Source organism: Diospyros lotus, chromosome 8, assembly GCF_014633365.1.
Source record: "Diospyros lotus cultivar Yz01 chromosome 8, ASM1463336v1, whole genome shotgun sequence".
NCBI lineage: Eukaryota > Viridiplantae > Streptophyta > Magnoliopsida > Ericales > Ebenaceae > Diospyros > Diospyros lotus.
In genome coordinates, this window is record NC_068345.1 from 14,859,721 (window position 1) to 15,148,078 (window position 288,358).

A 288,358-nucleotide genomic window follows, 5' to 3' on the forward strand; every position below is an offset into this window, starting at 1 on the left:
AGAAGGTTAGAAGAACTACTCACACTTACATCAACGAACTTTTAGAGCTTTAAGCAATTTTCTTTCAAATACTTCTGTTAGTGTAGGTGCTCTAGACCCTGTAAGAACCCATATTTTCGTAAGGTTGCCACGTAATTTAAGCAAGTTTAGAATATCGAAAAATTGGCTTGATAGCAGTTATCAATACCGAATCGACTGCATGGAGTGTCTTGGACTTAGATGTCTAAAGAAAATGATATGGTATTGACGAGCGTTTCGAGATAGGATTTATGGCATCGAAAGAAATTAGATCAGGAATAATTTTCGGTATAGCTAAAATGCAGTTGTCATTTAGGCTGTAAAATCAAATTATTATAGGGGACTTCCGAGAAGTCAACGGAAGCCTGAGAGGGCTTTCATTTTTCGTAATGAACAACCCTTCAGTGGTTTCGAGATGAAATAATAGCTTGGTGAGGACACTAGGGCAAAATCGTTATTATCAAGTAACTTTGAAGTTATTAATTTTGCTTTTTCGATATTGTAATGCAACTTAATTTGGTGTTTAATGATGTAATTGCTATTAGGGAATTGGCTAAGTGATATTATGATAAAATTGGGGATTAATGTGTAATTCTCATATATGTGGGTGTATTATATAAATATATATATACATATACACGTGTTGTGTGTATGTATGATGGTCGCCCATGCCCTGCAACTCCATACCCTGCAAACGTTATAGCAATTTGAGTGTGTTATATGCAATGAGGCATGGCTAAGGAAGCTGTGGTTCGCCTATAAATAGCAAGCAAAAGGAAGAGAAATGGGGAGAAGAAATGGAAGCAAATGGTCGAGAGCTTATGGCAGAGGGAGAGAGAGAGATAGCTAGTGGGAGCTCGAGAGATGGTGAGATCGGTGGCTGATGGCTGAAGCAGAGGCTGAGCTCGGGAGAGAGATGGCCGAACTCGGCCATGGCAGTGAGCTCGAAACGGCTATGGCCGACACACAAGCTCGAACTGGAGCAGGGCAACAACTGGTCAATGGAGGTGGGCGAGCGGAGCAGCAACATAAGGTCGCGAGGTGGTGTGAAAGAGGCGAAGGAACGGCCATGGTAGTCGCGAAGCTGCTGTTGCAACAGTTAGGTGCAGCCATGGCCGCGGACAGCGACTGTGATGGAGCAGGCCGTGATGGCGGTGGTTCACAGAAGGCCAGGGACGGCCGAAGGTAGCACAACAGGCCACCGAAGCGACTGGTGGAGGCCGGCTGGAGCACGAGCGGCGGCTGGGCGAAGCTGGTTCGCGCGCGCAAGGGTTGCGCGAAGAAGAAGAAATAGATGAGGGAGGAAAAAGAAGAAATAAGAAAAGAAAAGAGAAAAAAGAAAAGAAAAGAAAAAGAAGAAAAAATAGAAAAAAATTCCTAAAAAAATCCCAAAAAATTGGAAGTAGGTATTTATTAATATTCTGGAGATTTTGGGAGAGAAAATGGTTCGAGCACGCATTTCGAAGACATGACATGCATACCGAGGAAGCCTGAGAGAGTAAGTTAAGATAAGTAAAATTCCCTAGAAGAATTCCAAAAATTCAAGAATGTTATTTCATGAATTATTATAGTGAAATATTTGAGAAAATAATTTAGTTTGGATTTATTGAGGAAAAATATGAAGAAATAGAGAGAAAAATAAAGAAAATGCAAGAAATTATGAAAAAATAGGTTTTAATGCTTATTTAATCAAATATGGTGATTAGGATGCTTTGAGGCTTAAAGTTAAAGTGACTTGTTCGAATTTTGAGGTTGACACCCAAATTGAGGCGGTGCATGAATTTCGAGGCAAGGCGCAAATATCGAGGTAGCTCGATAAGTTTGAAAAGGTAAGTGGTCCGACCCTAAACCTGATTTAAGTAAATAATTTTATTATGTTGTCATGTCTTGATATGAATATATCATGTAGATTGCATTTACATGTATTGATGATGAAATGTGCATATGTTCACGATGATATTATTGATCATGCATCGCATAAGGGTTTGGAATTATGGATTGACATCGTTGCTCTACCAATGGTGCACCCATACACCTCGGCCTGGTAAGGAGGCTGTAAAAATGGGGAGCAGCAATTGGATGATGTCGACTCAAACCGAAATGATATGGAAATGACATTTTACATATTGCATTCATGCACGAAATATGATTAATGTTCTCTTACTTAGATGATTCACCATCTAACTTGGGATTTGCCCCTGAAATATTTAAACGTTCCAGATGGAGATTATAGCATAAATGGGGATGAATGAGGCATGAAATGGCACTTAGCAAAGTGCATGATGAAATAAATGTGAATGGAATGTACGTTATGTAGTCTATGTATTTATGTTCTACTACTTTGAAATTTGAACGTTTTGATGAATGATGATGTAAGAATTGATTCATGATCAATGTTAAAGTTAATGTTAGTTGAGAACTTATGCTTTGTATTAAGTTATGTAGAGGAACGATGATGTAAGATCTGAATTTTGATTAATGTTAAGATGTCAGGTTCGATCATTACTTTCGCATTTGATGTGCATAATGATTCTCTTTCGAGAAAATGTATGAAAATTTTGGGATAGATTTGAGAAATGATATGATTTAGCTTTAAGTTTGAAACAAAAAAATTTATTATCCCAGAATTATCCTAAGTTATAACACGCCCGAGAAAGTAGGGTCTTACAGACTCAATCAAATTGAGCATGTTGTACATTGACAATTATAATAATATTTATTATTAAATAGAAAGTTATTCAATTTCACAAGAAGTCATTCTATTAGTTTCTTATTATTATTGTAATGACTAGATGAAACTAGATAGAAGTCCATATGATGTATATTCTAATTAATTTATAAAGATGCGAGATGATGCATCACAGTTTGTAGACATCATTAGATGTCTCAATTCATAACAATGTCGAGAATGGATATTGACAATTGTGAAAAAACTTGTATGTGCTATATTTTTTCTATTTGATAGCAATAGGGGTCTCACACCCATAGGTATGGGGATGCTTAAACAAGTACATAGGTGACCAATGTTGGAGAACATGTTACTAGACATGACCCGCTATGAGAATTCATTTTGGTTATATGTTGATGGATTTCTTATACGAGATGGGTGTAACTAATCCTTGAACCTGAGGTTGTCATGGTTATCTCATAAGAAGACCGGTATGATTTAATATCGTTTCGATAGGCCTTAACAAAGGTTGCACATGGGCGATCATTGGGCATATCATGAGGCTTATGGAGATGAGTGCATAACCAAGATGGGACTCGTCTATCCCTTGATAAAAGATGATGTATCTAAGGCGCCTTCGGTGGATTTTCACTTTAAATCCATGACCATGGTGAAAGAGATCAATAAAGAGTTATTAATTCACTTTTTATTGAGTGAGGATATCCGTCTGATTGAAGAAAACTCATATGATCGTAATCAAGTAACACATCGCCAGACTTGAGATCACAAAAGATACATTGACAAGAAGATCGAATTACACGGTAACCATACTCATAAAAGGTTATTTGTGAATTATGAATCCTTCTGAATATTTGAGTAGGCATGACGCCTTGTTAGAGATCAATATTGTCTTTTATGTTCATACCTACACATTGTCAACATATTCGGAAGCCTAATGAGTCATACGCAATAGGTACAATCCTTGACGAGGGGTCGTCATAATGTCAATTTGACGAGGGGTCATGATAAAGGAAAAAGTTTTCTAAAATGGCAATTGATTAAATTAGGAAGGAGTTTTTAATTTAATAATTTTCTATATTTGTTGGAGTGACAAATATGAAATAATATAAAATATATATTATTTGGGCTAAATAAAGTATTTGAGTCAATTATTAAATTAAATATTATATTTGGGCTAAATTGGATTTGGACCAAATATTTTATTTAAACTTGTTATTGGATTTGGGCCATTTAATTAAGTTCCTAGTTGAATTAGGATAAATGGATCGGTCCATATCCATTAGGGTTTAGGAAACCTTACTCCTCTATAAATATCCCTTTAAGGTTTTCCCAAATTAATGAATGATGTGTGATTTTTCAAGAGTTGAAAAAAAATTTCGTTCACTCTCTCCCTTTTCTTTTCCGCATCGATTTGAAATGGGAGGTTCTTTTTGTTCATACATAAGCCACGAAAAGGAGAGGAAGCTAGCATTCTCATTTTGCTTTCCTCATCAAAGGACGCGTGCCACGTATTACGAGTTAGAGGTCGAATGCTTGGACGACTCGGATCCACAAACGACTTGAAAATCTAAATGTTAGATTTATTTTATTATGTATGTGAATATTTTGATTTCAACGCTGATCCAATTGCTAGGATCGAGATAACTGCATTGCTCGCCCCGTAGCAATCTTTCTTTACTTTCAACTTCCTACTTCTCACGAGTTACACATTCTTTCTTTTGTGAGATTCTCAAAAGAGAGTTACATTCATATTCTCTAACTCTCTTTTGCCTAAGAGAATATTTGTAATCTCTGTTTTTATATTTTTCTCTTGAAAAATCTTTTCACAAAAACTATGAAATTTGTAAAGGTTACGCCTGATCATTTGAAAAGATAGTAGTTGTGGCCGAACTTATTTGTGAAAAAAACCAAACTATAAGGTTACGCCTGATCCTGTAAAAAGGCAGTGGTTGTAGTTGAGTCTACTTATAAAAAACCAACCGTAAGTGTTTGTAGTTGAGCTTATAAAAAACTACAAGTTAATAAAATACAGTTTGTGTGTGTTTGCAAAATCCTTGGTTTTGAACCAAGGTAGTGGACTAAGCATTTGAGCCTGAATCACTTTATATTCTGTGTTCTGCTTTTGTTATTTCCTTTACAATATTCTTATTTGAAATTCCTTTTATTTAAGTTTTTTTTCAAAAAATAGTGAAAAAGCTTAATTCACCCCTCATTCTTAAGCTAACAGTTATATCACTTTGAAATAAATTTTTGATGAAAGGCTCTCACAAAAATAGTTTTATTTCCCTTGTTTTGAAAACCCATACCTTATTTTCCCCAGAATTTCTTTGGTTTCCTAAAATTATCTCTAATTTCTTTTTGCCTTCTATAAGTTTTTCTAGAGATTCTTTTAAATCCAAATTTTGTTTGGAAATGATTTCTTTTTCATTATTCAAAATCTTCTTTTCATTGATTCAAGAATCTTTTTCATTTTTCAAGGAAATAATTTATTCTTTTTGAGATTTTATTTTCTTCTTCAAAGCATTATTTTTCAAACAAACTTTATCAAATTCATCCGTCAAATCATTGAATGTATCATGTAATTTATCAAGAGTAAAATTAGAAATTGAATGGGAAGCTACCTCATTTTTCTCCTTGCTCATTAGACATAGGTTGACCACTTCTTTCACTTGAGATTCATCACTTGATGATGAATCATCTTCACTTCATGCAACTAGAGCTTTTTGCTTTCTTTTTTTTTGCATTCTTTTTCAATAAAGGACACTTGGTCCTTACATGACCTACATTCTTACACTAAAAACACCGAATTTCATTAGTTGTAGTTTTTTTATGGTTTTTATCTTTTTTGAAATTCCTTCTTTGATTAAATCTACCCTTTGTCATAAATCTACTAAATCTCTTAGCAAGCAAAACAAAATCATCACCATTACTATCTTGTGACTCTTTTTCCTCTTTCTTAACTTTGAATACTGCATTTTTCATTTTCTTTGAATCTTCTCCTGCATCTCTTTTTATCGTAATTTCATGAGTCATTAATGAGCCTAGAAAATATTCAAATGATAGATTATCTAAGCCTTTGGCTTCGATTATAATTGTAACTTTAGGATCCCAAACCCGAGGGAGACTTCTCAAAATTCTTCTTACTTTTTCACCATTTATATATACCTTGACTCTAAACAGTGACAATATCATTAAACCTAATGAACATTTCTTTCATGGATTCATTTTCTTTCATACTAAATAGTTCATAATTATGAATACGTAAATTTATTTTTGTTTCTTTTACCTATTTTATACTTTCATGCGTTATGTCTAGTTTGTCCCATATTTCTTTAGCGATTTTGCAAGTGGATACTCAGTTGAACTCCTCGGGACATAGAGCACAAAACAACGTGTTCATAGCTCTTGCGTTTACCTCCACATTTCTCTTGTCTTCTTCTATCCACTCCTCCATCTTCTCCATGTATAGGAGTTTTACTTCTTTCTTAATAGACTGCAATATATTGATGTCCTGTATAAGAAAACAAGACATGCATTTCTTCCAATAGCCTTAGTTAGTACAATAACATCCCGCCTCGCCAGGCATGTCACTATAAGGGAATTCTTGGAAATCTTTTTTTTTTTCAAGTTCATCACACGCAGTGCATCAAGAACAATCTTCACATGCTTTAATATGCCTGACACATACAACACATGCTCACACAGGCCGGCACTTGCGGTGATCCCAAGAACAATCTCTACATGCTCACAAAATCCCAAAAATCCCAGTTGTAACACCTGGTGTTACCGGTGTTAAGAGAATAAGAAAGAAAGTAAGAAGTTTCCAAAAATGCCCTTAAGAGGGTAATGGATTGTTGAGAATAAGGGTGCCCTAGGAGAGGGGCATTATGGTAGTTTGGATAGTGAAGTCCAATAAAGGGTATTTTGGTAATTTTAGGAGTATAATTTTATGAGGGAATTTTATTATTTAAAGAGGGAAATTAATTATAGCGTGTTAATATTTAAGAAGTAATTAATTTTCCCTAAATTGATGGATTAATGTGGTAAAGCCACATGGATGGTTGAGATGGAAGCTTGGAAGCTAAGTTTGGTGTCTTAGAGTGACACATGGCATTATGTGGTCCAAGTTAAATAGAGAGATTTAATTAAATGCAAAAGAAATGCTAATTAGTCTTTCAAGCATTTATTGAGATGCATGATTATGGTAAATTAAAGAAAATTAATAAGTAAATGGTAATTAGTCACCATTAATGCTTTGGAAAGTATGAGATTTATTTAAATGCATAAGAAATGATTTATGTCTCTCATGGTAATGGGTGAAAATAGTCAAAATAAATTAATTGGAAATAAAAGGAAAATTTCCAAGCGAACTAATAGGTGAGATGTATTCTTGAAAAAAGAATGAATTCAAGGGTGGGGATTTAAAGAGAATAAATGGCATAGATTGCCAAATATTAAAGAAATGAATGGTTGAGATTAAAGCTTTTAAAAGCACATGGATTGTGATTTCTTTGGATGGTTGAGATTCAAGCTTTTAAAAGCACATGGATTGTGCTTTCCTTGGATGGTTGAGAACTAATCTTGTAAAGTGAAATATAATCCAAAGGTGGATATTTCACAAGATTAAGCTATTTGTGTGGTTGAGATTTTTCTCACCAAATAAATCCAATGGTTAGGATTTATTCTTGGAAGTGGAAAAAATGGGTATAAATTTGCAAGTAAGGAAGACTTGTCTTCCTTTGGCCATTTGAAGAAAGAAAGAAGAGATTGGAAGAAGCTTTCCAAGGAGAAGAAAAGAAAGAAAGGGAAAGAAGATTATCAAGAAAGTAAGTATTCTTTCTTTTGGGTAGTGTAAGCTCTTTTTATTTCTCTTGATGGGGGACTTAGTTTCTTTATAGTTTGTTTCAAGGATCTCTTAAGGAGAGGAGTGGGAAGGAAGCTAAGAAGAGTTTAAAATATTCAAAGAATGTTAAGAGGTAAGGGATAGCCCCAAGGGAGGTGGCTTTGCAAGTAGTAAGTATGCATTTAAACTTTAAATGTGTGCATTGACATGTTGTTTGTGTTTAAGGACCTATAGCCATGAGGTTGTGTGGGGTAGGGTAGTTTAAAGCCCTAAACTAAGGTGGCTGTGAGGATGTGGAAGCCCTAACCATGTTGCATACATGCATTTGGAATCACATATTATGTTTTTGTTCATACTTATTGTCATTCCACCCTTATTGAGCTTAATAGCTCATGAGGTTTTACCCTTACATATAGGTTGTCAAGGCATGAGAAAGTCAAGGCAAAGTGAAATGGTATGGGGAAGCATGGGAATGAAGATCCAAGAGCATTTTTATGGCTTATGAAAGCCTATTTTGTTGTGTTTGATTTATGAGATGTAATTTATTTGGTTAGTAATGGCTTGTTAAAGCCTAAGACCATGGGTGTAATTTATTTTTGAAATGTTTGATTTTATTTTGAAATGAGATATTGGCTTATGGCATGTTGAAGCCTAAGTCTTGGGGAAAGTCTCATTTTTTGTGTGTGTTGTGAGAAGCACCAAAGAAATAAAGTAAAATGGTTTTTGATTGGAAATGTGGAGATTTTCGATGCTTTTTATTGGGGTGTAATTTTTGAAAATTTTGGGTTAGGAGGCCCAAGAGAAAAAAAAAATAGAAGAAAAAAAAGGAGTGAAGGTAGTAGCCGAGTCCGTGCATGGCCTGTAGGGGACCACAATGGGCGGTAGGCGGGCGCAATGGGGGCGCGCGCGCAGGCGTGCGGTCGCGCACAGGCGCGGGGGTGTGCAACCGCGCGAGTAGTGCGACCAATGCACCGCGGGGCCTGGCCTTGCCAGCAAGCCCCTCTGGCCAATTTTTTTAAAATTTTAAAAAATTTGGGGGATTTGGGGCATTTCCTAAACACCGTCAGCCCTTAACTGGCCACGTCCTCACCTTCGCAGCAGTCCCTGGTTGGAACGTTGAATGTTCCAGGAGCATAACCCAAATTAAATGATGAAACATCTAAGTGATGGCATGATACAATTCACTGAATGCATGAATGATTACGAGCATTGCATATACAGACGACGACAACATGCAACACTTCTAACTTGAGAAATTTCCTTAACATCCACAATCTCTCAAGGAAACTCCATTTCCCATCATACGAATACACTCTAGATCGTACGACTCGGATTGCCGTTGTCGCGACATACTTGATCCCCGAGTGCCCATCCATGTCACTCGATCATTGGAATTAACCTTGCCTCATTCTCAAGAAGACCCCATCCTATCCCCACGGACATAATAACAACACGAAACCAACATAACAATGATATGAAAATCACACGCCATATACTGACTCTTTTATAAGTAAAAATCAATTGATGCAATATACCACATGTTCAATATGAATATGATGCCATAAATACTTAAGTAAAATGCCTACACGAAGCATCCCAAGGTCTAGAGGTATAACCGCTCGCTGGAACTAGTCTAAACACATGTAACCTAAGCTCGGGAGGGTAGAACTGCTCACCTGAACCTACTACACTCACACCAAACCACTTACTAAACAAAGGGTAAGACTGGAATCAAACCACTCACCTTATTCGCAAAGTCGATTTGTGCCTCGTATTGCGTTCTAAGCCTCGATAGTCATGCAATCATTTCTTTTAATGGTCAACTCGTCTCTTGTTCACCGTCGTGTCCATAGAAATTAATATTTCTATTTTTGCCATAATTTTCTCAATTTTTTTTTATTTTTCTCTATTTTCCATAACCTTTATTTCCTTTGAAAATTCATAATAAATACCTAATACCTCATTTCACAAGATATTTTTATACAGACATTCCTAAAATAATTTTAGGAGAATTATAAAATTAATTTTGGATAAAACTTGTGCCTCACGCGCTGAGCGTGTGAATGAGGGTGGCGTCCGCACGTGCTGGTTATGCGGCCAGTTTTCTCTGGCCTTCTTCTTCGGTGACGATCAGCTGTGACTGCTTCCAACGGTCAAACAAATTACACGGCCTTGAAGTTCTCCTTGAAGCGATCCTAAGGGTGTCCTTACACGTTAGAAAAACCCACCGAAAGGCCCTTAATGGCCATGCGGCTTCGAGGCTCGACTTTCCGGTCAAGTCTTTGAAACCTCATTAAACCCACACCAAACTCTCCCAAATTCTCCAAAATTGCTTCCCACAACCCAAAGAACAAAAGCCCTCTAATCTTATTGCTTGATTCAAGCCAAAACGCCTTGAATTTCTTTTGATTTATTTTGAAACCCTTGGCTTCAGTTGAGCTATTTATAGGCGAAATCCTTTTGTAAATTGCCAAAACTCGAGCTTGCTTAACCCCCAAAGCCTAGATCTAGCCACTATGTGGCTTGAATAGCCCTAAATCATGAGAAAAATCTTTCGAAAATTGAGGCCAAATTTTCGATCCCATCCGCCATTAAATCCAGTCACATTGCCACCGTGCTCGGCCAATGGCCACCCTCAAACGATCCATCATGACCTGGAGGTTATTCTGGAGCCTCCAAGAAAGCTTCCCAATGGCTAAAGGCGGCTGGCCGGCGGTCGGTTTCACACCATAACTTTCATTTTTTGCACTTTCGCCCCCAATTAATTTCCAATTACAGTTTACCCTTATCCTTGATACCCCTAAACTTTCCATTAATTCCACTATGACTTAAAAGTTCCGAACTCTTTATTTCCCCCCAGAGTTTTTGGGAAAATCGTCGTTTCGACCTCCCTCGAGCAGTTTATGCATTTTATACTTTGGCCCAGATGTTTGATTTGACCCTAAGTCCTTTGGTTTCAACCGAAAATCATCTAAGGGTTGTTCTACATATAAAACCTAGGTTCTCAAAAGACTTCGTTAAGTTTTCGAAAGTCTCCTACGTTGATTCAATTTTTCAGCCTGATCCACAACTATACCAAGAACTGTTCCCGATCCAACTTCTTTTGACTCTTAAAATCATGCCTCGAATCACTTTGTCAATACTATACCATTTTCCTTAAACATCTAGGGCCCGAGGCACTCCATGTGGTTGATTCGGTCACTCAAGTCTGTAATAATGTACCCTATAGCCTCATTTTTCCAAAAATTCTTCTTGCACCCTACGTAGAATTTCATTTATAACCTCAAGAATTTCCTAGGTATTACAAATACCATCAAAATAAGGAGAACGGGAGATGCTTTGACACTTTAAATTGAAATGAACCAAGAATGTGTGCCATAAGTGGATCTTTTACCCTAGGTTATTAGACCTTTGAAAAAATGGAACTTGGTTCTGATACCAATTGATAGAATTGTCTAGCAATGGCACCACAACCCAAGATGGGGGTGAATTGGGTTTTGAAAGACTTTAGTTTAATTTAAAAAAAAAAAATTGCCTCAACGAAATGATGGATTTAGTGCAAATGATATTGATCGATAAAAATGCTTGATAAGTTAAAGGCAATGAAATCAAAAGCAAGGAAGCCACCATCAATTTTTGAGTGATTTAACTAAATGAACTAAGTTACTATCTTAGCTCTTCACTAAAAATTTTAAAAACTTCACTAAACCCTCCTACTTGATCACAAGTAGGCCCTCTAATTCCCAAGACTATGAATTATAACTTCTTACTATCAAAGTAGGTCCTCTAGTACACTTGTTAGGAAAATACAACAAGATTACAATATGAAAAGATTTGAGAGATGAATTTCTTAGTTACAAGTTCTCTAAAAAATAATACAAGGCTTGAATTAAGAATACAATTGAATAACAAAGCCTTAAAAAAGAAAAAAATGTAAAACAATTGAGCACTTGAGTAGTTAAAACAAATTGAATGCTTGCAATAAATTCACTAAGCTATTTAAATATCCACCAGCTCTGAATTTATAGGGCTTGACGAGTCATTTGAAAAATATGGTTGTTGGTGGTAGTTGGGGACATTAAATGAGCTCCAAAACTAGTCGTTGGAAAGTGTGTGAGAAAAACAATCGACAAATTCTAAGAATTGATTGACATGTTAGAACAAAAATTTGAAAATTGGTCGACATAAGGAGCAAAAACAGTTGACGCGCATGGTTGAGAGCCAACTTTTGATCGGTCAACAGGCTATTAAAGCCAGTCAACAACAAGGCTAAAAATAGTCAACCGTTCCTTAGAGAACTGGTCAATAGTTTATCCTTTACTTTTAAAAGATTTTGGTTTATTTTTCCAACACTTTAAAAACCATTTTGATAAAACAAATTCAAATGAATCTTATAATATAAAAACTTGATTTTTCAAGTGCCCTCAAGATGTTTAACATAGGATTGACAATATTTGAAATTAATTTTGATTTTGAAGCCAAATCTTCTTATAAAAAGATTTAGGGCATAAAGATAAAAACAAACAAGAAAATAATGTTTTGCATCATCAAAACCAAAATCAAGAACAAAATAACAGTTAGCATGATCATATCTTTAGGAGTTGATTCATATTTATAGATATCGTGGATGCCCGATGGTGTAGTTTGGTTGTTGGGCTGTGATTATCGAGTAGTTTGAGAGATTTTTGAAATACTATAAAGGTTCTTGATTAACTAGGTCCATCAGAGTAGACCAAGTTCACCTTGGTCTTCTATGTTAACTTGATTTGAGTTAAGTTAGATTAGTTAGTCTCTTTAAAGACAAATCTTGGAGATATAGGGACACGTGATGTATGGTGATTGATCGACAAACTCATAAGAGTATTAGAATAATTTATCTCTTAGTATGATATTCCCTCATTAGCGTGATTAAACAATAACAATCAATACAAAGATATTGCGAGAGAGAAGGGATGCTCATGGATCAAATTAAATTAATTATTAAAAATTAAATTAATTATAAAATAAAATCAAACCAATCCAACATAATTAAATTTGAGTTTAATTATTTTAAATCTTTCTCTAAACATTTATACGATCATATCAAAAATATAAATTTATAAAATTTGTTTTAACTAAAATTTAAAAAAAAACACTAATAACTTCGACGAATTATTATTATTCAATTTAAATAATAAATATAAGTACATCAGATAAGATATATAAAAATGTGTGTGATGGTTTAAAATATTGGTTGGGAAAAAAATTAAAATCCAAACCAAACGAATTGTAAAAACATAAAGTTGAAACTAAATTGATTTATTTACATTAATTAAAATTTATCATTAATTAATTTATCCCAAACTATGAACACTTCTTTTCGTCCTTAACGATTATTTGAAATCTCAATCCCACCAAATTCCCCTCCATCTCTCTCCATCTCTCTCTGATGGAGAGCTTTGCTCTCTGCTTTCCATCGTCCGCCGCCGCCTTTGGCCGTTCGCCTTGCACATCCCTGCGCCCACGATTTCGACCCTCCATTTCTCCGAAAACTACTTCCATTCTCAGCCCATTCTCCGACCAAATTCCTCCGCTCTCTCGCTCCTCAATCCCAACTATTTCTTCCTCTTCAATCCTCTTCCGAGACCCACCAAGACCCAGAAATCAATCCGAGCCTCAGTCTCAGTAAATGCCCCAACCGTCAAATCGAAACCCCGAGGCGCCAAGCTTCTCCAGCTCGTGTTCGAAGTGTCGATAGGCATAATTGTTCGATTCTTCGTTCCGAAACCGCCCGAAGTTTCTCTGCAGGCTTGGCAGCTCCTCGCAATCTTCCTCTCGACGATTGCCGGCCTCGTGCTTAGTCCTTTGCCGGTCGGCGCGTGGGCGTTTCTCGGCCTCACGACCGCTGTTGTGACCTAAACGCTGTCGTTTTCGACCGCGTTCGCCGCGTTCACGAACGAAGTGATTTGGTTGATTGTGATTTCGTTCTTCTTCGCTCGAGGGTTCGCGAAGACTGGCCTCGGCGATAGGGTTGCGACCTACTTCGTGAATTGGCTGGGGAAGAGCACATTGGGGTTGTCTTATGGGCTGACTTTCAGTGAGGCCCTTATTGCTCCGACAATGCCGGGCACTACGGCGAGGGCCGGCGGCGTGTTTTTTCCGATTATCAAGTCTTTGGCGCTGTCGGCCGGTAGTAAGCCCGGGGATCCATCGGCGAGGAAGCTTGGGTCTTATCTGATTCAATCCCAGCTTCAGGTTAGCTTGTGGTTTCCCTTAATTGGCTTCGAAACTTTTTCTTTTTTCTTTTTATTGAACTTGGTTTTGCAATTGTTATATGCTGAATTATATTAATGTGGCCGCTAGTGTTGGGAGTATTCTGCGGAAAATATTGTTAGCTTGGAGATTCCTTTCAAGCTGATTACTTTCATCAGTTGTGAAATTGGAAACACGGGTTGACTTGTTCAGAGAGAATGGGGTACGTGCCCCGCGCCCGGGGTGGGGGGCGGATGGAGGTGGTAACTTTTGCCCAGTAACTGTGGCAAGAGCCATTTCCTTGATTGAAAGGTTGAGAGGTAATAGCGTTGGCACTACTTAGCCAACATATAAAGCTTGAACTATTACAAGTTATGTGATTTCATTATCTTCCTTCTATGAGCGTTAGGATCATCAGTTGTGAAATTGGTAAAAACTGTTTTCTTGATGGAAAAGATTGAGAGGTAATGGCATTGATTATACTTTTTCTAGTTAGGAAGGCACTGCTTAACAAACATAAAATGCTTGTATTATCATAATTTATTCCATTTTAATTATCTTCTATGTGTGTGAGGATTACATGGGGGAATTCGCCTTCAAGGGTGAAATAAGGAGATGGTATGCAAATTTTTTATGAGAACCCAAGTAGGACTGGTTAATTTTGGTGCTTACACGGTTGTCCATGTATTTGTATTTTGAAAACTTTTGTTCTTGGAGCAGTTGAGTTTATCTTCCTCCATTGGATTTTTTTTGGTCAAACATATGCATAACATGCCAAGATGCTAATATTGATTATGGCAGATCTCATTCTGTTTTATCAATTGATTAAGCAGCAAAGTCGCAATTCTGTTGTTCTGATATAGTTATTTGATTCCTTTATATTTATTTTATGAGGACTGCAAACTGTTTTCTTTTTCTATGCTTCATTTCCATGTTTCATGGCATGCTATGTATGACTTATGCATTGCTGTTGTCTGATGCATGACAGTCTGCTGGTAACTCTAGTGCTCTTTTCCTAACTGCTGCAGCTCAAAACTTGTTGTGCCTAAAACTAGCTCAGGAGCTTGGGGTGATAATTACAAGCCCATGGGTTTCTTTGTTCAAGGCTGCTAGTTTACCGGCAATTATTTCTCTCCTAGTAACTCCTCTTATCTTGTACAAACTTTATCCTCCTGAAACAAAGGACACACCCGATGCTCCTGCCATGGCTACAAAAAAGCTAGAGCTTTTGGGTCCTGTAACGAGCAATGAATGGGTGATGATTGGTACAATGCTTCTTGCAGTCTCCTTGTGTGTCTTTGGGTAAGTATGAACTTGTTATTGTTTCTTATGCTATTCTTCTGGAATATCCTTTTGAAATTGATTTGTTGCAAATTGCTATGAGAAACGTATCATAGGTTACCATCACTGTCGGTTAACTTTATCATCAGTTAGGGAAGTGTATGCAAGCGTGCTGCCAACAAAATATAATGGGAATTAGGTAAGCATTCTGCAAGGATCTAAAATATGTTACTTTATAATGGGAATTATTTTTCAAAGTATGAAAGACCTTGAATACAGACAGTATAGCTCTCAACTGTTCTTACTTGGGTTCAAGTATTTGATAAGTTGAGATCTGGTAAAGGAGGATAACATTATGTGCAATTAACCAATAGGTTTACCGTTTACCCAGTTATCCACTTGTGACAAAGAAACAAGGAAGCTTTTGAAAGGAGTAGAACAGGGATTATGCTAGCAATATTGCTTTTACACCCCTTCTTGTTGAAGCTACCACAAGAAACCTCTTGAATATGGGGTCCAAGATTGTGTAGGTTGCTTTGGTAATTACAAGCTAGCAAGCAATCCATAAAGCACATTTTTTTTTCCTTCTTAAGTCACTGCAATATATATGGGAAAAAAAAAATCAAATTTAGGGATGTGAGTGATATTGCCCTTATAGTCACTATTGAGGTAGATTTTGTGTACGCCATAATTAACAACAACATATTAAAGTAGTAAACTACATAGTGAATTACATGAAAACTTGAGTAAAAGAAATAACTGGTTGGTTTGGTTATAAGACTGACTTAACTTCCGATCATTTTTCATTATTTAAGCCCATCAGCCTAGATAGAAGCTCTCTTGTTTGTTTAACTTCATGATTCCCTAAAAGGTTGAAGATTTGAATGCTGAAACTCTCAAATAATCTTTTTTATTCAAAATTCTTGGGGATGTTGAAGTTAAAGCCTCTGAATAGGAATCCTGTCTTGTATATATCTTCAATCTTCGTACGATGAAGTCTGTGTGCATAACCACATCCATTTTTTGTACTTGTGCTTGTCTCAGGTTTGATATTATCTACAATGCCAAAAAAAGCATTTTGCATACGTATTTCTACTTATTCATTAATATATTTATAGTCTAAGTGTAAATTCATTACACTTCACAAAATAATCTATTTCTAAATTGAGCAGGAAATTTAGATTAATTCCATATGGGTTGACTTCATATCATGTTTGTGGAGGATCGACTTTGACTTCCTTTATGATGCTGGAAGTGTTCTTTTTTTAAAATCCACAGAAGTTTAACCTTTTATGTTTTCTTTCCAATGTTGTAAGAATGGAATCAATTGATGCCAGATGAAATAGTTATAACCAAAATAGAAAAGTTATCTCAATCTTAAACAGTTCAATTTTTTCAATTTCATCTATTGGACTCCAGATTTAATTCTGCTTGCATCTGACATTCCTGAAAGCTTATACCACTTTAATTTCTAATCAAAGGTTCAAAATGCTGCTTGTTTTTTTTTTTTACAAATTACAAGATCCAATTTTGTCACCAATTTGACAACACCAAAATTCCGAATAATATCCAATCATGTTATTCATATAATCTTAATGTAGTAGTTGGAATTGGCAAAAGAACAAAAAAATCAAAGTCAGGCATTCCTCAAGGTTTCCCACTGTTTTAGTCACCACCTTGTTACACCCCTAACTTAAATAGCCACAACCAATCCTCACCATACTAACCATACCCAGTTATACTACCAAATTGCAAACCCCATTTTCCTACACCCATCCCAACCCTAAGTGGCCATCACCTTGCAGACAAAATACATATGCATGTGTAATTTTGCATTAATTTACATATGTATGTGTGCTTGCCTGCAAGTTTTCTTAGTTTCATTCAGAATGGGTTGATGGTTATGGGGCTTTGTGTGTGTGTTTTGGTGGGGGAGGGGATTCAGCAGTGGGGGTGGTGGAGGAAGAGGGTAGTGCATATCAGAAGAAAGGGAGAGAAGATAGATCATAAGATTGTGGTTCTAATCTAGTTTTACCCAAGCTGAGAGAGAGACTGAGGGAGGGAGGGGGTGGAGGAAGAGATATTGTCTAGTGTGTCAAGACAATGAATTTTATTTTACTTTTTGTTTTGGTTATCCATCGGTTTAATTGTCTTGTTATCATATTAAAATATTTTTGGGAAAAGCATTGTTTTGCTTATAATAAATATTTGCTCAAGCATCTTATTATTTGTTCTGTTACTCATTGTATGCTAAATTGGTTAAAATGACCAAAGTGGTGCTAAACATATTACTTTGCAGGGCCACTAGCTTATTTTGAACCAAGGAGGACTGTGTCAATATAAATTTCAAACATCAGATATTTGATTTTATAAGTTAATTTAAATTATATTTTTTTGGGAAAAGGCACATCCTCTATGCATGGGGCTACAACTCTTGTGTGAGAGGAAAGGGTTGGATGTAAACAACCTCACTTAGCAAATGCCAAGAGGCAGTCTATGTGCTTTGACCTCCTGACATTCAGGTCAGAGAAAAACGACCTACCTGCTATGCTAACACCTGCTCTCTTCTACTGGTGAAAGAATTGAATTTGAAAATCCTGTATTGCAATCAGTCATTTTTAAAGTGACTCTAAATAGTGAGTTGCTGTTTCATTTGCGCCTTAGTGATGTTGCTCGGTGTAGTTACTTTGGAATGTTTCCTTTCTGTTAACTATCTATTTTGTGGATAGACAACATTTAATTGACTTATGGATTTATTAATTTATTCCAGATTGTGTACCAAAATGAGTCATATTTCCTTGGTGGAACTGTCTACAATTTATAAAGCATTCAAGTTCATATTCTGGCAACTGTTAGCTGCAAACTGCAATAGCTGCAAAATGGTTGTTATCCTTGAATAACTTTATGTGCTAGACTGAGCATTATTGGTCTTGGTTTTGCATGCAGAGAGGCTCTTGGTATAACAAGTGTTGCTGCTGCTATGCTTGCCTTATCAATACTCTTGTTGTTGGGGGTGCTTGATTGGGATGACTGCTTGAGTGAAAAATCAGCATGGGATACCTTGGCATGGTTTGCCATTCTAGTGGGTATGGCAGGCCAATTGACTAACCTTGTGATTGTACCTTGGATGTCTGATTGTGTGGCAAATGTCCTTAAGTCCTCCTCTTTGAACAGGCCTGCTGCATTTGGTGTTCTTCAGGCAGCTTACTTCTTCATCCACTACTTGTTTGTGAGTCAAACTGGTCATGTTGGAGCTTTATACCAAGCATTTCTCGCTATGAACTTGGCATCTGGGGTACCTGGTGTGTTGGCAGCATTTGGCTTAACTTACGTTACAAACCTATTTGGTGCTCTAACTCATTATAGCAGTGGTCAGGCTGCTGTCTACTATGGAGGTGTGCCTATTTCTTCTTCTTTAATTTTCTGGGAACTGAAAACAGGTGACTTATAAATGCAGTTTACAAGGGATAATGCCAAAGAATGTCTTTTTACTCATTTCATTAGTTATGTCCCTTTTTGATAATAAAGCTTTACTTTTCAGGCTGGGATAGCAATTGACCCAGGAAACTAGCCCCCCCCCCCCCCCCCCCCCCCCACAAACAAAAAAACAGTAGATGAAACACTATTGGGATGGGTATTAAAGGGTTTAAACAGGGTGTTGTTGTTTGAGTACTAAATGCACGTCTTATTTGAATTAGGTTTTGTATGTAAAGGTTTTCTGGCGATTGGGAAAAAGAACCATCTAAAATGGCCATGGAAACCTTCCCCTTTGAACTTCTAATTAGTGACAATAAAGATGCATATAATACAGGATCATTAGGGCTTTTCACAGGAGCACCCTGCAACACCCTGTGTCTTGATATGATGCATGCATTTATTAGGAACGAAAATGTGGTTTGTGATACATTGATGTGTACTGTAGTCATTATGCATAAAAGCCTTGAAAATACTGAGAATATTGCATGCCCTAGTTATTATGGCATGAGAAGGTAGTAGGTAGCTAAGAGAGCCTTAGGAAAAGATTTAAGGATATAAATGAGCTTAAAAGACCTAAAATAGGCCCATTAAGGAAGAAATTTAAAATTTGGAATGGGCTTAAAAATGGGCCCAAATTTTTAATGAGCTTAGTGGGCCCAAAGTATTTAAAAATTTGGATTGGGCTTAAGTTAATCCCAATGGTCAGTATGGTATTTATAACGATGTTTGCAGGAAGTTGGCAGTTAACTGTTGCAGAGAAGCCTAGTTGTTTAAGTAGTTATGTTAGCGTGTTATTTGTATGGTTAATTTATTTACTGTAAGTTAGTTAGTTAGCTGCACTATCAGTTAGTTGGAGGGTTGTTAGTTAAAAATTAGTTAGGGAATTCCCTCCAAAACAGAAAAAAAAAAAAAACTCTTCCGTCCAACACCCTTGCATCAAAGCTATTGCATTCATTTTCTGGGAATAAAAGTCAGATTTCAGTTTCCTTTCCATAAGAAGGAATAGAAAGAAACGAAGAATTGAAATCATATCTAATTTAATGCTGTATATACATAGATGCACTTAGGCCAATTTTGGTGGAAAGCTATTGGCAGGGCATTCATGTTTTTCAGATTGTAAAAGAGGGACATTTTAAGCTCTATCATTTTGCATGTTGTGTATCTTTTGCAGTGTGAAGGTTGATATAATTATTTTCTGTTCTGATTGAACAGCTGGTTATGTAGACCTCCCTGATATGTTCAAGATTGGCTTTATAATTGCCCTTATTAATGCTATAATCTGGGGAGTTGTCGGCTCATTCTGGTGGAAATTCTTGGGCCTTTGCTAAAACTCTTGATTTCCATGTAAGTAGATGTTGATTTGTTTTTTGGTTGTGTTGTGTGATGCCCCTCCATTGCAGGCCATGTTGGAACAAGTATCACTTATTTCTAATGGAAATCCTCTCAATTTTGGCTCCGATTTAGGTGGTGGTGCTCATCTTAATTCTTTACTTTCATCACTGTCTCCTCTTCTTCTTCACAGCATGATTGATATGAGCACAAGAGACTATAAATCTTGTTGCTGAACTCGCACAAGATGTACATAATGGGATTAGCTCAAATGCAGTGCAGCTCTATGTTTGTGTGTCATTGTTGGTATTTCATTTTCAAGCATACAAATATCCTAAATATTCTTTATACAAAATCTACCATTATCTAGAATATTCAAAATATCTTGTATCTAGATTTCTTCATGTAAGGGCCATGATTAGCAAGACATAAACTCATCTATCTTTTGAACATGGTAGCTCATTTTGTATTGTGAACTTGCAGGGCGACATCTTCCTTGGCCTATGGGTGATGCTCTCGTCGTTGTGTAATGCCTTAACTTTTCTTCGAATTGCCACAAGTCTTCTTGTGCCTCCCATGTTGCTTCAGACTCAGTCAATCCCTTCCACTTGATTAGGTATTGCTTGCGAAGAGGTACTTCCCATCTTGTAACAACTCGTTTTGCCAAAACCTCATCAACCTCCTTGTCAAAAGAATTAGTCACAATTGGGGATGCCCATTGTTACTCATTTCGGCTAAGGTCTTCCATATGCTTCAAAATACTCAAATGGAAGACGAGATGAATCTTTAAGTAGGTCAAGGTGATAGGAAACCTTGTCAACCTTAGCAATCACCGGGAATGACCCTTCATATCTCCTTACCAAGCCTTTGTGTACACTTTGGTATGCCTTGAATTGTTGAGGTATCACCTTCACGTGGACTTGGTCATCAACTTTGAACTCCATGGGCCGCCTCTTATTGTCTGCCCACTTTTTCATGCCCTGCCATGCCTTCTCTAAGCAAGAACGGGCTAAGTCGGCATGCTTCTCCCAAGACTTAGCCATTTGGTATGCACCGAGGCTTTTCCTTCCATCAGATGTAGTGGACAAGGTGTGGGGTGTTAATGGCTGTTGTCTAGTCACCAACTCGAATGGACCCTATTTCGTGGCCTCATTTTGTTGCAAATTGTAAGAAAACTGAGCGACATCTAGGATCCTAGTCCAATCCCACTAATTGGCACTTACAAAGTGTCGGAGATAACACTCCAACAACGCATTTACTCATTCCATCTGTCCATCAATCTACGGGTGAAAGCTTGCTTAGAAGTGTAGATCCAAACCATAGAGTTTGTACAACTCCGTCCACAACCTCCCAATGAAGCGGGGATCGCAATCACTTATGATGCTTCGCAGTAATCCCCAATGCTTCATTACATTCTTGAAAAATAGTCTTGCTTCTTCCTCTGTTGTGCAATCCTTATGGCCGAATTGAAAGTGCCATACTTAGAAAACCTGTCAACCACCATCGTGATTGACCCGAACCCTTTAGACTTGGATAAAGAACTAATGAAGTCCATAGTGATTGAATCCCATGGACGCTCCTGGACCAGTAGAGATTCCAACAATCCTGCTTGTCTTGCCTCGCAAGTCCATAATACAAAATGGGCTACCATGTTCGAAAGAGGGACGGATTTATGACTTGCCAAACATGGCTCTTAAATGGAGAAATCTAGATACAAGATATTTTGAATATTCTAGATGATGGTAGATTTTTTTATGAACAATATTTACGATATTTGTATGGATATTTTCATAGAGAATTCTAGAGAGTGGCTTTCTCCATAACTTGGCACAATAATCTAGAGAAAGCTAGGCTAGACCGTGGAAAGTTTTATTGTAGATATTTTGTAAGAATTATCAAGAGACCAAATATTGGCCATTGGATCAACTTGATCCTAGCCATCCATTTGAGGAAGCTTTGCTTATAAATAGGTAGGAGGCTCATTTGTACAAAGGTAGAGTGAAGTGAGTGTAAAGTGAGGTACAAAGCATTGTAAAGCTTCTTGTATAATATAAAACATTCTCCCAAACTCTTGTGTTCTCGTTTTCCTTCTTGTCTAAGTGTAATTTTTCTTGTGCCTAAGTCCTAACCTCAAGGCCAAGTTAAAGGCTAACTTAGTGTGAAAACCACGAGAGGCAGATGTTGGGAGATGCTAAGGCGGCATGGTGCTTGAAAATCACAAAGTCCATGACAGTTGGTATTAGAGCTTAGGTTCAACTCTTGGATTTAGCTTGGCATGATGGCAACTAAGGGGAATGGTTCTGACACTACCGAGGTGGAATGTGGGTGAGAGGTTAAACCCATAGTTGAGGGTAAGAAAAACTCTAAGCGTGAGTGTAGCAAAAGCTGACCGTGGGTTGCCACGTTGGAGACTTGAGGGAGTTTTCCTCAACATAGGGGAACGTATAGAGATGGTGGAGAATTCACTCTCAACCTTTGAGTCTCATGCCTTAGAACAACTTGACGTCGTCAAGGAGGAACAAGGTACTATAAGGGGCGAATTTGCGGTATTGGAGGTGAAGGTGATGGACTCCATTGTGAGGATCCAAAACCAAGTAAATAAGCTTTGCAAGGACTTGCACAAGGATGTTGTTGCTTGAAAAAGGGCATCAACTAGCGCAGGTACAAGTACAGTTATAGCATCCCTGAGGGTTGACTACCCCAAGCCAAAGGAGTTCGATGGCAAACGTGACGCTAAAGAGTTGGATGACTTCTTGTGGTGCTTGGAGGTATACTTTGAAGGCTTGAACATTGTTGATGAAGTAATCAAGGTACGTACTTCAACTATGTATCTTACAGACACCATAGCTTTATGGTGGCAACATAAACACGCTGACATAAATAAGGGTGCTTGTAAGATAGATAGTTGGGATGACTTGGAGGATCATGCCAATCACTTGGGGACGGTGTTTAAGGTGTTGCGAGAAAATGATCTCTACATCAAGAAGGAGAAATACTTTTTTGCCAAGGTAGAGGTGCACTTCCTTGGGTACGGGTGAGCATTCGGTTTAACCAAATCGAACTGGTCGATTTTTAGCTAACTGAACCAAACTGTTCTTGCAAGGATAACCAAACCAACTGAAACGAACATCTATACTAACCGATGTAATCGAAATCGAAATAACCGACAGTGAGTTTGATGTAATCGAATCAGGAAACCGAACCAATTAATCACATCAATAACTAAAAAAAATCGAACCGATTTTACACAAAACTGAAATTGGTTCATTTTGATGCATGAAACTTCCAGTTCCAGCCACCAACAATCTAAAGCAATTGACAACACTTTTAGCTTAATCAAAGACTCACGCATTTAGAAATTAGCAAGAAGAAAAAAAAAATATGTTTCAGTTGATAAGAACTAAAATTATTAGCACCATAATTGAAGTAATGATAAAATATGTTGATAAAACTTCTCAACAATAAAGTGACAAACACACCATTTTTGAATGTTGCAGGGTATATAGCTTCTTGAACAAATGTATCAGACAGACTTATCTCAATCTAGCACAAAACTTCAAAGAAACCTTTGAACTAATAGTTAAGCACATACTCATAAGAAACATCTGAGCATTAGAATGAAAGTTCAAATAAGCCAAAAGCTAGTGTTGAAGGAAGTATAAAAACAATATATTGCGACAGTCAAAATTTTTATTCCTAATCAAGTTTTACCTTGTAGTTTTCTAATGCAAATCGACTATCAAGCGGAACATGTCCTGAGTTTGATGTTGCACCTTTTTGTATATTAATTTTGATGATGAAAAATATTTATTAGCTTAATCCTTAAGTCATGAGTCAAGATTGTGGTTTTCAACATATATCAATTTTAATATCAAGTATTACTTTGCGAAAATGAAAACCAAATGAATTCAAAGTATCGAGGTTTGCAAAACCTTATTTTTTCTAAGTCTGGAAGGTTAATACTTTATAAGGAGACCTATAAGAAAATGTTTTCTTTTTAGAAAATTATCTCTCGGTATTTTGATAGTTAATATCCTTAGGTGTTAAAATGATTTTTAACGAATTTTTCAAGAAATAGAAAGTATATATTTTGGAGGTGGTAAAATTGCAAAATCTTGAGTTTATACTAAAACCAAAATTCTACTTTCTTATTGTTATGGATTTTGATTTTTTGGATATTTTTATTGAATCCAAATAGGAGGTATTTTTTTATTTACATTTATGTATTAAAGTAAATGAAAGGTAAAATATAAATAAAAGAAAATGTGGACATTTATGTAAATAAGTTGTTATGTATACATGCTATGGATTGTGCTTTCAAGTAAATCATTCTGAAAATCTGTCATGTTTCTGTGTATGTTTCGAAACTCATTTGAAAAGGTTTTCAATATTTTCAAGTATATATGCTATTTTGAAACATTTTTGTAATGCATATGTTTTGAAATCAGTTTTTAAAGTATGTTTCGAAACACATATTCTATGATTCGAAACCTCTGACATTCTGTCAGTAGATTATTCAAAATCGAGATGCATGTGTGCTGCAATTTTGTTTTTATCAAAATCATTTGTTTAATGCATTCTCCATACTATGAGATTCAAATTCAAATTTAAATGTGAGTGCTTTTAATTATTCAAAGTGAGAATAGATTATGTCTTCCACTCATTGTTGTTTTTAAGTGCAAGTCCAGTTGGAAAGGCTGTATGTTTCAAAACATGAGAAGTATGTTTTGAAATCTAAGTGTAAAATTGTGATGTTTCGAAACCTGTATGCTATGTTTTGAAATCTACTTTTTGTCTTGTCTCTAATGGTTAGATTTCTATCTCTTGATATAAATAGCATGTGTTTGAAGACAAGAACAAGTTTACAACAAGAGAGCACACATTAGAGTCACATACACAAGCACAAGTGTAGATCAAATTATTTATTCAAGCTCTCAAAGAAGATCCTCTACGAATCATATTCTTGTGCATTGTGAGTGAAAAGGAGAAGCAAACGAAAATTGAAGTCTCATCTTGTCCAGCTCTCCTTGCCTTAAGTTAAGAGGTTTTTCCAGCCATTGGTAAGATATTCATTGCTATACATTCTATTGGGTTGTAAAGATAAAATTTCGTTTATCTTATTAATATTTTAAGGTTTGAGTTTAGCCTAAAACTCATTGTGGTATAAAGGTTTGAGTTGAGCCTAAAATTCATTATGTCAAAGGTTCGAGTTTAGCCTTGAAACTCATTTGGTGTAAGGTTTGAGTTGCGCCTAAAACTAACTTAGTGAAATGTTTGAGTTGAGCCATAAAAACTCAATTGTACAAGGTTTTGGGATGAGCCGCGGCAAAATCCTTATTGTGGTTGTTCACTTGTAAAAGTGATTGGGATTGAAAAATCCTTCAAGTGGGTAAACTTGAAGGTAGTGGACTAGGTGGGGTGCCGAATCACTATATATCTTGTGTGCAGTTGATATTTCGTTATTACTTATCATTATTACTTATTGCTCATGCTTTCAAAAGAATTGTTTTCAAAAACTAAAATAAAGTTTCCTTGAGCTTAAATATACATATTCATATAAACATATTTTTCATATATAAACATCTTTGGTATACTCTTACTTATGTAAATCAACTTTCTCAAATATCATTTTTGGAAATACATGCTAAAAGATTTCGAATCAAGTAAAATAAAAAAGTAAAATAAAACAATATATATTTCGAAACAAGCTATAACAGTAAGGTATATTTTGAAATATATATAGTAGGTTTTGAAACCTACCTAATAGAAAGGTTTATTTCGAAACATATACCCTATATTTTGAAACATAGTGTTCTGTCATCAATCACAGTATTTTAATTATCAAAAATTTATACAAATCTCAATTCACCCCCTATTGAGATATATTTGTCATTATTAGGACCAATAAAGTTATATTTTCCAGTTAGAACTCCAGATGCAAGCGGGCTCCACGTGGAAAGACCTAAACCATAATTATTGTACAAAGGTAGGTACTTAGATTCAACCTGCAGAAGCAAAACACACCCTATAATTATGCATGTTACAGTAGATGAGGACATATTAGATACATTAGTATACAACTTAACAAAATTTTATTAAGTGAATTAGTGAATACCCATTGAGTAAATGGCATGATTGGTGTATATGTTTAAGGTGTTATTTTGGAGCTACTGTGGTTGTATATGTTTAAGGTTTCAGTTTGGTGTATTTTGGGCTTTATATTCTTAATGGCTATTAAGGAATACCCATTGAGTAAATGACAGTGAAATTTAGTGAAAGACATATATAAAGATTGGATAAAAGGAGCACTGAAATTTAGTGAGGCATACTTAGAAGGTGAGACGATTAATGATTTCACAAATTGCTCATTCAAATTAATTGAAAATAATTCCACATCTGAAAATGGTTGAAGAACAATATCATTAGCTAAGTGGACATTTACTGATTTACAGAATATAAAATATATACAACTAGAAAGTAGAAAACATATATACTTACAAATGCATGAGATCTTCAAAATCAAAAATCTAAATTTCTATATTGGACTTTGAGCTACTACTGTTTATGATAATCTTTGACAATTCTAAAATCAATATGTAAAATGAATTAGTTTATAAACAATTTTCATGTATTGAACTAACTCTTAAGTAAATTTAAAAAAGAGTAAAATTAAGTTTTATCTTCTTCGAGTTGTTCAACATACTCCAAATCTTCTTCAACACTTATTGGAGTTGTAGATGACCGAAGCCAATTATGCGTATAAATCAAGCTTTTAACCACTTTAGGAGATAGAGAACTCTTAAATGGATCAAGTACTCGACCCCCAGTGCTGAATGCAGACTCAGACGCAATATTAGAAATTGAAATTGCCAATACATCTCGAGCCATCGAAGATAGAATAGGAAACCTATGACAATTTGCTTTTCACCATTTCAAAATGTTGAATTCTTTAGGTAGAGGCTCACACACTTCACTGAAATACTTATCCAATTCTGAAGGCACAATTGTAGGTCCATTACCACCACCACACTTATGTTTTTTGAAGCGAGAAAAAAAATGGGCTTTTAGAGTTGTCCTCGTCATCCGCCACAATAGTTGGAGTAGACATTTCAGATGGCTCTCTAGCATTACCTCAAGATCCCAACTTTTTCTTATATTCCTCATATAAAGCATGTAAGGAATTTTTTTAATAACAAAACTATATCAACTCCTTTCTCACCTTGATACATATCTTTCAGTACATATTCCATATATTTTAACTTGTATCTCAGATCAAGCACCACAGCAATATAAATTAAGTGATTTGTTTTGTACGGATCTCCCCTAATATTTATCAAACTTTTCTTTCATTTTTATCTCCTTTTCCACCGTTTCAAAATTGTCACTCTCCAACCACCCTTGTAAGAGACAATGTATCTTACCAAGCTCATGAAAAATAGTGTTGGAGGGGACATATGATGAACTCGATACTCGCAAAGTTAGCTCATAAAAATGGTTTAACACTTTGACAAAAAGTCTAACCTTATTCCAATCCTCTGGATTCGGTCTTCCATCTATAGTAATAACTTGGTTCAAATCAATATTCTAATTACTTGTAAGATCAAATTTAAAACAAGAATTTTCTTCATCAAATCTCTCAAAAGCCCTCTCAAACTTCTGAGCAGTCTCTAACATCAAGTATGTGGAGTTCCATCTAGTTGTAACGTCCAACGATAACAAGCCCTTACATTCAATTTTTTTCATTTCAACACATTGTTTGAATTTTCTCAATCTTGCTGGGGATTGTCTAACATATCTTACTGCATCCCTAACTCTTGTTACCGATTCATTTAGGTCTTTCAACCCATTTTGTACAACTAAATTTATAATGTGAGCTACACACCTCATATGCAAATATTGCCCATTCATAATACTAGTATCCCATTTTGCCATTTTTTTCTTGAAATTAGCCACAACAACATCATTTGAAGTAGCATTATCCATTGTCAAAGTAAAAACTCTATCAAGTTCCCATCCCATGAGATATTTCTCAATTGCCACAGAAATGGTATCACCTTTATGACTAGTTATTGGACAAAAATTTAAGATTTTTTTCTTCAAAATCCAAGTATTGTCAATATAGTGCACTGTCAAACACATATAATTCATCTTTTGAATTGAAGTCCAAGTGTCAGTGGTTAAACAAACTATTTGACAAGAATTTTTTAACTCATTCATCATGTTCAACCTCTCTTCATTGAATAACTCAAAATAATCACAAGCTATAGTCCAACGTGAAGGAAACTGAAATTTTGGACAAATAACATTCATGAAGTGTCTAAACCTCTCATGATCAACAAACTTGAAAGGTAGCTCATCTACCATCAGTATACGACCTAAAGCCTTTCTTGCAAGAACTTGATCAAAATTTCCATTAACCATTGCAGCAACATTATCACCACCCTTTCTCTCACCCCCTATTGTAGTTGATTGAAAATGTAATTCCATTTGACGATATTCTACAATATGAGAGTGTTTCTTACAAGCTCTCATATGATTCCTTAAACCTATAGTCCTATTTTTTTTGGGATCATAGTGAAACTCCTTAGAACAATAGTTGCATCTCTCTTTAATCTCACCCTCTGAATTTGTAAACTTGGTAAAATGATCCCAAACCTCTGATTTAGCTCTTATTGGTTTTCTTTTTGCCTTCCTAAGTGATGTTGTGACTCTATCATTTTCTAATTGGTTATCTTGGGTTGGTGCTATTGGTACAAGCCTTGAACTATCATCCATACTAGGGATATTTGTGGTGTGAGTCATGTCTTCTTCTCTTGCCATCTAAAATTAGATTAATACAATTAATAATTGTAATTTTAATTTAAATGTATTTAAAGACTAAAGACTAAGTACTAAAAAGTAATTTTAATTTAATTTAAATATTTTTAAAGATTAAAGAGTAATTTTAATTTAATTTAAATATTTTTAAAGACTAAAGATTATAGTTGGAAAGTGCATCTATGTACATAAATTAGGAAACTCAATACATGAAAACAAGGATCAATTACAAAAATATCATATAGGAGTATGACTTTACGTACATTGCAAGAGGAGTATGTTGAGGCTGCTATTTCGAATGAAGTACCAGTGTAATAATACTTATACTTCATGTTAATTACATTACAATATTATTATCAAAATTAGTCTCTTTCATACTATTATTTGAATGGCTTTAGAAGGATAAGCTTAGTGGGGTTTAAATAATACCATCACTAGAATCCATATAAATCTATGTTCATAAGTAATATATTGTTTTGTGCAACTGTGCAAGCATATTATGCTGTTATAAATTGATGATGCTATTAATTAAAATATTGTTATTAATTAAATGTATTCTACTATTAATAACTTAATTAAATAGTGTTGTTAATTGAATGTATTCTGTTAGGTTATAGAGAGAGAGAGAGAGAGCCAAAAAAGAAAATAGAAAGTAGAAGAGAAAACTCTAGTTTCTAATTCTAGTGAGTTCTTTTCTTTCAATTAAATGTATTCTAGTTCTAGTGAGTTCTTTCAATTTTACATAGATTAACATAAATCATGCATATCAGTTGATTATAAATGAAGTCGGAAGCTAAACCCTAGTTTGGAGCAGAGAACAAATTAGGAATGTAGATTTTCTCATCAATAATGAATCTTAAGACAACACAAAATAAAGAAATAAACCTTTAATTCTACCCAACCAAACACAAAAATTCCACAACTACAACACATTTTCATTGTTCAATCAGCATAAGTGGCTCGCAACAGTGTACATGAAGTTGAGTACCATATCAAAACCAAAACGACAAAACCAAAATAAATCAAAAAATACCTAGGAGTGGACAGAAGATGGTCTGAACTTGAAAGGCGGACAGACGGTGGATGGACAACAGACGATCGACATTAATAAATGTAAAACCAAAAACCAAGTTAAATACCGGAGAGAAAGAGAGAGTGCAAGACGCGATGAGACTCACTTGTCACCTGTGTGACTATGTTGACGTCTAACAGTAAAGGGAAAGGTGATGGATGACAGAGGCGACGAAGGAACCAAGGGCGACAGATGATGGAGGCGACGAAGGAATCGATGGCGACGAACGGCAGAAACAACGACGGTCGGGGTTCAGTTCAGAAGGGGGTTAGGGTTTTTGATTTCGTTCTCTCTCTCTTTGAACTTGGGAAGCCTCTCGAATGGAAAATGTGGCGTGGGGACTGAATTGGGGTCGGGTTGGGGTATACGGGTTCTAAACACAAAACGACGTCATTTTATATATCGGTCGGTTCAGTTTCTTCGGGTAATTGACCGAACTAATTGAATTGATAAACCAAATCGCAATTAAACCCACCTTCTAACCGAACCGCAACCCGCTAAGCTAAATAACCAAACCGAACTGGTCGGTTCGATTGGTTCGGTTAAACTGATAAATTGCGTACCCCTATCCTTGGGCATGACCGGTTGAGGATGAACGGGGCTAAGGTGATGGCAATCAAAGAATGAGAGACGCCAACCAAGGTAATAAAGCTTCAATCTTTCCTTGTCATGGTTAACTATTTTTGGTTGTTTACCCATGGTTACTCAACAAGGGCATCCCCTTTGACAAACCTTTTGAAGAAAAATAAGTCGTGGGATTGGTAGAAGAATTGTCAAAAGACCTTTTGATGATTTAAAGGCTATCGTGATAAAGGAACCAATCTTGGTATTGCCAAATTTCACCGAGACCTTTGAAGTTCAAATGGATGCCTCGAACTTTACTATCGGGGAAGTTCTAATGAAAGATAGGCATCATATTACTTTTGAGAGCCACAAGCTCAACGACATAGAGTGTCGGTACACCGTGTTAGAAAAGAAGATGACATCTATTATTCATTGCTTGCAGGTGTGGCATCACAACTTGTTGGGCTCTAAGTTTGTCATCAAGACGTATAATGTTGCTACAAGCTACTTCCAATCACAAAAGAAGTTGACTCCTAAGGAAGCTTGATGGCAAGATTTCTTAGCAAAGTTCAACTATGTGTTGGAATATAAGCCCGGCTAGGCAAATGTTGTTGCCAATGCTTTAAGTAGGAAGGCGAAACATGTTGTTATAAGTCAAGCGAAAAGGACATTTCTAGACTCAGTCCGCAAGGGGATGGAGCATGATCCTTTGGCTAAGGAGTTGGTGAAGGCTACCCAAGAAGGGAGGACACAACGATTTTGGGTAGAGGACAGCTTACTCAACACCATGGGGCATCGCATTTACATTCCTAAGAAGAACAACTTGCTGTGAGACATCAATAAGGAATGCCATGACACGAAGTGGCTTGGTCACCCTAGGCAGAAACGCACCATGGCATTGTTGGAGTGAGCATATTTTTGGCCACAAATGAAAGGCATGGTAGAGCTTTACGTAAAGACTTGCCTTGTTTGCTAATAAGACAAAGTAAAGATTAAGGCATCGGTTGGATTGTTGGAACCTCTATTAATCCTAGAGCGTCCATGGGGTTTAATCATTGTGGACTTCATTAGTTCCTTACCCAAGTCTGAAGGATTCGGGTCAATCATGGTGGTGGTTAACATGTTTTCTAAGTATGGCATGTTCATTTCGGCCCCCAAGGATTGCACAACTAAGGAAGCGACGAGGCTATTTTTCAAGAATGTAGTGAAGTATTGGGGATTGTTGTGAAGCATCATAAGTGACCGCGATCCCTACTTCACTGGGTGGTAGTGGACGAAGTTTTTCAAACCCCTTGGATCAGATCTACACTTCTCAACAAACTTTCTCCCGTAGACTGACTGACAAACGAAAAGAGTGAATGTGTTGTTAGAGTGTTATCTTCGGTACTTTGTAAGTGCCAATTAGCGGGATTAGGCTAGGCTCCTAGAAGTCGGTTAGTTTTCTTACAATTTGCAACGAAATGAGGCCACAAGGCGGAGTCTATTTGAGTTGGCGATCGGGCAACAACTATTAACACCCTACACCTTGTCTACTACATTTGATGGAGGGAAAATGGCTAAGTCTTGGGAGAAGCATGCCGACTTAGCTCATCCTTGCTTAGAGAAGGCACAATGGTGCTTGAGGAAGTGGGTAAACATGAAGAAGCAACCCATGGAGTTCAATGTCGGTGACTAAGTCTTTGTGAATGTGATATCTCAACAATTTAGGGCATACCAGAGTGTACACAAAGGCTTGGTAAGAAGATATGAAGGGTCGTTCTCGGTGATTGCTAAGGTTGGAAAGGTTTCTTATTGCCTTGACCTACCTAACACTTTAAAGATTCATCCCATCTTCCATTTGATTATGTTGAAGCCATATCATCAAGACATGGAAGATCTTAACTGGAATGAGTCACAACGGGCACCCCCCATTGTGACTAAGTCTTTCGACAAAGAGGTTGGTGAGGTTTTGGCAGGATGAGTTGTTTGAAGAAGGAAAGTACCTCCTAGCAAGCAATACCTAATCAAGTGGAAGGGATTACTCGAGTTCGAAGCAACATATGAGGCACAAGAAGACTTGTGACAATTTGAAGAAAAGTAAAGGCATTACTCGAGTTTGTTAGTGTTAGTGCCTTTAATACTACGTCTAATATGAGTAATGAGTCTAATGATATAATATTGCATGGTCATATCTTCATTCATAACTTTCCATCTCATTTTTATGAATAAGTTCTTAGATTTCTTAGTAGACTTCTTACTCTCAGGTGTTGATACCGTGTGACTTGGATATCTAGTATATGATTTCTTAAAAGTATTCCTAGTCCTTAGACTTATCAAAAGGAGACTATGATTTGTCAATTAGTGGAGTAGCACATGGGCTACTGCCATTGTTTAACATGTGATGCATATAGTAGACATGTGGATGGGTGTTGGAGAACATCCACTGAATGTGACGCTTGCGACAGATCACATGACTTGAGGATTAATGATATGTTGCTAGCTCTTGATTGTGTATTTGGTCCTTAGACTAGAGGTGACATAGTGTCTTGTGTTTTGGTGTCAGGGATTTGTAGTTGAGTAGAACCATCTGGTGCAGTGTTCTAAAAGGCGCTAGTTGGGCACCCGGTTAGGGCTTGGCGCCTAGGAAAACTATTGTTTTTTGTTTTTTTAACTTTGTGATGTAATTTGATATTATTTTCAATTAAATCAAAGTTGAAAAGTATCAATAATACAACATAAATCAATAATGCAACAATAATGGAATAACAAGTGAAATATGGAATTAAACATGAGAAAACAAATTGTTGTAGATCAGTTCTAAGTTCAATAAGACAAAAGCAACAATAATACAACATAAACCATACTTGAAGAATCTAGGTATCTAACTATCTAATTGGACTTCTTCCTTTTCGTATTCTTCCAAGACACGATCTTCATCAGACTCAAAATCAAATTCATTGAGCTCTTACTCATCTTCTTCTTCTTCTTATTGAAAATCATTTTCATGAAGCTCTCTCATCCTAGAACGTAGCACATCAACATTCCTTTCATTTTCTCTTTTTTGGTTGTTCATCAATTTCCTATTAAATTGGACAAAGACTAAATTGTTCAACCGATTCACATCCAGTCTATTTTTTTCATCGTATGTATCTACATAAATAAAATAAAGGAAATATCAATATAAATGATAGGGATAATGAAATTAAAGTATTAAAAACGTTTTAAAGTATACACTAACCCCTTCAAAAGTGCTCCAATTTATTTCACAACCAGACGAACTACTAGTTAACAAGATGATCCTTCTCGCCATTCGTTGCAAGTTTGGAGTGTGATTTCCATAAGTTATCCACCATTTAATTACATAGGCTAAACAAGTGTAAAGTAAATAAACTTTGGCTCTGATACTAACTGTAACACCCCGCCTTTCACGACATTAAAATATATGCTAGGATTTTTTTTTTCTCATATACATCAAACATAAATCAACAATAAATCCTTAACATAACCTTTATATATAACACTCCCAAATATAGTGAAGGAATGATACATTTTAAACATAAGCGGAAGCAAGATCAGAACTTGCATGAAATCTCAAAAACATAACAAGGGTTTATAAACATCGTTTACCCAATACATCCTTACAAGCATTTAGTTAAAATCTAAATAATACGGCCGAATGAATATATGGTCCTAGTCCCACATGGGACCCACAAAAGTTCCGTCGCGATCAAGCCTCGATCACCTTCTTGCCCTTTCGGCCGCTTGCCTCGCCTGGAACGTGGAATATTCTAGGGACATAGTCCAATATTAGAAGATTAAATCTTCTAAGTGAAGGTTAGATAAGCATGAATGAATGAATGATGCATAGACATTTATAAACAGATACCCTAGTGTAACTTCCTTAGCCCACCAGCCCAGCATGAAACCCTAGGCAGAATCTCGAACTTCTACAGGATAAGCTTAACGTTGTTCCATCAATTACCCTTGGGGAATTACTGCTACACTCTTAGGGCGACATCCTAATCCCACGCACGAGTTTCAATATGACAATAATATCGTGCCATGTGAATATCATAACTTTACATGCAATAGAATATGAACAAATATGACAAAGATGATCATAACATACATAAGTATCATGCATAGAAAGGTATTCATGTCGTATATGGGTTATATGGACAAAACCACTCACCTTTCACAAAGTTTGGGTTACCTCGAAAAGTGTGCAATCATCTCGATTTTCGTGCCAACTTTGAAATTTGCATTAATTGTTTCACCTCAAATCCCAAGGCACTCTAGGCAATATATTTATTTAAATCATCAATAAAAACTATTGTTTCTCATTTTTCTTGCCATTTTCTCTATTTTTCTTCAATTAATTTCTCTAACAATCCAAAATAAATACTTACATCATTTTTTTTTCCAAATCTTTTTCCATGATAAATCCTAAAAAAAACTTCTAACAATATTAAAAAAAATTGCAGGAAATTCCATGGCCGCACGTGCCAGCGCGTGGTAGGGCGAGTGAGACTAGCGCGTGAAGCCCACGCGCCGGTCATCTTCTTCGGTGATGGCACATCGAAAAATTGGGATTTTCACACCACGACGAAGCCTAGGCCAAATTGATCCTAATGGTACTTGAATTGGCTTGAAAGGAGGCTCGGAAGCCGGTCAACTTGAAGTTCGAAGTGTCGGCCAGGCGGTCTGCCTAGGTTTCCGGCGAGGCCTCGGATCTCCTTCTTCTTTGCTTCGTTGCTCACGAAATTCTCCCGAAATGGCCTTCAACACATGGGCAACAAAAGCCCTCTATCCTTAGCTCTCAATTTGATAAAAAATGCCTTCGATTTGAGCTTCCATTCTCTGAAATTTTCGGTCACTATGAGCTTTATTTATAGGCGAAAACCGAGCTTCGAAATGGCCTTGGCCGCCTCACCCATTGCCTTAAACGTCCTCACCTCCCCTAGATCGATCTGAAAGCATCAACATGCGATTGAAAAATCAAGTTGCAGGCGTCGACAATTCGGTCAGCTTTCTTGGCCGAATTTCTCGAAAATTCGGCCACCCCGATGGCCATTGTCGGCTCATCGATCTTCACTCCTTGGCCATCCCTAACCACCCCCCATGCGAACCCAGTGGCTTTCGGCGACCCCTCGTAGCCTTGTGGGATTCCATGGCCAAGATTTTCATTTTTTTGCACCTTTGCCCCACTGTTTTGTCTTTTCTATTTTGGCCCTCTTTCACAAAAGTCCCTCTACTTTTGAATATTTCCATTAAGTCCCTCAAGTTCTAATCTTTCCATTTCTCCCTTGAAACTTTCAGAAAAATATCATTTTGACCCCCTCGAGCAATTTTGGAAAATTACACTTAGGCTCAAATTTTTGTTTTCGCTTTAAACCTCTTGGTTTCTTCTCGAAACTTCCGAAAGGTTGTCCTACTCGATGAACCGAAGCTTCCCAAAGCTTCCGTTACCTTCTCGGGAGTTTCCTACGACAATTTGGTTTTTCAACCCGATCCATAGCTGTACCGAAAATGGTTTCTGATTCGATTTCTTTCGGTCTTAAAAATCATGCCTCGATATGCTCGTTAAAGGCATTCCTATTTCCTTAGACATTTAAGCTTCAGGGTTCTTCCTTCGGCTGATTCAGTAAATTTTTCGGGCTTTTCAGATACCTATTTTTCCCCAATTTCTATTTTTTCTTTAAAATAATAAGTCAAAGTTCTTAGGTATTACACTGATAGTTGTGACAACACCAAGTTGTCCTTGGTACAACAGTTGGGGTTTCCGACGAGTTCCCCATGGTTGCCCGATAAGAGTTGTTGGAGGTGGATTTACAATCGCAACCCCCTTTGTGATATCCTACTAAAGGTCCATTAGATGGGCAGTCTCTTTTGGAGAAACGATCCCAGCTCTCATTGACCTTCGTTGAGATGGTCCTAGCATGGCTCCAGCGGAGGGTTCCATGGCAGCCTATGTGTGGACTAATTTGGTCCCCTACGTTTGTGGGGGTGGCTTGGTCAGCCAGGATAGGTACTGGAGCAAATGAGGAGCTGGATCTGGAAGCAGATTGGTGAGCCTGTACACGATGGGATTGCGGGAGCTCAACTGAGAGACCGAGAAGTTCAGGTCAGATAGGCAACGGAAGCAACTGGCATGCTCTTTGAGCTTGAGGTATTATTTACCGTTTTCTGCAATTCTATTATGTATGGTTTTGTTTTATATGCATATGGTTGCTATTACTATGTCATGAAAGAAGCGATACGCTTCTACTGTTTATTTGTTTGGTTTTTGAAAAAGCTTTAAAAATCGATTTGTCTTCTTACATTTGCCGCTTGGCGTTAGCGTTCGCCTTCTTTTCTGGCGACTTCCCATTTCAGGATCAACTTGATCCTAACCATCCATTTGAGGAGGCTTTGCCTATAAATAAGTAGGAGGCTCATTTGTACAAAGGTAGAGTGAAATGAGTATAAAGTAAGATACAGAGTATTGTAAAGCATCTTGTATAACATTCTCCCAAACTCTTGCCTTCTTGTTTTCCTTATTGCTTAAGTGTGATTCTTTTTGTGCTTAAGTCCTAACCTTAAGGCCAAGTCAAAGGCTAACTTAACATGAAAATAGTGAGAGGTGGAAGTTGGGAGATACTAAGGTTGCACGGTGCTTGAAAATGACCAAGTTCGTGACATGTCAATGCTCCAAGGGATAACATCAATACCACTACAAAAATCCCTAGCCCTGAATCAGCTTGCATTATTGGTAGACTTGTTAGCTTGAGCCAACAAGTATATATTACAGGTTGGAGTAATGCGAGTAGTCAAAGAAAACGAATATAGAGATAAGAAGAGAAAAGGAAAAGACTCTAATGAAGGGACAAACTAGAGGAAAGAGAAAGCCACAAGATATGATGATACTCTCCGGATCCAATTCAAGGAATATACCCTATTCACACAATCACGTTCCAATATTTTGCCAACTATTGAAGGATCAGACCTTATTAAATTCCCTAAGAAAATCCACAAACCCATGGGGAGAAAAAGGGATGCTTTCTGCCAATTCCATAGTACTCATGGCCACTTTACTGACAAATGCGAAGACTAAATGAATCAAATAAAGGCTCTATTTAGGGAAGGGGAACTACCAAATTTTGTAAACATAGAAACCTAGAGGGAAGAACAAACTAACTATCTTGGAGGCCAAGAGCATAATTCAAGGCTAGAAGAGCAATAAAAAAACATAAGCTTTTCCAAGAAGCATGTTTCATTGCCTGAGAGCCTAAAGCCCATAAAAGAATTCAGAATCCATATGTTCGCTTTAGGGAAGTATCATAGGCAAGGTCAATAATCTTAGGAATTATGTTATACCTTAATAAAGTGACTTTTACCTTGTTGTAGTCTTCTTTTATGTATTTTGTTTTCCAGGACAATGAATACACTAAAATGGCCAAAACTTTGCTAAACAAGTGAAACTAAATATCGAAGTGTAGAATACCCGGGAACAATCTAAAAATTGAAGCACATAAAGCGTGAGAATGGTCCAAAAATCAAAGCACATAAAACATAAGAATGGTCTAGAAACCAAAGCGTAAAAGCATGAGAATGCTTTAAAAATCGAAGCGCATAAAGCATAAGAACAGTTCAAAAATTAAAAAAAAATGCATGAATCGCAATAATGATAAAAGGAAAACCTAGTATCAAAATTGCGAAATATGCATGAGATCGAAATGAAAACCAAAATGCAAAAGCGCAAGAATGATCTAAAATAACTTAGAATCAAAAGTGATAAATGCATTAGAATGATTTAGAATCAAAAGTACAAAATAAATTAGATTGGATTGAAATCGAATATGTAAAAGCGCGATAATGATCTAGGGTACATCATTAACAAAGAATTAGGGTGTTATGACCCGTTAGTAGGTCTAGAATAATTAGTTAAATCATAATTATGTTGCGTGATAAATTTTAACATTTTGCTAATTAATTGTTAGAAATATTGTGGGAAGTATTTTATGTGTTGTAAAAGGACAAGTTAATTAAGTATAAGTAATGAATGTGTTTGGGCCAAGGGTTATAAAGTCCAATATAAGTAATAGATGAAAGATTTAGATAATGGGCTTAAATTGAATTGGGTTGTTAATTTGGCCCAAGTTCATGTGTTATTGTGTTGTGTTTTAATGGAAATGAAGAGGGCTGAGACCCAAGTTGAAAGGTTAGTGTATTGGGCCTAAATGGATTTGAGCTTGAGCCCATGTGCATAATATGTGATGTTTTAGTTAAATGAAAATGAGATGATAAAGTGACCAAAATGAGTTTAATGAATGTGTTATGTATAAAAAAGTTAAAGGGCAAATTTAGAAAAAGGGCAAAATGACCAAAAGAGTGTTAAATTATGTTGCTATGTGTGTGTGAATGGAGGCTAAAATGGGAAATGGGAGGAGGATGGTAGGGAGTAAGAGAGGTTGGCGGGAGAGCCATGCCTCCTTGCTTTTCTCTTCTTTTCCATTTCCTTCATCATTCCACCTTTTTCTCTTACTCCCTCCCAATTCTTCTTTTTCTTCTTCCTCCATTGTTAACCTTCATTGGAGCTTCAAGCAAAGGGATTTTCAAGAGTTTTATTAAGTTCTTCTTTGAGTTTCATTTTTAAGTCATGTTCTTGTTTCCTTTCTCTAATTTTTTGTTATAGCACCTTCTTAAATTTGACTTTGTTGTACTTCTTAGGCCATAACTTCTTGTGGTTATATTCAAATCCAAATTCGCTTTTTGATCCAAAAACTAGATATCATAAGCTTTATTTTATACACAAGAATCAAATTTTTTTTACCAAGATTTGAGCCTGTAATAGCCTCGTGAATTACTGCGTAAAATATACATTTTTCTGCTATGTTTTCAAGTAATCTGACCTTGTTTCGGTTTTTAGGGTATAACTCTATATGATTATATTCGATTCAAGATCCGTTTGTTTTTGTGTAAACTAGAATCGATAAGCTTCATTTTGATATACGGTTTGAATTATTTAGCTTTGAATTGAACCTGAAGTGGCTTTGTTAATCTCTGCTAGATAAATTTCATAATTCACAGTGAAGCAAAATTTGCCATGCTTTGGTTTTTGGGACATAATTCTCTGTGGTTATATCCGGTTTACAATCTGTTTCTTGCTTTGTAAAATAGACATCATAAGTTTCGACTCAGTATAGGATTTGAATTTTTTTGTTATGATTTGAACTCATAACAGTCTTGTTGAATTCTGTCCAAAATTTTATAATTTTACTATATCAATTTTGTCTTATTTCGATTTTTGTGGGATATCTCCTTACAGTTATTTTTTATTCCGAATTCGGTTGTTATTTCAAAAACTAGAGACCCAATACTTCGATTTGATATATTTTTCATAAAATTTGATTGAGAAACGAGCCGAAAATAGGCCTTTGAAGTTACCCTTTGAAATTTGAAAATTTTCTAAAATTTTGCCTAATTAATCTTTTTTGTGTGGGATACTCCTTTTATGATTAAGATGATGTTAACCTTGTTGATTTTCATACCTATTTGATGTATTTTATTCTAAAGCCTCAATAGGGTTTCAATTCACCCTATATTTCTTAAGGAATAACATATTTCTTGATTATGGTCTAGGGTCATGTATGATTTAGTGTTTCTTGCATGTATAAATTTTGATTTCTTGCGGTTGTTGTTGGGATAAAAATGTACTGTGAATATAGGTTGGACACTTTTATAAGTGTGAAAGAGTAAATAAATGTATTGAAATTTACCATGTGATCATGAGATAGTGCGCACCTTAATTTATGTAATTGTGTGGGATTTTTCTTAATCATTGAGAATTGATGTGAAATTATGATATGTATATGTGATGTATGATTATATTGATTTGCGTACCTAATATTTTTGCACAACCGCTAAGTTCTGCGGGTGAGAAAGGTTATCCTAAAGAGCGTCTGACACGAGTTAAGATGGCCATAAGATCGGTAGGTGATGCTCAAGCCACATTGATGAGTGATTAATTTTTTATTGTGTATAAATGTAAAGGCCTAATGAGCCATTATGGTGTATATAACTGTAATACCCTATGTGTGAGTATGAATTTAATTAAATAAATTATAAAAGAGAGGCATGTGGCGTTTCAAAATTGTCCTAAGTTGGCTAATGAAAGTTTATGCCTCTAGAAGGGCAATATGGTAATTTAGATATTATCCCATTAAAAGAGAATTATTATGGGTGAAAAATATGTAATAAATCCTATGGAAATGATTTAATTTTGATTAAGGTATTAAATAAATAAGAAATGACTAAATTAAGTGTATGAATGACACTTGGCAATATCTTATTAAAAAGGAAGTGAGATTTAATTTAAAAAAAAAAGAAAAATAAAATGGGTCATTCTTGCCTTTATTGAGAGCCATTATTATGTTGCATAAAGAAAATGCAAAGGAAAATAGGAGGTGGCCGTGCAATTATGGTTGAAAATGGAAGAATTAAAATAAATAAGAGAAAAATTAAAAGTTTAAGATGGATCCAATGGATGAGATATGGCCTTGGAATGGGAGTTGATCTAAGAGCCGCTAATGAGTCTTAAAAATTGGCATAGATTGCCAATATAATTAAAATTAATTAGAATGGATGGTTGAGATAACTCTTGCGTATGAATCAAGGGCTAAGATGATGTTCTCTTCACATGGATTGTGCTTCTTTGAAGGGTGGAGATTCAATCTCTATTTTAATTCATGGCTAGGATGAAAACTTTTTTTACCAAGGATTGTGTTTCTTCTCAAGGGTAGAGATTGAATCCTATGTGATCAAAGATGAGATTAAAAGTTTATTAAGTATATGGATTGTGCTTATAGTGAAGGGTGGAGATTAATTCTCTCAAACCAATAAAATTCAAGGGTTTAGATTAAATCTTGAAATGAAAATAATTAAAAGAAAATAGAAAAGAGAGGTAATATAAAGAGGAAGAAGGAATGGAAGACCAAATTTCTTAGCCAAGTGTACAATTAGAAGAAGAAGAATAGGAGAAAAGAAAGGAAGGTAAGATTCTTATACTTGGGTTTTCTTAGAAAAGAAAATAAGAAGTTTTCTTAATCCTTCTCATCTCTTAATTTTATAAATCTTCTAATATTTGAAAAAATTCTCTTAGGTTGTTGAAAGCAATAAGTACTTGGAAGCAAACGTTTGAAAATCATCTAAGAGTTAAGGTAAGGGATGACCCTATGGGTGGCGGTCTTACTTGTTTAGCAAATGTTTGTTATGACTTTCATGTGTTTGCAAGTGTATATGCATTTGTGTACTCTAGTGGACCTTTGGCTATAAGGAGGACTAGGAGTTGGGAAAAGGGGGTTGGTTGAAGTCTCCACCTTGAAAGGTTGTGAAGGTTAGGTGGACTACTCATATTTGCATTACATCTCGCATTATATGTTTATTTATGCTCTTATTTGCTTTGCATTGCACCCTTACTGAGCAATAGCTCATAAGGTCATTTTGGACCTCTTTGTAGGTGGTGAAAGTTTAAAGGGAAATGGCATATTGGAAGGGGTAAGGGCTATGAGTATAGAAGACTAGTTGTGTAGCCTTCATGTTTGTAATGGTGTTTAAAAGTTTGATGGAGTTTTAAACTTAAATATGTATCCTAATTTAGTGTATGTTGTGTAAGTACTTCATGGTTGTATGACCTTATGATGGGGTGAATGTGAGGGTTATGTTTTAATTTTTTGTAAATTAAAATTTTGGAATGCATGGGTTTTTTTTTTTAAAAAAAAAGGAGGGGGCAGCAGGTTGCTGCGGCCAATTGGCGTGCGCAGCAGGCGTGGTTGGGCCGCTGCTGCCACTTTGATGCTGTTTAAATTGTTTTTTTTAATTCTTTGTTATTCTTGGAATTTTAGGAATAAAAACAAATTTATTTAATAAAATAAATGTGAGTTTGATCCTCTAAAATATTTATTAAAATAATATAAAATTTGAGGCATTTAAAAAAAATTTCCTATATGTTGAAAAATAAAATAAAAGAGTACTTTCCTTGAATGTGGGAAAAATGGATGAGAAAACTTGATGTTTGAAATTCAAAAACTTACTCCCTAAATGATGGAAATTTGGTGTATTTTTGAAATAAATAAACGAAAAATAAATGGAGGTTTGGCTAAGGAAAAATTTATTAAATTTTTCCAAGAGGAGTTTAACTCAAATATTTTCTAAGGCTATTGAGAATGAAAAAATGGGTTAATACTTAAACTAAAATTTATTTTCTAATAATTAAAGCCTTGAGATATAGTTAAATTAAGCGACTGTGGTTTACTTATTTTTGTCGAATCCTAAGAAATGTCATCCTTGACTCTTCATTAAGAGCTAGAGAAGGGTGATGGTTTACCAATGTTTCGAGTTTATTTTCGCGCGATCTTTTCGTTATGTCCCCGAACCCTTGAGTGAAGCAAAGGGAGGGCGAAGCCTAGTTCCCACCTAGAACGATTCTTATTGAAACATAGCCCATCTCTTCATTATTACCTTAGCGAGTGAATGATTAATTAATTATTCACGAGTAACACCCGTAAGTGGGAGCGGGGTGTTACAATAACTCCCAACACTATATGTATATGCATGAGAATTGAAGTGATGTATAAAATGCATAATGAATTTGGCATGGAAATAATAACAATAAAAGAAAATTCATAATGTGACTCTTATATGTATTTTGAGCGTCAGGTGTACTCTATTTGGTCTATCCATACCTTGATTCTATACCTTCATTTGTTATATATATATACTTGCTGAACCTTGTAGTTCACCTTGCTTTCTCATGTCATTCCAAGTAAAGGAGGGACAATAGTGGAAGGCTAGTCCAGTGGGGCTAGAGCTTAGGGTTAGTGTGGTGAACAGAGACATCCCAACCAAAAGGTTCGTGGGGAGTGTTTTGTGTAAGGGCTTATGAAGTGAGGTTTTATTTTGTAAATGTTAATATTGCCCTTTTATCTTGAATTGTATGGCCATTGAGCGCAAAGAATTATGTTAAGTCAAATTGTATTTGGGAATGTATTATTTTGGCTCTTAATGGTCAGTGAGCCAAAAAAAAAAAAGTGTGCTTTACTTGAATTTATGTTGTATATCATTTTGTGATAATCTTCTTTCAGATTTTTCTATGGTAGCGGAATAATCTGAGAGTGGACCATTACATGGGGAGCAAGCATAATACACATCCATCATTCACAAAGGATTAGGGTGTGGGCATGATACCTCTCTTCTAAGTAAAAACGAAGTGTAAGTGGTAAAAGGTTTGAACGATTTACAATTCAAAAGCTAAACTGCAAGATTTTATATATTATGTAAGATACTAACATATGATATAAAGAAACAAGCATAAACCTAGAATCAGAAGCGTGTAAGGCATGAGAACGACATAGAAATAATATGTTAGTATCTTATTTGTGAGAAAATAATATGTGAGAAAATGCACGAACATGATTGGGATCATGAGGACCGATGGGTTATTAAAAACAAAGACCCCTTGAAAGCACAAATTAGAAGAATTCTTTGATAGAGCGAAGTCATCTCAAATGATTAGGGGGAAAATGATGTGTGACTTATGCACAATTAATTCAGCCAAATGTACCTTAGTCAAATATGTATATAGTGATAAAAGAAATGTCGATCCCACATAGGCTAGATCACAGTACCAAGCCAATTTTAAACTAACATAAGTTGAACTAATTAATTAATTGGATGAACAAAAAAGAAAAAGAAAAACTAAAAAGAAAAAATTAATGCAAAACTAATGTTTTTAAAAAAAATATTAATAAATGAATGCAATTAAGGTTTAAATTTCATTTAATCAAGGTTATATATTTATCTATTCAATCCAATTCAAAATAAAAAACACATTTACAGTATTTTAAAATTATTTGCAAGGGATGGTGGATTTTCTTCAATTAATTAATATGTTTTTTCAAGTCATATTTGTAATGACTTGGCATTTTGTGAAAAGAATAAATGGAAAGGAATAAGTTGATTAATTCTATGTTAAGTTAATTGTGGCTTACTAGTGGTTTGTGGGCTAAGTGGAAGATCACATTTGATGTTGATGGTTAAAGTAGTTAAATTCAGTGTTGGAAGTTCAAAGTCAAAGGTGAAATGAAATATAGAAAAGCCAAGCAAAGGAAATTATAGGGGTATGTGATGTTGAGTAATCAAAGTTAAAAGGAGGAAGCCAAGATGTTGAATATTAAAAAGTCCAAGTTAGAGGTATTAGGAAGTGGGCTGTTGAGGAAGTTTGGAGGAAATGGCTTTTAGCGGTCGACAAATGGAGTAAGGTTGTCTATCGATTGGTACAATGGACATTGTCGGTTGACAGATGGTGATAAGGTTGTTGACCGTTCGAGGCAGTTTGAGGAGAAAGTGGCTTTTGTTGGTTACCCGTTCATGTGGTTTGTCGACCGTTTGTAGGGAGAAAAGAGAGAAATTGTTAACCGATTGTGAAGGCTGGCCTCTGATTATTGACCGAGACCTTCGATCTATCGACCGATTTTGGTTAATGCACGATTTTCCAAGCCGTCTAGTATATAAATCAGGGGGAAAGGAAGGTAGTAGAAGCTTGGAGAAGTCAGTGGTAAAAGAGTGCTACGTGAGGCGGTTCTCTTTTCCTTTTCTTCTTCTTTCTTTCTCCTTTGATCATAGAGGCCTCATGATAGGTGGAGAGTGCTAGTAGGAGCTTTGTTTTCTCTATTTTGGGCTTTAGAGTGCAAGATCTCCCCTAGTAGCAGCTTTCTTCAAATAAGAATCAAAGGTGAAGCATAGTAAGGCAAGTTCCTTTTGTTCATTTCTTTCATGTGCAAGTTCTTCTTGTTCTTGTTGGTTTTTCTTCCTCTTCTTTTTTATTAAGGAACAAGCTTCATGAACTTGGGGTTGTTCCTTATGGCAAGTTTTCTATCCACCTTGTATTTTTGTGGAGGCAAGTTCTAACTCCCCTCTTAGTTCTAGAACTTTGAATCATAAGATCTTAGTGATTTATTCATGAAAAATTCCCTATTTTGGGGGAATCTTGAGAAATGTGTATATAGAAAGCCTTGTAAATCTCCCTTGATTCTTAATGATTCTTGTTGAAGCCTCTTGAATCTTTAAATATGGTTTGTTCCACCCTATAATTCTTTGGAAATGATGTATTTCTTGTTAGGGTGTAGAATATCCAAGGGATTTGGTGTGGCTTGCATGCGGTGATGTTGAAAATGCTTTGTTTCAGGTTGTAAAGTGTTCTGTCGGTTAACAGCTGACATGAGAGGATGTTGACCATTCACCCCAAGATGCACTACCAGTCAATAGATGCCTTGGGAGCTGTTAACCAATTGGCCCAAAATGGGCTAACTATCGACCGTTTTAGAGGGTTGTTGACCTATGATGATGTTTTTTCACTATTGAATTCAAGTTGTCTCTTAAGTGTTTTCCCTCATGATTCCACTTCTTAGGTAAATGTTTTGGGGGATAAATGTGCATGCATAGGCATGATAAAGGGACGATGTTGGGCCATATGAAAGCTTGTGTATGAAAAGCATTTCATGAGTATGTTTTATATATATAATGTGATATGAATGTTAAATTGTGCATGACATTTGTGTGCCAAGGATGGGTATGTTGCATACGGTTGAGTGTGGGCATTTGCATAGAATATTCGGGAAGCGTGTGATCATATGGAAACATACATGTGGCATGTCAGGACTTTTGTGTTGCATAGTAATGAATGCAAGCGACAAACTTTATCCACAGGATATATCCGCAAGCTCAGTAAGCGCAAGCCTAACGTAAAGGAGCCTCGGCTCGCAGTTACGGCTATTATACCGAAAGCTCGATAGGCATTTGCTTGACTAGAGGAAGGACTTTGGTCCACAATATCATGATGTTATGGCTATTATGTCGAAAGCTTGGTAGGCATTTGCCTGATTGTAGGAAGGACTTCGATCCACAGTACTATGATATGTTATGACTTTGGGTTGCGCTAAAGGGCCTCAAGAGTCGTTTAATATGTATAAATTATGAGTTTGTATGAGTTTAGATTTGCAAATCTCATCTATAAAGCATACGAGGAAGATGAATGGCATGGGTGCATGTGATGATGTTAATGGGGTTGTGTTGCATTACTCCTCATTGATGAGTTTACCCGCTATTGACTCGAGCTATGGTGTCTCCATTCATCGTTGACTCATGCCATCATGTTTTACATCTGTTGTGGACTCATGCTAGTGTGTATTCCTATCCTTTGATGGTGCATGTTGTTTTATGTCATTTATGGGTTGGTATTTCATGAGTTTACCTAATGTTGCAATCTATAATCTCATGTCATGTTGATTCATATTATATTTGTTGGACCTTGTAACTCATTCTTGTTTTACATAATTCTAGGTAAAGGTGAGGTTAAGGTGAATGGTGATTCTAGTTGGGCATGATTCTTTGGGGTTAGTGTACAGAGGTCTCCTGATAATAAGATCTTGGGCATGGTTTGGGTACAAGGGAAGGTAGTTTATATTTATTGTAATTCTAGTAAGTTATTTGGGCGGTTGAGCCCTAATGTATGTGCTAAATGAATGGTGTTGTAAGTAGAGGCTTATGACTTATGCTGTTGTATGAGAAAGCCTAGGAAAATGTAAAAAATGATATTTATTTTGTCTGGAATGGAAAGGGTTTTGGTTTTTATTGTCTTGTGTTGATGGTGTGAATATTCTTAATCGAATTTTATTTTGTACCTATTCTTTTTAACGCTCCCTCTCAATTTCCTTAGTCGTGGGGACTCTGGGAACATGGTCGTTACAATATTAATCATTTATTAATTCAATTCTATCATCAAATTTTTAAGCAAATATGAAAAAGACAAATAAGATGGTTTGATCATGTGAAAAGGAGACCAAGAGACGCTCTTGTGAGGAGAGTTGATGAAATGGAACAATTAATCAAAAAAAGAGGTAAAGGCAGACCTAAGAAGACTTTGAGGGAGACATTAAAGTTTGATATGAAGTGTATGGATCTCAATAAAGATATGACAAAAGATAGAAATACATGGAAGTCTAGAATTCATGTAGCCGACCCCACATAGTGGGATAAAGGCTGAATATGTTGTTGTTGTTATGAAAAAGACAAATAAGTATTAAGTTTTTTGAAAACCTCTAATTTTGGAAAGAGATTTGACTCACTAAGTTTTTTCGATTCCCATACATGAGCTAATTATCTTTCGATATTATTGTCTAATATTTGATTTAGATTGCCTATGAATCTAATTTATAATAATATTTTGGTCAATCATACATAAATCATCAAATTATTAAAAGGTGATCAATTATTTTAAAACATTAAGTATAATAATATAATTTGCTCATCCAAATAATAATTAGGTTTTGAATTGAATTAAACAAGTAATAATATAATTCCAAAATTAAAATCTATCTAAACCCTAGATAAAAGAATTTAGCTAGGCATGACTAAAAATAAAAATAAAAGTAAAAATTTGATTGAAGAAGAAGGAGCTCCCAGCCCAGATCTAGGTTTGTGCCCGCCTATTACTCTTCCACGTCCCTATTGTTTACAATGCCTTGCTGTTGCGTGGGCCAAGTAAAGCTGGCTCAACCAACTTAGGGGCATCAGGCAAAAAAGTTTGTCAGGGCCTTTTCAAGAGTATTATTTTTTTTATAAAAAAATAAATAATACACATTTATATAAGAAAATTCTATCATTTCATTAAATTAAAAAAAAATAAAGTTCAATCAAATACAAAATACGATAATTTCTTAACGATAGTTGTTATGCCATGAAAAATGATTAGGAAAAATATTGGATTTTTCAAAAAAAAATAAAATCTGTCTAGAAGAAAGGTTTAGCCTGTAGCAAGTTGGCCGCAAGGGCCAGCAGGTGCTAGCCGCGAGGGCTGGATTCGCGGCCGGACTTGCTGCAGGCTAGCCGCAAGGGCCAGCCTCATGGCCGGGCTGACTGCAAGTGCCAGCCTCGCGGCACCCTACTGCGAGCTATCTCGCGATGGCTTCGTGGTGATCCCCCTCATTCATTAAAATTGCACCTACTTAGCAATCTCCATGTGTTAGCATCAGCCATCCTTGAGAATCGTGTCCTATAAATACTCAGCTACAGGACATTGATAAGGACTTCGAATTTTTGGTAAAATTTGGACACTTTGAATGCATCTTTACTGTTTTTAGGAATAGTCATTGGGATTCGAGATTGACTTTGGCATCGGAGGGTATTCACGGGGGAAGATTTTTGCGAGCCTTCTAACCCATTTTCTGAGTATCAACAGAACCAAATCCTTGCGGCGAGACCAAATACTTGCGGCGAAACCAAATCCTTATGGCAAAAGAGTTAGCGGGGAAGGCTTGTGGCAAAAAAGCTAACGGCGAAGGCTTGTGGCAAAAGAGCTAGCGGTAAAGGCTTGTGGCAAAAAAGCTAGCAGCGAAGACTTGTGGCAAAAGAGCTAGCGGGGAAGGCTTGTGGCGAAAAAGCTAGTGGTGAAGACTTGTGGCAAAAGAGCTAATGGCGAAGGCTTGTGGGGAAAAAGCTAGTGGCGAAGGCTTGTGGCAAAAAAGCTAGTGGCGAAGTCTTGTGGCGAAAGAGCTTGTGGCGAAATCCTTGCGGCGAGCATCCTAGCGTCAAACTCCCTTGAGGCAACTTCTCTTACGGCAACCTAACTTCACCCGATAACGAACTTGAGTGTAGCCCACATCACAAATTTTAATTGTTGTATTTTTGGCAACAACAATTTGGCGCCGTCTGTGGGATACGCAACAAAAAGTCAATCTTAACACAAGATGCCGAGATGGACACGATTAGCCGGTTTAGCGAACCCGTCTAACCATACCCGAAGGAGCGCTCGTACCAAGATGCGAGCCACAAGAAGCCCCAGTCAAGTACACCCTACAGTACCAGGGTTTTCAGAAGATCACCCTGACAACGAAGTGCTTTCAAAGAACTTTCCTATGCTCGAAGGCCACCAGACCGTTAGACTGGGGGGCATGGAGTGTTCAGAGTAGGGGGAAGTACACGTAGTTGGATTGAGGAAACATATGACAAGGTGAGGGAAACAAATCCCACATGTAGTGCCTGCTAATCAGGAATAATACTCCTTTGGGCAGTCTTCAATTCCAAATCGAAACCTCGTGGTGACTTCAGGAATAGCTTCACCCACAGTCTTACTCTCAGATTATGAACAATTATGGAGGGATTTTGAGGAGCTGAAACAATAGAATGATAAACTTAGGATGAACAATGAGGAGAATATGAGAAGGTTATAGGGAATTACTGCTTTGCTACAGAACTTATGCTAGATATTCACATTCCCCACATGGGACAAACCGATGTGGGGGGAGAACACCGGAGATCCCAAGACAACCCTCCAAGGACCACACGGCATGAGATAAGAATCAGGACTCCAGGGCTAAATAACCAAGTCCTAGAAATGACAGACTTGAGAAGGATACATGACAAGAGGACAAGGAAAGCTCCTATGTATAAAGAAACAGCAAAAAACACTCACTCAAGAACTCCTTATGTCCCATCTCTTTGTAAAAATGAAGCAGAACGGGAAACACTCAGGGCGTCTGACATCAAACACCTCATAGAAGATGTGCTAGAGCAAAAACGGGTAATGATGGTGCCAAAGGAAACTCACCCGAAGGGGTTTCCTTTATCTAAGGAACTCTAAAGGCAACCAGTGCAACCTAGGTTCGAATTGCCGCAACTTTCGGTATACTCAGGAAGGAAGGACCCCGAGAAGCACTTACAACACTTTATCGCAGTTATCGTGTTACATAGATGGAATGAGGTCATTGGGTGCAAGGCTTTCCCGTTCTCCTTCGCAAGATAGGCTCAGCAGTGGTTTACTAAACTACCAGCAAGACATATACGATCGTTTGAACAATTGAAGAAAGAATTCCCAAATGCATTTTCCATCTATCTCCCAAAGAATAAGAGTGCTATATATCTAATGAGCTTGTAGCAGAAGCTAAATGAATCCCTAAAGCAATATATCGAGCGATTTAGAGCCACGACGCAGGAAGTAAGGGATCTCCCAGTCGGATTGGCGGCGTTAACCCTACTAAACGGAACCACATACGCCTCGCTTAGAAGATCCTTACCCTTCTCCGAGCCAAATTATGTGACTGAACTATTTGACCAAGTAGAACAGTTTATCACCCAAATGGAAATTTTATACGCAAGGGAATGTAATAGAAGAGGAAGGGAAACCCAGCCTGAATTGCGAAGAACCTTACAAAATTCAAAAAATGTTAGGCCCCGACATGTGCACACTACCGACGCTACAAGGCGAGACGATAGGAAAAGCTTGGAACACCGTGCACCTCAAGAGGTACTTCCCAGCTTTAACCCAGGGAAGGGGACGAAGCACAAGATGCAGAGTCAAGCCTGTCACCAAAAGTGTTACTCGACCCGGCTGGGATCCAAAATTGCCTTTAATTTTCCATTGTAATAAAATCTCCCGATAAATAAAATGATATACGTATTCCTGTGGAGTAGGCAAAACTATAAGCCAAACCACCTAAAATCTCCATGGGCCTAGATTATTTGCATGTGTCATAGAATGTGATGCAAGTACGGTGGCTCAAGCATAGCTCACTTTCGAATGTCAAGTTGCCTAGTGGCAATCTGGTGCCAATGACCATGAGCTGGCCCGGGATCACCAGAACATCTGATGCCTATGCCCGCAGACTCACCCAGATCCCTCGCTTGAGTTCGGTGCTATGCCTTTTTGGCTAGACCCAACTCCTTGGTTGATCTGTCACCTAGGTCTCCTGGTAAACTCGAATGTTTGGTAGGAATCTCCCGCTGAACCACTGGCCTAACCCAGATCCCCTGAGGTAGACTACCCCTAGGAAGGCACAAGGAGAGAACAACCCTATGACCTATGAAGCACGGAACGGGCTCGGAGATGCCGTTTCAACGTTTTCGAACCGTTTCCCTTTTCGGAAACGCGAAGACGGCCCAAAACGGTTTTCGGGCCATTTCTATAAATTGCGAAACGTTATGGGGGCGGTTTCGCAATTTACAAAAAATGTGGGAAATACGTTTCACGCTTGAAACGTGTTTCCAGCAACCACAATCACCTGTAGTGAGAAAGACAATGGTCATCTAGAGGCGAGGCGACAGCGAGGCGAGATATGGAGTGTGCGGTGACGGGCGACGGTCGACGGTGAGGCGAGAGATGGTGTACAGCGGTGGGTGATGACGAGGGTGAGAGGCGAACGGCGGTGGCAGAAACGCTTCGACTGTGAGAGAGGCGAGATTGAACGTGAGGGTGAAGGCAAGAGACTCATCGATGGCGAGAGAGGCGAGCGATAGTGGCAGAGACGCTTCGACTATGAGAGAAGTGAGATCGAAGGCGAGGGTGAGGGCAAGGGACTTGTCGATGGCAAGAGGGGCAGCAACGATGGCAGAGACATGTCGACTATGAGAGAGGCGAGATCGACAGCAAGGGCGAGGGCAATAGACGCGTCGACGGTAAGAGAGGCGGCGAGTCGACGATGGTGGCAGACAGAGGAAGTGGCGGTAGTCAGTCATTGACAGCAAACGGCATGGGTCTCTCTCTGGGCAAAGAAAAGAAAACCTAGGGTTTACAAAATTATAACTTAATATTATTTATAGTATATAAATTATATATTAATTTCATATACACCCCTATATTTTTTAAAATTACAGTTTACCCCGCGTTTCATTTTCCTAACTTTTTTGAAAAATATCGTTTCCTCGTTTCTGTTTTCGCGCTTCTGCATTTCTCGTTTTCGTTTCTGTGCAACATAGCCTATGACAGTTTTGCCATGATCCCACTTATCGGAGTTGATTCACCCAGTTGCAATCTAGTGTCGATGATCACGAGTTGGCCCAGGATCACTAGAACATCTAATGCCTATGCCTGCAAACTTACCCAGATCCCTCGTTTGAGTTAGGTGCCATGCCTTTTTGGCTAGACCCAACTCTTAGTTGATTTGGCGCCTAGGTCTCCGGGTAAACTCGGATGTCTGGCAGGAATCCCGCGCCGAACCACTGGCCAAACCCAGATTCCTTGAGATAGACTAACCCCGAGAGACGGACATGGATGACACAATAGCCAGCGCATTATGATCCGTCCTGGGATTACCGAATGCACCAAAACTTGTGCCCTTAGACTCACCGGGATCCCTTGATTGAGTCCAGTGCTATGCTCATAATCTAGACCCCACTCTTTGGAAGATCTGACGCCTAAGCCTCCCGGCAAGCTCGGGCACCCGGGAAGAATCCTGCAGTGGAACCTATCTCTCGAGGACCTAGTTACCCAGAGGTAATCCGGTACCTAAGGCCCCGGACGATGTAAGGTCTTCGGGTACTCTAGATCCCTTGATTGAGTCCGATGCTATGCTTATAAGCTAGACCCGACACTTTGGCAGATCCGACGCCTAAGCCTCCCGACAAGCTCGGGCACCCGACAAAAATCCCGCAACGAAACCTATCTCTCAAGGGCCTGGTTGCCTAGAGGTAATCCGGTACCTAAGGCCCCAGCCGATGTAGGGTCTTCGAGTAATCTGGAACCCTTGATTGAGTTTAGGTGTTAGACCCGATTTTTTGACTAATATTTTACTCTTTAATTTTGTCTAAAGACAAAACAAAAGAGTGGAGGGCAATTGTTGTGCCATGAAAAATAGATAGGAAAAATGTTGGATTTTTCAAAATGAAATAAAACCTTTCTAGAAGAAAGGTTTAGCCTGCGGTAAGCTGGCCGCAAGGGTTAGCCTCGCGACACCCTGCTGCGAGCTGCCTCGCGACTGCTTTGTGGTGATCCCCCTCATTCGTTAAAATTGACCTTACTCAGTAATCGCCACATGTCAGCACCAGCCATCCTTGAGAATCGTACCTTATAAATACTTCGAATTTTCGATAAAATTTGGACACTTTGAATGCATATTTATTGTTTTCAGGAATAGTCATTGGGATCCGAGACTAACTTTGGCATCAGAGGGTCTTCGCGAGGGAAGATTCCCGTGAGCCTTCTAACCCATTTTCTAAATATCAACATGACCAAATCCTTGTGGAAAAAGAGCTAGCGGCGAAGGCTTGTGGCAAAAAAGCTAGCGACGAAGGCTTGTGGTGAAAAAGCTAGCAACGAAGGCTTGTGGTAAAAGAGCTAGCAGCGAAGGCTTGTGGCGAAAAAGCTAGTGACGAAAGCTTATGGTAAAAGAAGTAATGGCAAAAGAGCTTGTAGCGAAATCCTTGCGACGAGCATCCTAGCGTCAAACTCCCTTGACACAACTTCTCTTACAGCAACCTAACTTCACCCACCAACGAGCTCGAGTGGAACTCACATCACAAATTTTAATTATTGTATTTTTTGCAATAACAATAGTGATTTTCAGCTAAAATATAATGTTTGCGAGATCAAAAGAAGCTAAACAATCTATTACAATAAACAAAGAAAAAACAAACTAATTTTTTTTCGAAACTCTAAGAAGATCAGTGTAAGTCGAGCAAAAAGCTATCAATCCCTGATTTTCTTGTAGAATGAAACAAAATAAAGTATTAAATCGATAGCATTAAAAAGATAAAATTCACTAATAATGAGAAAAAATTTATTTTCACAAACATGTGTTGAACTATGTTTAGCTTTTCAATTTTTGTTGTTGTTTGAGATGTAAAATTGTTGATTAAATATCCATAATCAAGTTTATCTAATAAATCATGTTCAATGGATAATATAGGTAATCCATTCAATCTTTCTTGCGAGATAGTTGATATCAAATACGATTTTATCAACTTCAATTTTGAAAAACTCCTTTCTATAGAAGTCACTGTGTAATACCCAAGAAATTAGGATTTATTTGAAAATAAGCGTTTTACTAGAAAAATGAAATTTTGGGAAAGATTGGTATTTGAATAGCCTGAAAAAATTGATCGAATCGACTGCAGGGAGAGCCCTAGAGCTAAGATATCTAAGTAGAATAATACGACATTGACGAGCATCTTAAGAAATGATTTTTAGCATCAAGAAAAATTGGATCAGAGACGATTTTCGGTACAGCTAAAATACAGCTGTGATTTAGGCTGCAAAATTGAATTATCGTAGGGGGCTTCCGGGAAGTCAACGAAACCTTGAGGGGGTTCACATTCGGTATGTAGGACAACCCTTCAGCGGTTTCAGGAAGAAACGAAAGGGTTTACTGCCAAAACAAAGATTCGGGGCTAAGTGCAGTTTTTTTGAAAATTCTAGAGAGAGGTCGAAATGATATTTTTAAAAAATATTCGACAATGAAATGGATGTTTTAGGACTTGAGGGTCTTAAATACAATTATGCAAAGTTGAGGAGCTTTGTAAAAATAGGCCAAAGTGAGAAAGTCAAAGTTTGAGAGGCTAAAGTGTAATTTCAGGAAATCTCCAAACAGCCATGGTTGACCAGCCCATCCAATCGCCGAAATCGGCCATGGGAGACCCGAGGAAGTGGTTGGGGGGCCTCGGGGTAAGGCTAAGACAAGTCTCTTGGCTAAGAAGTGGCCAAAATCGCGTCGAAATCGGGCCAACTTTCGATCGAAAGTGGTCGAAAGTTTGGCCACTGAGATAACAAAGATGGAGTTGGTTTTAATGGGTTTTGGGGCGATTTGAGGGAGGTAGAGGCTCTAGGGGACTTAGGTTGTCCGAGTAAGGGCATTTGAAGCATCGAAAATGCCTATAAATAAGGGTTCTTGATAGCTAAATCTATAGAGGATTGAAGCTCCAAATCGAGGTCATTTTCGAATAAATTGAGAGGCAAAATTATAGGGCTTTTTTGCCTATGGCCTGAGGATGAAATCTGGAGAGTTAGAGTCATTTTCGTTCATGTTTGATGGTTGTTCAAAGCTCGCCGAAAAGAGGGAGACGGACGGCTGGCCGAGGCTTCGAGCCTTTGGTTAGGGCACCTCCGGTGCTTGTTTTGGGTATCAAGATGTACCATGAGGATCGACTTGGGGAGAAGAGCACAATGGCATCGGAATCTAGGAACGTCGGTGTACCAGCGCCAGAGAAGAATGCCGACGCGTGGCCTTCATGCGCTGCCTTCACGCGCCAGCCTGTGGGGGCACGTGCATGCCTAGAAAAATGTGGAAAAAATCTAGAAAAAAGAGAAAAATAAGTTATGGGGGTTTGTGCAAAAAGTTTGGTGTTTGCCCTCTCGATGTCTCAGTTTCTACAACAATTAGCCTCGTTTTGCATGCAAATGATGCTTTAAGGTATGTTTTAGAATTTTCTTTTGAAGTTCTATGAATTTAATGAATTATTGTGGAAAAAGATTTGAGAAAATAGTTTAAGAAGTATTTATTCGGATTTTTAGAAAAGAAAATGGGAGAAAATGGAGGAAAATAGGAAAAAATTAGAGTTTTAAGATATTTAGTGATTAAATATGATTTAGAGGATTGTTGTGCTTGAGATAAAATGATTTGTGCAACTTTTAGAGTTTGGCAAGAAAATCGAGGTGGGGTACGCAAATCGGGGCGATACGCATTTTTTGAGGTATTCTGAATCTCATGCAAAGGTGAGTGATTTTATCCCGAGAACCTATATATGACATATTTGCTTCATTATGCATGATATTTATTGAAATTATGATCATTTTGTCATATTGCATGGAAAGTCATGATTTTTGCATTGCACGATATTATTGGCATATTGATACTCGTGCATGGGAATGGTATGTTGCCTCAATAGTGTAGTCGTAATTTCCCAAGGGCAAATGATGGAACAACGTTAAGATTATCCTGAAACAGGTCGAGATTCTGCCTATAGTTTTGTGCCGAGCTGGTGGGCTAGGGAAATTACACTAGGGCATATGATTATTTATGTTATTGCATCATGCTTATAGACCCTCACTAGAAGATTTATCTTCTAATTGGGTTTGCATTTGGAACATTTAAACGTTCCAGTTAGGAATTACAGCTATGGCAAAAGAATAATAGAGATGTGACGGTACGTGATGACGTGGCCGATGGGTTCGACAAGTTATTCCGGTATATGCTCCTTCGTAAATATTCGGGATATATTTTTAGTCATGTTTAAAATGTTATTTTATATTGATGATCATGTATAATTGATACGGTTTAATGTATTTTTGAAGCATCATTAGATTGTATTTGGTTGTTATTTCGAAAAATGAGTTTCCATGTATTTAAGTGTTTGATGATATGATAGTATAGATTCTTATGTTATGATTAAGTGAATTCAGTTATATACCATATCAGGTTTCGATTTTAAGCTTCCGTATTTATGACGATTACCTATCTTAACTTATTGATTTTTGTTTAGTATACTGGGAAGGTAGAACGGGATTGTCGGGAAATGATTTATATTGAAAAAAAAATTCTCAAAATTCTTAATACTCGAAAAAGCGGAGTGTTACACACTAAACCTTGAATTATTAACAATATTCTATTAACAATATATGTATTCGGAAAGTAATAGACTCTTTTGATGTAATGAATAAATTTCATTGGACTATTTTTTTTTTCTTTAAAAATTTCTCTTAACACTCTTAATTTTAAAAACAAATTTAAACTATCTATATTAAAAAGTCCATCATATTTAAAACATTTTCAAGATTAAAAAAAATACCCTTTTAAAACATCTTCATCTATTGATTTTAATTTCTTGAAATTGTATAGAAATTCATTTTTTTCCATATATACCAAATTGCTCAAACCTATGTGGAAATGAAGAAATGACTTTGATCAATCATGTAAATAAAACAATCAACACTAAAGGATTCTTTAGTAAATTGTCTTCCTGTATCTGTGTGAAATTTGACCTAAAAAATAGATTTTATTTTGAGTTCAATTTTTTAATAAAATATTTATTATTAAAAAATATATAAATTATAAAATTTTGAGACCTTTCGTAAATACAATCTTATGCGACTGCCTAAATGACTTTATGGTAGAACTAGCTCTAGGGCCACGGCTTGCTGCTTGCTTGCATCTGTGAGCGGCTGCGTGCGACTTGACTTCCGCCTCCAATTTCAATTCTAATTCTTCTCCCCCTTTTCATGTTTGTTGCCTCTTAATCATTCTCTTCTATTAATTTGAAAATTGACCACCTGTTTCAATTCCAATCATCCTCCAATTTCAATTATTTTAATCTAAATCTTCACTTGCTTTGCCTTTATCTGCAATTTCCTTCTTTTTTTCTCCTTTGATTTGATTTCTTGCTTTTGATAATATTTTTCTTCTCCTTGCTTCATCTTCAATTTTCTCATTTTCTGTTGATATTTCCTTCTTTTAGTTCTTTAAATATTGATTCTTAGTATTATTTTTTAATATCAAAATTAATATTATAAATTAATTAAAACTATCTTCTTTAAGACCCAATTCCTTGAATTTAATTCCCTTGCTTGATTCCTACTAAAAGAAATTTAAATTATATAAAATCTATATAAACTCATACTTCAAATAAAAAAAATAGCGCAAAGTTAAAACAAAAATTAGATAAAAATATGTGTAAAATTAAGCCCTATCACAAAACCTCACTCAAGAAGAAAGAAATGACACAAGAAAAAATTATCTTACAACATCCGAAGCAAAATACCAAGAGCTTAGTCAACTGGGTAAGAATTTCACAAATAAGTCATCTTAAAGTTCCCTTAGCCACTTGAGTAAGGCTTCAAAGGGTTAGAGAGGTTCTTCGTGATACTGATAAGTCTTATAACACCCCCAAAATATGCAATTTCACGCATAAGAGATAGAAAGTCCATGTGATATAGAAGGTTGGCACTAAAGAAGAACTCTCAGGAAAAGTTTTCAAGAGAAGACAGGTTGATAGTTACTTTTCCCATTAAAAAACCTAAATGAAAGAATTGAGAGCAACTATTATGCATAATAGTAAGCCAAAGTATAATAAATTGGGCCTACGACACATTGGATGAATCCATCATGAAACGAATTGGGATGGGTTAAATAACTAAGGGAGCTAGCCGATTGAGGGTCACTTGGTAGCAACCAAGCCAAGTGTGAGATCATCTTGTCGATTGCAAAAGGCCACGCAGTCGAGTGGGGCCATGTGAAAGGCCTGCGACCATGGTAAGAGACATTGCCACGTGAGAATGGCGTGCTACCCGAGAGTTGTAACCAAGTGCTCAGGTGTCAATACGAGTGACACTTGAAGATAGCTATACCATTCAAACTTTCCTCTAGGATGCCTACCAAGAGCTTGAGATAACTACCAAAGGTTACGAGTCTTCTTTCAATTGTCAGTTTTCTCTCTTTTTTTTTTTTTTTTTTATAAATAAGAGACTCATCCTCTAACAAATATATGCTTACTTGCTAAGACTCTAACTCCATTTTCAGTACGAGATTAACTTAAGTATCAGAGAGTTTGCGATGAACTTTACTTATTCCTTTAATCGATTTTTTTTTCTCAATAGTTCACTCGTCACCAAGAGTCATTTGCATCTCGTTGAGACATTTTCCCATACTTAAAAATTTATTATTATATTTTGATAACAATAATAATAATAGAATATAATCATTAATTTATTATAACATACAAAAATTGAGTACTTACTTTATTCTATAAATAACTAACATTAGACAAAAAAAAAAAAAAAAAATAAGGAAATGAATTCCCTAGATTACGCCGGGGGGCTTCATTCAGTACTGTCTGTGGTGGCCTCGTCTCGTAGTCGGCTTGACGGAAAAGGTTTCTGCAACCTTAGATTGTGATTGGCTTCCAACGACGCTTGCCATTAATATCGCTACAGCGGAACTTTTCCCCAACTACTCATAGCTATAATACGTAGTAGATTTAGATTTCCCGACCAACTGTACCTTAACAGTGTCGGAGGAAAGATTCGTTTCGTCACCGTACCGCCCGTTCATTCTTTTTCGATTTTATAGATCAGAAGCCATTCAATTTCAATAGCTTTCTTGATCTCTGTTATCCTTCTTTATACGCCGCCACATCGGTGTTTAAGGCTTTTTGCTCTGAAATCTAGGGTTTTGCAGAATTGGGTCAGAAATGGTGAGCAATTATCAGGATCGGATAGGGACCTACTTTGTGGAGCTGTGGAAGCAGAACTCGAAGGCTTCGGCGGCGGAGATGGAGGCGAAGGACGAGGAAGAGGAGGCTCCGACGGAGCTCAACACTGTCAACATCTGCGGGGGTTTCTCGAATGTCCTGCCGGACAAGCTGTCGGTGCAGTACACGGTCGACAACTTGCACGGCCACGACGTCGGCGTCGTCCAGGCCAATCGCCCCGCCCCAGTCAAGCGCATTGTTTACTACTTCGAGATTTTCGTCAAGAACGCCGGCGCCAAGGGCAATATTGCCATCGGATTCACCATTGAAGGTTTCAAGATGCGCAGACAACCCGGGTAAGTGGAGCCATTTCTTCAATTGATATCTTAATCTTGTTCGGAGCTGTTTATGTTCTTGGCTGTCATGTCCGATATTAAGTTACGTCTTGATCTCTGTGGTGCTGCTGAGCTTCATATTAGTGATGTTTTCTTGTTTAGGGTCGCTATTCTCTGTATGAACAAGTTGTAGCTACGTCGCATTTAATTACTCAAGAAAACGGTAGTATTATATTTGTTCAATATGATTTTTTTTTGTCAAAGTCACCTAGTACTTATATTTGTTTGATAAACAATAATCATTGAGAATTTCTTCAATTAATTATCTTCAATTTTCCTAATAATAATTTTTGTTTCATATTGGATATGCATGTGGTTATAGCGGACCCCACCTTGTGGGGAAGGCTTGAGATGATGATGATTACATATGCTTGTGGTTGTCCTTCTCATTTGCATCTTGGCTGTAATTTCACTGCATGGGGATACTTCGTTTGCATATACCGTTCCAAGTTATTGGATTCAATGTGTGAAATTCAGTTAGTTCTTAATCCCTGTGCTACTACCTAGAACTCATGTTTTATTGTTCAGTTTCTTCACTCTTTATTTTAACAAGTTCTTCTTGGGGTGCATTTAATTACTAAAGCACATTTAAGTTTTTCTGTTTTAGGTGCATTTCCAGCTTCTTTCAGTAATTACATGTTCATGGTGCATTTGGACAATCTAGTAGCTGTCCTACAATGCTGTATTTTTCCAAAAGTAGAAAGTGCCAGCAAATCAGGTAGTCCTAGGTCCTTTTCATGGAATACATCCTTTGCAAGACAAGGGAAATGAAGGAGTTAAACAGGAAAGGGATTCCTTCCTGAACTCAAATTTAACATCAAGAGCCGGAACAACCACTTAAATGGACTGTAAAGCTGGCCCATTGAAGATTATAAGGACTAAAATAGGTAAGAAATCCTTTCTTAAGCCAGACTTGAGGTCAATAGAATGGGAATGGCCACTTCAATGGGCTGTAAGTTGGCCCATCAAGGATTATATGTCTATCATCACCCTTTTGGCTGACAATGTCAGGAATCCTAATGTTCTATAAAGGGTTTCCTTCTTATTTTTTGTATGGTAGTTAAGTAGGTGGTTGTACCTTCAAGATGCTGTTTGGGTTGTACATTGTAAATTGGCTTGGCGCCAACTTCACAATACAGCTGGGCTTAGTATATAAGCAACTAATCCAAATAGTATATAAGCAACTAATCCAAACTAATGAGAATTATCGAGAATTTCCAGTCATTTTCAGATCTCTCTCTCAATTTCTCTTCCTCTCGAACCTTCTTTCTCTCTCTCTCACTCCCTCTTGTTTTTCTTATCCTCCATTCTTCTCTCATTTCTCCCCCAAATTCTATCTTAATTCTCATCAATTGAAGAGAATTAGTACGTCAAGTTCGAGATCCTGACAAAGTGGTATTAGAGCAGTTCCTAGGCCTTAGAATTCCCTTGCTCGTGAGATCTAGCCATGTCCGATGGTACATGGATGAAGAATTTTGAGTCACAACTGCAACAGATGAACATGATAGTAATCAATCCCCAATTGCGTGTGAATTCACTAGAAGTTGGATCCAATAGGAATCACGAGGCAATTCTCATGATGGATTAGAAAATTGAAAGAGTTGATTGGAGGGTTGAGTCGATTGAGGCGACGGTGGATGGCCTATCAAGGAAGTTTGATGGCTTCATGATGATGTTTGCGAGACAACTTGAAGTGAGTATCTCTCCCAATTTCCCACCTAGGGAATGGATTGATTCGATCCTTCCAGGATTTGGACTAAGTCCTCCTAGGACAGTTGGTTCCATAGAATTGGAGGTGGAACTTGTTGCGATTGGATAAAATTTGGAGAAAAGGACTATCGGAAGGCGACAGGAAATATTAGCTACACAAAATCCACTGTACTTTTCGATCCTAAAGTTGGATATTCCAATGTTCGAAGGGTAGAATCCAAGATGGTGAATAAGGCGCTATGAGAAGCTCTTCTCATTGTACCGTATAGCGGATCAACACAGGATCACCCTAGCCTCAACGTACTTCAATGACGTAGTAGACTCATGGTTTCAAAGCTGGATCCGGGTGCAAGGTAATTACAATTGGCCGAATTTTGTTGAAGATTTATGAGGCAAATTTGGAGATCGAAACATGAGGATATAGTCGAAGAGTTTAACAAACTAATGCAAGAGGATTCTATCCAACAATATGTCACGAACCTGCCACGGATATTTTAATTTTTTTGCTCTTAACCTAGTTTATTTTCTGCTTGGTTGTAATTCCCTATTCCGTTAGAATATTTCTGCTACAGCTAGCATTCGGTTAGATGTCAGGCCACGTGTAAAGCTTGAGGAAAAGACAAAGGAATTGGTTAGGAAAGGGATCTGAGGTAATCGGCTGTAACCGCTTGCATGGGCGAGATTCTCCCCACCGAGCGAGTATATTAACTCCTCCACCGATGGAGAGAGGATACGAATGAATTAAGAATTTTCCTCCACTATTCTCTCTGTTTTTCATACTTTCCCTCATATGTTTTTCTAATCCTTCTCCCTCTCTTCCACTCCCCTCTGCCCGTCCTTGTATCACACAGATTCAAGGACTTTCTCTTGTTTATCGTGACAAATTGGTATCAGAGCTCGATTCCGGGCCAGGCTTGTATCTAACTCATGGCAAAAGGAACTCGCATGAAAAATATGGAGACCCAACTGCAACAGGTTAGCTCGTCCACGGCTGAGGTCCAGAGACGAGTAGACCAGCTCGAACTGGGAAACACTCGCAACCACGAGGCAATCTTGTTGATCGATCAAAAGCTAGATGGAACACTAGTACAACTGCGCGAAGAGATGGCGCAGACGAGGGAAGAGCTGGGTAACCAGCTCCAGCAATTCATGCTGATGTTTACACGACAAAACCCAGTCAGTCTAGCCCCCGACTTTCCCCCGCGTGACAGAACGGAACCTCTCTTACATCATGAGAGGGGACGAAATAGGCCTGAAACTCCTGGTATGGAGAATGATCAGGACATGGGGGAAGGAATAATGCTGGATAGGGGACGTGACGAATAGGGGCATCGCCCACAAGCCGGTTTTCCCATGCCCCGAATGGAGATACCTGTTTTCGAGGGTAACAATCCCCGTTGGTGGTTGCGGAAGTGCGAAAGAATATTTAATTGGTATGACATACCATTGGGACAGAGAGTGGCCTTAGCCACTGCCTACTTTGATGATGTGGTGGATGCATGGTACCAAGGATGAGTTAGCGTGAGGGGCCAACCTGTGTGGGGGGAGTTCACCGAGAAGCTATGTGAGAGATTTGGGGAACGTAGTATGACCGACGTTATTGAAGAGTTTAATAAACTCAGGCAAATGGGCGAGCTAAAAACCTACTTGAAAAGGTTTGAGGAGTTGCGGTCTCTAATGAGTAGTCAAGATCCGCACCTGTTCGAAGCATATATTGTGTCTAGTTTCTTGAGCGGCCTCAGTGATGATTTAAGGCCAATGGTTAAAATGATCCGACCTCAGACGGTGGAGCAAGTAGTAGAGAGTGCCCGGTTGCAAGAGATGGTAGTAGAAGCATTGATGAAGAAGCAGAGGCAACAAACTAAAACTATGGCAGCAGGATCCTCCCACCCAGGCGGAAGAGGAATTAGCCGCGCCCCCAACGATACCCCAACCAAGTGCGAGGCACAATGACCAGCGGCGACAGTCGGGACTGTGCTTCAGGTGTGGAGATAAGTATTTTCCAGGGCATCAGTGTAAACACCAACTTCTCCTATTGGAGGGAAACTCAGAAACACTGGAAGAAGAGGAAGGAGATAGAAGTGAGGAGGAGGAACCTGAGAATGAGAGTAATGGGGAGATATCACTCCATGCCTTGAAGGGAGTGACCGATAACAAGATAATCAAGGTGGAAGGGAAAGTGAAGCACAAGGGCTTGCTGGTCTTAATAGATAGCGGAAGCACCCATAGCTTCTTGGATGGGGAAATCGCTAAAAAGCTGAGGTGCCAGCTCTCTAATACCCAGCCCCTTAGTGTGACAGTGGCGGACGGGGGTAAGATGCTGAGCAGTTTAGCTTGCTATGGATTTAAGTGGGAGATGCAAGGAGAGGTGTTTGAAGCTGATCTTAGGCTATTGCAACTGGGGGGCTGTGACATAGTGCTCGGGGTGGATTGGATGAAAGGAGTGAGCCCCATAAGTTTCGACTTCAACAAGATGGAAGTCTCCTTTGACAGGGGAGGAAAGAGGATGACCTTAAAAAGGAGGAAGGGAGACTGGGACATGCAAGCTGATAACAAGGAAGAGGCTGCATAAGGCGTTCAAAAATAACTGGAGCAAGCTGGCCCAATTATTCTCAGTGATAGCTGCTGGCGAAGGATGGGAACAGCTAACGGTGGGGGAACTGAATGTGGTGACTTGCAGCCCACAAGGGAGGATTGACCAGGTACACTCTCAGTATCTTATCGATGAATTGCTTATTGAATTTGGGGACTTGTTTGCCGAGCCTAACACCCTACCCCCTTCCCGCAACCTGGACCACTCCATCCATCTCAAGTCAAATTCAAAACCCATAAACATCAGGGCCTATAGATATTCACCAACCCAAAAATCAGAAATCGAAAAAATGGTGAGAGAAATGCTGAACCAGTCCTTCATAAGACCCAGCCATAGCCCATTCGCCTCACCAGTGCTCTTAGTTAAAAAAAAAGATGGGACCTGGTGCTTTTGTGTGGATTATCGCCAATTAAACACCATCACCATAAAAGACAAGTTCCCAATACCCCTAATAGAAGATCTCCTAGACGAGCTACACAATGCAACCATATTCTCCAAGCTGGATCTTCGATCTGGATACCACCAGATCAAGATGAAGCCTGAAGACATCCATAAGACTGCTTTTAGATCCCATCATGGGCACCTTGAGTTCCTGGTGATGCCCTTTGGGCTCACCAATGCCCCGGCCACTTTTCAGTCCCTTATGAACCAAATTTTTGAACCATATTTGAGAAAGTTTATACTAGTCTTCTTTGATGATATTCTTGTATATAGTCCCTCTCTTGACCAGCATTTAAAGCACCTAAAAACTACCCTAGAGGTCCTCAAATCCAATCAGCTGTTCATCAAAAGATCTAAGTGTTCTTTCGGCCAAAGCCAAGTTGAATATTTGGGTCACCTGATCTCTGGTGAAGGGGTGAAAACAGATCCGAAGAAGATAGAAGCTATGCTCAATTGGCCTAAACCCACAACCCTTAAGGCATTAAGGGGATTCCTTGGTCTAACCGGTTATTACAGGAGGTTTGTAAAAGGTTATGGGGTGTTGAGTCGGCCACTAACAGAACTTTTGAAGAAGGGGAATTTTAAGTGGGGAGAGGAGGCTGAGCAGGCTTTCCAAAAGCTCAAAGAAGCAATGGGGACAGTCCCCATTCTAGGGTTACCTGATTTCAACGAACCCTTTACACTGGAAACGGATGCATGTGGTGTAGGCATTGGTGCAGTTCTCCTGCAGAGGGGCAGACCGCTAGTATTTCTGAGCCAGGCCCTAAGCACAAGGCATTTGGGGCTAAGTATCTATGAAAAAGAGTTCCTAGCAGTGCTGATGGAAGTGGAGAAATGGAGGCACTATTTGGAGGGCAGCAGATTCATTATTAAAACAGACTATGAGAGTCTCAAGTTTCTACTTCAGCAAAGATTACACACTCAACTGCAGAAAAAGGGGATGGCTAAGCTAATGGGGCTTGATTACTCTATACAGTATAGAAGAGGCAAAGAAAATGTGGTGGCTGATGCACTATCAAGGCGCCAAGAAGAGGGCAGCACTTCAACAATTACTGCGGTAGCGCCGGCATGGTGTCAAGAAGTAATTGATAGCTATGATGGGGATGAGCAGTTGAAGAAGACGATAGAGGAAGTGGTGGTATCGCCAAGGGGGGCTAACGGTTACACCTTAACAGAAGGGCTGTTGAGGTACAAGGGGAGGATTGTCGTAGGAAAGGGAGGAAACCTCAAACATAGAATATTGCAAACTCTACATGAGTCACCAGTGGGTGGGCATTCAGGCATTCAGAATACTTACTTGAGGAGTCACCAGTGGGTGGGCATTCAGGCATTCAGAATACTTACTTGAGGATTAAGCAGATATTTCACTGGCCTAACTTGAGGGGAGATGTCCAAAGGTTTGTGTTAGAGTGCGATACATGCAAAAGGTGTAAGCTGAAAAATGTGGCCCATCTGGGCCTCCTACAACCTCTGCCTATACCAGATAGAGCTTGGACTAGCGTAGCCATGGACTTTGTCGAGGGGATGCCTAAGTCAGAAGGAAAAGACAGTGTGATGGTGGTGGTGGACATGTTTACCAAATTCGCTCAGTTTATTGGGTTAGCTCACCCCTACATGGCCAAGGAAGTGGCTCGGCTGTTCATTGATAGGGTGGTTTCTCAGTATGGAGTACCTGGAACCATTGTATCCAATCGTGACAAGGTTTTTACCAGCCAATTTTGGCAAGAGCTTATGGGGTCCATGGGAATTCGGCTCAATATGTCAACAGCCTACCATCCACAAACGGATGGGTAGACGGAGCGAGTGAATCAAGTATTAGAAACATACTTGAGATGCATGTGTATCATGGAGCCAAAGCACTGGCACAAGTGGCTTCCCCTAGCTCAATGGTGGTATAATTCCACCTATCACTCAGCCTTAAAATGTCTCCCTTTGAAGCATTGTATGGGTTTAAACCCTCGCTGCTTCCAGCTGTAAGAGGACCCTTTACGGAATTATCAGTGGATGACTACTTGCAGCAGAGGAGGGAAGTGGTGCAGCAACTAAAACAAGAGTTGGCCTCTTCCAGGAACAGGATGAAGCAATTCGCGGATCGAAAGAGAAGCAACCGAGAGTTCGAAGTGGGAGAGCAAGTATACTTACGGCTAAGATACCAGCATCTGAAGTGCATTAGCCAACGGCCCGTCACTAAGTTAAGCCCTAAGTACTTTGGCCTGTTCACCATCACAGAAAAAATAGGCAAAGTGGCCTATAAACTCCAGCTACCGGAAGGTACCCACATACACCCAGTTTTTCATGTATCCCTCCTTAAGAAATCCACCGGAATCGAACAAGTCAATTCAGCCTTGCCAGCAACATCTAAGGAGAAGGAGAGGGATGAGCAGAGGGAGCCGGAGGCTATCATGGACAAAAGAGTGATTTATAACCATGGGATTCCCCTCATTCAAGTTTTGGTGAAATGGAGGCAGGAGGACGCTCACCATAGCACCTGGGAATATCTTCCAAGCTTACTGCAACAATTTCCGAGAGTTGCGAGCCTCCTCAGCGTTTCTTGAGGACAAGAAACGTCTCAAGGGGGGAAAGTTGTCACGAACTTGCCACGGATATTTTAATTTTTTGCTCTTAGCCTAGTTTATTTTCTGCTTGGTTGTAATTCCCTATTCCGTTAGAATATTTCTGCTACAGCTAGCATTCGGTTAGATGTTAGGCCACGTGTAAAGCTTGAGGAAAAGACAAATGAATTGGTTAGGAAAGGGATCTGAGGTAATCGGCTGTAACCGCTTGCATGGGTGAGATTCTCCCCACCGAGCGAGTATATTAACTCCTCCACCAATGGAGAGAGGATACGAATGAATTAAGAATTTTCCTCCACTATTCTCTCTGTTTTTCATACTCTCCCTCATACGTTTTTCTAATCCTTCTCCCTCTCTTCCACTTCCCTCTGCCCGTCCTTGTATCACACAGATTCAAGGACTTTCTCTTGTCTATCGTGACACAATATTAGGTGAAGTTCGAGGAATTGAAGTCCTTAATGCTTAACCTCAACCCATATCTAACTGAGGCGTACTTCATCTCAAGCTTCATTAGTGGCTTGAGTGAAGAACTATGGCTTATAATCAAGATGTTACAACCAAAGACGATTAAACAGGCTGCGGATAGTGCTACTTCATCTCAAGCTTCATATAGAGGGTTGGGGGTCTCATTCGATACACTGATTTTCATTCTATCTTGATAGAAAAAGTACGTGTTGTGTATGTAAGAGGAAAGTGTGTATAGCTTTGTAATCTCCAAGATTAGATAGCTTGTGTATAGGGTTGTATGTGAGAGCGCAGTACATGTAATCTGTTATTGTGTTTTTCAAGATAGTGAAGAAAAAAACCCTCATCAGTCTGGACGTAGGTTCTCCAAAAAGGAGATTCGAACTAGGATAAATGTCATTTGTCTTGTGTGTGTGTTGAATTCTATGTTGTTTCTTGTTTCCTAAATTCTGTCCTTTTTCTTGTGAGTGAGCGTGCAGTTCTTGAGGGATATCCTAGAGTGTGTAAGTGCAAGAATTGTTTCAACATAAACAAAACCATGACAACCCTCAATAATAATCCCCAATCTCATCGTCAGTAAAAATGGTTTGCAAAATATAACCGATATTAGTATTTAGGATTTTGAAACTCTTAACAACGACGTGTCAAGCCTTTATCCCACTATTTGGGGTCGACTACAAAAATTCTAGCTTGCCAATTAGTTCTTTCCATGGCCCTATCTTTTGTAAGGCCACCTTATACTCATATCGTACCTAAGTGTCTCTTACCTAGTTTTTCTTGGTCTTCCTCTTATCTCTTTTGCTAGATAGTTGTTGCATTTCATCTACTATTCTCATAGGAACCTTTATTGATCTTTTTCTCACATGAGCAAACTATCTTAATTATACCTTCCTAGATCTAGGTACACTGGATTTGTGCCTGCCTGCTACTCCTCCCCATCCATTAGAACTAGGAACGACGGGTACTTGAGAGGAAGAAGAAGAGACCGTTGTGGTAAAGGATGCCATTGGGACAATGGGAGAATTTTCTAATCAGAAATGCTCTTATACCATGTTGAATTTTAGACAGAAAAACTCACTTTATTATTTGGATTAGACAAATTTATACACAAATGGTAATTGCTTATATGGTGACAGTTGTACACAAAAAAAACTGCCACTTAGAAAATAAATAAATGTATAATGAATGACAAACTGTTTCTATAGTTTGTCTAACTACTTAACTATCTCTATTTCTTGTACATGGTTTTCTGCAATATATATATACATACAAGGAGATTCCAAATCTCATCCCTAACGGATTGTGATCTCCTAAGAATCATCAATCAATTGAAAAAGGAAACAAATAAAATCAAAGAAGCTGTAAATCCTCTTAGCTATAATCCTACTTGTACGTATCCTAAAATAGAGAAGATTTTGAGACTTAAATGCTGAAATATTTGATCATCTACATACATAAAGGGTGTCCTGAATGCGTGGGGCTCCTTGTTTTGCAAGGGTTAGGGGATGGTCAATTTTGTACACATCCTTCCCATTGCATTTTTTTAAGAGGTTGTTTCCACAAATTGACCCCATAACCTTTGTCACAAAGGAGCAACTTTACCATTGCTGCCATGGCTTGCCCTCAACTAGAACATAGATCTTCAAACTCTATTGAAATGCTATCATTGATATCCACTGTATAGATTAGAAAAGTGTTAAGAGGCTTACTTTGAAGGGATCACATATTATCCCCTTAACCAACTATAGGTTTGAGAGTGTTATTCTTGTAGGGCAAACACATTGTTGTCCAGATGCTCTAAACTCTTAGTCTTAACAGATGACCTCAAACTAACACAATCATATTTCTCATTTAGAGTCAGCCCTAAATCATCAATTGTACAGGCCTTCCATTTAGTTTAATGTGTCACAAAATCTCATAAAAATTTCCAAATCCGTTTGACTGTCCAATGATATCAAGGTATATCCAATTTTCCTAAGCTTAAATATCTTTTTCAAATGTGACTTAATATTGCATATTTAGTAATATAATTTTTGATTGTTTTAGTTTGTTTTAATCACTGTACAAATTTGGTAATACGAAGTCTAGTCAACTAGGTATACTCATTTAACCATCTCATGATTTACCTTGTCTTTCATTCATCTATTCACATTATGAACAGAGTTTATCTAAGTTGTCCTGTTCTCTAGCATCTCAAACCTCTTAGAATCAGATCTTAGCATCCCAAGTTGTCAAGCAACATTTTGATCTTCAACCAATGACAATATAGAATGTTCTTGGTACTTAAACGGACAATTTAATAAGAAAATGCCCATTGAACTCCCTCCTTTTAAAGTTCTATATTTTCTGCCAGTGTGTGTGTTGAAAGCTCCTAGAAGTTTTAAAATTTCTTTTCCTGTTGTATTGTCAAGGAAATATTTGATAAGTTGCATTGGATGATTCATGCCATGTCTTGTTCAGTTTTAATTTGACTGAGTTTTGTCTGGATATTTTTCTTCACTACAACAGTTGGGAAGCAAATAGTTGGGGATATCATGGGGATGATGGGTTTCTTTACCGCGGGCATGGAAGAGGAGAGGCATTTGGCCCAACCTACACAGCTGGTGATACAGTTGGTGCTGGTATCAACTATGCTTCACAGGAATTCTTTTTCACGTAAGACGATACTGATGTTCTACTTCAGAGTGAAACTATTCTTGCATGGAAATGTGCCTAGTCTGATTGTTAATGATTGCAAGAACCACAGTGTTGTTCTGTCCGTTAAATGTAATACTAAACTTTCTTTACCTGTTGCCTTTTTAATCTTCCCACAATTCTGATAAAATCTCTGCTGCTCTATGTTCTTGATGCCAGTAAAAATGGCGAAGTAGTGGGAACAGTGTGCAAGGATGTGAAAGGCCCCTTATTTCCAACTATTGCTGTTCATAGCCGAAATGAGGAGTATGTTCAGCCTTTTTACCCTCTTCTCAGTTATTGCTCATGTTGTTTGCCTAATGTAATTGGACAATTTCTTGCATACCGCTTTAATTTTTTAATTTGAAGCTCAAACATTTAGGTAAAAATTTCAACAAGTCTTTGAATCTTTTATAAAAGATAATCCTGAAATCGTGCTTGAGCAAAAAAGCACAAGTGTCTGTTATTTTACTTTTATGTACTTATTGCATAGTTGGCCTAATTTCAGAATGATTGATCAAATAAGATTGTATCAGGATTTTTTTTTTCTATAAGTGAGAGATTCATAGAACACAAACCAAAGCCGAAATAGCTATAAACCAAGGCCAAGGCATACCCCGGACTGACCAAAAACCAAGGGCATGAACATAACAACATCACCCACTGGGCCAAAAAAAGAACATAAACTAAAAAAAAGAAAAACATAGGAAGAAGCAAAAGAAAAGTTAATATGTACAGAAAATAAACAAAAGTCTAGAAGTGATTGAAAGCAACAATCCATCTCGGAAGAACAAGCCTGTTGTACTAATCACGAGCAGGAAAACTGCAAACGAAGCGAAGCCCAACTGGAGAGGTAGCATCGAACACAAGGCATCGAAGGGATTGGCGCTGAACAAGATCACAAAAGCCAGCCTCCAACAACAAGCAAGCGGCAACTCAATGGGGAGGGAGAACTTGGTCCCTCGAAAGATGCCAAATATGACAAAGAGCATAACTCTGAATAGACGGTCTGAGTTGGAGGGTCGTCAAACGGGCCTACATAGCGCATTAAATCTGATGAGCCAACTAAGAGGCAGATCTCTCCCGATCACGGAAGCACCTGTTATTGTGCTCCCTCCAGATGAAATACACTAAAGCATGAAGCACTAGTCTGTTCACCACCTGCCATGGACCCCTGCCACTCCATCTCGCAGCAACCCAAAGCACTCTAGAATCCCATTGACGCCAAGGCCAATTGCATTTCTTTGATCTACGGAAGAATGTCATCACCTTTCTAGAATAAGGGCACTCGAAGAAAAGGTGACTATGTCTCTCCGCATTCATCCTGCAAAGGAAACATCTATTCGGAAAAGACAAAAAAATTTTAATATGGTCAAGTGTAGAAAGACACTCCTGAATTGCTAACCACAGAATAAAAGAATGAGTTGGAATACACTCCGACGACCACACGAGCCTATGCCAATGGACCCGGGGGCGCTGTTCCTGGAAATCCTTAAGAGCAGCCCTAACCAAAAAAACACCGTTCGCAGCTGGGAGCCAAAAATTCTAGTCCCGGCGTTGAATGCTGGGGAGACTAGGAAGGTGATTCCTAATAAGATCGTAAGCCGGACATGGGAAAAGGTCAGGCCAATTCCAAGAGCCATTCTCAATGAATTAGAGACTTTGGCCAAGGTATATGCCTAATTGTTGAGGCAATTAGTGAGAGAAACGATCAATAAGCACACCCAAACGGTGCCATTGATCATGCCAAATGAACACGCTACGACCATCACCAATTTTCCACCCCACTCTAGATCGCACAACTCCCTTGAGGGAGAGCAACTTCCTCCAATACCATGGACAAGTGTATGACACTTTAAGGAGCTAGAAGCACGCCCCCTTAACTTGATAGGTATGCACCCACCTCACCCAGAAGGACTCCCCATTGCCTGAGAGCAAGCGCCAAATAATCTTGGCGACAAGGGCTTGATTCTAGATATAGAGAGGCTTGAGACCCAGACCCCTTTGCGCCTTGGGGCAATAGATCTCCCGCCAAGCCATTTTAGCTCTATGGGGGTCAGCGTCATCACTACTCCATAAGAAATTACGAATTGATTGCTCAATCTCATGGATCATCCGTTTCGACAAAATAAACACAGAGGCCCAGTACACATAGATAGTGGAAAGAACAGACTGAGCTAACTGAAGGCGGCCCCCAAAGGAGAGCAACCTACTCCACCAAGAGCAAATCTTATTTATAACCTTATTAATGATAGGCCGGCAATCCCCATAAGATAACTTGGTAGAAAGAAGAGGCATCCCCAAGTAACGCATAGGCAACACACCTCTCTAGAAACCCTCAAGAGTCAAAATATTCTCCCTTAAGGACTCATCTCTACAAGAGACAAAGTGGGACAAGTTCCATACCTTACAGTAGACCATAACATACCACCAAGCTCTGCAGCCTGGCGCCCACGACGGCAAGCTGTGCATTAGCCATTGCTAGTCTCAGGCGAACACTGCAATGTCGACGTCATCTCCGTCGCCGCTTGCTTGCATTGGGAGCCATAGGGCCGGCTCTGATACCACTGTTACAACCATCGAGTAGAACACACCCTTAAAAGCTAGTTGTTAAGGGGAGGGTGCCCAAGAGATTATAAACCCCACACCAGAAGTTTGAACTTCTAATGTGGGACAAGTCCCATACCTTACAGTGGACCATCAGACTCCTGGTGTAGAGTTTATAACCTCTTGGGCACCCTCCCCTTAATAGCTAGCTTTTGAGGGTGAATTCTACCCGAAGGTTGTAACAGTGGTATCAGAGCCAGCCTCATGGCTCTCAGTGCAAGTGAGCAACGACGGAGGTGACGTCGGCATTGCAGTGTTCGCCCGAGACTAGCAGCGGCTAGTGCACAGCTTGCCGTTCGTGGGTGCCGGGCTGCGGAGTGTGGTGGTATGTTATGGTCCATTGTAAGGTATGGGACTTGTCTCGCATTAGAAGTTCAGCCTTCTGGTGTGACTGCTTTTTAAGGCAATGGCCTTGAGGCTAGACAAACTAGAGAATCTCTCTAAGCAAGATTTCAAGATACCCACCGAAGTAGGATTGCCATGGGAGAACAAAAGGAGATCGTCTGCAAACATGAGCATCACCAGCTGAGTCTGCTCACATTTCCAGTGAAACTGAAAATCTGGAGATCTTGTCTGATGGCTAACAATACCATGCAGGATCTACATCACAAGGAAGAAGAGATAAAGAGATAGAGGGTCCCCTTGCCTGGCCCCGACCACCAGGGAAGAATCCATTTAACTGCCTATTGATTTTGAGGGAATAATGAGGAGTAGTGACACACTCGTGAATCCAGCTACAAAACTGCGGAGGGAAATTCATAAGATGAAAGACAGTCTCCACAGTGTCATAAGCTTTAGCTAGGTCTACTTTCATCGCACATCGAGGAGGCCCACTGTGAAGGTGATATTGGAACACGAGCTTCTGGGCGAGCAAGACGTTATCCTCAATTGAGCGTCCAGGCACGAATGCTGCCCGAGCGTCATTCACAAGACCAGAAAGCACGGGTTTGATTCTCTTGGCCAAAATATTGGTGATGACTTTATATAAGACGTTGCAACAAGAAATAGGCCTAAACTGGGACAGCGACTCGGGGTGAGGGACCTTAGGAACTAGACTAATGATAGTCGCAATCATCTGCCCTAAAAGACGGCCTGAGGAGAAGAAGCTCCTGATAGCCTCCACCATGTCAGGCCCCACAATCCCCCAAGCCCTCTTGAAGAATTTAACATTTAAATCCGTCCGGCCTAGGGGCTTTATCATCCCCTATGCTGAACAAGGCTCCTTGAATTTCTTCCGATGAGACCTCAGCAATAAGGCCCCCCCCCCCCCCCAACTGATCCTGTGACAAGCATTTGTTAATAAAAGGGGTAATCTCTTCAGGGGACACAGGGCTTGAATGGGACACAAGGGCTGAATGGGCACTATGACCAAAGAGGTTCTGGAAGTAGGAAACCATACATCTTGCCACATCTTCTTTAGAATTCACAGTAGATCCATCTTCTTTTTGGAGGCTATAGATATGGTGATTATTTCGCCGAGCTAACATGGATTGGAAGAAGAAGCGAGAACACCAGTGCCCCTCTACAAACCACCTTATTTGAGCTTTGAGGCGAAAATAATCAGATTCTTGCACCAGAGTTGCTGAATATTCTCTATTAAGATCGAGCTCCTGTTGGCGAAGATTAGGATCATGGGGGTTATCCTGCATTTCTCGCTGAATTCTGTGCAGACTATCTCGGAGGGATAGAACAAGTTCAGAGACATGACCACTCGACTTATTAAGAGTCTTCACAGCTCCTTTAACCACCTTAAGTTTCTGGACAACCAGAAACATAGGGACCCCGGGAACCCACCTGCTCCAACTATCAGCCACCTTATCAAGAAAAAGAGGATGGTCAGCAAGGTGGTTGAGGAGGAACTTAAAAGGGCTACCATTATTCCGAGAAGAACCAGATAAGAAAACCACGGCAGGGCTGTGATCAGAGATTCCTAGTTGAAGGAAAAGAGCCTCACTCTCTGGGTAACTAGCAAGCCACCCATCATTCCCAAGGACTCTATCCAGCTTTCGGAAAATGCACTCTGCACCAGACCTCTTATTGTTCCATGTCAGCTTTGGACCACTAAAGGCCAGATCCTGAAGAGAAACCGAGGAAAGAAATCCATTAAATCTGTGCATACCCAAAGACTGAGAGGTGTTTCCACCTCTCATCTTAGAACTATTACGACAGACGTTAAAATCACCAAAGAGGATCCAAGGGTCGTTAACCACTGACAACCCCACCCCTCTCAGAGAGTTCCATAAGTGAGCTTGGTCTCCACCTCTTCATTCTAGGCATAAATACAAGACAGGAAGAAGGGAGTGATAATATCAGGACCAGTCACCTTGACGTGAATGAATTGGTCTAACCTACTCAAAAAAACTAAATTAATTGCTGACAGATCATAACCAATCCAAATTTGACCTCCGTCATTCGAGTCGTAATTGAAAATCCATTTCCAGTTGGGCATAATAGCTCGAGAGATTTCCCCAGCTTGCCTTTCCTGCATCCGAGACTCTAAAATGGAAGCTAAAGACAACTTATATTGAGAGACAAGGGAACGAACCTTCCACTGCTTGGGGGACAGATTCAGACCCCTCACATTCCATGCAGCAATTTGCATTTTAACACTCTTGAAGGGTTGGGTCCGGGCTCTTGGACCCCTGATGCTTCCCACCCCACTCTCTGTTCTTCTTCCTATCCCTTTTTGCTTGAGCTCTTGTTCTTGGTCCACTCCCTACTGAGCTTGTACTCGTTACCCTATCAGATTCCCAGTCGTCGTCACTCTGAACCTCTCGAGCACTGGAGTCCCTCAAGTTGTCCCTCTCAGCAGCATCTCCCTGAGATTCTGTGGGAGAAGGAACGCCCTTATCCTTTTATGCTAAGACACAATATTTATTGTTTTTCTTTAGGGAACCGTTACGGTATGTTACTCAAGGCAATCCACCATATTCATAGAAGAGTAATCAGGTTCCGAGGGTCTATAAGATGGCCTTACCTCCTCCTCCCTAACAATAGCTTTATCCTTTCTTTCATTAGCTTTTCCTTTCTTTCCACGAACCATAATAGAACCTTCACGTTCACGTACATTTTGGTTATCTTCAGTGTTTTTGGGATTTTGGTCATTCTTCTTTAAATACACGACTCTAGCTTCACTCCCTTTTGGCTGAGGCTGATTCGGACACCGAGAATAGGGTGACCAAAAACCTTATAGTGGGAACACACAGATGGCATCCATTGATATCCTAGGTTCACCTATGAGATCATCCCTACCTTATTGAACATCAATAAATTTAGGGAAGCTGGAATTGACACTCACCTCGACACACACTCTGGCAAACCCCAATCTAGTTCTTTCCTCGGTCATAGGATCTACATACAAGGGTCAACCTATAGAACTAGCAATAACAGAAACACCTTTAAGGGACCATCCTTCAAGAGGAGGATTATGGATTTTAATCCATATCGGAACCGATGTGTGGGTCTCTCTAGAGATATTCATGCCCGGCTCCTAGCATTTTAAAATGACAAGATGGCCCGCAAAGTGACAAGGACCCGCATAAAAAATTTTAAGCATGTTTTCTAAAGAATCAAAGCGAAAAAAGAAAAAACCACAATTATTAGAGAGTACCTCAATGAGACCATGGCGTTGCCACATTTTCTTTTTGCAATATTTTGAATGACCAATTTGTTCACTCTTTGGACACAAGTGCTGAACGGGCATTTTTCCAATTTGTTCATCCTCCATAGTGATTTATTTGTTCACTCAAAATTTTGGTATGTTATATTATAAGGGTGGAAAAATGCCATTGTTGAAATGATACATGAAACTATTTTGACTAGTTTAGCTCCAAAATCATATATCTTATATAAATATTAGAAAACATAAATCATTACATCTAAACGAGGTAGTCTAGTGAAATAGGTGTAATTAGTAAGAACACAACTTTTATGTGTTCAACTTGTCCCCATTTCCTTAGATGTGGTGGTAAACTAGGTTGTGATAGTAATTTTTGCTCAAAGCTTCAAACCTTGTATGAAGGACTCCCAGTTGACTTATATGTCTTGGTTGGGATAAAGGTGTATAACAATGGCTCATCCGAGTATCTCCTAGTCCCAATGGAGATAGGAATTACTTGAGTCATGTTTTTGATAGAGCATTATCTTGTTTGCCCTCTGTTCACCTTGTTTTTGTAGGGAAAAAAACATGACTAGTTGAGAAGAAACAAAAGTTGTAATATATGCAATAAATTCAGCATTCAAATGTAATCAAGCCATGGTCCCTGTAATGCCTTTGTAGGAAGATCAGTTAGCTGGTCATTAGAGCTAAGCCAACATACGAGTTACTAATTTCTGCAGAAATCAATTTCTGTTTTACAAAGTGACAATGTATCTCTATGTATTTAGTTCGGTTATGAAAAACTTGATTAAAGGCAAAATGAACGGCTGCCTGATTATCACAAATAAGTTGTATAAGCCCTAGATCTCCAAATCTCAACTCCTTAAGTTGCTTGAGCCAAACCAACTCACATGTGGCTAAAGCTATGCCTTGATACTTTGCTTCTGAACTAGATCTGGCCATAATATATTGCTTCTTGAAGCGAGAGCTTCTAGGTAATAATGAAGAAAGAAAACAGAAGAAAGACTGAGAGGAAACACTAGAGAAAGAGAGAGAAGTGTTCCTGAAAAATAATGCCTTTCTCAATGACAGAAACAAGAATCAGCTGAGTATTTATATTGAGCTAATCCTTGTTAACAAACAACTTACAAATTGCAGCAAGTTGAGCAACTTGTTTGCAACAAACTAACTGAAACAACAGAATTAACAAACTAACTGCAACAACAAAATTTAAACAGTCTAACAATAACCTAATTTACAGGAAAAAAAAAACAATAACCTAACTGTAGCACACAAGTAGTATTCTAACAAGAATTTATAGCAACTGTAAAATAAACAGAAACTATTTCTCTTCTACATTCCCCCTCAAAGCAGAAACCATAGAGGAAGAAGTCTTGTGCTGTAACTTGTCTGGAGTAGCAGCAAAACCAGAAGATATAGGAGACAGATTAAGACCAAGCTTATGACATAGGAAAATAAATCTGTCTCTCGGTTAACCCTTAGTGAAGATATCAACAACTTGATAAAGTGTAGGAACATATCTGATTTCAACTTCACCATTCTCAACTTTCTCATGTACAAAGTGAACATCAATTTTAATATGTTTAGTACGAGAATGAAAAACAGGATTCTCAGCTATACTCTTTGTTGCTAGATTATCACTCCATATAATTGGAACTTTGGAACATGGATAGACTAGTTTAGAAAATTGTCAAAGAGGACGTGAAAAATGGTTTCAATCTTATTTCCCCTTTGACGGGTAGATTAGATCTATATACAAAACTTCCTTACTTGATTTAGGAAGTTTCTAAGAACCTAAATGAGAGAGATTTGGAAACTCATACAACTTTAGGATACAACAATTAATGGAAAGATACAGCTACTAATAGGAAGATACAGCAATCCAAACCAAAAATCTACATTCTCTATTATAGGAAACAAATAATAATCAATGTCTATCAATACTGATTTGATCTTGCCCATGAATAAGGACAAGATCAATCTTCTAATTGTTGACAAAAACAAAGACTTCGGCCACAAATTTTTAGTGACACCCTGTGCAATAGCCACTTGTAGACCTCCTCGTAACCTTACAACCAACATTTTATTTTCTAGGAATGGAAGTGGCTAAAAGCAAACAAGGCATTCTAATTTCCAAAGGAAATATACTCTTGATCTCCTAAAGAACACTGGAATGCTAGGGAGCCATCCAACAGGTGCACCACTTGAAAGAAACTAGAAATGTGCCTTGTGATGGGTTTTGAGGGGTCATGGGGCTAGCCTAATGGCCTTGCCACCTCCTCACCTAAAGCCTCATTTTGGATTCATGGTTGTCTGTGGGCCTTTGCCTATTTACTGGGGTGGCTAACTCATTTAGGCCAACCATTTTTATATATATTTTACTTCTTCAATTGTCTTATTCACCTATTAAAATTCTAGGGCCCTATAAATCTTCTCCAATGTGGGAAGAAGGCAAAGCTGTGCATGGCAACTATTTTCTACTTTTGATTGCTAGGAAAGAAATCTGTTATATTACTTACTATAAACAATTAAATAAAGAAATCTTTTATTTCAAATAGTTTTTGCCGAGGCAATTAGATTTTCGTGGCTGATTTCTTCATTACCCTATCTTTCTTGCTCACTCACGCAAAGGCAGGCATGTGCATAGTTTTAAGATGGCTGTTTACTTTTAAGTTGATTCTTATACATGTGAAGAAATAATATGACTGCAGTCATCATGAATTCTTGGTGAAGGAGTTTCTAATACTTGCAGTTGTGTGTTTGATTTGATATCATAGGGTCAGCGTCAACTTCGGGAAGAAACCCTTTGTTTTTGATCTTAAGGTAAGAGATTTTCTTATTTTTTCATCATCATCCTTGTTCTTCGTAGACAAGGTTACACTTTTATTTGCACTGATCTTTGCATTCTGCCTCCCATATTAGTGATTACTTTAAATTATTTGTTTTTCTTTAGAATTCAAAGAAAGAAAACTGTAATATTCTTTTGTTTGGTTATGGAAGAGAAGTTTATTTATTAGAAGACAAACTCCTATGAAAAATCTTTCCTTTGTCCTTTTAAAATTTGGTCTTTTGCTAAGGGTAAAGTGGGAAAGTCATAGTAGGAGAGATGGTGAATAGAGTGACACCAATAACAACTACCAAGCCATAATCCCACTAGGTGGTAAATAGTGTCTTTTGAAAATGTATTAAATTGTTAGGAACACATTTTAAAATATAGTTGGATGTGACACTACTTTGTAATAGTTAACGTGATGCTTGCCAGATTTATAGTAATGTCATCTTGGAATGTTGATCCATTGGAGCCAACATTTTGCAAAAACTAGGTAATTGTGAAATTTTTTGAGTTAGTAGGTAGGGATGTTAGACGAACCAAGCTCAACATGTGAGCGTGCCTAGACCGAGTTGTGAAGCAAGAGCTTCAAGGTGTAAAAACAGAAAGAAATGAGAAGGAAGAATTCCTAGAAAATGAACTTTGGAGAATGAATTAACCAATATAGAAATAAGGCATAGCTGGACATTTACATACCAGCTATCCTCAATAACAAACTGTTGCAACTTGCAACAACATCAACAAAACTAATACATCCACCTAATTATAACAACATAACAAATTACACCTGAATATAACTGTGCACTAGACATTAGAGAACATCAAGCTACTCAATATTATTTCCTTCTACATTCCCCCTCAAATTAGACCTCCTGATAGAAGTATAAGATTTGAGCTTTGGCTTATCTAAAGTTGTAGTAGAATTAGGATGCACAGGTGACAATGTGAGTCCGAGCTTGTTACACAAGAATAAAAACTTGTCCCTTGACAACCCCTTAGTAAAAATATCAGCCACTTGATGAAGTGTAGGAACATATCTAATTTCAACCTCATCATTTTCTACCTTTTCTCGAACAAAGTGCACTTCAATCTCAATGTGCTTAGTGCGAGAATGAAATATCGGATTCTCAGTTATGCTCTTTGCTGCTAGGTTATCACAGCATAAAACTGGAACATGAGCACATGGATATCCTAACTCAAATAACAGAGACTTGAGCCATAAAATCTCAATTACCCCTTGTGCTACAACTCTATACTTAGCCTTTCCAACAGACCTAGCCACTACAGACTATTTTCTTGAGCTCCAAACTAATAAATTCCATTTAGTAGACCGCCTGGTGACCTTGTAGCCAGCATGGTCTGCATCCATGTAAACGATTAAGGACAAATATCTAGAAGTAGGAGCAAACAACAAGCCTAGACCAATAGTTCCCTTAAAATACTGAAGCAACTGTTTGCAAGCTAACCAATGTTGCAATTTTGGAGAGGACAAAAACTGATTCAATTTGTTCACCACAAAGGCTATATTTGGCCGAGTATATGTCAAATATTGGAGAGAACCAATGATGGTTCTATAGAGAGATGGATCAGAAAATGAATCACCTTCATTAGTCAATGAAACTCCCAAATTTATGGGTGTAGCATAGGGTTTGCAATCTTGCATTGTTGCCTTTTTCAATAGATCTAAAGTATATTTGGATTGGATGAGATATATACCACTGGTATCTCTATAAGCTTCAAAACCTAGGAAGTAGTTGACAAATCCTAGAGTTTTGAGAGCAAAATAGTATCCAAATCCTGAATGGAAGCTTGAAGAGCTATAGAGTCAGAAACCTATGACAAGGATATCATCCACATACACCAAAATGAATAACACATACTTAGAAGTCCTTTTAATGAATAGAGAAGCATAAGAAACAACCCTTCTAAACCCCCAATTTTGCAGGGTTGATTTCAATTTTGTGTACCAAGCTTGAGGAGTTTCTTTAAGACCATAAAGTGACTTTTTCAGTTTACACACATGAGAAGGAAACTGAGAATTCACAAAGCCTTTCAGCTATGACATAAAAACTTCTTCAGTTAAATCACCATTAAGAAAAACATTGTTAATATCTACTTGTTGAATATTCCAGCCAAGGAGAACAACACTCTAATGGTGTGAGCCATGATAATAGGGCTAAATGTCTTAGCATAGTTTGTTGAAGTTTGCCTCCGAGTTTTGTCCTAGAAGATAGCAGATCCAGGAAAGGAGCTGAAGGAGTAGTCTCAGCCGAAGAAATTAGGCAGCTAGGGGTTAAAGTGTAATTAGTACATTTTGTTGGGGTTAATATGTAATTTCCCTTAAGTTAGTTAGTTGCCTAAGTGTGTCTGCCTCCTCTATAAATAAGAGGGCAAGGTGCCTGCTGAGAGAGAACTATTCTATGAGTGCTCTAGTCCTCTATATTATGAGTGCAAGGCATTGTTCAAGAAAGGAAGACTAGCTGCAAGTCTTGGGTTTATTTTCTTGGGGAAACAGTGTGGTATTGTACTTAGGTTTGTGGGCTATGAGGGTTGTGATGTACTGATCTCCTATCTGGAAATAAAGACTGTTAGGAGAGCTCTTTTGAAGGCTGGATGTAGGTTTCCTCAAAGGAAACCGAACCAGGATAAATCTTTGCGTTGTGGTTTGCTTTCTGTTTCTTGTTCTTATGTTTTCTGTTTTCAATTCCTATAATTGTTGGGTGGATTTGAGAGTGTTGAGAGAGGCATATATCATCCAAGGGTCATTCCGCATAGTCCTAGGATAACATAGTCAATCCTAGGAGTTTGATGGAAACCCTTAGCCACTAAACAGGCTTTGTGCTTGAGAACTGATCCATCAGAGTTATACTTAACTCTAAACACCCATTTATAACTAATGAGGCTCATATCAGAAGAAGAACAAGGTCCCATGTATGATTTACGTTGTAATGCAAAAAAGTCCTCCGCCATAGCCTTATTCCAATGAGTGTCTAAGAGAGCCTCACGAACTGAATTTGTGGAAGAGACTGAGACAAATCAATTGTAGTCTCTACTGTTTTTATAATGTTTGTTATTTTATCTGTTGTATTTTGTGATTGGCCGGTTGTATCATTAGTTTGTGTTTCTAGTTGTAGAGGATAGATAGTAATTTTCACTATGTAGAAGAGGTGGTCAAGGCTATATATAAGCTAGCCTTTCTATTGTATTTTCTAAGATTGAGATTCATTTTATTCATCTCTATTGAATTCGACGAGTTCTTCTTTTCTTATTCTCTCTCTCTTCCTTCTGCAATGTTTCTGTTTCATGGTATCAGAGCCTTTGTGACTCACATCCATGGCTTCTCATGATTCGAACTCGTCTTCTTCTTCCTTGTTCTCTGTCGCTTTGTCGGATTTTGCTTCTATTGCAAAAGCTTTCAGTTTCTTCCCTACAAAACTTGATTTAAGTAATTACCTATATTGGAAGGCGCAGATCCTAGCCACAGTTAGGGCTTTCAATTTGCTGTCGTTCATAAATAAAACAGATCTCTTGCCAAAATACATTCAATCGGAAGGCAGTGAGCCAATTGTCAATCTTGATTTTATAAATTGGATGTGATTAGATCAGCTTCTGCTAGGGTGGCTATTTTCGACAATAGACATGGAGGTAATTGGTCAGGTTATACATTGTGAATTTACGGTAGAGGTATGGACCACTCTTGACAGTTTATTTTCTCGTCAAACAGTTGCTCGTTCTTTTTAGTTGAAACAACAACTTAGGTCCATTAAAAAAGGTGATATGACAGTGATTGATTATGTTTTACGAATCAAAACTATTAATCATGCTCTAGCAGCAATTGGAGAACCATTAAATGATCAGGATCTATTGATGACTATTTTGCATGGTTTAGATGAAGACTATGACACTATTGTTGGTTTAATTATATATCAAATGGATGAAATTGATCTTGAAAAAGTTTAGTATCTTTTGATGATGCATGAACAAAGGTTGGCTACAAAGAATATGTCTAATACAGTGCATAAATTTGATTCTGTTGTTGCTATGAATGTTAACTATGCTCCACAACTAGTTAGAAATAGCCCTGTAAACACTGGTAGAGGAGGTTTTCCTAGTAGAGGTGGCTTTAATTCTCGAGGAAATGGTTTTAGAGGAGGTAGAAGCAGAGTTCGATCTTATGGAAGAAGAATTTACTGCCAATTGTGTGGAAAACCTAGACATCTAGCTGTTAAATGTTATTATAGATTTGACAGCAGTTTTCAGCGGCCTTCCTTTGGTAGAGGTGGCAATGAATCCAATTCTCAGGCTTTTATGGCTTCTCATGAGGCTAATGTAGCTTTCTCGACAGACTTAGGGTTTGCACCTGGGACTCATCACGGTCTATCATCTCAGCCTTTGGATGAACAATCTCAACCTTCTTCATCATCATCCTATCAACTTGGTGATACCTTTTGGTGTGTTGACTCCGGTGCTACAAACCATATCACCTCTATTCTTCAAAACCTTCTCTTCATACTCCTTATGGTGGCAGTGACAAAGTGGCAGTAGGAAATTGTAAGACTCTTCCTATTGCTAATGTTGGACTCAGTAAAATCCTTACTCAAACTAATCCTCCCTCTGTTCTTTCCTTACCTCAAGTTCTTCATGTTCCTTGCATGAAAAAGAATTTAATAAGTGTTTCACAGCTTACCAATGATCATGATGTCATTGCTGAATTTCACTCTAATCTCTACTTGATTAAGGATAAGGTCTCGGGCAAGGTGCTACTTTGAGGAACTCTTAAAAATGGCCTCTATCAATTGGATTCAGCATTCGTTCATGCTGCACCATCAATTGTTCCTAACCCTTCTGTTGCTGTCTCTTCATCAAAGCCTTTAAGGCCTCCTATGTCATCTGTATTTTGTGTAGAAAATTGTAATAATAGTCAGGGAAATTGTAATAAACCTAGCATGCGAGTGGCTTGTATTGATTGGATTTGTCAACAGTGGCATGCTAGATTGGGGCACCCTTCTTTCTCTGTATTGAAACAAGTTCTTAATAAAATCAGTATTCCTTATTCTTCTACTGATTTGTCATTTTGTGATTCATGCAAGTTGGGTAAATTGCATTAGTTACCTTTTGCACAATGTCCAATTACAACAAAACAACCCTTGGAGTTAGTCTATTCAGATCTGTGGGGTCCTGCTCCTATGTTTTCTGTTGAGGGTTATAGGTATTATATTGTTTTTGTTGATGCCTGTACTCGTTATACATGGTTGTACCCAATAAAACTCAAATCTTGAAGCCTTATCCATTTTCAAAACCTTTCATAACTTTGTTGAATTGCAATATCAGTTTAAACTTAAAGCTCTTCAAACTGATAATGGTGGAGAGTTTAAGGCCTTTTTACCATATCTTCATACCTATGGTATTCAACCTTGTTTTTCTTGTCCCTACACACACCAACAAAATGGTGTGGCAGAAAGGAAACATAGACACATTGTTGAAATGGGACTTACCCTTTTAGCTCATGCTAATATGCCTTTAAAATTTTGGATTGAAGCCTTTCGGACAACTGTTTATACTATCAATTTTCTTCAAGCATCACCACTTCGATTTCTTACTCCCTTTGAGAAACTATACCACAAACAACCGAGGTACATGCAGTTACAACATTTCGGTTGTGCTTGTTTTCCTTACCTTAGACCTTACAACAAGCACAAGTTTAACTTTCATTCCTCAAAGTGTGTGTTTCTTGGTTATAGTCATGCTCAAGCTAGGTACAAATGCTTACATCCTTCGGATATAGTCTATATTACTAGGCATGTTCTCTTTAATCCTGAGGAGTTTCCATTTTCTCAATTATTTTCTTCTTAGTCTCCTGCTCCTTAATTTATGTCTAGCACGGGCTTGCCCACTACTGTTTTGCATTCCTGTCCTTCCTTTTCTTCTAGTCTTTCACCTCCAGTAGCACCACAACCTGATTCATCTGACTCCTTAATTTCAAGTCCTGTCACCAACGTTGATCTTGTTATTCCTTCTAGTCCTATCACCAATGCTGATCATGCTATCCTTGTGCAGTTTTCATCTCCTCCTGTTACACTTGTTGCTCCACAGCCTAAAAAGACACCCCAGCACTTCCTACACTTCCTATGCTTACTTGTGCAAAAGCCAAACAACTTTCCCTCACTTCACCTTATGCCTTGGTGAGCTCTCTAGAGCCCAATTCTGTTCAAGAAGCTCTCTTAGACCCCAATTGGACTAAAGCCATGGAGGAGGAATATTTAGCCTTACTACGGAATAAGACTTAGGAACTTGTTCCATTTTCCTCAGACATGAATTTGATAGGCTGCAAATGGGTTTTTCATGTAAAGTATAATTCTGATGGATCTCTTCTAAAGCACAAGGCTCGCCTTGTTGCTAAGGGATTTCTCCAAACACCTAATATAGATTTTGCTAAAACCTTTAGTCCAGTTGTTAAGGCACCAACCATTAGAGTATTGTTTTCTTTGGCTGTTACATGTGATTGGGATATTTAGCAAGTTGATGTGAATAATGCATTTTTAAATGGAGATCTTAATGAGGCAGTGTTCATGTTGCAGTTTGAAGGCTTTCTTGATTAGTCACATCCTTCATATGCTTGTCGATTAAAGAAATCGCTCTATGGTCTTAAATAGGCTTTGAGAGCATGGTATACTAAACTCAAAACAACCCTACAAAATTGGGGATTTATAAGAGTAGTGTCAGATACCTCTCTTTTTATTAAAAGAACCTCTAAATTTGTCTTGTTTGTGCTTGTCTATGTTGATAATATCTTGATAATTGGGTCAAACTTTGCTGCTTTGCATGACTGTATTGTTGATCTGGATAAACACTTTGCCTTGAAGACACTTGGTTCTGTGAACTATTTTCTAGGGTTTGAAGCTTATCGAGACTCTATTACCTAACTTGGTCAAAATATACCCTAGATTTACTCAAAAAGGCTGCTATGCATGACTATAAGCCTTGTGCTATTCCTCTAAGTTCTGCCACCTCATTGACTGATGAAGGAGATCTCTTTTCCAATCCTTCTCTCTATAAAACCATTGTTAGTTCTCTTCAATACCTAATGTATACCAGATCGGATGTTGCATTTGTGGTGAACAAGTTAAGTCAGTTTTTAAGCTATCCTAAGGATTAACATTGGCAGGCTTGTAAGTGGTTACTTCGATATCTTAAAGGGACAGTTGGCTTAGGTCTAGTTTTTACTCCCTCATCAGCTGATCTGCCCATCTGCCCACTAATGTTGACCATGTTGGTTGCAAGATCACAAGGTCTACTAGTGGTTGGTGTGCTTTCCTTGGGAATAATCTTCTTGTTTGTGGCTCTAAGAAGCAAACTGTTGTTGCAAGATCTGTTGGGGAGGCAGAGTATCGGGCTGTTGCAAAAGGAGTGACAGAACTATTGTGGTTAAAATCTCTCTTTCATGAGCTTGGATTTTCGTGTTCTAATACTCCTAACCTTTGGTGTGATAATTTGGCAGTAAAATCTATAGCTAAAAACCCAGTCTTTCATTCAAGAACCAAACACATAGAAATTGATGTGCATTTTGTTCGAGAAAAAGTTGAGCATGGTGCTGTGGAGATTCGTCATGTCCCCACAATGTACCAAGTTGCTGATATTTTTACTAAAAGCCTGCCTACAGATAGATTTCTATTCTTTTGTGATAAGTTGGGTCTTAAAGTAACTCCTACGTATCAGCCGTTAACATCTACAGCAGCAGCACTGAAGAATGCTTCATGGAGGTCTAGATTGAAGGGGCATTTGGAAGAGACTGAGACAGATCAATTGTAGCCTCTACTGGTTTTATAATGTTTGTTATTTTATCTGCTGTATTTTGTGATTGGCCGGTTGTATCATTAGTTTGTGTTTTCAGTTGTAGAGGATTGATAGTTATTTTCACCATGTAGAAGAGGTGGTCAAGGCTGTATATAAGCTAGCCTTTCTATTGTATTTTTTGAGATTGAGATTCATTTTATTCATCTCTATTGAATTCGATGAGTTCTTCTTTTCTTATTCTCTCTCTCTTCCTTCTGCAAAGTTTCTGTTTCAGAATTAGGTTCTAGGGTACTCACTAAAGCATGAGGGGAGGTAACAAGCAGCTGTTTAGATTTAGACCTAGTGACCATTGGATGAATAGAAGGAGTTGGAGCAACTTTATGTTTAATGTAAATTGGGCTGAATGGGTTGACAGGATTGCTGAGCAGGATTAGGAGCTAAGTGTGGAATAGGAAAAGAAGGATCAGCAGAAACTGAAGTGGATAAGGTAGGAATAGAGGCCTGTGCTACTTGAGGAGAAGAGGAATTAGAAGAGAAAGAAGGAAGTGTATGAAGAAGTGTAGTAGAAGGACCATTGGAAACAAATTGAAATTGAGAGGAAGAGCAAGGAGGAGTTGAAAACAGAAGATGATAGGGGTACTCGTTAGGATTAAATTGCACATGTCTAGAAACATAGTTTCTACTTGAGGGATGCAAGCACTTATACCCAGCTTGAACATGGCTATAACCAATAAACACACACTTGGTAGAATAAAAATCAAACTTGTGTTTGTTATAGAGTCTGAGATAGGGAAAACAAGCACATCCAAAGGGTTGGAGTTGTAGATAGTTAGGTTGTTTGTAATAAAAGCAATTCAAATGGAGAGTGAAATTTCAGAGGTAAAGATGTTAAGAGATTTATGGTGTAGACAGTAGTTTGGAATGCTTTTATCCAAAATTTTAATGGCATATGTGCATGGGCTAATAATGTAAGACCCATCTCAACAATCACAGCTAAGGATTGATTGTTCTACTTCGAATCTGCTGTTCAATCACTTCACTGCAAACACCGTCGGAATTGTTGCTGAGTGCTACACGACTCTACAACAATCACAACTAAGGATTGATTGTTCTACTTCGAATCTGTCTTGATTACTTCAAAATTGGACCGGACAACTATTAAATTTCTGAACTCAGCCGATGAACGATCGTTCTGATACCAATTTGTCATGAACCTAAGCTTTAGCCTAGGGTTGGATTGGGAATCGGAAGGATCCGATAGAAGTAAGATCAAGAGCATAATGATTGGAGAGTGAATTGGACAGAAATGGGGGAAGAAATTAGAGAGAAATGAGGGAGAGTAGCAAAGAGAAACGAGAGGGAGATTGGAGAGAATTCTAGAGAGAGAAATGAGAATTTCATTCAATCAAGTCAAGCATAATTCTTACATCCTCAGCTGTGGCTTATATATAACCTAACAGCCTCCCACTTGCACCCATGTGCAATATAACAAACAGCCCAACTGCCTATTAGCTAAAGACAAAGTCCTATAATAGAAAATATAAAAGGAAATGTAAACTCCTACTATTATATTTACTAATCTACCCTTAGGAAATCTTAGGGTCATGACATTTACTAGGAAAAAAATTGCATATTATGAGGCTAAGAGCTTGCTCCTTGCTCATTTGAAATTTATATATAAGTGATTATGAGATACAATTTTTTTTTTTTTTTGGGTGAAAAGTGTGGAATTGTGAATTTTGAGAAGTTTGCTCATTTATTTAAAAAATTTAGGTGATTAGGTGAAGCTATTGGGTTTATAAACAAAGAGTGTTGCAGTGCTGTGATTTCTAAGCTTCTAACTCTCTACTTATCAATTCTCAATCTCTCTGTAACAGTTGCTCAATTTTATATTTCTCTCAAGATTGCTTGTTGTTTCCATCTTGCTTTCTATTTTTCGAAGCCCTAACTTCTATTCAGTCTCTCTTTTTCTCCAAGTTCTTCTATCTTGTTGCGTAGTTGTGTATTTGTTTTATATACACTTCCACCATACATGCCCTATGACGCTCGTTAACATCCTATGCCCAATTTAGACACCTAGTACGAAGTCACCATGGGCTAGTATATCTTTTGAACGCCCAACAATGTCTCCTCCCTGAATTGATCTCATCCCCAATTTAGATGACACGGATTATGCAAAGGAGGATGACACACTTCCACCTGATTCATTGGAGGCGGAGGACAATATGGGTGGATTTGTTGATTTCCCAAACTGGAGTGGCCTAAGAAGAGGATTCAATTGTGGGCCTTCAACCTCAACTATTGCTAGAAAATGACAAGGACTAACACAATTTGGAACTAATGGCTCACAAACTCAATTAAATCCTTCAAGTATAATCCTCCGTTATAATCACAACATTGTTAGCAAAAAGCACTAGAAATGTTTGTTTGCTTTAGGGATTGGCGTGATGTGGAATTTGAAGAGCAAGGGATCGAGTTGGTAGATGAATCAAGTGAAGATGAGCTTAATGAATAAAGGAAGTGTTTTTGCAAAGCCACATATCCAATCTTGTGCTTTCTTTTTTGTATTCATTGATCAAAGAGGTGTAAGACTTTTATTTATTTTTGTGTTAACTCACTATTGTATGGGGGTTGTTGGCAAAGATGGAGTAGAAGATAAAGATAGAGTACCAGCCAAAATTATCCACAACTGACTTACTGATTTATGTTGTATTTTTCTGTACATTAATTGTTGTAATCTAGTCCTAAAATTTAGGAGATTTCTTAGGAGTTGTTCTCTATTTATGCTTGTACATTCATTCCTTGTAAACGTGAGAAAGTATTCTTCCTTTTTCCCAATTATTTAACATGGTATCAGAGCTGCCATCACAATCTCTGAGACCATAGCTGTGTGCCTTCATTGCACGCTTTCTAACCTCTCTTCGAGTGCCTTCATTGCACTCCTTCATTCGTTATCCATTTGCTTCTGTTGTTGGCCCTCCTAGATTGTCCAGAATGTCTGCACAATCTGATATTGTCACTGGAGAGTCTTCGCCTGGGGTGGAGCAGTTTACTGGATCTGTTCCTAAGGTGGAGTAGCCTGCTGATCCTAGTCAAGAGACAATTCATGGTGCTATTGCTGGAGATCTGCCAAACATCCACCTATCCTACCGTCTAGATGGAAAAAACTACTTGTAATGGGCCCAATTGGTGCGGACTTTTCTCAAAGGAAAAGGGAAAATTGCCCATCTCACGGCCTCTCCTCCTAATGCAAATCATCCATTGTTTTCCACATGGGAAATCGAGAATTCCCAGATCATGTTTTGGCTGTGGAATGCCATGCTACCTAAGATAAGTAGGAATTATATGTTTTTGGGGGCTGCTAGGGAGATTTGGGAGGTTGTAACACAAACTTACTCTAAGGTACAAGATGCATCTGTTATCTATGAAATTAAGACCAAGATTAGTGGGGCTAAACAAGATGGGATGTCGGTTATGGAGTATTATAATTACACGAAAGGCCTTTGGCTGTTGGACCACTATCAAAATATTAAGATGATATGTAAGGAGGATGCTGTGACCCTTAATCAAATAATGGATAGGGATCGGATTGTTGAATTCTTGGCTGGACTTAATCATGAATTTGATCAAGTTAAGGTGCAGATACTTGGCCGAGAGAAGCTACCATCCATCAACGAAGTATTTTCCATGGTAAGGAGTGAAGAGAATAAGAGGATTGTGATGCTAAAGGAGGCAGCCATTGATGGTTCAGCATTGATGTCAAACAAGGGCAATGGACCAAGGAAGTTAGGGAGGATGGAATAGCAGGTAAAACCTGGCAGCAAGGATGGCCTATGGTGCACTTTTTGTTGGAAACCTAGGCACACTCGAGACACTTGTTTTGGGCTACATGAAAAAGAGGCAGTTTTCAGCAAGCTTGGTGGGTTTAAAAACTTGGCTCTAAAGAACCAAGTCTACCTATCTCACAAAATCCAAGAGGAGGGCAAATCTGGAGAAAAGACTGATGCAGATGCCAGCCCTGATCTAACTCAACTTAATGCCAATGAGATCCGTAAGCTGAAATCTTTTCTTAAGACTATGCAAGAAGGCACCTGCTCTTTAGCACTCTCAGGTAACACAAATTCTGCATACGTTACTTCCTTAAAGACTATTTGGAATGATGTTTTGATCTCGGATTCTGGAGCCACTAGCCACATGGCACCCAATCCAAGTATATTTACTACCTACCAGCCACTCAACACCTCCAAACAAATTACCATTGCCAATGGGAAATCAGTCCCAATTGTTGGTCAAGGCCAAGTTAACCTTTGCCCAAATTTGTCTCTTAAATCAGTCCTACATGTCCCTCAATTATCAGCAAACCTTCTCTCAATCCATCAACTCACAAGGACTTGAATTACTTAGCCATTTTTTCTCCTAATGGTTGTGAGTTTCAGGAACTGAAGACCAGGACAAGAATTGGAGCTGCTAGGGTAAAGGATGGGCTGTACTACTTCATGGGAAAGGACTTTCATCCACCTAGGGACCAGCTGCAGGTGGCATACTCCTCAAACAATGCAACAGATCACTCAGAAATATGGCTGCACCATTACTGACTGCCTTGGCCACCCTCCATTCTTACTTTTGAGGGCTATGTTTCCTACTTTCTTTAAGTCCATAGACCCTAGCATATTTCATTGCGATATATGCATCTTAGCTAAACAACATCGTGTTTCTTATTCAATCAGTAATAAAATCAGTTCAATACCTTTTTCCTTAATCCATTCGGATGTTTGGGGGACTTGCAAAATCCTTAATTATTTTGGGACAAAATGGTTTTTCTCCTTCATTGATGATTGCACTCATATGACATGGGTTTTTTTGCTTAAAGACAAGGCAGCCATAGGGACAGTATTACCAAACTTTTGCAAAATGATAGCTACCCAATTTGGAACCCCTATCCAAAAATTTAGCATAGACAATGCCCGTGATTATTTCAATCATCATATGCATCAATTTTTCCAACAAGAAGGGTGTTACAACTCTCGGGTAGAACTCACCCTCAAAAGCTAGCTGTTAAGGGGAGGGTGCCCAAGAGATTATAAACCCCACACCAGAAGCTTGAACTTCCAATGTGGGACAAGTCCCATACCTTGCAATGAACAATAACATACCACCACGTTCCGCAGCCTGGTGCTCACGACGACAGGCTGTGCACTAGTCTCTGCTAGTCTCGGGTGAACACTGCAATGCCGACGTCACCTCCGTCGCCGCTCGCTTGCATTGGGAGCCATGGGGCTAGCTTTGATACCATTGTTACAACTCTCGGGTAGAATTCACCCTCAAAAACTAGCTGTTAAGGGAGGGTGCCCAAGAGATTATAAACCCCACACCAGAAGCTTGAACTTCCAATGTGGGACAAGTCCCTGTCATGACCCTATGAGTAATAAAAGGGTATTATTGTAATAGGGTAGAATAGTTTGTTAGGGATATTCTAGCAATTAGTTAGGTGCACATGGCTGCATGTGCAAGGCTGTTAGGGGACAAATATGCCTATATAAGGCTGATGTAAATGGAGGGGATGGTATGCTGAAAATTATTGAAATGAATATCTGATTCTCTCTCATTTTCTCTCTACTTCTCTCCCTCATTTCTCTCTACATCCTTCCCCCAATTCTGTCCAAATATCCTTTTAAACTTTCTGTTCTTAGTTCTACTCAATCGGATTCTTCCGATTGCCAATCCAGCCTCATTATGAACCCTAGGTTCATGACAGTCCCATACCTTGCAATGGACCATAACGAAGGGATTGTCCATGAATCTTCTTGTGTTGACACCCTACAACAAAGTGGAGTGGCCGAATAGAAGATGAGACATCTTCTTAATGTGGCCCGTACCCTACTTCATCATCATCATGTGCCTAAACTATATTGGGGGGAAACTATCCTAACTGCTGCATTTTTGATTAATCGAGTGCTAACCAAAATTCTTAACCATCAAAGCCCCATTGCATGCCTAACTACACATTTTTCAAATTTTAATGTGCACAACTCTTTACCTCTTAGAGTATTCGGTTGCGTGGCCTTTGTCCATATTTCCAAACAACGTAGAGATAAACTTGATCCTAGGGCAATCAAATGTGTATTCTTAGGCTGTTCACCTACCCAAAAAGGATACAAATGCTACCATCCTCCTACCCAAAAACTGTATATCTCTAAGGACATTACCTTCATTGAAACCCCTTCCATTTTTTCATTCCTCTATCACTGGTTGCCTAGGGGGAGCCTGCTTATGGTGACCTCGGTGATCTTTGGAATACCACTGATCGCAACCTATCAATTCCAAACCCAACCTTTGATGTCATATGAATTCCAAACCTAGCCTCTGCCCTCGCTTCCAAACAACCTTCTCATTCCAACCTCAATTCCCAGCCTTCCCATACCACTGACTGCAACCTATGTTCAGGTACTGGGAGCCATATAGGAGGACAAGATCATGCTAAAGTGAAAGAGGAAACAACCACTCAAATGTTGTCACCTCTAGTACGATTTAAGGGTTCACCCTATGTTTATAAGCGGAGGTAGCCTAGCTAAGAACCCCAGCAGATCCAGTCCTCAGTTTATAGTCAAGGTAATGATCTCACACAACCCATTCTCTTAACTTCTACTGAATCTATCTTTGATGATCTAGACCTCTCTATTGTTGCTAGAAAAGGGGTGAGAAACTTCACAAAACACCCCTTAACCAATTACATCTCCTATCATTGGTTTTCCCCAAAACATAGGAGCTTCCTGGTATCCTTAGATGCAATTATCATTCCTAAATCAGTCCAAGAGGCACTAAAGGATCAGAATTGGAGAAATGCCATGATGGAAGAAATGGGTGCTTTGAAAAAGAACCACACATGGGATCTTGTATCCAAACCAAAAGGGGTTAATCTTGTTGGGTGTAGATGGATTTTCAATGTTAAATACAAGGCAAATGGCACCCTTGAAAGATATAAGTGCAGGCTGGTGGCTAAAGGATATAGCCAGTCATATGGAATTGATTATCTTGAAACATTTGCCCCAGTAGCAAAAATGACCACGGTCAGAATCCTTTTATGCTTGGCAGTCCATTTTGAATGGAACCTACAACAACTAGATGTCAAAAATGCATTCCTCCATGGATACTTAGAGGAAGAAGTATATGTGGAATTACCACCAGGATTCCGAGAAGGAAATGAAGGACAGGTATGCTGCCTAGAGAAGGCCCTATATGGCCTTAAGCAATCACCCAAGGCATGGTTTGGTAGGTTTTCTAAAGCTATGAAAGTTTTAGGGTATTTTCACAGTAGAGGGGACCATACTCTCTTTATAAAGCATTCAAAGGAACATAAGGTAACAATTCTTTTAGTGTATGTAGATGATATGATAGTTACAGGTAATGATAAAGAAGAACAGGTCAAACTCAAAGAAAAATTGGCCAAGGAGTTCGAAATCAAGGACTTGGGCACTCTTAAATATTTCCTAGGCGTTGAGGTTGCTTGCTCCAAAGAAGGGATTTTTCTGTCCCAAAGAAAATATGTACTTGATTTGTTGGCAAAAACATGTATGCTTGGTGGAAAAGGATCTAAAATTCCAATTGAACCTAACAACAAATTGTGGAATAATCCAACCAGTCAAATGGTGGATAAGGGGAGATATCAAAAACTTGTTGGGAGACTAATCTACCTATCCCATACAAGGCTAGATATAGCATTTGCAGTCAGACTTGTGAGTCAATTCCTGTACAATCCAACAGACGATCACATGCTAGCTGTGAGGAGGATCTTAAACTACTTGAAGACCACTCCAGGTAAGGGAATTCTCTTTAAAGCAAGGAAAGAACTGGACATCAATGGTTTTTCAGATGCAAATTATGCAGGTTCAGTAACAAATAGAAGATCTACAAGTAGTTATTGTGTATATCTAGGGGGAAATGTGGTATCATGGAGAAGCAAGAAGCAGACTGTGGTAGTAAGGTCAAGTGTAGAGGTAGAGTTCCGGGGCCATGGCCCTAGGCCTATGTGAGGTCTTATGGTTGAAAATCATTTTAGAAGACCTAAGGATTCAAATCCAAGGCCCAATTGGGATAAGGTGTGATAACCAAGCAACTATCAGCATAGCCCATAATCTTGTTCAACATGACAGTACTAAACATGTTGAGATTGATAGACATTTTATAAAGAAAAAAATTGGAAGCAGGTTTGATTCAATTACCCTATGTGCCTTTAGAGGATCAGGTAGCAGATATACTGACCAAGGGGTTGCTAGCAAAGAGATCTGATGATTTGACAAACAAGCTTGGAATGTGTGATATACATTCTCCAACATGAGGGAGAGTGTTGGCAAAGATAAAGTAGAAGATAAATATTGAGTAGCAGCCAGAATTATCCTCAACTAACTTACTAATTTATGTTCTATTTTTCTGTAAATTAATTGTTGTAATCTAGTCCTAGAAAGTAGGAAGTAATCTAGTCCTATATTTTAGGAATTATCTAGTCCTAAAACTTAGGAGATTTCTTAGGAGTTGTTCTCTATTTATACTTGTACATTCATTCCTTGAAAATGTGAGAAAGCATTCTTCCTTTTTCCCAATTATTTAACATTTGCACTAGCTAACAATCTATGGATCTTGACGCGGTAAAGGATTTTTAAAGGTTCTAGCTCCTATAAAAAGCTAGCAATTGTTGGGTAAGGTTGGTAGCTCTCATAAAAAGCTATAGGGATAATTTTTAGTGAACTTCTTGAGATGTATTTTACTTGAGAGAAGAGTAGGTACTTGAACCTCTATAAATCTTTGGTCTCTCTTTACTTTCTTGCATTTTTTTGTTTGATTATTAACTACTAAAAGCTCAAAATGCACAATTTCACACTTAGCAGAAAAATTATCTCTCATAATCACCAACATTTTTTTAAATATTTAAATTTCAAATGAGCAAGCTTCTCAAAATTCACAATTTCACACTTTTTACAAAAAAAAATCTCATAATCACCTAAAATTTCTAATAAATAGATTTCAAACAACCAAGGAGCAAGCTCTTAGTCTTTAACCCCATTTGCGATTGAGGTGAGGTGAGTTGAATTATGAAAAAGTGTTTGGTAAATTTATTAAGTTGAGTTATTATATTAAGGTAGTGTTTGTTAACTAAGATATAGACGAAAACGATAAATTATGAAAAGTATTTTAGACTTTGTCATTTCTAGTGTGTGTGTTAAATTTATCTGACGACCCTTAAAAAAGAAGTCACGTGATTTCTTATCTAGTATTTTTTAGATATGTTTATCTCTCTTCTTTTCCCGATAAGTATATCTTGAACCTTACAGATAAGAAAAAATGATGCATATGTCCTCTAGTGCATTCTAAAAAATTTAACAAATAATTTGATAAAAATTTTGGAATACTTTCCAGTCTTATCTTAACCATTCCATATTTTGGTTTAGAAAGCATTCCAACCTTATTTTTATACAATCTTATCTTTATTTATTTTAACAAACGCTACCTAAATGAATAAAAAAGACATACAAAAGTTATATAACTAGCAATGAGCAAATACACAACTTAAAAAGGAGCAAAATTGGAATATGACATTCCACTTAGCAAACTCACCTCAACCTCATCAAATTCAAGAGGTTAACTTTGGCCCCCCTACATTCACCTCAACTGAGTTAAGAGGAGTTGTGATGTTACCAAACACACAACTTACTATGTTTGGGAGCAAAATCAACTCAACTTGCTCCCAAACTCAATCCCAAAGGAGCCCTAAATATGCATTTTTTTCCTAGTAAATAAGTTTCTTAATCTCATTATTTAAATTATTTTACATTTCAAATTCATAGTTACACATGTATACTGTTAATTGTAGTCTGTATAGCATTTGAAATTTGAAGTTCAAAATATGAAGTAATGTTTAAAATGTATAAATATTTTTAAAACTATTAAAAGTGAAATTACAAACTTTTAAAACTGGAATTGGAAAATATTTAATTTTTTTTTCAGAAAACGATTAATAAAACAGATTGCCCCAGTGGACTTGGCCTGTTAAGGTTCACAAGCTGCAGGCCTTGCCCGACTCATAAGCTCATTGGGCTGGGTCAGGTCAGCTCAGCCCAGGCGGAGTTGTGGGCAGAGCTGGGCCCTTGCCTGAGAACATGAGTCAGGCCTAGGCCTGTGCCCAACTTGTTAAAAGAAGTGCCGACCCCAGGCTAGCTTGGTCCGGCCCATTTGACATCCTATTCTTGTACCTGGAGATTTTTCTGCATAGGTTTTGGACTTCATTTCTTTTTGTGTTTTTTCTTACCATTAAGATCCAGAAATAATATTCTATGGTGAAGTCTTTCTCGTATGAATTAAGATTGGCTACTTGTGGCAGTTATTTATATTTGGGAATGGCAGGGGACTATTTAACTTGACATCTTGATTACTGTTAATGTTTGAACGGATTATTTTGATTGCAACTCATATGTTCTTTTTACAAGTTAGAAGTTCTTCAATTTTTAACCTTAGGAAAGATCTTTTTATTTTTCGTGTCTGATGCCTGATAATATACCAAACCATGTCTTATCCACATGTGAAATTTGGTATCTGCCTTTTGATATTATAGCTGTAATTAAGGTTCTAACTTTATTCTTCCTCTTTGAAATTGATGCCCACTTTTTGGTTCTTTATCTTTGTTTAGGCATATGAAAAGCAAGAACGAGCAAAGCAACAGATGATGATTGACAAAATTTCCTTGCCGCAGAATGTCAGTTACGAGTAAGTTTATATTGATTTTGGGTTTTTCTTGAATTGACTAATTCTTTGTGGTAGTAGGACACATCAATAAATTGATTAGAAGTCATCATTATGTGTGTGTTGAGGTAACATGACCTTCAAGGGTATAAAGCTGGTAAAAACAGGATGGTTGCTTCCACGGAAATGCGATTTGATTTTAGATGTTGCATGCAACAAATGAGCTACTCCTTTTTGTATTTTATTGTGTTGTGCATTTTGAAGCTTGAATTTAGTGTCCTCTCCACCCTTCAATTGAAGGCATTTGCACCACCTATGTATGGTGAATCAATTAATTTGCTGTTGCTCATTTGAGGAAATTTACAAAACTAACATTTACTTCCACCATTTTTCTTTTACTTGACCCACCAAAAGGGGTTTTGTGAAGCTGAACTTGTATATCAAAGTTCCAGATTGAAATATATCCTAGTTCAAGAGATCATAATACATTTATTTACGGTATAATGGAATCTCCCACTAATAGTTTTAAGGGTAAATTGCACTTAGACCCCCTGTGGTTTGTCTCATTTTCAATGAGACACCTTGTGGTCTACAAATGTCTTTCCAGGTCTCTATGGTTTGCTTTTTCTGCACAGAGACCCCTTCCATTACTAACACTGTTAATTAAGTGTGGGTAAACTGCATTTAAACCCCCTGTGGTTTGGGCAAAAGTAAATTTATGCTAGGGAAAATTGCACTTAGACCCTTTATCCTCTTTGATGAGCAAGGAAATCCTTTTTAAGTCTGCTTGTAGTTTCAAGTTTCATAACCTGTTTGTCATTAATTTAGTCTTAATTTTGTTTACCAGAATAGTTCACTCCTATTTGCTGCACTATGGCTACGAGGATACACTCAAATTATTGGACATTGCCAACAAAAGTTCTTTCGCTCCTATCTCATTGGCTCAAGAACGTGGCTTTAATGAGCAAGATGACATGTATGCATTGCACCAAAGAAAGACTCTTCGTCAGGTACAAATTGCCAAAGCATTTTTATTTTATTATCGAGAGCTGGCAAAATAGTATTTTTAGGATGTAGGAGCAGTGGCCTGTAGATTGTTATTTGTGAAATTAAGACTTATTATTTGCTCCTTTTAGGTTCTTCATTTATTGATAAGCACTGGTTTCTGAGGGGTTCCCCACCCCCCTGTACTCAGGCTGTTTTTGGTATATTATTTTTTAAGAATGTTTGCTTCATTTTGTCTAAAGATTTGTAATCTATCACCATCTCTTAAGTTGCATTTTTTTTTTTTTGGTAGTGGAGAGTCATCTATTTGCTTCTAGTAATTTTCTGGCCCTTTGAAATGATCAGTCTTGTGGAAAATGAAAGCATCATTGCTATTGTGGAGGTTAAGACTTAAGATGTATCTTACTAATAAGCTTTAGTTCCAATGGATACAATGTAGCTTTAGTTCTAATGGAGAATGTAAAAAGGTATAATAAGTCAGATGTTTCCTTCATGTTCAGATGGGGTTCACAGCAGTGAGCAGAGAGTAAAATGCTGCTCATGGAGGACTTCTGTTTTTTGATGAATCTGTTGAGGAAGTGAGGAAATTATTGTGACTAGATGTGGTTTTCTTTTGCATTTATTGGACACCACTGAAATAATATTAAGGCACTTTGTCTTTTGCTTTAACAATAAAAATATGGATCACTAATGCCACGTAAAGAAGTTATATGTCTTGAGCTTTTTATGAAATGTACCCTTATAACAGGGAATTAACTTTATTCTAAAATTAGTATTTTGTAAGCTTTTGTTCATAGAGAGGATACACTTGGAGCGGGAAGGTTTTTTGTGAAATCTTAAAGTGTAAGTTTGGGTTCCTTGCATATGGCAGGGTGCCTAATTTGCTAATTGAGGAGTTTGAAGTTTTAGAAGTTCTTAAGTGTCATCCTGTGACATTTAATCTTTATGAGCATACTTGCAAACGTGACCTTTGTTTAAAACAATGATTTGACTAACATACTTTTATGCTATGAAGTTAATCAGGAGTGGCAAAATTGATGATGCATTTGACAAACTTCGTGATTGGTATCCTCAAATTATTCAGGTTGACTTTCTCGTCATTTACATAATTTATTTTGTTTTTAAAGATAAATTCCCATCTAGTCATTTACATGTGTAAAATTCATTTTTCTCACAAGTATGCCTTTTGTTTTGTTTGGTGCTTTCTGGTTAGGAAAATAGAGTATCCACTAGGTTGTATATTTTATACCATAGGAACGTGCATTATCTGCTATGCTATTTATTTATACCTAGACCTGGCTTGTGGCCATGCCTGTGTCGGACCATGTGGACAATGGTTGTGAGCCTAATTTCAAGTGCTGCAGGCAAGAATCATATCTGAGGCCAGGAATCAAAAATTTAGCAGCCACTGTGGGATTTATGATGGCCTGCTAGCTGACTTTTTAGGATGTGAACTAAGAAGTGTTTTTTTGTTGGAATTCATTATGAAATTAGAATGTAGCATGTCAAGATTAAATCATTTACAGTGATGTATTTTTAGAGGCAGTGAAACAATATTCATCAGCCCTATGCTTTCTTCTCATGATGTATTTAAGTACTTCATTCTCTTCTTGAAGTTGACCAAATGCTTTAAAAGTTCATGCTTATAGAGGGTGCTCCAACCTGTTTTAATATAGAATAATGCTATTGGTACACCTTTGTGTACACTTTGGGCTACACAAAGGTGTACCAATGACAAAAATATCCCTCATGAGGCGCATAGAGGCGCGTGAGGAACAGGGTATTTTAGTCATAATACCCCTTATGTAGCTCAAGATGTACAAAAACGATGTACATGTAGCATGATTCTTTAATATATCCCATTGAGTGTTACACTTGACTTGTCATGGGTTTACTTTGTGGTTATTCGTATGAGTCATGCTACATGTACATCATTTTTGTACATCTTAGGCTACACAAGGTGTATCAATGACAAAAATACCCTGCGCCTCTCCATGCGCCTCACGCGCCTCTATGCGCCTCAGAGGGATATTTTTGTCATTGATACACCTTTGTGTAGCCCAAGATGTACACAAAGGTGTACCAATAGCATTTTCCTATTCGTATTGTCCCCACTGATAGTATACTGCGTATCATCAAAGCTGATCTATAAATAAGATTGCCACCTAGAATTGTGTCTTTTATCTATTCTCTATCCTTTCATGGAATTCATCCTGCTTAGTAGGAAAGGTCTTGTTCTTCTCACAAAATTCTCATCCTTGGTGTTATCAGTGTGTGGTGACCTCCATTAGCCTTATTTAGTATTTATGTTATAGATTTTATTTGTAAGTGATTCTTGTTGAGCAAAACAATTGAAGCTGCTGTTTATGATGTCGGCTTAGTTTATTCTTATAATGATTCCAACATAGGTATGTCAGAAGCAAAATTGAGTTTGTTACTAGTGTACGGCAATAATGTTTATTATAGAACAAAATGACTACCCTTCCAATCCCAAGAGTGCTACAAGCTGTCAATCTATTTTTTAAGTTCTCTACTTCTATTGTCTGGACTTTGATGATCACATTTCCTCCTTGCAGGATGACACATCAGTTACCTGCTTTCTGCTGCATTGTCAAAAATTTATTGAACTGGTTCGGGTAAATGGGTTCTCCCATCATATTAGTCCTCACTTATTTCAAAAAAAGAAAAAACAAGGGTTCTCCAACAACCCCCCCCCCCCCCCCCCCAAACTCCCCAACAAAATTTATCTTTCTTACAGGATGCATTACATCCGGAAATTCCAAGCTGGAAAAAGATACATCCGGAAATTCCAAGCTGGAAGATCTTTTTCAATGTATTAGAAGGAACTGATAGCAACATGGAGACATGCTTTCTGTGTCTATTGAACTATCTTGTAAACTAATGTGAAAATATGAAACAAAGGAAAGAAAAAGCCTTGAAAAATCACTTGATTTTAATTTATCCGTACTTGATTTGCAGGCTGGGAAACTGGAGGAAGCTGTGGCATATGCAAGAACTGAATTCGAAAAATTTTATAAGTCATCAGAGTTCTATGCTCTAGTTAAGGTAATGAAGAATTTTCTTCCCAGGCACACTTTAGTTCTTTGCACCTCTTAAATGTATCTTATATAAATGCAGTTTATGATGCTCTTCATGCCGTATGGGACCAGCACAATCACTGGTTTGTTCTGACAAAAAGAAAGAACAGTTTCATATTTAGTTGTCGCTTTTATTCTAAACATCTTAATAATTCATGAACAGTAGGAATATATTTTTTTTATTGAAATTAGTGAAACGGTACAAGTGACTCTAGAGCAGGTGATTTTTTTTATTTGCTACTTGATGGAGCCCTATGTTGATTATTGTATCCTCATTAAAACAAATATATATATATATATATTGTTTCAGTGCTGAAAATTATTTTGTCACTCTGATTGTAACTGAACCTATATCCTTCAAAATCATTGAACACTTTTGGGCAAATAACATTGTGTTTTGTGTCAATTGCTGCAGATTGCTCCTTAGCCTTCTCCATAGGGTAGGTTTATAGCATGCATAGAGATGTAGCATTTACATATTTGCCTTCGTTGATTTAAATTGTCTTGGACTTAGTTTTTTTTTGTTTTTTGTGACACTGGCTAACACATTAAAAAGATGAAAGGGAAGAAAAAGTTGCCATTTAGCCTGATTTCTGCGGAATGTGTGGTGGTATGCTTGCATGGTTAGTGAAGTCTAGAACTAAGTGGAAATTAAGATGAAATTCTCATGAAACAACTCTCTGCAGGACTGTGCTGCTTTATTGGCATATGAACAACCACAGAAGTCCTCGGTTGGATATCTACTTGAGGAGTCACAGCGTGAGATTGTGGCGGATAACATCAACTCAATGATCTTGTCTACAAATCCAAACGTGAAAGATTCAGAGGGTTGCTTGCATTCATATCTGGAGAGATTACTCAGACAACTCACCGCTTGCTGTTTGGAGAGGAGGTCGTTGAATGGGGGCCAAGGCGAAGCTTTCTATCTGCACAGGGTGCTTAACAACGGTGGTAAGTAAAAGAGTAGGTAGTTGACCAGTAATTTTCTTATGGTCTCATCTCACCTTGTTCATATATGCAAGCAGCAGCCGCCCATGAATAGGAGGATAAGAGGGCTCTCACCCCTTGCCAAAAAATCAAGGGGGTCCTCTCTCTATCCCTCCTGGAAGATGTAAACTCAAAATGTGAATCGATAAATTCCATGGTTAATGAACAATCTTTTTCATATTGTACACACAATTATGGAGTTGGTTTTGTCTTTATTTGAACTCTAATGAATAATCTTCATGCTGTGCACAGATTAATCAAAGGATACAATGTATCAAAGCCTTGATTTCAATAGATAGGTTAATTACATGAAGTCTATGTTGTACAGTTTTTTTTTTTTTCTTTTTTCCCAAGTATGACATGTTTATGCTTCACAATGATTATGTATTTTAGGAGGATTCACCCATGTAAAAGTTCCCTCACGAGTATTAATATAATTGATGGCACCATCTTCAAACTTAGTGAAAGACTCAATCAAATGTGTTAACATACTAATATGTTATCTTCCCTTCTGTAACGATGCCGTAAGGGGGTGTTTGATACCAAAAAAAAAAATTAAATTTTTAAAATTTTTAAAAATATTTAATTTTTAAGATTTATGTAATTTTATATTTGGTTAAATTTAAAATTTTAATGAATGTTGAATATGTTTGTATGAATATCTACTAATATATATATATATATAATATATTTATATAGAGTTATAAAATGATAAATGACTTTTAGTCTTTTTCTTTATCAAAAACACTCAGAAAACTTAAATTTTCAACTCCTTTTTATGAAAATCTTTTTATAAAAAAATTACTTAAAATTATTTTTAAAAATCTTATTTCTCATAATTTTTTTTTATAAAAAAACTGTATCAAACATAAAAATATAAATTCCCAACCTAACATTTTCAATAATCTTAAAATTTCTCAAACCTACCAAACATATAAGTTTTTGGCTGTGTAAAATTCTTTCTTACAGTATAATATTCAGAAATTGACTGTCCATTTAGAAATAAAATTTCAAAAACATTTTTTAGATGGAGGACAAACTGTCTCTTCTCCCAAAGACATGGCAAGCACGTATTTAACTTTCAAAATTGTTTAATCTTGAAGAATAATATGCAATTCTTAATCTTCCGGATTCGACACTCCAATATTTGTGTCCACTCCTCTGATGTTCTAACTCTATTTTTTTCTGTAAATGTAATAGTTTACAGACGGCGTAAAAAGAAAAAGAAAGGGGATAAAAATAATACAGCCACGGACCATTATAGAATGGAAGAGGATTTGAAGGCAAGGGCATGATAAAATTTCCGGTAGCCAAATCATGGAAGATTGAGAGAAACTTTGCTTTGTTGTGAATGCGGTAGTTCCTTGTTAGTTAGTTGTTGCGTATATGCAGTCTCAGAGTACATTTACTGCTGCTGATTGGTTCCTGCGATGGCGGAAAATGGAGTGTAAAAGTGGTGATGCAAACATGCAACAGAATCAGAATATACCCCAACTACATGATGCCGATGCCGGTGGTTCACGGTGAGTGAGTGAATGAATGCAGACAGATATTCAAATTTCTTGATCCAGTTTGGTGGTGATTTACCCTAAGAAAATAACTGGAAATGATGACAGCTCTAGCGCAAGGGATCCACTTACTTGGGCAATTCTGTCAGTTAGGAGGGTTTGGCACCGGTGGTGGCTTTCCGGCCAAACTGGATTATCATTGGCTTGCCTTTGAACGCGTACCCGTTCACTAGATTCTGTGAGCAATTTTTTGTATTCAACATGTCAATGAGCGAGCTCCACAACGTGTAGATAGTAGAACGATATATCCATGAAAAGTAAGAAAAAACAGATCAACGCACAGAGAGAATAATTAATACGACAAGAGACATGAGCAGCCTTTAACACAGCTTAACGATGATTTCACGAAGCAAAACCCCAAAATGTTGGGAGCTAAGACTTCTCATCTACATGACTGCTCATGGATGAACCAGTAAACTGCAATGTCATTCATTGCTTACCGGCAAACAATTAGATCTTGCCAGCTTAAAACTGACAAAACACTACTCAATATCAATAACAACTTAATTTAAGTTTTCCTTTTCAAGTAACTTTTGGAGAGAGACATCCGGAACATTGATTTTCAATCATAACACGACAGCATGGGCAGATCTAGGGCAGGGGGGTGCAGAGCGTGCTCCCACAGTGCATCCTGAAAATTTTTGTTAATATGGGGGCCTAAGTCCATCAAACTCATGAATAAAGTCATTTTTTACAAGTTTTCAGTGTAACTAGGCAACCTCATAGTTCACCAGTGAGAAATTTCACTTTTTTAGTAAGTTAACCTGTGATGTGCCTAACATCACTAGATTGAATTATGTGGGGACAAATAAGAATTGTAATAGTCCCTCACAAACACAACACACATGTTGGACTAAAAATCTTCAAGAAGAATAGGAAAACTCACTTGCAATTTGCAAAAGCGATAGTTATAGAAACCTAAACCGAGATTTTACATAATGTTTACTTTCCATTGAACTTGTTAACATTACAGAAACTTACCTACATTATTTTTAACCTAACAGAAATCTATATAACGTCTAAATATTCATGGAGAAAAATTTTACAAAAATAGTTAAAAAAATTTCCAAAAGTAGAGAAAAGTATTGGCAAAGTTGCATTTCCAACAAAAATCATTCTAAGAGTTCTATATATCAAAAAGTCAACTGTGGGGATAGTTTTATATACCCAAAAAACCCTCAAAAGAAATTTTTTTTGAATGAGATTGCATTCACGCCACTAGAAAAGTTCATTTTGAGTTGCATGAGAATTGCCACCCTAAAAATATTTGTTATCACAAGTCTCTAAGGGTACATTTGGACGGGGTTATGTGACTCTTTCATTTTGAGGAAATTGAAATTCCAAATTCATCATTTGGATGCATTTTTGTTGAAAGTATGCAGATTTGGGTCCAAACAAAAAATAGAAGAATTTGAAATGACTCCAAAAGAGGTGTTATTTGAAATGACAAAATTTGAAAGGCAAGTACTTCAAATTAAGACTCTACAAGGGCAAGTCAAGGAGGCAGAAGGCCAAGCCAAAATATGCATTCCTATTGGTTATGTGTAAAATATTCATGATTTTCTTATTTTTAAAACAAAACAGAAGAATCAGTAAAAAATTTCACCATACTACTCAGTCTGCAATCTGTCGCAGAGGTTCATCAACAAGCACAAAACCCACCAAATTAATGACACACACCTACTGCATCTCATTGTGAAGGAAAACCATAGCGCAAATACCCAGTTACTCGAGGGGGCTCACTATAATACTATATGCAGTGGACAGCAATGTGAAACTCGGGGTATCTTTCAAAAATTGATGTGATACATCAATCCTTAAGATAATAAACATATCATAATAATGATTCAATTAAGCTATGTGGAATGTAAGATTTGGGAGAGTGAGGGAAGCTAAAGGGGGATAGCTTATGGCTATTCACAGATGGGTACCCTTAGGAAAAGCTTATTATTTCCTGTTCATTTTTTCAACCCAACAAAACAAGAACAAGGTGCTGAGACTCTTGTTTCCTTGACTTCTTTTCCACTAACATATCTAAGATTCAAAAAGGGCTTTAGAGAAATAATAACACAAGCATCGAATAACAATAACATAGTAGTCGGCAAAAAAAAGAATAACAAAAACACAGTAAATCTTGACACGTTGGTCGGGATGACAGTCATGCTGCTTTCCAAGAGTCATTAAGACATATTGCTGAATGCCTCTGGGACATTTTCATACTAGAGAATGATAGAAACATCAGAAGGCATTGCACGAGAAACATACCAAAGCCTGATGAGCAAGTTCCATGGATGGAAATGTGACAAAAGCTTGTCCCCTCATTCTTCCCTCCTGAGATCCAAAAGTTTACAGTTACTTGCAAGGTTCAGACTCCTAACATTTCAATCCAGAATTCAGGACACAGATGTTAAACAATCAAAGTACCACAATGACAAGTTAACATGTCATATTAAACCCAAGCTTGGGTTGGTTAAAAGAATAATTGCCTGAAAAGAAAGCTTCTTAATGGTTTAAAGAGGTGATGCTAATACAAAAACAAGAGATGATTGGATGCAAGCTGATAGATACCCCTTTGGATCCAAATATCAAATTGTTACCAAGACAAGGAACCTATTACTAATCCTAGGCACTATTGGCAGTTGGTTGGGAAACTTAACTACCTCACAATCACCCATCTAGATATCTCATTCGTTGTGAGTGCAGTAACTCAGTTTCTAGATTCACCTTGTAATAATAATTGGGATGTAGTGATTCCCATCCTTCAATAAATTAAGGGTGCCCTTGGTCGAGGTGTGTTATCTCGAGATCGTGATCGTAGTCAGATTGTTGGATATACTGATGTTGATTAGGTAGGGGCTCTTAGTTATAGGCAATCCACATTTGGATGTTATATATTTGTTGATGGCAACTTAGTCTCTTGGAAAAGTAAGAAACAAGGTGTTGTTGCCTAGACTAGTGTCGAGGTTGAATACAGGGTAATGGCCCTAACAATTTGTGAGTTGATATGGTTGAAACAATTGATTGAGTTAGGAGTCAATCATATCAAGTCTATGAAGTTTATTTGTGACAATTAGGCTACAATGCATATAGCTTCTAATCCCGCATTTCATAAGAGAACAAAACATATAGAGATTAACTACTATTTTGTTAGGGAGAAGTTGCTTTTTGGAGATATTGGCATTGTGTTTGTGGGTTCTAAGGACCAGTTGGTTGATTTTTACTAAGTCGCTTAGAGGTCCTTTTGTGAGCTATATATGCACCAAGCTTGGCATGATCAACATTTATGCTCTAGGTTAAGGGGGAGTGTTAAGAGGATTATGATTTGATTATAATCTACATTTTAATTGAATATTTTGTATAAATCTCTAGTATATATTGTTTCCTTATATTAGTATAGGATGCATGTATATAATACCTTGTACCTACTCATTTGTGAAATACATTGAGATATGATACATTATTTCATTTTACCGTAAAGTTCACAGAATCTGGATCATCATAATTTCATGATTCAGTTTCTCTATATTTCCTTGCCTGAGTTCTCCTTTTGTCTCTGCTTCTGACCAACTATTTTCTTTTAGAGAACTTCAAAAATAAATTTTTTTATAAGCATTGATTTATAAGGAAGAAAATAAGTCAATAAAACTGACCTGCATTAGTTTAACACTTAGGCTAGATTTGGTTGCGTCAATGCTTCCAAATAATGATCCTATAAAACAGTTGGCAATACAAGATAAATCAAACATAAGCTCAGAAATATTAGTACTTCAAAATACAGATCCTTCAGACATAATGAGAGAGAAATGATAAAATAAGCCCAGATCTCTAAATCAGTAATATGTAAAATACATACTTCATGCTAAGGATTAGTCAGTAAGAGGTGCAGGATAACATTGCACAGAATTTTGTTACACGCGCACACACACACACACACGAACAAAAAAGACAGCCAAAGGAGCGAAACCAATACAAGGAGGAAAGGAAATAACCAGAACAACTTCAAACAAGACTCAATTATTAAAGGGTAAAAAAACAAAACCTCTGGAGAAGAAACAGGAATCACAAAGAACTCAAGCAAGCACAAATGTTTCCCTTCACCGTACAACTCAAACTCTCTAAACCCTTAATTAAAAAATCTCAAATTTCCTTTTCACTCAATATCCAAGAGCATGACTACTGAAGCAGGTATCACACACTGAAAACCAAAAAGCAAAAATAAGAGAGTCCACATATCCTCCAACTCCCAGTCCCTCTTATGTTATAGCTTCAATCAACCACTATCTAAACTCTCTTCCCCAAATTACCGGGAGTAAGGATGGACCCAAGAGAAGCAAAGAAAGCCATTGTCATGACCCTAGGAGTAATAGAGGGGCAATGTTGTAATAGGATTATAATAGTTTGTTAGGAGATACTTTGCAATTTCTTAGGAGCACATGGGTGTTGTTAGGGATTCAGTTAGCAGCCAACTATGCCTATAAAAGGGCTACTTGTAAGAGGATGGAATATATGTGTAATGAGATTGAAATCCTATCTTCCTAATTCTCTCTATCTCTCTCTCGATTCTCTCTAATTCTCCCTCTCTTTTATGTTGTTTTCTCTCCCTCCAATTCTATCATTCTGATTTCTCCTCTAATTCTAATCACAACCCTAGGCAACCCTAGGAATGTGACAAATGATATTAAAGCCAATCGATTCTCAATTGTGATCCCTACAATTCATAGCAATTCTCGGCTCGAAATTAAGGTGAACCAAGCCGATCATCCACAACTATGAACCTTGGCAGTCCTTGTTCGACTTTTGAAGACAGAACATGCCAACAATTATCGGTTGAGAAATCTGGAAGTTTCTAGCAGTGATTAAGGTTTAGATTATGAAGGCGTGTGAAGGCAAAACAAACCCAAGCAACTTCAACAATGAATCTAGAGTGACTGGATCTGGGTCACTGCAGGTGACTGAGGCAATTTAGTGAAGCTCATTTCGGTTAATCCTCAGTTGGATTTTGGCAATCTGTGGCAAAAAATCGTAGCAATTGAATTTCGGCATCAAGTTGCAGGAGGTGATTCAAGCTGCGAAGCAACACCTAAGCAAACTCTCACAAAGTTACATCTGAGTCAGTGGTCCTCAGCTATGAATTTGAGATAGTTGTGAGAAGGAAGGCATGATAGATGGTGATTGGGTGAGACGAGCACGAGCAAGCAAGTCCAACAATCGGCGGCGATTGATGAGTCCAGTAGAAGATCCACGAATGAGCCAGGCAATATCAGCAACTAGTGTTCTAAAAATCGGCCTAGGCGGCCGTTGCGAATTTGGCCTAGTCAGCCCCCCCTAAGTGTCGGCCTAATTAATCGGCCGGCGACAGCGCGTAGCCGCATAGGACGCCTAATTTTTTGCTATAAATTTTAGCTGTTTTAGGGTTTCTTCATTTTTGAAACCCCACAAGTTAAAAATAATAATAATAATAATAATTTTCCTAGGCCCCCTAGGCGCTAGGCCCAAACCTGGCTCCTGACTAGCGCCTAATGCGTTCTAGAACACTGCCAGCAATAATCCAGCATTCTTGTACAAATTTTGAAGGTAGAGCAAGTCCAATGATTTCAATTTTGATTTTGACAACTCTTCGTGGTTAGACTCAGATTTTGAAGGTGCAATCAAACGGCTGCATCTCAGTTGTTGCTTTGTGAGTTAAGCGAATCAGGATAGGCAAGCGGCCAGTGACGAGATTCTAATGACTTGGGATGTTGAGAGTAGGCGACCTTCAGGAGGCCAGAACAAAGCTAATAGAGTATAGACCTCGGCGATTTCTAATCGATTCTTGGTGGCAACATAAACCGATTGTACTTTTAGAAAGATTGCAGCGAAGCAGGTTGATTTACGGAAGATTTTCAAAGAAAATTAAATTGAGTCGATCAAGATTAGGTTGTATTTGAGTTGCATAGCAGATTAGGTTTACTAAAATTGAAGTAGCCATTAAGGTAGAATAGGCAAATAGTAGCAGCTATTTCAAAATCAACTGGTTTTCAGGAGATTGTTCAAAGCTCATCCTAGGCCACAAAACTCTGTTCTTGTTAAAATTTCTGCCATGGCTGACAAAACAGGCATAAAACAATTCGAAGCACGACTACAACAGAAGAGAGCTACAATCTCAAATCTGCAAGTTCGAGTGGTGGCCAGCCAGAATTATGAGTCGATTGTGACATTGATCAGTAAGCATAAGGCCTTTGCACACAAAATTATCAAAAGGTCGGACGTAATTGACGGAAAATTGGAAAGGTCTACCAAAGAAAATTTGATGAATCTTCAGTGATGTTTTCTAAGATAGATCAGGTCAGAGGTGAGAGTTACAAAGAGGAACTCAACAAGCTGAAACAAGAAGGCTCGGTTATGGAGTACTTGGTCAGGTTTGAGAAATTGAGAACACTTGTGCAACCTTGATTGAGTCTTATTTTGTATCGAGTTTTATTAGTGGACTTGACGATACGCTGCGGCCTATTGTGAAAATGATGTGTTCTGCCACGGGAGAACAAGCGACTGAGAGGGCAAGGCTTCATGAAACAGCATCGAAAGCCATTTCTAGAAAGCACAAGCGGCAGCCTAATAGTTACACTAAGAGCAGCCAGCAGATTGGATGTATTCCTAAAACTATTGAGCCCTTAAGATTCGGACTAGTTGTTGCAAGAAGTGAAGAAAGACCTAAAATAGAGCAGGCCATTCAAGATGACAAGGGAGGAAGGGCAGCTACTAGAGTAATTATTGAGGCACTAATGGGGGAGAAATCCGTTGAAATGAATCTTGTTACAATTGCCAAGAAATATGAAGGACAGCCAATAAATCCTGATGAAGTAGCATAGGAACAAAACATTGATTCATTGGCGATGCCGGCTAATAGCCAAGTCGAAGATGAGGTGAAACAAGATCCAGATCCAGCAAAAAAGGCTAGAGTTTCTTTAGATCATACTAGCCAAGTTGGTACCTACTTTTTCTTTACATCGAAAACTGATGATGAGTGGCCAAAGATTGATGAAAAGGATGATAGGTATAGCTTAAGGGTTGTCTTCTTTCCACGAGCTGCACTTACCTTTTGTGAATTGGTTTGTTGCAAACCAAAAATCATCTTCCAAATGTTATGAAATATCATATGTTTATCGAAGAGCAATTTGGTATGGGGTAGGAATAAAGGTAAAGCATAAGCAAAAGGTGGAAGAGCTTTTGCCTTGGTTAGGCTCTTTGCATCCTTCGTCATCCAAAAGAAAGTCAAAAAGGGTGGTAATAAGATGACAACTTCGGCTGGAACTCAATCTTACATAAACGATTGTAAATAGGTTGCAGGCAGAAGGACTTAGGTTCTATACAGTTGCAAACAAGGACCTTCCTAGGCTACTAAGTGCCCTTCGCCCTTCTTACTGGCAGGCTTACATGCAAAGCATTTGATGAATTGTCAGAGCTCTTCAGCTATTTAAGAGTGGAAAACTAAGAACTCTGTGTTTGTTGATGCCCTAATGCCACCAGCTGGGGGATATCATAGTGATTACCAATCAATTCCTTCAGGTATTGTTGGGGTCAGCCTTACCGTGGAGATAATAATTCAACATTCTCCTATGGATATCGGACCATTTAGATATGATGGAAGTACTAGCGTACTAGTTTGTTCTAGAGGAGGAGCTGGCTTACTGGAAGAATGCATGGAACTAGTTGTTGAGTTGTGGGAGCAAAACATTAGGGCTGAACAGAGGAATTACAATGTAATCGGGAAGACGTTGAGAGAAAAGGTGGTTGTTAGACTACTAATTGCTATCATGCATTGGCATAGTTCATGTATGAAGACCCAAGACATTGTTGGGACTTACAGATCAATGGGAAAAGAGAGCCTCTGCATGGAGATCTGGGATGACAACATTTTACAAGTGTAGGAAAAACAAAAAGGAAGGAACATAAAGGCAAAGAGAAATGGGCCTAGAAGGAGAAAGAAAGATTAAACAGATAGTGAGAATAGGAATTGGATGAAGAAACCAGTGTTCTAAAACGTGCTAGGAGCTAGTCGGGCGCCAGACTAGGGCCTAGCGCCTAGGAGGGGCCATAGTTCTAAAAGGCAATAGGCGCATCGAGGCGTAAAGGGTCCTGGAACCTGAAGTGCAACTGTGCAAGGCGCACGAGGCGAGACGCGCCTTTGCGAAGCGAGGCGCACCTTTTAGAAAAGAAACTCAAAATCTTGTAAAATTATAAACTATCAAATTATTAATAATAATACATGCATATCATTCATGATTCATCATCTTTAAATTCTAAACTAACGTCGTCAAAGTTGATTCATTCATCATGCAAATTCTAAACTAGAAACACCATCAAAGTTCAAACTCAAAGTCTCAAACTCAAACAAGTACCAATCATCATGCAAAGTTCTAAACAAACATATAAACACTACAAGTCCATAATCAATAAAGAAGTTGTTGAAGTATGTCTTGATTTCCAAAATGAAGCCCATTCTTTGACCCGGCCCGGATAATTTGAGACAAGACCCAAATGTGATTTTTCATGAGAGTTGTGGTGGAGCAACCCTAATCTCCAAATATATATATATATATATATATTCTCATTCGTGTGATTAAGGGGGCTTTGCCCCCCCGTGGTATGGAGCAACCCTAAGCCCACCACTACTCTCGAATTACTCGTCGCTTTGAAGTCGAAGCCAAAGTTAAACCCAATTGTGATCGAGTTTGTTTTAATTCTAATTCTAATCAAATAAAACAAGTAAAAAACTCATGAGAGTAACCTGGAACCGAGAAAGGGGGAGAGTGGAACCGAGAATGGCAACTGGTTTCGGTGGGCAGCGAGCTGCTTGATAGTTGGTTTCATGAGTGTGCCTCACGCCCCGACGCCTCGCCGTGCAAGGCACGCGCCTCCAGGAAAACGCCTCGTCTCAGCCCAATTGAGGCGCCAGACTGACGCCTTGCGCCTAAGCGCACCTTTAACATCTATGAGTGGGGCCTAGGTGGATTGCTTTTCTTTTCTTTTTTTAAGTTTTTTATGTAATTTCATGTTATTTTTAGATAAATCAAAGTTGATATATATATAAGCTTATATATATAATAAACTGATATTATATACATTATATATTATATATTATATAAAACTGATATTAACGGGGTGATGGCTATATGTACTGATACCCAAGGGCGGAGGAAGAACAACCAATAGCAAGAGAGACGGCTAGCAGTGGTGGCCAAAGGGCCAAGGGAAAACGGGAAATCAGGGGCCAAGAGAGACAATTGGCAGCGATGGCGACGAGAGAGAGCTTTCGAAGAGGCGATTGGCAGGGAAGGCGAGAGAGAAATCGGGGCACAACACAGGCACTTGACTTCCCCGATCGGTCAGTTCTCACTTCTCAGAACTTAAAAACCCTAACTTAAAACCTTTGAAAATTAGGCGACCCAGGCAACTAGGCGCCATTGACGATCGATTAATCGGATCAACGCCTAGGGAGGCCAATTAGCTTATATTTGCAACGGCCAAGGGTTGCCTAATGCCTAGGCCGATTTTTAGAACACTGGAAGAAACAGCGACTTAGCGGTAATAAGTTTCTTAGGATAAGAAACCTCTCAAGAAGGAGGGAATTGTCATGACCCTAGGAGCAATAGCAGGAGAATGTTATAATAGTTCGTTAGGAGATATTTTGCAATTTGTTAGAAGCACATGAGTGCTATTAGGGATTTAGTTAACAACCAACTATGCCTATAAAAAGGCTACTTGTAAGAGGATGGAATATATGTGAAATGAGATTGAAATCCTATCTTCCTAATTCTCTCCATCCCTCTCTCGGTTCTCTCTAATTCTCCCTCCATTTTCTGCTGTTTTCTCTCCCTCCTTCAATTTCTATCATTCTAATTTCTCCCTTAATTCCAATCACAACTCTAGGCAACCCTAGGAATGTGATAGCCACCTTAGGAGGAGTTTTAGACCTCCACAACTTTTCAAGGAGACATGGACACCTCTCTGCCTTTGCCACACAAAGCATCATAAAAGGTGTGAACAGAAAAAACTCACGTACTTGATGGAAGCCACACCATCAATACTCTCATATCCTACTGAAAAGTAAGAATAAAGATGAGACAAGTCAAGGAATCCAATCCCCAAAACAGGAGATCACACCTGAATTGCTGGCACCAAAATAAGAGACCAGAGAGTAATAAGAAAGATTCACTAAAACCGGCTCCCAATTTCTAGCAACAATAATAAAAGACCTAGAAAAATCTCACTCAAAGGTCTATGACCACCAATTGCCTAATGAGAAAAAGGACTATAGACAAATTAACAACATAAAATGAACTAAAGTTGAAGAAAACATCCCAAATCCTCGTAATACCTTCCTAAAGCCCAACACCATAGTAAAGCCTAAAGGGTCTATAGACAACTTATGCCATTGAAAACCATATTTATCAATAATAACCTCTTCTAGACAGACTTCCTTTCAACCACAAATGTGACATCCCATAAATTAATAAGGCATATGAAGAGGCCCCCAATATGAGACTACAAAAAGGTGATAAGTTATTCTTAAAATTTGCCAAAATAAAAATATACAAAGTGGCAGCGAGGATTGCTGAAGCAGGTGAAAAACCTCATATGAGCAGCTGAATTTAAAATTACAGTTGTACTGTAATAGAGGGGCAATATTGTAATAGAGATATAATAGTTGTTAGGATTATAGTTGCACTGCACATGGGTGCAGGGGCTGAGGCCAAACGATTGTATTGCACAAGGGGGCAAGGGCTATGAGGCTATAAATAAGCCACTTTTGTAGGAGAGTAATCATGTTTGAATTGTTGAATGAATTCTCTCATTTCCCTCTCTTGAATTCTCTCAATCTCCCTCCAATTTCCCTATAATCTCTCTCTCAATTTCCCTCTCTTTTTCTCGGTTCTCCCTAATCTCCCTCTCTGTTCTGTTCTTTCCTAATTTCCTCCCATTTCTTCCAATCTAACTCCCCCAATTCCTTCCAATTACCTTCTAAACCTGTCATGAACCTTAGGTTCATGACATCAGATTTGGAGGATCAAGTAAAGAGATACATGTATGCATTTTTAATATGTTATTCGACATAAAAATTGTTAATCTGGTTAAGAATAGAGAGGGTTGCATTAAGGACTTAATCAAGGAGATTATGGTCAATTAACAAAAGATTAGTACAGTCCCAGCTCCTTTAGAAGCTTGAAAAAGTTTCTACAGTAAGAGGTGGCAGCCACTTCTGAAACAGGTAGGTGTGTTGTTGGTTTCAAATCAGAGGTGGCAATTTCAGCTAGGTGGAAGGTTTAAAGGAAAGATAAGTCCAGCTGCAAATTTTTTTTGTGCTAGGTGGAAGCCAAGCTACCACCCATCAGCTGCTGCTTGTATTCATGATGAGATGTTCCTTCAGGTGCAGGACAAGAACACAGCAAAAATATAGAAGTGTTGAATCAGCCCATTGCGTGTCAAGATAGGAGAATGCCACCAGGTGGTAGCAAGTGGAAGTAAATTGGAGAGATACCAAGCAGTTCTAGGTGGCAGCCAAGGAAGCTGCTGCTCGTCAGCTGCTTCAAATGCCTACAAATAGGTTTTCCACCCATTTGGTTTCAAGACATTGAGGTAGAGAGAGAAGCTCCCCACAAGGCAGAGAGAAAAGGGGAGGAAAAGAGAGGCAAACAAAGAGAGAAAAAGGGAAAAAGGCCGAGGAAAGCATTGCCACATATATATATATATATACATGCTGCTGCAGGGGAATTAAAGAGGAAAGCTGGAAATGCTTCAAAATAAAAATGTAGGCATGGAGAGGAACCTTGTTCCTGTAGCATTGCTGGAAATGGAGAAAGAAGACTTACGATTGTAGAGGAATAAAAGAAAGGCTGTGAGTTGCAGGAAATTGGATGAAGCTGCTGGAAATGAAGAAGAATAAGATAAAGGAAGCAAAATCTACAAGAGAGCTGCTCACACGAAGAAGATATGTATGTATCAGTTATGGGGAACTAAAAGAGATGTGAACATTAAGTAAGGAAAGCAATGATGCAATGGCATGCAAGTGAGTTGCTGAGAACAAATGAACAAGGAGATTTTTCGATGCTGTGGGAGAGGAGAGTAACTTTACAGCAATTAGCCAAGTCTATGGAAAAGAAAAGTGCATGGTTATGGTTATTCTACGTTGGTATTATGCGTAAAAATGATTTATGGCAACCTAATGCATAAAATGACATATTTATGATGCGTGCACAATGTGGGTGTGTTGCATGGAAGTATGAGTCAAGCACATATTGATAATGAGGGTTCAAGCCAAAATGTGTCGTAATGAATGTTCTTAATGTTTGGCCAAGGGTGAAGCCCTTAGGCTGTGTGAATGATGACAAAGGGTAAAGGGAGGGCTTGAACCTAGGAATGGGTGCACTCAGGCGAATGGGAGGTCATGATGATTAGGGGCTGCCTACATGAAATGTGTGAACAATGAGCATTGCATGTAATTGCATTGTCATGACATGCTTAACTGAAAATTCTATTCTATGCATTCATTTTAACATTCCATACAATGCAAGGGATGGGAGGAAAGACCAGCTTGGGTTAGATACAGGATGGAAAGCTGTATAAAATCATGTAGGTATCTCTAAAGCATGTTAAATAATCTGTTGATGCATTAAAGTTACACATGAGAAAAAAGGAATGAGGATTTTTGTGATAACTTCATACTTGATGTCATCTTGCTTTTATGGTGTGATGTGAGAAATGTGAAACCCCGATAATGAAGAGTAGACTAGAGACCAAAATGGGAACTGAAGGCCTAACCACACATCAAGGTATAAGAGAGACATCCATCTGGTGGGAAGACTTGCATGCAACTTTGCATGGCGGGGTTGTAGGATGACACCTGACCGAGGTGGGGCGCCACAATAAACCTCCAAAACCCAACCCTCCAACCTCAATGAAAGTACTAACAAAATCCCAGCCAACTACTTCTAAACTAAACCCTAACGACCCAAAAGGAAATCTTGATACAACTGTTCCGAGACAATTTGCTGCCCACACAAAAATCATCAAAATAGACATGAAATTGGTTGAAAGACAGAGACCGAATTAATGGGACAGTCCTAGCCCTTCTATACAAATATTGACTCCAAGAGGTGATAAGAAGGAAAAGGGTCAATATCACAACCCAAGGAAATAGCTAGAAGTTGAAAAGATGATAAAATTAATAGAAAAAGGATGACAAAAAAATTGGAGAAAACAGTTGTAATTGGGTAATTTTTCTCCAACCATATGTATTTATACTTTCATTACCTCTTAAAAGGAAAATTTTCATTAGGATCCTATCAATCAACACAATTATAGTTATGAACCATCACGAGATTATGGCAATCAACACTCCTACTTAAGATGGTGAATAGATATCTCTCATGCCCATCTTGTATTAAATAGAGTGAAATACTTTATATCTAAGACTGCTAGTAAATATGTCAGCGAACTGATCCTTTGACTTAACAAAAGGTATACATAGCTGGCCATCTTCTCACTTTTTTAATGAAGTATCTATCTATCTCAATATGCTTTATTCTGCCATGCTGAACAAGTGTTCACAGTGTTAATTGCAGCCTTATAATCACAATATATGGTGAAAGTTCTCTCATTAATTATCTCCAAGTATTTCGTGATTTTCTTAAGCCACAAAAGTTCCAAAATACCATGAACCATTGCTCTATATTGCCCTAGCACTAGATTTAGCTACCACAGCTTGCTCGTTGCTTCTTTGAGTAACCAAATTGCCACCACTGCAGTAAAATATTGTAGATCTCTCCATATCTGGTGCACTTATGGCAATCAGAATCAATAAAGGCTTTTACCTCCAAATGACTACTGTTTGCAAACAATAACTTTTCTAGAGGTGTCGATTTCAAATATCTCAAGACAAGATAAACTGCTTCCAAATGGGCTCTGATAGGGTGCCCCTGGTGCAAAAGCCCCCACTTTGCCGGAGTTGTTTTAATGCAAATCCTTACCCTTACTTTATAAAGAGATTGTTCTACAACTTGAACCCATGACCACCTACTCACAAATGGCCTTATCATTACTACCAAGGCTAGCTCTAACATCTCCAGCGTCAACCTTGTCTCCATACCCACAATTGAAACAATGATTTATGTCAATAGGTGCCTTAGCAAGTTTACACACTAGGATTTCGTCTCTTCTAGGAGGTCCAAAGCACACTTCCTTTATGAAATGAAGATGCCTTTATCAAATCAAGTAACTTCAATTCAATGAAAGTATCACAACTTTTCCATATGCTTGATCTGAAACATCTTCCCTAAATAATTTTCAATTTTAACATTACTTCAAAATTATTCAATGTCAAGGCAATGTCATACGCACACAATAAGAATTCAATCTCACTCTTGTACTATTTACTAAACAAAATATGATGAGCATTGCTCTAATGATATCCACAAGCTATCATAGTCTTGTTGAATCCAAGGCTCACCTTAAAAACTATGCTCTAGGTGATTGTTCAAAACAATGTAAGGCTTTCTTTAGTCTAATAACCTTCTAACTTTTGACAGAAAAACTTGGAGGAATTTCCTTATACACCTCTCCCAACTAGGATAGGAGTACATTTTTTAAACCTAGCTACTGTAGATCTCACCCAAGATTAGCAACATGAGAGAACAACAGAATAGAGCTCATCTTTGCTACAGGGGCAAACTTTCTTGATAGTCCACTTCATAAGTTTGGGAAAATCCTTTTGCATCAAGTCTCACTTTAATTCTCTCTATTGTTACATCAGACTTGTGTTTAACAAAAAAGACTCATTTAAATCCCACTACTCTTTTTCCAACAGAAGCGTTTGCAAATTCCCAAGTCCCATTCTTGGCTAAGGCCTAAATCTGTCCCACTATGGCTTCCTTACACCTTCAATCACAAAGTGCTTCAAGACAATTCTTAGGAATCAAAATAGAAGACAAGGATGAAATAAAAACTCCATGGGAGGGTGAAGGGAGACAAGGAATTATATGAAACAAAGTTGGAAAGCAGATGTTGAGTAGGAGATCATGCTCCTTTTCTAAGAGTAATAGGAATATTAAAATCAATTAACATTAGGTGTGGGAGATGGGATTGAAATCTTACTAAAAGGTGAGGCAACTAGGGGTAATGGTTAACTAGGTAGAGTACACTTAATGGTTTGCCTTCATCTAGAATATTTTACTATACCATCTCTCTTTGGTCTTCCAGGAGTTACATGATATGTTTTCTCACATCCCCAATGGAGAAGAGCCAAATCTCTGACCACCATAATCCAACAAAATAGTAACATGATCCAAAACAACTTCCGACACAAGATTGAATAACATCATGACAACGATCCTCCCAACGAGTCGAGATTGAGAAGGCAACATAAACAGGACCAAGATTAACTAACATCAGTTCTAGCCTAACCAATACTTCCTCCAAGGGAAGATTCATAAATCTTATTTTTCAATAAAGTAAAAAAAAAAAAAAAAGCAACCATAGAAAGGGAGAAGCCTACACACGCAAGTATCAGTAGGAAACCTCATTAGGTTGACATCACCACCAATACGAGGGGGAGTTCCCATCTAATGCAATGTGAAGACAACTCATCCCATAGTAGTCTTTTACTGGTCACTATTGTTACAGGGCTAATAAATCCCAGGAGAAGCTGACCTAGAATTATCTGCTACAAACTCAAAACAAACAAGTCACAGAAAAATTACCAAATACTACATTGACTCTTTCAAGAAAGCTGGAGTATCAAGAATTTATTGACAAGTACAAAAATTTTCCTGCATGAGATTAACTTTATTAAACAAAGTGATCAAATAGAGGGTCAGTGTTGAGCTCACCGAAAATAAAGTAGAAGTCATCAGCAACTACATCTTTTGCCAAGTTCTTTATGTACAACACAGAAGCAGGATCTCCAGCTGTATAATTCTGCACAAAGGGTGTTATATTAGCAATGCATTATTTAATATGTATATTGTGAGAAAATAATTATGAGGAAAAACCTAAGAGACTAACCTCTCTTAACTTGTTATTTATAATAAGTATAATGAACCTTAAACTTATGGGCTTAATCTAATTACAAAAATAAAACACACATATAATAACTATAATATATACTAATAATTCTAACACTCTCCCTCAAGCTGGAGCATAAATATCATATGCACCAACCTTGTTACAAATATATTTCACTCGAGCACCCTTTAAAGATTTGGTGAAGACATCTGCAAGTTGATCATTAGAGTTAACAAACTCTGTAACAATAACACCTTCAACCAACTTTTCTCTAACAAAGTGACAGTCGATTTCAATATGCTTAGTTCGCTCATGAAACACTGGATTAGAAGCAATGTGTAAGGCAGCCTGATTATCACAAATAAGCTTCATAGGAGACACTTCACAAAACTTCAGTTCTTGCAGAAGTTGTTTAAGCCAAATGAGCTCACAAGTTGCATTAGCCATAGCCCGATACTCTGCCTCTGCACTGGATCTGACTGCTACATTATGTTTCTTACTTTTCCAAGAAACCAGATTTCCTCCCACAAGAACACAATACCCAGAAATTGACCGACGATCAGAAGGAAATCCTGCCCAATCTGCATCTGCATAACAACAAATATCTATGTGTCCCTTATCCTCATAAAGCAGCCCTTTACCTGGCGCTCTTTTGATATATCTTAGAATCCGGATAACAGCATTCCAGTGAGAATCACATGGAGAACTAAGGAACTGGCTAACTACACTCACAGCAAAAGCAATGTCAGGACGAGTGACTGTGAGATAGTTCAACTTGCCTACCAGTCTCCTATACCTTCCAGGGTCTGAATAAAGCTCCCCCTGTCCCAGCAAGAGTCAGATATTCGGATCCATTAGGGTGTCGACCGGTTTGCAATTCACCATACCAGTTTCTTCTAAGATGTCAAGTGCATACTTCCTCTGAGAAATTGAGATACCATCTCCTGATTGAGCAACTTCAATACCCAAGAGATACCGAAGTTGGCATAGGTGTTTGGTCTGAAAGTGTTGATGTAGATGTTCCTTCAGCTTCTGTATTCCAACCTAATCACTCCCTGTGATAACAATGTCATCTACATAAACAATATGGTAGATACATAAGGAAGTAGAATGGCGATAGAAAACCGAATGATCAGCCTCATTTCGAGTGAGACCAAAGGCTTGAACCACAATGTTGAACCTGTCAAACCATGCCCGTGGAGATTGTTTCAGACCATAGAGAGACTTCTTGAGTTTGCAGACTACATTGGACTCTCCCTGAGCAACAAAACCAGGTGATTGCTCTATATATACCTCTTCTTGCAAATCACCATGAAGAAATGCATTTTTAATATCAATCTGATAGAGTGGCCAATGACGCGTAGCAGCCAGAGAGAGAAAGAGGCGAACAGAGGCCATTTTCGCAACAGGAGAGAAAGTATCGTTGTAATCCAGCCCATAGATCTGTGTAAAGCCTTTGGCAACCAAGCGGGCCTTAAGACGTTCCACCTGGCCATCAGGACCCACTTTGCGAGTGAATACCCAACTGTAACCAACGGGAGTCTTTCCTGGTGGTAAAGACACCAAATCCCAAGTACCATTTCAATGTAAGGCGCCAATCTCATCTAGCATAGCCTGGTGCCAACTAGGATGAGACAGAGCTTCACATGTGGTTTTAGGAATGGAAACAGAGGAAATGCTCGAAACAAATGCACTATAAGAAGGAGACAAACGGTCATAGCATAAAAAGTTATAAATAGGATGGGGATTACAAGTAGACCGTGTACCTTTGCGAAGAGCAACAGGGAGATTGTCGAGCTCAGGATCCAGGGGCAGGACGGGACCATAGACGGAGAGAGCGAGTCAAGAGAATCCTAGGCTGGAGGAATGCTGGCGCCGGTAGCAGGATGAGGACGACGGTGAAATGTAAGAAGTGGAGGAGCCGTGGTAGGTGGACCAAAAAACAGTAGGGACGCCACAGAGAAGACAGACGGACTCGAAGAGGACAACGGAAGAAAAGAAAAAGGAACAGGCAAAACCTGGTGAAGACTCTGTGAATCAAGCTGAGCAACCGAAAAAAAAGACTAATGTTCAAAGAATGTGACATTAGCAGACAAAAAATAGCGATGCAGCTCAGGAGAGTAACACTTATAGCCTTTTTGCAACCGGGAATAGCCGAGGAAGATACACTTGAGAGTAGAGATGGCAAACGGGTCGAGCCGGCTCGGCCCGGCCCGCTGGCTCGGCCCGCGGGCCAAGCGGGCCGGGCCAAATCGGCCTGCTTAAAAACAGGCCAGCAGATTGCTGGCCCTAGCCCGGCCCTACACGGGCCCGCGGGCCAAACGGGCAGCAGGCAGTGAGCGAGAGAGGGCAAGGGGCGAGACTGAGAGCAAGGGGCGCGGGCGACAAAGGGCGAGGGCGAGGGCGAGGGCGGCAAGCGAGGGCGAGGGCGAGACAAAGGGCGAGGGCGAGACAGAGGGCGAGCGAGGGGCGCGGGCGAGGGCGAGGGCGAGGGCGAGGGGCGCGGGCGAGGGCGAGACAGAGGGCGAGGGCGAGGGCGAGGGCGACAGAGGGAGAGGGCGAGACAAAGGGCGAGGGCGACTGAGGGGCGAGGGCGAGGGCGAGACAGAGGGTGAGGGCGAGGGCGAGGGCGAGGGCGAGGGCAAGGGCGAGATTAGCGGGCCGGGCTAAATCGGCCCGGCCTTAAATGGGCCAGCAAAATGCTGGCCCTAGCCCGATGCCGGGCCAAGCCCATTTTGCCATCTCTACTTGAGAGATTTTGCAGCAAGGTTATCCTGTCCAGGTGAAAAAGAATGCACAAAACAAATACATCCAAAAACACGAAGAGAAACAGAATAAAGTGGTTGTGTAGGGAACAAAAGGGAATGAGGAATTTGCTCCTGTAACGCTGAAGATGGCATGCGATTGATTAGATAACATGCAGTTAGAACAGCATCGCCCCAAAATTTGGTGGGAAGATTGGCATATAAAAGGAACGTCCGTGCAGTCTCAATAAGATGGCGATTCTTATGCTCAACAACCCCATTTTATTGAGGTGTGTAAGGACAAGAAGATTGATGTAGAATGCCATTAGCAGTCATAAAGGTAGCAAATGGAGAAGAAAAATACTCAGGGGCATTATCACTACGAAAGGCACAGATAGAAACTCCAAGCTGTGTTTTTATTTCAGCAGTAAATGTCTAAAAAATAGAAAATAACTCGGACCGACATTTCATAAGAAACAACCAAGTGCAATGGGAAAGTCATCAATGAAAGTAGCGAAATATGAAAAACCAAGAGTAGAATTGATGTGACTGGGCCCCCATACATCAAAGGGCACAAGGGAAAAAGGAGCCTCAGCCCTATTATTGACTCGACGAGAAAAAGAATGACGAGCGTGTTTACCACGCTGACACAACTCACAACTAAACATGGACAATGACGACAAACTAGGAACTAATTTATTCAGTTTGGAGAGGTTGGGATGACCGAGACGATAGTGGAGAAGATCTGGAGAAGCGGCATTGGTGCAAGCTACCGGCGAACTAGGCACAACAAGATGATAGTGACCCTGTGACTCACGCTCGACGCCAATCGTCCACCCCGTACCCTGGTCCTGAACACAAACAGAGGTAGGAGTAAAGATAACAGAACAGTTAAGGGTTTTGCTAAGTTGGCTAACTGAAATCAAATTAAAAGGACTATCAGGAATATATAAAACAGAATTTAATGAAAAAGACGAAGTGGGTGTGATTTGACCGATTCCTTTAACTGCAGTTTTGGTGCCATCAACCAGGGTAACAGTAGGTAAGGTATCATAATAGGTAAGTGAGGAGAAAAGAAGCTCATTACCACACATATGGTCAGTGGCACCAGAATCTATAATCCAAGGACTAATAGATGAGCCTTGAGCAACACAAGTAACGGGATTATCAGGATGAGACGATTGGGTAGCCTGAAACTTCAAGAAGGCATCATACTCAGCTATAGACATAGATACCAATTGTGAACCTGGTGGAGATTGAGCAGGACTAGGATCGCTCTGAAATACATGAGCTGCACTAGTAGATGATACAGGTGGAGCTAGCTGGCCAACCATGTTTCTTCCAGCATTTGTCCTCAAGATGACCCAGTTTCTTACAAAAGGTACACTATGGACGTGAGCGATTATTATTGCGTCCTCTATTTCCTCCTATGGTTGAAGCCTAAGACACAAGGGTTGAAGATTCGGCTAGAGGAACAACATGAGAAGAAGAGGACATACCATGTGCACCTGTCATATTCAACAACCTTTTGAAAGAGTCCTTCATGGTAGGGCTAGCGGAGCTGGTCAAGATTTGATGCCTGATGGCGTCAAACTCTGGTTTCAGACCGGAGAGAGTAATAACCATAAAAACTTCTCTCATTAAGCAATCTGTTCAGTGCGGGTCGTAGTGAGAGGAAGAAGAGCATCAAATTCTTGCATGAGAGCCCGACCTACCCCAAATAAGATTCCATGGACGACTCTTGCTTGAGATTTTTGATATTAGAAACCACAGTGTACAAACGTTGGATGTCGTTTGTATAACACTCTGCAGCTTCCTTCCACACATCAACACAAGTTTCAAAGGGGCGAAAGAGTTGCATGATGGAAGGATCAATAGACTGCCATAAGAGGCTACATAACTGGGCATCAACTTGTTTCCATCTAGCCCAATTCGCTTCTGGCACACTTTCAGCCTTTGTGGTAAGATGATCTGCTTGGCCTTACCCTTTGAACCACATTTTGACAGAGGCCTGCCCATGAGAGATAATTGACCGACCATATCAACTTGACAGTGGTAATATTTGTTGTCCCTAGATTGGAGACAATAAAGGATTGAGAGGTGGCAGGGGAAACAGGTACCGAAGCGGGAATAGCACCGGCAGAAACAGCGTCACTGAAATCAGACATGGCAAAGGTTTCGACACTGGAAGTGGCTTGAGGAGTCGCCGGCGATCAGATCTAGAGAAGCCGGAAAAAAGTGGCTAGCGAACGCGCTGTCACGCGCCAGCGCGTGGAGACGGAGGCAGCAACCTATGACGGCGCATGGGGGCGTATGGGTGGTCTAGCGGCAACGAGTCTTCGGCGGTCGGCTGATCTAGGGGCAGCGAACTTGATGGTGGTGGCAATGTTATCCAATGGTGGCCGGACAGTAGGGTTTTGGTATTGGGCAGTGATGGTAGGGTTTGACAGCTAGGGTTTCTAAATGTTGGAAAAAAAAATACACAGCAGGGCTAGGGTTTTTTTTTCCTCACTGGTGGCTTTGATACCATGTGAGAAAATAATTATGAGGAAAAACCTAAGAGACGAACTTCTCTTAGCTTGTTATTTATAATAAATATAATGGGCCTTAAACCTATGGACTTAATCTAATTACAAAAATAAAACACACATATAATAACTATAATATATACTAATAATTCTAACATATATTAATCTTATAGTATACCATTTATGTTTAGGGATGCTATGATGACATAAATTAGCCAGTTAAGAATGCATTGTATACAAAAAACAAGGATCAAATCAAACCACCAAGATCGCAGATGCTCAAAAGTATGAAAGCTTATAATTAGAAAAAACAAAGAAAAAAGGAAATAAGTGAAAAACAACTGAACTCTCATGCATGGGAAAATTTGGGCCATTGAAACAATATAATGCTAAAGAAGATTATAAGAACAACATTCATTTTCCAACAAAATAGAAGTCAGAACAGGTTTTATTAAACAAGTCTCCTGTATCCTGATCAAGCACTCAAAATGAACACAAGTATACATGATGCCATCATATAAACATGATATTCTCAAGGCTCCACAACTGCAACTCCATTACAACTAGGCCAACCTTCATGCTATATGGATCTAAAAGAAGGTTTATATGACACAAAACATTGGGTCATTGAGTATCAACATGTGTTCATCAAAAAAAGAAAAAAGAAGTATCAACATGTGAAATGCATAACTCAAATGCGGATGTTATAAAGAATGTACAACCATACCAGATAAGATAAAACTAGGAACATATTTATTATTAATGAGGTAAGAATGATGCTCATTAAAGATAAGATACGAGAAACAATTAAGATATTTTATAAATGTGAGAAGATGTTATGACCCAATCCCACATCAGTAGTCTCCTGGGGAGGTTTTGATATATTACTTGGTCCCATGAGCCCACAAGTCACCTTTTAGCTAACACTTTTGGGTGAGGATCCTAGTTTTACAAGTGGTATCAAAGCTAACCCAGGACCACTATCGCATGGATGTGGGTCAAGAAAGTGTTTTGGATGTGGGTCAAATTGATCCATATGGGATTTTTGGTCTAGAGAGGATGTCAAGTATTAAAGGAGTAGAGTTCATTACGATCCAATCCCACATTAATAGTCTATTTGGGAGGTCTTGGGTATATTACTTAGTCTCATGAGCCACAAGTCACCTTTAGCTAGCACGAGTGCAGACCGATGGTGTTAAAAAAGAAAACCAATAAGCACACATCCATGACAAGAGTGATTGGAATAAAAGAGGAAGATAAAAACTATAGGAAATTTCTAGGGAAACTCTTGTGCCTGATCGTAGTTACAAGTTCACTCCTCCCGCTAAGGATGGGCATATGAATGGTTTAGGTATCTCTTATGTTTCTCTCTTTAAAGGATGGGCTTGTTTTTTTCATTTCAAGAACCTAGCCATTCCGATTTGTAATATCTTGCAACAGTGGGGAGGTCAACAGCCTATCTTTCTGATTTCTTCGAGCCCTGCTAAGGGTTGGTTGCTTCTTGAAGGCAAGAACTCTGGTTGTTTAGCTGCCAATAACAGTAGGTTTGAACAAGGAAGGGGGTCTGTTTTGAAGTCCGAAGCAAGGAAGCTAAGGCCTATCTGTATAACCTATCAGAGAAATAGATGGAAAAGGAAGACATAAATCATCCAACCCTCAAAAAGTCTGGTTATTTGTACACTGGAGGAGGGTTTTCAGAATTCAAACAATCCTGAAAATCAGAGTTAGGAAGTTGCTTACTTTCGTCTGGATGATGGCAAATCTGAGGAGTTTCGGGGAATTTCTTCAAAAATTGATGTTGAGGCCAGGGTAAGTTGGTTCATTGGGAGAGCGTCGTGTCTCTTGGCTAATGATGAGGCTAGTGTTTTAAAGGCTATTATTGATCGTGAGAGGGCAGTCCAAGAGCAGTGGGTGGGTTGCGATGAACTGAGGGGGGTTTTCACTAGCTACTGAGTTTTTTTTTATTGTTGTAGGGTCAAGTAGCCCATTGGTTTTGGAGGCCTCCAGTTATTGTGAGAGCCAAAATCTTGGAAAGGGTGAATTCCATCCAGCAGCTCTGTTTCTCAGAGGGCAGGTCTTATCCTGGTCTAATGCAACTGTCATGTCCCCAAGGGTATAGTAGTAATGGATAATAGATGCATTTCTTTTGTTTGTACCTGTTGTTAGTTTGGATTGAACCGGTTGTATTCAGAAGTAACCAGTAGTTTTACCTAGAAGGCAGCAGCCTTCACTTGTACTTGATTTGAATATTCGATAGCCCTATTGGTGCCAAATCACTGCTATCTGGATCAATATATAAGACTGATCCAGCATAATTAAAGGGCATGAATGAATACATTTGAAATATTTTTGATTTCCCTCCTCCAAATTCTTTCTATCTCTCTCGATCTTTCCCTCCCTCGCTTTCTGTGCTTCTGATTCTCCCAACATTTCAGCTAAATTCCCCCCCTCATTCTTCCCAATTGGTGAGAGAACCCTGTTAGATCTCTGAGATCTAACAATTGGTACCAGAGCCGATGATTCTTGGTGGCAAATTCCACAATTTTTGGGCTATGAATCAGAAAAATTCAGTGCAGCTAATATCTGACGGTTAGGTTAATTTATCCAGAGCGGCTATGAGTTCTGGTCATACTTGTTCGAAATTGAAAGATGAACAGGCCAAGCGATTCCAACTATTTCGGGTGTTATTCCGTTCATTTTTAACTGCAGCCTTCAGTAGCAGATTCAAAACGAGCAAGTGACTCTCAAATCAAATTTTGAAGGTGAAGCAGGAGGATTGGCTCTCAGATACGAGTGTTGGTAATTTTGTTAAAAATTGAAAGGCGATGCTAAGATAGGCGGTTCGGCGAATTGAGATTTTAGAACTAGAGGATTGTTGATCTACCACAACTGCAATCAGCAGCAAACAACTGCAATGAACGGAGAAGAAAATTTAGAGCAGGATCCTTGGCCAACAATTTCATTGGTGACCACTTCACGATGGCTGACAGCACTAGGATGAAGTAAATGGAGTCTCGGATACAGCAAGTCATAGCTGCGATGGCGGACATACAGATCTGGATGGGAACCTTAGAGGTGTCGATGGAATCGGTGGTGGAAAGGAAAATAAATGGAGCGATGGAACGATGGCACAAAGAGAGTCGCGGGCAGAACAACCAGCTACGAGATCAAATGCGACAATTCTTGAGGATTTTCACCAGCCAAAATTCGATCAGACTCTCTCTTGAATTTTCCCCTAGAAAGAGGTTTGAGCCAATCCTTCCCAGGCATGGGATGGTCCACCGATCTGAGGGATCTTCATAATTTGAGGTGGATCCGCCATCAGTAGGAGAAAATACCATGGAAAGGAGGCAGGGAGCTCAGGCTGTTCCTAATTAATCAACCCAGCTTCCCTTTGTCGAAATTGGAGATCCTATTGCTTGATGGCCAGAACTCAAGGTGGTGGGTGAGGCTTTGTGAATGAATGTTTAGTGGTGTATAATGTGCTCAAACAACAGAAGGTCACATTAGCCTCTACTTACCTCAATGATGTTAGAGATGCTTGGTTCCAAGGGTGGATCTGGGTTAGGGATGGTTGTCAATGGGCAAACTTCGTAGAAGACTTGTGTGAGAGGTTTAGAGATAGGAGTATGATGGATGTGGTTGAGGAGTTTAACAAACTCAGATAGGAAGAGTTCGTGCAAGCCTATCAGCTCAAGTTCGAGGAGCTAAAATCTCGTATGTTGATCCTCAATCCATATTTGACCGAGGGGTTACTTTGTCTCAAGTTTCATCAATGGCTTGAGCAAAGAATTGAGACCTACCATCAAGATGCTTCAGCCACGGTTCATCAAACATGCTGTAGAAAGTGCATGACTCTAGGAAATGACCATGGAAGCCCTTATGAAGAAAAACCAGCTCTTAACCAAAATTCATCCTGCAAACAGTTTGCAACTGGAAGGAAATCCAAATCATAGGGCTGTACTACCAGTGTGGAGAACAGTTTAGCCCAGGTCACAGGTGTAGGAAATAGTTACTATATATGGAAGGACAAGAGGATGAAAAAGAAGAAGGAGAGCAGGTCAGGATTGGCTAAAGCAATGGATCAATTGCTGCAAGTTCTTGGGGACAAGAACTCTCTCATGGAAGGGGAATTGTCATGTCCCCAAGGGTATAGTTGTAATAAATAATAGATATATTTCTTTTGTTTGTACCTGCTATTAGTTTGGATTGAACCAGTTGTACTTAGAAGTATCCAGCAATTGTACCTAGAAGGTAACAGCCATCAGCTGGACTTGATTTGAATATTTGGCAGCCCTATTGGCACCAAATCACTGCTATATGAATCAGTATATAAGACTGATCCAGCATAATTCAAGGGCATGAATGAATACATTTGAAATATTTCTGATTTCTCTCCTCCAAATTCTCTCTATCTCTCTCGATCTTTCCCTCCCTCACTTTCTATTCTTCTGATTCTCCCTATATTTCTGCTAAATTCCCCCTCATCCTTCCCCACATTATCACCAATTGGTGAGAGAACCCTGTCAAATCTTTGGGATCTGACAGCAACTTGCAATTTGCAACTTGATATGTTGGCGCATGAAGATTGAGTATTCATGAAGTTTGGCCCTCAACCTCTTAATGATATGGTCCTCTGCTGCTCCTAGACACACAAAGTTCGGCTGGAAGTTGTATGTGTTGGTTTTGGGTAGAAAATATGCAAGGTAAATGCAATATTCACAAAGTACAAAATACGCACTACCTTGACATGAAATTGTGAACTTTCCTAGTTCTCCATATTTTTTTCTCAGTTGACACTAGGCAGTCTTAAAAGGGCTTCTCCTAAACACAAAAGTGGGAGGAAAGGAAGTTGATGGTGGGGAAAGTAGCATCCATTGGATTATTCAGCACATTGACAAAAGAACACATCAAACAAAATGAAGTTATTCATCATCTTACCCATAATCATATCACCCAAAAATTTGAACAGGCCAACTTGCCAATGTACATTTTATTTCCAATTAAATTAATAAAAATCATGCATTATAATTTAGAATTTGCATGATTGTAATTGGTACACATGAAAAAAGAACATCTCAACATCAACATTGGTCCAGGTGTCTACCAGACCAATTTTTTCATCACCCAGCCATTTGTGTTCTCTTTGTAGTGCAATTGTTAAAGTAAAATGAAAAGAAGAGGAGAAACAGCAATTACCTTGGTGTGGCGGATTCTGTAGTTAGGATCATAGCTTGGTGCAATGGAGAAAAAGACCAGACTAACACATAATTATCCGCATTCAAGTGTTAAGGTAGATACTGGGTAATAGTTCAAAGGCTAGGTCCGTAGAAATCTCACCTGACAGTATCCTCCATTAACAAGGACCAGCACTAATCTAATGCCCATTACTGTATTCCATATTCAATAGATGGAAGTTTCAACTTACCTTCAACTATTAGGTTCTGTAATTCCCCCTACTTTAAAGGAATAAAAATCTTACAAACCCACTAATCATGTATAAGTGTTTCAGCATAGGTCTTCAGTCTACCCATTATCAAGGTCCACCTCAAATTGGGTGACATCAGACAACCTTTCAGCCAAAAAGTATTACAGAAGTTGTCCTATCAAGTTAAAAGTAAAGTGTTAACATCTGAGTCAGGAAAAGAAGGAACAAGAGTAGTAAACAGATCAGATCAATTAAAACCATTAATCTTACTGAGCATTACTAATTTCTTCTTAGAACAGTATGTAAAGTGAAATATATACCTTCCTATCATACAGATACGTAGGTTCATCATTAAAAACATAGTTTAGGTACTTAATAAACACACAAAAAATAAATAAATAAATAAATAACATAGTTTACATGATAGACTGATGAAAAAACACGATTAAAATAGCCAGCACAAGAGTCATGTTTAACAAACCAATAAGTTTGCTTGAGTACCTTAAACATTGGAAGGGATAAGATCTCCTCTGGAGGTAACTTTCCCTTCTCCAGTTCTTCTGGAGTTGCAAAAGGTTTAAGATCCAAATTCTGTTTGTCCGCTTCCATTGGTTCTAGCTCTTCTTGCTCTATTACAGTTTCTGTTTGCTCACTTTGGGCAAGTTTAGGCACAATTTTGATCTGCAATCAAAATCAAGTCTAATTCCTTAAATATTTCTAATTGCAAAACAACACTACCACTGTTTATATCAGAAGGAACAGCTATGACCTGCAACACAGGGTTCTTCTTTTTTATAAATGGGACCTCTTTTGGGACCAAGTTTGCAGGTTTTAGACCAACAGCCTCATGAGGCACATCTTTATCCACTGCAGGGCCTACAATAGCTTCTCGCTTGATGCGCTTTCGTTTAGGTCTTCCTACTCCAGGACCTCCAATGGGGTAGAACTTGTCATTGATGTCCTAAAAGAATTTAATTATAAAAAAAATGTAATCTTGTGAAAGGCAATCCTCATGTAAACAAGATACAACTATTTAATCAATAAAGAAGCCCCTCCACCGTTCACGATAAATGGGAAAGAGTACAAGTAAATATTAACACATCCAAAAACATCCATCAAAGTGGATGCAGTAAAAGGACAAGCCTCCATCCAAAAAACTACTTAATTCTGCAGTTAATATTATATTCAATATTTACTTATTAAGTCTTATTCATTAGAGCATTACCTATTAGTCTCATTAGTAATATTACAAGTGATTACAATAAATTTAAGTTATACTTTTAAAATTATATTTTAAAATAAAATCTTATTTCATTTAGTACAACATGATTCTGTAGCTGAAGAATTTCACTGAAAAGGCTTCACTCCTGATGATCATGCCTTAGTTACACAGCCTGCCCTCACTATAAGAGCGCATTAATGCAGCCTCAACCTTGCAGGGATTCCCTACAAGGCTGCCCTCTTCTATGAGTGCATTTAAGTGCACCCATAGTCTCACAAGCTAAAAGTGCAATTGAATGTTCAAATTTTGAGCAGCATCAAGATACGAGTGTTTATAAAAAAGGGCCTCAATTCATGTTGTTCAATACATTGCTATCACTCTCTTACTACCTTGCTCTTTTCCTAACTCTCTTAAATGTAAAATGCTCATTTTGATAAATCTATTTTAACAAAATTTATAATTAAACAGAATGCTACTTTTGTTTGGGGAGAACAAAATGTTTAAGAGGTATTGTTCACACGAACTACAACCAGCAGCTACGGGGTATTCAAGAAACACAGTAAAAAATGAAGCAATGCAATGAGATTTTACACATGCTATAAAGAAAACGTAAGGACTATATTCAATGAATTTAGTGGAAGGGTGTCATTACCGTCTAACATTTGGTATGATTCTATAACATTAAACCACCATATGTTTGTCACAGTCCACTAGATTGATGAAGAATGGGCAATTCAAAAAAGAATAATTGGATTTCATTGATTGGTAGAACAACATAAGGGTAGTCTAATTGCAAATAAAATTAGAGAACGGTCATGATTACACATTGGCAATAAAATAATGGCAATCTCATTTGGTGATGCTAGCAATAATGGTTCCACCATTGAGCGTCTAACATGCAAACTTCCATTAATTTTAGGCAGACAATTATTCCATAACAGATGTGCATGCCACATCTTAAACTTGTGTGTGCAAGATGACCTACAAGTGTACAATGAAGCATTAGTTAAAATAATAGGATCCACGGAATTTGAGGCAGATCCAACAACAGTAGGGGAAAATACATTGGAGAGTAGGCTGGGAGCTTAGGCTGTTCACAATCAGTCTGGCTTTCCAACACCAAAGTTAGAGATCCCCTTGTTCGATGGTCAAAACCCAAGGTGGTGGGTGCGACAGTGTCAGAGAATGTTCAACGTGTATAATATACCTAACCAGTGTGTATAATAAGAACAATTCTGTATTCTTAATTGTATGCATGGTATTACATTCCCTATTAATAGGGAAGAAGAACACAACATAGGGAAGCTACATAAAAAGGAAAGATATGTTGTACAGTATACAAAGAAAGTAAAAGATACAAAACAAGGCTCCTTTCTAAATGCTAGAGATAAGATATGTTCTGATTTAGGAAACCAATTCCATAATTCTGTGATTAATTCAACATAAATATTTTTTAAAAAAAGAGTTTTTTTCTTAAATTTATTTGGGTTGGCCCATTTGGCTCCATAACTTGGCCCACTAATACCAAGGTCAGCCTAGCCCTTTTATTAAGGGTCTAAAGCCCAGGCAAGCCTCTTTTTCTAATAAGAGTCGGGTTGGCAACACCCGCACAAAAATACAGGGGTAAGCAAGGGGCAGGTCAACCTGGTTTGATACCTCTAGGCATTAACCCATCAAGCAATATAGACAAAAGCAATGCCAACTGTTTTGCTTTACTCTTGAATCTATCCATAACAAAAACCTAGCCACATTATGACCCTTTGCTTTCAAAGCTTTTCTTCCCTTTCCTTTCTTTTTTGATAAAAACAACTATATTAAAATAACCAGCCATATTGTACAAACCCCAAATAGAAAGTTCTAATTATTTCCATTTTTTTCAGCAATGGTGAAGTTACTCCATTATGACCTTTGGGTTCACAAGAAAAAAAAAAAAAAAAAGACCCCTTATGATTTGAGGGAGAAACAAAAAAGGGTAAATTGCTCGCAAATCCCTTTGGTTTATGCCATTTGCATAGAGACCCGTTATGATTTAAAAATGTCTCTAGAGATCCATGTAGTTTATCTTTTTGCTTAGTCGCCTCAACTATTGCAAACGGTGTTAATTAAACCCTAATTAAGATAAATTAAATTAATAAACCCTATTAAGTTAAACTAAAATAAATTAAACCATAGCGGTCCATGTAGTGTGTTTGCATGTAAGAATAGATATGCACCACTTTGGGGATATGATCAAACATGGCTTAAAATCAAGAATTCCTAAATTTACACATACATGGATAACTATATACACATATATTGGAAAAGATTTAACAATTACATCATCATAGCATTAAGGGATTACCTCATCAGAAGATTCCAATTCTGATTCACCACTAGACAGATCATCCAAAGGAGACTTTGTAGCTATTGGCGGGGGTGGAGAGGATGGCGGTGGAGGAGGAGGTTGAGGGGTGGCCAGAATTGAAGGTGGTAGAGGTGGTGTGGGAAGTGCCATACGAAAAGGTGCAGGAATATTCATTTTGTTCATCAAGTGCAATACCTGAAATTCAATGTGTAAATCTTTATACTATGAACCAAATATACTTGTAAGTTAATTAAATTAATAAAATTACTGATAATGGGATAAAAATTAAAAAAGGTAGTTTTAGAAATCCTATCAGGAGTCCATAAGTAACCTGTGTGTAGAATCGAGGAACGGCAATAAGAGCATTTACAATATTAGTGAGAATATTTCCATCTGGTGGGGGGTAAGCATACCTACATCACAAGCAGATTATTTAAGATGTAAAAACCAATCAAGAATATCTCCTATAAGTGCAGAACTATTCCTCTTGAAACTGATCTGACCATGGTAAAGGTGGGGATCAGGGTTCTCTACTTTTGAGATGCTGGTATGGGTAGAACTATATTATCTAAAATGTTTATTGTTTAGCAACATGGAATAGGAACATGGCTACATGTTGCAAAACTGATACAATATAAGTAAACTTGCACATATTTTGTTTAGAATGTAAGTTTTTAGTCAAGAAAATCTCTCAATAATTAGATATCGGACATTGTTGACAAATAGTGGTCCATCTTTACATTTTTTTCTGCAAACTTTGTTCTCCTAGCTTTTAGCTCACCATCTTTATTTTGTCCTTCCAAGGAAACCCTTGAGCAAATAAATACAAAATGTGCACCATAAAAAGTGTGATAATTAACTTGAAAGAAACCACTAGTTTTCTTTCTTTTTTCTATTCTTTTTCATGGTTAGGAAAACATAATCCTTTTTTGTCTACTTTCTTTTGTGAAGTCTTAAAATGATATATTTTTATCTGTACATAGCTGTAAATGATTTATTTTTAGCTGAACTTTGAAAGGATGAAGGATGTTTTTCCATGTGTAGCTTTAGTTTTCTAACACATCTTTTTAAGCAATCTTATCCATGGACCCTCCATTAAATAACCAAATCGCACACCTTGTTGGCACAAAAATTGTGCGTACGAAAGATGCTACACTGCCTCCATTCTTCCTCTTCACCTTTAGTTGTTGGCATCACTCTTCTAACCACAAATGATTCCTTGCACTGGATGCAATGCTTATAGCCGATTTATTGTCACAAAAGAGTCTCATGGGAGCTGTCCAATTGATCCTAAGGTCATTCAATAGTATCTTAAGCCACAATAATTCACAGATCCTAGAGCCATTGACCTGAACTCTACTTCAGCATTTTACCGAGCCACAACATTTTGCTTTTTGCTTCTTCAAGTCACAAGATTACCCCCTAGGAATGTGCAATATCAAGATGTAAACCTTCTATCCACCATGGACCCTGCATAATCGGCATCTATGTATGCTTCAAGAGACATGGTTTCTCTCCTTTTAAATAGAATACCTTTTTCAAGGGTTCCCTTTAAGTAGTGCAAGATCCTATATACTACTTTTAGGTGAGTTTCCTTTGGAATATGCATGAATTGGCTGACCACACTCATTGAGGACAAGGTTGATCAAAGTAGGAGAGATCCTCTACAAAGGTAACATCATCTAAAATAAAAAACTTCTTGGTAGGAGGATGATAGCACTTATTTTTGAGTGGAGGAGTACCCAATAAAAAAACACTTGATGGCATGAGGATCAAGTTTGCCTCTATTAGGAATATGAACAAGGACAAAAGTGAGACAACCAAACACCTTGCGTGGGATACAGTTAGAAGCATTGAATCCGAGAAAGGCCTTTGTGAGAAGTTGAATTGGACTTTGGGAATCAAGACTCCTAGTGGGCATCCAATTAATAAGGTATGTGGTTGTTAAGGCTGCTTCTCCCCAATAATGTTTTGGAACATTATTGTCAAAGAGAGGAGCCCTAGTAATAGCTAAAAGATGGTCATTCTTTCTCTCAGTGGGGTATGGATGCAAGAAGATTCATAAAGTATGCGCTGTTAAGCCTAACCCAGCACCCTTTGTTCATCATATGCTCACCAGACTTCGAGCCAAATCTCTTGCTATGTCTCCTCCACATGCCTTAGTGAGTTCTCTTGAACCTAGTTCAGTGAGTGAAGCTCTTTTAGATTCACAATGGGTTAAGGCTATGGAGGATGAGTATAGGGCCTTGGAGAGGAATCATACATAGGTGTTGGTACTTTTTTTCTAGTGATATGAATTTGATTGGGAATAAGTGGATTTTCCAGATTAAGTATAATTTCGATGGGTCCATCCTTAAGTATAAGTCTCAGTTAGTGATAAAGGGATTTCTTCAAAACCCGGGTGTTGATTATGTTGAAACGTTTAGCCCTGTGGTGAAGGCTCCCACTATTCACGTTTTGTTTTCATTGGTTGTTCAATTTGGTTAGGATATACAACAGGTAGACGTGAATAATGCATTTCTCAATGGTGATTTGAGTGAAACAGTGTATATGGTCCAGCCTGAGGGTTTTGTGAGTTCTCAGTTTCCTCAACATGTTTATCAGCTTAGGAAATCATTTTATGGTCTAAAGCAAGCTCCTCGAGCCTAGTATACTAAGCTGAAAACAACACTTCAGTGTTGGGGCTTTGTTAGATCAATGTCTAATGCCTCGTTGTTCATCAAACGAGCTGTTGAATATGTGTTGTTTGTATTAGTCTATGTTGATGGCATCTTGATCATCGACTCCAATTCAGCCGCTTTGCATGCTTGTATAGCAAATCTTGGTCGTGCTTTTGCATTAAAGACTTTAGGAGTTGTGAATTATTTTTTGGGGTTTGAAGCATATAGAGATCACACTGGTCTCTATCTTAATCAGTCCAAATACATTCGTGATTTGTTGGGTAAGGCATCAATGCAGGACTGCAAACCCTGTAGTTCTCCTATGGCTGCTGGAACTTCTTTGACAGATGACAGAGAATTGTTTTCTCAGCCTAGTCTGTACCGTACACTGATTGGCTCACTACAATATCTTACTCACACTCGCCCTGATATTGCTTACACAATGAATAAGTTGAGCCAATTTATGGCAACCCCCAAGATGCAACATTGGCTGGCATGTAAGAGGTTGTTGAGGTATATTAAGGGCACGGTTGGTCTGGGGTTAGTGTTCACTTCCTCACCGAAATATCTCTCTTTAGTGGTCTACACCGATGCAGACCACACTGGTTGCCAGGTTACTCGTAGATCCACCAGCGGTTACTGTGTCTATATTGGTCCAAATTTGGTTGTGTGGGCTCTAAGAAGCAATAGGTTGTGGCTAGGTCTATTGGGGAGGCCGAGTACCACATAGTTGCCTTGAGAGTAACTGAGCTTTTGTGGCTTAAGCAGTTGCTGGTGGAGTTGGGTTATCCGTGTGTGACTACTCCCATTGTGTGGTGTGACAATCTAGCTGCCAAAAGTATGGCAAAAAATCCGGTGTATCATTCTCGTACGAAAAATATTGGTATTGATGTTCATTTTGTGCGTGAAAAGGTAGTAAATGGTGAGGTGGAAATCAGATATGTTCCTACTGCTGAGCAAGTTGCTGATGTGTTTACTAAGGGGTTGTCTAGAGATTTCTTTCAACTGATATGCAAGAAGTTGGACCTCACAGAGATACCTAGGTGCTTGGAAGTAAGGACATGTGCAAGAATGTTAAAGCAATCAGAGCCTAAACTGAAGGGGAGTGTGGAAGTGTTAAATAATTGAGACAGTTTAAGTTGCTTTCAGTTGTTAGTTATGTTGTATGGCATTAATTTTCGTTAGTTATGTTGTTTGTTTTTCATGTATTTTGTGCTAGTTATATAAGTAGCCCAACTGTTTATTTCAAGGGAGTGTATTCATTTTATGTGATCTACAAATTACAAGATACACTTGTTTTCTCTCTCAATTCTTTCCTTGTTTTGTTTTTGCCCTATCTTAATTTTCACATTTCAACACTTCTCTACAGTATGCCGAGACTTCTTGCAATAAGTGCACCACAGTGAGTCCCTGTTGGTCATCTTGGACAAGTCTAACACCTTCTTTTCCTCTCTAGACACTTTATTTGAACTAGATCCTTAAAGGTTATGAGAGCCGAGCTATTTGTAGGAGAAGCATCAAGCATTACCCTTCTTCGCCCTTCCTCCGCACGCACAATGGAGATTGCCTCATTTAGAGAGGGCAAATCTTCCTTACCAAGGGTCTGTACTCTCGCTGCATCAAACTCTAAGTTTAGGCCTAAAAAAAGTCATAAGTTCTTTCTTTTTCAACAAACCTCTTTTGTATAGCCGCATCTTCGCTGCATTTCATCTGAATGCATTGGTAGTGGTCTAACTCTTGCTACAATGTCTGCAAGAGATTTGCATACTCAATGATGGACTTGGAGCCTTGCTTGGTGGCTGCTACTTTGATCCTAATCTCATAGATATGAGCAACATCATGCACTTTGGAGTAGGTGAGCTTCACAACATCCCAAATCTCCTTAGCAGTCTTTAGAAATATAATTGTGTCGCTAATCTTTGGCAGCATGGAGTTCCAAAGCCAGGACATGACTAAAGAGTCCTCTTCATCCCAGGCTGCATACATAGGATCATCCTCTTTAACTCGATTCCAAGTAGGTGACTTAGCTTCCCTTTACCCTTCAAAAATATCCGGATCAACTGAGACCACTTCAAATAATTCCTTCCATTCAACCTGTAGGCCGCTTGGATGTTCTATAGCTCCCCTCCTGAGATTACGCCATTACTTCTAGCAAAAGGAATATGTCGTGTACCTAGGGGAGACCCATTGTAATAAGTACAAAGGGAAGCAAGTGTAATTACTAGAACTCTTTACAATTGAATGCGGTAACGGTAGCTATTTTGTTTGGTGCCAAACAGCTGGGAACCGAGTGTATAAACTCGACCCAATTCCATTTGTAAGCATCTATCATTTGAATTGATTCCTATTCAATTTCTCCCTCTAATTCTCTAATTCTCTTCCCTCTCAATTCTTCTCTATTCTTCTCTCCCTCTACTCTCTGAATTCCTGCCTAAACTCTCCTATTAAGGGAGTAACCCTGTTGGATCCAAGGGAAACGACAGAACCTCTGTTGTGCTACTGAAGTTAGTTAAATCTGTCATAGTTGTGGGGTTTTGGTAGTTGTGTAATTGGATATTGATAGAGGCCACAGCAGTCGGAAACCACAAAGAACAGTGATCGACTTCCTACAGCTCCGATACCATGCCAAAAGTGGCCAAATATTCAATCATATTCCCCTTGTAGGGTCGGATGAATATATATACAAGATGTTCTACCACAATAGGCAGCTTCCAAATCTAGATTAGGCAGTTTCCTAATTCAGATTTGGAAATACAATCTAGGATGCAACTGAAACATATAATCAAGACATAATCTTCTAGGAGATGTAGCACAAAAATATAGAAAGAAAGATCAAGCATATCAATTCCAAAATATGGACAAGGGATCTCAGCAGTTTCTAGCAATTACAAACTTCAACTCAAGATGCAATGCCATAAGAATATGCCAACCAAGAACTCACTTCAATTAATATTCACAAGCTTGGTCTCTTTAACTTTGTTCAGCTCAACTAAGCATATGATCCATGATGAATATGGAAATTAATTTTCTTATATCTCACATTTAGGCTTAACAATTGACTTCATTACGTGGCTAGCTACGTAACTTATATGTGGAAAATGAAAGGAAAGCCTAATGTAGAAATAGGCGGGCATCACCTCCATAGCCTACTGACTGAGAATCAAGAAAGTCAAGGGAACATACTCAAGATGCAGTGGAAATGGATAGTCAACGCCAAGTCTTTCGGCAATAGGTTCACTAGCAGGAAACATTCCTAATCTGGATCCTTCTTTGACATTTCTGGTCGCAGGAGCATCTTTTGACAAAGACGAGGAGGATTTCCTTGATTCAGCTGCCCCTTGTTGATGTTTGTTATTCAATTCTAGTTTACCAGCTCTCTCCACTGACAAGACTTTACCCAAAAAACAAAGCCTGACCAACCATATTGATACAAGAATTCAGAGCCTATTTTCCTATCAGTTTAACTTGAACCAATAAAGCATATGAAAAGGTCAAGGAGCATACATCAGAAAATGCACAATTTAGAATATGATGAGATGTGACATATCCGTGAAAAACTACTTAGATACACAATCAAATCATACTGAATGGTCAACATGAACAAAATGGGTACGCCATATAAGTGACACCCATTTTAAGTGACATGAGATTTAGAATAAGATATATGATGGATTTGAATAAAAGAACATGATGAAATGTAAAAGAAACAGAAAAAACTACTGAAAAATTGGCATTATCATATTACAGATTGCAGTTATGGATCAATCAGTACCCATTCAATTGGCGATATGCTTGAGATGCCAAAGCTTCACTCTTAAAGTCTACAAACACACAGTTCCTTACCCTGTGTAAGACCAAAAAGATGTCCATGTAAGTACAAAGATTAGAGTAGTTAATAAAATACTTTCACTCACTCAGTAGCCAATAGGCCAAATAACTGAACACCCTTCCCGTCAACACACAAACAGAAAAAATAAATAAATAAAATAAGAATGTGAATGAAAAGTGAGTGGTGTAAGGCACTCTTATAAGAAGAAGAGCATATCAAAATTTTTCATGGAACATTTAAGAACTAGTACTATTATTTCTTATTTGAACTTTGAGTCTTATGTTTCATTTTTTAAAGTCAGTCACAGCTGGTACAATAAAGTTTTCTTGGGTTTCAGGAGTTATGGCATGTAGTAATCACAATATTTACTGGAGTTTTCTTGGGTGTTGATATGGTACATAGGTTGAATTAGAGGTCAGGTTAACCATACGGTCAAAGTAACTTATCCAAAACAATACAGTCAATGGACATGGACTTTTTTTCTTAACAATTGTCAACGCAAATGCACTTTATTTCTATAATCTGTCAACATAGACTTCATTGAATCTAAAATGTTCACAGTGGTGATATTCATTAATTTCTTATTTGCAGGTCTTAATTCTGATGGATATTGAAGAAATATCTCAGTGAAACACAAATAATCATTCCTTTGGTGGGAAATCTTAAACATGAGATAGAATATAAAGGCCTTACAAAGGAGATGACCATGGATAGCAGTGGCTGGAGATCTAGAATTCATGAAGTCAACCCGACCTACCGGGATTGAGGCTTGCAATTGTTGTTGTTCCAGTAAAGGTTGCTGGATACACTGATTCCTAAGGGATTTTCTCTGTGAGGTTCTGGATTCTAATCATCATGGTCCCTGTCATTATAGTCTCCCTACAGGAATCAACCTGTATTTATTTCTCAAGTTAATGCCAACAGGCCCCATCTTAAAAGCAGTACACATGGCAAAAGTTTATAAATCTCAAAACTTTTCATTACCATTTTTCCTTCTAATTCAACCCTAACCCACATAATAGCTGCTATCAAAGAATTCCAGCCCTTTCAGTTAGTAATTTGTTCTTTTTCTTCTTTACAAATAATCAACTAGCTATTGTTATCAACCTACAAAAAGGCCCTATTTCTATGGCCAGAACATAAAAAACCATCAGTCCTTAATACTTAATCCTCTCTTTTACCCATGGAACTGTATAACAATTATCAAATTTACCTATAGATTTCAAAATCTAACATACAAAATCCAAGATAGAAGTTATTCCACCCTGAAACAGATTAACGCAAATTATTAGCAAAATCGTCCCATGCTCCTCAATCTGCCCTACATAAAGGGGATAACTTAGTCCAAGAAAGCTTAGAAGACTTAGTCGGACATAACATACACGTAAATTTGTAATAGATGCAAGGCTAGTGATGCAGGAAAATTTGGAAACTCAGCCCCAAAGCTGACTAACAGCACTTTTTTTTTTTCCGGAGATGGAAAATGATATCTTGGATTTTTTTTTTTCCCTGCAAATCATCCAGGGTCTATGACTGAAATGGTGTAATTAGGAATTTTCACCTGCAGTTTGTAAACTTCTCAAACTAGCAACAAGAGGTCATCTGTATAGCAGTTATATTATGGCATTAGGAATGAATTCAAAAGCCACAAGATTAGGGAAAGACTGGACATAATATCAGCATGACAGATGGGGTTTTGAGGACATAATTTGCACAAACATAAGATGACATGATGCGGTTTGAGGACATAATTTGCACAAACATAAGAACATATTCTTATGAGTTCATCTTAATCGAATAGAAGAATGACATAGATATTTGTAGGCTTCCATAAATCTCCCATAGTTCAAATCACTACTTTGACTCAGAATATGCAACTAGTGATCCTTAGTTACAATATTCTGGACCTCCTAAAAACCATAGAAAAGATCCAAACTATATTGTAACCCCAATTAGGACCCACACATCAGCACTACAGTTCATCCCCGCCAAATTACAGAATTACTAGATACAAGTATTACTAGATACAAGTATTACTAGATACAAGTATTCACAAACACAATGAATGAGTATGTGTGTGTGTGTGCATGTGTGTGTGTGAGAGAGAGAGAGAGAGACAGATCGTACTTCAATTAGTATCCCATATTCAGAAACATATTTGTTATGACCAAATTAGAAAAAAACCTCAGAAAAATTGACATGACAAGGTCCCTAGCTTCAATAAAAGTAATAAACAAGATAAATTTAATTAGAATCCTCAAGAAAAATCTAGAAGAAGATAGATAACTGAAACACATTTCTCTAGCAAGAGTTTAAAGAAGCTGGAGATGATAATACTGCACTATCATCCGCTAGAAATAAACTTGCATGATATTGATTAAGAAATAGCAAAGTTTGTCAGAAAGTTAAACAAAATCTCTAAAACGAAGAATTAGTCACTTAAATGGGTTTGTAAACAGATAATCTTCAGACCAAAACATGATTCCGATACCTTCCACCAGTGCAAGGCCGCACAGAAGAAGCACCATAGTGGGAGAAGAGCCGAGAAAGAGTATCATAAGGAATAGCTTCAGGAAGGTGACGAACCAAGAGTGTAGCCACTACTTCCTCTGAGGGTTCAGATGACATTTCAGATGCTCCTTGGTAACGTGTTGTCTGAGGGTTCAAATGCAAGGGGGGGAAAGCAGCCATAAGAAGATCCAAAGCAGTTGGTTTACCTCCCTACGTGTAATGTATTATCAAAGAGTTACCATAATTAATAAAAAGTTGAACCATAGATTCTTCATAGATTCATAGAAACAGAAAAAGTAGAACAAATAAAAGATAAGTTTATATTTTATAACTTATCAGTTTTTGCTGTTGAGGAAAGCTACAGTTTTTTTACAGAGTGATACAGAAGCTCAAGATTAATGGTTGCGTTTAGTTAGTGTTGTGGTACAATGGCATGTTTAGTTGTCACTTTGAGGTTTTTGTAAGGATTTGACTGTTACAAGTGTATGCCTATGTGATAAGTGATTCTTCGTTTCGAGTTACCAAGTTGCACATGGCTCCTCTGCCTTCAATCAGTTTTCAGGTTTGCTCAGCATTTCATATAAGTGTGCTTCTTCTATGGAGTCTTTGTTTTCCTACTGACATGGGTGGATGCTTGTGGGGGCAACTTTCAAAAGTTCTCCATTGTGTAGTACTACAAACATGTCATGATTCGATTTTTGGTGGGTCCGTGATTGGCGCTAATCTGAAGATAGGGTGGGCCCCATCTCATAATTAGTAACCCACAAATGCAGAAATTAAACAGAAAGACATCCATAACTAAGGATATACAGCAAATATGAGGTAGGTACAATTTAAAAATGAGGTGGGAAAACCTTATCCACCAATACAGATTTTATTTGAAATAAGGTGAGAAACACATCCACCAAATCGGAAATCAAAATACAGTAAATACACCAAGATCTTAATAACAATATAGACCCAATATATCAATGTATACTAACAAACCCCCAAATAAGGGAGACAACCATACCATATACAGATGGAACAGTGTGTGCCCCCACAAAGTATGCCTATCCATCAGAAAATTGAAGACGAGATTTCCAAGGATACTATCACCACCCCAAGGATCCCCAAGGCTGTAATTGTAATTATAATAGTAGTTAGTTTACATGTAGTTATTATGTTGTACTCTAGGTTTCTGTTCATGTTTGTACTTTTCAATTAACAGCCTGTACATAGGCTAAATGAGTTAGTGAATGGATATAGTTGGATGACATTTGAATTCTGAATTCCCTCTCAATTGTTCTGATCTCTCTCTCTCTGTTCTGTCAGTAATTCTCACCCAATTCTTGTTGTATTTCCCTTTCAGTCTAATCCCCCCTTGATTTCTTCCAAATTCCTATTCATACCCTAGGCAAACATTAGGATCGTGACAAACAGTATCAAAGCCAGTAGTCCTACGGCCATTGGGCGGTGATTGGGGGAAAAGGCGGTGCTGGCTAGGGCAGGTCAGAGCGATCCTGAGGTAGTAGAGATCGTGATCAAATCTGGAAGGTAGCTGGTCCATAGCGATCGGTTGCAAATAATCACGTGATCGGTTTGGATTGAGGGTTTGCTGAGTCGCGACCATTGGCAGTCCTGATTGGCAGCGATATCTGAGGCTGTTCCTCTCTTGTTAATTGAAACAGTGGTGAGCGATTTCCGGCGAGCTAGATTAGAGCCAAGATATTACAGGAAATCGTCAACTCCTGCTCCAGTTAAACGAGGTCCAGAATTGAAGGCAAAGCAGATTCAAATCTCGGCGGATTCTGTTTGAGGCGGAATTAGGTTGGCTGAACTTGAAGCCACTAAGAAGGCAGACTAGGTTCACCAGACCAAATTCAAGTTTCAAAGGAGATCCTTAGAAGCTGATCAAGAAGCTGTTACAGAGGAGAATTTGCAAGGATTTGAATTGAGAAGACAGATACAGGAACTGCGAATACTTTGGACAGAATTGATAGCAAATTGAAGAGTCTATCAAGTAAGTTTGATGAATGTTTTATAATGTTTTAAGAAGGATCAGATCGGAGATAAGAGTTACAAAGAGGAGCTCAATAAGCTGAAATAAGAACACTCAGTTATGGAGTACCTAGTTAAGTTTGAGAAATTGAAAGCACTTGTGCTCAATTCCCATCCAACCTTAACTGAGTCTTATTTTGTATCGGGTTTCATTAATGGACTTGATGATGCACTGCAGCCTACGGTTAAAATGATGTGTCCTACCACAGCACAATAAGCAGCTAAGATGGCTAGATTGCAAGAGTTGGAGCTGGAAGCCATTTACAGAAAGCATGGGCTTCCGCCTAAAAGTTATCTTAAGAGTAGCCAATAGATTGAAGGAGCTTCTAAGGCTGCAAATCAAGTAAAGCAGGAATCTAAAGAAAAATTGGAGTTGGACCGGCTAGTTGTAACTAAAGACTACAGCAAGGAAGAGAGAGTGGACAAGGATATCAGTGAGGATCACATTTTATATTTGCAAGAAGCTAAGGAAATAGCATTGGAAGATGAGGATGGCGATGAAGATAGCTTATGTGCCACTGATGAGAGACAGGCATGCAACAAGGACTTGGACCAAAGGAAGAAGCCTGAGGTAGAGGAAAGGCATTCTTTCGTTGGAACTTCTATTAGGCGGAATGGTTTTAACGAAGAGGGTTCTATGGATATTGTTGTCAAGCCCTCAGGTTGAGGGCTGGTCAATTGAGGGAATTCGAGTGAATTCCGCTAACGAAGATATGATTTTAGGATGAAACAGATAGAATGAGGGAAGGGAGAAAGAGAGAACGGGAGAGAGTGAGAGAAAGATCAGAGAGAGTATTGAAAGAGAAGACTTTTCATTATTCTCAATGCCCCTTCCTCTTACTGCTGTAGGATTCTTATAGATCCTCTAGCCACCCTAACAGCAAGTATAACAATGTAACAGTATAGCTAATTAATCATAACAGCAAAACAATAAGCTGTTGTTAACTAACTCCCTAACCTCTTAACCCCCCAGCTAGCTAACAACTAACGGCTACTACCAACCCTTTACGGATTTACCCTTAGGGTCATGACAATTGTTCCATTGCCTTTGGTTCCAGCCGAGGAGTTCATGGCTTGGGTTAAAGTAGGTATGGTGAATGAGAAGTGAATCTTTTCCCTCTAGTATTTTGTTCTCCCTCTCTCTCTCTCTCTCTCTCTCTCTTAAATCCTCTGTTCTTCCCCAATTCTTGTTGTTCTCCCTCATCAGTCTAATTCCCCCTCCAAAATTCTCTTTAATTCTCAAGTTCTTCCCTATACAGCCACTGTCGAAGAAAGCCAAGGACAATATGAGTGTTTTTTATCTTAGACAAAGGATGTAGACCAGATTCGAAAGATGAAGGAAGACAAGGTTGCCGCAATCTGGATCTAGAGTTTTGACATTGGAGAAGGGAGCCTAGGCATGGTGATCCTTGGAGTCTACATTTTATCTTTGCAGGAAAAGAAAAAGCAGTGGAACGTAAGAGAAGAAAGGAAAAAGCTTAGAAGGGGGAAGAAAGAAAGGAAAAGGGAAGAAGAATAAATCAGATTGTGAAGGCTAGGATTAGATGAAAAGCAGGGCAATAGCTGTGAGTTCTTGCGGACAAGAACTTTCTCAAGGAGGGGGGGAATTATCACAACCCCAAGGATCCCCAAGGCCGTAATTGTAAGTATAATACTAGTTAGTTTACATGCAGTTATTATGTTGTACTCTAGGTTGATGTTCATATTTGTACCTTTTAGTTAACAGCCTATAAATAGGCTAAAAGAGTTAGAGAATGGATATAGTTGAATGACATTTGATTTCTGATTTCCCTCTCAATTATTCTGATCTCTCTCTCTGTTCTGTCTGTAATTCTCCCCCAATTCTTGTTGTATTTCCCTCTCTTTTAGTCTAATTCCCCTTTGATTTCTTCCAAATTCCTATTCAAACCCTAGGATCGTGACAGATACTTAGCAAACGACCAGCTATACCAGTACCAAACTCTGTAAAATATTTTTTTTTTTTTTTTTTTTTTTTTTTGGGGGGGGGGGGGTGGATTTGAGTCTTTTGGACTCTGAGTATAAGGTATCCCTTGCCTACTAGGAGAGAATGCAAAAAGACATGCTACAAGGGACGCATGAATGCTACCATAGTACATTTTAAATAAACAAAAATACTCTATTATTTACACAGGTTGGAAAATTTGGGACTCAAAGGAGAAGATGCAGTTAGCAGTACAGAGTAACCTTTCAACCACCTCTAAGTCCACTCCACCGTCCTCCACCAAGCCCCGTTTTTAAGCAATAGAATTCAGTTATGCAGGAAGTGAATCAGGTAGATATGTAATGCAGCAAAATGTGGGGTAGGTTAACAGAACTAAACAGCCCATATACTATACATGATGGGTGGCGACATATAGCACCCAAATCTCCGAAGAAAGTCAAGCAAAGCCCTGCCAACATAAACAGATAACAGATAGTCATGGTATGCCAAAATTCGCAGTATCATCATACCAACCCTGTTGTGGGCACTAGCGTTATGTTCAACCTAGTCCCACTATGTCATAGTGATACCAAGTGTCAGAATCCTACAAGGGATAAAATACAGGCAGGTATCATGAACAGTCAAACAGAATGCAACAAATCTCTCTACTGGATGAAAACATTTCATAAATTATAAATCAATAAAAATTTTCAGTTAAATAATCATGCCAGTGAATAATCATGATATCAGATAAACACTTTGCGCGCGCGCGCATATATATATATATATATATATATCCGAAGTTGAAAGGGTTGATGGAGACCTTACCAGTGGTCGGACCAACGACTGTGCGGCTTTGGAAAAGGGTAAGGCGGTCGCCACAGAACGAAGAAGACAAGGAGATGGTGGAGAGGCAATGGCCGGAGTAAGCAGAGGAGGTGGAGATACGGTGGCGGAGTAGGTGGCCGGCGTCGATGTCGATGCCGAGAACAAGGGCAGACGGAGGGATGGGGGCGCTGGCCGTGGCGATGGCTGGTGGTTCTCAAAAGGAAGGAGACGGACGGAGATGGTTGCGGAGCTGGGGGTGGTCGCCTGCGTGAAGAAGAACAGAGGGGACCGGAGATGGTGGTGGCGGTACAACGGCGGAGTGCGGGTGGTTGCCGGCGTCGGTAAGAAGGAGGCTGTGGTTCGGGGGCGCTGAAGGCCCTTATATCCCCGACCCAGTTAAATCGGGTCGGGTCGGATCTGGGTGGCCCAGACTGGGTGGCAAAAATAGGAACTTCTGTAATTAAATTTTTAATTAATGCTTCTTTTTATTATTATTATTATTAAATGTCAGTATTAGAGTTGTTGGTCCTTTTTATCTAAATTTATAGTTCACATGACATTAAATCATTCAAATATTAGTGGGTCAATAATTAAACTCACATCGTCAAATTCATAAGATAAGAGTACTATTTTTAAATTTTCAACTAATACATAAAATAGTAAGTAAATATTTTAATTGCAAAATACCCATGCCCATTAGCTTAGGTTTATTAATGGTGCCACTTCTATCTATGCCAACCTTCTCTAATATATATAGCCCATTTATTTATGGGACCAATTTCTATATTAAATTTTAATGATAATATCACACCAGATAAGATATTGTTTTAATCACTTCCAGCACTTTAAACTATTAAGTTTTACTATTTATTTTTCAAAATTATAAAAAATCCTTGAAAGAATAATGAATATTTGGATGAAACTTCTATTAAATGATAGAATTTAATGTTGAATAATATACACATATACATATATATATATATATGTTCGAGTTTAGGTTCTGGGAGGAAGTACTATTTCTACTCATCTTTCTATCTTAGTCATTACACGTTAAGTTTTTTCTAAATTTAAATTAATCAAAAAAACCATAATTAAATTAATTTCATCATGCAACAGCATCAAAAAATCATCTGATGTCCACAAATTTTTGTATATTTTTCAATCTACTCATTCAAATCAAATATCAAATTTTTCAATTAAAAAGTGCAATAACATAATATCAATTCTCAAATTTAGAAATATAGATTGATGTGTTGCATGCTTGGTCTTGTTTGGTTAAATCATCATCTTATCTCTTTTAACTTAAAGCAACAATGTTAAAAAGTTTATTGATTATTTTAGTTGTTCTTAGATATAATTTTAGGATAAATTTTCCAACTATAAGTCCAACACACAAGAAACCTGGGAGTAGTAGTACTGGATAAATAGAGGCGACGACTGGAGGTAGTGGCGGCGATGACCGGAGGAAGTAGATCTAGAGAAGGTTGCAATGTAGAGGCTTTGGATTTGGAGGTGACAACTTGAGGCAGCGGTGACGACGATCGGAGGCGGCGGATCTGGAGGTGGCACCAATGTAGAGGCTTGGGATCTGGAGGCGGCACCGGCGTAGAGGCTTTGGATCTGGAGGCGACGACTTCAGGCAGCAGCGACAACAATCGAATGCGGCGGATCTGGAGGCGGCACCGACGTAGAGGCTTTGGATCTGAAGGCGACGACTTCAGGCAGCGACAACGATGACCGGAGGCGCTGGATCGAGAGGCGGTAAAAACCTACAAGCAATGATGGTACCACGATGGAGTTGGAGTCGGCGGCGGCGGAGGTGATGGGCTTGAGGCGTCGACGGCAATGGAGGTTATGGGCTTGAGGCATCGAAGACGGAAGTCTTTTAAAAGAAATAAAAACAAAACAAAAATATTGCACTGATCAAATCCTATTTCCCTCCACCAAATCCCTAGATTCGTAAAGCATTACTATCTCTAGTTAATCAAAAGTTAACAACGACTAACTTTTAAAAATATATATAATAATTTATAAAAATAATATTATTAAATATAACACATTAATTAAATCTTACTAATTTTTCTCTATTATTTTATTATTATAATTAAAAAATTTAGTAAATAATGAGAGGGAAGTGGTATATTAACGATGACTTATTTAATTTATTGTAAAAAAATTATCTTATAATGAATGAAATTATATATAAATAGTCATTAATAATATTACATTAACCGCTAAATTTATTGTCATTATTCTTTTGTCATGTATCTCTTTTTTGTAGTGCAATAAATAATAAAAAATTATAAGAAAATATAATGAATTAAAGACTTATCGCCAATTGAAGAACGAGAGCTTATAGTAATAAGGGAGAAGGAAACAAACTACGTGAGATTAAACTAAGCTAATTATATTTAATATATTCTATTTTACATAATCATAATATTAATAATTTCATAAAATATCTATTTTACACCCTCATAATATTGATTTCTTGTAAATATGGGGGTTTTGTTTTTTAAGGTGAATTCTAACAATCAATTAAATATTTTTTTTTTAATAAAATGTGTAAATTGACAAAAGTTACAAATATGGTGTTAGAATTTATAGAGTCTAATTTTTGATGAATCAAGTATAATTTCTATTCATCCCAATGATGAGTTACAAGTATGGTGATAAAATTTATGACATGCAACTTTTTATAATATGGTTTAGGGATTGTATCATACTATTAAGTCATCCCGATGGTGATCTAGTAACTCTCCAAATATTATTTACATACGACTCTAATTAAAGTGTTATATAATATGATAATATATATTTTAATTTGAATTTGAAATATAAATATGAAATAAATGAAAAGCGTGATATTACTATTCAATAAATTAAAATTTATAACATAAATAAAAATATATTAAAAGGTGAATAATTTTTTGATAATTAATTATGTTTCGTCACAATACACTCAATGAGACAAGCATAGTGTGACTAATGTGATGACAAACTAACTATGATACTTAAGTATATTATGACAATTTTTATGATTATTATGAGAAATTAATTTATTGTAAGAAGTCTAAATTCCTGTAATGATATTATCACCCATAACTGTCGTCACTCCTTCAAACTTCTGAGAGCCAACAAATTTGATGTTCTTACTCGATTGCTTCATAAAATAATTGATCAGTGCATAGTACCAAAAAATAGATCGTTTAATCATGTGATATACTTAAATTTTAAAATTTAATGTGTTTTTCTTAACTATATTATCAATCTAAAAATATTTATATAATATTTTCAATATAAGACTAGTATTTATATATTCTTTAAATATTATTCAATTAAATTTTAGTTTATTTTTCACATTAAACAAAATATAATTCATATACTATTTTTTTTAAATATGAAAATGTCCCTTTCTCTCTCTCTTCTTTTTTTTTATTTTGTATACATTTAATAAATATTACCAATAGATAATTATTATACATTTAATATATATTTTAATTTATAATTTTTTATATATTTAATTTACATTTATATATATTTCATTTTATAGTTGATGCACATGAACTATATTATTTTATATATTTAGAATTTAATTTAAGTAAATATATTTAATTTCTATATTTATAAATAAAAATTTAAGATAGATAATTTTCTCTCTCAAAATTGGTCTCAAATTTAACATGAAAAATTTTCTGTCTTAAAATTTATCTCAAATCTGAGATGAAAATTTTTTCATCTTAAAATCCATCTCAATATTTAAGACAAAAATTATTTTATCTCAAAATTCATCTCAATTTTGAAATGAATAATTTTTCGTCTCAAAATTCGTCTAAACTTAGAGACGAAAATTTTTTCATTTCAAAATTTGTCTTAAATTTGAGACAGATAATTTCTGTCTTAAAATTCGTTTTAATCTAAGACGGATAATTTTTGTCTCAAAATGTGTCTAATCTAAGATGAAAAGTTTTTCATTTCAAAATCTATCTTAAAACTCAGACAATTTTTTTTCTCTCCAAATTCGTCTCAAATTTGAGACAAAAATTTCCTAATTTCTAAATTTGTTGCAATTTGAGATGAAAAAAAATTTCGTCTCAAATTTCGAACGAAAAATTTTTCGGTCTCAAAATCTGTCTAAAAAAATTTCGTCTCAAAATCATTGTTTTCCTGTAATGACTTCTTGAAATCCTATTTTATAAAATCATTGGCCATCCTACCCCTTCTACATATTTTACTTTTTAAAAAAAAAAAACTCAAAATTTTAGAAGTAGCATTATGTGGTCATTCTTTTGATTTAACTAACCCCCAAGGGCATGCATGTTCAATTTTGGCAGGTTATTAATGTGATACCTACCTCACTATCTTATATCTATATTAAAACATAGATAATACAGAGAATACTAAGAGTAAAAGCATTTTCTTTTCAAATATACATTAGGGGGGTGTTTGGCTTAAATTAAATTATGAAAGCTTCAAGAGTTTTCTGTTGTAAATTTTTAATTTTTGGGAGGACATTTTAGTCCTTTAATTGTCCGATTGTAACATTTTTTAGGTAACTTATAGCCTATCAATAACAAAAAAACATACAAAGTACCAACTTTAAAAAAAAAACAAAAAAAGTTGCTGGAAGAGCTCGTAAGTATGACAATTTTTCTCTTACAAAAGTTATAATTTACCCAACAAAAAAAATGAACTTATAACCTTCCTTTGACTTAGAACATAAATTAAGCTAAACGCCTTTTTAAAGTAAACTCAAGAAATATGCTTAATAGCTTCAGGTATAGCTCTACTAACAAAGAAAGTACACTTTGAGGTGTTACTCTTTGGGCCCTCAGATTCAGTGTTCAAATCTTGACCAACGGAGAACCTCAATAGTCAGAGCGATTCTGAAAGTTGAAAATCGTTTGTCGCTCTCACGTTTGTTGTGGGGTTAGGGATCAAACTAGCCGCCGCTGAGTTATCTGATTTACATCTCCTATTGATATTGTGAGGCCGAATAGTGGGAGGCGCTCATAATGGTGTGTTAACTCCCATCCCCTCCCTCCCCCCAAAAAAAGAAACACACTTAATAACCTACCAACGGCACCTATGTAACTCTTATCAAGCAACCAACATTTAGAAAATTCATCCCTCCCTCGCATTTAAGTTAGAAGCATTTATTTACTTATAGATAGTGATATCTAAACACCTAAGGTAATATTTATTAACCGAGATATATAGATCAGAAAAGGTAAAATATGAAAATTATTTTAGATTTTTGTGCTTTTTAATATGTTTGTCAAATTTATTTGACGATCATTGAAAAAAAAATTAAGTAATTTCTTATATGATATTTTTCAGATATACTTATCTTTCTCCCCCCAAAGATAAGTATATCTTAGAACTTATAAATAAAAAAAATGATGCATATGTCTTTTAGTGTATTCTAAAAAATTTAATAAACAGTTTGATAAAAATTTTAAAAAATACAATACAAACAAAAGCAAAAGTAAAAGTAAAAAAATTAAATTATTAATAGACAAAATTAACCTCGATGAATATATAAATTTAAAGCTATTATATATATTTATATAAATAAAAAAATATATATGTCAATGACCGTGGGAGTTTCTTCCACTGTGGCGGCGACGTTGTTTGGCAAACCGTTGCTGCTTTATTTTTCTTAATATACATGTAATATGTATATATAATATAAAAAATGGTTTAAAGCAAAAAACTTAATAAATTCTTTATTATTTAAAAGAAATTTTTTTCAATATTTTTTTGGTAATTTAATTACTAAAAGTACTTTTGGTTTGCTGGGCAAACATGCATATATAACAATATTAAAAGTGCTCTTAAATAATTTAGTCTATTTCTTATAAAAAAATATTTTACAAAAGTGACTCAAATAGCAAAAGTTTTACAAAAATACCAAACAAAGCCTAAGCAACTTATCAACTGAAAATTAACGGTCCTTGAATTTATTGTTACGTAAAGTACGGTGTGATCCTTCCGTTATTTTCTCACCTCTATTTTCTCTCTCTCTCTCTCTTTCTCTATATATTATATGTATGTAATGTATGTATAGAGAGAGAGAGATAAAGAGAGATTGGGCTGACGATGGTGATGATTTGGATTGAACCACCGCTCCAGTGATCTTGAAATTTAATAGGTATTTATCAAATCAAATCTCTCGCTTTTTCTTGGCTTTTCCCTCCTTTTGATTATGCAATTTCCCATTCATATGTCAAGATTGAAATTATCAAAAGAATTGAATTTCTTGTTTGACCTTCCGTCGTGCAACAGAAAGTCTACAAAATCAAGCCCCCACGGTCATAACCCAGCGGTTGAAGGCGAGCACAAATTGTTCCAAAGAAACCTTGGATTGTAGATTGTTATATAGGTAGTTGTAGATTTCGTGTTCAAATCTTGGCTCTGGGTTCTTAGATTTAACTCCCATAAAAAAATCTTAGGATTAAATTGCGGAGACCCAGGGCGAGGGATTTCACATTTAGCTCCCAAAGAAAGTCTACAAAATCAATGCAAAGTTGATCATTTCAAGACAAAATCTTTTTGCTCACTTGATTGATAGTAATATTTCTATTTCTCAAGCAAATCATGCATATTGCGTCAATGAACCTTCTTGATCATAATAATTAATTGTGATATATTATGTAGTTAAGCCAACCCTTCATGAAAGATTCGTGTTTTTAATTTCATTTCTTGACTCGGCAGCATATATATATATACTTGTATTGCCAGAAGAGGAGTTTTCAACGGACAGTGAAGTGATAAATATTATGGAAACAAAGCTTTCAACGCAGACCCAAAATTATCCTTTCACTGTCTCCATTTATGATTCAGTACTTCTCATCATCGTTGATAAATATTTTTGCCTTCTCTTTCTCTATTTTCAACAGGTCGATGGTTCTAGCTACTTGCGCAATGGAGAGTTTAAATGGAAGAGTATCAAGTTTGGGAACTTTTGCAGTGACGACGAGGAGCAATGCATTTGTACCTCCAATGGGAATGGGTTCAACCCTCATGCATGTTTCTCGATCCTATTCTGACTTCCATGTTTTGGGATCAAGAACCAATCACAAGCTCATCCAAAGGCAGACTCACCATCAACACTCTTCTTCTGAGACCTTTCTCTTAGACCAACCATCCTGGCTAGATGATCTCCTCGATGACCAAGAGACACTTACACAACCCAAGGATCATCTATCAACAACCAACTCTACTGCATATTTAGGTCCAAAGGGAAGATGTAATGTTGTTGTAGGATCTTCCTCTTCTTGGGGAACCCAAAATTCGCTTTGTCATACCGATCCATGGCAAGCTTTAGCTTCTTCAGTCGATAAATCGTCAAACTCTTCCGAAAATAAGCAGAATGGCGTTACCGAAACAATGTCGAATACTGTAGTACCTTCATTGACACCAAAAGAACCGGAAGGGTTTTTATCTACAGACATGAACAATGGTGATCGGGAGGATTCTGGTTTGTCAAACCATGAAGGATCTGTAGAGTGTAATTGTTCACAAAGTAGGTCTTCCATGTCAAAGGCGGAAGCAAAGCGTGCCAAAAGGTAAGCATTCTTGTCTTGTTTTTAGTAGCTAACTGTATTAGTTTCTTGTCAAGGAGTTCAATCAGTATGAGCTGCTAAACTCTTGCCTTTTCCATCTATTTACTTCTAATTTGCAAATGAAACTAGTGATAATAGTAGCATTAGTGGTGATCCTTAGCAATGTTGGGGGCTATAACCTCTACATATCTTAGGATTGGTTTGTGAAAATACAGAAAAATAATTAGAGACAATAACAAAGATGATAATTTTTTTTAACTCCACCACAATGGGATAATCAATTACATAGTTTTGCCTAAATAAACTACAAATCATCAGATACAAAAGGTGCATTCACCTGCTATATAACAATAACTAAGGAAAAATGCTATTGGTATATTATTGTGTATACCTTGAGCTACACAATGATACTAAAATGTCTAAAATACTTTTCACGCAAAGTGATGAAGTGAGACGATGAGATGACGTGAAGGGGCAATGCGTATGAATAAAATACCCCTCACCCAAGGCAGTGAGACGAGACGATGAATCACAAGAGATATTTTTATCATTTATGATGTATTGTGTAGCCCGTGGTATAGCTCAAGGGGTACCAATAACATGATCCATAACTAAGTACCCTAGTGGGCGAACACACATATTTGACACACATCTTGGACCTTTCTTTCGCACCCACTCTTGGGCACATATGGAACAAGGGATGTCGCAGACAAATCCAAAGTACAAATGCTTGGGGATTTGAGGAGTAACACAAGAAAGAACATATATATAAAAATTACAACAGTAATGTTATATCTTGTGCTTATAATGCAACACCAAAATGGCAACAAAAATAGCTCTGAAACATTAATTTCTATATGGTGAAGCAGTCTTGCTTGGTACCGAAATTGGTTCGTATATACATACTAAATTTGGAAGGTGGCTTGTAGGCAATCAGCTCAGCGATCAAGGATCAAGAAACTTCAATACATAGCTGATTTGGAAAAGAATGTACAAGTTTTACAGGCAAGTCAATTTTAGCGAACGATGCAAAAAAAGAATCGTATTTTCTTTTTACCCCTAATTATTATGAAGGGTGGGTTTGCAGGCCGGAGGATCTGAAGTTTCAGCAGAGCTTGAGTTTCTTGACCAGCAGAAACTTATATTAGGCTTGGAGAACAAAGCCCTGAGGCATCGACTAGATGGCTTATCTCAAGAGCATCTCATCAAACATAGTAAGCATCTGTTTCATGATGAGTAGCCAACAGTAGGCAACCTTATTCTCTTGAATTTGTTGCACTAATACAGTTTGGGTGGTCATATATATTATGCCTACTACAAGCTTGAAAGTGAAATATTCTTGATTGGTGCAGTGGAGCATGCTATCTTAGAGAGAGAGATTGTAAGGCTTCAAGCACTGCACCAGCTTCAACTGCGGCAACAGCAGCAGCACCACCACCACCAACAGCATCAACGCTTACACCAACGATCAAAACATCAAAGGAACAAAACTGGGGACCTTGATTCCCAGTTCACAAATTTGTCTCTTCAAAACTAGGAATCTAGCTACTTACAACAGTTAACTATTGCAGTCCAGTTGTTTGTTGGTTATTCTAACACGTTATCCTTATTCATCTAATCCAAATCAGTTTTAACATATGCAAATTTTGTTTATTTGTAAATAATTAAGTTGCCGCCTTTTTGGATAAAAGCAACTCTTCTCATTCAATGCTGCCAATAATTTCCAGGATGTGACAAGATAATTGAGACAATTGTTGTGCTATGAGCATCCAGAGAAGCATTGGCGTCTCTTCCGTGGCTGCTTCTCCATGATAATCGCTGCTTCTACAAGGCATAATAGAGGCAAGAGTAAAGGATCCACGCTAAATTAAACAGCCCATTGGCATATGTAACATTATCCACCCATGCCTTCTAGGTGTTGTTAGGGCAAATTAAGTAACATAAAGTTCTAGCCAATAACCTCTAAGGGTTGAATAACACTTCAAAGAGATAATAGTTGGCATTAACTTGTGTACTCAGAAACCATTGCGCATAATAACTTCACAAGCTGAACTTGATTTTAAATAAGTACACATTTGTTCACAATCGGGTTGGCTATTGTGTCAAACTAGAAAGAGATTTTAAGTTTCTTCCTCTAGAATTCCTTCCCTTTCACAGGTTTCCAAGTTCTTTTTCTCTTTTTCCACCTTAATACTGCCATTTTCTCACCTCTCCAATTTCAATCTCTTTGTTTATCCTTTAGCCAACAGGAATAATCCTTTGACCTCTTGCACTCAATAAAATCAGCCAAATCATCTAACTCAAAACTATTTTCCTTTGTTTCCCGGTATACACCCTAGAAAGATCCTTCTATTACAAGTTTCATTCGTCTCCTCTTCCATGCCAACAATGCGTTGTATTCTATTTGGGATTGAGGAACTTGTTGAAGTTCCTACTTTCTCATCTACACCATTAATGCGTTCATTTTCTAGTTCACTGCAAAAAAAAATCTCATGTTAGAAGGGAACTAGAAAGAGGCAATGGTTTGGTAAGCACAATACAGTTTTAGTCAATGGCAATAATCAAAGCAAATGAAACACTTGAACTTCCTTAATTCAAGATTCAAACCTACTTCTATCAAGGGAAATTAAGGATAAGGAAGAGTAAAAGCTGTAATAATTGATACTAATATCACATGCATTATCAATATTATGAATGCAATCCCCCAAATCATGAAGTCCTTCCATCACTCATATATATATAAGAATGGATTTTCCTCATAGATTGATTATTCACTCGTATCAATATAAGAAAAAGCCGCCTATGACACTTCATAGATTGATTATTCTTCAAAAATACCTATTTTAATCTCATTAAATCATGAAACACTGATTTTAGTCTCATTAAATCATGGATTTTCCCTCTTAACCCAATTAGAACTCTATCATAAATTTAATCAAATAACAAACTGAACATATACTGAATCTATTTCTTATGGAGTTGGCTTTGATACCACTGAATGAATTTATGGATCATAAGCACAATAGAAAATAAATATTTTTTAACCATAAATTCTTGTAAGATCTCTCCAAGGGAATAGATTACGGAGAAATGGCAAAGGATTACCTCCTGACGTATAAATTCTATTGGAATTGACGTATGGAAGTGTAAGTAAATTTAAAAATTTTGTATATCAAACAAGCACATCAAAAATCATTAATACACACCATACACAACTTGAGTATTTAAACAACACAATATTTCATTATATAAAATACAATAAATCACATACTTGTAGCTCGATGTCAGATGGGTATAGAAACTGTTTCTAGACTGAGACCAAATCCTCCTTACTGCGTGGAGGGCCTTGCCCGTCCACAACTAACAAGCTACTAGGTACCAAGTTGTGGTCCTTGTCTCATGCTAGCCTAAGAACTTTGATTCACTTGCAATCTCCCCTGGACAATCCGAATCCACCTAGGGTAGCTATTATGCTGTTTGTAAATTAACAGAAATAGCAGTGAAAAACAAAGCAACAAACCAAGCCCCAAAATCACTCTCTACAATTCTTCCCCTTTTTGGATGACAAAAAGGAGAATTTTGGATATTTCATAGTAGTTTTGTATACCCACGCGCACGTGTGTATCCAAAAAAATTGAGAGAGAAACTAGGTTGACAATAATGATAGTTCAGATTCAACCTTTGCTCCAGTGATCTTGAAATTTGATGGACATGCATCAAATCAAATCTCTGGCTACTGGAATTAAGTTTCTCTTTCTCTATTTTCAGCCAATCGTTCTACTTGCACGACACAACACAAAGTATGAAGTTTGTGAACTTGTGCATACACCAAGAGCAATACTTTTTTGACTTGCAAAATAGAGCTACTGAATCATCATCCAATACTTCAATATCTTCATTGGCACTAAAAGAACCAAAAAGGTTTTTATCTGTAGATGTGAATAATGGTGATTAGGAGAATTCTGGTTTACCAAACCAACAAGGCTCTATCAAATGCAATGATTCACAAACTTAGACTACATGTCAAAGGTAGAAGCAATGCTTGGATTTGCCTGTGTTACTCTTGCCTTTTTCCATCTATGTTGCTTCTAATATGCATATGAAACCCATGATAATAGTACCATTGGTGGCAATCCTTAACAATGTTAGGTGATTTAACTTCTACATAACTTAGAAAAATATAGAAAAATAAGAGATGATAACAAACACAACAATTTCTTATGGTTTCAACCTACATACATTTACCCACCAGATAATTTTGAATTAATAAACTACAAACCATTCCGTACAAAAGGTGCAATCACCAAATGTTGTCCTCGACACTTGGCACCAATGATATACACCCTAGGCGCATGCTCGCACATTTGGCCCTCACATCTTGGAACTCTCTCTCACACCCACTCCTGGACACACGTATAACAGATGTCGCCCTATTTATAGGCAAATCCAAGTACGAATGTCTAGGGATATGAAGAGTAGCTCAGGCAACAACATATATAAACATTAAGATAGTAATTTTGCAACACCAAAATGACAACAAAAATAGCTCTTGAACATTTTCTATATGGTGAAAGCAAAATCTTGTGAGGTTTATTGGAATTGATTTTGACATGCATACTAAACCTGTAAGGTAGCTTAAAATGTAGGCAACCAGCTTAACGGTCAAGGATTAGGAAACTTCAATACATAGCTGATTTGAAAAACAATGTACAATTTCTACAAGCAAGTCAACTTATATACAGTGTTTTTAATTTTAGGAAATGATACCAAAAAAGAAATACAGTGCCTTTTACCTATTTATTATGATGGCATGCTTGCCGAAGGATCTAAAGTTTCAACAGAGCTTGAGTTTCTTGACCTGCGAAAACCTATATTAGGCTTGGAGAATAGCCCTAAGACAGCGACCAGACAACTTATTTTAGGAGCATCTCATCAAACACCATAAGCATTTGTTTCCTGATAATAGCCAACAATAGAGAGCCTTGTTCTCTTGAATTGTTGCACTCTCATAACAGTTTGGGTGGTCTTATATTATGGGTACTAAAAGCTTAAAAGTGAAGCGTTCTTGATAGGAGTAGTGGAGCATGGTATCTTAGAGAAAGAGTGCAAGGCCTCAAGAAACACACCAGCTTCAGCTGCTACAGCAACAGCACTACCACCACTAACAACAGCAGCAGCACCATTACACCTGCATTAGCAATCGAAACATCAAAGGAACAAAATTGAGGTCCTTCATTCCCAATTCATTAATTTATCTTATTCAAAACTAGGAAGTTAGCTGGTCACAATAGTCAACAACTGCAACTTAGTTGTTTGTTCAGCCAACCATACTCAATGTAGACAACCCCACACTCTATGCTTTAGTGATTTTTATTTAAGATTAACGCTTAAACAAATAGATCCTTGATTGTAATCCCTGTTGGGCATTCTAGCAACCCATTCCTGATCATCTCCAAAAGCAATTTTAACATAGGCAAATTTTGTTTATGCTTTTGTAAATAAGTTGTCACCTTTTTGGATACATCACAACTAGACTATTGTAAATAATTCTTTTCAAAAAAGAAAGCAACTCTTCTCATTCAATGCTGCAAATAATTTCCAATATGTGACAAGACAATTGAGACAATTGTTGTGCTACGAGCATCAAGGGAAGCAATGGCATCTCCTTGGTGCTTGCTTCTCCATGATAGTCACTGCTTCTCCAAGGTAGATTAGAGGATCCACATTGAATCAAACAACCCAATGGCATACGCAACATTACCCACCGCAGCTGTCCTGGTGTTGTTTGGATGATGTTTGAGCCAATAACCTCAAGAAGGGGAAGGGTTGAATAATACCCAAAAGAAACAACAGTTGGCATTGACTTGTGTACTCAGTAGCCATCACTCCAAATGACTTTGCTAGCAGAACTTGATTTCAAAGAGGTATACATTTGTTCACAACCAGATCATATATTGTGTCAAACTAGAAAGAAAATTTAACTTTCTTCCTTCAAAATTTCTTCCCTTTCACAAATTTCCAAGTTCTTTTCTTCTTCTTCCACCTTAATACTGCCATTTTCTCACCTCTCCAATTTCGATATCTTTGTCGATCCTTTAGCCAACCAGAATAATCCTTTGACCTTTTGCACTCAATAAAATCAGCCAAATCATCAAACTGAGATTGTTTTCCTTTGTTTCCCAATATACACTCCAGAAAGATCCTCCCATCACAGGTTTCCTCTGTTTCCTCTTCCATGCTAACAATGTGTTGCATGGAACTTGTTGAAGTTCTTGCTTGCCCATCTACACCATTAACATGTTCATTCACTAGAGAAGGTTCACTGCAAAGAATCTCACGTTAAAAGGGGACTAAGAATAAACAATAGTTTGGTAAGCACAATACAATTTTAACATATGTCAATAATCAAAACAAATGAAACACTTGAACTTCCTTAAAGCAAGACTCAGGTCTACTTCTAGCAAGGGAAATTAAGAAAAATTAAGAGGGGAAAAATCAAGAAAAATGCAGGAAAATAGGAAAAACAAGTGAAGGTTGAGCCTGGGAAAACATTTCGAGCATGCCACAATCAATCAAGAAGGCTAGAGGCCAATATTAGCACAGATATTTTATTGGTTTTTCTCCCAAAATAATCAAGGTAAGCGTAATGAGCATTTTTAATTGCATTATTTGGCATGAATATGTGATTGCATAGTATTATGTTGATTAACATGCGATAAAATATGAATATAGTCATGCACATGCTAGTTTTGTTAATTTTAAAAATACATGTGAAGACGCAATATGTGGTATTTTTAAGGCATACTAAATTGCTGAAAATATAATTCATGTCATGAATCTTATGCAAATGTATAGTTCACCCCCAAATGTATTTTCTTCTATAGATGTATATACACGTGTGTGTTTTGTTTGTGTGTTTGTGTGTAGATGTGATAGTAGGTCTATCGAGAGAAGCAAATATCTAATGAATGAGAAAAGAAGATAATGAATTAGTGACCTTAGTATTTCAGTTTGGTTCCATGATTGGCATTGTATTGGAATTGTTGATCTATTGTGAACTGATTAGGCTTTTATTTGACATGAACTCGAACAAAAGTAGAGATACAATTAATTGGAGGTTTAATATTGTAGTGACCCGTTAGGGGACCCCAGGATTTTTATTAGATTTATTTATGGTGCTAGAATTTTAAATTATGGAAATAGCATTAAATGGAATTTTAGGATTTTATGAAAATTATGATTTTTGAGGAATTATTGGAGAATATTATTAGAGGATATCAATAATAATAATTGGAGGAATTAAAGGAGTTAATTAAGGATTATTTAGATGGGAAATAAAAGTTAATGTTGAAGTGGGATTCTAAGGACTTAGAGTTTTATAGGCCATATATATATATATATAATTATGCATGAAGCTTTGGTAATGCTTCTTGTGCCGTTGTGGACGTTCTGGGCAAACAGAGAAGGGAGAATAAAGAGATTAAGAGAAGCAGAAACAGAGGTGAGATCGTGCAGAAGGCTTATACTGTAGTGGTCTCAAGAGGCAAGTATCCTACCCCCTTTGGTTTTCTGCAAGTTCTTGATCCCTTTTATCTGTATGAGTTTTTCAGGCTTTCCATACACAAGATTATTCAAGTTGATACGTTTCAGTTCTTCATTTAAATCCAGTGTCCGGTGAATGCCTATACATATATATATGAATACCAGTTGTTGTACGTTACTTATTCTTTGGTGATTCGCTCATGTTTTCATTAAACCCGTTCATGTATCATCCTAGATTCCATCCTTTTCAATTGGGATTGTTCTCCCAATATTTTCTTTTGGAATGGTGTAGCCCTCATAGGATTTGATTGTGTTTTATACATATATGTTTCGTCATTATCGTATGTGGGTTGCAGTAAAAATTTGCAGACATCCGAATGAGTTTATGGACATCCGGATGAGTTTTGATCTAATGAGAGTGACATCTAGATGTCAGAGAGCCCATCCGGATGAGTTCCTATAACATCCAAATGCCTTAAAGCCTATATGCCTCTCATCCGAATGGAAGACCCCTCATCCGAATGGCCTTGTCATGAGTCCCCTCATCCAAATGCCCATTGAAATATCCAAATGGCCTTTGCATTGGAACATCTGCATCCAGATGAAATTACTGACATTCGGATGACCCTTGTGTATTACCATTCCTCTCATCTGAATGGGGTAGTGTACCATTCGAATGTCTTTGCAATCTCACGTTCAATTGCTTAGGTTTTGCCAAATCCATCCGAATGAATTTTGGAGACATTCAAATGGGACTTGTGTGCAACCCACTCACGCCCAAATTCCATACACTACATCCAAATTTGCAACCAATATTACAAGAACTCCAAAGTTAAGCGTCATCGGGTGAGAGTAGGATGGATAACCCCCTACGAAGTCTTCATGTTGCAACCCTCCAAATAAATAAATTAGCAAATAAATAAATATCAATAAATTTTGTATTTCATGAGAAAATACGAGTAATTCAAGATGCTTAAGCTTTAAACCATAAAGTCCCTATTTCTCTCATAAATGATGACAAATACTTTTAAGTCATAAGATGGAGATCTTGCAAATATTCAAGATGAAGCTACCTAGTCTATACACCAAATACAAGTACTTAAAATATTTGGATTCCAATAATAGTAATAACTTGTGCATTTCATACTTTTGTGTAAAATTATGATGTGATTATATGTGCATACATCTTGTGTGAGCATGGAGCATGTCATATTGTGTGCTAGCATCTATTTGTGCATTGTGCACTGGGGCAGCTTTGCCCGTAAGGGGATCCCATAAGCTCAGTTTTGAGAATTTCCCACTATCGGTAGCAAGGGGCGGCAGCCCTAGAGTTGAGATATTTTATTTTCGCTCCTGGAGGTATTAGGTAGCAGGGGTTTAGACCCTAGTGAGTATATGCTTATTGTTTTATAGTTGCAAGTTTCAGACTCCGACAGGTATGAGAGTATTTGGGCCTTAGGGCCAAGAGGTGCATTTGAGTTATGTGGGCCTAAGGGCCAGTGTTGCATACCTACAAACGTTCTATCTATTTTATGCATTATAACATGAGTACCTGTGCAACCATATAGTACATCCAATATTTATATCCCTCAATGATGAGATTAGTTACAAGATTGGTTATGAGAACAATTATCCCTCAGTCTATGGTCAGTTGTCTCTCAGTTTGAAATGAGTTAGTTTATGATGAGTTCGATATTCCATGGCTTAGCCTTATATTTTCTATCATGCTTATTACTTGCTGAGTCTTGCAACTCACATTGTATTCTTCACCATTACAGGTCATAGCGAGGGAGTACCTAACGTGGGCCCTAGTAGTGGGAGGCAACTCATACCCAAAAGATTTATGGGGACTTGATAGTCTAGCTATTGAGATTTCTTTTATTTCATTCAATATTGAGGGATTCTTTTGTTAGTTGTCGTCTTTTGTGGACAAGATTGATGAGTACAATTATGCTTTGAGTTTTGGAACAGTCGAGATTTTATATTTCCAGTTTTTATGAGAGTTGTTTATTATATATTCATATTTATTCTTATCTTTCGTAGCACCCGTGGGATGGGGTGTTACAAATATACTTCAATTTAGGTTTGATTTAGACTTCATTCCATGCTAAACAGTTATTACCTGTCTTGTATTTTTTATGTTAAGGGGGATATAAAGGAAATTCTGGAAACTTTTCTCATCTAAGGGTAATCATTGAAAAAGAAATTCTAATTCCTAGAGATTATATCATGCTTGGAAAGTGGGATGTTACATCTGCCATCTGAATTGGCTTACAACACAAGCTACTCTCATGGCCCTAGATATGAGCTCATGGTTATTTCTTGGTGTCGCACACTCATGAACCTCGTCGTGCGTATGACTTGGACAGACATGTGGCTAGTCATCATGCTGCATTGAAAAGCTACCCCCCGTTGTCTCTAGCAGCCTTCCTACACATGTGGGCTAGTCATATGTGCCCTTGGTTGGTCGTCACTTGGGCGCACCATGACAACACACATAAGCATAAAGTAAAAAAGATAAAAATAAATACATAACACCATAGAATGCAACATTAAAGCACATAAAACATGTGGCAGCCCTACTTTGCACAAAATCACTTTCTTGGATGCACCCATTGGTTCTAGCCACACATATCCACTCTTGGCATACCACAACCCTTCAGTTAAGCTAGTCTCTCACTAGGCAACAATCTCAAGCCCAAGAATTATCTCCGCAAAGACTTAGGACCTCAATTAAAAAACCACACATGCTGTCAAGCCTCGAGTATGAGGCTTGGGCAATTCTGGAAGAATCGGGAACTTGAGAAAGAGAAAGGGAGGGAGGATTTGAATTAAGAAGAGGGGAAGAGAAAGAGAGAGAAATTAGAGAGGAAAAGATCAGAATGTATTCATTGATAGATCTCATCCTCACATACAATGCCCTTTTATAGGCTAGCCCAACTGGTTGATATTACAACCGATTCCTACAAGTGGCTTAGGCGGAACCGCTCCGCACATGTAATCTGTTATTACATTTTGCTATTATCTCTTATAGCTATGCATCTATAGTTTATTACACTTAAGCCATTAGGCTTGTGACAGTCCCGGCCCCTTAAAATCTTCCTTGTCCCCAAGGAAGGTGAGTAGTTGAGCAGCGCGTGGGAATTGAGTTAACAGCTAGGGAAGGTATTCCCAAGTGGTATACTCAGGGTGTCGGTTGGACCATTGAACCAATACTTGGATGAGAGGTACGGGGCCAGGATGGACTACTCTCCGGTCGATGATGGCTAGTGGTTCCCCGTCGCCGTCGACCTCTTCGGCTGTAGGAGGTGGTTCTGAGCTCACAGTAGCATTAGGCTCGATGAACTTCTTCAATAGGGAGACATGAAATACCGGGTGACATTCCACGTGAGAGGGTAACTGCAGTTTGTAGGTGACTTGACCCACTCGTTCCAAGATAAGAAATGGTCCAAAGTACTTAGGACTGAGCTTGGTGGGGGTGACGTTGGAAAAAGAGGACTGTGGGAACCGTCGAACCTTTAAGAAGACCCGATCGCCTACTTCGAAGTGTCGGTCACTTCGTTTGCAGTCTGCGACTTGTTTCATCTTGTTGTTAGCGATAGCCAACTCTTGCTTGAGTAGTGAGATCATCTCCTGCCAGTCTTGCAAATACTCGGCTGCGTTAGTTCGTGCCCTGTTGGTACCCGTCATGGCAGGCATTAAAGGTGTCTGGTAACCGAATAGAGCCTCAAAGGGAGTCTTCTTGATAGTGCTATGGTAAGTTGTGTTATACCATCACTGAGCTAAAGAAAGCCACTTGCCCCAACTCTTAGGCCGAGCAAAACACATACATCGCAAGTAAGATTCCAAGCACTAGTTGACCCTTTCGGTCTGTCCATCGGACTCCAGATGGTATGCTGATGACATGTGTAGACTCACCCCTAAGTTCTTGAACAATTCCTGCCAGAAGTGGCTGGTAAATATTTTGTCACGATCTGAGATGATGGATTTAGGTAGGCCATGCAGTTTGGCCACTGCATTAGTGAACACTCGGGCAATCTCCTGGGCTGTGAATGGGTGAGTGAGGCCAATGAAGTGAGCAAATTTGGTCAGCCTGTCGACCACAACTAGAATCGTGTTTCGGCCTTCTGATTTGGGTAAGCCCTCGATGAAATCCATGGATATCTCCTCCCATGCTCTGTCTAGTATAGCCAGTGGTTGTAACAATCCTGGATAAGCCACTTGTTCTTGCTTGCATCGTTGGCACGTCATGCAAGCTGCCACAAACTCCATAACTTCTTTTTTGAGGCCAAGCCAAAAAAAATCTGTCGAACTCGATAATAAGTAGCTCTAACCCCCAAGTGTCCACCTAGGGGAGAGCTATGTAATGCCTGTAAGATGCTCTTAGTTCCCTGTCATTGCCCACGATCAACCTGCCCTTAAACCTGATCAACCCATTGGCCATAGAATACCCCTGTTCATTGGTGTGCCGCACGGCCAATTGGGTTTGGAAGGATTTGGTCCACTCAGACTTCTCATAGCTTCTAGTAACTTCTTTGACCCAATCAGGCACCATGGCGGTGATAGCCTTACATTCCCCTGTTTCTGATCTTCGTGACAGAGCATCCGCCACAATGTTCTCCTTTCCCCGCTTATACTGTATCACATAATTCAAGCCCAACAATTTGGATATTCCCTTCCTTTGCAAATGTGTATGCAGCTTCTGTTGTAGGAGGTGTTTGAGGCTGTCATGGTGGTCCGTATTATGAAGGGGGCTCCTTCCAAATAATGTCTCCACTTGTCGATAGTTATGATCATAGCTAACAGTTCTTTTTCATACACACTTAGCCCTCGGTGTCGAGCAGCCAGTGCTTGGCTGATGTAAGCTAGGGGTTTCCCTTCTTGTGTCAGCACTACTCCTACCCCGATGTCGCATGCATCAGTTTCCAGTTTCCACCACAAAAGCCTTAGAGAAATCCGGCACCACCAGAACTAGGGCTTGTGTCATCGCCTTTTTTAGGGTGTTGAAAGCATGCTCAGCTTGGGAATTCCATCCGAAGTTGTCCTTCTTGAGTAATTCAGTCAATGGCTTACTGATCACTCCATAATTCTGTATAAATCTTCTATAATACCCTTGATGCGATCACCAATCAAGACTCGGCCCAAAGCCGACCCAACCAAACCAGAACAGTATTACCAAAATAGTAGTGCCATAATGTTATTTTAATACTTCTTAAGTTTTAGAATTCTACTTGGTTTAGGATTCTACTTTATATTTCTACTTGATTTAGGATTCTATTTCATGTTTCTACTTGATTTAGAATTCTACTTCATGTTTGATTAGGGTTTTATTTTTATTAGGATTCTAGTTGACTTTTATTTAGGATTTATTTTTATTAGAATTCTAATTGGATTTTGTTTTTCAAATATTAGATGGATTTAGATTAGCCAAATACTATAAATATGCCTAGGATCTAGAGTTTGTAATCAGGTTTTTCTTAATCAAATTTCAGCAACCTATTTGGGTTTTCTTAAGAAAACAGTCTTGTTTTGCGTCTTCTTGAAAGTCAAGCTTCGGCCATTGAAGTTTGTTCTTTCAAGGGTTTATTTTGGTGTGTTTTTTTTCACACTCGCGCTACACGCTACGTCAGGTGGTATTAGAGCGGTTCATCAACCAATCAGATGGCCAATTTTGAAGATAACGGTAGCAACCAGCCTCTTGACGGTGATCGGGGGCTGCCCGCGGTTTGGAGAGCAATCGAAGAACAACGGGAAATAACTCGTACAATGGAGCAGCAATTGGAGCGAATCCGCAACCAATTGGGCATTTTACGACGAGTTAAGGATAATCGGAATCGGACTAATGGCGTGAATCAAGCCGGCTACATTAAACCGGGAAGACCAGCCATTAATCCTGTCCTCATTAATCCTAGAAGACCAATGATGGATGATAACGACGATGAGGATGATCTTGGTCGTATGATAGCCAACCCTAGTGGTAAAGTGGTTAGGAGGAATGCGTAGCAACACAACTATTGGGGAAACGATGAGTATAAACTAAAGAATGCCTTTTCGATGAGTTTGGAGCTTGATTTCGAAGATTATGTTGTCCCAGCAACCTCAACGTTTGCAAACTCAGGTCTGATTTATGCTGCTAACATGACAAAAACTCCAAGGTTATTGACTCATACAGGGGTATTTTCTAGTCCCGAGGGCTCAGGCATTGCTTCGCAATCCAAGGATGGTGGTGTTTCTGCTGATCGACTTGCAACTGTAAAGGAGATGGAGGTCATGGTAGCAAATCCTTCTACAGTTTATTCAAGCTCTGGCATGGTTGAATCGAAGGCAATAGGAACATATTCACCTTCGCGATTGCAAAAGCAAGATGGTCACATGGGTCTCTTTGTGGATAGGGGTGTTGGATCTCCTAGGCTAGTTAACTCAACTGTTGCTATAGTTGATCAAGTGCTTAGATCAAAGGAGGATTCAAGCATCAATATTTCAAGTGATGGAGAGACTACTGGCAGTCATGGAATAAGCTTTTATTCGAAACAGTTGCAAAAGAATGCTTCTCTTGGCAAGAAAAATCTATGAATGAATTCAGAAGCCGTTGAGGAGTCAAAATCAAGAAAGCTAATGAGAGGAGAAAAACTTGTGATAAGATCTACCAGATTAGAGAAGCGCTCAAGATGGAAGGTTCAACGTCCTCAATCTAACAGTAATAATACAATAGAGGCGGAGGGTAACAAACATGGTGATGGTTGGACCCATGCCAATGCAAATATGGCTAAGAAGGGGTGGAATGTCTTTGCTCATGTTCCCTTAGCAGAAAAATTCAAGCAGTTCAGGAAGATGTTAAGCAAAAGTTGCACAAATAAGAAATATCAGGCGACAGCTGACAAGTATAGGAAGCACAAGGTATTTGAGATTGGAGATGAAGTTATGATCTTTTTAAAGAAAGAACGAATTTCAGCAGGAAAGCAAAACAAGTTTAAGTCAAAGAAGTATGGTCCTTACAAGATTCCTAAGAAGACCAATGATAATGCTTATGTTGTGGATTTGCCTAATCAGATGGGTATTTCCAAACATTCAATGTGGCTGATCTCTCTTCGTACTTACCGGATGTGGATTTGTCCAAACATGATCAAAATTCGAGATCAAATTTTTCTCAAGTGAAGGTGAATGATGCGGTCACCAATCAAGACTCGGCCCAAGGCTGACCCAACCAAACCGGAACAGTATCACCAAAATAGAAGTGTCATAATGTTATTTTAATACTTCTTAAATTTTAGAATTCTACTTGATTTAGGATTCTACTTTATATTTCTACTTGATTTAGGATTTTATTTCATGTTTCTACTTGATTTAGGATTCTACTTCATGTTTGATTAGGGTTTTATTTTTATTAGGATTCTAGTTGACTTTTATTTAGGATTTATTTTTATTAGAATTCTAGTTGATTTTGTTTTCCAAATATTAGATGGATTTGGATTAGCCAAATATTATAAATATGCCTAGGATCTAGAGTTTGTAATCAAGTTTTTCTTAATTAAATTTCAGCAACCTATTTTGGTTTTCTTGGCAAAACAGTCTTGTTTTGCGTCTTCTTGAAAGCCAAGCTTCGGCCATTGAAGTTTGTTCTTTTAAGAGTTTATTTTGGTGTGTTTTTTTTCACACTTGTGCTACACGCTGCGTTAACCCTGTTAAGCCAAGAAATCCCCTCAGCTCCCTTATAGTCGAAGGCTTGGGCCATTCCAACATTGCTGTAATTTTACTGGGATCGGTACTAACTCCTCGGCCAGAAATGATATGCCCTAAATAATCCACCTCATTCTTTGCAAAGGAACACTTAGAGAGTTTAACAGACAATTGATTAAATTTCAGGATTTCAAATGTGGTTTGCAGGTGGGCTAGGTGTTGTTTAAGGTTGGGGCTATAAACTAAAATGTCATCAAAGAAGACTAAGATAAATTTCTGCAAGTATGGGGCAAATAGGTGGTTCATAAGGGCCTGAAAAGTGGCTGGGGCATTGGTGAGCCCAAAAGGCATCACCCGAAATTCATAAAGGCCTTGGTGTGTTCTGAAAGCTGTTTTATGGATGTCGACAGGGTTCATTCTGATTTGATGATACCCTGCCCTCAGGTCTAGTTTAGTGAAGATGGCAGCCCCATTTAGCTCGTCTAATAGGTCTTCAATCAAGGGAATGGGAAATTTGTTTTTCACGGTAAGGCTGTGTAACTGCCTATAGTCTATGCAAAAGCGCCACGTACCATCCTTCTTTTTGACAAGAAGAACAGGAGAGGCGAAAGGGCTTTGGCTCGGTTGGATAATGGACGTTTGGAGCATATTTTTGACCTATTTTTCAATCTCAGCCTTCTGGTAAGGGGGATAACGGTAGGCTCGAACGTTTACTGGCTCAGAATTGGGTTTCAAATGTATAGTATGATTAAACAAACGGTTTGGGGGTAGGGTGTGTGGTTCCACAAATAATTTCTGAAATTTCATAAGCAATGGATGTAATTTTTGAATGGAAAATAGCTGGGATATCTGCCCTTTCCCCTTCATTAGCAGCTTCTGTAATTTTTTTCCTGTAATCATCTTGCATTCCTCTGCCTCAAGGCACCCATTTAAAGTCAGCTTCCATCCTTTCAAATCCAGTGTGACTTCCAATTTATTGAAGTCGAAAGTCAGAGGACTTACTGTCCTTATCCAATCCACCCCAAGGACGATGTCACAGCCTCCTAGCTCCAAAATTCTTAGATCCATAGAGAACTCTTCCCGTTGCATCAGCCATTTAAACCCCACACTCTTATGGTTGTTGTACATTTTATTGCCGTTAGCTACCGTTATAGATAAGGGAGAAGTATTTACCAAGGCACACCCTAGTTCTGTGGCAGTTGCTTCATTAAGGAAGCTGTGGGTGCTGCCACTATCAATCAACACCATCATTCTTCTCTTGCCTAGTCTCCCTTCAACCTTAATGATTTGCCCCGCATGCTCCCCTTTCAGTGCATGAAATGAAATTTCCCCTCCTTCACCGGCAGGATCAGCTTGAGGAATTTCTGCCTCTGTTTCTTCAAGGTCTTCTTGCTCCTTTTCTAATATTTGCTCCTCACCACCTTTCATCTTCAGTAGCTGCCTTCTACATTGATGGCCAGGACTATAAGGATCTCCACATCTGAAACAAAGCCGCAACTGTCTCCTCTGTTCCATAGTGGGATTTCTGATCGCCACGGCTTGCTGACTTCCTCTATGTGGACCTGTACCCCCTGTCGCCCCTATCTCCCGCGCATGACCACTAGGAGGTAAACTGATTAATGGTCCTGTTCAAGAGGAGGCCCTATTCCTTTTGTAGATGGCTTCTAATGTAAATTCTTGTAATCTGGCCTTTTCTGTTGCCTGCCTAACTATAAGTGGCATCATCATCTTCACCATGGATCTCAACTCATCCTTGAGCCCACTAATAAAACTAGACACAAAATATTGCTCCAAATACTCCGTTACCGTCCCTTCTTGCCAAAGTTTGTTGAATTCTTCTATCACATCCGCCATATTCTTCTCTCCAAACCACCTACACAATTCTTCGGAAAATTCGATTCATCTCACCCCAATTCCTTGGTACCTAAACCACCCTTGAAACCAAGAATCAACCATATCATTAAGATAGGTTGTGGCCAATGTAATTCGCTGAGTCTCAGCCACATTATAATATTGGAAGAAACGTTCACACCGACGGACCCACCACCTTGGCCTTGTCCCATCAAATAATGGTATCTCCAGCCTTGGCATTGGCGTGTGAGTACCAGGTTGTAATTGAAATTCCCTTACCTGAGGATCCGTGTCAATTCCTTGCACTCCTTTCGACTCCGCTTCTCCTGTAGGTCTCGGAAGTATTCCAGATCCGTTCGAATTCGGTTCAGCTCCAGATCGCAGGGGAAATTCTATTGGCAAACGGAATTGTGATAAGGATGATAGCATATTAAACATGCTATTGATCATTTGACCAAACTGATCCATCATTTCTCTATGCCTTTCCAGCTCGCGGTGCATATCCTCGCGAGAAGTCGCCAATTCCTCTCGCATTCCTTCTCGCATTGCAGCCACATCTTCCCTACTTTGGGTGATAGCCTCGTGTGTCTGCGACATTCTGAACTCTAGCGCTTCCATTCTGGTTTCCAATTGTTTGAGTCTCGTTCCTTCCGCCATCGTCTGCTTCGCACTTCCTTCCACAAACACTGCCGAGGCCGCTGGCTCTGATACCAATTGTCAAGCCTCGAGTATGAGGCTTGGGCAATTATGGAATAATCGGGAACTTGAGAAAGAGAAAGGGAGGGAGGATTTGAATTAAGAAGAGGGGAAGAGAAAGAGAGAGAAATTAGAGAGAGAAAGATCTGAATGTATTCATTGATAGATCCCACCCTCACATACAATGCCCTTTTATAGGCTCGCCCAACTGGTTGACATTACAACCGATTCCTACAAGTGGCTTAGGCGGAACCGCCCCGCACATGCAATCTGTTATTACATTCTACTATGATCTCTTATAGCTATGCATCTATAGTTTATTACACTTAAGCCATTAGGCTTGTGACACATGCTTGCTGTAGTTCACACAAATATTCACCAAACATATGATATGCATGCTTAGAAATCAAATTTACACAACAAACACTTGCCACAACAACTTATACATGCATTAGATAATGAAAGAGACATGATGTTAATGGTATGGTTGGGGCGGGAACTATGGATCTCAAATGTGCTCCCTCCTGGCTTCACTTCACAGCCAACAAACCATCTACTCTTCCTTCCTTTGTTTCTCCTTTCCTAGAACAGATTTTAGCTCATTTCTTTCTACTAGATCACTCATTAGACCATCCATAAATCCCAATCCTCTTAGCTCAAGTGCCCTTATATATAGATCCCAACTAACTGATCATTCAATTTTCTATTGCCATTCTATTGGTGGAGTTATATACTTGGTGGTGTATGTAGATGATATTCTTACCATTGACAATGATGAGGTTGGTATTGGAAAGTTGAAGGCTCATATACACTCCATTCCAAACCAAGAATTTGGTAAGGTTAACGTATTTCCTTGGCATTGAGGTAGTCCAAGTTGTACGTGGTGTGTGCATTTCTTAGTGGAATGTCACAACCCGTTCAATTTTCTAGCACAAGATGACGGAAAAGTCTAGAATGGTGGAGTCTTTGAGCTAACCGTAAGATTCTAGACAACTCTAGTGCATGGAGCTCACTAGAAGATGATGGCACATTCTAGAGACTAGCTAAGCTCCAACACTTGGTAGATTATTCTAGATAATCCTAGGCTAGTCCATTCTATATTTTAGGATAGATATTTTGTTGGATAGTTGTAGTGAGTTCTAGGACCATAATGTAGACCGTTGGATCAAAACAATGCTAGCCATCCGTTGTACTTGGCAACCGCTATAAATAGGTGGTGCCTCCATTTGTAATGGCATCAAGCCTCAAAGTGTTCTAAGTGTATGCATAAAAGCATTCTCCCAAACTCTCTTGTGCTCTTTGTGTATTTGTTTTCCTTCTTGCCTAAGTGTGATCCTTCTTGTGCCTAAGTCCTAACCTTGAGGCTAAGTTGAAGGCTGACTTAGCTTGAAAACCAGAAGGGACAGAAGTTGGGAGACACTGAGGCCCCATGGTGTTTGAAAATCCCTAAGTCTGTGACAAGAAATATGCCTTGGATATCTTGGAGAAGACTAGTGTTGTTACCAAGTTACAACAATAAATTTGTAATAGGGAAAATATGAGATTGATATCCGTGTCCAAGAGTAATCAGACAAATGAGAAATGACTAGTGAATCTCGTGATGATGACTGGTAGCTGATGAATAGTAACACCTTGATGATACTACTGAAAGAACCGACTGGGTTTTGATTAAAACTGATTGGGTCTTGATTAAACCGACTGGCTGGAGAACCGACTGGATCTTAATTAGAAACGACTGGGTCTTAGAAGACGACTTTACCCAACTTGAGAACCGACTGAGCTTGGAGAGCCGATTCGCCGTAGAACCGATTGGACCTAGAAAATGAGCAAACAGTGAGAGGCATGGGTGACCCCGTGCAAACTCTCCGATACTTAAGTTAGTATGTATTTGAGAGAGAAAATGGGTCTTGGCAGGTCAAATGAACATACCTGAATGAGGAGTTGATCCTTCTATTTATAGGAGAGTTTGAAGGGGACAAAGTGGTCGTCATCCCGAATTTTCTGAGAGACACGTGGCAGTCATCAAGAGCTTCACGAGAAGCATATTCTTAGTATATCCTGTATAGTAGGAAGTTAAATAGCGTCAGGTTTTCAATAGGTCGGGCATTCTTGGAACCGAGTGCCTCTCGGTTCTTATGAACCGAGTGGGTCTCGGCCTAGGACACCATAAACCACTACCACTATTTTAATGTTACTATTGGAACCAAGGTGCTTGGATATGGCTACTGTTGGAAACGAGAGGGTCTCGATTCTATGAACCGAGTAACCGATTGGATCTCGATTCATAGGAATCGAGTGGGTCTTGGCTGGCCATATGGCCACTGTTGGAATCGAGTGCCACCATTTAATGGTGGCACTATTGGAAATCGAATGGGTCTCAGTTCTTTAGAACCGAGACTAGCTCGATCGTGGCCACCATTTGCGTGGCCACTTGTTGGAACTAAGTGGGTCTCGGTTCCAACCGAGACCTAGTCGGTTTGTGGCCACCATTGCGTGGCTACTGTTGAAACCAAGTGGGTCTCGGTTCCAACCGAGACTCACTCTGTTCTTGCCACCAAAATCAGGTGGGACTCGGCCTCCACTTGCTTTTCCAAATTTTTCTTTAATTTTTCCTTTTCCTCATGCATTTACTCCACATTTACTTTCTAATATTTGTTGGGCATATCAATTAGTATGCTTGATTCCTAGCCCATCAATACTCCTATCAATCCTAATCTTAAGCATGTACTAGGAAAAGGGGAACCATTAGAGTGGCAATATAAGAGACTAGTTGGGAAATTTAATTACCTCACCATTACACGACCAAATATCTCTTTTGTTATTAGTGTGGTGAGTTAGTTATTGGGCATCCCTTGTGACATCCATAGGCCTGCTTTAGTGTGTATCTTGAGGTACATTAAGAGTGCTCTTGATTAGGGCTTGCTTTTTAATAACAAGGAGCATAAGCAAATTATTGGATATACCAATGTTGATTGGGTTGGTTGTCCTATAGAAAGATGCTCTACCTCAAGCTATTGCACCTTGGTTGTAGGTAATGTAGTGTCCTGGAAGAGTAAGAAGCAAAATGTTGTGACTAGATCTAGCACAAAAGCAAAGTATTGTGCTATGACTTTAACCACATGTGAGTTGATTTGGCTTCAACAACTCTTGAAGGAGTTGAGATTTGGAGATTTAAGGCCTACGTAGTTTATTTGTGATAATTAAGTAGTCTTATATATTACCTCTAACCCTATTTTTTATGAACGAACTAATCACATAGAGATAAATTGTCGTTTTGTGAGACAGATGTAGAGGTCTGGAGAGATTAGTACTTCATTTATTGGCTCTAATGACCAGCTAGCTAATCTTCTTACAAAGGCATTACAAGGTCCACAGCTTCACTTCTTAGTAGTATTGTGTGTAGTGTTGTTCCACTTGGTTGTACAGAGTGAGTGTTTGTTTGTTTTCTAGAGTTGTATATATACCTAATAGTGAATAGAGAATTCAATTAGTCCTTTTCCCTCCATATCATTGTCTCCTTCTGTTTCTCCATCTTCTTAACACACGGGTTTCTCATACTTGAAATTTTTTTGGCAATTTCCCTAGACTTGCACCTAACTTTCACCACTCATTTGACCTATCAAATCTTATCTAAGATTCAATATATTTGATGTCTTTTATTCACCAGCACGTGCATTGTCTCTATTTAAAAAAATAGAAAAAAATGGCATCCATTACCTATGTTAAAGTCCAAGAAAAATTGGTTCCACATTTCGGTTTCTCCACCTACTTATTGGGGCATTCCTAGTTTTCTCGATTTATAATCCCTCTCAACCACCAATTCACCTACATACACTTTCATTTGGATGACATCTCCAATGACCATTCCTAAGACTTTCATTCTTACCTAGACCTTAGCAAAATTACCATCTAACCCTGGCAACAGAATGCTCATTTTGCCCTTGTTTCATCATTTCCAAGGGTTAACCCTTCTTGGGTGGTATATACCTTCGAAGTTTCTCTCAACCAAAATGTCCATTTCTATTCCCACATCCCTAAGCTAATGCTCAACGTATCTATTGAACTCGAGAGAGAGAAACCCTAGTTGGAGGAAATAAATTCCTCACTCAAACAACAGATTGTACACCTATATATACTAATACTAAATGGGTCGTGACATAAGCTAATCCTAATGACATAAGCCACGACATAAAGATAAATCTCACACTCCCCTTCAAGCTGGAACATATATATCATATGTTCCAAATTTGTTACAAATCTAGTTAATCAGAGGGTGCATGGGGGCGTTGCTGTAGAAGATAGCTGCAAGGAAAGAGGTGATGATGGCAGATCGACGATGCAGCGGCGACGCGAGATATGTCTGATGCACAAGATCCAAAGAAAAAGCCACGAGATCTGAGAGCGCGCCAATCTGAGAGCCGCGTTGGAAGGAGAAACAGGCACAAGATTTGAGGTCGACCGACTATGGCGATGCTCCAATGCTGAAGAGAGGCCGTTGATCAACTAAGGAGATGACGCTAACAGAGAAGAGGTGGCCTAGAGACAGAAAGAATGAGCTGACAACGGCGTTAGAAAGACAAAACGACAACAAGGGGTCACGAGCAGATGACAAGATCTAAAACTAGATCTGAGATACCATTGTTGGAGCGAGATCTAGGCCGACTAGGAAGAAGATGGTCGGATCTGAAGGATTGACGGCCAGAGAAGACGGATTGATGATCGGATCTGAGAAATGATGACCGGATCTAAAGACTGACGACCGGATTTGGGCAAAGATAGATTTGAAGGTCGCGGATAGATTTGAAGGTCGACAGCAGGTAAGAAATGGCAGCAACAACAGATCTAGAGGCTGCGGGATGCAGATCCAAAGGTCGCGGGATTGAAGGCAGCGACACAGGGCTTTTGCAGATGACGGCAAAGGGTGACAACGCTCAGCAGCTGCAAAAGGCAACGGTGACGAACGGCTGCATCGGTGGCCGATCTGGAGAAGGCAACGGCGACAAACTGTTGCAGCAGTGGCAAATCTAGAAAAGGCAGTGACAACAAATGGCTATGGGGCAACAGATCTAGAGGTGACAGTCACGGCAAAGGTGCGGGGCCGTAGAAGATCAACGAACTCACAGGTGCGGGTGAGATCTCAGAAGCTAATGATAAGATCTAGTGGCATCGACGAGCAACAGTGACGACAGTGGCAGATCTGGAGAGGGCAGCAAGATCTGGGAGCGTCAGCGAGATCTGTGGTGGCAAATCTTAAGAAGGCAACGAGATCTGGTGGCTGCCGTGACGACGACAAATAGAGAGCAACGAGGAGCTAGAGGCTACTACGACGGTGATGGACAAGTGGCGTTGTTGGAAGGAAGGGGATGCACGCCGGAGTTGATGGAGACACAAGCCGGAGCTGGTGGATACTCACGCAATGGAGGCTAGATCTAGGGCTTGTATGGTGGCTCTGATACCATGTTGAACTTGAGAGAGAGAAACCCTAGTTGGAGGAAATAAATTCCTCACTCAAACAATAGATTATACACCTATATATACTAATACTAAATGGGTCATGACATAAGCTAATCCTAATTGAAAAGATTTTAGGAAAACCCTCGGGCGAAATACAAACAAAGCAGAGAGAGAGTTTAGAGAAACAACTAGCATCGTATTTCATTAATTGAAAAACATGAACTAAAAAGAAGTGCATTGCTGTGTATATATAACAACAAGCCTCTTACACCGCCTTAATAGCTTACTTGACTTAATGATTTAACATAACCAATACAGCAGAGAAATAAATCAAATAGAAAGAAGTGTTGATGCTAATACACTAAATGTTGCTAATACAATATGCTTTCACATTCCCCCTCAATTAGAACTCCCTTTCTCTTCTAGTTATTGATCATTTATAGAGGCATATGAAACCCTGTGAGCTGGAGAAAACCTTAGGCCAAGCTTGTTGCATAAAAACTGAAACCGAATCTTCGATAATCCTTTTGTGAGAATGTCAGCAACCTGATATTTTGTGGGCACATATCTGATTTCAATTTCTCTATTTTCAATCTTTTCTCGAATAAAATGTACATCAAGCTCAATGTGTTTGGTTCGACCATGAAAAACAGGATTTTCAGCCATGCTCTTAGCAGCCAAATTGTCACTCCAAACAATAGGTTTAGAAGAAATATTACAAGGATATCCCAACTCTGTGAATAAAGATTTTAACCATAGTAGCTCAGTTACATCTTGAGTTATAGCCCTATATTTAGCTTCTCCAACCGATCTTGCAACAACAGTTTGTTTTCTTGAGCTCCAAACAATCAGATTAGGCCCAAGATAGACATAGCCCACTAGTTGATCTCCTTGTGATCTTGCAATTTGCATAATCAACATCTGTATACAATGAAATTGCCAAATTTCTTGGAGATGGACTGAAGAATAGACCATAACCTACTGTCCCTTTTAAGTATCTGAGTAAACTCTTACAAGCAGTCCAATGCTGCAGCTTAGGAGCAGTTAAAAACTGACTTAAACGATTTACGACAAAGGCTATGTCTGGACGTGAATAGGTTAGATATTGAAGAGATCCAATGAGAGTTCAATATAATGAGTGATTAGAAAACACTTCACCATCATTAGTAAGACAAAAACCAGATGATGTAGGAGTTGCATAGGGCTTACAATCAGTCATATCAACTTTCTTCAACAAATCCAGAGTATATTTAGATTGAGTCAAATAAATCCCACTTGCATCTCTAAAAGCTTCAAACCCTAAAAAATAATTAACTGATCCTAGAGTTTTCTAAACAAAAGTACTCTCCAAATCTTGAATACACTCCTTTAGAATCGAAGAATCAGAACCAATTATGAGAATATCATCAACATATACAAAGAGAAAGAGCACATAAGTAGCAATACATTTAATGAAAAGAGCTACATCATATGTTGCCCAGGTAAAACCCCACTACTGAAGACCAGATTTTAGCTTCACATACCAAGCACGAGGGGCCTGTTTCAAACCATAGAGAGATTTGCGCAGTCTACATACATGAGAAGGGTACTTAGAATCCACAAATCCTTCTGGTTGGGTCATGTACACAGCCTCTTCCAAGTCACCATTTAGGAAAACATTATTGACATCCACTTGTTGGATGTCCCAACCAAATGTAACAGCTACAAAAAATAGAACCCTGATTGTTGGAGCCTTCACCACAAGGCTAAAAGTATCACCATAGTCTATACTGAGTGTTTGGAGAAACCCTTTAGCTACCAAGCGAGCTTTGTATTTAAGAATGGAACCATCTAATTTATATTTCACCTGAAAAACCCATTTACTTCCAATAAGATTCATCTCATTAGAAAACGGGACAAGATCCCGCATATTATTACACTGCAAAGCTAAAAATTCCTCCTTCGTAGCCTGCAACCACCGAGAATCTACCAAAGCCTCATGAACTGAATAAGGTTCTAGACTACTCACTAAGGCATGAGGAGAGGTGGTGACAAGTTGTTGAGCTTCAGATCTTGTGACCATTGGATGAATAGAATGTGCAATACCAGGTTTGGGCTTAGAAACATAACTAGGTTTGGTTTGAGGACAAGAGGGAATGGGTTGTTGGTCCTTTGACTGTTGATCCCTTTCAATAGGCACGACATCAGAAGCACCTAGGGACATTAGAATGTGAAACAACAGGTGATAAGGAAGGATTTAAGGACTGTGCTACTCTTAGAGAGAAGAACTTGAAGGAAATGATTGAAGATAAGAAGTAGAATATCCAGGTCCATTGGTTGAAGAAGAAGAAGAAGTACTAGAAAAAGTAAACAATAAAGGAAAAGGAAATTCATTTGGATTAAACTGAACATGCCTTGAAACATAAACTTTCCCAGAGGGATGTAGACACTTATACTTGACTTGAGAGTGACAATACCCTAGAAACACATTTTGTGGAATGAAAGTCAAATTTGTGCTTGTTATAGGGTCTTAGGAAGGGAAAACAAGCACAACCAAAAGGTTGTAACAAAAAATAATTCAGTGATTTGCCATACAGCAGTTCAAATGGAGTACAAAATCGAATAAAAGAAGCAGGCAACAAATTAATTGTATGAACTGTAGTTTGAAAAGCATCTACCAAAATTTAAGAGGCATATGAGAGTGCTAAAAGAGTTAAAACCCATTTCAACAATATGTCGATGCTTTCTTTCTGCTACTCCATTTTGCTGGTGGGTATAAGGACGTGAAAACCTTGGTCGAATTCCATGGCTTTTAAGATATGGTAAAAAGGCTTTGAACTCCCCCCCATTATCAGTTTGTAAAGCTGTGAGTTTTGAACGGTATTGAAGCTCAACAAATTTATGGAAGGTAATAAAGGTAGATAGAGCATCAGATTTAAGTTTCAAAGGGTAAAGCCAAGTATCAACAAGAGCCACAACTTTGGACAAAGATGATATAATATCTATAGCCCTCTATGGACAAACTTGGAGAAGGGCCCCATAAATTTGAATAAACAAGTTCCAATGGTTTCGTAGCTGTAATATCACAATCACTAAAAGGAAGCTGATTTAATTTCCTAACTTTACAAGAGCCAAAAAATGGAATAGAAGATGAACAAGGAACTTGAATTTTATTCAAAATATACTGCAAATACATGAGATGATGGATGCCCCAATCATGCATGCCATTGTTTACAAATTGAAGAATCTGTAAGAGCTACATTGATGCAGGAATTTAACAACTCATGACAAAAACGAGTGTTGTTTATTACATGTATTTCTGAAATGTTTATTACATATATTCAAAGAAGCATTAGGCCAAATGGAAACAGTAGACTCAATAGGATGAACGAAGTTGCTGGTTGTAGTAGGAACAAATGCGGAATCCAACTGGTATAGTCCATCCTTAAGGTGACCGTGGAGTAGCACCAGTCCAGAGTCCTTGTCCTTGACCACACAAGAATTTGAGTCAAACTCAGTTATGACATTGTTATCATGAGTTAACTAAGACACACTAATCAAGTTCTTTATTTAAGGAACATGAAGAATATTAGGTAATGAAACAAGGGAAGAAAATTGAGTAGTACCAACACTTGAGATAGGTAAAGACTTACCGTTACCAATAGTCACTTTGTCACCACCATAATAAGGAGAATGAAGGGACAGGTTGTTGAGATTTGAAGTAATGTGATTTGTGGCACCAGAATCAACAAACCATGAAGAATCAGAGTGAACAGGTGGAGATTGATAAGTTTCTGGTGGTTGAGAAATAGTTCCATAAGGAATGCCATGAGTAGATCCTATTTCAGTCATGTAGGCTTCGTTAGAGTCGCAATGAGAGGCTAGATAGGCACGAGGACCAGTTGAACCACCTCAGTCAACAAACTGACCGGTGTTCCTCTAAAATTTTTTATCAAATAGGTGATAGCATTTATCAACAAAATGCCTCGATTTTTCGCAAAGTTGACAGTATATCCTTTTTCCACCAGATGATCGACCTCTACCTCGACCTCCTCTAGCACCATAATTTCCTCCTCTAGTGTTAAAACCTCCTCTAGAATTATTTACAAATCCATTTTCTTCCTTGAGACGAATATGAAGCCACATTTACAGACATTGAAGACATAAATGAATCAAAAACAGTAGATGACAACGACAAATTTTGCGAAGCTAATCTTTGCTCATGCATTAGAAGAAGATATTGAACCTTTTCTAAGTCTATCTCATCCATTTGATAGGTTATAAGACCAACAACTATTTTATAGTCATGATCCAAGCCATTTAAGATCGCTAACAACAGTTCTTTATCTTGTAAAGGTTCTCCTATAGCTGCTAAAGAATGACCTATCGTCTAGATCTTTAATATGTAGTCATTAATATAGAGATCAGATTTCTTGAAGGAACGCAATTGCTGCTTTAACTAAAAAGACTTTGCAATTGACTGTCTAGAATATAAAATTTCTAGTATAGACCATACATCTGCAGCAGATTCGCACTGAATTACCTAAGCTAAAACTTCTCATTCAATAGTTGAAAATAGCCGGCCAAGGAGAAGTTGATCAGATCTCAACCAATTCATATAATCCTTATTCAATCTCGTAGCCTCAGCATTGCTGCTTTCTAGATCAGTTACATACTTAGGAGGAGGTGTCGATTTTTGTAATAACGGTACTAGATCAAATGCTCGAATGGTAGCCAACACTTGAGCTTTCCAAAAAAAATAATTTCCTGAATCGAGCTTAATCGGAACGAAATTCAAAGCCTTTGCAATTCCACCAAAATCAGATTGCAAGGCAGTAGAAAGCAAGGAGGATGATCGAGGAGGAAGAGAGTAAGAGGTACTGTGAGAAGGATTGGATGCCATGACTTTCGTCTATGGCTCTAATACCATGAAAAGATTTTAGGAAAACCCTTGGGCGAAATACAAAGTAGAGAGAGAGTTTGGAGAAACAACTAGCTTCGTATTTCATTAACTGAAAAACATGAACTAAAAAGAAGTGCATCGCTGTATATATATAATAGCAAGCCTCTTACACCGCCTTAACAGCTTACACGACTTAATGATTTAACATAACCAATACAGCAGAGAAATAAATCAAATAGAAAGAAGTGCTAATGCTAATACACTAACTGCTGCTAATACAATATGCTTTCACACTAATGACATAAGCTATGACATAAAGATAAATCTCACAGTATCACATTCATGGAGGGAAGGACCCAAAATAACCATAGAGCCATGCTAGATAGTTTCGTGCAAGATTTAACTTCATAGATCACAACTCATTCAAACTACTCAATTGTTTTTATTTGTTTCATATTACTATCTCAGATTTTGCATTCATGATGGAACATGCTTAGAGTCCCCATGGTTGTTTATCATGAATGATCTTTCTTATCCAACCATGCTACCAAAAAATACATTTTTCTGACAAATAACAAACATAAAATTCTCAATTGAATAAATTTACGCATTCTATTAAAACAAAATCATCATATGCTTGTATCACATCTTGTATTACAGCCTGAAAATAAGATGAGAAGCACTCAACAGATAACATGCTAAATGACATGCATGGTTTAACTATTTTTCAGCAGCATTAACAGAATTGATTTAACATTTTCTTCATGGAATTTTGTTGATCGCAACTCCGTTGAATCGTCAATTTTGTAGGACAAAATTGTATCAATATTTTCGATTTGATAAAGTCAAGTCAATATTTTCGCTTTTGAGACTGTTTTATAGAAATTTGTTGACCCCATCTCCATTTGAATCAATAATTTCATAGGACAAAGTTGTATCAGTATTTTCCATTCAATGAAGAGAAGTCACAGGAGAAAGCTTTCAAGACTCCCTTTTAATTACACTCTCCCTCCTTCCCCAACACCTCCAAAAAAGAGAGAGAATCCAATACCATGAATAATATGGATCAGCAATAGTAACACAAACATTCTGACATTTTAAGCCCTTCAATATGAAAATTCATTAGCTACTAGAAACTGTACCATCCATACTAACAAATAACATAAATTGAATATCTAACATTTACTTTTAAGAATATGAGCAATATAAGACTGTGATTTTGTTTTGAACATGCTTATGCTTTGAAAACACCAAACCACATCTCACAATACAGTTGGTTAGCATTCCATGTTTTCCGGGACCAAACTCTGCTCTGAACTTAAACAAGTTTCTGATCATCCCAGGGCAAAGTGTTCAAAAAGATGCAGGGGAAAAGAATTAGCAAATTCTCTTCAGTATAAAAGGAGTTGTAGGCAACCAAACTTCTCAATAGCAACAGTGTTAGGAAATGGTCCCAAATATACGCCTGTCAATGGACCAGATCCATAAGGTCTAAAGCCATTTAGATCTGGTCTAGATCCATATCCGTTACATAAATATTTAATACAAAATAAAATTATATATTTTTAAATTCTAATATCTAATGACACATTTTTAAAAATATTTTATTCTCATTATATATGCATGTATATTTGCTAAAATATTTATGTATATACATATATTTATATGTAAGCATACATACACGTATGTAAACATTTATGCATATACGTACCATTATATATATGTACATATACCTGCATAGGTATATATAGACATACATAAATGTAAATATATTTTACATATGTATGTATATAAAAACATACATATGTTTGTATAATATGTACATGAATATTAAAGTGTGTATGTACATATACATATACGTATGTATAATATTTATGTATTTACATATATATACATCCATATAGATACATACAAATATTTGCATATGTGCATATATATAATGTGTATGTATGTATACTATGTAACACATATATGCATACATATGCATGCTTACGCACATGTATAAGATATACATGCGCATGCACACACATATATATGTGTGTATACACATATAATGCATATATGTATGCATATTTAAATGTATATACGTGTATAACAAATATGCTTGTGTATGTATACGTATATGTATACGAATATGTATATGTTGTGAGAGTGATTAGGAGAGAAAACTTGAGAGATTAGCCTCTCAAATCTATTATTTATAGGCTAATTACAATCAATGATGGAACTAATCATGGAATAATTACAGATCTTGACGGATAATTACAGCCTAGCTAATTACCCTAATTAATCATCTAATCATCAGCTGATTATATATAGATTCTATACATAGAAGATTATGACATCTCATAAATCTCACATATGTATATGTATGTATACATATGTATATATGTGTATAAATGAATATATATGGTGTTATTCAATTTGGATATTTATTAATATATATATATATGTTTGTGTGTGTGTGTGTGTACATGTATGTATACATGAAATTATGTATATACATGTAAGCATTATATATAGGCACTTATGTTTATATAAGTATGTATATATGTGTATTTTTGTATTCATGTATAAACAAATACATTATATACATGTGTTTATATATAAAAATACAAAGGAAAGTTCTGGTCCAAATCCATCAATATCCAGATCCATGAGATCTGATCCAATTATAAATGGATCTTGTCATTAGTTATTGGATATGGATCTAATGAATTTGGACCGAATCCGGTCTAGATCTGGTCCATGGACTGGCCTCCCCAAATATCTATATTTATTCATCTCATTCACTAACCCTATGCAATCTAAAATCAAGCATAAGTTTTATTACAAAGTTTTGAATCGTATCCATTCATCCTTTATTTGTCATTTCATGCTCAGTTCTTGAATGTAGAAAGAGATCCTGTTTCCCTTTCCTTTGCCCTGCACATTTTGCTTCAGGGAATACTTTTTGCCTCTACTCTCACCCCTTTCACAGTCCTTTAAAAATGCCATAATCTTGTCCATCTTCTTTTTGTTAAGCATAACCTATAGAGCTTTGCAGGCACGCACCCATGTGCATACACGTGTGAATTGATGTCTTTGCTTTATGAGTTTATAAAGCAAACAGATTGAAAACGACCATAAAGATGCTCATAGAACAAAGGACCATAGCTTTAGTGAACACATTAGCATCCATAAAAGTTTAACAGGAATTCAAGCACAGAGCTTTGGTGAAAGACATAACATGACAATAAAACAAATGTTTGGCTAATAAGTTACAAAAATCATATACCTCAAGTACAGGGTCTGGATTTTTAGAAATCTGGATGCAACTGTAATGCTAGATTTTTTATTCACCATAGCCTGCAACATTAATCAATATTTTCAAAACTAGTAACACATAATATTCAAACGTTTTCAACAAAGGCAAGGAACATTAAGGAAAATCAAACTTCACCTCTTGGACACTGTCAGGAGGTAATTCAGAGGAAGACAGTTCTGAGCTACCACCAAACCTCAATCCATCTAAATTACCCTCAAAAACAAAGAGATTCATCAATGCCATCATTGTTGATATGCAGCCCTTCACTAAGAAATCAAGGCCACTACTGAAACTTAATGAAAGCAACCCTGAAAAGTGCAAAAACATCAGCCTGGATTCCTCATGCTGTGTCAGATGAGTTTCCATTATGCCCCATAAAAACTTTTGAATTGGTAAATGGATATTGAATTGCTGAAAACAACTGATAACTCCCACCAGAAATTCATATTCCTTGCATGAAGAGAAGTCTTTCAAGGTCTTTAAACAACCTAAATTGCCATTATGCGTCAGACACCGAATAGCTTGTAACAATGAACAGCTCATTAACTTCAGTATAGCAGCAAGAAAATAAATATCTTGTGGACTTGTATCCCCACTAACACGTAACAAACTGTTGTCAACTTCATCAGCAAAAGCTTTCAAGATTATGCAGCTTAAGATTGACATAATCTCATCCCTGGATGATACATCAAGAATATGTTTGCCTGCCTTCATGTAAGCAATAGAAGAAGTGGCAAGATCAGTCTTTGTCCTCAAGTGCATGTCATGTAATTGGGATTGCCACGAATCATCTAGCTTGCTAATTAGATGATTAATTGTTTTTCTTGTGACTGGCTGAATGAAAGACTCAAAAGATGGCTGCCTATTTCTGTCGCGCGTACTGAAATTATTCTCACCATTTTGAAGGTGATCAATTATTTGTAAAGTAGACATATGTTTGACATACAAGATGACTGACCTTTCAAATGCTGATAAGTAACAATTCATTAATCTAACATCTGGTTGCATACTTTCCAAACCCATGCCAAAGGTGATGGCTTCAGAAACCATGGAAACCAGATGTGCCTGGACTAATTTTGGCGCAAGAAGCATGATAGGATTAAGAAGCAAAGCTAAAGCTGCAGACAGACCCACTTGAGGAACTCTGAAAGCGTTTTCATGCCAGCAAAATAATCTACTGAGGAAATCTTCATATGCTTGTTCATTATAAAATGCTAAACAAAAATGAGTACAGATCACTTCTATAACAGATTCAACATCACCATGACTGGAGTCGCAGACAAATAGCTTTCTACTGGTAGAAGAATGACAATCTATTAGCTTAAAGTACTCTCTTAATTGCCTATGAACCAAAAGCTCATCTGCAAACACCTGAAGAGAAAATTTTTGTATTATATCAGGCAAGCTGTGAACAAACGTCCAAACAAGTACTTAAGTAGAGGAAAAAAGGATGACAAATAAAATAAAGTAAACTAGAAATAAACAAAGAAAAGATGGTGACCAAAACCACCGAATCAGAGAATTTACTTGATACGGAATTAGGATATTAAATTTTAAATTTTGATGTTACGATTTAGGTTTTATTTGAATTTTGGAACTTAGATTTTAGATTTAAATTTAAATTTTTATTACTTACATTTATTTTGTTCGGATAATTATAGCTAGGGCAATTATGATAGGATATTAGCTGATTTATCAAGCTTTCTTATATTTTGTTTATATTTTAGTGATTATTTATAGGTTAATATTGTTTTAATTAGGATTGGATTTTAGCCTATAAACAGTCTTATGATGTAATCAACAATTACCCTTTTTCTAATGATATTGAATACAATTGTGATTTTCCAGCCCTGAATTCTCTCTCTCTTTCTGGGTTCTTGCTGCTTCTTTTTCTCTTCTTCTTAATCTCTTCTCTCTCTCTCTTTGATTCTTTAAAATCTTTTTTAGTTGTTTTGCATCATCATTTCTCTGATTAACTGCAACGGCCAATACGATAAAAATATGTACAATACAGTGTAGTGAATATATTATATCATGCAATGCTAATAAAAATTGTCATGCACCTTGTGCAACACCTATATCATGTTACACATGCATCAAAACTTTCCTAAAACTGAGAAAATAATCAAAACATAAGAAAAATCAGGGTTCAACATAAAACAACTTTCATTCCTTTATGTTTTTAAGTAGTTGAAAATGGAAGGCTTAAGTAGTAGTGTCCAACTGCATGAGAATGTATCAAATTATGTATATTTACCCAACATAGGCAGACCAATCCCCCCCCCCCCAGATGCCACCTGGCATTCTGGAAACTTCTTCAAAACCAATCCCTACATATCCATGATAACACAAAAACCTCTCACCTTCCAAGGGAGGGTTGTTAGAACATTACATAAATAGGTGAGCAAACTAGTGGATTAAACAAAATTGGCTTCTTGTCGCTTTGCCCAATTTCTCTATCTGAACTCTCTAGAGCCAGCCTCTATCTACTCTCAGAGTGACCAGTGGCATCATGGAATTCTTACACTCTGGTGAGTCACTCAACAAGGAGCAATAGCCCCCAAATAAATGAGGGAAGAGCTAAGTATGAAAACATTTTCTCACCATCCCAAGGAAAGAGTGGTGTGGGAAAAAACTGACTACTCCAAGAATAATTCACTGGTTCTCAGTTGCACACACATTCCCTCTTCATCTGAGCAAGGCAGCCTTATGCAGCTCTACACATACAGCCAAAAAGCCTTAATTTTCCACGGTCTGTTAAAAATCAATCTCTATTGCCTTATTGTGCCTTATGCATAACCAATAATCAGTAACAAGTCTATCACGTAGCACATGTAAAACTACTTCAAATGACAGAGGCAAAGACCTATACAACTGAATGCTACTAACAGGTGTGTTTTGTCAAGTCCTCCTTTTGTTTAAATCTCAAAACATCTAGGTCTCATATGGGATATGGTGTTCTTTGAGCACATGCTGCATTTATATCATGTGTCCTTCCACTAGAATACATATTCAGTTCCCACAGAATCAAGGAACAAACATTTGAAATGTTGAAATGACAGCTGCTTATGGTTCATATCTGATATTTTTTGCATCTATAAAAAACGTGATATTTCTACTAAAACTGTGTTCCCAGAAATGTATTAATTGCAAGATGGCTGAAAAGACACATTAGCAGCATATACACTTTTTAACAAATAAACTATGGAGTAAACATATATATGTTTTATGTCACTAATGTTTTGACATTTATGGTACTATAGGTAAATAGGAACAAGAAGGTGTCCCACTAGTATACAGAGAGCAATATTATTTGGCATATTGAATCCCCCCCCCCCCCCCCCTCCCCAAAAAAAAAAAAATGGTTCTACATAAGTTGCAGATTCTATGACCAATAAAGAAAGCAAGGCGTCATATATAACAGTCTGAAACTGAAAGCCAAATATCAAGTGAAAATTGCATCTAATGAGCAGTGATAGTGAACATATACACACATTATCACAAATATCACATAAGCTCCAGAATACAGCTGCAAACAACATGTAAAATTCAACAACACTTGTGAATACATACATACAGGTGCACAAATTATCCATACAAGTGCTCTCTACAAGTTGGTTAATGTTTTACACAGTTCTGCTTCTTCATTTGTTAAGCTACTAAGAATCTGGGTAAAATACAGTAGGATGACAAGTTTGACTAGTTAATAACCTCAAGCATTGTACATAAGAAAGGAAGACAGGGATCACTTGGCTCTATAAAATGCAAGGAAGCAACAAGATCCTCCGTGAAAGAACTGGCAGAGTCAAGGTCTTTGTATGAGTACGCACAAGAAACTTTCTCAAACCCAATAGAGATTTTCTCATTTCCTATAACTGATGTCAGTGAAGATAATTCTTCAAGTAGAGCAAGAAGAACTTGACCATTTTCCAAAAGACGATGCTGATCAAAACAGAGCAAGTTCAGAATGACTAAACAACACCTTAATAGAAGATTCAGTTGTTCAGAAGTAGCCTCGATATGTGAACACAGGCTAGCTTCTACTAGAGCCTGGCGTGGAGTGACATCTTGTAAAGAAAACAAAAACTGTTTAAACATAACAGAGAGATTTTTGAATAATGCGTCTGAGAGACCACATATGTCTTCCAATGACACCCTGATCCCCTGCCGGCCAGTTTCAATGTCCCCAAAGGTTAAATCAACTCCAGCTCTTGAATCGCATATTGGACCACTTGCAGACCAATGAACAATCAGATAATATAAGCTCTTCAAGGCTGGCAATTTTAGTCCCTGACAATAGAACAGTTAAGATTATAATCAAATGAAGTCAGAGTATCAGACTTGCCAAATACTTAAAGGACAATGCTGGAAAACAAAGTTAAGAAAGAAAAATTGACAAAAAATCTGAAAATATGACTTCATACACTTTCCATCAATTCAGAACAAAACTGTCCTATATCTCATCATGTGCCAAGTCACTAACACAAAAGGGAATAATATTTCACATTGAGAGTATAAATATTGATATAACAGATAAAATTACCCTCCCATTAATACCTTAGCCTTTTAAATGAATTGGTGGTTAATATAATTTAACAATTTGAAAGCGCCCCCCCCCCCCCCGGCCCCCCCAAAAAATAAATAAATAAATAAAATCAAAATGCAGTTAAGGGTATCAGATTTTCCATGTGCTAAGAAGGATGACTCTTAAAATAAAGTTCGAAAAGTAAATTGATACATCAAATTTGAAAATAAAACTTAATATTCTTTCAAGGAATTCACAACAAAACCATCTTACTATTTTGTCATGTGCCACGTCAATAATGCAAAAAGGGGGGTGAAATGTTGCGTTGAGAGTATAAAATGTTAATAGAAAAGATAAAGATATCCCTCCCTAATATAATAGCTTAAGCTGTTAGATGAATTGATGGTTAAAAATTTGACAAATTGCACGTCTCTCTCATACACACCACTAACAGCATATTGTAAAACATATACTATTCTAGATATGATCCAAAGAATCTTGAAGAGTGGATAGAAAATAGTGTTCCATAACAAAGTCTATATGTTCAAGTGTAACTGATGCAAGTAAAATGATTGGGACCCACAATACAACTAATAAAGTCTATGTCATGACCCAAGGGTCCATTTGTAATTTCTTTTAAAATTTTGAATGTAGGCGAGAGCCAACCGAATTGTTAGCATTACCGTTGTACCCTTAGCAAGTTGTAGCCACAAGGGTTAAGCCTAAAAAGGCTGAGTTATGAGGATGGAAATTCATTAATGAATGAGAATTGAATTGTAACGGCCCACCTCCCAGAGCCTCCCCGTGCACCAAGAGAATCCGTGAGAAGGTCATTATTTAAATGATATCGAACAATAACATAAACGAAACCTCCTACACAACTCTTTTAGAAACCATTTTTTATTTTTATTTTTATTTTTATTTTTTTTACATCACATGACATTGCATAACCGTCTTTACATAATCTTTCATAACTTAAGCCCACCTAGCTTTCATAGAGTACACTCGCCCCAAAAATATAAAACATTACTCTACACAGGCACAACGACACCCAGGACCTAGTCTCGGGAGGACTATGCACTTGCTACCCTAACTCGACGATCTGGAACCCAACTCTGCCGGACGCACCTGCGATCTCAATATATTCTTACCTGGAATGATGGAAAGCAAACGTGAGTCACAAGACTCAGCAAGCTCGTGAAAAAAAGGCTGTAGGGTACAGACAAAACTCTTCCCATAACACCCCATGCAATTCATGCCAATGCAACATCATGTCATGCCATGCCCAATACCTGCCTTATTTTCATATGCATAAACATATAATAAACTTCACATAAACGGTCCTTGGGGCCCACATCAATCACACATTGACACTCAAGTCCCACATACAAACCTGAAATCAGCCTCTTGTAGGCTACCATACCATTTCCCTTACACGTCCATTCATGTCATTATCAACATAATATGTTGCCGTGGGTCTCACCCCAGGGTCTTACCGTGGGCCACACTGTCGTGGGTCTCACTCCCAAGGTCTTACCGTGGACATGCCGCCACCCATACTCATTACTTAAAACCGCACATTCTCACCATGCAGTGTAACAAATAAGAAATGCAACGGCTTTTGTAGCATAAACATGATGACAAGGCCCCCATAAACCAAGCATCAGGCTATGCTATGCCCACATAAGAATTCACACATGCGATATGCCTCTAAATGCACCGGCTCACCTAAAGAACTCAGGTTAGCTCTTAGACCAACCGGGTCATGCAGATGCTCACACATCCCATCACACACAAAGCATGTCCCCAAGTGAATGTAACTCAGTCCCTATGCAGCACACACATCATGATATGCACACAATCAAGGCGGGAATCTGGAAGTATCAGTTCTTCTGGCCCGTCTAGCGCTTATCGTAATAGCCGATGACTAGCGCCCATACATCCAGCCATCAACTGCCACGACCCACGATCAACAGTCAGTGGTTTTGTACCCCATACCCTTAGACACACATAGACACCCAAAGACGACATTAAACTTAATCACTTAAGCTTATCATTTTGCACACTTAACCCATGTCAACATAGACTCCATTATGACATTCGCGTTCTCATCCCATTAAGCCATCTCCACATTCATAATAAATTATTAATATAACCACATTAAACCATAATCAACTCTTCTAAGAATCTAGCCCAACGGGTACGGCATCATTCCCAAAGAAAGCAGAGCGACACAAAGCTCCGTAACAGTCAAAATGAACGACAACAAGATATCATTGCTTAACTCATTCCATTAACAATAACCTCATTAATAAAATATAAATCATAGGGTGGTTGCTACGCAGATTATTATTATTAATACATGAAATCGAGTCACGGTGAGGGAGAGAATAAAATACGAAAAATGACGGAGACTTTCATAGGAAATAAAGAACACGAGAAAAGGGTTAGGAGCTTGCCTGAAAACGATTGATTCCTGCCTCTTTTGTGCTCCCGATGCGAAGTAAAACATTTTGCTGCGTTTAATAGAACCATGACTTAAATTAATTAAATCTAACCGCTTAAAATTTATAATTTAAACATATAACGCTTCTACCAATTTTTACCCACGTACCTAATCACTTTCCACGCCGAAATAATTCCAAAACCTCTTTATTTTTCATATATTTTTCCTTCTTCTTTTTCTTTTTTTTTTCTTTATTTTCTTTCCTTTTCTTTTCTTTCTTTCCTTCTCTTCTTCTTCTTCTTCTTCCTCGCGCACAACTACCCCCGACCACTGGCCAACCCAGCCCCTGCCGGCCACCCTCGCTGCCGGCTCCTCCACCGACGACCGCGCCATCGCCGTCTACCGCTGCTCCTCCCTACTTCAACGTTGGCCATGGCCGTCGCACCCGCACCAGCATGCGGCCGCCTCTGCAACCGGCCGCCCCAGCCATCTCCCAGCTCCCCCTCTCGATCTCCTTCTCTCCCCCTCGGCCAACACCACTCTCAACTCTCTCTCAATCTCTCAACTCACCTGCTCCCACGAGCTCTCTCTCTCTCTCTCCATCTTTGTTCCTTCTCTGCTTTCTACAAAAATGGCTCCCTGTAGCATGCTTGGGGGCCACGCACCTAACATATATATATATATATTTATATATTAGTTCACTAATTTAAGTTAAGTTAATTTAATTTACACATTTATTATTATTATTATTAGCATTATCCCTATTATTGTTATTATTATTATTATCTCTTTTATTAGCATTATTTTTACCATTATTATGATTTCTATTATTATTGGTATTATCTTTACTATTATTTGGTTACCTTAAATCCTCAAATATTCAATACAAACCTCAAATACCGGAATTTAATAATTATTATAGTCTCCAAATTTCGGGATGCTACATGAATTCTTTCCCTCTCAAATTCTCTCTCTTTCCCTCCAAATTCTCTCTCTCTCTCTCTCTCTCTCTCTCTGTTCTTTCTTCTCCCTTTCTCTTTTCTCTCTTCTTAATGTCAACGAGCTCAAGTCACACTCCTGATACTTGACAATTTGATATCAGAGCCGGTCATCCTCGACTGTGATCCAGCGATAATAGAATGGAATTGGGTGGAATCACGGTTCAAACAAAGTCAGGAAATACGACATAGGGCACTAGATTGAAGCAGTTGGAGAATCGGATGGAGGCGATGGATTATTTTGGATAGTGTTCTAAAATGTGACCTAGGCGGGTGCCTAGGCACTACCGAGGCGTTTGGCGACCCTTGGCTGCCGTGATTTCCTGCAAATCGGCACCCCTAGGCGCCAGGCCCGATTAATCAGCCCAATCGACGCCTCAGCGGCACCTAGCCGCTGGGGGCGGACACCCGTTTGGATTTCCCCTTTCGCTTTTATATCCTCTCGTCGATTTCTCTCTCTTGTCGCCGTCGCCGCCAATCGTCTCATCGCTTTCTCTTTCTCGTCGTCGTCACCAATTGTCCTTCTCAGCCACGTCCTCGGCTCTCGTCACCGTCCGTCCATCCATCGCCCCCATTGGTCGTCGTCTGTTACTGTCCATCTCCTCCGTCGTTGTGTCTGTGTGTGTATATATATATATAAAACAATATTAACATATATATTGTATTAATATGTTTTTTTAATTACTTTTAACATATACGTACATATATATAACAATAATTTATAATTAAATAAAAGTAAAAATGAGTATTTGATGCATTTTTTTGTATTATTCAATAACATATCTATTTTTGTCTTTTTATCACATTCTAATAGATTATCAGCTTTTTTTTATCATTTTTGCAGCTCTTCTCAAGAAGCATCAATTTTTGCAACTCTTCTCACTTGTCTTTCCAACTTATAGCAAAAAATTAAAAAAAAAAAAAAAACAATAATTTTCCAAGGCCCCACCTAGGCGGCCTAGGTGTTAAGCCCTAGTTTGGCGCCCGATTAGCGTCTAGCGTGTTTTATAACACTGAGTTTGGACTCACTCAAACTCAGGAAGTGGTGACACAGAGTAGGGAGGAAATGCGGACAATTTGTGAGGAGCTATGAGAGGATATGGTAGCTTCCTGAGATGGAGTTTTGAGGGAATTAGCAAGGCAAAGGGAGTCTATGGATCAATGGATCAATGGATCAACAATGTGATCAGCATGCCATCCACGCTCCCACAATTCCGATTACCATCGGAATTCCCTCCCCAATCAGCTTCGGAGACAGGGATGTCTAGCCTGAGCATTTTTGCCAAGGCCTCAAGGAGCATCGAAGGCCAGTAATTCACAATTCGAGGAGGCTAGTGACCAAGTAAGAGAGTTGAATTCTCCTAGATCTAGCCAAGGACCCATGTCGAGGCTAGAGATACCTCTCTTTGAAGGATCCAAACCACAATGGTGGATCCATAGGTGCGAGAGGTATTTCCAATACTATCACATCCCTAAGAACCAAAGGATCACCCAAGCTACAACATATTTGAATGATGTGGCTGATTGCTGGTACTAAGGATGGTCCAGATCTAGGGGAAAACTGGATTGATTTTGCAGAAGAATTGTGTCCGATTTAGGGAAAGGAATATGGCCGACGTTATTGAGGAGTTTAACAAACTTAAACAAGAGGGAACGGTTACTGAGTACCAGGAGAAGTTTGAGGAGTTGGGGGCACTGATGTGGAGTCCTCAACCCACTCTTACAGACCAATATTTAGTTTCGAGTTTCATCAGTGGTCTTAAGGACGAATTAAGGTCCACGGTGAAAATGATGGTGTTGGTCACGGTGAGGGAGATGGCAGAGAAGGTGATCTAATGCAATAGCCAACAGGAATACCAAGATGGAGCAGAGGAGGTTGATGGGGTTATGTTATAGGTGTGGTGAAAAATATAGCCAGAGGCATCAATGCAGGAGGCACCTACTCAACATGTAAATGGAGGATGAGAAAGAGGAAGAATTGGAGGATAATGAAGAGGAGGAAGAGGAAAAAAAGGGTGAGCAAGCAGAAGAAGCACTCGAAGAGGAGCAGGGCTAAGAAGGGGGAGAAATCTCCTTTCATGAACTCAAGGAAGGCCCTACGAGCAAGATCATTAAAGTAAGAGGGCAGATAGGGAAGAGGAAGCTCATGGTGCTTATTGACAGTAGAAGCACCCATAGCCTCCTAAATAAGGCAACAACCACTGAATTAAAGTGCAGAATGACTCACACTACACCCTTATCAGTAATGGTGGCCAACGGGTATAAAATGTACAGTCACTATAAGTGTGTGGACTTTAAGCGAATGATGCAGGGCTATGAATTCAGGGCTGACTTGAGGGTCCTAGAACTTGGGGACTACGATATAGTGCTTGGGGTAGACTAGATGAGAACAGTCAGCTCATTGACATTTGATTTCAACAAGCTGGAAGTGACAGTGGAGATGGAAGGAAGAAAATTAACATTGATGGACAGCTTGGAGCAGGGGGAATGTAGGTTGATTAAGGGGAGTCGATTGCAGAAGCTATTGAAAAACAAAAGGGGGCATATCACACAACTGTATTTGATCCATGTTGTGGGAAGGGAGGAATCAACACTGGAGAAGGAGGCTGAAACAGAGAAGGAAGCTAACCCTTGTCTTTTTTAAGTAAATACATTAGATAGCTTGCACTTACTACTGGAAGAGTTTAAGGACTTATTCATTGAGCCTAATACACTACCCCCCACAAGACCTTTGGACCATGTTATACCCCTTAAACCTCAAACCACACTTGTAAACCTATGAGCCTACCGTTTATTCACCTACTCAGAAGACAGAAATTGAGAAACAAATCTCTACCATGTTAACCACCTCTTTTATTCAACCCAGCCAAAGTTCCTTTGCATCACTTGTACCACTTGTAAAGAAGAAGGATGGTTCTTGGAGATTTTGTGTTGACTACCGTCAACTCAATTCTCATACCATAAAAAATAAATTCCCTATCCCACTCATTGATGACCTACTAGATGAGTTGGCCAAAGCCAAAGTATTTTCCAAACTAGACCTCAAATCCAAATATCATCAAATCCGGATGAAACCTATTGATATACCCAAAATAGCCTTTCGGACCCACCAAGGCTTGTATGAGTTTGTGGTTATGCCTTTTGGACTCACAAATGCTCCAGCCACTTTCTAGGTTCATGAACCAAATATTCACCCCATACCTTCGAAAATTCATCCTAGTCTTCTTTAATGATATCTTAATTTACAACCCAACCCTAGAACAACATATAACCCACCTTCGAACCGCATTTGAGGTCCTTAGATGCAACCAATTGTATGCCAAGCTATCAAGTGTATCTTAGCCAAGGATGAGGTGGGGTATTTGGGGAATGTAATTACAGGTGGGGTGTAAAGACTGATCCCAACAAGGTCAAAACCATGGTGGAGTGGCCTAGACCTCAATCCGTGAAAGAGTTGAGGGGGTTTCTAGGACTAGTAGGGTATTACAGAAAGTTCATCTAACATTATGGGGTTGTTAGTAAACCACTGACGGATCTTCTCAAGAAGGATGGCTTCCATTGGAACCCCCAAGCAGAGGCAGCCTTCTTGGCACTCAAGAAGGACAAGACTCAGGCTCTTGTGTTGGCACTACTGGATTTTTCTAAGTAATTTGTGGTGGAGACGGATGCCTGTGATAAAGGAATAGGAGCAGTGCTAATGCAAGAAGGAAGGTCGATAACATACCTTAGCCAAGCCTTGGCTCCTAGGCACTTGGGGTGGAGTGTGTACGACAAGGAACTACTGGCAGTGCTCAAGGCAGTAGACAAATGGAGACATTAGTTAGAGGGAAACCATTTTGTGATCAAGACCGATCACGAGAGCATGAGGTTTTTATCTCAATAGAGGCTATAGTCTTAGCTACAAAGGAAGGGGGTCTCCAAACTTATAAGGCTGGACTACACCATCCTTTACCGTAAGGGAAAGGAGAATGTAGTGGCTAATGCCTTATCCAAACAAGGAAACATGGGGAGCGAGGGAAGTTGCCATGCCATCACAACTGTGGTACCTGAATGGGTGAAGGAGTTGGTGCAGAGCTATGACTAGATAACCTGGCTGAAAGATCTTTTGCCCCAACTTGTTGCCCAACCAACTGGGAATCAAGGGTACTCTCTGTCTAATGGTTTGATCAAGTTTCAAGGGAGAATAATGGTGGGAGATGACAAGGGCTTGAAGGAGAGAATTCTAAAGTCCCTCCACTACTCACCACTAGGGGGGCACTCAGGGATACAGGTCACCCTCCACAAGGTGAGACAATTATTCTATTGGCCAAAACAACAAAAGGATGTAGTAGAATTCATGATGGCCTGTGAGACATGTCAGAGGTGTAAACACGAGCGTCTTACCTTGGTCTACTGCAGCTTCTAGAGATTCCAGAACAAGCATGGGAAGAGATTTCAATAGATTTCGTGGAGGGCCTACCCAAATTAGAAGAAAGGGCTGTGATACTAGTGGTGGTGTACTAGCTGATCAAGTTCAGGCATTTCATCAGCCTCACATCCTTTTTCAACTCAGAAGATGGCAAGGGTGTTTTTAGACTCAGTGGTAAGGCTGCATGGTATTCCTAAACCCATTGTATCGGATAGGGACAAGATCTTTACCAGCAACTTTTGGTAGGAGTTGTTTAAGAGGCTGGGAGTGGGATTACACTTATCCACCGCCTACCACGCTCAATCAAATGGACAAACCGAGAGGGTCAACCAGTGCTTGGAGGCTTGAATGTGTTTCACAAAGCCAAAGAGCTAGAACAAATAGTTGCCACTAGCTTAGTGGTGGTACAATTCATGCCACCACAGTGCAATCAAGAGAAGTCCATTTGAAGCTATGTTTGGATACAAGTCTCCTATCCTACCAACAATAGCCAGCTCTACCACGAGTCAAGCAACAGTGGAGCAGTACCTTTAGCAAAGGCAAGATATGTTAGCCACCCTCAAGAGAGAGTTGGCCACGGCACAGAACAGGATAAAGCAAGTGGCAGATAGAAGGAGTGAAAGGGCGTTCGAAGTGGGGGATAGGGTGTTCCTTAAGGTGAAGAGCTTCTTACAACCACCTTTCACTACTACACTAATGTCCAAACTCAATCCCAAGTACTTTGGGCCTTATACCATTGAGTCCAAGGTGAGGAAAGTGGCCTTTAGATTGAAGTTGTCTGCCGGAGTGAACGTGCATCCAGTGTTCCACGTGTCGTTGCTCAAAAGATCCATCGAGCAGGAGGCTCCCACCAGCCAGCAATTGCCAGCCATGGAGGATGAACTAGAAGAGAACCTAGAGCCTAGAGCTATCCTAGATAGAAGAGTGATCTATCAAGGGACCGTACCATTGACCCAAGTCCTGGTTAGGTGGTCACATCTGCAGCTCGACCACACCACTTGGGAGTACTTGCCGAAGCTGCTGAAACAATTTCCAAAAGTTACGAGCTTACTCTAAAATTCTTGAGGACAAGAATTGTTTTGAAGGGTGGGGGAGTGTCATGACCCGAGGGTCCATTTGTGATTTCTTTTAAAATTTCAAACGTAGGTGGGAGCCAACCGAATTGTTAGCATTACCGTTATACCCTCAGCAAGTTGTAACCGCAAGGTTAAGCCTATAAAAGGCTGAGTCATGAGGATGAGAATTCATTGATGAATGAGAATTGAATTCTTTCCCTCTCAAATTCTCTCTCTCCTTCCCTCCAAATTCTCTCTCTCTGCTCTTTCTTCTCCCTTTCTCTTTTCTTTCTTCTTAACGTCAACAAGCTCAAGTCTCACTCTCGAGACTTGACAATCTAGTTCCATGTGATAAGAAAAGTCTTTTATATTATCCTAAAGTATTTTAGTTTTACTAGGAATTGTAGCAGATTATGTAATAAAACTAATGTGATATTATATTAACATAAAAACAACATATCAAGACTTAATCCTGGTAGGATCGTGTCAGGTCCTCAGATCTGACAAGATCAAATCTCTGCTAATTGAGAGAATTAGAGCAGAACTTAGGGAGAAATGTGAGGGAGATTTGGAGAAAGAGAGGAAAAAAAAAGTAAGTGAGAGAGAGAAAGCAAGATCGAGAGAGAGAAACAGAGAATTTTCTCAAAAAATGCTAAGATAATCTTTCATTCAGCTGGATTAGGTTTTTATACTAATCCAGGCAGTTTAGTTTGGCGCCAATAAGGCTGCAGATACAAAGTACGACTTTGAACAGCCTGTTACTGTACAACTGCTGTAACTACCATGCCCAAAATACCAAGAAACCCTTATACAAACATTATTAGGTTCCTGACAGATCGGTTACATGGAGTTAGCTCATCAATCATCTCTATCTATGACCAGATCATTTGTAAGGCCAGTATAACACATACCATACCTAAAAGTTCTCCAACAAGTTTTTCTTGATCTTTCTCCACCTCTTTTGCTCAAAACTTCTTAGAAGTCTTATCTTACTAAAAACCTATAAAAATGAATTACTCATATAATTCAAAACTGCAGTTTTCAGAATGAATAAAAGTGGATATTTGGAAGTGCTTGAGCTTGATCTCTCTTCCCTCCCCTCTTCTTCCTGTTATAGTTTCTCGCATTATTTCCCATATCTTTTCTGGGATTCTTCTTGTCGCGCTCCATCCCCTTTGTTTTCTCTCCTCTTGTTCTCCTCATCACCTCCTCTCATTGTTTCTCTTTTATTTCTTCCTCTTCTTTTTTGGAACTTCTTCTCTTTTTCTTTCCAGATTAAATATTTATTTTTATCCTTCCAGATTCCTGTTCTTTCTTCTTCCCCTCTTCTTATAATCTTCTCTTATTATTCTGCTGCTACTACTGCATATGCTTCTTGCTCCTGCTTCAGATCTACCCTTTATTTTGCTGGATCCTTTCTTCTTCTCCTCTATTTTGCTGCATATGCTCCTTCCTCTCTTCTTTTAAACTTCTCTTATTATTCTGCTGCTACTACTCCATATGCTTCTTCCTCCTACTTCAGATCTAGCCTTTATTTTGCTGGATCTTTTCTTCTTCTCCTACTCTTACTTCTTCTAATATTTATTTCTGTAGCGCTTGCTGCTGCTACTTCTTTTCCTATAGCTACTTTGTCTTTAGGGCTGTGTCTTTCAAGATACATCAGCAACATCATAAGATCATTAATATTCATACTGGAAACAGTTATAGAGATAGCATTCCTGCATGCAGCTGACTGGCATGGAGTCACAACCGTCCAGAATTTTTGGGTTTTTGTAACTTCTGAAATCCTGGGAAAATTTGTAACTTATCGAACTATGAGGGAAAAAGTGTGATAAGAAAACATTTAGGGGACCCATACACTATTTACCGCTCGCTGTATACCGGACCTGCAGGGATAACCTTGTGACGTTCAAGCTAGGTCATGGAAGCGGCGTCTGACAAGGCGTCAATCACGGCAACCACACTGAAAATTCAGTGTCACTAACTCCCAAAGCCCGCAGCAGCAGAAGCCGGATCAAAATGCTCCAGTTGCTAGGGTTCCAAATTGTTTTAACTCCAAGTAAACTAATTCCCCTTCCCATCCCACAGACAAACAGTAAAAACTATAACCAAATTACCAAATTCCAGCAGAAATAGAGAATGAATTAGAGAAGCACCGAGAAAACCCTAGGTTTTGGTTCACCCTAGATCACGGGTAACGACAAATGGAAACAAGAAGAAGGGTGAAGTGCGTGTGTGTGCGCGCGCGCGCATGTGTGAGAGAGAGAGAGAGAGAGAGTACCTGAGGTGCTTGAATGGAGGATACGAGGTCTCGAATGAAATGAGAAGAAGGCGTCGACCGTGGATTTCGCATCTTGCCGCCTTCTCGTCGTCGGTACTGTAAGATTGAGATTGTACGTAGGGAGCTCTTAATTTTGGCGCCTAAACAGAAGAAGAGCGCCTTCTACGCGTTCGATTAGTCAGCCTGTCCTATGTGCACAAATTGCATGCACACTCCAATACATATTTATATAATAAAATAGGACGATTTTTTAAAATATCTCATATACATTTTGACCATATACTTGAGAAGAATTTTGAATGTTGATCAACTATTGAGATTAAATATCAACATATTTTTCCCTCCTAAAACCATCATATCCTTTCTCACTACCTCTCTCTCTCTCCTTCCATCTCTCATAGACTCACCCACCCGCCCACTTCCTCATTGATTGTCTCTCTACCCCATCCATGCCATCACCCCCTCCCAACACACATACATATATACACACACGTATGCATATATATGTATACACACAGTCAAATACACATATACACGCACACATACCTACCCACCCACAATGGTCGATCGTCTCTCTCTCTCTTTCTCTCTATATATAGATCTATACAGAGAGCAAGCAGTGCGCGAGGGAGTTGAAGGTCAAATAGTGGGCATTGGGGCTGATTGGAGCAGTGATGGAACTTGAAGCAACAAGTGGACAAAAGTAGGCTCACGGTGGAGAGCTGATACAGCGGCTGGGTGTGGCGATCGGAGGTGCAGTCGATAGCGATTGAATGTGGCGACGTTTGGCGGCCAGTAATAGGGTTGAACGATGATGGCGATAGATATGTGCAGGTAAAGACGTGGGAGTTAGCCCGCAGTGACGAAAGACTAATGGCGGGAGTGGCGCACCAATCGAGGATGATTGGCGAGGAAGGCATTCATCGCAATAGCAACCGACGTAAGCCAGGCCAGATGGTGGGCGATGCTGTGCACGAGCGGTGGTTGTGCGTTGCAAGAAAAAAAAGCGGGAGGAAAAAGATAAAGGGAAAAAGAAGAAAAAATAAATAAATATTAAAAAATAGGAAAAATGGAGAAAAATGTCAAAAAAATTGAGAAAAATTTTAAAAATCAATTTGGGTCTCGAGCAACGTGCTAAAGGCTTGAAAATAGGGGACCCTTAGAGCTCCCGGTGGCGGTTGGGACTCTAAAATTTCTTAAAATTTTTTATTTTTTATTTTTTTAAATTAATATATAATTTTTAAAATTTTAAATATAAATACTTAATTTTATTTGAAATTTTTTAAATAAAAAACAACAAAGTGTAATTTTTTTATACCAACGTTAGGGATACTTTTTAAATTTTTGTAAATTTTAATTTTTAAAGCATTTAATAATTAGTTTTTTAATATTATAAATATCAATAGTGTAAGTCTTTGAAATATCATGTAAGTTTTAATATTTAATTTTTTAAATTTTGTAAATAAAAAAGCACTAACCATATAAGTTTTAATGTATAAGAATTTGACATGGATGATTCAATTCTAAAATAAATAAAAAACTCTTTTTTAAATCATTAATGATCAAATGCTATTTTTAGTATAAAACTTTACTCAAAGTAGGAAGCTTAATTCAAAATTTAAGGCTATGTTCTATTTGTTTTTCAATTTTTAATTTTGAGTTTTGAATTCATTTTCACTTTTATGTTTTGAGGTCTATTTTTAGAAAATTAAAAACGTGTTCTCTTTATCATTTTGAAAAACTATTTCTCAAAACAAAAAATTAGAAAATGTATTCTTTTTGAAATTTTGAAAATAAATTTCTAATGATATTTTATTCAATAAATTTGATTATTCAGTAAATTATAAATATTTAATTTTAATATATTATTAAAAATATATATACATTTTAAAATTAATGAATTTTGTAATATTTTTTCTTATTACAATAATAAAATATGAATAAATAAATGTGTTTTGAGTTTAGAGTTTGTTTTGGATAAAAATACTCTAAACAACTTTTTGTTATTTTGAATTTTATTTATAATTTTTTTTTTTTGTTAATGATGATACTGGACCGATCACCGAGGTCTGCCTCGAAGCAAGTACCTGCAAAGGCGGGGCCTTTAATCCCCCGGGAGAACTCCGACGCTCAAGTCAGTAGAAGAAGAATATCCAAAATGGAAAATCACACCGTAGTCAGATCCCCCATACCTGTAGAAGTTGACTGCTATTTAAAGATGGCGTAGAGTATACCCTGAAGAGATAAGATAACCTCTGAATAATGGAGATAATCTCGGTTGACCAAGTCAATCTCGTTCAAAATCAAATATGGACTGAAGATCTAGATGACACTTGGCGCTTCCTGAGAGTGTCACGTGGCAGCACCGGGTTGGTATACTCCGAGGGTAGTATAGTAATTTTGCCCTTAGTGAAATATCCCCTCATCAGTTTTCAAAAATACATTTTTAAAAACAGTAAAAAGAACACGTTTTCATTATTTTAGAAAATCGAAAACTAAAAATGACTTGAAAACAGTAAAGAAAACGCAACCTAATATTTTTATGTTTAAGTGCTAAATTTTTTAGACTTCAAGAAATATGAAATTGTTAATCTATCCTATTGAGTTACTTAAATATGCAAAAATTCAAAAATAATTCATTTTTTTAATTTTTATTTTATTAATTCTATTTTTTATCTTAGTTCATTTTTCTTTTATATTTGAAGATGTCGTAAAATCATCTCTAACAAATTTTCGCAAATAAAAATTTATTGAAAATAGATATGACTCTATCCTCATCTTCTAATAAGCAAAATTCATGTCATTAAAGAATGATGGTATAGAGGGTGAAGCTCTTTCGGCTATGGCTTGGTTATAGAATGAGGTCATCTAGATCTCTTCTAAGTTGAGGTATAAACTAAGAGTTCAACTATTTTAGAAGGCTGCTTTGATACCAATTGTAGGTCCCTTAGGATATGACCATTCAAGAAGGGGGTGAATTGAGTGTTAAATTTGTTAGCAATTTACTTAATTAAAATTCTTGTTATTTAATTTTAAACAAATCAAGCTTTTGTAACTATGTACATTGAAAACACTTTTTTTTGTTAATCATCAAAACTTAATTAATATGAGCAAGATAGTTCAACATTCTCCCCCTTTTCGACGATGACGAAAAAAAACATGACTTTTGATATGATTAAAAATATTTTGAACTCCCCTTAATTTTATACTAGAAGCTCCATTTCAAAAATACTAATTGCATAAGTAAAAGTGTTTTGGATATAACTTAATAGATAAAATATTTTTTAAAAGTTTTAAAGACCAAACTTGATTATCATACCTGATTGCCTAGCTCTAATACATACAATTTCCTCACATACAAAATCTCTCATTATCTTGTACATAAAAAATTTCTCATACATTATTCTCCCCATAAACAAAATATATTACAACTCTCTTGAATAAGATCTCTCTCTCTCTCTCTCATCTCATAAAATCCCATTCTTGTCCCCATTTTTGTCATAATCAAAAGAGACTTTATTAGCAAATAGAATAAAGACATAAAAAATATAATTCATGAGAGAAAGTGACCAAGCATAATCCATAAAAACATAAGCATGATGGATGATGAATAGAATGTACTGAATATTTAAAAGTAACATTAAGCACTAGAAACAATATGTCATAACCGTTATGAAAAAATTACTGCATGAGATGAAATGTGAAAGGATTTTGAAATTATGATGCAGTAAAAGCTATTTGAAAATAGGAATTTTCAACCAAAAAAAAAATGTGACAAACAATAATTTATACAGATGTATCGTATAAGAATTTTTGTAAAAATATTTTGGATTACGAACATAAAGCACCAAAGGTCAAAATTGTTCTCTTATAAATATTTGAGTAATGACTATATTTTTTTAAATTAGGAGCCAATTACTCAACTAAAGGATATTTGAAATTTTGTTAACAAAAGAATACTCAATTGAAAATATTCCTTACTTGATTGTTTTTAGAAAATAAAGAGTTTCTACAATTTACTCTAGTAGAAGAATCTTAATAGTCGATTGAAAACAATTTACCTAAAACACATTGTCAACTGTTTTGAAAACCATACAAGGCTATATCTTTTGGTTACAAGTATTGCCTTATTTCTTATAATATTTTCATTTTCATCTAATTTATTCTTGAATACACATTTGGTTCTTATTATGGATTTTTCTTTAGGTTTAGGAACTAATTTGCAAACTTCATTTCTTTTAAATTGATCTAATTCTTCTTGCATAACCTTGATCCAAAATTCATTCTCTAAGGCTTGATCTATGCAAGTTGGTTCAACATTTGATATGAAGGCCACATTGTTACGATATTAATGTAAGGGTGCTCTAGTCTTCACACCTTGGCTTGGTTCCCTAATTTGATCCATAGAATGATGTTGTGAAAATTTATAACTCTTGGAAACATTACCTAAATCATCCTAATCTAAAGGTTTCTTTTGAGGTTGTTTTAACTTCTTAATCTCTTTAGATGAATCTATTAACATCTCATCTTCATCTTTATTATTTCTCTTAGCCTTAATATTCATTGAAAATAGATATAACTCCATTATCATCTTCCAATAGGAAAAATTCGTGCCATCAAAGAATGAGGGTCTAAAGGGTCATGGTCATTCAGCTATGGTTTGGTTATAAAATGATGCCATCTAGATCTCTTATAAGTTGAAGGTTAAGATTAAGGGTTTAACTATTTTAAAAGTCGGCTCTGATACTAATTGTAGATCCCTTAGGGAATGGTCTCTCAAGAAGGGGGTGAATTGAGTGACTAATTTTTTTTCTAATTTTAATGAATATTATTGATTAATGATTTGACTAAAGAATATATGTTTGTATAGTGTTTGAGATTAATGATAAAAACAAGCCACAATGTATAGCAAGAATAAATAAATTGAGGCACGAGACAATATATAGTGATTCGGTATCTTCACACACACTTACTCCACTCTCCCAAGGTATTAACCACCATTGAGTTTCTACTAATCTCACCAAGGTTTTATCCCTATCTCACATTGGAAATTAGATGTACTTAGATTTCAATGGCTCCAGATAACCACTAAAGTTTCCACATTAGCTCACATTGAAAATTAGACACACCCGTAGATTTTCTATGGTTCTAGGTAACCGCCAAGATTTCCTCCCTACCTCACCTTGAAGACTAAATACACACCTAGATTTTTAATGGCTCTAGAAAACCAATACAATCCACAATAAAAGTTTATATGAATATAAACTTTGTCCACACTTGAACACAAATAAATCAACTATTAAGAACAAATATACAAGTTAATGAAATATTAATAAATAAATCAATAACCTCTATTCGGATGGAGAAGATTTGATTCGGCTTCGTGATTTTTTTTTCTCGACTTGCCTTGCTATTTTTTGATGGATGTGCAATGTAGCTTCAAGAGCCTCTAATTGCTTGAAATTTTGTTTGAGAACGTTTGAGAATTTTCAAGTGTTTTAAATATGCAATATGTGCAATGGATGATCTTTAAAATGAGCTTGGGGGCATTTATAGGCATTTGCTGAAAAACACTATAGTTTACTGTAACCAACTGCCAAATTCACTGTAACCAACGGTCAAATTTACTGTAGCAACGGTAATATTATTATAATGATAGTAAAATCACTGTAGCAATGGTAAATTACTGTAGCATTTTGAAAATATATTTTTATATAAAATTTTTATGCAGCCAAATAATTTTAATGAAAAATAATATTTTCTTAAATACATATACAAAGAAAAAACATTTATAAATTAATCAAAAATAATTTAGAACTACAATTTGTATATTTATTCATAATATCAGTTTTATTAATTATCAAAACTTAATTTGAACTTGTATAGAACAAGTTAACTCAACACCATGCCCTTCCAATTTGATGCCGCGTGTACAACACTAACTTTGACAAGGGTGATGGTGAGAGTCAACTAGTAGCTTCAGGCTATCGATTGGCTGAAAGGAACAGTTGACTTTGTTGTTATTTCTAGAAGAAACTGTTATCCAATTTACTAAAAATTAGCGAACCAAAAACTGACTCATTAGCTTTTAATGAATCATCGTTATTAACATTTAATGACACATCTAAAACCATCATTTAACACCTCACCCCATCATAGGAATATCTCTATGTTCCAGTGATGATATGAAAGATCTTGGGAAGCGCATAGTAGCGGTCTAAGACAATATAAAAGGCAGTAGAGTTTAAGTTTAAGTGAGCCTATTATAGTTGATGATTATCTTGTACTATAATTCTTCTATCACTCAACGTTCTGACTTAGCGATAGTTATGGTGTGATAAACTTACAAACTCAGTAACAATGTGTCAAATCTTATTAGCGTGACTAGATCACACCTCATGAAACACTTTCGTGATTAATCATACTGCATTACCTAAGGACTTTCTCGTCATAATAACAGTAGACCACAAAAAATGTTCACCTCATTAGTGACAACAAATGTGACAAATCTCATCCTTAAACACTTGTTTACATGTACGAGTAATATAGAACCACATAGATAAACGTCACCACCTTGCAATTGGATGTTTTGATGCATTAGCAAATCTCTCACACTAATACACAAGACAACTATATTAGGTCAAGTTTAAGGACCAATACACAATCACAACTTGATGATAAGATTATTATCCACAATGCCATGTGATCAGTCATCAATATCACATTCAATGCATTGTTCTCCTATAGCCACCCATGAGTTTACTAGAGACATCCTCATGTCATATGGAATGTGACTTACCATCCCTAACCATTAGTTTCTCATACTAATCAAGGTGGTAATATTGTGTCGGTCCATAATTGACTAATCAGAGTCCCTATCAGATTAATCTAAACACCAAGAATTTAAGAAATCTTGTTACTTGAGAATCTCGTCACATATTCTTAACATCTTAAGAATAAGACTCTCACACAGAAAATCTAGGGACTCGTTCATATAACGAAGTGGAGAGTTTAATGAATGATGATAAACTTGCATTTTATTAATTCATATACAAATATACATCACATGTATTAATTATATATGCTAGACATCATCTAAATCTAAAATTAAGGCACATCACTAACAACAACTTACATTTATTATGAATTTGATTATTTAATTAGCATAAGTTGTAACGTAGCCCCCCAATTTGTGTATTTTGAAGTATGGGTTTGGATGGTAATATCATTACCGATATGACTTGATGAAAAAATAAAGGGGAACAATATTTGTAAATGTGTCATTAGTGTTTCACTCCAATCCAAATGGTGTAGATTCAATTTAGAAATGATAAATGACAGTTGAAACATTGTTTTATCATAAGGGCGTGGGTAATTTTATGCACGAAAAATGTTTTTGGAAAGTTACTAAATGGTCCATCATTTATGTTTTACGTATTCAACATGTTAGGGAATTGAAAACTCTCAAAGGGAAAGGAGAAGACGATGGAGTAGAAGATAATTTTAATTATGTTTTATTTATTCCTCATGTTTTTATTTATTTTTCACTACACCATTCAATGTATCTTAAGTTATTTGAAAAGATAAGTAGGGTGTGATAAATTTATGTTTATCATCTCAACTGGATGTTTTCTTTTCCATTTTTACATCTCGATTTTTCTTGCAAATAATAAAACAGTTATATCTTAATTCATATCTCTCCACTCTTATACGAATGAATCTATAAAGCTCTTGTTAAATACCTTATTTTTAAGTTGTTATGAATATTGTGATAAGATTCTTTAGTAGATTTCTCAAAGTATTCATAGTCCTTAGATTTCTCAAATTTGGACAGTGATTAATCAATTATGGACCAGCGCATGGTTTACTATATTTGATTAGTTTGGGATACTAATGATAAAGGATGGTGAGTCATATGTCATATTACATGAGATGAAGATAGTAAATATGTGGGTGGTTGAACTGTTAGTGTTTGTGCCCTAATGCTAGATATAGATGGCATCTGACATTTATAATTATGAGACTAATGATGTAATTCTTACAATATATAATAAAATATGTTTTCATATTTTAAGGTCATATCTTCATTCATAGCTCTCCAATCATTATATATGAATGAGTCCTTAGATTTTCTGTTAAATGTCTTATTCTTAAGTGTTAAGAATACGTGACAATTGACCTTTGCATTAAGAATATCTTAATGATAATTTCCAATCCTTAGACTATCCAAAAGGGGACTATGATTAGTCAATTACGAACTGCACATGGGATACCACATTTGATTAGTATGAGATGCTAATGATAAAAGATGGTGAGTCGCATACTATAATCCATGAGATGGTTGTATACATGTGGATAGATGTTAGTGAAATGCTTACTGAATGTGATGCACGTAATAGATCACATGGCTGAGAGGATCTATGGTCTATCATAGGCTTCAATTGTGTTACTAGTCCTTAAACCAAAGGTAACAGAATTGCCTTGTATGTCGGTGCCACAGATTTACGTTGCTAAGAACCATCTGGTTATCAAGTGGGAGATGCACTATGTGGTCCATGTGTAGTGGCATATGGAGGTAGGTGATTGCTAATGGGATCCATAAACTTTCGGCGTGAGGTAAACATCATATGCAACCAGTGGTGGTCTTGATTGTAAAAATCCCTGGGTAGGGTATACTTGATTGGAAAGTGTTCTGATATCAGAAATAGTTCTAATGTGTCGTCTCAATCTCACCACACTGATTTTGCATAGTCATCGATTTAGTGAGTTTGATCAGTCCATGACTTTCACTCTCTCGGGATGATAATTAATGAAGGTATTGTAATGCACGAGAATCAAAAGCCCAAATAGGTTCTATTCTAAAGTGAGAGACATAATGCAAGTTGTCACTAAGGGTATTTCGGGATACATTGAGGAGATGGAGAGATCCTTGATGTAAACCAAAATGTTTGGTCAACATCAAAGAGTTTGATGTGTCATGATTTCTACTTAGTAGTGAATCTAAAATGTCACACGCATATTCGGGTGTGACAGTTGACTAAGCGATTAAGGCTGAAATCATCATTAAAAGTTAATGACGTTGCAGTTAAGAATTAACAGATCAGGTTAAATGATTAATTAATAAGGAGAAATCGTCAAGAGTTGACGTGCAGGTCGTTAAGAGTTAATAGAGGCTTTAGTGTCATTATGAGATAATGCAAGTGCTATTAAGAGTTAATAGCGGGCCTATATGAAATTTCTAGAAGTTTTGGATAAGGGACCAAAATGGTCGACAGCCTTGGAAGCTTTCGACCAGTTTCAAGAGAAACGGTTGACAGTTCCTTGTGAGCAATCGACTGTTCCTGTTATAGAGGGTCGCGATTCCACGATCCGTTTGTCGTTTGGGCAACGGATTTGGGGTACGTGGCATAGAGGACGACGGGAGGACGAGAGGCTCGAAGGTATGTGTCCTTTTTGTCGTCCCTTGGTTCCCTCTCTCTCCCCTAATCGATTTTGTCTGATTGGGTGGGTTTGGGCATCTAAGGTTTATGTATTTGATATATAAGCCAAAGAAGAGAATGCAACTGTTGTTTTGAACTCTCACAAACTCTGGCTTGTTTTCTCTTCCCCATTTCAGAGCTTAAACACTCTTTAATTGCCCTTCTTCCATATCTCCTTATTCGTCTATTGCTATAGTAGTAACCCAAGGAAAATAGTGAGATTGTTTTGGTTATTGGGTCTTTCATTTCGAACCCATTTCGAATCTCAGCCTTAATATCCCTCACTCTATCTGTCTATCATAAAGAGATAGTAGTGGGATTCACTATCTCATCAAAACGTGGACCTGAGGCCCATTCTATTTTCGGGGACAATTTTAGTCTACCCAAAAAGAAGTTCGGGAGCTGTCTTTTGGAGCAAATGTTGCTGTCTCGGGTGGATTTGAACCCTACATCAGCCTTCAATAGTTGAAAGGTAAAATAACTAAACCCCTTACAGCATGGTTTAGATTTGGATAGCATGTAGACATCGAAACGATTATTACAAGGACGTTTTTTGTTTATGTTTCTGCTGCCATTTTGTTGGTTTTTTAAAAAAGTTCTGAAAATGCGGCTAAATCCTTACATTAATACCCAATAGTTGGTGTTTCTCATCATGAACATTCATTGAATGTGACATTAATAATAGATCACATGGCTGAGAGAATTAATGATTTACTATTGGTTGTAATTGTGTAATTAATCATCTGATTTGAAGTGACACAATTGTTTTGTATGCTGGTGTTGGAGATTTGATGTTGAGTGGAGCCATCGAATTGCAAGGTGAGAATGTTCACTATGTGATCTCTCTTCTACTGGCATATGGAGACAAGGGATTGTAGGATAAGACCTATTAACCTTCGGCGCAAGGCGAACATCCTATGTGATCTTTGTTGATGGGTGATTGATAAAACCCTTGGCCATGGCTCTCACTCGGTTGGGATGCTAGTTAATAGAAAAGGTTTTTACACATTAATCATAAGCTAGAATAATCTCACAAGAAGTATAACTTCATTGCCCTATAGGGTAGTCTTGATATATTGTTTGATTTCATTAAAGACATTTCGAGTTATTTTGAGAAGATCGAGAAATTTTCAAAATAGTCGAACAGTTTGATCAGTGTCAAAGGAGTTTGATGTTTCCTGATTACTATTTAGTTGTGAATTTAGAAAGTTACATTCCAAAAAACCCAAATGACCTGATTAGTGAGTTTGACTTGGTATATTGTTCATCATCATTATTAAGAGTTAATGGGGAGTTGAAATACCATTAAGAACTAATGGTTAATTAAAACACTATTAAGAGATAATGGGGTTTTAGGGGGATAAAAGAATAATATATATGTTTATAAGCGGTACATATATAAAGTGGCAGTGGCGTGTAGGCGCATTAATGGGCAGGAGAAAAGCATTAAATGCTTGAAAAGTTGTAGGCACATTAAATGTGCTAGGAGAAGGTGTGGTTGTAATACCCAAAATTTTCTAAAGAGACTCCACCGTAAATTATGTTGGGTTGTAAGTAGAATTATCAGAAGATTAGGGGTACTACTGTAAATTTTCTCAATTGAGAGTGACTGAATTAATTGTGTGGAATGTCCTGGAGCATAGATGTCTAAGGAAATAGGAATGTCTCTAATGAGCATTTAGAGGCATGATTTTTAGCGTCGAAAGAAATCATATCAAAGATAGTTTTTAGTACAGCTATGGTTCGGGATGAGAAACCGAATTATCGTAAGGGACCTCTTGAATCAAGCCTCGCCGAAAAATTGCAGCTTCGCCGGAGCTGAGGCTTTATTGCACAAATCGAGGTATTTTTGCTATATTTTTCTCAAATCTAAGGTTGTAATCGGGTTCGAGAGGTCGAAATTAAGGGAGAGGAAAGCTTCTTTTGAAGCTTGGAGGCTCGGCAGCATCGCCGACGGCGAAGTAGCCACCGGAGAAGGCGGACCAGTCAAGCGCATGGTTGCACGTGCTCGCGAGTAGGAAGAAGGCGTGTGGCCTGCACGCGCCCGTCAGGAAAGAAAAGAAAAAGAAAAGAGAAGAAAAGAAGAAAAATAAAAAGAAAGTAGAAAAAATTTTGCAAAATTTCCAGAAAATCTAAAATTTCGTTTATGTCTTATTTTGTGAAAAAAATTCGAGAAAATGCTAAATTAATTATTTATTTAAGTAATTTTGCTATTTTGGAAATAAGGAAAAAATAGGAATGTAATTTGAAAAATTTCAAGAAAATTTCAGAAGGTTAGAAATATTATTTAAAGAATATTAGTAAATAGAAATTGGTTATATGAAAGTTAAGATATTTATTATGTAATTTTGAGGAAATTAGACTTAGAAAATAAAGAGAAATTCTAGAAATTATGAGAAAACAGTAAATTAGCATTTTGGAATAAATTTAATGTTTTAGGAATCCTTGGGGCATGAGGATTGAGAAATAGCTCGTCTTTCGAGGACGACACACTTTTCGAGGTAACTTAAATTGTGGACGGTAAGTGTACTGTTACAAGAATTGATACGGTTATAAGTATTTATGCTTACACCCGATCTTCGAAAATGCCTTCATCATATTGACATGGGCTGATATGTATCCATCACGTAGACTGCACACATGACATGCTATGAAATGCATACGTACACGTTGATATCATTGATCACATGCATCGTAGCCGTAAGGAGTACGAACTAGCATCGTTATTGTGCCAAGGGTGCCCCCATACACCTCGGCTTCGAAAGAGGTGGCCGTAGTAATGGTAAGTGGCATGAGGGGTGCAGTTGACACCTACGATGAGTAAGACATTTCATACACACATGTTAAATATCTTGTACCATTACTTAGATGGTTCATCATCTAATTCGGGTTTTGCCCTTGGAACATTCAACGTTCCAGTCGGGACTTGCAGTGATGGTACGGAAGTCGAAGATGTGTAGTGACGCGAGTCGTCAAGAAACGAGCAAATGTGCCATGTTACGTTGTAGGACGAATATTTCAAGTATTATGTATGTTTTAAATTATCTTTAGAAACTTATGTATCAACTTTGTAATATGTGCCATGTTCAGTTATCTATTTATGAAATACTATGATCAGGTTTGATTTCAGCTTTCGCTTTATGAGATTTTATTTATCTTCAGTGCATAAATTATTTCGTCAAGCACTAGATAGGTCTAAGGGAATTTCGGGGTGAGGTAGTGTGAAAATTTTTTTTCTTAAATTCCCTAAGACATAACACGCCCTGAGTAGATGGGGTGTTACAGTTGGTATCAGAGCTCAACCAAATAGAGTACCTAGAAAGGAGAATTTAGTCTGAACATTAGCACTAACATCGAGAATCTAAGAGGGTTAGAAGTATCAACTCGAGGTCAACTAGGGATACTAATGGTAGTTGTGATGATAGGATGGTGGGAAACTTCTCAGAACAAGTATTAGTCGATCATTGGGCACATCGTCTTGAGATCCGAAACCCAGAACCAGACGAAGGTATCATGGAGCATCTGATCCAAATGGAAGAAATCATCGATGACGTACCCACGAGTTACTGAATCTGGCCTGACCTAGTCCAGTTCCAGATAAATATGCTGGTTGGTGTTCTGGAAGACGATCTGCAAGACTTCGATGATTGGGTCCGGCAGGGGCGAACAATTTCCAGAATTTCATCTTTACTACGAGCGGATTCGTGAGCAACTGGTGGAGCTATATGAGCCGGTGCTAGTGGAGGAGTCTGACGAAGAAATGGGTGACCTGATCGAGGCGGAAGAGGAATAAGAAATGGGAGATCCGATCGAGGCAGAAGAGGAAGAAGAAATGGTAAACCCGATCGAGGCAAAAGAGGAAGACGATATATCCGTATGCTGGATCGCGAATAACCCTCTTGAGTTTGAGAACACAAACTCCGAGGACGAGAAAGAGAACGAAGAGGTCAGGGACGATCTTGAGAGACCACCGTACGAGTCCGAAGATGAAAAGAACGTCTAGATATAGAGGTCGTTCAGACCAAAGTAGACCTAGCTAGAAATACTTTAACTATCTTTATGACTTATATAGTGTGTTGCCTATGACATTTTGTAATCAGATGTATAATATTTGTAGAATTAATGAAGGATTAACTTTATCGAATAATAAGACCCTGTTAGATAATCGAGAATATTATTTTCTTTTAGATGGCGAACACTCAGAGGGAAATAACGTTAGGACCTAAGACACCCTATCAACGAGCTGGGAATACAGAGAGAAACACAACTGGTAACCCGGAATGTGACTCTAGCCAGGAGACTGGGAGTAGTTGACTTGACAAAATGAAGCGAATAATGGGGAGCATTGTGGGATTTATACAGGGAACTCACTCCCGGGACGGCCATGCGGTTAACATGCTCGACTTTTACCATCGACAGAATGCTCCCGTTTTTCAAGGAAAACTTGGCGCGGACTCCAGCGAAGGGGAATTCTGGATAGAACAAACGGAGAAACTGCTAGACCACTTACACTGTGGAGAAGAAGAGAAAGTCAATTGTGTCGTCTTCATGCTTCAAGACGAGGCAAACAGATGGTGGAAGGGAGTTACGCGAGTAATGATCCCTCGAGCAAGGGCATCATACGTCACCTAGGAGCTATTCAAAGAACTCTTTGATGACAAGTACTTTCCTCTAAGTCTAAGAGTGAAGAAGGAGAGAGAATTTATGGAGTTAAGGCAGACCGGGGAAATGATCGTAGCCTAGTACGAAGATACTTTCAACCGATTGATCAGGTACATGCCCATTTATGAAAGAGATGAAAGGATCAAAGCCCAAAAGTTCTTAGGAGAGCTAAATTTTATGCTTCAGCAAGCCTTGAGCAGCGTAAGTACTCAGTCTTATGTAGAAGTGGTACTACAAGCCATCACAACTGAGGCTAATCTGAGCCGGATTGAAGCCATTCAGGGGGAAAGTCAGCAAGCAAGTAATTAAAGAGAAGGCAAGAAGCTGGATCTCAAGAGCCCTAAATTCAAGCCTAGTAATCCGTGCACAAGATACCAGAAGCAACACCCCGGAAAGCTGTACCAGCTAGGAACAGTGGTTGCTACAACTGCAGGGAAGAGGGGTATATCAATCTGAACTGCCCTAACAAAGGAATCACTTGTTTTAACTGCTAGTGGATAGGGCATTTTGCAAGAGATTGCCCCAAGTTGCGGCAAATGAGTCAACCTCAGGGGTCGTCAGGAAATACCAGGGTATTGCAGGGAAGAGTATTTCATCTAATTCGACAAGATATGATAGAAGACCCAGTTGTAAATCGAAGGTACCATGTCTACAGCTGGTATTCCTATACATGTTTTGATAGATTTAGGAGCAAGTCAGTCATTCATTTCGCATGCATTTGCTGAAGTACTAGGAAAAAAACCAAAAAACCTAAACTGTCGTATGATCGTGGCTACCCCGATGGGGAAGTCTCTAGAAACCTCTGCATGATACAAAAATATGAAGATTCAAATATGAGAAGTTGAGTTCCTGGTGGATCTAATCCTTCTGGAATTTCAAGATTTTGACGTGATTTTAGGAATTGACTTCTTAACCAAATACAATGCTACATTGGACTGTAAAGCTAAGATAGTCAGTCTCAAGATCAAAGACTCGAATGTTAGATTTCAGGGGCAAAAGAGGGCAAGTGAAAGGAAATGGATCGTTGCTCTAAAGGCTGAGAAGCTATTAAGGCAAGGGGTACAGGGATACTTGGCTTGTGTCCAAGGGAAAAAGCAAGGAACCATTGAAAATCGAAGAAGTACGAATCGTTAGAGAGTTCGGGGATGTGTTTCCTAAAGAATTGCCTGGATTGACACCCGAAAGAGAGATCAAGTTTTCGATAGAAACTGTACCGGGGTCAAGTCCGGTTTCCATACCCTCGTATAAAATGGCCCCCGTAGAATTACGAAAATTAAATGCCCAACTTCAAAAGCTATTGGACAAAGGGTTCATCAGGCCAAGCATGTCGCCATGGGGTGCGCTAGTGCTCTTTGTTAAGAAAAATGATGGGAGTCTGAGAACATGCATAAATTATCGACAGTTGAACAAGATAACTGTCAAGAATATGTACCCACTTCCCAGAACAAATGAGTTGTTTGACCAATTACAAAGAGCTAAAGTCTTCTTGAAAATTGATCTAAGATCAGGGTACTATCAATTGAGGATCAAGGCAGAAGACGTGCCTAAGACAGCTTTTCGTTCTCGATATGAGCACTACGAATTTATGGTGATGCCGTTCGGGCTAACCAATGCCCCAGCAGCTTTGATGCATACCATGAATCAAGTTTTCAAACCATTTTCGAACAAGTTCGTGATTGTGTTTATAGACAACATACTGATATACTCTCCCTCAGAAGAGGAGCACGAGTCGCATTTAAGAGTGGCATTGCAAACGTTCCAAAAACATAAGTTGTATGCCAAATTCTTGAAACGTGAATTTTTGTTATACCAAGTGGCATTTTTAGGGCATGTTATATCGGCCGGAGGAATATCGGTCGACCTGGCCAAGATAGCAGCTGTGAAGAACTAGAAGCAACCTTAGTCTGTTACAGAAGTTAAGAGTTTCTTGGGATTAACGGGGTATTATAGAAAGTTCATGGAAGGATTTTCCAGGATCGTCACACCCCTCACCTGGTTCACTCAGAAGGGTGTGAGGTTCGATTGGAACGAGCGGTGCGAAGAAAGTTTTCAGACGCTTAAGGATAAACTCACGACTGCTCCAGTACTGGCTAGGCCAAATGGATCAGGAGGATTTATGGTGTACACCGACGCCTCAAGAAACGGTTTGGAATGTTTGCTGATGCAGCATGGAAGGGTCATTGTCTATGGGTCCTGACAGCTTAAGAACCACGAGCTAAATTACCTGACCCATGACTTGGAGTTAGCCGCAGTGGCTTTTCGCCTTAAAGATTTGGAGACATTATCTATATGGTGAGAAGTTCAAAATTTTTACTGATCACAAAAGCTTAGAATACGTATTCTCGCAGAAAGAATTGAACATAAGGCAACGGAGATGGATGGAGCTGTTAAAAGATTACGACTGCACTATCTAATACCATCCAAGTAAAGCTAACGTTGTGGTTGATGCCTTAAGCAGGAAAGAAACCACTTATGTGGCTAGAATAATGGTGTCTGAATGGAAGCTAGTTGAGAAACCCATTAAAATTTGGGATCATATGGATCAAGTTTTGAGAAACAAGTCAATTCCCCTTGTGCAAGTCCTGTGGAGAAAACCCAGTGAGTGAGGAGATAACTTGGGAACGAGAAGAAGACATGAAGCTTAATTTTCCATACCTATTTGAGGACCATGTAGTCAGGATAAGCGAAGAATGATCAAATTTCGAGGACGAAATTTTTGTAAGAAGGGGATAATGTAATACCCTAAGACATCGTGAATAATAATCACAATTTTGGTATTTAGACCCTAGATAAATTATTAGAATTTTAGTGTTTATTGGTAAGTTAATAGGGTAAGATATATTTATTTGTACTATAATTTATTTATATAGTCTAATCACAGTTAAAATAATAGAAATTATATTATGTATTTTAATCATAGTTAAAATACCCCAAATTAATTAGGTATTATGTATTAAATTGGACTTTTACTACTGTATAGGTATTTATATAGGTATATGTATATGTAAGTGTATAGGTGTATGTATATATATGTATGTATAAATGTTTAATAATAAAAAAAAAGCAAAAAATCAAGAAAAATCGGAGCAGGGATGAGGCCATGCTTTGGCCGTACTTGCAACCGAGTACCAGGGGTGAGGGCGGCATTAATGCCGTAATGGCAAACGGGAGGGTCGTCTAGGACATGTGGGTGCCTTGATGGGACAATTCGCAGCGGATTTTGGCTATTAATAGCCGCGTTCGAGCAGCCTCATTGGATCAGAATTTTTACTTCAAGAAGCGGTCGAATGAGGCAATGTTTGAGAGTTTTGTGAGTGGGGTTTTGGTTCTTGCATCGTGGGCAAGATTTTTGAAGCGTTTGGTCGCCAACGGAGCAGCGGAAAAGGAGAACCAAGCCTCGCCGAAAAATCGTAGCTTCGCCGAAACCGAGGCTTCATCGCACAAATCAAAGTATTTTTGCTATGTTTTTTCTCAAATCTAATGTTGTAATTGGGTTCGGGAGGTTGAAATTAAGGGAGAGGGAAGCTTTTTTTCAAGCTTGGAGGCTCGGCAGCATCGTCGACGGCTAAACAACCGTCGGAGAAGGCGAACCAGTCGAGCGCATGGCTGCACGCACCCATGAGTATGAAGAAGGCGCGTGGCCTGCACGCGCCTGCTAGGAAAGAAAAGAAAAGAAAAGAAAAGAAGAAAAATAAATGAAAATATAAAAAATTTTGCAAAATTTCCAGAAAATATAAAATTTCGTTTATGTCTTATTTTGTGAAAATTTTTGTAGAAAATGCTAAATTAATTATTTATTTAAGTAATTTTGCTATTTTTGAAATAAGAAAAAATAGGAATTTAATTTGAAAATTTTAAAAAATCCTAGAAGGTTAGAAATATTATTTAAAGAATATTAGTAAAGAGAAATTGGGTTATATGAAAGTTTAGATATTTATTATGTAATTTTGAGGAAATAAGAGTTAGAAAATAAAGAGAAATTGTAGAAATTATGAGAAAATAGTAAATTAACATTTTGGAATAAATTTAATATTTTAGGAATTCTTGGGGCACGATGATTGGGAAATAGCTCGTATTTTGAGGACGACACGCTTTTCGAGACAACTTAAATTGTGGATTTTGTTGATTTTTTCTTTTAAAGGTATTATAGTGATAAATGGCTTGAAGAAAGAGAAGGTAGAATGCCTCCACATATGGATGTAAAAGTCTCCACACAAAGAATGAAGTGTTTTATGAAACTTTTTCCTAATCCATATGAGTATGCTATTATTGATGATGAATTTGCTGATTTTTCTTTCAAAAGTGGGGCATTTGGAGATCCATATTCTATTGAATAATTATGACATGGAACCTAGGAAGTGGTGGGCATGCTATGGTTCACATGCTTCTTTGCTTCAAAAGTTGGTGCGTGGCCAACCTACTTCTTCCTTTTGTTGTGAAAGGATTTGGAGTACTTATTCATCCCTTCATTCAATTAGAAGGAATAAATTAACTCCAAAACGTGTAGTGAATTTGGTCTTTATTCATAACAATCTTCAACTTTTATCAATGAGCATCTCCCAATATTGTGAGTATAAGGCAAAGATGTGGTATGCAGGTGGAGATGAATTTAGGAATATGGAATTTCTGGGTGTTCTCGAGTTTGTTAATCTCTCCCTAGATAAACCAAAGTTAGAGTCTGTACTCTTTCATGAAGATGTTAATTAGTTTATAGAAACATGGAATGATGAAATGAATGAACTTTTATAAATTATATTATGTTTGATTTTGTTATTTTAATTTATTGTTTGTTTTTAATTACTAAGTCATGTAAGGATAATAAAACTTTGAAAATATTATTAGTGGTTATTTGAATGTGTCGACGTTGGGAATTGGTCGACTGTGATTCGTTTGCCTGCTCTGAGGAAATGAACCCGAAAAGGAAGAAGAGAAGCACACCAAGGAATTTTACTTGGTTCCATCGATGTTCTAGCGGCTGGCACCTGCAAGCACTCCGATACTCAAGTCAATAACAGAGTAAGGTCAAGGTCGTGTATCAGTAGATCAGAGGAAAAAACATACCCAAAGTTCTCCCAAGAGCTACCTTATATAAGACGAGGAGATATCCTCTTTCTACATGCATCGTACGTTTGCAGGTGATGGACTAAATATTCGGCGCTGGTGAAGGTACCCAGGTCGCGGCATGGTGTCGATGGGACCCTCATTAATGTGGATGGGATCTACCAATAATGAGGATAGGATCTGAGGCGGGCACGTGGATACCTAGAGGAGGCTGCAATGATGTTGCTGCAGGCTGGTATAGGGCCGGGAGATAGGCTGAGATGTGGGTCGAGAAGGTAGGGCTAAGTCGGGCTTGGATGGCTTAGCCAGAATAATGCCCGGTCCATGACCGTTCTTTGATTGTCTCGTGGTCTTCCTGTTATGCGAGCTGGGAGCATCGCAGGGAGGTCGCTTGGTTATTTGGTCTGAGCTTGGGTCTCAGCGACGTGTGACCATGTTTTGACGAGCTCGGCCTTGGGCCTATTGGGTTTCTGGAGATTGGGTCCGCCTGTTGGGTTGTGTCCAGCCTATAAGAAGTGGTGCAAGAAATATCCATAACACAAGCTCCCCAGCTTGAAGTGCGATCCTCGGATTCGGAGCTAACGTGTGCCAGCTATTTCAACTGTTAATCCACCTTTCAGACTTCTGTCCAATCGCTTCAAATCACGTCATTTCATGATGCACGTCTTGTTTGAGGCGCATTTAATGTGCATGCTCCCCTATTACATTGCATGATTACTATCATGGCGCCCACAAGCTGTCGTGCAACCGATGGATGGGGTATGCAATAAGCCATTTTGATCCAACAGTTGGGATTGCTCAAGCTGGGCGTATAAATAGCTAAGAGGTCTTACTTTTTCCATCTTCATGCTACTTTGAAATTTTTGCTCATGCTCTCCTCATCTCTGAAGCTCCTTCTGCGACGAAACTTTTTCAACTACAATTGTTCATCCATTTATAATTGCCCAAAGGTTACTCCAAGTTGTCGCATTGGCAAGAGATTCAGCAACGACCGTCATAAATAATGCTTTGTTGGAGCACTTTTAGTGGTGGCCACTAGTGACTGTCATAACTAATCATCTTTTAATGGCCACCTAATGTCAGCCCCTCACAAATAAGCTAGTTTAAACTGACAAACCTCTCAAGCTTTTAGTGGCTGTCACAAATAACCCACTTTTAGTAGCTGCCAACGTCATCCTTCACATATAAGCATGTGGTTCCACACTTTTAGTGGTAGAGATGGTCGGTTGTCACAATTATGCCACCTTTAGTGGCCATAAATGGTGGTTGTCACAAATAAAGAGATTTTTAGTGGCCAATTTTTTCGGCCGCCACTAAATAGGTCTTTTAAGTGACAAACGTTCTTTGGCTGCCACTAGTAGTTGTATTTGTGACGAATGTCTTCTGGCCGTCACTAAAATTTGCCACTAAAAGTCAATTTTCTTGTAGTGAGGCAAGCTTCATGCAATTTTCGTTTCTTTCTTTCGCGAGGCCGCCTATCATCGGTTAACCGTCGATGGTTCTTTGGTCTTCCCGTTTCTATCGGCATCATCTCCATTTTTTGGTACACCAATTTGAATCGGTTTGTTAAGTATTCACTGAGCCTTCAGGCTTAATGACCTTAGGATTAGTCTTCCATGGAGTACTGGGCTTGTAGTTGTAGCCCCTATTGCAAAGCGTATAACCTTTTCGATAAGGAGTTTGGGGTTTTTTTTTTTGTTCTTCGAGGTCTTGTCCGCGACCTGTGACCTGACTATTTTTTCTTTCTCTGTAGATGTCCGATTCTATTTAAGAGAACTCGGATCAAAAGCGTTGTAACCACATCATAGCACCCGGGAGTTCCGTCTCCTGAATGATGGCTTGGTGTTTATCGCCTCTCCGAGCTGCCATGCGGCCTACCCCCCAACTGGCTTCATAGCCATTAGCCCCCAGCACATCGAGTCTGGGTTTAGGTTTCTTATTGCACGATATCTTCTCAAACTTCTGAACGAGCTCAAGCTTGGACCTTTTCCAATGACCCCAAACTCATATACCCAACTTACTTCCTTAGCCATCTTATTCCATAGGAATAAACTTTCTCCCCCATTACTGAAACTCATCAAATTTCATTTTTCTTTCAAGAGTGCCAAGGACGAGCTGTACTATTTGGCTGCTCGGCCTTCACCCTATAAAACCATTCTTCCCTAGGGCAGTGCCAAGGGGAAGTCCAATGTGGGCGATTACAAGTCCAATTAGTTCTTCGTTTCTTCCTCTTCGCTCCTATCGCTCAAAAACTTCAGCTTTGCGTTGACCCTAGGTAAGGACATGCTTGTTTGCACAGTTCGTTTTATCTTGTATACATATTTTAACATTCTCACTTTGTCATGCAGACTTTCGAAGCAGAAGGCTAAGCTTGTCGGCTGAAAAGGTGGAAGTCCTTGACCTTCTCATTGCTGCGGGGTCAGGCTCGGAAGTTCTCGAACTCACGGACAAGCTTCTTAGGGAGCATCAACTCGCATCCCCTCTTGACGCTGAGATTGTAGCGGGAGAGTCCATTGGGGTTCGATGTACAAGGCTTGTTTCGTCTAACTTCGAACTCAACGAAGCCAGCACTAGTAGAGGGGAAGAAGGTCCAACCGCAAACATGGTGAGACTCAGTTAGACCATGCCAAAACAGTTCGGGGCTAAATCAGGTGCTGCTTCGTCTGCGGCCCTAAGTTGTAGCTCGTGGGAGCCGAGGTCAGAGCAGCAACAACCAATGCCACCACCTCAACAACAGCATCATCATCATCATCATCATCAACAACAACAACGGCCCCAACAACAATAGGAGCAGCGAGCTTTGGTTCCTCATGCTCGCTGGTTTGGTCGAGCTTGCGTGAATGAGGTCACGAGGGAAGCCCCAAATGCTCTCGCTGTTGGATCAAAAAGAGGACCGATCGAAAGCTGCGGGAGGAAGACATAAATAAGAGGGCCAGAATCCCGAGAAGAAGGCCACTCTCGAAACCATGGCTAGATGGGCCTTACTTAAACGCCCTTCTGGATCATATGCTAACATTCCTAGGCTCGGCCGCCAGGCCCCTGGAACAAGAGGTGATGAAAGTGACGTTGCTTCATGACTACATAGCTCATCACAGCTTCCTAGTAAGTCTTGTCTTCATTTCTTAGCTTCTTAGTTTTATCTTTTCGCTAGCTAACTCTTTTTGTTTTGTAGAACTCCCTTACTACTGCGAAAGTTAGGGGGCAGCAGCAGGATTTCGAGGGACGACTCCAGGCTGCGAACATGGCCTTCAAGGACGAAATAAGTAAGCTCGAGAAGGAAAAGGAGTCTCAGCTTGCCGAGCTTCAAAAGAACGTTGAAGGCCTTGAGATGAAGCTGCGAGATGCGCAGCAAAGAAATGAGGGCCTCGAGGATGAGCTTCATCGTGAGAAGACCCTACGGGAGACTTCGAACTTCGATCTTAACGGTAAGCTGAATAAGGCTAGGGATAAGCTGCAAAAGGCAAATGACGAGTTAAAGCTGGCCAAGGACGGAGCTGAAAAATGTGAGCAGATGGTGAACATGACCATCAATGAGATCAAGGCGAGTGTGGAAGCCCGTATAGGCCAAGCATGCGAAGAAGCTATATCCGACATATGCTCGAGGTTTCTCTACACTTGTGGTTGAAGCATCCAGAAATGGAGTTCTCATTCTTTGATGAAGAAGCTGTCGAGGAGGTGAAACGATTTGCGGCCGATGCTGCTAAGGATGCCGAGTCTTCCGCCTTGCAAGATTAAAGCGAGGTTGCTCCACCATCTGCCCCCGCCATGGACCAGCCAGCTGCAGTAGCAACTTCTCCTGGCTAGGCTTATTTTTGCTTTCTTTTCTTATCTATTTTGCTTTGTAACAGAAATAATTCTTTAATGAAATCGAGTATTTTTGAGCATGTGCCTTTTGCTTTAAGAATTTTTTCATGAACTCAAGCCAATCTAACTTAGAGTTTAAATGAGATAGCTTAAAATGATCTTCATGATATAACTTGAGCCGACCTTCATGATATAATTTAAAAAATGAGCTCCAGGAAACTTTTGTATATCAGGATAATCTCGAAAGTATAACTTGGAAGAAGTCTTTAAGAATATAAATTGAGAATGAATCTTTTGAACACAAGTTAAGATAGACCTAAAGAATTCCCAGCTTGCAACTTTGAAAGCTTAAAATAGTTCATTAACGATAGACGTAATAATTCATAATCAATGTGTCCAGTAAGTCGCGAAAAACCATACTTAGGGAAATCAATGCAACCCTTAGCTAACACGTCTTGACAAAATAATATCTGGACCATATTGAAAACGTTGTCGAAGTATATGTCTAGGTTGATCGTCTTGCGATCTTAGCTAGTATACTGCGACTGAATAGCTCGTAATAATTTCCAATTAGGATACATGTCCTGACGAAGTAATATATGGGTCACGATGAAAACCTTGCCGAGATATATGCCCAGGTGGATCATAGGTTGATCCCAACTAACATACCATGGCTTTTTACAAGTTTAAAATGAGCTGAGAGGGAACACCCAGGTATGTCGCAAATCGTGACTTGAGCCAAGATGAAATGACCTCAGCTAGTGAACCATTGGCTCGAAATCATTAATGGAAATGGTTGCTCAGTAGGTTCCAAACCATGACATTAAATTAAGATGAATGGTTCTCTACTCTCAAACCACGACCTGGAGGGATGACCAAGATGAATACTCAGTTAAGTCGCAGACCATAGCACGGTGGCTAAGATGAATGGGCCCCAACTCGCAAACAATGGTATCTCTCCCCCCGGTTCTGAAGACACTCAATCAAATATCAACAAAAATAAAGTTTAATAAACTTACAGAATGAAAATTCATAAATCCTAATCAAAATTGTGGGAATTAACTGTAGCAAGAAAAAGTTGTAGAATAAGTTACATTCATTGGAAGTAAGGACAGAGGTGTTCCACATTCTAGGCACATGGAAAACTAGACCTATCCATAACGATTTATAAACCGACGTAGATAATACAGTCTGATAGGTTAACATATATATCGGTGGCATATATATGTTTACTCCACCACTGATATGGGGTAATCGATGGTTAGGGTTTAGTGTTTACTTTGTATGGATATGGGGTAACCGATATCGGTTATATTATATACTTTACCGATGATTTGTAATCGACATATCCTCTTCACACCGATAAATACTATCGATATACTAAGTTAAAAGATTAAAAGTCATCTTTATAAAGTTTGTTAACTTAATATTGTTCTTTATTTTTGCAGGTTCGACGATAACTTGGAGATTAAAGAGTGTTTCCACGCTAGAATCACTAGACTTGATCATTTTCAGGAGACTGTTGAAGGCTTTAGGGCGACACTAAAGCAGAAATCTACCCTTGAGGACCTATTTAAGGCATATGGAGTAGAGGGACTAACATGGAGCATTCAGTTAGTTCACATTCTATTGTTAAAGCTGTTGAAGATAGCAGACAATGACGAGGAAGGCTACTTATGCTTCATGCTCAGTGGAAATAATATAAAATTTGGGAGGGAGGAGTTTACTCTGATAACATGGTTGAAGTTTGAAAACATCGAAGCATCAAAGAAAAAAATCAATGTGGAAGGGACTCCTGCACTATTTGCCAAGTTTTTCCCTGATTGAAACATAAAGAAAAGTGTTTCTGGGGCCAGTTAAGACAGGTTTTTATGCAGGATATTGCTAACAGTAAGGAACAATGTTCTGATGAAAATCGTCTCTCCAGGTCATATCTGATGATGATAAATGAAATCAATTCCAAGTCTCATGCCACAAAGGTGGATATCAGATATTTCACTTGGCCTCTAATTGGCAAAAGGTGAATAAGCTCCGTTGGGCAAACGACTCCTTCATCTCTACCACAGAGAGTGCTAGACGAGTCATCTTGAATGGGTACAAACAAAAGCACGATAACATGACATATGACATTGGAGATTTCCCAATTACCTTACAGGTATAATTTTATAGGTTATTATATATCGGTGGATCATCGATATGGATAAACCGATGTAATGGGGTATATCGGTTATACCATATCGGTATCTGATCGATTATTTTAACTGATATGTGTTCTTCGAACCGATATTTGTAATTTAAAACATTAAAAGACACATTATCTAATATTTTTTTTATTAATTTTGACTTATATGCAGATTTTTTTGTTTGAGCTCTTGCCACATTTGGTTGACCTTTGAATTGTTGAAAGAATTGAATCAAGCCCTCAAGCTCTAAGGATGAAGAAATGGAGACTTTTTCATACATTCATCAGTTAAGAACAAATTTTGCAAACACATATTTTTTATAGGGAAGTTATCCCTATTGTGCCAACAGAAGAGAAGATGAGGGAAGATTATTTTATTAAGGAACATGGTGTGTTGGTAGAAAAAGTACAAGAAAAAAAGAAAGGAGAAGAAGTCAGAGGGAGTGAAAATGTAATAGAGGTTGACTCAATAAACCAGGGAGTAAGGAGTGTTGAATCGAAGAAAATAAAATTCATAAAGAACTATTTGGATGGTTTAAAGACGAAAATTGGGGAAGTAAGGAGAGAAGTGAGAAACGAGCTCGGTAAAGTGAGAAACGAGCTAAGGGAAGTGAAAAATGAGCTCCATGAACTTAAGCACAAGTTGAATTGACATAAGGAAGACATAACCGACATGAAGAATATGTTTACTTTCATATGCCAACGATTGTCAATCAAACCAATGGTCACTGAATGGAGGACGATAGGAATGACCTTGAGGTGGAGGGGGATGGGGAGAGTAAAGATCTTGAAGGTGGGGTTGAGATGGAGGAGATGACGGAAGGTGAGGTTGTTGAGGCGTGGTTGTGTTTGAGAAATTGCTACATGAGACAAACAAAATCAATAAATCCGTCAGCAAAAGAAATAAAAGTAGATACTCCTATTAAGGAGACATTCCAAATGAGAGATGTGCAGATGGAGCCCAAAAGAAAAGAAGCCATTGAATCAATAATGAATCCTCTTGCAGGAAATAAGGAGAATGACGTGAGAGTAACAACATTCACCTCCAAACTCCCAAAGATGAATCCGAAACCCATAAGTGCTCCAAGCGGTTATTGGGAGGAAAAGTACAATAATTTTCTTAAGAATCCAAATATAACAACAGTTATTAAAGCTTCATGCTGTGATATGGATAAGGAATATTTTGAGATCCTCTCCAAAAAAGACCAATGGCTCCGATCTGACCTAAGTCATTATCTAACTATATATGTTATGTTGTGTATGACATCGGCTTATAATTATCGATTAGTAACAGATACTAAGTTACATATATCCTTTACTGTGTAGATATGTCGGTTAAACTTTATCGGTTATATGTTAATTAGTCGATTTCCTATATTGATCCGAACCGATATATGTAACCAATATATATGCATTTTCATATATCAATTTTGTATGTAGGTTACGAACTGATATTTATAACCAATGTATATATGGTTGCTTATGATATTTTGTTTAAATCCTTGCAGTACATGGATAGTTACGTTTAAATGTTGAATAAAAGAATGAAACAATCAAAGACAACCAATAACAAATTTGCATTGGTTACAAGCACATTTACTATAAGTGCTGTAATAATATATATTATGAGGAATTTAATTCTTCTGAAAAGAACTAAACCTTTGTGATTTTGACTGCACACAACATTTATTGAAAAGTACATGGAATCTATTGAAGAGTACATGGAATCTATTGAAGGCACAAAATTGGGAAAACTTCACAGAGTATAATATTCCGCACCAATATTTTTGGGGAGAGTCAATAGATACCAACAGATTCCTACAAACTTTATTCTCTGCAACCACTTCTTTATGCCTAATACCATAATTAGGTTGTGTTTATGGTAGTAATTTATCCACAAAATCAACACACAATGGGCTTCTGGACTCTATCCTAAAGCATCTGAATAGAAAGCACTCAACATCTGTATCATTACGAATCTCTAATAGAAGTGTGGATAGAACCAAGTGCTTAAACTTGTACTGCATCACAATTGACTTCTCAGCTGAACTAACGTTGAACTTGCTGTAAGGGAATTTACTAGCTGATCGAATGTGCAATCTGGCTTTGCATGTATTATTGACCCACATTCTTCGGTCACATATTTATATTCTTTCGCATCAACATCATATTGCCACTGACCTCCATACATCACCACAATAAACACAGGCCTCGAAGCTTACATTCCTATAATATACATTGAAATGATTTCTAAATTAAATAAAAACATATTAGCTTTTCTAAGGTATATCGGTTTCCAAATGTTGGTTGTGTAAGGTCATATCGATTAATAGATATCAGTTTACAAAAGACCTCAATCGATAATATGATACCGATATATCAGTATTAGTAGATAAATGATGTCGAAACCTATATATCGGTTGATAAATATCCTTCTAAGATCGGTAATGAAACTGATGCATCATTTTTCATGATGCTTTTGTGTTTGAACCTATATCGGTTGAAATATATTATGACATAAATTGTCAATATATCAACCGGTATATGTCCAAACCAGCGAAATGCGTAATTTTCACTCATTATTTTTTCATTCAAAAAATAGCCAAAAATAGGATAAACTATCCTAAACTCACCCAAACTACTCAGACTCGTTTACCAACTCTCTTCAAATATTGGAAAATATCTAAATACCTATATGAAGAAAAGCCGATTGATGTGCAAAAGTAACGATGATTTTGAATAAGACGATTGATGAATAAGACTTTGTCGAGTGAATAACAATGATAGCTTTGAAGAAGCAGTAACACTCAGATAGAGATAGAGAAAGACGAGTAAGAGAGATTAACAGCAGTAGAGTAAGAATGTGAGTGACAGAAAAGAAGACATGATCGTATAGCAAGCTAGTTACAAGTGAGAGTATTTTGTCCAATAAAAGTTCGAAAGCCTTAATTTTGTAAAAATTTTTAAAGTGTCATATTTTTTTTTTTTGAAAGTTTAGTACAAAGCGTGCTATTTTTTAAAATTTTCTAAAAAAATAAGAAAGGAGGATGTTATGGTCCAAGTCTGGGACCCACCTCCGGGGCTGACACGCGGACTCTGGAAAGTTACGGGATGGGATTAAGAAGAGTGAGAGGGACTTGGTACAAAGGAAAAAGGGTTGTCCGTTCGGTAGCTGGCATTTTCCCTGACCGACGCTGCTGTCTCTCTCTCGGACTTAATACAAAGGAAAAAGGCCTTAATAAAAAGTTGTCCGTTCGGTAGGTGACATTTTCCCTGACCGACGCTCCTCTCTCTCTCTCTGTCTCTATATATATGTGTGTGTGTATGCGCACAGGCATTTACGGCGCTAGGTAGAGACCGACATCGGGAAATGAGTTCCTGTGAATCACAGGCCTTTGAATTAAGATTCTGAGTTTCAACCAACCGTTCAGGTTGGAAATTCATCTCCTCGAGAGCCAATCAGATCTGTACAATTTTCTAGGGTTTATAAGTAACTGCTCTCGCAATTGGATCCTAGGAAGGACTCGCCGGAAGATGCACGGCTACAGCCGCCTTGGGAGGTCGACGCCGTCGCCTCCGTCTTCCCCGCGGTTCCGCCACGGTCGCACCAAGAATTTGGGGGGTTTTCGGGCCGGTAGTGGCGAGCTGCAGAATTTTGTGGAGCGGTTAGTTTATGTGCTCATATCAGCCGTGTATAGGCGGCGAGGGGTCCTTCTGGTTGCACCGTTGTTGTATATATCGGGAATGTTGTTGTACATGGGGAGCTTAGGGTTCGACGTTGTTATTATTGGTAAAGTTAGTGGCGGTGGCGGTGGCAAGGCGGCTCCTGTGGGGTCGGTGTATCGGAGTCCTCAGGTTTTTGAGAGGCTCTGGCCGTTCATGCTGGCTGAAAACAACGGAAGCTCCTCCAGTGCGGTAAGTCGCCTTTCTTTTTTGTGTTTTCTGTTTTACTGCTTTTTTTGGATTTCTGTTGCTGCTAAACGAGTGTGAGTGTGTGTGTGTGTGTAAAGAGAGTTGTTAGGGAATTGTTTGGTTGCATTTCATAGAATCATAAATCCAGAATTTCAGAAATGAGAACAAATAGAGGGTTGAAGTTGAAGGCAATGTGGAGTCTGTACCTTGAATTCCTTATGTGACACCTTTCAAGGCACAAACGCATATGTAATCTACCTAACCTATCTGTGCCTTTCTTTCTTCTAAAAAAGATTATTTTTTTAGTTCATCAACACTCTTAGTTCGTTAGTCAGTTAATTTTGTTCTTCTTCAACGTTTCATTTTCTTTAGCTGATTTCATTTTCACATCCATTCACATGAACACAAATTTTATATTCTATCTTTAGCAATTTAGTCAGCTTAACTTACAAAATGCTGGCATAAAAAATCTGCAGTTAATGCATGTGTGGACTCCAAAGCTCAGTCAAGGATGGAAACCTTGCATCAATCATAACATTTCTCAATCAGGTTTGAGTTTTTCATACACTTCTTAATTCTTATCATTTTAGGATTAAGTTAACAAGTAAGTTATACACCTCGATATGCTTGTGGAACATATAAGCTTGGTTTCCTTTAATTCAGACCTTGAGGGAAACACTTGTCCAATATTGTCATAGTACAGACAATGGGTACACAGATAACACTCCCAAACTCCACATATAAGTCCTTGCTCAAAGTCACAAGCCCTTAAGGCTAAGGCTCTATGAAATGAAAATCCTTGCCATGAGCCTTAAGGCAACAACTTGTACAATAGGAATAATGTTGCCCATGCACTTTTTCAAGTCATTTTTCATTTTGTCAATAAATCTAACTACATGTGATAGAAAGCGATTTGTCACGATCACTTGCTTGAACTCCAAGAGCCCAAGTATCCACGATTTATTATGACATGCAAGCATAAACCCACTTAAGAGCCATGCTCTATTGTAAGGCAATCAAAAAGCCAAGTGGGACTTGATACTGCAACACTTTGCAAGATGCGATGCCTAATTGCTAATGAAGTGTCAAAATTCTTAACTAAAAAACATTTAGGTCACCATAGCACGAGGTGAATGCACCCTTATTTTCATTCAGATACTTGCTGCAAACCCAAACACAAGTCCTCTTAAGGTAGATAACACACTAGTTGCACATGATGCCACACTCAATCCTTAAGCATACGAGGATGGCATAACACAAGGCTAGGATATACGTAAGTTAGAACTTCATGCATAAAAGTATTATTTCATTTTGGCCCTTATCATTATACCTGACCTTGCTCATGATGCACGCTGCCATATAACGACTATAACAATCCTCATGATGAGGCAGCTCTAAAACTATTTGCCCTCCTTGGGAAGTTACTAAATGCTCACTTGAATAAATGCAAGTAGAAGTACGGTCAACTCTTGATTGCTTAAAATGGCATTCTAAGCCACTTGTAAATTGTTATGAGGAACATTACCTTATTTTAAGGAGTCATGAATCATAATTCCTTAAAATGTGAGATATTGAGTACACCCACCCAAATTCTAACAAATTATTTTATCCAGGTGCTCTTGTGGTCCTTTCTAAGTGTTAACATGTGGTGTTCACTCCTCTAGAACCATAAGAGAGCAATATTGATCATTCTGTGTTTTTTATTGCCTCATAAATGTTTTTGAAGAATTGTCCTCTTTTTGCTTCATGGTTTTTTGTCTTGGCTGTTTTATTAATTATTTTGCATTATGCTTCAAGGGTTCTCAGAATTGCCAAAATCAAATGGTTTTCTTATAATTGAAGCAAATGGTGGCTTGAACCAACAACGTTTATCTGTATGTTTCTCTCTCTCTCTCTATCTGTCTGTCTGTCTATCTATCTGTCTACATATTTATTAATCGATACACACATGCCCATATTATCCCCTTTTTGCGGGATAAAAGTATGGTCTTTTCTCTTTGTCCAAGGATAATGCTTTACGTGTATGGAATGGAGCCAAGGTTGTTCTCAAGTGGGATTAAATGGAGAATTAATAACTTTTTAATTTTTATTTCATAACTTCATGAATGTTAAACTTAGAGCAATTTGTTTCTCATGATATTTGTAGCATGGTATGTAAAAACACTGATACTATAATATTGATTAAATCTTACTTTGTAAATATTCCATTTATTATTAATGCTTGACATCTCCTGTAGTGGTCAAATTTGGAGCTGATGAGTATCGACCATTTCAATGCGTGAATCACTCTCTTGCTTGACCCCTCTAGCTCAAACAAGATTGGTCCAAGTTTGTTCTTCTCCTTGTGCTTTAAAATGGACCAAAGTTTTTGATGAAACTTCCATGTATATGTCATTGCCAGTTGTATCACATATGTTAGAAGGATGTAGCTTAGGAATGTTGTACATAGTGCTATTTCTTTCAGTTGTTATAGAGTTAGTTCATTTTGAGTTGTATATAAACCTAGCAGTGAATAGAGAATTTTGATCCTCTCTCTCTCTTCTTCACATGGTATTAGAGCCATAGCATTAGAGAGAAGTTCATAACCTAGGGTTTCTGTGTTACTTGATCTGTTCTAAAACAACAACAGCAACATATCCAGCCTTTATCCCACTATGTGGGGTTACTCGATCTGTTATGTTGTGAGAAATTAGTCTTGGTTAAGTAATCAATCTGAACTTCTGTAATAAGAAGCTACGATTTGATCTGATCTAGACTGAGTTGCGATCTGGCCTAGAACTGGTGTGATCTGGTCTGTAGGTTTGGAATTTATGAGACCTGGTCTGGAGCAATCTGATCTAGATCTGGTCTGAAGTGGTCTGGTCGCTTCTTCAATCTGATCTGTTGATTCTTCTTTGTTAGAGTGTTGTCTCAAGTAAATCCAGCATATTGACAGTTAGGATGCATCGCAATTTGGGGGTATAGATAGGCGGTTTTCCAGCTTGTAAATAGAATTGAGTTGGGGGTCAAAACTGGAAATATCTATACTGATTATAAGTTTCCTAGAAGTTAACGCCCTTTTTTTCTATAAATAGGACAGCAGTCTAGGCATAGGGATCAATTATTATTCATTTTCACGAGAAAGTCGAAAGAGGAAAGGCTGTGTGATAGAATAGTCTTTGTAATATTGAAGTCTTGTAATCGTGAGGGATATGTACTGTGATCATTCTGTCTGAATCAAAGAAGGCTGCTCTCGAGAGGCTTTAGAGGCTGGATGTAGGGTTGTCCTAAGTGGCAATCTGAACTAGGATAAAGGCTTGTGTTCTTCTGTGGTTTGCTTTAAATTTCTGTCAATTTACATTCTGTTTTTATTCATTTTAATTTGATCTCTATTGTCGTTCAAGACTGAGATTGTGCGCGCGTGTGAGGCAGTAATTTAGGTCTAAATAATCTATTTCTAAGTGCTCCTAAGATAACATTCTTTAATCTAACATTTTGCACCAGGATTCTGTCTTGTTGATTTCCAACCAGCCTTTATTCAGTCAATTTCGTTGTCTCAAGTTTTGAGCTATGACTTCATCAAATTCTGGAGTGTGTTCATCTTCTCCTGTAATTGCACGTTTCTAGTATTCTTGCCATTACAATTGAGCTTAAAATTCTTGAAAGCTTACTTGAAGATTCATTGAATCCAAGAGAAGCTATTTATACAAGTTATATGCCACTTTATCCCCTAGAAAATAGGAGTAAATTCAAACTACTTTATCCCCTAAAAAGTAGGAGTAAATTCAAACTTAAAAAACTGTAACTAACATTCAAATTAGGCTATCTGTTATCTTTTGGATTTAAACTTCAAAACTTAAATTCCTTCCTTGATTCTTGGAGCTTTATTGTAACGCCTCGCTCCACCTACGGGTGTTACTCACGAATAGCCAGCTTACTATTCACACGCTAGGGCAAAGATAAAGAGACGGCTACGTTTTAATGAGAAACGACCTAGGTGGAAACTAGGCTTTGCCCTCCCTTCGTTCCACTCAATGATCCGGGAAATATCGAAACGACCCCGCGAAAATAAAACCCGAAACCTCGCAAAGTGTCACCCTTTCTCAAGCTCTTAATGAAGAGCTAAGGATGACTTTCCAGGATTTGACAAAAAAAAGCTAACTCACTTGTTTTATATAAATTATGGCATAAGGCCTTAATTATAAGAAAATAATTTTTCTTTGCCCCAACTATTAACCCATTTATCTCACTTCCAATACCTTTAGAAAATATTTGGATTAATAATTCTTTGGAAAAATTTAAATAAAATTTTCCTTATCAAATCTCCATCGATTTTTCCCTTTAATTATTTCAAAATACCTCAAATTTCCAACCCTTAGGAAATAAATTTTTGAAATACAAACATTAAGCATCCTCATCCATTTTTCAAAATTTAAGGAAAATACTCCATTATTTATTTTCCAAAATATAAGAATTTTCCCACATTTGCCTCAAAATTTATATTAATTTAATAATTAATTTGGAGGCTTAAATACTCATTTATCTATTTATTTAAACATACTTTTATTTCAGAAATTCCTAGAATATCATATATATTAAATAAACAGAAAAAGAAATAAAATAATAAAAAAAAAATCTCAACAGTAGCAAGGGGGGGGGGCAGCACCAGCCGCGCCCCCAGCGCGCGTAGGCCGCGCTAGCCGCGCCCCTGGCCACGCCAGCCCAACCTGCCACCAAGAAAAATTAAAAAAAAAAAATATATTTTTTTCTTTTAAAACCAAAATTTTTAGAATGCTTTTACACCTCAAATGTCTTCCAAAACATCCAAGTTTGCCACTATTCAACTACATTAAGCATTCATACATAAATAACTAAAATAAATACAACATCATCCACTAAATCCACAAAATACATACAACTTCACAACCATTTCCTTTGCTCCATTACCTTCAACCTTCCAAAACTCTTTTTCCTTTAGATGATTCCCCACCTACATAGAGGTCAAAGGACCTTATGAGCCAATGCTCAGTAAGGGTGCTATGCAAATGTAAATGTAACACGAGAAATAAACATGTAATGCAAATGCAATACATATTATGGGTAGTCCTCCATGCCCTCATAACCACATAGGTTAAGGCACCAACTAACTCCTCCCTCATCACTAGTCCTCCATATGGTCATAAGTCCACTAGAACACAAAACATGCAATATGACCATTACATGCAACTCATTCAAAACAAGTACAAATGCAAGCAAACCCCACCACTTGGGGTTATCCCTTACCTCTTTATCCTTGAAGCTACAAGCCCTGCCCTCACTTGCCAAGACTCTCTCTTTGGCTTTCAACCACCTTAAGAAAAATATTCTTAAAGCATTTAAAATCTTGAAGACTAGAGAAATGAAAGGAGAATGAAAACTTACTTACTTTCTAGAAGAGATTTAACTCAAGACTTACCTTTCTCTCCTTTGGAAACTCACAAGAGAACTCTCATCGATCTCTAATTTCTTCCACCAAGCAAAACCTCCTCTTAGAAGTCTCTCTTCCTTTATATAATGAGTCTTGACATCTCACAAGTTCAAGACTAATTTCTAGCCCTTGATTAATCTTTTGAAGAATAAATCCCAACCTTTGAAACTAGCACAATCCTTGTGCTTCTCCTAAACTCAATCGTAGCCTTTGATTTTAAGAGAACCCATATCTACTCTCTAGTGAAACACAATTCTTGCCATCAAGTCTCTTTAAATCTCCACCCTTGATAATAAACTAAAGACTACATCTCCACCATCCATTCTTTTATTAGGCTTATTAGATATTTATTTAACTTGCAAATTTGGCAATCCATGCCACTTTCAAGACTCAATTATCGCCATTAGATCTTGATTCTTTTCAAGCTCAATCCTCAACCATTGGATCAATTATCCAATTCCCATAATTCTCCAATTTTCAAAATTAATAAATAATAACTAATTTCAAGATTGACTATTTTCTCCATTTTTTATTTAATTTAAATCCCATAAATTTTTAAGCATTTAATGGAGACTAATATCTTTTTCTTTTTGATTTAATTTAAATTGCTCTTAAAAGACATAATTCCTTTAATTTGGCATTTATTTTAATCCACCATTTTCCCACATAAATGCATGACTAATTTCCATTTAATAAAGAATTTCTTTAATTCTCACTATAATGACTCTCATTTAATGCTTGAGAGACTAATTTCTTTACTTTTTGAATTTCTTTAAGCCCCACTCTTGCTTCACAAGATCATGCCAAGTGTCACCAATTACACTTAATCAAACTAATTTATTATTCCCAAATTAAATTAAATCCCATTCCATGAGATCTTGCCAAGTGTCACCAATCTAACCTACTTGGCTTCCATTTTAATTTCTAATTATCCATGCACTTAAACAAGAATTAAATTCTCCCAAAATCAATTCTCCATTATAAATAATTTCTCCAAAAATAATTTACTCTTTTATGGGGCGGAACTCCAAATTACCGTTTTGCCCCTCCTAAGGCATCCTATATATTATATGCCTTCTCTTTAATTCAAGGGAAATTATGGAAATTTCCATATACCAATATTCTCTTAATTGATAATTTTATCATAACTCATCAAGGTTATTACATTATCAATTTGGGCCTTCTCAAAATCGTCAGTGGTGTACATGGGTACATTCTTTATCAATTTGGAAAACTTGGCTTCGTACTGTACCACGGACATATCATTTGACTGGGTCAACTTTAAGAACTCTTGCTTTTTCACCTCTCTCTAGTACTCGGGAAAATACTTATCATTAAATGCAGTCTTAAACTGCTCCCAAGTAATAGGTATCACCCATACATCCCCGTTTTCTTGGATAGTATTTCGATTCCTTAAAGACTCTTGAAATAGACTTTCACCAAATAGCTGCTTCTTCCTCTAACATAAATGTTGCACATCTTACCTAATGCTCTTCAGGGCATTCTAAGTGTTCCAACAGCTTTTTAGTTTGCTCCATCCAATATTCTCCGATGCTTGGGTCCACTTCCGGGTCACCTTTAAAACTTGGCGGATGTAAATCCCGATACATCTTCAGCCAATTTATGGTAGGGGTTTCTGATCTGTTCATTAAACTCATTATCATTTCAACAAACCTTTCAAATGACCTGTCACCACTTGGCATCCCTGAGCCGCTTCCTTCTGGGATGTCTCGAGATGACGACTGGGCCTGGCCCCTCCTTCTGTGAAGTCGCTCTTCACGGTTCATCTGCACAACGGCACAAGCGACATTCATTTTCTACTACACCATAGCCACACATACATACATACATAACACAAGTTTGAGCAATGCCATACAAGATGAAAGTTTTCCGACATGACTTATTTATTTACATAAACAAGATCAAGGCTTACAAAAGAGCTTTCCCCTTTACAAAATGATTTCAAAGAGAGGAAAAGCCTATAATCACCTTGAACCAAAACCACACGAAGACAAAATACATCATGTTCCCCCCCCTGGGCCCCCCAAAACCCAACCCTCTGAGCTCACCAGTCACCTAACATGACTTAGCCTGACCCATAGGCCTCCACATCGCGACCCTCGCCACTAGGCCCACATGGCCCATCTATCACATAACTACTCCGAGGCCTGCTCTGGATAACCCCACCTCGGAGCTTCAAACTGACTGGGTCACTGTAGTAGATTTCAATCTGGGTCTCGAACTCCTCCGAGGGTTCCTCATAAGGGGCTTCGGGAGAATCTACCTCCCTATCAAGGTCTTCTTTCGAATTGTCTATGGTTTCGTTGCTTCCCACGCTCTCTTCATCCGGTCCCGCATGCCCACGAGCGACCTCTCAGGACTGCCACACATTCGTCTCCCGGATCATCTCAATGAATAAGGCAAAGTTTTGAGACACTCGTGGACGCCTAGCAATCCTCCTCGCGTACCGCCTTCATTTGCCATGGAGTAACTCCTTCACATAGTGCACCTTTACTTCTCCCAATAATCTAGGAGGTAAGGCCGTGCCCGGGGTCTCCACGATGACGTTCTCCACCCTGCTGAGGTAGCACTGGATGGACTCACTGGGTCTCATGACTGATAGGGCTAAAGTCCATTGGGCCGTCCGACTCCGGATGTAGTCTCGCACTAGCCGCACTGAACGAAATGGGGTTCGTCTCTCCATACCTACGCACAAAACACCACACCATAGATATTAACCCAAGGTCATCACCACCACAACAATCATATCAACAAAACTATAATGCCCAGCAATCATGAAATCCCATCTCAAACTGAAACCACGCTCTGATACCAAACTGTAACGCCCCATTCCACCTAGGTCGTTTCTCATTGAAACGTAGCCGTCTCTTTATCTTTGTCCCTAGCGTGTGAATAGTAAGCTGGCTATTCGTGAGTAACACCCGTGGGTGGGAGCGGGGCGTTACAGTTTGGTATCAGAGCGTGGTTTTAGTTTGAGATGGGATTTCATGATTGCTGGGCATTATAGTTTTGTTGATATGATTGTTGTGGTGGTGATGACCTTGGGTTAATATCTATGGTGTGGTGTTTTGTGCGTAGGTATAGAGAGACGAACCCCATTTTGTTCAGTGCGGCTAGTGCGAGACTACATCCGGAGGCTGAAGGCCCAATGGACTTTAGCCCTATCAGTCATGAGACCCAGTGAGTCCATCCAGTGCTACCTCAGCAGGGTGGAGAACGTCATCGCGGAGACCCCGGGCACGGCCTTACCTCCTGGATTATTGGGAGAAGTAAATGTGCACTATGTGAAGGAGTTACTCCATGGCAAATGGAGGCGGTACGCGAGGAGGATTGCTAGCGTCTACGAGTGTCTCAAAACTTTGCCTTATTCATTGAGATGATCCGGGAGACGAATGTGTGGTAGTCCTGAGAGGTCGCTCGTGGGCATGCGGGCACTGGATGAAGAGAGCGTGGGAAGCAACGAAACCATAGACAATTCGAAAGAAGACCTTGATAGGGAGGTAGATTCTCCCGAAGCCCCTTATGAGGAACCCTCGGAGGAGTCCGAGACCTAGATTGGAATCTACTACAACGACCCAGTTAGTTTGAAGCTCCAAGGCGGGGTTATCCTGGGCAGGCCTCGGAGTAGTTATGTGATAGATGGGCCATGTGGGCCTAGTGGCGAGGGTCGCGATGTGGAGTCCATGGGTCAGGCTAAGTCATGTTAGGTGACTGGTGAGCTCAGAGGGTTGGGTTTTGGGGGGCCCGGGGGGGGGGGGGGGAACATGATGTATTTTGTCTTCGTGTGGTTTTGGTTCAAGGTGATTATAGGCTTTTCCTCTCTTTGAAATCATTTTGTAAAGGGGAAAGCTCTTTTGTAAGCCTTGATCTTGTTTATGTAAATAAATAAGTCATGTTGGAAAACTTTCATCTTGTATGGCATTGCTCAAACTTGTGTTATGTATGTATGTATGTGTGGCTATGGTGTAGTAGAAAATGAATGTCGCTTGTGCCGTTGTGCAGATGAACCGTGAAGAGCGACTTCACAGAAGGAGGGGCCAGGCCCAGTCGTCATCTCGAGACATCCCAGAAGGAAGCGGCTCAGGGATGCCAAGTGGTGACAGGTCATTTGAAAGGTTTGTTGAAATGATAATGAGTTTAATGAACAAATCAGAAACCCCTACCATAAATTGGCTGACGATGTATCGGGATTTACATCCGCCAAGTTTTAAAGGTGACCCGGAAGTGGACCCAAGCATCGGAGAATATTGGATGGAGCAAACTAAAAAGCTGTTGGAACACTTAGAATGCCCTGAAGAGCATTGGGTAAGATGTGCAACATTTATGTTAGAGGAAGAAGCAGCTATTTGGTGGAAGTCTATGTCAGGAGTCTTAAGGACTCGAAATACTGTCCAAGAAAATGGGGATGTGCGGGTGACACCTATTACTTGGGAGCAGTTTAAGATTGCATTTAATGATAAGTATTTTCCCGAGTACTGGAGAGAGGTGAAAAAGGAAGAGTTCTTGAAGTTGACCCAGTCAGATGATATGTCCGTGGTACAGTACGAAGCCAAGTTTTCCAAATTGATAAAGTATGTACCCATGCACACCACTGACGATTTTGAGAAGGCCCAGAAGTTTTTTCAAGGACTCAAAAAGGAAGTCAAGCAAGTTTTGTACGCGTGGAACATTCGCACTTTTGAAGATGCAGTTGAGAAGGCCATTATCGTTGAGCGAAACATGATGGCTCAAGGAGAACTGAAGCTTTGTAGTGATTCGAAAAAGGAAGTGGAGAGCAAAGACAAGTCAACAAACCCTCTAGTAGCCTAATTCAAGAAGCCGGAAGGAGCCAAATTGAAAAGGGAAAGGTATTGCAAGAAGTGCCAGAAAAGACATGCTGGCAATAAGTGTGGGACCAAAAGCAAGGGAGCCGGTTGCTTTGTTTGTGGAGAAACTGGACATTTTGCGAGAGACTGCCCTTCGAGGAAAGCGTTGAAGATTGAGGAAGCGGCAAAAAGGAGGTGACATGCTATGCTTGCAAACAACGGGGACATTATGCATGGAGCTGCCTCCAGCGAGGCAAGTTTGACCAAGGAAAGAAGCCAGAAGGAAAATCAGGCCTACAACCAGCTCGAGTGTTTCATCTGACAAAGGCGGAGGCAGATTCTGACCCGAGCGTGGTGGAAGGTACTTCTACTCATACTGAGAGACCAACCTCTATTTATACTATATTTGCTGAGAAATTGGCAGAGTATTGTCCGTTGTAGGCAGCTCGACAGGCATCCTTTCCTATAGTTTTTGTTGCCTAGGCTACTTCTTCCTCTACTATGTCATTTGTTGGTAATTCTTGTATATTTCTTTCACATGCCTCTTGTAGTCCTAGGATTCTTAATTCTGCTACTTTAGAATGTATTTTTGGTAATAAATCTTTACTTTCTTACTTTTATTCACCTATTTCCCTTCCTCCTATTACTGTGGCTAATAGTTCTAAAACCATTCTCTCAGGTATGGGAAGGCTGATCCACTTCCATCTATTTCACATAATTTTGTACTACATGTTCTTAGTTGTCCATATAATTTCATTTCTATTAGTCACCTCACTCAATTCCTTCATTGTTGTGTGATTTTTGATTCTGATTCCCTTTTTATGTAGGATTGGGGTACTAGACGGATGATTGGCACTAGGCGTGAGTTTGAGGGACTTTACCATCTTGCCTTGCTATCATCTATGGCAACTGCTTGTGCTACCACAGTGGCCTCTCCTCTTTAGATTCATTCCTAACTTGCATCCTCACTTATCCACTCTTCGATAAATGGTTCCTTCCTTGTCTTCATTGACTGTTCTAGTGTGTGAGTCTTATTAGTTAGGAAAACATGTTCTTTGTTATTCTTATTGTATGGCTCTACTTAATGAAAGATAGTACTGGGTTGCTTTCTTGGTTCTATTCGTATTCCTTAGAGTGATGATGCTAAGGAGTATTGTTCTACAACTTTTCAAACTTTTATCTTGTCTCGAGGTATTGTTCATTAGTCCTCTTGTCCTTATACCTCGTAGCAAAATAGGTTAGTGGAACACGAAAATCGTCATCTCATTGAGACTGCTTGAACTCTTCTACTTAATATGCATGTTCCTTTTTTTTTTTCCTAGGATGCAAGAATTCTGACTTGTTATTTGATCAACCATATGCCATCTTTTGTGTTGAATGGATCCATTCTACACACTTCGCTTTCTTTCTTCTGATCCTATCTATCCTATTCCCCCTTGTGTCTTTGGATCTACTTGCTTTATCTATCTTCTCTCACCTAGCGTGATAAATTGCTCCTCGCCCTATTAAATGTGTGTTTCTGGGCTTCTCTTGTCTTCAGAAGGGATATAAGTGCTACTCACCTAATCTTGGTAGATACTTTCTCTATTATGTCACCTTTTTTGAGTTTACTCCCTTTTTTTCTTCTCCATTTGGTACTTCTTCCCATCTTGATGATATTCTTCTTGTTCGATCTTTTCATCCTCTAGTCCTAGTCTCTGTTCCAACTCCTGTTATTCTCGCTTCTCTTTAGACTTATTGTTGTTGTTCTAAAGCACCATTTACTCTATTACCTCCTATATTAGCTCCAAAACCTCATATTGTTGATGTTGATGTTCCTTTAGATCCATGTCTTCCTACAGATGGTGCTATTTTTTTTTTTTTTTCTGTAAGTCTACAGATGGTGCTATTGTTTTGTCTTCCTTTCATTTTGCCCATGCTTTTATTCACTAAGGTACACATTCCACTCGGAATCCTCATCCCATTTGTACTTTTGTGAGCTATCATTGTTTGTCACCAGTTCATTCGGCTTTTGTATTTGTTTTTTTTTTTCCTATTTCTATTCCTAAGATAAATGCTTTCTCATCTTGGGTGGCAACATGCTATGGATGAGGAGATGTCTGCCTTGTTGGCTAATGAGACATGGGATCTTGTTACTCATCCTTCGGGGAAGTCTATTATTTGTTATTGATGGGCGTTTACTTTAAGGTTGGTCCAGATGGCACTATTGATTGTCTAAAGACTAGTTGGTTGTTAAGGAATGTACTTAAGAGTTTTGGGTTGGATTTTAGTGTTACCTTCTCTTTGGTGGCTAAGATTGCTTTTGTCTGTGTCTTTCTTCCTATGGTTGCTATTCAATAATGGCCTTTTTACCAACTGGGTATAAAAAATGCTTTTCTTCGTGACAACTTTCAAGAGGAGGTGTATATGGAGCAACCTCTTGGGTTTATTGTTTAGGGGGAGTCTGGATTGGTGTGTCGCTTGAAGAAGCCTTTGTATGGCCTAAAGCAATCTCCTTGGTGCTAGTTTGGTTGCTTTAGTTATGTCATATGGTCGTCTAGGATGACTAGAAGTGAAACTGATCATTCAATTTTTTATTGCCATTCTAATAGTGGACTTGTATACTTGGTATTGTATGTAGATGATATTGTTATTACTAGCCATGATGAGGTCGGTATTGGGCAGTTGAAGGTTCATATGCACTCTCATCCTTAGACTAAGGATTTGAGCAAGTTGAAGTATTTCCTTGGCATTGAGGTAGCTTAAGCTGTACATGGTGTGCACATTTTTTAGTGGAAGTATCCCTTAGATATCTTGGAGGAGATTGGTATGCTTGATTCTCGACCTATAGATACTCCCGTGGATCATAATGTTGAGCTTGTACTAGGATAGGGTGTCATTGGAGGATCCTTACCAGTATAGGAGACTAGTTGGGAAGCTTGATTATCTTATTGTTGCACAACCAAACATCTCTTTTGTAGTTAGTGTGGTGAGTCATTTTTTGGGCATCCCTTGTGACAGCCACTGACATGCCTTAGTGCATATCTTGAGGTACATTAGGAGTGCTGGTAAGGGCTGCTTGTTTGAGAACAAGGAACATAAGCAAATCATTGGATATAGCGATATTGATTGGTTTGGTTCTCCCACATATTAGAGGCTCTACCTAGTGCTATTGCGTCCTGGTTGGAGGTAATTTGTTTTCTTGGAAGAGTAAGAAGTTGAACGTTGTGACTAGATCTAGTGCTGAAGCGGAGTAATGGCCATGGCTTTAGCCACCTGTTAGCTGATTTGGCTTCAACAACTTCTTAAAGAGTTGAGATTTGAAGATTTGGGGCCTATGCAGTTTATTTGTGATAATCAGGCAACCCTACCCTACATATTGCCTCTAATCCTATTATTCATCTAAACTAAACACATGAGATAGACTGGATTTTTGTGAGACAAAAGCTGGTTTTTGGATAAATTAGTACCTCATTTGTTCGCTCTAATGACCAGCTGGTTAATCTTCTTATAAAGGCATTATGAGGTCCACGGCTTGACTACATTTTTACCAAGCTAGGCATATATGATATATATGTGCCTACTTGAGGGGAAGTGTTAGAAGGATGTAGCTTAGTAGTGTTTGTACACAGTGCTATTTCTCTTAGTTGTGTAGAGTGATTGAGTTGTATATAAACCTAACAGTGAATATAGAATTTTGATCTTTGTTTTCCCTCCATATCATCCTGCCTCTCTCTCTGTTCTTGACAACATAAAAACACAATATCGATCACAATTCTCCTTGTCAAATCTTTGATAACCAAAATGTTTTTGGACTTGAATAACTCATTCTCAAATGTTCTATCAAACAATTAAGTTTCTGCATGCTAAAGAATGTAATGTACATGAGTCAGTTTTTGATGTGGTGGATAGTCTGGATGGCTTTTATTGTTTCTGATAGTCCATAGGGTTTTCATTTTATTTTCTTCCTGTATTTTCCACTTTGAAGTTTTTGATGTGATGGCTCTTTTTTTACACAGATATGTGATGTGGTTGCTGTGGCCGGACTTCTGAATGCGACTCTAGTTATTCCAACATTTCATTTAAATAGTGTTTGGCGAGATTCCAGGTGCCATTTTTATGTTTTTTTTTATAGTTTTCAGATTCTTTGATATGAACTGAAGTTTTCAAGCTGAGTGCTCTCTATCTCATTCTGTTCAACCATGGTTCACTTGACTAAAGATTGAGCTTGAGTAAGATCATTGCTAAACCAAGCTTGATCTTAATCTCATTAACACTGTATTTTTTGACAGCTGCAATTTCAAAAGATAATTTGACAATTTCATTGCTTGTTTGAAGTTAGTTTCAAGTATTTTCATCTATTTATGTTGACAACTTGATCGCCATGGTAGAAATAAGAAAAGATAATTATAAGTGTTTATTAATTGTGCAAATGGATAAAAATGGTAACATTTCTTGAAAATTGTAAGAAAGGAGGAGCTTTCTATGGCTTTTGGATGATTACTTCGTGTAGCAAAATTGCATAGAGAAATAAAGTGACAATGTATTGGGAAGACTTGTGACTGAGGCGGGCCCATTTAGATGGGAAATAAAGGAAATTAATCTATTTCATATTGGTCATTCAAGTTGAGCTTTGCTAGACCTTTCAAGGTCAATAATACAAGGATCCTTGTGGAAAGTTTTGGAAATGTGACTCTCCAAGACATGGAAGTTGGCAAAATGTAAGTAGTTTTGGCCAAAGAAAGCCAATTGTAGAAATAAAACTGACAAATGTGCTTTCTTTTCCACTAGCAACGTGCTACAAGGATTTGTAGACAAAAAGATATAGCTGTCCATACTTGTAGGTCCAACTAAGATACATGAAAATTTTAGTCAAAGGAGTTGGTGGAGAGATCAGTGGTTATTTGAGTTCTTCATGCCCCACATTTGTAAACTCTTGTCTATCTTTACAACTATGCAAAAAATGTGATATGTGGATATTGATATAATAGCTATATAATATTTATAGAATAATGATATTGACTTCGAGCATAGAAGCCGAATGCATGGTCAGACAACATTAATGAAGAAAATGCCCTTGTGTTGGTCATCCATATATATTTATGTATGTGTAAATATATAGAAAGAGGCTACTATTGTCATGATTGCAACGAGTGGCTCTCAAGTTGTGAAAATTGGTTACCTTATATTTTTAGTTATATCATATTCATTTGGTAAAAGGTTAATGGTTAGCCTAAGATATTAGATAACAAGTCATAAATATCTTAAATCTAAATTCCAAAATTCAAATCAAACCTAAACCCTAATATCAAGCTTCAAAAATTGTAATTCGAACCCTAATAAACAACAATATGTCTGGTCTTAATCCACTAGATGGAGTTGGTTAGATGAATTTGAGCTTGTAAATCATTTATGTCTATAGCTGTATCTTCTATAAGGCCCTTATATCTCATATGGTATTGAAGAGTCTCCTATCAAGTTTTTCTGTGTCTTTTTCTACCTCCACCTCTTTTGTTAAAGACATTCCATCCCCTCTACTTTCCTCACAGGAGCCGATCATTTTATTAGATGAACAAACTATCTTAATTGTGTCTCACACATCTCATCTTTAATAGGAGACACTTATTATGATTAACCTCTTTTTTAATTTTATATTTTCTTGTATTCCCCATTGTCACCTAAAAGTAATAACAATAATAAAACCCAAATAAAGAAAGGGGGAAAATAACAACTTTTTCTTTTTGGGTTATTGTATACCAAATATGTGTCGTTTGCTAGAATGGGGATGCAATAGAACAGGTAATGTAAATTTCTTCATTTTCCAAAACTCATGACATTTGGAAGAGATGGTACATTTTAGAAATTTTTTGGTCTAATTTTTGAATTTTTTGAAATGAAAGTTTTTGATCTTCTAGGTAGAGATAGGATATAAAACAAGTGGAGAGAAAGTTGTAAATTAGAGTTAGACAACTATTTCTTCCGTGCTATTCTAGTGAATGCATGTTGCTACAAGTGTATAAATTTGAAAAGCAAATTGGAATCAATTGAGTGAATGTTGAAAAGGATATTTAAACAACCATTTCTTTCCAAGATTCTAGCTTGCATGCCCTCGCTATGTTCACGAATTTTTCTCACCTGTAGTATGTAAGAAGATGCTACTCTGATTACTAGCTTAAACCATTGAATCGACAAGATGACAATAAAAGGCATAGATCAGTAAATTGTTTGATTTTAAGATTTGCCCACTTGAGATCAAAATGTGATCGTGGCAGAACTTTTTATTTTTCTTACAAGCATTATTTCAGGTTAGGTGTTACTTTTTGTTGTTTTTATTTATTTATTTTGCATTAAATTGCCAAATCATCTCTTTCTTGGTACTTTGTTCATATTAGTGGTTCTATGATGCATGTTATATTACCTTTGGTTTTGCCACCTTAGCTTGCAAAGGGCCACAAAAGCAGCATATAATATTTTGCAGGATACTTTTCACAGCACATCTCCAAGATTCCATCTAATCCATGTCTAAAATGTTACTTTCATATATTTATTCTCTTATTTATCCCTTTTTTCTCCACAAGTATTAATTTGGGTCCCAAAATAGAGCCGCCTTAAATTGGTACAATTTTTTATGGTGTCCCCTCCATTCACTTGCATCAGTTATCCTTGTCTACAGTTGTAACACGTGTAGTTCATTAGCTCTTACAGTTATTTAGCCTTTGCTTGAAATCTTGTGTCTACATTCCAATCATTTTGTTTTGGGATTGTATTTCTCATATGAAGGTTGGCAGATTTTCAACTTCAGTGATTATGTACTGTGATATCGACAATATAGTAACCCTGCTCAGAATCATCTTTCTGACAGTTGTACAAGCGACATGAATCTGCACCCCTTGATTCTTATTTTCCAGTGTAAGTCAAGTAGTTGTATCTTCAATCAGCTTATGTTGCATGTACTGATTTTCTAAAATCTAGAAGAGTTTCCTCCTTAAGTACTAAATATTTTGGAGAGAATTTTTTCACATGGTCATCTCCCACGTGATTCACTTTCCATGCAACATGGAATCTGATATTATGGGTGATTCAGTCTGCATTTATTGCACGCTTTCCAATGAATTTACAACATTACAACGAGAATATTTTCCATTACAAGTTCTGACTGCAATGCAGAACACATAAAGATCATCTTTAAAAAGGAGACATGCTAAAGCCTAGCTGTGAATAGAAACTTGTTAAAGTATCCCATTTGACCTACTTGCTTGCTTCTTCATTTTGAGTGCAGTCTGGAGATCAGCAGAAAATATGGTTTTCTTTATTATAAATATTTTATAGCATTTGATTTGAGTGTGATGTTTCTCTGGTTGATCTCATTTAGTGTTCTTCAAGTTCAACTCTGTAAGATATTCCTTTTCCCATCTTATTCTAGCAGTGAGAAAATGTGAAGCCATTATGCAACATTGTTTTTTTTTTTTCTTTTATACTTGTTGCAGCAAGTTTGGGGACATATTTGATGAGGAATTCTTCACATATGCGCTAAGAAATCATGTGAATGTGGTCAGAGAACTCCCAGAATATATACTTCAGCGTTTTGACCATAATATTAGCAGCATTGTAAACTTAAGAGTAAAAGCTTGGTCAAGTCCAACCTACTATCTTCAGAAGGTCCTCCCAAAGCTGGTGAAGTTGGGGTATGTGATGTTTACCTTTTAGTTCCAGGATTTGGCTTTCTTGTTATCCTGCTAAACAACTAATTCATCTGAATTGGAGCAATAGTTTGATTAAATGATTCTGCTAGATAGTTGAATCTGATTTGTTTTTCAATGGAGGGAAATATTGGACCAGTGGAATTTGATCATACATTGCAGAAAACAGTGAATCTAACCACACTTTCAAGGGTGTCTATCTTTTGATCTCATACACTTCATAACATAACTTTGTGATGGTCCAAGTGATGTAGAATTGTCAATGCTTACTTAGCTATCCGCTGACACTTATATAAACTTGATTCTTTACTGATATGTGACCATTGACCACTACTGCAATTATGGGGCTTTTGTTTGATTGGATTAGATCCATTTCATGATACTGATAATGTATAGTTGTGATGCGAGGCTTTCAAAATTTGTTCACTTGCACTTATGTTTCTCTCAATTTGAGCCTCTGTGTGATGGGTTAAAAAAAATAGCTTAGAGGTTGTCAACTGTCTTGTGGTAGTTGTTGGGTAAGGGTGTTAGACTGTACCTAGGAAGGCAATTGCTTAAGGGGTTCATTTCAGTATCTTATTTGTCTTTCTTTGCTGAAAAGTTTAGATTGATGCATCTAAAACTGTGCTCTTTTTTTTTTATTTATTATTTCTTATTATTTGTTTGCATCGTAAAAAGTTTGAGAAAAATGATCTGTACCATGTGATGTTAGTGGTGAGTATTTCTGCATATCACTTGTGAAATTTATGTTGTATAACACAGTAGATCACATTAACATGTTATTTGTTGGTCAGAGTACTTAGACCAATTTGCTCACTGAGTTAATATTCTCCAGAGTTATGCAAGTAGCCTTTGCATTACTGTCTTTCTTGCAACTATGAACTTCCAGAACATTTGTGTGACAACTGTATTTATCTTGTGCATCATGTGGCAGCGCTGTTCGTATTGCTCCTTTCTCTAACAGATTGGCGCATGCAGTTCCGCCGAATATTCAAGGGCTTAGATGCTTGGCCAATTTTGAAGCACTTAGGTTTTCAGAGCCCATACGGATTCTTGCAGCTAAGATGGTTGACCAAATGTTTAAAAAAAGCTCCAAGAGTGGGGGAAAGTATATTTCAGTGCACCTCCGGTTTGAAGAGGTGGAATTGATTGTTTTTTAGCTTAAAAGTGCTAAAGTTGTGATTTTTGTTAATTGGATATATGTTGCATCATCCATGACTGTTCAATTCTCTCTTATTACAGGATATGGTGGCATTTTCCTGCTGTGAATACGATGGTGGTGAAGAAGAAAAAATTGAAATGGATATTGCCCGTGAAAGAAGTTGGAGAGGAAAATTCCGTAGAAGGGGCCGAATAATAAGGCCTGGTGCAATTCGAATGGATGGTAAATGTCCATTGACTCCATTGGAGGTACAAATATTTTCTTAAAACTTTATTAGGATATGTGTATTCTTTTTCCTTTTGTTTCGACTTACATATCTCAGTTTAATGACCTTTATGTGAATATTGAAATTTGGTGGAGTATTTAGGGTTTTTTTTTTTTTTTTCTATTTTCCATTTGAGTTTCTATGCCTTTTGCCCTTGTAGCCAAAGGGTTTGTGATGTGGGGCAGCCAAAAAGACTTCAGAAAATTGCAGGAGAAGAGAAGCAAATCATTCATAGGAAAAAAATAAATCTGGAAATGAGATAATTTAGCAAGGGAAGAAATAACAATTGTATTCCAAAATCAGTCACCTTCCCTGATTACATTACTAATGCTTGTTTATAGGCTAAAGTTTAACCACAAAGATCAATCAAATTTCCAGAAAAGCTTATTAGCGAAATTTAAATTCTAAATCAAAATTAAAATAAAATCAAATTTCTTGTCATTCTCCCTTGTGGGAGAAAACTTGCCCTCAAGTTTTGCAGACTTGCACTGCTCAATTATCCAACCATAAGGTATGTGATATGGTGGACTTCTCTTGTCATTTTTTCATATTCATGTCACTGTTGGGTGATAAATTCATGAACAACAACTTGCTCAAAGTGGTAAGAACTCACTGCTAAATGTGAAGATTCTGTTGATTCTTGTACAACTCCAATAGATCAGGGTTATGTAATTGCAATTCCTCTTTAGAAATCCAAGTGTAGCCTAAACATGAGGAATTCACCCAACGAATAAATTCGCCCATCCCTAGTAAAAGAAATCTGCTCACCTAGAATAATGCCAATGTTATGTTTGTGTTCAATTAAAGGGCAACTATAATGGCACTTTTGGCTCTTGAATAAGGCCAATGAATGGGTTAACAGACGGATCATGTAGAGGAATATAATGACTATTTTATGGCAATGCCCTTATCATTTGAAATAGAGATAGAAGAGATAGGAGTGAAAGAGAGAGAGACTGGCAGCTTTCAGGTATATATATATATATATATATATATTTTTTTTTTTTTTAGGAATTCTCGGAATTCTTGTATATTCACAACATGGATTTACAATCATATTTAAAGTGAATCTTGACACCTTCATAAGGAAACTAGCAATCTATCTTCTAAGGAAACTAGCTATTAGGAAACTCATACAATTAGGAAACTAATTAATTAGGCAGCTAATTAATACAGAATAAAACTAGCTGTATAGTTCATATCTACATTAGGAAACATAATATTCTTTATTCAATGGTGAGCCCATTAGTCGAGTAAGTCTTCCATTTCCATTATTCCAATACTCTCTCTCAAGTTGGGGAGTGGATATCTTCCATTCCTAGCTTGCTAACAATCTCTTGAAACCTAGAGGTGAGTAACCCTTCGGTTAGAACATCAACCAATTAGTTTTCCGATGTCACTTGAGGGATAGTAATGAGTCCACTATCAGTTTTCTCTTTAATGAAATATGCCTATCTACTTCTACATGCTTCATTCGATCATGGTGTACCGGGTTGTGTGCTATACTGATAATTGATTTGTTATCACAGTATAGTTTCATCAATCCACTTTCAATTATCAAATCCTTTAGAATTATTCTAATCCATAGAAGTTCACAATCACCTAGAGCCATGGCACAAAATTTTTGATCTGGCTACCACATTTTGTTTCTAGCTCCTCCAAGTAACCAAATTTGCTTCTATGAAAGAGCCTATAGTTAACCTCCTATTTGTGAGAGATCTTACATAGTCAGCATTAGCGTATGCCTGTACTGTCAGTTTACTTCCCTTTTTGAACAAAATTCCTTTTCCTGGAGTAGCTTTTAAGTACTCGAGAATTCTCTTAATTGCTTGTAGATGTTCTTTCTTAGGATCATGCATGAACTGACTAACTACTTCCACAGTATAAGCAATGTTAGGTCTGGTGTGTAAGAGATAAATCAATCTTCCTACTAGCCTCTAATAGCGCCCTTTATCAATGATTGTACCCTCTTTGCTTTCTTGGCTCATTCTATGGTTTGGATCAATAGGCGTACTCATTGGTTTGCATCCAAGGGTACTTGTTTCCCTGAGCAGGTCAAGAATATACTTTCGTTGGGATATAAATATCCCTTTTTTGAAATATGCCACTTCAATTCTGGGGAAGTATTTTAGTTTCCCTAGCTCTTTCATTTCAAATTCTCGAACCAATTATGTTTTCAGCCTTAGTTTTTCTTCCTCATCACTTCTAGTAACTATAATATCATTGACATATACCAATAAAACTGTAGTCTTTCCCTTACCTAAATGTTTCACAAATAGAGTATGGTCACCATGACCTTGCTTATATCCAAACTGCATCATAGCTTTAGTGAATCTCCCAGACTAGGCTTGCGAAGATTGTTTTAGTCCATGCAAGGCTTTCTTTAGTCTGCAAACTTTATTAGGACCATACTTTCCATCAAAACCCAATGGTGGCTCCATGTACACCTCTTCCTCTAAGTCTCTGAAGAAATGCATTTTTTACATCATATTGCTGGATTTCCCAGCCAAAATTTATTGCCAAAGCTAATAGAATTCTCATTGTATTCATTTTTGCCATCGGTGCAGAAGTCTCTTGATAATCCACCTCATAGGTTTGTGTGTAGCCTTTTGCAACTAACATTGTCTTGTACTATTCAATAGTTTCATCTGCTGTAAATTTAACAGTGTAGACCCATTTGCTTGGGATGCACCACAATCTCCCATGTTTCATTCTTCTCTAAAGCTCTCATTTCCTCCTCCATGGCATATGTCTAGTTCCTGTCCCTTAAAGTATCATATACTGTTTTGGGTATTTTGATTGAGTTCAAGGTGGAGAGAAAATGTTTGTTTTGGGAGGATAATCTATGTTAGGAGATCAAATTAGCTATAGGATGTTGGGTACACTTTCGTGTTCCTTTTCTATAGACAATAGGAAGACGAAGATCACAATTTGAATTAGCATTCCAAACTATAGTACTTTCAACAAATTCAAAATGTTTACATTACCTAGGCTTGGAGTTGATTCTTGGACTTGCTTGAGAAGCTATGAGGGTTGTACTTTTCTTGAATAATGCCTCAATGGCTCTAAAGGGGTATGGATTCGAGTGTATTCATGGTCATTGGTAGTGTCATTGGCGGATTCAATGGCATTGGCATGTTCAAGAACATTTGCAGTGTCATTGGCAAGTGTAATGGCATTGGTTGGTTCAAGGACATTTGCAATGTCATTGGTAGGTTCACGGACATTGGCAGGTTCAATGTTGACAGTTGCTGCAATGTCTTTTGTAGCAGTGACATTTGCAGTCTGTTCAATTGTTTCTGGGATGATAACATCAAGAAAGGTTTGAGATGATGATGATGATGGTGGTGGTTTATCAAGAAGGTTTGCATGTAGCTCTAGAAAGGAGATGGAACCTAAGTACACATCTTCGTCTCTGGACTACTCTCCCTGAAGATGGATGCGAGGAGATTTGTAGAATGGTTGAGACTCATTGAACATGACATAAAGAGAAGCAAAGGTGCATTGACTAGAAGGATCGTAACATTTGTAACCCTTTTGGGTAGAAGAATAACCAACAAAGATGCACTTCTTTGCTCTGGGTTCCAATTTAGATTGTCTAGTTTTGTGAATATGCAAGAAAGCAACATAGCCAAATACTTTTGGAGATAGATTTCTATTAGACACAATGTCTGGAAAATGGTTGGACAGGATATTTATAAGACTATGGTTGGCTAAAACTTTAGAAGGAAGACAATTTATGAGATAAGTAGTCGTTAGAATTGCTTTCCCCATATGTATTTTGGAGCATTGGACTGAAAAAGAAGTGCACGAGTGACTTATAAGAGATGATGGTTTTTCTGTTCTACCACTCCATTCTGTTATGGAGTTTCAACATATGAAGATTCATGAATAATACATTCCTTGATAAAAAAGGACGAGAGATTTTGATTGAAATAATCCTTGGCATTATCTGAGCGAAACTGTTTTATTTTTGCTCCAAACTGAGGAAAATCATTTTTTGGAATTAAGGAAGCAGCAAACTAACTTCTGACTTGTCTTTCATTAAAAACAACCAAGTAGCACCAGCACAATTATCAATAAAAGTTACAAACCACATTTCCCCATGAATATTAGGAATTTTTGCTAGCCCCCAATTATTAGAATGTATCAAGGTAAAAGGTTGATTGCATTTCATTGAATTTATAGGGAATGAAATATGATAGTGTTTAGCAAATTAACACACTTCACACTGAAAATCTGACACAACTATATCTTTAAACAATAATGGAAATATATGTTTTAAGAGAGAAAAAGGTGGATGAACAAGACGAAGATGATTGTCCCGACCCTTCTCTAGAATTGGCCTAGCATCATATTGAAGGCTTGACAATGATGTGCCCAGATCATTTGTTTATTAGATGTGGTTAAAAGGGTTTGAGAGAAAAGGAGCCTGGTTTTCCTTTATTTGACCGTTGCCAAGATCTTCAAGGTAGTACAACCATCACACTCTACCAAATCCAATCATCTTCCTCGAGACTTGATCCTGAAGCACACAATGAGAGTCTGATGAGAATCATGGAGGACAGACTAACAATGATGCAATCAGACGAGTCAACCTAGTCAACCATGCTAGAATTGGATGCTTGACAAGATTTGCGCATAAAAAAAAGGAATGGTTGTTGATTGACTGGTTGATTGCAAGATTTGGGCACATGATTGATTGGTTAATTGATTGACAAGATTTGAGAGCATAAAAAGGAATGGATGATTGATTGATTGCCTGATTGAAAAGATCTGGGAACATAAAAGGAATGATTGATTGATTGACAAGATCTAGCTATTTATTTTCTATGTAATTTAGGATTTTTATTAGTTTCCAAGTAAACAACATACAGCAACATATCCAGCCTTTATCCCACTATGTGGGGTCGGCTACATGAATTCTAGACTTTCATGTATTTCTGGTTTTTGTCATATCTTCATTTAGGCCCATACACTTCATATTCGCCTATTTAAAAACTTTTACATTGTAAACATGAGACATATTATTATGATTTTTTGAATTTGAGAGATTTCTCTCTTCTATCTTGTTCTTCAATGAACAAAAATTCGAACTTATCAAATGAATGATTCCTTTGTGGCGTTCAAAACCTGAACTTATCAAAGATCTGGACAGTCTTTGTGGCGTTCAACAATTATTGGTTCTTGTTTCCGCATCATCAACGGGTCTAGATTTTAATATAGTCTAGGTTCTTGGTTCGTGAATCAATGGGTCGGGAATTATTTGCCTTATATCCGATTTTGGCTTTTCTGGGGTTTGTTTCAATCTTTTGTGGGTTTTTTTGGCCTTGTTCCATCGTTCACATCAGAGTCAAAGAATGTTATTTTGCTATGGAGTTCTTTAGTAATTTGTTTGGACAGAGATAAGATTAATTGAAAAATTAGGGATATGAAGGACATTTGTAAGAGATATGGAAGGAGTAAGATAAAGACTTCCTTGTCCAGCAATGTCAATGGGAGAACCATCAGCTACAATAATTTTTTGGTTTCCTAGGGTTGATTAGGGATATGAAGGACATTTGTAAGAGATATGGAAGGAGTAAGATGAAGACTTCCTTGTTTAGTAATGTCTGTGGGAGAACCATCAGCTACAGTAACTTTTTGGTTTCCTAGGGTTGGTTTATATGAGTCAAAGAAAGAAATATGAGTCATATGATCAGTTGTCCCTGAATCTACAATCCATCTACCCGTTTTAGTATTTGATGCTTTAAAAGAATCAGTCATAAGACATATACCACTTTTGGCAAGAGAGCAAGAACCTGTTGATTTATCTAGGGATTCAAGAAGATGTCTCAATCTTTCTATGTCTTCTGTGTAGTGTCAATTAGTGACTGTTCTTTACTGACCACATTAGCTTGACTGTTTACTTGACCCTTGAATCCTCCAGTCTGTGCCAAAACTTGGGCCTTACCATGTAGTTTAAAATAGTTCTCATGAGTGTGGCGAGATTTGTAGCAGTATGTGCACCTCAGTCCATCTTTGCTAGACTGTTTCCTTGATTCAGCCAGACGCCAATTATTGTTTTCTTTATTCCCTCCTTCTCTAGGTCTACGAGAGATCATTGCTACAGCCTCTTGTATACGAGGTTCCAGCATAACACCTCATCGACTCTCCTCTGGGCGGGAACCTATGCACATATGCATGTGCGGGAAGGCTATAAATTGAGGCCGACCCTACTATTGGAAGCATCTGGAGTTTGAATGAAAATTCTCTGATTCCCTCTTCCATTTCCCTCTCAATTCTCTTATTCTCTCTATCTCTTTGTTTCTCTAATTCTCTCCCTCCCTCACTTTCGCGAGATTTCTCTCATTTCCTTGTGATCTCTCCCCTCTCGGAAGAGATCAGAATTGAATCATTGCCAGATCCTTCCGGATCTGACATTAACCTGATGTAGTGGATTTCAATTACCAAACTGTTGATGTTTGTTGCTTTAAGTCTTCTGTTTTGCGGCAATGGTGGAAAATTGATGGACTGCTGTGGAACCGTGTTTGCTCTTATACCAAAACTGATTCATGACAGCCAAAAAGATTGAGGAAAATTAAAGGAGAAGAGAAGCAAATCAGGGAGAGGAAAGAAGAAATCTGGGGAAAGGAGGAAGGAAGAAGTAGAGAGGAAAAAGAGAATTCAGCAAGGGAAGAAATCTCAATGGTATTCCAAAAATATTTGACCAAAAAGATGAATCAAATTTCCAAACGCATATGACTAAAAAGAAGAGCTAAAATATAAGCAAATCTTATCTTATTAAAAATAAAAGTTAAAATCTAAATCAAAGCTAAAATAAATCAAATTTCCTATCAGTTTGAGGTGAAGTCCCTCATTGTTTACCTAGTCTCACTTATGAGTTATGAGCTGTTTTGGCAACAGTGCTTTCATCAAATGAAGTTTCTTAGATTTCAAATTAAAAGGACAACCATCAAAAAGTATTCACGAGACACAAAATTGGCCAGTGTTCTTCAATTATCCAATGCCTTGAAATATTCAAATCAGTTGAAGAGTATAGATCATTGAGTTACAGCACTCAAGGGACTTTTATTACTTTTGAGGGTGTGTGTTTGTGCTTGGTAGATGTGCACCTTATCGACCTGATAACTTTGTCTAAGCAACCACAAAGCAGTAACCCCCCCCCCCCCCCCCCCCCCACCTTTTATCCCCCAAGCCTCACAAAGTGGGGGGGGGGGGGGGGGGGTGTCAATCTATGAGGAGGCCGCTCTCTCTGCTGGTATTAAGATATGCCAGTATCCTAGATAACAGGGTCAAACAATAGCCAACTAGATTGGAGGGCTTAGCTACCTAAATAATGCATCAAGCCTTTTGCATGCTTCGTATTTCCCTTTTGTTCTTTTTGTATTTCAGACAAGTATAAAATGTTAGTAGTTTTTGATGAAACTTTGTTAACTGCAATAGTGAGTTAGTGCTTAGCCACTAGAATATTGCACCAAGCCTTTCTCATTCCTCTTATTCCCCGTTCCTTCTATTTGCTTCCCAATTTACCCTTTTCTTCTATTTGTTCTCCTCATCTATTATTTCAAGGGCAAATCAAAGATATTTTGCTACTTCATTGGTTTTCAACCTATTGTGCTCTGAAGGAATTGGATACTAAATGAGAATTTATGTGCTTGTTCTCAGTACTCACTTGAGCCAACTCATGTGAGCTTTTTTCCAACTACTAGGGGTTAGCTACGTAGATCATCTTTTCTATGCTACACTATCAAAGGCAATATTTTTGGTTAAAGCACAAACTATCATGTCACTGCAAAAGTAAATTTCTGATCGCTTGGGCGGCTACACTTGTATTTTCTGTCCACAAGAGAACCTCTACAATCAGCATCTGTATATCCTGCAACTTCCAAGTTCTTTCTTGATTTGAACAAAAGTCCTTTTCTTGGTGTTGCTTTTAGATAATACAAGATCCTTCTTACTGCTTGCATGTGCTCTTCAGTTGGGCTATGCATAAATTGGCTCACCAAGCTGACAGCAAATGCAATGTCAGGTTTCGTGTGAGATAAATAGATTAACCGGCCCACTAACCTCTGGTACCTCTCTTTGTCTATCATTGCACAATCAGATCTTCCCCCTAATTTGAGGTTTGGTTCCATTGGAGTACTAGCCGCTCTGCAACCTAACAACCCGGTTTCTTTCAATAAATCCATGGTGCTTTTTCATTGTTAAAGTGTAATAATCTTTTCACTGTCATTTCACTTGTTTATTGATTGTTATGGTACATTTCTTTGGGATTTATTATTGGATTAAACTTCTACAGAAACTAAATATATTATGTGTGGTTTAAGGCGATAAGAGAGATCAAAGTCTGGCCATTGGATTGAGGGGATAATAGATCCAGAGCTTCCAGATATTTCATTCCACCATCCATATGTCCATGCGGGATAACCAGTCTGGTCTGAACCAGTCACAATTTGCAGTTATTTGCCTCAAAAGGGGGGATTCTGGGGCACAATGATTTTTTTTTTTAAATCAGTTGATTCTAGTCTACCCCCGCAAAAGATCTAATCTTAGGAAGCTAACCTACAGGCCTACAAATCTGGGCTTTACTGTATGCTTTCATTGTGAATTAGTTTTGCCTTCTTCAGATTTCATCCTTAGACATATACAAAGATATGTTGCTTGTATAAAAAATATACACAGCACTCGTTTTTCTGGTCCAATCAGTTCTACCTGTAGGAGATATTTTCAGCTTGGTTTTCTGCCCATATTCTACTTGATAGAAAACTGCTAGCTTGTTTTTGTTTTCTCAACACCCATATTCTGGTCTAGTTTATAGGGTTTGATTATTTGATAGAACAATTCCACGTTCATGCAAAATATTGGTGACACTATGCACACTATATGTTTGTCTTCCAGACAACTCCATGTTCATGCAAAAGGTTTTGTGGACCATTAATATGCTTTATATTGATTCAAGTATGGTAACAGAGAACTTAATTTATACAATGATGAAGATAACTATTGATTGAGAGAAAAGCCTCTGTAATTAATGTGATTGTGAAGAGCTTTCTGTTGGCTCTAAATTCTATTTGGGACAAGATTGCGTTGACATAACTTATTGACAGAGCAAAAGGGGATGAAGAAGCAGCAACTGAAATTTGACCTTTTTGACACAAGACCCCCTTGTTTGCTTGCTCCTGATGCATCATAAGGAACTGGGAAAAACTGATAAAAAAATTTTGGTGGTTGCAGAACATCGGGTGTCAATTTTTTTAGATTATTTTTCTTTAAGGCTCTTGATGCAGCTGATGTTCATTAAATATCCCTATTAATGGAAACCCTTAACAAATATCCTATAAAAGGTGTCTAATCCATGAAAACCATCAGCCTTTGGAGGAGATTTTTGTAGCAGCCACCGTGTAATAGCTTTTTTACCTTATTGGGATCACCTAAATGGCCCTTTGCAAACCCTTAGGAAGAGCACTTGGGTTGGCATAAAATAATGCTTCTTAATTCTAACACAAATTTCTCAAAACACTTATTGTGTTGTGCAGTACCGAGACCAGTGTGACCATTAGTTTTCTGCTAATAATGTCCCGATTTTACAATTATTATCTTCTTCATTTTTCTTTATCCTGACATGGGTTTTTCTTTCTTCTTTTGTTGTGAAACCAATACGATTTTGGTTTATTTTGCCATTTTTATATGAAAAGTTGGATTTTTAAATGTAATATCTTGATTGATGTATTTTATGGGTTCTAGTCAGAACCTGTTGCACCATATTCATGCTTCTTCTGTTTTAGGTGGGAATGATGCTTAGGGGCATGGGTTTTGATAATAACACTGCTGTTTATGTTGCCGCTGGCAAAATTTATAAAGCTGAGAAATATATGGCCCCACTGAAACAAATCTTTCCACGGTTGGAAACGAAGGATACATTAGCCTCTCCAGAAGAACTTGCTCCATTTCAGGTATCATGCTGGTGTAGGACATGTGTTCTTGGTGTGGTTTTTATTTTTAAACCGAACAGTAAGTTTTCATTATAACATGTAGGGTCACTTGTCTAGGCTGGCTGCTCTTGATTATACAGTCTGCCTTCACAGTGAAGTATTTGTCACGACTCAAGGCGGGAATTTCCCCCATTTCTTGATGGGTCATAGGCGCTATTTGTATGGTGGGCATGCCAAGACAATCAAACCTGATAAGAGAAAGCTAGCTGTATTATTTGATAGCCCCAAGATCAGGTGCGCTTCAGCTAGCCCTTCTTCCAGTTAACCTTTTTACTGAATTTCTTATGCATGTTATTTTGTGTGGGATCACAAGCTGTCTGGCTGAAGAGCACATATTTTGTTTTCTGTGTCCCGTCAATGTTTGCTGGCCAATATTAGTTCTATTAAACTCACAAACCCTTTTAACTAATTCTTGGGTGGTCCTGTGGCATAGTGTCGCCAATATTTTGAGTAATCCTTTTAACTAATCCATCATCATCTGACCCTATCATTTGAGATTTGGGACTTGAAAATCCAAATCCATTGCTTGGCTACCATTTTATAGAAAAGATGATGGATTTTTGGACCCAAAAATTAGAGGATTTCAAAAGGGGTGGTGTCATTTGGGCTAAAATGTTTAATTACACATTAATTTTAAATATTTTATTCTCATTCATTAAAAACAAATACTTATTTATGAACATATAATATATATGTATACATAAGCATACTGATAGATTATTGAAGATAATCTATCTTGGTTTATTGAAATTGGAGAGAAATACAACTGGAAAATTAAGCAATTGAAAAGAAAGTGGACTTTTGAGAGGTCCACACTCTCCCGAATTCCTCACTACTCAAAGGTACCTTCTCTTTTCTACTATCTTTCCTATTTATCTGTTATTCTAGCCATCATCCTCTAACCGATTATGTTATTCGCACATGCCTCCTGCTTGCTCTACCCATATTACCCTTTAACCACTTTTGTTGCTTTCTCCCTTTCTCTTATCACTATTCTGCCCCTGCATATTCCATCTTTGGTAACAAAATTGTATGGGTCTTCTATCAATGCCTCCCCCCATAGAACTCACCTTGTCCTCAAGGTGGAAATCAAGGAATTGTTGTTGGAGCATGTCATAAGGTTCCCAGGTGCTTCCAAAGGTCGCAGCCCTTTCCACTGAATGAGTACATCCAAGCCTCTTAGGTTCTTAGCCGTTCTCGGCCTTACTCCAATGATTGCCTCCGGTTCCACTAACATCTCTAGTTCTTCACTAAGCTGGCTAGGGATATCAGTTAGGGCGGTGAGTATACCGTTGGCCTCGCTTAATTGGGACACATGAAAGATGAGATGTATGCTGCAAGTCGTAGGCAAGGACAGCTTGTTAGCGACTTGCCCAACCTTCTCCACAACAAATGGGCCATAAAATCGAGGTACTAGCTTCTCATGAGGACGAGCTGCCAGCGACTTGCGGCGATAGGGCCTGATCTTCAAGTAAACCATGTCTCCCACTTCAAATTGAACATCTCGTCTTTTCCTATCTGCCCCTACCTTCACCTGAGCTTGAGCCTGCATCAATTGAGCCTTCAGTTCCTCCAACATTTGATCCCTCGCAACCAGCTGCTGCTCCACTGCCGATACTGGGGTAGAACCCCTTTCGAACCTCAATAACCCCGGTGGCTCCAGTCCATAAACCACCTGGAAGGGAGTAAGTTTGGAAGCCGTGTGGTAAGAAGTGTTATACCATAACTCTGCCCATGGTAGCCAATTGAACCAAGCCTTTGGTTTTCTTGACGCAAAGCATCGTAGGTAGGTTTCTAGTGTCCGATTTAGTACTTCCGACTGCCCATTCGATTGGGGGTGGTACGTCGTACTTTTGCATAGCTTTGTGCCCTGGAGGCGAAATAATTCTTCTCAAAAATGCGTATCACCTCCTTCACAAAAATCGTAGCCACACTACTAGCAGCAAAAGGGTGTCTAAATCCTATGAAATGTCCATATTTGCTCAATCTATCCACCACAACCAATATCGTGTCCATATTTTCGATCTAGGCAACTCTTCAATAAAATCCATAGCTATGTCTTGCCATACTTGACCTGGAATAGGGAGTGGCTGCAAAAGGCCTCCCGGTGATAAGGCTTGGTATTTGTGCGGTTGACAAATGGCACATTGGTTCGCATAGCTATGGATATCTTTATTTATTCCAAGCCAATACACATTCGCTGCTATCCTCTTGTATGTCTTCAAGAACCCTGAATGCCCCTCCGAACTCCCATCGTGCCGCTCTTGGAGCAATATAGGAATCGAAGTCGATCCCTTAGGCAAGTATAAACTGCCCTTGAATAAGAGCTGATTGTTGGCCCACTGATAGTTGGGTTTGGCCGAAGGAGCACGTTGTATTTCTTGGATCAATTTTTGCAAATCCCCATCTGCCTCCACTTCTGTAGCCAGCTGTTCAAGTTGAATAATTTTAGGAACTGTTATTGCAAAAAGACCAGCTGAGTGATTGATCCTAGAGAGGGTATTTGCTACCTTGTTCTCTCACTCGGGTCGATATTGGATGTCAAACTGATAGCCCATCAGTTTCAACAACCATTTTTGGTGTTCGGGACTCACCAATATTTGCTCCATTAGAAACTTTAAGCTCCTCTGATTGGTGTGTATGATAAACTTCCGAGGCCTAATAAATAATGCCTCCATTTTTGGACAACGAATACTATTGCCATCAACTCTCGCTCATTCACCGACTTGTTGCGGCTGTTAGGATTAAGTGCATGGCTGTAAAAGGCAATGGGGCGATGCAGTTGTATTAAAATTGCCCCTAAACCTGATCCAGATGCATCCGTTTCCACCACAAACTGTTTAGAGAAATCGGGTAATGCCAGCACTGGTAAGGAGGTCATAGCCTCCTTCAATTTTTGGAAAGCCTTCTCAGCTGTTTCATCCCAACCGAACCTGTTCTTTCGTAGTTTTTCTGTGAGAGGCCAAGTCAACTTTCCATAATCTTTCACAAGCCGTCTATAGTACCCTGTCAGGCCAAAAAACCCTCGTAATTTCTTTATCGACCCTAGCCTTGGCCACTCAAGCATGGCCTTAACTTTGGACTGGTCAGCAACCACCCCTTCGCGTTAGATGACATGGCCCAAGTACTCCACTTCCTACTGTCCAAACTGGCATTTTTTTCTGTTTGCGTAGAGTTGGTTTTTAGCCAACACCTTCAACATCTCCTTTAAATGTTGCTCATGTGCCTCCAAGTCATTGCTAAACACCAAAATATCATTAAAAAAAACTAAAATGGTTCTTCTTAATTGACCTTTGAAGATCTCATTCATGAGGGACTGATATGTTGCCGGTGCATTGGTCAGCTCGAAGGGCATGACTAGAAACTTGTAGTGTCCCAGAAATAGAAACATTTTTTTTCTATTTGCGTACTTTTGTTGCTTTCTCTCTTTCTCTTATCACTATTTTGCCCCTGCTTATTTTGTCTTTGGTAACGGAATTGTATGGGTCTTCTATCACATACATATATATATATATCTACATTAATACATAGTATGTGTGTACATACATGTACATACATATAAATATATGCATACCTATACAAATATGTATAAATATTTATATATTTATCTATATAGTTATATATAAACATATAATTATGTACATATTTATGAACGCACACACGTATGTATAACACATTTATTTATGTGTAAACATATGTATTGGTATTTTATACCTATACGTATATGTATACATTTACATTTACATATATGTATGATATATATGTTTAAAATATTTTTTTAAGAGATGTGAAAAATATTTAAGCATATACATTTTAGTTTTATTTTTATTTTCACATTTTCCTTTTACAATGTTTACAGTGATTAAATTTCAAATATCATGTATAATAGTTAATAATTAAATTTCCAACACTGTCATTTTAAATAACGTTATTTGAAATCCCTCCATCCAAATACAACCTTATATTGTTATTTTTACTCTTAACGATTACATTTCAGATGATTGGAAAACTGTTTCCAGTTTCCGTCACTATTGCCTCCCTTCTTTTCCCCATCCCCCTTTGTGTGCTGTTCTTATCTGTTTTTGCCGCTGCTTGCATATCTTTCTTCTTCTCTTCTTCAACTTTCCGTGCTTTATCAAGTCACTGTTGAATAATTTCAAAGATTTATGTATTTAGATTGCCACAAATCAGTAAAATATAATTAGATTATGTATTTAGATTTCCTAGTTTTGGATACTGTGAACTTTTGGTTTCCAACCTCTTCTTTAGTATTGGACCCACCACCTCATTTTTTCTTTTTCTTTTTCCTTTTTGTATGTGAAGCTTCATTTATCAAAAAAGTAATATCAGAATGTTTCATTAAATTTCATGGCCAATAGGAAGTTAAAAAGACAGACTAAGTGCATATAATTGAAGAAATAACAAAATACTAAATTACTCACACAGTCGTACCAATTGTTGGAATTAACGTATGGTGGTGTTGGTGAAATTTAAAATTTTTTATGTATCAGACATACACAACGAAAGTCGTATTATACACCTACCATACACATATTGGGTATTTAAACATCACGGTATTTCATCAAATGAAATACAATAAATAACATACATGTAGTTTGATGTCAGGTGGGTGTAGATACTGTTTCTGCATTGAGACCAAATTCTTCTCAATGCGTGGAGGGTTTAGTCTGTCCACATCTAGCAAGTTCTTCGGTACCAATTTGCAGTCCTCGTCTTGTGCTAGCTTGAGGATGTTGATTCACTCGCATTTGTTTCTCTCCCCTGGACTATTCAGAACAATTACGTTGTTTGTAAATTGATAGAAGCAGAAATAGAAGGAACAGAGACAGAAGCAAAGCCAAGCAAGCACCTATCTTCAATATCACCCGATTCTTTGCCTCAGGAAGCCAAAGAAGCTTCCAATTTCTTACCCCTCAGCCAACTGACATGTAGAAGCCACTATCTTAGGCTCAGGCAGCAAGGCAATCGACTGGCAAGCTCAGGTAGCAAGGTAATTGACTGGCAAGCTCAAGTAGTTAACTCTGCACGTAGTTTTAAAGAAAAACCACAACTAGTTCATTAGGTTTTAACGAACCACATCATTAAAACTTAATGTCATATCAAAATCTATCATTAATTATTAATGATGTGGGAGACATGACAGGTGCATAGTGTTGATAGTAGATGCTATGCTATAGGGTGTGTGAGTTTCTAGGTTTACTGTTTAATAGCAATCAGATAACGTTACAACCCTTTTTGATGTAGGCCGAAACACCTCAACCCTTCACGAGAATCTCTCCATATTTTGGTGACGTTTTGAAAGGTCTTGGGCATATCAACAGCCCAACACAATATAGAAGGCAATGAAGTCTAACTTTAAAGTGAGCTTATTACAGTTGACGATTACCATGTAATGCAATCCTTCCGTCACTCAACGTTTCGATCGAGCGAGAGCCATGATACGATAAACTCACAAACTCAATAACTATGTGTTAGATCTCATCAGTGTGACTAGATGACACCTCAAGAAACACTTTTCTAATTAATCATAATGCCTTGGCTAAGGACTTTCTCGTCACACTAACTGTAGACCACATAGGACATTCGTCTCATCGAGATGAGGGTGATAGATCCTATCCCTGAGCACTTGCCTCCTTGCACTAGCAATATGAGACCACATAGATGAACGTCTGCACCTCGCAATTGGATGGTTCGACACATTAGCAAATCCCGCATACCAATATATAAGACAATTGTGTAAGTTCAAGTCAAAAGATCAGTTACACAATTGCAACTTGATGACAAGATCATTTACCAAGTAAAAGGTATAAATATGCATAACAAACCTATACATATCTAATATATAAATAGAAAAGAAAAATAAAAAACTAGAGAGGGGGGGGGGGGGGTGTTACAAGAGGTACAGGCAGCGAAGATGAGCTTGACAGCAATGACGACGATGTTGAGTCAGTGAGGACGTGTCGGTGAGGATGGAGCTTGACAACGACAATGGCGTAGAGGTAGTGAGGAGGTCGCGATAGAGCTGGAGGCAATGATGAGGTACTGGTGGCATTGAGGCGACGATGGCCTTGGGCTAAAGAAGAGGGAGACGACTGAGAGAAAAGGGGTTTTAGAAATGAGAAAAACCCTAAAATGGCTAAAATTTATAGCAAAAAATTAGGCATCCCAAGCGGCTAGCCTAGCTGCCTAGGCGCCGCCGCCGGCCGATTAATTGCGCCTGTGCCTAGTGGGGTAGACTAGGCCAAATTTGCGGCGGCCAACGGCTGCCTAGCGCCTCGCTAGGCCGCCTAGGCTGATTTTTAGAACACTAGTCATAAACCATAATGTCCTAAGTAAACTTTGAATTCAAATTAAAATAGCAACAGAAACTTAAAATTCCCAATACTCCAAAATTCCTGTGACAACATCATATTAAGCCTTGATTCTACTAGGTGGGTCAGCTACATGAATTCTAGGTTGCCAATCATCTCAATTATGGTTATATCATCTATAAGGCCTTTATAACTAAAACACTATATGGCTACAATTATGAACTTTCTAAAATTTTAATTCATCTCCCCTTATCTTCCCAACTGAGTAGAACACTCCTCCGGAGAGTTAAAAGACAATACCATAACTTGAACTATACGGGATCAAAACAGTGGATCTTCTCCATATATCACCATGATGTTGATTGTTTCTGCCATAAAAGATTCCATAAAAAGCCTCTAGCAATAGTTTGATTGCTAGGTGATGATTATGGCAACAATGAATTGCTAGAATATGCCTTACTGTATTTGTTCTAATGAAAGCAAAAGGAATGCCGGATGTTGGTGAATTGTTCTCACCTTTCTGACCTGCTGCTGCTTTAGTGAAGAATTGCAACAAGCAGATTGTGGTAAAGGAGATGTGTAAACAAAGCTGTAATTGCTTTCTCATTTTTACATTGTAGGGCAAACCACCCTATATATACATGTAGAAACTTACAAAATAGAAAAGATTACAAGGAAACTAGGAAGAAAGGAAACCTAATCAAATCTATACAAAAGGAAACTAATAAACATGGAAAGATTCTAACAACCAATCCCACAATCATATGAAATTGATTGGGATGTCCTAATCAATTTAAATCGGTTTCTCCTGCACTCCCCCTCAAGCTGACGAGTAAATGTTGTCCATTCCCAACTTGTATGTAATCTTCTGAAATCTTGCCGATGGAAGACCTTTGGTTAGGACGTCAGCTAATTGATTTTCTGTTGGCATACAGGGAGTAGTAATTATGGCACTGTCTAGTTTTTTCTTGATGAAATATCTATCAATATCTATATGTTTGGTACAATCATGCTGGATTGGATGTGAGCAATACTGATAGCAGAATTGTTATCATAGTATAATTTCATTGTTCCTTCTGGTTTGATCTTGAGGTCAATTTAAAATAATCTTCAGCCACAAAAGTTTGCATACTCCATGAGCTATAGCTCTAAACTCTGCCTTGGCACTTGATCTCGCAACCACACTTTGCTTTTTACTCCTCTATGTAACCAAGTTTCCTCCTAGAAACATGCTGTAGCCTGATGTGGATCACCTATTCATAGGTGACCTTGCATAGTCAGCATTAGAATAGGCTTTTAGAGTCATACCACCGTTGTTCTGAAACATGATTCCTATCCCTGGAGTTGCCTTTAAGTAATGTAGGATGCGGTTGATAGCTTGTAGATGTTCTTCCTTTGGGTCACGCATAAATTGGTTGACTATTCCAGGGAAGTAAGCGATATTGAGCCTGGTATGAAACAGATATATTAGCTTACCAACTAATCTTTAGTGCCTATCTTTATCAACTACGTCGCCTTCATCTTTTGATCTTATTTTGTGATTCGGATCAATGGGAAAACTTGTTGCCTTGCTATTAAGTTTCCCTATTTCCTTCAGCTGGTCCAAAATATACTTCCAATATTGTTTTTCTAAAACGATCAACATATTGTCTAAGGGTTTATTTATTATTTTGTCAGATACTAAGCAAATATGTATAGTTCTTCTTTTTGTGGTTGTTAATAATAAGGGTCTTGATGAATTTTGCCCTTAACTGGTCAAAAGATGAGATGGATCCCTCAGCAAGACTATTGAACTAGGCAAGGCATGACTCGTTATGGTCAAAGGAAAAGCCCGACAGACTCAATAGCTCTCAATATGATTGAGGGTCACCTTTGCCCAAGTACGTGGAAAGTTGCGTTATTTTGAATTTTCTTGACAGGGGTCTATCTATTACGGCCGAGGTAAAAGGGATTTTTCTTCAAGGATGATCTTTTAACATGGGTAACTACCTCTTCTATTCCAAGACCCTTTCGATCACTTTCTCCATATCAATCGCTTCTCGGGCATTGAACATCGAAGGATTCTCTATTTTGTTATTCTTTCTCGGTAAGCCCCTTGGTGGGATTTGGTCTTCGATTGTGGGCATACCCGCTATGGTTTCTGGGTGTTTACGTTTTTGAGGGCTTCGCCTATCATCCCTCGTTCTTTGGCAATTCTTATCTTTTTCTTGATTTGGAACTTGGTGAGGGGAAGCTTGAGGGCACGTCCTTCAAGGGGAGACCTCAATTGAATCCTTCGAGGAGGAGAGAACCGCGATTGAGTCTCTAGGGTAGCTTCTTGATAAGAGTTGTTTTTTGGCACCCCTTCTAGAGCCCCTTGTAGGGGAATTGATGTTTCCTCAAAGTGGGTGGTAGTGTAGCATAAGGGACCATGTTTCATAGCAGGCCCGCCATTTCTCAAAGTGCCTGCATTCCCTCTGCAGTTTGCTATTGCAGGGCTTACTACTCCGCCCAAGGGACCATTGGCGGAACTGGTTCAAATGAGCTAGGGGGACTAGGGAGAGGGTCTCTGGTGGAGCATGGGAGAGGGTCTCTGGTGGATCATGCGAAAGGGTTTCTCACTGTAGGTGGGAAAGGGTCTCTCATTGGAGGTGATCTATCACGAAGATGGTGGTTGACCCTTTTGAGAGGCTTTTGGCTGACCTTGCGAAGCTGGTGGGTGACTGTTGGTTCCTAATGATGGCAAATATATCTCAAGAGGGGGGTGAATTGGGATTAAGGTGAATTTTTGATACTTTAAAACTTTGATGAATGGCAAAACATTATGTTTCGAAATATAAGATATATGTTTCGAAATAAACCTTTCTGTTAAGTAGGTTTCGAAATCTACTATATATGTTTTGAAATATACTTTACTGTTTTGCTTGATTCGAAATCTTTTACCTTGTATTTCAAACTAATGATCTTTGGAAATGATAATTTACATAAGGGTATACCAAAGATGTTTGTATATCAAAGATAAGTTTTCTATGTATATGAATAAGTTTATGCACAAGAAAACTATTTTAGCATTTGATAACAAATCTAATGATAACATGTGCAATAGGCAATAATGATAAGCAAAAGCTAAAGAACAATTGCACACAAGATATATAGTGGTTTGGCACCCGCCTACTCCACTACCTTCAAGCTTACCCGCTTGAAGGATTTGCAATCCCAATCACTTTTACTAGTGATCACCACAACAAGGGTTTTACCACGGTTTATCCTAAAACCTTACAATGTAAGTTTTTACGGGCTCAACTCAAACCTAACACCAAGTGAGTTTTAGGCTCAACTCAAACTTTACATCAAGTGAGTTTTAAGGCTAAACTCGAACCTTCAACACAATGAGTTTTAGGCTCAACTCAAACCACAATGAGTTTTAGGCTCAACTCAAACCTTTACAACATTTACAAGATAATAACGTTTATCTTTACAACCCAATGGAATGTATAGCAATGAATATCTTACCAATGTGGTTGTACAAACCTCTTAACTTGAGGTGAGGAGAGCTAGAGGATGATACTCGTTGTTTGCACTTGCTTCTCCTTTTTTACATCACAATGCACATCTATGAATGAATGGATCTTCGTTGAATGCTTGTCAAACGAATTTAGATCATTTGTGCTTGTGTGTGTGTCTCTAGTGTGTGCTCACTTGTTCTTGCTTGTTGTTTCTCTATCAATCTCTTCTTGTCTTTAAATACCTGCTATTTATACCAAAAGATGGAAATCTGGTCGTTTTATAGCCGTTAGAGACAAGACAAAAAAGTAGGTTTCGAAACATACATAATAGGTTTCGAAACATCACAAATTTACACACAGGTTTCGAAACATACTCCTCATGTTTCGAAACATACAGCCTTTACAGCTGGATATGCACCAAGAGACAACAATGAATGGGAGACAATCTATTTCCCACTAACACATAATAATGATCTCCACTTCAAATTTGAATTTGAATTTTGCAAGCCATGGAGAATGCATTTAAAAATGTTTTGAGAAGCTTTTAGATAAATATTAAAAATGCAAAGCAAAAAGCATCTCGGATCTCTGCTGACAGAGACAGGTTTCGAAACATACTATCATAGGTTTCGAAACATACCTCTCTGGAAATGAGATTTCGAAACATGATATATAGGTTTCGAAACATAGTTCAAAACCTGAAACAAATGCTAATACATAGATATTTTGAAATAGCATATGCACTTGAAAACATTTAAAATCTTTTGAAAGGGGTTTCGAAACATGCATGGAAACATGACAGATATTCAGAATGATTTGCTTGAAAACACAATCCACAGCATGTATACATCACAAAGGTTATTTACATTTCTTTAGTTTAAGTAAATGTCCACATTTTCTTTTATTTATATTTTACCTCCATTTACTTTAATACATAAATGTAAATAACGAAGTACCCCCTATTTGGATTCAATAAAAATACTTAGAAAATCAAAATCCAAATATATAAGAAAGTAGATTTTGGGTTTTAGTACAAACTCAATATTTAACAATATTACCACCTCCAAAATATATACTTTCTATTTAATGAAAAATTCATTAAAAATCGTTTTAGCACTTATGAATGTTAGGTATCAAATTACCGGGAGATAGTTTTCCAAAAAGAAAACTCTTTCTTATATGTCTCCTTATAAGGTGCTAACCTTCCAGACTTAGTAAAAAATAGGGTTTTCATTTTCACAAAGAGATACTTGATATAATTGATATTGAAATTGATATATATTGAAAACCACATACTTGACTCATGACTTAGGGATTAAACCAATATATGTTTTTCATCATTAAAATTATTGTACAAAAAGTACAACAACAGTGACCCTCTTGTAGAGTTGGTGGCTGACCCTCTCGTGGAGGTTTTGTGGCACAGGAAAGGGTCTCTTGCCTTTGTGTGTGTTCGAGAGATTTGAGTCTCTGCATCTAGGGAGGTCTGTCGATTACTCCTTGTTCGGGCCATCTTAAGTTGTTTTTTTGGCTTTTTGATCAAGTTTCTCATAGACGGTGTCAATTGTTGTTATGAAAATACAACAATGAATTTTTGAGTGTGGGAGAGTGTCTCGTTGAAGTCTAAATGACCCTTAATCACGTGACCTGATGATGTTGGGTGACCCTCCTGATGACAAGAGACTTGTGAGGAAGAAATTGGTTAGGGGCGCGGGTGAGATCACCCATTGACCCTCGATGCTTAAGTCAGTCTTGTGCTTGAAGTGTAATTATAGTTTCAATGGTATAGTGAGCTTATCTTTGTTAGAGGAGTCTCCTATTTATAGAAAGGCAGAAGGAGACTTGCCATCTTTTACGGGCATTTTGGGTCCTTGGCGGGCATTTCAGATGACCCTCTCGCCTCATCACATTGCATGGCTGCCTCATAGGCATGGGTCTCTTAGTGCCTTCGCATGGGCATGGGTCTCTTGGTGTAGTGTGGCATGCGGTTGTGCGACAAGTATCAGTGCTTGCGAGCATAGGTCTCTCTGTGCACGTGGCACGTGGTCGCATGACAAGTCTCTCGGTGTGTGTGGCACATGGTCGTGCAGCAAGTCTCTTGGTCCGCGTGGCCTTCTACTCCGGGCGTCACCTGTCTCACTCCTTGCTGCGCATTGCATGCCTGCCTGTTTACTTGCGGCTTGCTTCCCTGCTGCTATGCTATCACACTGCCTTGCGTGTTGCTAGGCTTGGTGTTGCAGCTTATGCTGCGATTTTCTTCCACTTCTGTCTTTTCACTTTCTCTTAGCCATTCAGCCTTTTTTTTCCACTCAATTTTGCCTTGTGAGGGGCTTACCTAATGTACCGTGGGCTCTTTTTTTATCATTCTTGGGCTTTTTTAGTGGGCATAACTATAGTTTTCCAAAGCTTCAGTAAATGCACAGCTTAAGCGTGCTTTAATTGCATTCCGCTAAATTCACTGAGCTTTACATAGAAAAAGCCGCAAGTATGTTGCACTTTGTGCTTAAAACACGCTTTTTTAAACACTGGTCTAGATGTCGATTCCTTGTTGACTACAAATTTGAACTCATGATGTGCGTCCAAAAATTTGATGTGGGCATTTAGACAAGTTTCATGCTATAAAATTCATTATATGTTACATAGTAAAAGGATCCCATTTGTTTTGACATAAAACATTTTACATTGAAATATATTTTTATTTTATTTTCCAATGTTTGGGGTGCACTGTAAAATATTTTCCAAAAATTAGCCATATGTATATAAGTGCACGAGTGTGCGTGTATGTACATGTACATGTACGTGCGTGTATGTATGTAATTGTATATACGACATATATGTAAAGGTCTTTTTATAAAAGAAAAAAAATATTTCTTTTGGTATATAGGAAAATGACTTGCAGATTTTGAATTGGCAAGTCATTTTCCATTATTTGGTGTAAAATATTTTCACTATAAAAATATTTTCCATCTTTTTTGTCATTCAAACACCTGGAAATGAGATATTTTCTTGGAAAGCATTTTATACCCAACCAAATGGAGCCTAAATTTGGCTATATCAGAAATTTACACGTCTATCAATTTAAGATGAGGATGAGCCTTTGTAGCAATTGAAGTGTTCGAGTTGTGAAACAATCTTTGAAAAAAAAAAAAAAAATGCAAGGGTAAGATTGCATATAAAAATGATCCTTCAAACCCTTGCAAAATGGGAAGCCTTATGCTCTAGGACACCCTTTTATTCATCAACATCAGCTTAAAGAATGGGACAAGCCCCCTTTGGAATGCCTTTTCTCTCTCTCTCTCTCTCTCAAAGTAGTCCCTATGGTCATGTTTATATAAGAGTTAAATTTGATGGTCTAATGAGTTTTAATTCAAAGATTCACTAATCTAGGGGGGCACTTTGGTAGTCCCTGTGGTGGTCGAGTCTAGAAGTGAAGTGAAGATGGCTTCTATACTAGCTTGATTAGGTTTTACCTTCAAGGAGTTTGTTCATGGGAATGAAAAGGTGGAGCAATATGTGAAAAGATGGATAAACTGTTTAAAAGGATCAGAATTAACATTAGTGTGGCGGTTGCTTTTGCAGTACGATGGAGAGCTAGTCTTGTTTAAGGGTGTTAATATTTCGAAGGTTGCAGACATTTATGCATATGCTTGGTCTCGTTGAAAGAAATGGTTTTAGTAGTGGGCTTTTGTAATAAAATTGGCAGGTGGGAGGAGTTTAAGCGGCAGATGCAAGAGATGCTTCGTCACAGTGACATGAAGGGAAATGAATTGAGAAAGCCCACTGCCTCCCTCTACACCTATCCCATGCCCGATTGCATGTGTAAGCAGCAGCAGCAGCAGGCCGATGCCATTGACACCCCTTGAACAAGCACAAGCTTCAGTTCAACTCTTCTTATATATATTATTATTATACGATCATAATTAATGCCGCGGCACTGGAGGTTTTTTTTTTTTTTCCTGTGGGGGTCACCTGTAATTTACTTGTAACAGTCAAATCTTTACTGCGTCCATTCTTTTCAATTTATTGTATTGTTGAGACTGGGCGGATAAATTTGAATGATCCGATTCTTTTTTTGATTTTGTTGTATTGTTGATTCAAACTGTAATTCGTAATTGTGAGATAGTAAGGAAGAATTCATTTAGCAGGCCGGTTGGGTTCTGTGGTTGAGACAAATATTAATTAATTAATTGTATAACAGGAGGAGATTGGGTGACAGAAAGAATTGAGAGCCAGTCTGTGATGGTATTAGAAGCATATGGTGTCTACGTATGTACATGGTGATGAAATCATAAGGTGGGTGGGTGTGTTAAATCTAAAAGGGTGAAAAGGTGGTTTGAGGGGACAACATAACAATTTTGCTCCTATGTTTGGTAAATATTATTAGACTTATCATTATCAACACAAAGGCAAAATTGTCAATTTGATGAGTATTTTCTTCCCCACTGAACTCGGATACGTGTGTCACTAGGTAGGTAGGTTTATTGAAAGAGTTAAAAAGCCAGATTTTTATTTATGAATTGAAGTGAAAATTATTGAAGCAGGCAAAGTTGATGGGTTAGAGAATGTGGTAAGTGAAGTGAAAGTAGAATCCCAAATTTCATAAAAAAAAAAAAAAGTAAAGAGAGAAAGTAAAGGGGGAAAGGAGCTCTGCTGCTATAGGAAGAAAGGAGTGGTGAATAAAACATGGGCGAAAGAGAATAGAAGAGGCAAAAACCAAAAGGCGCACGTGTGTATGAAGTGAAACAAAGCCAAGCGGGGGGTGACTGGGAGTGACCTAATTAATTTAGGTCAGACTTCTCGAAATTATTTTATTTTTTATATTTATTAAAATGATGGCGATGACGACGATGTAATATGTTAGGGAGAGAGAGAGAGAGAGAGAGAGAGAGAAAAGGAAGGACGCAAAAGTAGAGCTACCAACCAAATCCAGCCCTATCTCTAACCACTCGTCTTTTCCCACCAACTTAGTCAAATATCCCTCCTCTCTCTCTCTCTCTCTCTCTCTTCCCCCCCCCCCCCCCCCCCCCATTAAAGGATCTCAATTACTCTCTCTCTCTCTCTCTCTCTCTCTCTCTCTCTCTCTCTCTATACATATATATATATATATAAATCAACGTCTTTCTCCTCTCTCCCGCACACTTTCTATCAATCTCTCTCGCTCTCTGCCCTCTCTCTCACGTTCTTATCCATACATGCATAAACATACATATCTGTCTGTGTAGCCACTGAGTCATCTTGAATTTCGCAAGAGAAATAGTAGCTCTACATACACACACACATATATATATATTATAGATAGTAAATAGATAGATAGATAGATAGATACAGAGGGAGACATAATTGATGGGACGATCGCCTTGTTGCGAGAAAGCTCACACAAACAAGGGGGCTTGGACCAAAGAGGAGGACCAGCGGCTGATCAGCTACATCGCCGCCCATGGCGAAGGCTGCTGGCGCACCCTCCCCAAGGCCGCCGGCTTGCTCCGCTGCGGCAAGAGCTGCCGCCTCCGCTGGATCAACTACCTCCGCCCCGATCTCAAGCGCGGCAATTTCACCCCCGAAGAAGACGAACTCATCATCAAACTCCACAGCCTCCTGGGTAACAAGTAAGCAATCATTTGTCATTACCTGCTGTTCATTTCTCATCCATCCATCCATCCATCGGGAAGCCAGAGAGAAAAGGGTTTCTGACTAATTAATTAATTGTTGAATTGAATTGAATTGAATTAAATAGAGTACATGTATATGTGTAGGTGGTCTCTGATCGCTGGGAGGTTGCCCGGAAGAACAGACAACGAGATAAAGAACTATTGGAACACCCACATCAAGCGCAAGCTCATCGGCCGCGGCCTCGACCCCCTTACCCACCGCCCCCTCATCAGCCCCTCCGCCGCTCAAGAACCACCCAGACCCAATAAGCTGAACGTGGCCGAGTACTCAGTCGACGATGGCAAGTGCAGCAGCAGCACCACGGTGGAGGATAAGCAGCCGGAACCGGACCGTCGATCCATCAATCTGGAGCTGTCGATAGGCCTGGCTCCGTTCCAATCCGGGACTCAGCGGAGCAGCTGCTCGGCGGAGTCGAAGATGGTGAGGCAGAGCCAGGCAGGCCATACGGCGGCGGCGGTGTGTTTGTGCTGGCAGCTGGGATTGCTGAGCGGTCAACGGAGTGGCAATTGCAATTGCCAGAGCGCCAATGGCTTGGCTTCTATAGATTATTAGATGGATAAATTAATTAATTCGTATATATGGGTGTATCAATCAATGATAATGGATGGAAGGATAAGGGATTGGAATTTTCCTTACATATTACATACATCTGAACTATTCTGAATTTTGAAGAAGATGAAGATAAAGATGAAGATGAAGACGAAATAGCTGGAGGTGGGTAGTTGGTAGGTAGACCACCTTATTAATGGCTTCCCCCCACTCCTCCCCCCTCCCCCCTTTATGTATAATTAATTAATTAATTAATTAATTAATTGCATCTCTTTCTCTTTTGTGTTTTCCCCCTCTTTTTTAAGGACTTAATTGTTTAGAACAAAATAAAAAACAAATTCATACAGCCACATAAAAAAAAAAAAAGCACTCCCAATTGATTTTATCTAATCTAATCTATATATATATATATATGTATATATATAACTCCCCCTCTTATTCATATCCATATTCAAACTCACCCTTTTGTTTCTTATCAGTTAGTATTTATTAATTAAGATATGAATTAAAAAAAAATAAGATATATAAAATATTTTAAATAAAAATATTTTTATTATATTTATTAAATTTATTTGATAATTAAAAAAAAAAGTCAGGTAAATTTTTATTTAAATTTTTTTAAATAAATTTATTTCTTTCTACTTCAAATAAATTTATCTTAAACCTTATAGATAAGAATAAATAACTTATATATTCCTCAACGCATTCTAAAAAATTTAATAAATAATGTGATAAAAATATTAAAATATTTTTATTTTAATCATTTTATATATTAATTTAAAAAATATTTTAGTCTTATCTTAATATATTATTTTAATAAATTATTTTTGCTTTATGTGGGTCATCATGTAATTTGGAGCACCACCCATGGACCCCAAATGATATCTCAACCTCAATCATAGATATTGTAATAAAAAAAAAAATAAAGTTTGGAAAAAGTTGGTCTGAGGCTGCTGCTATTGAGATATGTAAATTACGGCTCTATATGAATGTTGTGATCTGGACAAGAAGATGCATCCACATCCAAATGCAAATGCAAATGCAAATGCAAATGCAACAGTGATTTGTGGATAAGGAAGTGGCGGATTGGGTGGAAGGGAATTTAAATTGAGCAAAGATATGGATGGATCCCTCCTACCACTATTACTACTAGTAGTAGTCAGTCAGTCAAATGGATGGATCCCTCAAAAGCTACTTTGAAGGCTTAGATATATTATTATGCACACTAAAAAGTTCTCTACTGAAGAAGATAATGATAGAAAATTCCCAAATATAATAACACTTAAAAAACTACCATACCACATACATGGGTGGAGTAGGGGGTGGGATGGGTTTAAAAATTCATTATTAAATCTCTCAATATTATCTCTAAAGAAAGAAAAAGAAAAAGAAAAAGAAAATGATGTATAAATAGACAGACAAACAGACTCAGTCTCCCAATTAAATTGACCCACAACGCCCACCCTTCCCTTTGTTTTACTTTTCCATCTATTGATGTAATTTCTCTAATGGGGGTGGGTAGATTCGTAATTTCAAATCAAAAGTCAAAAGAGAGAGAGAGAGAGAGGGAGAGGGGGATGAGTTGGTTATTGGTTTAATTAATTAAATTAGGCAGATGGGAGTGAGTGATGTTTGAGTCCAACTTAATTAACGGAGAATGTGAGGTTTAGTTAGTTGGAGAAGCAATCCGTCATCATATATATTTATATATATATATATATATATTATTATTATTATAGCACTAAGAGAGGAGAGGACATTTGCTTATATAATAATAATAATAAGTGTAGCTAATTTGAATAAAAATAATAGGTAATTAATGCTTGAAATAAAATAATTGAGAGGGTAAGAGAGTCAGTCATGTGAAAGGGGGAGGAGGAATAGGAATCTAAAGGGGCCTTTTTTTGCAACCCAACCCAACCCATCATCTTCCACTTCCACAAAAAATGGCGGATCATCCTCCGCCGCCGCCCCCATTTTTACCAACAAACTTGCTTCTTCTTTTTCAAAAAATATATATATATATATATATTCTCAAATATCATCATGCTTCTTCTAATTCTTAATCTTAACTCTTCTCACGGGACTTGCTTGACCATGAATCGAGATGATCAAAAGTCCTGAATTTAAACATTATGTCTTATATGAGATTTGGACAGTCGTATTGTACATATCTACGTACGACGTATAATTAGTTGATATTTAATTATTAAAGATCAAAAAATGAGTAGTGACGATACTACTTGGCCTATACTTTTGAATACATAAAGAACACAAATATCAAATTGGACCAACAAAAACATAACCTGGCGAGCAGGATAAGATGATGATGATGATGATGATGATGATGATGATTCTTCCAACCAGGCTGAGGACTGCAATAACACACTTAAATATCTCACCAAACTGGGTTGCCATTTTTTTTTTTTTATTTTTATTTAAGCATCTTTCAGATAGATGGGTACGTGGTGGTGGGAATGGAGCATGTGATGTGTTTGGAGGGTAGGTAATGGAATCTCTGGGTGACAGTCAGACTATATATATATATATATATATAATAAAAATAAAAATAATAATAATAGAGTTATAGGGAAACAAAATGACAGTTTGGTAGTTAAAAAGAAAGGGGTGGGGTTGATGATGATGGATGCATGATATGTGGCCAAGTATAGGATTCTCAAATATTTTTAATAGGGGCAGGGGCGGCCAAACAATGTCTAATTTAATTTATAGGCTGTTGCTCTAGAAGCTTTTGCTTTTTCATGTCAATCACAACCCCATTAAGGGGTTTCCATTGCATGTTCAGTTCAGTTCAGTTCAGTTCAGCACAAGGATTACTTTGTCCCAGCATGCACGTGCCTGCCCCTCTATTCTACCCTGTCCCATGTGCTGCCCCTCTCTCTCTATCTCTCTCACTTCATGCCTCATTTGCAAGAAACAAAGGTACTAATAATGTGAACCCACTCGCGATCGAAATTGAGAACTATTCCATTTCTTTATTTACATTCTCTCTTTATTGGTGGTGGTGGGGGTGTTGGGGTTGAAAGGGGATCTCATTTCAAAAAACAAACAAACTAATAATAACCCTTCTAATCTAAACCATTCAAAACTTTCAGTAACCTCTTATCCTTAAACTAAGATTCAAACTTTTGTGCTCTTAAATGTCATAATATATCATGGCTAATAAAACTACCATCTTAGGTAGGTGTGTGTGTTGCAGACTTTTGGAATAGACGTGAGAGAGAGAGAGAGAGTGTTAGGTAGTTGTTGGTGGAGGGCTGACGTTAAAGAGGGTAACCAACCACCCTGTCTATTCTCAATCAATTCCTACATTTCATGTCCTTAATTCTTTTAAGACCGCGTTTGGTTTGGTTTGAACGTGTATAGTTCTAATTTACCCTAGCTAATAATTTTTAGGAGTTCCCATACGCAAGGAGAAACCTAAGGCGTCCTTATTTATCCTTGTCTTAAAAAAGAAAAAGAAAAAAAAGATCCCATTTATCTTATTTTTTACATCCCATTTAGAATAAATTAAATTCATCTTAATTTCAAAGTTTTGTATTTAAAATTAAATTAAACCCTTTTATGTTTAACCTTCACGCGAGAGCCCATATCCACGTATACAAGATCAAATGAAACCCTTTTATGTTTAAAACAAACGCGGCCTTAATTCAACGCACTTCAAGAAAAGGGACGAGGGAGGGCAAGCACCCCACCTTACTCGCCTGCTTTGGTCTTCCTTTCCTTAGCATTAGCATTGAAAATAAAAGCTTCTGGAAGATGAGGACAATTTCCCTCACACTATACAACAATTTGTTGTACTATTCATTTGGTTAAACTATGATTGCATTTGATGTGATGTATTGTCTCTTCTAATTCAAAGACCTAGCCACTCCATTAAAAAAATACAAGTAAATAATTGTTTATATAAGTCACACCTTAATTTTTTTTTTTAATTATGCGTTATTACTCCTACTCCCGTCAAACCCGTCTCAGATCATCACGAGGGAGATAAATCAGAAATGTAACTGGGTGATCAAGATTTTTTTTTTTTGTTGAAACTACATCCACTGACACTTACCAATGACCACTTCTAAAAAGATGTAAATTTTTTACTTCCCTCAAGAATTGATCCCACATTGATAATCTCTAGCATGACTTTACAATCCCCTCATTTGCCACCCAACTATGTCCCAGGGGCAAATCACACCTCATTTTTAACTCTATATTAGGGTGAGTGAGAGGTGAGTCGGATGTTATAAATTTTTTTTTGATTATTTATTTATTTTTTTTGTAGAAAGACCATTTGGAGCTTTATGCTTTTGAATACAAATGTCGTGTGTGAGTATAAAACTGATAATAAACAATGTATGAAAAATCAACTGTAAATGAGTATATAAGAAATTTAGCTTCGCAAAAATAAAATCAGAAGAAAGAATGTAGCACATAATAGATTATAGTGATTTAGACCAACTACATATATCAGTTCTTACCAATGATTTTAACAATTCAATTAATTTTTATAAGTTCAACTATAACCTCAAGTTTTTTTATCAAGAATAGTTGTAACTTCAACTTTCCTCAATTTTTTACCAAGAATAGTTGTAACTTCAACTTTTCACTAAATTAGCAGCAATCTTTTACATAACTTTCATAAGGAATAGTTAGAACCTTTTACACGTACTTTTTAATGGCTCGAGCACACAACCTTATAGCCTTAAACAAGATAACAATGAGATACGATTTGAGTACTCAAAGAAACTTATACAAGATAGGACTCAAACAATAAAAATAGCTTATCCCAAGGAAAGGAGAGATTAGAAAGATGTAACAATTACAAGGCTGGCTCTCTCTCTAATAGAATGTATGTATGACTTTTGAAGGCTTATTTTTGGCTTGAGAATGGTATTAATGAAAGATATTTAGATCAGTTCTACCACTTTGTCTCGTGCTTCCACTCCCTCCCTTTATGTAATTTTTTCCTTCTGAAGTGCTTTTGACTTGTTGTCCAATAGGTAATCGCTTCATACTTCAAAATCTGTAGAAATATTCATCTTTTCTTGGCACAATAATGTTTAATTAGAATGCGATTTAATTTTTATTTTTCTTGCCACAAATATGAGAGAATGATCAGAAAGTATTAAATATTTCAAACAGTTAAAGCTGTGTGCATTTAATGTTCTGAAGTGGTTAGTTTTTCAAACTGCAACATAACATTACTCAAATATTTTTTGGTATTAGTTGAGAATATTTTAGTATTACTCGATTAATACTGTAAGTCTAGAGATTTGATAATTTTTTTTTTCAGATTATTACTCAATTATTTTTAGTATTTTCGAGTATTTTTTGACATTACTCGACTACAACATTTATATAGTCAATTAACATTTGAAATACAGACACCCAATCTCTATCCAATTAATTTTACTCGACTAAGGCATAGAATTATTTGATTAAGTTAAGAATTACTCGATCAAGTCTAACTTCTTAGTTGATAAATGTACATGTACAGAGACTTGACATTTTTCAGTCGATATATTACTTGAGTAAGAGGATTTTTTCCTCAACTAAAAAGATGATATACTTGAATACTATTATCATTTAGTCGATTATTGATATAAGCATAGAGGTTTCTTATTTCAGCTCTTTTTTCTTATTTGATTACTAAATCTATTTACTCAACTAATATCTTAGTTAGTCAATTAACATTAAGACCAATCGATTGAACATTTCTAATCTCAATATCAGACATATACTCGATTATACCATTGAGTTTGCATGACTTATTGATTTCTCCAATTGAAGGTTTTTAGAGCATATACTCAATTGAGCTTTTTAAATACTCTAAGACTTATTCAATTAAGCTAATAAGGTAGTCGAGGTTAACCGCATGTTACTCAACTAATCATTTTCCTCACTCGATTACAGATATCGGTTACTCAACTAATATCATAGTTAGTCAATTAATCATTCTAATTACTTTAATAAAGCTTTTTAGCTTAATACTTGAATACCTCAAGTATATAATCGTTTAAGCCTTTAAGAAATTAATTTTTATTCAATCTTACTAATAAGTTAGTCAAGCATATTTGTTCTGCAATTGATAGTTTTCTTTCTTGATAAAAAAAGACCAGTCTATTGAGTTCATACTTTACTTGATTAAACCTTAAGTCACTACACATTTTACTCTATTACAAAGCATAATTAGTTGAGTACTATTTTGGCATAGCCTCTAAGGGGGAGTCCTCCCAAAGTAGCCAATACACTAGCGATCCTAGATAAGCTTTAATTTAAATACCATGAAGCCATATAAATTCTTGATTTATCCCAAAATTAATAATCGGTCTATTACTTGATAAAACCGATTTCGTCACTGCGCTTGCACATGACCTTATCTCAGCCTGAAAATGCTTCAGCTTGACTTATTCATAAAATCGGGCCACCATTCGGGCCCTTCTGACTTACTGGTAATTTCTTGATTGCCTCTCACGGACATTCAGTTCAACAAATAATTTAAGCTTATATATTAGCTGTACAGTAAACTATTCCCGATTTGACTTCTTTCAAAATCATTAGTCTCATCTCGAAATGCTCGACAATCCCTTGTCCCATTTCCTGGACATCCAAGTCTTAGGGTATTTCCTGCCATTGATTCGACAATTTGTTACCTTACTTCTCAAAACTACCTTTAGGGCCTGTCGGACTACTCAATAACCAAATTACCAAAATGCCCCTCCCCCAGGGCACCATCCTTTTATTTCACGCTTCTCTCTCAAAGAGCATTATTGGAAATTTTCTCTTATTTTCTAACATCAGTAACACATGGTGTTACAATCTTGCTCACAAAAGGCTTTAGGTTAGCGTTAATCAGATAACGGTTTGTGCTTCCGAAGGGTCATTTCGAAGGTCACTCTCGGTGCCGCGGTAATAAGCGTGGGTCTTTTGTATGAATTATGGCTCTTCTGTCAGGAGGCTTCCAAAGGACTATTTTCGGAGGAACCTTATCTCGGCACTGTCTTTCAAAGGAATAGAGGTGATGCTTCCGAAGGGACTGTAAAGGGTAAACAAGGGTTAGAAGGCTCGGGGGGTTTTCCTCCTGCGAAAGCCCTCCGATGCTAAAGTCAGTAACAGAAGGAAAAAAATCTTACGGAAGGAAAAATGGACTAAGTTTTTTGAAGGAAAGTAATAGTGAATACCGATGTCTGGACCCCCTTTTCATGGACTGTAGCTGGCTTTTATAGGGCTCGAGGTTTGAGGACACACGCTAATTCCTTCTTCCGAGGGGTCCTTCCGGAATGACCAATTTTCTTCAAGGGCTCAGTAATGGAACCTTCCTTCCGAATGAAGCATCCTGTGCTTCCGAAGGGTCCTTCCGAAGCAATTGCTTAATTTGGGGCCTTTCCCTCCTTCCAATTACTGGGGCCCAACAGACTGTATCTAGTTGGTTGTAATCAATGTGGTGTATTTGTGATTATGTCGATTTCTTTTTGTATGTGGCTTTAGTTTGATTAATCCAAAATTGAGATGGTGAAAGGATCGAAAAGGTATTTCCCATAAATCCATAATACTTAGCAAATTTTTAATATGTTATTTTGTGTCTAGGTCACTTTTGGTCTATTATGGGACGAGCTGAAGAAAGGTGAAGCTCACTCTGGTTTTTGGTTCCGTTCCACTGTATTTTCTTTATTTATTTTGGGGATCGATTCCTTGAGTGGAGCGGAGAGAAGGACAAAACCTAATCCCCACGTAGGGTGTTTCTTATTAAAACATAGTCCATCTCTTCATTTATGGTTTGTTAGGTGGGTAATCCGATTGATTATTCACTCGTGGCGCCCGTAGGTCGGAATGGGTCGTTACAATTGGTATCAGAGCATGGCTAGCAATATGAATGGGGAAAGCTAGTGCATTGGTGGTGTTATTTATTGTTGGTTAACTGATTGATGTGAGCGAAATTGCTAGAGTTATGAGTCGAGGATGTCTAGCATAATTTGGATGAAAGTTGGAATGTCCTACCTTCTGAGTTGGGGTTCGGAATGGTTGTTTGTAATCTCGAGGTTGGATGAGAGATTGATTTGATGGCCTTGAAAGTAAAGACACGTGGTCCGAGAACCCTAAGGATTGGGTCGAGGCGATGAGGCTTGTGATGGTTTGAAGGGTATGCTCGGATATTCTTGCTCTAGGAATAGGAAAATATCATGGGTTGAGTTGATATACCTGTAAGTGGTATATGGGTCGAAGCAATGAGGAACCAAAAACTTAAGTGTGGCTGTTGGTGTTAAGAAAAGCAGAATGTGGGAATTTGGAGAATATTATGCATTCTAAGGATGAGAATTCCCTGAGATTGAAATGTTGAACCTTGTGTGGGGACATGAAGTCGAGTCATGACAAGAGTCATGAAGGGGCAAGGAGAGCTTGAGGCATAACTTATCCGGGAGGGGATTAGTGGAGTGTCCCTATGTTGGGGAATTGGCCAAGTATGTTCGAGGGAATAGAGTTTTTCTCTTAGAAGTGGTGCAATAAGGTTTGTGTGCTTAAGATAGAGTGAGCTAAAGTGGGAATTAGCTCGAAAATCAAGGAAAGGAGTTGTCGACAGGCTATGTGACCAGCTCCAGGAAGGGAGAAAGTTACTTACAGTGAGACTCTGAAGGGGAGTGTGCATGTAATGCATATGCATGTCATGGCCAAGGTAGGCATGATGTAAGTGACTTACGGAATGACTCTGAGGGGAGTCGTGTGTAAAGTATGCATGTTAAATGTATATGGTAAGAAGTGATTGTATCGTTATGACAATCCCAAGGGGGATGTGCCTAGTGTATGAGTGGAGCCTAGCTAGTTTCAAGATGAAATGAGGTCTATCCTAAGGAAAGATAGGTGTGCTTCAAATAAACCCTAACGGGCATTTGTATGAGATGGAAAATCCCTAGCAAGTCGAGTTGAGATTTAGAGGAATCTAGATTGGGAATGAATTAGTTGGTCATGCATTGATATGAGTGTAAAAGCCATAGGATTAGTAGTCCATGTTGTGACGGGCCAAGAAACTGTTAATGTGTTGATGGATGAAAGGCTAATCAAATCCTCATTAGGACGCCTAAGGTCATGGGAGATGAGGAATGAATAGACCCTCATTGTGACACTTGGGGTTGGGAAGGACGCTTAAGGTCACGAGATCTTTGTTGGGGTGATGAGGAGGTCACCTAATGAAGGGTATGAATGGGTTGTGTGGACTAAGGGTAGTGATAGGTGGGAATGTGGCAACAGACATCCGGGGGTTGTGTACGTGAAATAAATGCCAACTGTAGATGCCCTAGTGGGTAAGGGTGTGGCGAGTGATGTAGAGGCCCCAGGTTGTAATTCCAAAGTTTTGGGAGCCCAAGTAAGGCGTGTTGGAAGGACAAGCTGGGTGTAGTGACTGAATGCATACGTGGGTATGCAAGGGGAGACATGAGGTCTCAATTCACTTGGAGAGTGACAGTATGTGCTCCGGACGATGGGTGTCAGATGTAAGACCCAGGATTTTTATAGGAGTGATCTTTTTTTAAAGAAGATAAGATGGATTCGAGATTTCAAGAAAGAACATGTGGATTTTGGGCAAAATCTAGTACGTTTTAGGAGATTTTAGGCAAAAGTGTAATTTTTCAAAAATAATTGGAGATCATTTAAAAGTCAAGAATGGTACCCAAAGGTGCAAGGAGCATTATAAGAATCTTTGGGAATGGAGGGATAGCATTTTGAGGGCCAAAATGAGATTTCCAAAAGTTACAAAGGGAAAAAGTGCAATTTATGGAAACTCTGAGGGACCAAACTGTAATAACCACAAAATAAACAAAATATCAGCAAAAAATATCAGCCATGGGCCAATCATGAATGGCCAAGTGTTTCCCCTAGGTGTCACAATTTGATTGGTTGGAAGCTTTTATAAATTAAGCCTTTGGGAGAAAGTTAAGGCATTTCGGTGAGATCGGGATAACTTTTTGTGGGTTTGAGAGGTTTATAAGAGAGAATTGAGGGAGATGAGTCTATTCTTTAGAGAGAGGGAGAAAATCTGCAAGAAAAATGAAGGAAATCGGTGAAAAAATGAAGGAGTTACGAGCTTCATAAGGAAAATGGCACGTCATCGAAATCTGGGCCCAAACCACTGGAAAACAACGAGGTAAGCTCTGTTTAATTTTATAATCCTATAGAGGGAAGAGAGAGGGAGGTGTAGGAACAAACGTGAGTCAAATCAAAGTTAAAATGAAGGAGAAAAGCTTGAAAAATTGAGCTATTGCGCAACCGTCACTAGAGAAGACACGACGCGTGTAATACACACGCTGCTGCTGGCTGCGAGTGGGGGCGTGTGGAGCCCCTTCTAGGGGCACATGAGGGTCCCTCTTGACCTGAAAATTTCCAATTTTATTCCTATATTTATTACCCATCATCCTATGTAAAAATATCTTAGATTGGTAACTCGAAATTTGTGAAACTGCAGCGAGACAGAATCGAAACCCTTGTGAACAGTAACCCGACAAGGCCAGCAGCTAAGGTGAATGGTTTCTTGCATTTTCCTTGCTACATATTGATCATTTATTGAGTCATTTGTGTTGGATGTGAACCTACTCACTTGATTTCCTTGCTTAGCATGTTTCTTTACTTATTTCTTCACTACATAGCATAAGGTGTTGTGGCAAGCT

General features: G+C 38.0%; 7 protein-coding genes across 22 annotated transcripts; 5 read left to right on the forward strand and 2 right to left on the reverse strand.

The window, feature by feature from the left end:
• Positions 1-12,964: 12,964 nt before the first annotated feature.
• Positions 12,965-46,943, forward strand: LOC127807118 (dicarboxylate transporter 2.1, chloroplastic-like). 4 transcript variants are annotated; one of them, XM_052344757.1, is made up of 5 exons: positions 12,965-13,784; positions 14,770-15,083; positions 18,009-18,457; positions 19,940-20,003; positions 46,678-46,943. In XM_052344757.1, exons 1-4 carry the CDS (start codon positions 13,650-13,652, stop codon positions 19,969-19,971), a joined length of 930 nt encoding a protein of 309 aa, XP_052200717.1. In that variant the 5' UTR covers positions 12,965-13,649; the 3' UTR covers positions 19,972-20,003; positions 46,678-46,943. The 4 variants fall into 4 exon arrangements, with proteins under 4 accessions (XP_052200717.1, XP_052200714.1, XP_052200715.1 ...); XM_052344754.1 differs by lacking the exons at positions 19,940-20,003; positions 46,678-46,943 and adding exons at positions 19,752-19,883; positions 20,004-20,849; XM_052344755.1 differs by lacking the exon at positions 19,940-20,003.
• Positions 46,944-58,904: 11,961 nt separating this feature from the next.
• Positions 58,905-102,999, forward strand: LOC127807841 (ran-binding protein M homolog). Of its 2 annotated transcripts, XM_052345985.1 has the most exons (10): positions 58,906-59,642; positions 69,972-70,118; positions 70,317-70,403; positions 79,140-79,185; positions 97,665-97,741; positions 98,565-98,727; positions 99,738-99,806; positions 101,299-101,358; positions 101,702-101,788; positions 102,507-102,999. In XM_052345985.1, exons 1-10 carry the CDS (start codon positions 59,287-59,289, stop codon positions 102,777-102,779), a joined length of 1,365 nt encoding a protein of 454 aa, XP_052201945.1. In that variant the 5' UTR covers positions 58,906-59,286; the 3' UTR covers positions 102,780-102,999. The 2 variants fall into 2 exon arrangements, with proteins under 2 accessions (XP_052201946.1, XP_052201945.1); XM_052345986.1 differs by lacking the exon at positions 99,738-99,806 and having other exon boundaries at positions 58,905-59,642.
• An 881-nt stretch (positions 103,000-103,880) lies between these two features.
• Positions 103,881-148,779, reverse strand: LOC127807976 (U11/U12 small nuclear ribonucleoprotein 65 kDa protein). 8 transcript variants are annotated; one of them, XM_052346252.1, is made up of 14 exons: positions 148,490-148,637; positions 148,196-148,265; positions 143,660-143,889; positions 141,112-141,183; positions 140,523-140,750; positions 135,011-135,092; positions 134,677-134,874; positions 131,883-132,074; positions 131,615-131,794; positions 120,239-120,326; positions 108,026-108,084; positions 106,641-106,706; positions 104,448-104,551; positions 103,881-104,232 (listed from the first exon to the last, which is right to left on the reverse strand). In XM_052346252.1, exons 3-13 carry the CDS (start codon positions 143,857-143,859, stop codon positions 104,465-104,467), a joined length of 1,452 nt encoding a protein of 483 aa, XP_052202212.1. In that variant the 5' UTR covers positions 143,860-143,889; positions 148,196-148,265; positions 148,490-148,637; the 3' UTR covers positions 103,881-104,232; positions 104,448-104,464. The 8 variants fall into 8 exon arrangements, with proteins under 8 accessions (XP_052202212.1, XP_052202208.1, XP_052202216.1 ...); XM_052346248.1 differs by having other exon boundaries at positions 148,192-148,265; XM_052346256.1 differs by lacking the exon at positions 148,196-148,265 and having other exon boundaries at positions 148,490-148,779.
• Positions 148,780-155,416: 6,637 nt separating this feature from the next.
• Positions 155,417-157,594, forward strand: LOC127808539 (uncharacterized protein At4g06598-like). The gene is made up of 4 exons (XM_052347111.1): positions 155,417-156,060; positions 156,987-157,062; positions 157,145-157,227; positions 157,345-157,594. Exons 1-4 carry the CDS (start codon positions 155,417-155,419, stop codon positions 157,592-157,594), a joined length of 1,053 nt encoding a protein of 350 aa, XP_052203071.1.
• A 652-nt stretch (positions 157,595-158,246) lies between these two features.
• On the reverse strand, positions 158,247-203,403 carry LOC127808903 (uncharacterized). Of its 3 annotated transcripts, none has more exons than XM_052347612.1 (5): positions 203,180-203,403; positions 191,178-191,756; positions 187,602-188,837; positions 187,437-187,507; positions 158,247-158,532 (listed from the first exon to the last, which is right to left on the reverse strand). In XM_052347612.1, exons 1-5 carry the CDS (start codon positions 203,249-203,251, stop codon positions 158,364-158,366), a joined length of 2,127 nt encoding a protein of 708 aa, XP_052203572.1. In that variant the 5' UTR covers positions 203,252-203,403; the 3' UTR covers positions 158,247-158,363. The 3 variants fall into 3 exon arrangements, with proteins under 3 accessions (XP_052203572.1, XP_052203571.1, XP_052203573.1); XM_052347611.1 differs by lacking the exon at positions 158,247-158,532 and adding an exon at positions 161,278-162,379 and having other exon boundaries at positions 203,180-203,388; XM_052347613.1 differs by lacking the exon at positions 158,247-158,532 and adding an exon at positions 182,547-182,742.
• A 28,159-nt stretch (positions 203,404-231,562) lies between these two features.
• LOC127807485 (O-fucosyltransferase 9) lies at positions 231,563-275,543 on the forward strand. Of its 3 annotated transcripts, none has more exons than XM_052345363.1 (10): positions 231,568-232,282; positions 232,756-232,828; positions 234,086-234,153; positions 246,550-246,638; positions 250,018-250,215; positions 251,165-251,369; positions 251,473-251,640; positions 261,446-261,613; positions 261,696-261,886; positions 275,173-275,543. In XM_052345363.1, exons 1-10 carry the CDS (start codon positions 231,902-231,904, stop codon positions 275,330-275,332), a joined length of 1,701 nt encoding a protein of 566 aa, XP_052201323.1. In that variant the 5' UTR covers positions 231,568-231,901; the 3' UTR covers positions 275,333-275,543. The 3 variants fall into 3 exon arrangements, with proteins under 3 accessions (XP_052201324.1, XP_052201323.1, XP_052201322.1); XM_052345362.1 differs by having other exon boundaries at positions 231,569-232,282; positions 234,077-234,153; XM_052345364.1 differs by lacking the exon at positions 275,173-275,543 and having other exon boundaries at positions 231,563-232,282; positions 234,077-234,153; positions 261,710-261,868.
• A 999-nt stretch (positions 275,544-276,542) lies between these two features.
• LOC127807157 (myb-related protein 330-like) lies at positions 276,543-277,969 on the forward strand. The gene is made up of 2 exons (XM_052344816.1): positions 276,543-277,075; positions 277,223-277,969. The coding sequence occupies exons 1-2, from the start codon at positions 276,813-276,815 to the stop codon at positions 277,689-277,691; spliced, it is 732 nt and encodes a 243-aa protein (XP_052200776.1). The 5' UTR covers positions 276,543-276,812; the 3' UTR covers positions 277,692-277,969.
• Positions 277,970-288,358: the final 10,389 nt, after the last annotated feature.

Coding starts and splice junctions, on each gene's coding strand:
- LOC127807118 (XM_052344754.1), top strand. CDS start 13,650: ATGCCGGGCACTACGGCGAGGGCCGGCGGCGTGTTTTTTCCGATTATC. Junction 13,785..14,769: donor TGATTCAATCCCAGCTTCAG/GTTAGCTTGTGG, acceptor GATGCATGACAG/TCTGCTGGTAACTCTAGTGC. Junction 18,458..19,751: donor GGCTGCTGTCTACTATGGAG/GTGTGCCTATTT, acceptor CTGATTGAACAG/CTGGTTATGTAGACCTCCCT.
- LOC127807841 (XM_052345985.1), top strand. CDS start 59,287: ATGGTGAGCAATTATCAGGATCGGATAGGGACCTACTTTGTGGAGCTG. Junction 59,643..69,971: donor AAGATGCGCAGACAACCCGG/GTAAGTGGAGCC, acceptor TCACTACAACAG/TTGGGAAGCAAATAGTTGGG. Junction 98,728..99,737: donor AAAGAAAGACTCTTCGTCAG/GTACAAATTGCC, acceptor TATGCTATGAAG/TTAATCAGGAGTGGCAAAAT.
- LOC127807976 (XM_052346256.1), bottom strand. CDS start 143,859: ATGGCTGCTTTCCCCCCCTTGCATTTGAACCCTCAGACAACACGTTAC. Junction 108,085..120,238: donor TGACTTCTACTTTATTTTCG/GTGAGCTCAACA, acceptor ACTGTTTTATAG/GATCATTATTTGGAAGCATT. Junction 106,707..108,025: donor TAAGTGTTAAACTAATGCAG/GTCAGTTTTATT, acceptor TTTGGATCTCAG/GAGGGAAGAATGAGGGGACA.
- LOC127808539 (XM_052347111.1), top strand. CDS start 155,417: ATGGAGAGTTTAAATGGAAGAGTATCAAGTTTGGGAACTTTTGCAGTG. Junction 156,061..156,986: donor GAAGCAAAGCGTGCCAAAAG/GTAAGCATTCTT, acceptor GGTGGCTTGTAG/GCAATCAGCTCAGCGATCAA. Junction 157,228..157,344: donor TTGGAGAACAAAGCCCTGAG/GCATCGACTAGA, acceptor GCACTAATACAG/TTTGGGTGGTCATATATATT.
- LOC127808903 (XM_052347611.1), bottom strand. CDS start 203,251: ATGCGAAATCCACGGTCGACGCCTTCTTCTCATTTCATTCGAGACCTC. Junction 187,508..187,601: donor CTCCTGACAGTGTCCAAGAG/GTGAAGTTTGAT, acceptor TTAATGTTGCAG/GCTATGGTGAATAAAAAATC. Junction 162,380..187,436: donor ATCCAGACCCTGTACTTGAG/GTATATGATTTT, acceptor GATTCTTTGCAG/TGAACCTTCTCTAGTGAATG.
- LOC127807485 (XM_052345362.1), top strand. CDS start 231,902: ATGCACGGCTACAGCCGCCTTGGGAGGTCGACGCCGTCGCCTCCGTCT. Junction 234,154..246,549: donor TGAACCAACAACGTTTATCT/GTATGTTTCTCT, acceptor TTTTTTACACAG/ATATGTGATGTGGTTGCTGT. Junction 261,887..275,172: donor TTTGATAGCCCCAAGATCAG/GTGCGCTTCAGC, acceptor TAAAATTGGCAG/GTGGGAGGAGTTTAAGCGGC.
- LOC127807157 (XM_052344816.1), top strand. CDS start 276,813: ATGGGACGATCGCCTTGTTGCGAGAAAGCTCACACAAACAAGGGGGCT. Junction 277,076..277,222: donor CACAGCCTCCTGGGTAACAA/GTAAGCAATCAT, acceptor GTATATGTGTAG/GTGGTCTCTGATCGCTGGGA.